Below are 288358 nucleotides of genomic sequence, written 5' to 3' on the forward strand. Positions count from 1 at the left end.
GATCCGCCGGGCTTCCCGGGCGGGAGGGGGCCGGGCGTGCGGGCGGCTGGGACAGCGCGGCGGGCGGGCGGGGGGCGGCGATGATGTGAGCGGCGCGGCAGCTGCAGGCCGGCTCCCCCGGGAGCCGGGGCTGAGCCCGGTGGCCGTGGGAGGGAAAGGAGCCGGGCGGGGAGGGAGGAGGGGGCCTGGACATAGCCGGGGGAGAAAAGGGAGGAGCGGGGCCGGGGTGGGGGGAGGACGAGCGGCGCCGGGGAAGCGCTGCCAGCCGGAGCAGCGGCAGCGGCGTGAGGGAGGCGAAGCCCGGCGGACCCAGCTCCGCTGCCCGTCGGCGCTCTCCCCGCGGAGGTTGGGGACCTGCTGCGGGGTGATGGAGGAGCATGAGTACCCTTCCTATAGCGCCCGCAGCCCCGCCTGGGAGGAGCTGGTAGGTACATGCGTGCCTTGCCGTTGCACAGGCGTTTCCTACCCTTTTTCCTGCCTGTATTGTTCAGCCGGGGGGTCGGGCTATCATCCTTATCTGTGCCCTCCAGCCCCCCCTTCCCTTCTTCCGACCCCGCTCCACGCCAGAGCCCTGCCGCCGGCGCTCGTCCCCTCCCCGCGGGGAGCGGGGGGGTGGGAGCCTTTCGCCCCCGCCGTGTCTGGCCATTTGCTGACGAGCTCGTCCCTCTGGGAGACGGGGAGTTCATTGCCCTTTCTGAGTTTCACTGCCCGGGTGGAAAGCCTGGGATTAGCACCGAGAGCCTTGCCTTCAACTTTGCCGGGGGGGGGGTGGGTTGGATGTTGACACCGTTAAACTCCTCTTAGCACAGCAAAAGCAGCGTTGGGAGGCAGCTTTCAGAAAGAGACGCACACTTTCCCCCCCTTCTTCTACTGGAGCTAGGCTGGGAATTGTTCCCATCGCAGCGGCAAGCGGGACAGGGCTGGGGGTACCCTGCTGTCACCCCGCCGTGTGGGGAAAGTGCGTGCCTTTGGGCAGCTAGGAAGGCAGGGGAGTGCTCAAACTGGCCAGGAGGAAAGCTGCGGTGAGGTGCCTTTGCGGTTTGTTTAAGGAACTGGAAGACCCTCCTTCCAACCAAAGGAAATCATGTCACCGGCATCCTCAGCAGGCGATAAAATCAGATTTCCCTTTTCAGGGCAGTCTCGTCCCGCTCCTGGGCTTTTCTCCATTGTGCAAACACACACACACATCAGGCAGGGAGGGCTAAAAATAGGCTTTGGGTAGTTGCTTGGGAGATTTCAGGCTATCTAAGAGGTCAAGGCTAGGCTGCCTCTGGCCCTGAACTTGGTGAGGCAACATGAAGCATGGACCTGTGCCACTGCCAAGCTCCCCTTTAGATGGCTGTACCATGTTTTGCTAACTCGTTTTGTTGGTCCAGTTTTTACTTGTAAACCCAGTTTTAAAGAGAAAACGGGGGAGACCCATTCTCTGCGTGGCTTGGTGTGTGCACCCTCAGGAAAGCAGCAGCGGAGCCCTGGAGATACCCACAATGAACTAAGTTCACTCCCTTCCTTGTTAGGATTTGCAGCCCTTACAAATATATTTTTACTGTCCTAGTATTTGTTATTAAGTTGAACATCCCCCTTCGCTGCCCTCTGCAGTCCTCAAGCCCTGAAACTGTTGCCGGAGATGCAGCTGTGATAGGGAAAACAGCTGTATGTGTGTTCCGGTAACATGGGGCTGACATTGAAAGGATCAGGCAAGGGAAACCCGAGATTTTTGCCTGGAGAGATGAAGACATCGTGGGAGGAAGGCAGCGAAGTCAATTCCTGCGAATGCGTTATCCTATTAAACAGTGACATTTAAATTGCTGCCGTCATCCAAAACTCAGCTGAAACTCGGGAGGCAGATGGATTGCAGCCCCTCTCCGCTTGGAAATGCAGAGTCCTGGCTGAAGCATCCAAGCCCGTTTCCTTCTGTGCGCATGGCTTAGATAAACAAGGAGCACATCTTTTTTTTTCTCCATTTCCCCCTCCCCCAGTAAGGGCCAGGATTTGGGTCATGTTTATCATTTCATTGCTGCATTTGTTAGAGAGTACATCCATGAATGCAGTTTTAAGGTTAACCACTGCACCGATTTCCTTTACAAGACTCTAATTTCAGCTAATCCACTCAATCCTTTACCTGGTAACCTGCTGGTAAAATACATGGTCTTTGTGGCAAGAGCCACATTGTTCTTTCCATCTGCTCATAAGCAGGCTTTTTATGATAATGGGGGCAAAGGGAGATTCAGGTGAAGACCTGAATGATGAAAGGGAAAACATAGTACACTCTCTCCCCTGCTCTTAAAACATGAAACAAAGAGTAGTAAGATAGGGAAAACTATTTTTTGCAGGTTTTGAATCTGTGCAAGTTAATAACCTATGCAAATTTCTGATTATTGGGAAATGCTCTTCCTGTAGCTATTCTGAGAAATAAGTTATGGACATTAAATGAAGTGAGAAGTCCTTTTACCAGTCAGGGTTGGACTTGTCTGTGTACTACTTCAAATTTCTATAAAGACCTTTTCTTAACTCACACCACACTTTTTAATTGAAAAGCTCTTCCTGAATCCAGTAAGAGTTGTAAGACCCCATGATGGAGCTAAGCAGACGTGACTTAAAATGTAAGGCGCACCCTGCATTCTTGCAAGGGAGGTTTGGTGGCTTTGTAGTAAAAATGTGCATAACACATGACTCACAAAGCTCTGGACACAATTTTCATATGTTATATGAGAACTGAGTCTTGGTTTTACCTTACTTTTTTATTACCTGCCCTGGTTTGGACCTTTTTATTTTGAAGCATACAACACAGTTTAGTAGTTTCCTTAATTTTGTAACCTACAGGTCACGGAATTCCCTTGTCTAATCCCAAACCAGCCACAAGTGATGCAGTTACTTTCTTTAACAGTGGTATGGATACATGTTGTTATATTTTGGCTTCCTCTTTTCTAAGTAAGGAAGTCAAGAAAGAATAGTATCACTAATTTGATCTGCAGAGGGAGTTCAGACAGGCAGGTCTGAAATAAACTTGTTCAGAGTGGGAAGCCCAGTTAAAAACTGTGGTTACCACCAAAATTAGGAAAGATTCAATAAAATCTTTTCAACATGGTGAATAATGAATTGTTAACCTGACACACTATTGATTCAAATTCCCTCAGAAAAACTTTCTGAGATGAAGAATAGAAAAGCATTACCCTTTAGTTTATAGATGCCAAAGTGACTTGGAAAAAAAAATGTGAAAATGCTTGTTACAAAGGGAATGAGTTTTAGGGCTGAAATCAAATAGTGCAGTAATCTGTATTATAAACTATAATTTTCAGTGCAGCTAGAATGCAATGTGTATTTAGATTTTTTCTATATTGCATATGCATTTTACGACACATGTCCTATTAGGACTCAATGTGGTTGAGTCAAAATGTTCTCACAGTGTATATATGTATATTAAATGTATACAATATCACAGTGTAAATATGTATGTATTACATAAAGGGCAGTTTATCAGCTGATATTAATTGCTGTAGCACAAATGATGTCAGCAGAGCTATTTTTTGTTGTTTGAGTATCATCTTCCTTTAAACACCAACCTTTATGCTTTTTACTCCCTTGCTTCAGTTAGGAAATTTAAGGTCATTGCTAAGAAGTGTGAAACTATTAAGTGAAAGACAGAGCATGTGCAAATACTGTATGTGTTTTTAATGGCTGCATAGAGTCCAACATTGTTAAAGAGCCCAACTTGCAGAAGTCCAGTGGTACCATTTGTGCCAGAGTATTTGTAGCTGTGGTCACGGGGCTGAAAGGTGCTATCCAATATTTCACATATTGAGTCTGACATGGACCACCTGGGAGAAAGCCAGCTGTGACATGAAGGAAAAGAAGTCAAATTGCAAGTCCTTTTTGAGGTGAACTCCATTGCCACCTTAGCCAGCTTTATCTGGATAAAGGCTGGAACTGGACCCTGATTATCTATTAACACCTTTGAAAAGAAGAACAAGTGGAAATAGCGGTATCTTTAAAACTGTCTTTGTGCCTCAGCAACGTATATATTTGTAGAAAAAAACCTCTATGCTAACATGAGTAACTTTTGTATTTTCAACAATGATTAACACTTGGTTTCTCATTTTGGAGAACTCTGTACGCATTAAACAACTGGAGACGTTAGAGCCTGTAACTTCACAGAATCTACTATGTGCTTCACAGAAACCATGTTCTCATATTCTTGTTGAAGTGTTCTCATGGGACATTTCCTATCATTTGCAGACTTAGGTTATTGCTACTAAAATCTTCACATTAAGTAACCTGAGAGAACATTCCTAGTACTTTTTGTTTCTTTCATAGCACTCTGAAGTTTACCAAGACATGATGAAAGAGACTTGCTTGGAAGTGAAAGGCTAATGCTTTCTTTCCTGGTAACCACACTTCTCTGTTTGGATAGTCAGGAGTGAGGAAGAGCACACTGAGGTAGCCCAGGTGAAGATGCATGGTGCCCTCTGCATGGTGCAGCTACTAGTGCTCATAGCTAAGCTCTAAAAATGAACAGAAGTTGAAGACTTGTATTTATTCTTACAGTAACTACTATTGTTCAGCCAGCACTATTTAATTCAGTTGAATTAAATGTAGCCAGTCTTGCTTGTATTCTGTCAGCACCAAATGTTTCTCAAATCACAGTTACTATTATGTGCAATATGTTAGGAAACTATATCTTGTTGTCCCCTTGAAATATTCAAGTGACATTTACCTTCAAAAGAATTAAGGAATTGCAGTGAGACATGTTCTGGCATAATCTGCTATTCCCAAAATTCAGATGGTGAAGAGGAAGAAAGGATGGTGGAAAGACACAGTGTCCATAAACATTGCTTTTACTATCTTTCTTCCTAGCTGTGCCCTAAACTTATCTACTGAGAGCAATGCATACTTGCACCTGGTCAAGTTTGATCCCATGTTTTGAAAAAATGGAGAACTCCTTCTCAGGTGAAGAGTGAGATAAGACAGAATTAGTCCTTATTTTCACAATCATTTTGAGATGAGGTATTAATGATAGGATTTAGGCCTTATTAATATTTTGATAGAGCATGTAGGTAAATTGATCAAAATGCCTTTAAAATAGAACTTCTAAATCCTTAAAATAGATATTTTGAATTTTTAAATGTTACTTTTGTTATTTTTTAAAATCTAACCTCCACAATTGGTCCTATGTGGAGGTGGGTAGTAGAATTGTATTTGAAGTACCTGCTGCCAGTAACACAGAACTAAGCCACAAGAACTCCAAGGCTTCATGGAAATATTGCTTTCCCCCACTACTAGAAATAAAAACCCCAATAAAAGAAATGGGCTGGACTATAAAAACTCTGGACTCTTTGAAATTCAGACTGTGGCAAGGTGTCGCAGTGTAGAATAGGTTGTACAGTTGTTTACTTTTCCTCATTAAATGCTTTGTATTTAGGTACTGCGGCATTATATTAGCATGTTAAGAGATGTTAGTTCCCTTTCTGGAAATATAAATAGAATTGTGGGAATATAGAAACCACAAACATTGATTGCTTTCTTATGCTTAATCCGGCCCATGCAGCTAGGATTTGTGTGTTTTATTTAGTATTGCTGTGATTTAAACACTTATTTTGAACACTGACTGCATACAAGCCACAATAATTTCAAAGTCCCACAATTCAGAACATGTGGTGACATTTCGAGATTGTGCGAGCTGCCAGATCTGAGATGAAAAAGGAAAACTGACCCTTTCTTTCCCCAGAAGTAAGGGCTGCTCTTTCACAAAGACAAAAATGAACAGAATAACAAGAAAATTAAGCTATTATGAGAAAATCACTGGAAAGCAATAGATGCATTTACTAAAACTGTCCAAGGCTTTGGCGCTGATGGATAGTTACCACGGGGTTGACTGGCTGGAGGAATAGCATACAGATAAGGAGCCCATCGCATCAGATGCCGTCCGTCCAAGTCCCGAAGAGACATCCTGCGCTCCCAAGGGAGAGCGGCACAGCCTTCGGCCGGGACGGGGCAAGGGCTTGGCACGGCACCCGCCCGCTTTCGCCCTCCTTGCGCTCGGAACTCGGCACTGCCGCCCTCCGAGTGTCACCGGGCGGCACAGAGCGCACGGGGGTGCCCGGCGGGGCGGGCGGTGCTCGCTCCGGTGCCGGCCCCACCTCCCGGCCAGCCGGGACACTCCAGGAAACCCGGGCAGGTGCGGGAGCGCCGGGCGCCCTTCCCGCTCTCCGTCGCTTGTTTCTCCGGCCGGATTGGCCCCGGCTCTCACCTGCGGGCGGGCACCGTCCTGCCGGGAGCGGCCCGCCCGGCACCGGCACCGGCGCCCCCTGCAGCCGGCGGCCGCCCCGGGCCGCTCCCGGTCGGCAGGGGCGCAGGGGGCCGGGCCCGTCCGCCCGGCTCCGCCCGCCGGCGGGTGGCCGTGCCCCGGTCGCTAGGAGCGGGAGGGGGCGGGCGGCGCGGCCCGCGGCCCCTGCCTGTGGGAGGGGGCGGCGGAAGATGGCGGCCGGGCGGGCGGCCCCGCTTCGCTCCGCTCCGCCAGAGCCGCGGCCGCCACCTCCCCCGTCCCGCCCCCCCGCACCGCCTCTTTCCCCACCCTCCCGCGCCGCCTCCTCCTCCTCCTCCTCCCCGGGGAGGGGAGCGGCAGCGGCTGCCCTGGCTGAGCCGGGCTCGTGTGCTTTCTCTCGGTAGGAGTCCGGGAAGATGGCCGGGGCCGAGTCGGGGATGAGCGGCGCCGGGATCCCGCTGCAGCCCCAGCCCCAAGCCCCGGCGGCGGCGGCGGGGCCGGCGGACGAGTCGTCGGACAGCGAAGGGGAGCACGAGGGCCCCCAGAAACTCATCCGGAAAGTGTCCACCTCGGGCCAGATCCGCAGCAAGGTAAGGGGGGCAGGAGCCGGCCAGCCCCGCCGCTTTCACGGCCGGTTTGTCCATCCCCATCCCCAAGCGGGGCTAACACGGAGCTGGGGACGGCCGCTGCATCCCGCCCGCATCCCCAGGAGCGGCGGCGGGGGCTTGGCGGGGGGGGGAGGTTTGTGAGACAACCGTGCCTCTTCCTTCCTTTCCTCTCCCCTCCTCCCCGTCCAGCTGTTGCGTCCACATCTGTCCCCGGCTGGCAGGAAGAGCCCCCCGGGGCTGCGGCGCTCCGCTTGGCCGGAGGGGAAGCTGCCTGCCCCGGCAGCCGCCCTGCCCTGCCGGGCGTCCTGGGTGTGGGGGAAGCGGCGGGCTGCCTCCCTCCTTCCCTCCCTCCCTCCTTCCCTCCGGCTCCTCTTCCTCGGCGGCGGGCACCGCTGCCGCGGGGATCCCGCCCTGCCACCCTGCGGCGCGGGTGGGCTGGCTCAGCGAGCCCTTCCCCGCCACTTTCCATACCCGCCGCCCACCCTTTTTAGTTCACCGCCGGTCCCGGGGACCGCTGCCGTGCGCCCCGCCAGAGCGGCAGGCACCGAGCCCGCGGTGGCACGTCGGGCTCCTCTTCGGGAGTGCCGCCAAGGAGGGAAAGCCGGCTTCCACTTTGAAAGGCACCTCGCGGAAAGAGAAGTAAACTTCTATACATCCTCGCTCGTGACACTGGATGCGTAAAGCGGCTGTCAAAATTTTAGGTTAATGCAGTTTTTTTGGCTGTCTCGGGCTGCCGAGTTGTCCCAGTGGAATTAACTTTTTTCATGGATGGTGTGTTTATTTAGTTTTTTCCCCCCTTGTAAAATCAACAAGCAGGCATTTGAAAGCATAAACATCATGAAACAGACTTGCTGTGTAGAAGGATCCCATGACTTTCTACAAAGCGTGGTCCACAGTCAGTGATGGGATCTGCACAAAACCCACCTTGGGGAGAGCTTATTGATGCAATAACATGAAGATCAGGGCTTTTCTGGGAAGTGTCTGTTTTGAGGGGCAAAGTGACTCCATGCAGGCCTGAACTGATCACACTTAGGGTTTGATTTCTACACAATAGGTCACGTGGTGTTGTTTCCTCTACAGAGCACCCATTAAAGTTAGTAGTTAGTGAAGTCCGGTCCGGTTGGTGCTGTTCTTCCCTTGGGCTTTTGCTCCATGCACTATGTGCAAAAGGCAGCCACCTTTAAACAGTGATTGTTAAACAGTAATGTTGCTCTGTTATGTGAGGTGGAAGGCAGTTTTTTCCTGAAACCTCCTAAACAAGATGTGTCATTCCATTTTGTTGCTAAATGTTAATTTTGCATTTACAGATGTTAGGCCTGGCTGAAAGGTTACTATAGTAAATAATATACAACTGTTGCATTGTGTTGGAAACGTAGTTCTACACAAACTTTCAGTTTTAACACCCTTTTGTGTCTTCAGAACATTTTAAAAGTTACAGAGTACGATGCCTTTATTACCTGTAGTGGTATTAAATGCATTTGAGTGTTTGCTCTCAAAGAGGTTGATACTTGCATAAGGAAAACGTGCCTATTATGAATGTTGTCGACACAGATTGGTGAGATTGAGATCCCAGCCAATTCTTGCCAACTGTTACAGATGGGTGGGATATTCTGTGTCTGAAGGTTGTGAATGAATGCTGAGCTGGGATCGTCTGAAGATCTAAGACAGCTCTGCAAGTCTTGCCTTTGCTTATCTTAGCTCGAGTCCCAGTTCTATTTCTGTGAATCAGATATATATAGGAAAAACTGACTGCTGACATAATTGGAGTTAAAATGTTGCTTTACTGGTTGCAATTTACAATAATATGCAACTCCACATATAAACATCTTCCTTTCAATTTAATTAAAAGTGATATATCATTGTTAAAGATGAGACCCATGTTAAATAATTCAGTAGCACTTTATTTTATAACTCACAATGCATTATTTAAAAGTAGCTATATTTAGACAGACAACTCCCATTTAGTTTAAGGGTGTTGTATGTTTGCTGTTGTAGTAGTTGGTGATCAGTGGTTACATGAAACCACTAGAGCAAGGAACATCAGGGAGCTGCTCTTTTACCCAGCTAGTCCCTTTCATTCAAATTAGATTTGTTAAGCTTCACTTACTTGGTGGATGTGTTTGTAAGCTAAGGTTTTAATTAAATGGATTGGGTTTGTCTTACATCTAAGAATAGACTTTTGAAAGAACCCAAAGCATGTATATTACATTTATCATTGATGCTTGTGGGCCATTTAGGACTGTGCTATTTTTCTCCAGAGGTTGCTTATTTACTTACTTGAAGCATTTCAGCGACGTGGTATCGATTCCTTAGCTCAGAACTATACCCAAAAGTCTCCACTGGTAATTGTTTTTGTTTTACTTAAGGAAGATGTTATTTTTAGATGTTTTGGTACAGTTGATCATTTGTGAAAGCTACCATATGGTGATACTTTGCAGACAGAATCACTCAGGAGTGGATTTTTTTTAATGTGTGTATAACAGGATTTAGGAAATATACGTACAAGAACAAACCCCTTTCACTAGCACAAACACAACAAACAGAAGCCTAAAAACTTCTAACATCTGTAGTTCTCAAAGGCAATTTTTACTCTTTGCTCTTTTCTTCCTAAATAAAACCAATTAATTATTTAACTGAGGGCAGAGGGTGAATAAGAGAATGAGAAGATGAAAAGCAGGAGTACTGTATTGGCAGATATAATTACACCAAAGTTTATTGCTTGTTTGTGATATGCTAATGATTGGTTCACAGTTGTATTTAGAAGACTGTTGTCCAGTTTTGCCATAGCTTACCTGCACTGGAGAGCAACTTCCTTGGCAAGCTGTTAGCTTGATTTCAGTGGAACTACTTTTACAGTCAGTTGCTAAGAAAAACAGATTGGTGATGCGGCTGGACATCGTTGTAACTTCTGTTATGGGTGAAATTTTAGTTTATGCATATCTATCTCTTAAATTTTTACAAAACTTTAAAGCATATCTGTGTCAAAATGTGGCCATTATTAATTACCCCAAACAGAAAACTTGAAGATCAACATGTGTTTGTGTCTGCCAACTTGAGGAGGAGGGAACGAGTAGTGGTGTAAAGGACTAAAGGACTATTCTTTAGGCCAACATGTTGTTTGTCACTAGGAGCTGTTTGCTAAAGCCCCATACTTGGCTGTAGAGTGACACAGTAGCAGTAGGTACCTTTAGGGTACCAGTATCTTTAAATGTCATCCTGGAACCTTTTGCATCTGTGGAGTTTGTAAGTGTTCCATGGAGGAAACACTAGTTAATAATAAGTGACAGGTACCTTGTGAAGTTTGAGCACTTTTGAGCCAAAATCCCTAATGGAAACAGCTTTTGGTTTTGTAATGTCTACTTATCCTTCCCCCCCATTTTGAATGACTTGAATATTTAGCTCATAAAACATGTCTTGGTAAAAAAAACCAACAAAACACAAAACCAACAAACATTTTAAGAATATACATTTTGGATTTTTGGTAACTTTGGAAAACTGTAGTCAGACAGTTTGGAAGTAGTATATATGATGATGCTGGGTTACAAGCAGGGTTACATTGGAGATTGAAGTAATGGAAAGTTCTCCATGTGTGTGTTAAATTTGGCTTCTTCATTTTTAAGATGTTGGTTAAGACAGGCAGAGTCAGTGCCTTCCTTAAACAGATGACTTCAGTTCTTGGGGCTACAGCCTGAAAACTGCCTGTCATCAGCTGGCTTCTAGTTGCTTTAAAGTTAATTGCTGTAGTGCAAAGCACATTCCTTAAAAAGATGGCCTTTCTTCTGTTCTTTATAGCAGAAATGTGTCGAGAAGGGGAAGTTCAAATTAGAGCTCACACTTTTTCTCTTTGAATTCTCCTCACCTTGAGGATCAGCAGAAGATTAATAAATGAAACGATCCCTGGGTACTTGGAAGTATAGTTGTTAGATGAGCACAGTTACAGCTCCCACTCTTGTCTTGAGTACTCTATAAAAAACTGCATATGAAGAGTAGCACTTTTATCACTGACCTAGCTTTCTATTTTAATGGCTCCACATCCAGTTAATGCAAAACCTCTGTTGGATATGTGGTTTGCTCTCAAATCTGCATTAAGTTTCTGGCCTGTGTTTATTTTTGCGTGAAGCAGACATTCTGGAGCAGAAAGTACAATTTAGGAAATGCAAGAAAATGTGGTGTATTGAGTAAGATAAATACACTTGTAAGGTATGTGGGATAAAGCTTTCTTCCTCTCCTTCACCCCCAGTGGTTTTTGTTAGTAATGAAATTGCTGTAACATGGCAGATATTGTGAAGCAAGACTGCGTTATAATTAGTGGAGATAATACAGTGTTGTTTAGTTAAATGGCAAGAGTTATTACTTGAATTTTCTTATCTGAGTTATTAACATATATTTTTTGAGATCTTAAATCATTATGGAGTAATAAAAGTAAATTAATTAAATTCTCCAATGTGGTTTTATTTGCCTTCACACCATCCATTTAGGAACTGAGCCTTCAAAAAGTTTCTAACCTTTTCCATATGGTGACATTTGACAGTGCCAAGTCCCAGCAGTCACTTCCTGTTTGTTTCTGGTATACATTTCTCTCAGTTTACCATAGCTTGTTAATTCACCTAAATGTAAAGTGCTGTGAGTGATACCAGTGTTGAAATGCATGAGCATCATTCTTTGCAATGTGATCTGTTTTTCCTTGTTTTAATGGTTCCCGATTTACTCAACTAAGTAGTAGTTCATTCCTTTCTGGTTAAGGAAACTTAACCAGATTTTTTTAATGCACCAGAAGTTCTCAGGAAAATGCCATGGTAGCAAAGTTTACCCCAGTGGAGATCCTTTATATACATTAGGATTGTGTGACTCTGCACAGCTTCAAAATGCGCTGTAGTTTGTAATGTACTCTGCAACTGCAGTGATATGAATAGTGTCACTAGCGAGGAAGTGCACAGCAATCGTCCTCAAGTTCTTGGCACCTGGTAGTGTTCACAGAACAGACTGAAGGGTGCTACGGGATATCTGTCTTCAGTATTCATATTTTCCATTATTTTCATTCTGCAATTAAATTTATGTACTGTATATCCATCTTTAGTAAAATATCTCAGCAATTTTTTTTCCCCACAACTGTTGTAAAATCTGGCAAATTTGTTTCTCTCACCACATCCTGGGGACTTAAACCTATTTTTAAAGTGAACTATTCATTAATGTGTATTCCTGATATGTGCAACACACATATGTATGCGCAGGGCAATATATTTAAGTTTTGATATGGATATATATATAAATATATTATTCTGTTCTAGAGTATGCCTGGACAAAGCAAACCAGTTTCTATCATTAAATGGTGTGCAATATTTGTTGCTTCTCATAATTGCTGTGTGTCTACATAAGCTTTCAAAATAGAGTCCATTAAAGGAAATTTTCAGGCAAAGACATGATAGTTTGGGGAAGTTAAAAATGACTGAACACACTATGTAGAAGTAAGCAGGGTTAGAATGGAAAGAGTTACACTATTTAGGGCACAGTGGTCATTACCACTCCAAATTCTGACACATGTTTGTATAAAACTGAAATGAAATCTGCTAAGGCATTTTAGTGATGCATGCATTGGCAAAGCTTAAATTGCTAGCTAAGTACAAGAAAGGAGGAGCTTGTAACATTTTACCGTAGGTATTTGCAAGCAGGTCTTCAAAGAATGTTGCTTTTGTGGGTTTTTTTTGGTGTTTGTTTCTGTGGTGTGGTGGTTTTTTTTTTTGGCTTTTTTTTTTTTTTTTGAATCTTTAAAGTATTAATGTTATTTTGTACTGTGAGATAACATGAATTAGCCTTTTTTTCCTCCCAGCCAGCTGGGTGAGCTGTGAAGGTGGAAAAAAGATAATCACACTTTCATCTTTAATACAAGATTTTGATTATTTTCTGCTTTGTTCTAAGGAGCTGGAGAATGCTTTTCTGTAAAAAAGATTGGGTGAAACACTTTGAGTTTATTTTGTACTTTAAGGAGAATTTTGTTTTTTAAGAAGCAAAAAAAAGAGACTTATTCAAGAATAAATGATAATTGGCAATCCCTTTCAGAGATGCCTTATCTTGTGGACTTCATGTGCAGAGTCCTGGAGACACAGAGCAGCCATGCCAGAGCTCAAGAAAGGACTATTCTATAGCTGGGTCTTTATCCATGTAAGGCTATATAGATCATTTGCAAACATCTTGAATTGTTTCCAGCAGCAACGTCAGAATGCAGGATGCAACACTGTTGTATGACTGCTGTATGACTACTGGATGACTAGCTGGACTAGCCAAATTACTTTGGATATCTAAAGCAGAATACCTAGAATTACAGTGGTTTTGTATTTGAAGTAGTGATTAAAAGAGAAGTCTGTTTGGCTATCACAAAGCCTTTTTCTGGAGGGAACTGTTGAAATTCTCTTGACTAGCTGAAGACAATAAAAGGCAACTTAGACCAATGTTCTTGCTCTGGAACACTCCAAAAGACTATATATATATTTCTTTTAAAACAATATTCCTCTCATTTTCTTTGAACTCTGACCAGCCATGCTTCTGGTAAGGGATCTACAGAAGAACATACATATATTTTGCAGACCTCAAAATCTTAGCAAAGCAATAAGGTAATGTGTGGATTCATTGATGCTTAGAATATGGAGTTTTGGGTATAAAAGAATGCTCTGTAGTCATGCTGTTTTGGCAGTTTTCCTCTGACGGGATAATTAAGACATAGTTTGATGTCTTGTGAGAGCACTTTGGTAGCTTACTTGAAAGGGAACCACAAGGCCAGTATTTTGTTCTGGTCGGCCATTAAATTTTTGAGATTTTTTTATTATTTGTAAAGTAGGGGGAAATGATGTCAACAATTGCTTGAAGTTGTTGACAGCATGGCTAGTTTTGTTTGGTGTTTTTGTTTGGTCTGATACTTTGGTATCTGAACTTTGCCTTTATTAAGAGAGAGAGCTCTTTCTTTCACCTTTGCATTTGCTACCTTTTTACATTGCTGTTCTATCCTTTCCCCCCTGGCCTTGAAAAAATCAGTTGCATTTTCCAAAATCTTCTTTTAAAAACTAGGGTACTAAATACATGCAGTGACCATAGCTGTATAATACTAAATTCAAGACATGATTCTCAATTTGCTAGCAATGGCACAAAAAAAAAGCAAAAGAAAAAAAAAAAGTCTGGCTTGGGGACATCCATGAATTATATTCTTTATATCATACCGAAAAGAAGCTTCATTCTTTCTTAATGTAAACACTGCATTTATCACTGCAAACAAGCCTAATGCTGACCCAAAATAAATATTGCATTGATATGCTAAAAATTAGATCACCACATTAGATGCTATTTAAAATGAATTAAGAGATTTATTCTGGTACAGCATTTGTGCACATACTGAAACACTTCAGTCACCCTGTACAGTTCTATGTGACTAATTACTTCTTAAAGTTAATCTGGTGCTTAAGTGCTCGTCAGATGTGGGTCATAAAAATTTTGTATATAAAGTCAGATCGCAGTTGACTTTAAAAACTTTTACCATGTAGGAATTATCATGATATATTGCACAATTAAGAAGAAAGAGTAAAAAAAATATTTTTCTAGCTAAGTTTTTTATTTGAATAGTATCCCTGTTTAGGAATATTTCACCACTTAGATACTGAAAGCACATTAACAAAACCTGAGCTTGTACTCTTGGGAGAGTTAGCATTATTGTAATGAATTCAGCAAGCTTTTACATTTGATGAGAATTTATTTGTTTATTAGATGGGCAGCATGAGATTTATGATGATCTGGACAATTCATTTCCTTGCCTTTAAGCGCTTGGGCTTTGCAAATTGTGTGAGATTGCACTATTTTATTGTCACTTAGCAACCTGAATAGGGTTTTAAAAGTGAGTAGTAGCTTGTGGGTGGCAAGTCTCCCTATATATTTCCCGGGTGGCAAGCAACACGAGCCCCTCTGTGGGCAGCAGGAGGATGTGTGTCCTGCTCTTGCCAGGGTCTTTCTAGACGTGCTCGCCGAGGAGAGCTGGCTGTGCCCTCAGTGTCATTTTGCACTTCTGGCATAGTTCCATGCTGGGAAGATCTGCTGAGGTTTTTCATGCCTGCAGAGATTTAAGTGGTTCTAAAGGACTGTCATGCTGCTCTGGTCAGTTATGTCCTGTTGTGTGGTTGCTTAAATTTAGTAACTGAGCTTGAATGACTTCAGTTTGACTGCTGGTAGTCCTTACTGTTGCTGTGATCCTCTGGAGTGAGAGGAAGGTCACTGGTGTCTCTGCTTGTAAGAAGGGTGGCTTGCTCTGGTTCAGCTAAGGATGTTGGAGAGGACCAGCATGGCTATCCAGCCAGCCCAGCTGCCCATCAGGCAGAGACTTCTTTCCTCCCTGTGCATACTCTCTGTTGACCATGAGGACAGGCACATACTTCTGTGTTTGTTTTAACGCTCCCATAGAGACATCTTGCTTTGTGTTCTCTCCCTCCTTTCTTGCTTGCTGCTGTCATGGTTTCTTCAGGAATTTGAACAGAGAAGGAGTGACATCCCTTTTCCTTTTAGTCTATGCCTCTGCAAGATTTCTCCCACTAGTTCCCATAAGGGGAGTAACTGCCAAAGACCATAAAGTTTGTTGGGTGTGGAGTCTTGCAGAGGCAGATATATGAGTTTGCTTCTTTTAATAGTTTCACCCTTCACTGCCTCCCCCTTCAGTGGCACTGATCAATCCTGGGAGCAGATGGTTCACTGTGGAGCTATTGACTTGAAAATTAATGCACCCTTTTTGCTGATTTTTCAGCTATTGTCATTTTTTGCCTGAAGCGTCAGGGAGCTTCACATGAGTTACTCTCTAGACAAACATTGATTGGCCTCAGTCTCAGAGATCTATTAAAGTGAATAAAAGAGAGCACAAAGGGTAAAAGGGGGTTTGTGAGTCAAGAATCTGAAAGAATATAGTGGTGTTCATGGTGTAAACAGTATTTTTTTTATTATTGTATATAATGATGCATTTATAATATGTGGATTCTGCCTGGGATGAATGCAGAGAGGATATAGATCTGTCATGGGGAGCTAGTGTGATTTACTTGGGTGTGAGATGAAGAACCAATGTTTCTGATTAAATCTGAACTTTCAAGGAAGTAAAAAATATTTTCCCCATTTGCACAGCTTCTCATTACAGACAAAACCAGGAATAACATTCAGAACCATCTATCTGATATTAAACTTGATTTTCTTTCCCCTGAGTGAAGTTGTTCAAGCAAACCTTCATATAACCTAGAAGTTTGCATTATGAGGGTTTTACAGGGCGAAACCAGAATTTAGGAAAACCTCTTTGTGTGGTTCAGTGGACTCTTGGATTTTTTTGTAGGTTTGTTTGTTTGTTTGTTTTTTAAAATTAGGTTATAAATCAGTGTTGGGCTAATAAACATGATTCTGTGGTGCTTCTGGAAGCAAAGAAAGAACTTTTACCTGTACAGAGTCCACTAGTTAACATTTTGTAGAGAGAACATTGACCAAAATGTGCCTCAAAACTATGTGCAGGTAAGATAAAATTTATACCTGAGATGGTTTGCTGCTTAGGCTGGTGGTCTCCCCAATCCACTGGCAAATAATCTTTCAGAAATTTAAAAGCAGGTTGCACAAGTTAGGGTCTGTGTGTGTATCCTGTCTACTAGATGACAAGTTTTTCCCTTGCCCAGCTTGGTAATTCTATAAAAGGCATTAAAAAAAATCCTTCAGGCTTCAGAGGGTTGTCAGCTTTCTATCTGTGCTGCTCTTGCTGCATTGCAAGACTCTGTTCTGCTTCTTCTTCAGCATTTGAAAGGAACTGAAGATACTACTAAAGTACAGAACTTCTGACGAGCTCCTGTCAAAAGCAAGCTATTAAATGTGCTGGAAATGTCAAGCTGTATGTTTAAAGACCTGTCTTTAAAAGTGCTTTTGTATATTATCTCATGTTACCTGCTGTTGCCAGGTAAATGCAACTGCTGTGAATAGCTTTTTTGTAAAAAAAAAAATACATAATTTTTATTCTAGCTTCCTTAAGCTTTGCATTTTTCCACAGTTGTGATCATGTGTGTGCTTCAGATGATCTTACTTCTTGCATAGAGAACTGTATTTAGAGCCCAGTAGTTCTGTGTGTATGTGTGCATGCAAACCAATTCTTTATATTTTTTTTTGCTTACACTGTTTAGGGTAAAAAAAAGATTTTTTTTTTCCATATTTGAAATATTTGGTTGCTGTGTGCACCACTGGGGAGGAGATAAAAAGAGTTAACATCATGGGTTCTACTCCTTCATCAACCAGGGATCTGCTGCCAACAGGTTTACAAAGGGCTCATATTTCAAATTACCCTTTGAAATTTTGATAAATCTGTGTCCCTGAGAGGTTGTCTCACAGTGAGGTGTTGGAAATGACGGGGCAATCTTGTATTTTTCTATTTGAGTAAAAAGAAATAAACATAAATCATAGCCAGGGCAAGAGGCATATGAGCTTCTGCTGAATTTTCTTAAAAAGGATTATACCTTTTCTTTGAAATATATCCCAAGGTTATTTGTAGCTGATCTACAGTTTAAATTACTGTGTGTAGTGTGAGAGGTTATAGAGAGGGACTTCTTATAGAAAAAAAGTTTACGAATGTTACAGGATCACGAAGGTAATCTGGGTTGGAGGACACTTTGAGAGGTCATCTGTCCCACCCCCGTGCTCAGAGCAGGGAGGTGTTCAAGGCAACATTTGGTTGCCCAGAGCTGTGTCTCTCTGAATGTCTTACAGATCGATATTCTGTGGTTCCTGATTTATTACAAATTAGGTATTCTCTCTTCCTTTTACACAATTGATGAGGATAACCTGTGTCTGCTGGGGAAGATTTGTCAGTATTTAAAGGCCTGATTAAATACCTTCAGGAGCAAAAAAAACCCCAAAACCCAACAAACACCCCTCTCCCGCCAAAAAACCCCACCACTAAAACAAATTTAAGAAAGGTCTTAAAAAAGGAAAGTGCCTTTTTCCTTCCTATACCTCATAACATGTGGCAGGAGTGAGATGATGTGGCTGCTGTCTATTTATAGATTCAGTAATGTGCCAGTGTACATTTATTACACCTAATTAAGAGCATTCTAAATTACTTGTTGTTTGCATTACAGATACAGCTATATGATTGCAGATCAATGGCATGGAATTATGTCATGCCTTATCAAGGTCTAAAGTCTTTCTCCTCTCTCTAAATTAAACCTCCCAGTCCTGATTGCTTTTTTTGAAACGTCTCCCTACTATGGCTGTGATTTATTTGCTGTGAGACTGTTTGTATGCTGATTTAGTTAATATTTGAAAGCTAGATTTTGAAGAGGGACTCAGGGCTTGGGAAAGCTGGGATGTAAAAGGTATAAAAGGATGACAGCTGTAAAAGGAAATCGTAAGAATTTAAATAATTGCCCCCTTTTATTTTTTTATTTGTTTGTTTCTGGTTTAATTCTGTATCACATTTGATGACCTAGGATTTGACAAAGGTACAGTTGAGGGTGCCTGGACAGTCCTATATAATTTTCACCATTCTTCCAACATCACTGTGTCTGGCCATGGAGGTTGATATTCACCTCTTAGAGGTGGTGACAAATGACTCAGAAGTCATGAGTATGGCACAGAAAAAGACCCAAATAAATGCAGCAACAAAATGCATGGCACTAGGACTTGATAAAATGTAGACTTCTTGGTCATTCATGTTCTGGTTACACTTTAATGCTTTCCCTCTGGTAAGTTTTTTATCACGGAAATGGTTATCAAGCTTTTCAAGCTGTGCAGTTTTAGTTGATAGACTGTCTTTTGCTTGACCCCAAGCTTCATCTTTCATTTTATTTGACCTTCACTGCATAAACTTTGTCGGTTGTTGCTAACACCACTCATCAGTTTTACCACAGCATATGATGATGGAGAAATAGTGATTTCAGCTCTTCTCCCCAAGGAGTTAAGCAATACTAAACCTTTGATTCTTGGTGTGTGCAGAATTTTGTCATGTATGGAAAAGCACTTCAGTGTTTTTCTTTCATTGGAGAGATATGTAGTGTAATTTAAACAAAAATAAATTTATAGTAATATGACAAAAAATATGCAGTATCCACAGGGACAAAAAGGTAGCTGGTAGCCTGAATTTTCCTTGAAAAATTTGATCAATGATTAGGGCCTAAGAATTTATGCAATGTTGTATTAGAAACATATCTAAAAGAGCTTTTGTTCTTTAAGTAGTACACAGTGTATAAAATTATTATTCATCTTGATAGTTGCAAATAAGGAAAAATGTTCTGACACCTAAGGTTTAATGGTGGCTTTTGTTTTAATTTCTAATTGCCCTATTCTTTAATGGAAAGGTTGACAATGACTAGCAGTATCTTATAATAGACTTAGTTTTTCTGTTCTTTAGAGCCTCCTAAATTTCATTGAATCTGCACTTAATTTTTACTCTAGGGAACAGAGCTTTCAGGGGGGATTTTTGTACATGCTATCTGAAAATTGCTTATTCTCAGTTTTAACAGAGATACTATGATGTTCCTAATTGATAAAAATAAATTTGTCCTTTTATATATCGGCAATAAAAAGAATTCTAAACTGAAACAGGAATGTGGTCTTGCATGTTTTATTGCTCAGAGATGATATATACTGAAAGTTTATTTGAGAGTATTCAGGAAAAAACACTGCTCATCATTGCAGTCTCTTGGCAACCTGTGCTGGGTTCATTGCATATAGGCAAGCAGCTGCCTGAGCATTGGTGGGAGGTTATCTTTGTTATTTTCACAAGTTGCATAGAGGAAAGTTTGATTTGAAATGTCAGCATCCTGGGTTTGAACAATGGGGAAAGATCTGCTTAACGTTCCTAAAAGCTTCAATGTAAAAGAGTGCAGGATGCGAAGGGCACGCTGCACATTTCATCAGTGCAGGTGAAATGGAATTTAATGTGTGGAACAGCTTCATTTTGAAGGTAGATCAAAGCAGAGGCAGAGGATTGTTTGCAAACAAGAAAGTAATTTAAGAACACATTTTTTGGGGCAGTGTTTTGGAGTCCTGGAAGTACACATCCCAATGAATGCTTAACTTAACTGTCTGTCTCAGTGACCTCTAAGTCTTTTGGGCCTTGACATGGGCATAATGTTGCCAATGAACAGGACTGCTCTTACAGCTTCTAAGGGTGTCTTCATGTGTCATCACAGCCAACAGAAGCTTAAGTGAAGGCTTAGTGAAAGAGAGGGTGTTCAGTGCGTCAGCAAGGAGGGATGTAGTACTTGCATCACTCATATGTAAGCCCCTGCTTCAGGCAGACAACCAGACACACAGAAATAAAAAGTATCTCTGATGTAGAAATAAGGGGTGAGAAGTGTGATTTTTGTGCTTTGTGCAGAGTTCTTGGTATGCACCTAGCCTGCGCTCATAGTAAACAGATCACACTGCAAAATTTTATAGCAAATAAGCAGCAGGATTTACATGCCTGTAGGTTTTTCTGGCCACTGCACATGTGTACCCAGAAATACCATGGGGCAGCTTGCTCAGGAAAATGACCTGTGGGAGTTCCATGTCCAGCTCCATATCAGGTATTGCCTGTTGTAATGGCTTTGTGACAGCTTTTCTCCAGGAAGAGAGGTGTTTACAGGAAAGGCTTTATTCTGTGGGTGGGTCTTAAAAGGGACATTATTACCTTGAGGGCAGTGTTTGTTCTCTGAAATTTTTCATTCTTTTCCTGCAATCTATAGCTTCTGAGACACTCCTTGTTTGTTTTCCTTGTTTTCCTCAGGTAGGTCACTTCCATTAATTTAGTGTATTTCTAATTACTACTGTTGGAGGCCAAATAGAAAAACATGACTGCTTATCTTAAAAATCCAGCTACCCCTTTCCATCTTGCAGGAGTGAAATGATGATGTCCTAAGCTTTATATGTTTTTGAGGATAAGAACATGTTTTGATTTTAAAACATTTATTACCCTAATCATTTGCTACGCAAACAGGGAAGGTGTAGTAGTCTCGTGGGACCTGCCATGAGTGGGCTGTTTGAAGTTGTTTTCTGTTCTTGTGGCTTTTCTTTTCTGAAACAACTGGATAGCTTCAAAGGGCCTGTGTTGCAATGAACACCAGGTTAGGGTGCTGGGCCACAGTGATGATTTTCAGATATGGCAGAACACTGATCAACAGCTACTTTCTTGGCTGGGATGAATGCCATGATCTCTGGTGAAAGGAGCAGTGTGGGAATCTGTGCTCGGGCAGGATCTGTGCTCTGCCTGCTCATCAAAAGGAGGCACTCCAACTTTGGTGAAACAACCAGCCTTTTTGGGCTGTAAGTGGATGCTCTCACCTTTCTTTTTACAGCATGTACTTCGCAACTACTTTTCCAGTAAAACTGTGCCTCTACATATGGTGGTGGGGATGATGATGATGATGATTTTTATTGCATCATGCTTTACCACTTCAGCTGATAATGTCTAGTAGGTGTCTCTGAGGAGGAGAGCAGCGCCACAGTGAGGTGCCCTTGGTAGCCCTAAATGAACCGCTTGCCTTCTGGATCCAGCGCAGCCCTCCTGGGCTCTGTTCCTAACAGAGCTAATTAGTTGGGGTATTACGTCATGCTAAAGCAGTTATCTTGCTTCCAGTTCCAACGTGCTTCATTTAGCAATAGCTCACATATCTCTTCAAAATACAGCATTGTATTGTTTAGGCCAGTCCCAAAATACTTAATAGGAGAGATTTATAACAGGGTGGTCAGTTCTGCTTCCTTATTTCTTTGGCCTTTGCACAGTGCTGAATTAGCTCCTCATTTTGAGGGGACTTCTACACTGCTTGCAGGCCTGTTTTCTACTCATCCTCATTTTTTTGCTTGTCTTTGTTTGGGTCACAACCAAACTCACCTTTCTTCATCCTAACCAGCCCTTGGTGTTTTGCTCCCTCACTCAAAGTTATGATTGCTGGAAGAGTACCCTGCCTTCCCTTCTCTCTGTGCTTATTTAGGAGTGTGTTAACTGAAAGATTACATGAGGAGGGATTTGTGTACCTCCACTTTACCAGGAGAGGAGAATCCAAAGCTTAACGTGTTCTGTGTAGGAGCAGTATTTGCCTTTTACTGCCTGAATGGTACAATGAAATACCACTAAGCATTGTGCAGCAACACTCCAGAAGCATCTTGGTAATCACCTTACTTCATTGAGGATCTGAGATCACTGGAAGTGGAAAATGGCAGGGGGGTTGGACCTAGATAATCCGTAATGTCTCTTCCAACCCAAGCTGTTCTAGGACTCTACAATTCAATGAAGAACTCCTGTTTTCAACCTCTTCATGTTTTTGTAACCTATGTCCCCATAAAGATTTAGTGTAAAGGTCAAGTAGAAGTAGATTAAAAGTGCCCTAGTCCAAGTAGAAATGCTGACACTTTGAGGTGGTCTAATCAGGATCAGAACTTCCTTGATACAGAATTTTCCAATGTGTGTTTGTTGCCTTTTTTATTTGTTTGTTTTGTTTTTAATTGTCCCTTGACCTAAGAAATACAGTTATTGTCGCTAACAACACTGTTATAACACGCAGTGACAAAATCCAGATAACCCGAAATTGGGCTGACACTTGATCCTTTACTCATACTATTGTTCCGTAATATTTTTTCCTCCATGACATCATGAACTATGAAAGTGCCAACATTTTTTTTAACTGCTTAGCCTTTTCTTCCTTCATGCTATAACCTTTATGTTTAAAAATAAACTTTTTTTCCTTTTTTCTTTAATTTTTTTTTAAAAAAATCAGTGTACATTTCAAGAGGAGTCTGGTGGCCATGCAAGAATGTTTAACATCTGTGGTGCTTTACCACCAAATATTCCAAGCAGTTGTCACATACATTTATCTGCAGGGGTACAATGACATTTTTCTCAGCAGCTGTATCCATGACAACAACTGGGAAGGTCCATGTCTCCCCTTTAGTTTTCAGAAGAAAGTGAATTCTTACCTTCCTAATGAAAGGCCCAGAAGCAAAAGATGTGCTGTTTTAATTGTAGCATATTCTCTTCAGTCATTCAATAATGACCCCTCCCAAGTGTTTTAGTATCAAAAGTACAGAGAGAAGAACAAGTGTCTCTTTCATGACCTGCTATAACCGAGGAAGAATTGTGGAAGTATTTGAAAAATGAGGGTACTCAGGAAGTTTATTTTATTTTCAGTATGGAAGTCTGCACAAGGTATGTAACTTAAACACTTATGATCAGAGATATGCAGAAGAGTGTATAATTTCAAAAGGCATTGTTGTACCACAACAGAACCACTCTCCCTGTGTACCTAACAATCAAAGTTGCTTCCGAGTTGTGCACAATCTTTAAATCCAGTGAACAGTATGTCAAGTAGTACAGAAGCAGTAGTTGGGTCAGCTCTTCAAGATCTCTCAGCATCCAGCACATCCAAAGTGACTTATTTGCATGCCTCAATGGGACTTGTTTGTGTTGAATGCTCTTGAAAATTTGAGTGTTTAAAGCAGTTTGTTATCATGAACAGAGCAGAAGATGGAGAATAAAACAAGTAACTTTATTTTGCCTTTAACAGAAATTTGAGTTCAAGGACAAGGCTAATATTCACATCCTGCTAATCTATGGGCTGCCAAAAAGCACTAATTTCTTCAGAGATGAGATTTTGATTGCTATGAAAATGAAGGTATGAGACTTATTGCTTTGGGAGACTTAACATCCATTTTGACACCTCTTCATGGTGTCAAATAACAGCATACTTTGTAGGCTGTTCTCACAAGTAGTTTCTGGACCTCCAAGAGCCAACTTATATCAGATTTTCAGATCACTTATTGCTTTAGGAAACAAGAAACACTATGACAGATGGTAGAAGTATTTAAATTGATTTATTCATAGTTACCTGTACAAATACTGCCTATTTTTTCCTCAGATGAATGAGAATGTGGGAAACAGGAGATGAGACAGTTTGCTTACCGTTTTCTGTGTCTTGCTTCCTGGTGAGGAGTGGGGAGGAGAAGGGCAATTGGTACCTTTAGTTTTTGTTAAATTGCAGGAGAACAGGGAGGCCACAGAAATGATGGAAGGAGATAGAAGGGCTTCTGAAGAACATGTTCAGTAGAGGAAAGCCCTAAGCATTGCCAAACTACAAAGAGATTTACCCTTACCTCTTTTTAGGTGGCTAGGGAGAGGTTTGCATTTTAAATGTTTCACTTGGTAGTTCTGAATTTTCACTATTTAAAGTTTTTTTATACAATATAGTGAAGTATTATTTCCAGGGTTCAGAGTTGTTTTTTACCTTTTGCTATGCTCACCTGGAGGAAAAGGAGGTGGAGGCTGGCTGGCTAATGGTTCTGTTATGCTACCAAACATCAGTTTGTGACTGTTCAGGCTAGGATCAAAAGCTTTTCCATTCCCAGGCAAGAAGGAGGAGAGGCAGCTATGACAAACTTAGGAATCCCAAAGGACAACCTGGATCCTCCTCTTGAGAGAAATCATTCCCCAAAAGAGAGAACAGCATGTCTGGAGAGTCTGTTACAAAGTCATCACATGGAAAATCTCTCTGTTTACCCATCAGGGCATACACAACCCTGGCTTATCTGATGATTTGTGAGAGAAGTTGGAGGCAAGATAGAAGCCCTTGGGAAGGGGAGAGAGAGCCAGATTTATATAGGTTTTGGAGTGGAATAAAGAGAGGTCTTTTCTACATCGTTATGAAGCTTCTGAACTGTTCCATGACAGGAAGATCAAAAGACTTCTTGCTGGAAAGGATGTTGGGATGATGTCTGTTTTGTTTTGAGCTCCCAGACTACCAGCCAAAGACCGCTGTAGATCTGTCCCAGTGATTCAGACCCCAAACCTTTAATCTTTCCTTGTGAACAGCTTCTTGTGAATTTTAGTGAATGAAGTAAATGGAAGTTCTTAATCTTGGCAAATTCATGGGTATGATAGAGAGTATGACCCTCTTATCCTCGCAGGAAATGAAGAAAACCAATTAATTGGAAAAGCAATTAAAAAGAGATCACTTCTGTTGCATGAGCATAGTTGCCTTTAAGAAAACTTTGACTTTGATTTTGCAAACAAAAGTGGCAGGGTAAGAACTGGCTGCCCTTTTTGAAATCTCAGTTTCTTGAGGGACTTGTGGGATGTCCTTAGTCCTGGTTTTGTGTCCGCAAACACCTTCTATTGGAATTGTTTAACCAGGAGAGATGTATGTACAGTAAGTGTCCATGAGTTTTCAATAAGATGACTCCAGAGAATGACCTTTGGATGCAGCACGTTGGCTGGGCATCTGCCAGGCATTTAAGGTTCCTCTCTGTTTCTCAGCTATGAGTGGCATGGTTGGAGAGGTCAGCTTCCCTTTTCTGGGGGAACTGATGGGCAGCACCTGTCACAATGAGTCAGCAGGGCTGGACTGGCATTGGCTGTGGCATTCCTGCACCTGTCAGGAGCGGGTGCCAGCCAACCTTTGACAGTGTCAAAGGAAGTAATGATTCAAGAATAGTGGCGCACTCTGCACTCAGTATTTTACTGCTGTGTCCTGAGTTAGTGCCCTAGGAATCTCCTCCCATCCCTGTTATTGGGAACGCTGTGCTTGCTTCTGTTCCACAGCTTGGTTTTCTTTTAGCTTCTACATTTGTTACATCATTTCATTGCGAATGATGTTTGGTTTATGCTGAATGCATACCTGATGGAACTACTCATTTGAGTTCTTGGTCTCTGTGCCAATAAACAATATACCTTGGCAGCACCCAGCATTTTTTCCCAGTGAACGTGTCAATGGCTTCAGGGACTGGATGGCAGTAAAAACTCACGGATGACCTTGAAATAGGTGTATTTTTAATAATCGCTTCACTTGGTTGGGATTTTTTTTTCACTTTGTAGCTTTTTGTCCAACAAGTTTATCAAAGCCAGAAACATAAGTTTTCTGAGAAGAAGCTGTATGGAGCCATAATTCAGCAGTTCAATGGACTTCTTAGTTTCAAACCTTAATATTACTTCAGTGAATCAATTTATCAAGAGAACAGGCTATTTCACTAGAAAGATCTGAAAGAGGGATAATTAACTCTATAGCTGGTTCTGTCTGTCTGTCTTTTGTACAATGGAGTCTGGAAGCAACTTAATAGAATATAAAATATTTAAAATTTCATTATCTAAAATTGCTTTCCTTAATTCCATTCACTTTACATGTTGTAACACTGAATTAGTATATATTCTGTTCAGAGCTGCTAATGAACTACATTCTCTTTACCTGGTTACTCCTAGGCTTCTCTAATAAAGTAATGAACTAATAACCTTCAGAGTTGAGGTACAGCAGATGTATCTGGAAAGGTGTCTGGTAATAATGGTGATAATAAACAAAACAGATCGTCATCTGTTTTGTTACAGATAGCAAACAGTGTAACAGTGGAAAAAAGTCTAAATTATGGGGTTTTTTAGGGGGTTTTCTTTGAGACAAAGGAGTCTATTTTTTGAATTATATAATTTTCCAGCTAAACCTTCTGCCACTTATGTTCACATTGTCCACATAACATGTCCATGAAACATTTATTAAGAAGGTTTTTTTGAATAATTGCTTCATAAATGCAAATATTAATACATTTTTCATTATCTTTTATAATGCTTTGCCTTCAAGAAATTGCTTTATGATGCAAATAAATTTAGATAATATCTGTCACCTGAAATGCTTTTAACCATCTGTCTGAATATAAAACCATAGTGCTTTTTGAGGTGAAAATAGATTGTCAGAAAAGCTATATGAAAGATTAATTAAAAAGCTATTTTGCTAAACAAAATAGTTTTATGTAAAAGTTGTGCAATACATACAGCTAACATAAAGTAATACAGGCAAATGCAGCTTTTGTGTTGCGAATGGGATTATCTCTTCTTTGATCTCTAGGAAGGGTAGATAAGATGGGATTCATGTCTCTTCATTTCACTGATACCAGGTTAGTCTTCCACCTTGTTACCCACACTCCCTCTGTAGCTAGTGGAAAAAAAAGGTGCTTCTCCAAAGCAATTACTCTCATTTGCAGCCCCCATATTTTGGGCTTCCCTTTTATTTTTCATCACTTCCTATTACCTGGCCAGATTTTACTTTTTTTAGTCAGCAATGGGTCTTGATAACATGGAGCCTGATGGATGTTGGGGATTTCTGTAGGATATATCTCCTTCCCTCATCCCTCTTCACAGTAACTTAGTTTGGGTGTGTAATAGCCATTCATTCTCTTCTGCTGTAATGTGCATATCTGCTCCAAGTAGTTGGAGATATCTATTCCACTTCCAAAAAGGTGACAGGTTTGGTGCTCAGTAGGAAGGGAGTGACCAAATCCTACCTAGCATTTAGGTCACCTCCTAAAATGCAGTATTAATTACCTTAGAAGAGCTGGTTAAATAAGAACCTACACAAGGCAGTTGTGTATTTGGATAACAAGAGCAATTCAATCACAAAGAACTTTCTGAATGCTCACAGTCAGGTTTTCACTCCCTGTTCAAGACAAATCTCACAGATCTAATCTTTTTCATGTCCTTTCCCACTACATGAAAATGACTTCTAGTTGGGTAGTTCTACCAGTTTAAGACTGATGTGTAGAAGTACAGTGTCAAGTGTTTTGTGATTTATTTTGTTAATATCTTCATGGAAGGTATGAATCAAAATAACATGGGAAAGGCAATTGCATTTTCATTTACTAAGTATATCAATTAATTGAATTTACACAAGACTTCGGAGCTCAGAGGACTTCTGCAGAGGCAAGCACTGTATATTAGGCTTTAAAATTGTTATTTGCAAAACAGGGAAAATATATCTTGTAAGGAACACCTGAGGAATTTTACTTTCCTTATGTATAAGTAAATAGGTAATATGTGTAGAAGAGGCACATTTAATGAGATCAAAGGCAAGTGCCATTACTTGGTGCTGGAATATAAATAGTTGTTTTTTCTTTATTGGAAGGTTGCTTTAATCAACTCCTGGTTTAGATGAGAAAAGATATTTTTTTTCTTAATACAGGCACTAGTTAAAGATGTTAACAGAAGCTTTTAGGATGTGTAGACAAGTTGAGGTGTTGTGTCAAGTGGTTGAGGTGACCTGGGAAGGCAGAGGGCTTTTGTTCAGTAAATATTACAGTATTTTCACTTCTTCATATTGCTTCTATGCTTCTTCATACCCATCCTTCACGCCAGTGCATTTGGACTTCAGTCACTTGTATCATTGCATCCGCCCTCCTTTTTTCTTCCTATGTGTCATTATCCTCCCTTTTCTATATTTTGGATTCCTACCTGTGTCACTTGTGCTTTTCATATTTCAGCCCTTAAATTACCCATGGGATAGAGGTCATTGCAAGGAGGCTTTTGTGGGAACATGAAAGCTGCTGGGAGATGAGCAGAAATGCTTTATTTTCTGTGTTTCATTTATTTTCTTCATGACCCCCTAATCTCTTAACCTGACCCCCTGGGCAGGCAGTGAGGATGAGCAGGAGTGGCTGCTCCCTCCTTCAAACTCCTGGATGGCTCTATCTCATGTTTCCCTCCAGTATGAGCCATGCCAATGCTGATAAGAAATGCAGATGTTTAAAAATATCTCAAATAGCTGAAAATATTTGGAGTGTAGCTTTTTATTTACTTGTAGATGGAAATTCTCTTTTCCTTCAAAGTGTTGTGCTCATGGAACATCCCAAACTGGAAGCTCAAAATATTGCTTTATATAGCAGCATTTTGCTCTGCAGTTTAACCAATCGGGTGCATTCTTTCTATATTAGATTATGTGGCGAGTAATAGAGCTGACTGAGGGCAGTGGCATATAAAAACCTTGAGAGGCAGAATAGCCACAGTACATACTTGAAATCTTCTGTTTTGCAGATTTGTGGGAAAACTCCTGGGAAATAAGAGTTAGACTAGACTTTTGGTTTTGTCGAAGACATAGCTCTAGAGAATCAGGGAAGCAGTAAGTATCGTAAGAATATTTAGCTTGTTAACTCTTAGATATGTATCTGTAAAATCAGACTTTTCTATAAAGGCAAATGTGTCGTAGAATGATGGATTTTAACTGAGCTAGTATGAGCAGTAAAATAAATTCAGTAAACTTGTGCAGTGAGCGTAAATTATTCTAAAACAGATGTGGTTTATAATCAGATGTGTTTTATATGTTGGAAGAAATCACACTGGTTTCAGTATTTCTCAGCTCTTCTGGTTTTATGTCTATTAATGCTTTATGTTTTGTTTCATTGTCATTTTTATTATATTTTTGTATTAATATACAGCTGTCTGTCTTTCTCGTTGTAATGTATGCCATTATCTGTACCTTATTTACCTTAGTAATATGAAGTGGATATTTTGTTATTTGTGTAGCACCTGTCTTCTTATATTTTCTTTAATTGGAGGTATATAAATGTCACTTACCTGAAACTATTTTAATCTCTTGCTCATACTGTTTTCTTCTCAAAATTTTCATACTCACCAATAATAGCAAAGATCCAGAATATTGCTGTGCAGGAATCAAACTTACATCTTTGTGTTGCTGCTGGAGGTACAAAAATATTATCCTAGTTTTATTTTGATCCCAATTTTTATGACGATGAAAATGATTAGTGATGAATGTTTAGTGTAAAACATTGCATAATGAGTTATTACAAGAGAAATGCTCCATGGTTTGTGGCTGCCTTCGTACTAATTTTCTTAATTATTATGTCAATTAAAAAACACGTTTTGGCAACAGCTAGATCATCAGCTTTCTCTTGAATCTTTTTGCACAAAAGTCAGATACTTAAAATCTTATGTTACTGAAATAACTATGTACTTGACGTTGTTGGAACAGATATTTAGAACCTGTCAAGGAGAGTATTATACTATGTTGCTGAATACTTACTGATGTGTGCTAGTAGATAAATTGGTAGTTTAAAATACTTTATTTTCAAAGCACAAAGAAGCAAGATAAGTTGCCTGTTGAACATACAGCTGCAGTCTTCTTTTACCTTGGTTACTCTTAAATGTGACTATTAAATGTCAACTCTTAGTATTGTATAGTATTAAACAATTAAATAGGTTTGGTTTATTGATGTCTATTATTATGCAGATTCTGTCTGCATTGTTATGAAGCAGGCATGTCCTCTCAATATCATCATCATCATCATCATCAAAAACATCTTCTTTAAATTGTTAATTTCATTAAAGATTTCTAGTAAAAAACTGTAAAATACTAAACATAAAATTAAATCAAAGAAAAAAATTCCCATCTCAGTCTTGACTAAGTTTCCCATATGAGTACTACAAGAAATACTGTAAAAATGGGAAATCCATTTGGAATCAATGAAGTATCCCCACAGGAGGAGGGGAAGGTTTATATTATCATAGCTTATGTACTATCATATAGATGAAGAGACAGACTTCCCAAAGATTAAGGCAGATTAAGCACATGGGTTGTCTCTGTGATGCTTATGTGGTTATGGAAGATCCGCTTGCTAGGATGTAGAGTGAAAATGCTGGATAAGGAAACAAAGGGAAAACCTGAAATAAATCCATCAAAAAAGTGCACAAGTAAATGCATTGCATTGTTTGCAGGAGATTTTGGTTAGTTCAAACTTGTATCAAAGCCACGAAGACTAATAAGGCCATTATACAATGGAGCTTTTCCTGGTCCTGTGTTTGATACGTCTGCCTTGCTGAAAAAGTTACTCCAGTCTACTTAACTAATGAGGTTGCATGACTTGCTAATATGTTTGAAAATTCCATCTGTTTTTTCTTCATCTCAGCTTCAGTGAAGAGCATATTTTATCAGACAGCTTACAATTTTTCCATGGTTTGGGCAGAGTTTTGCAAAACCATTAGGAATTGCACTTTCCTCTGATTTCAAGTGAGGTTTTGCAAGTTCTTTTTCTTTTCTTTTCTTTCAATTCCTTCATTGCAATGTTTTTCACTCAAATTACTGGGGTGGTGAAACCATACTGATTCTATTAATTATTGGTATCTGCATTCAGAGATGAATCATAGAATCATACAATATTCTGAGTGGGAAGGGACTTACAAATTAATGCCTCCCATGGTGCTTTGCTTTGAGGTTTTTTGGTTTGTTTTCTTTAAATTCTGTTTTATTTTGGTGTTGCCATTTGCTTCTCTTAATTATGCTGGTGCAGTTTTATGCTCTTCTCTGTAAATGAGATCTTTGATATGATCTGGGATGAAAATAACTTAAAATTTATTATTTTTTTTTAAACTCAGTTATTTCATTGATCCAGGCTGAATCATCATAGCTGACAGAGGGGTAGAATACAGGTCAGTGTATGGGTGATGGAAAATAGGAAGCAGAGGGTGAACATCTTTAGGCTGAGTTTGCATGCAGAAGCCCACCTGTTGTGCAACCAAGTTCCCTACCTTGTCAAGAGAGAGAGGGAGATGCCTCTGAAGGCCTCCAGAGGGAGATCCTGTCCACCTCAGCTGAAGTGCCTCAAGTTTAAAGGGGATTCAGAGTAAAGCTTATAGTATAATTAAGATTACCAATAAATTCCATACCAGCTGCTGAAACTCTATCATTAAAAATATCTAAAATTAAGTGGATTCATTTCCCATGAAAAAAAACTATTTAAATTTCCAAGTTAAAAAAAAATTTATTTTAACGTTATGATGCTAAATTTCACTCCTTATACTCAGATATTCCTATTTATAAACATAAAACTGCCTGTCCCTAAATATATGTGAAACAGGGAATATGCTTTATTTTTCATCTGTGCTCTATGTTGATATCCAGATTGCTATTTAAGGAGATACACTGTAAAGTAAGGCAAAACAGCTAAAAATAGGACCCACTAACTAATACACACTCATCCAAATAGAACATGTGGAAAACTTCCGTTGAGCATGCTGGAGATTAATTTTACCAAAAAAAAAAAGTTAAACTGGGGATAAACAAAGCCTTTTAACAGAGGAGGGGAGCTATGCCGGTCTATTAGTTTAAAACTAGCAAGGAAATGGGGAAAGGAAGAGAGAGGTTTATGCAGCCTGTGTGGTGAACTTGGTCTGGCTCATAAATAATTGGGGAAAAAAATTGGGAAGCAGAACCAAGTGGGAGGAAAGCTGGGATGTTCTCTTAGGGTGTGTCTGTATATCTGTTGTTTTCATGTCATATCAGCCCAGTGGTTAACATAGAGAATCTCCAGTTGAGTGATTGGAATTTAGGAAATAAATTAGAGATTTCATGATGCCTTCAACTGCACTATCAGAACAAATACTTTAATTCTGATTTTTATATTTTTTTAATCCTTTTTTTTTCCTGTCAAAGCAAATGTTTTCATTTAGGTAGAGCATTTTCTGCTCACTGGTGTTAAGTATTTTATTGGATTATTAAGTCTAATTAAAAAGGTCAGATAAAGGAGAAACAATCTGTTTTGAAATGAGACGGGAAAAAAAGATATTAGCAAAAAAAGTAAATACATTTTGTTGAAAAGGCTGAAGATTAGAAGGAATGAGTAAGAGAGAAAGGCATGATCTGTGCTACCAGTGTTGGTTGCTATAACCAAGCAAGTTGGAACAGACTTGCAGTGTACCAGGAAGTGAAGACCAATTATTTGTAGAGCATGAATTATGTGGGAAGGAGAATAAAGTCCAATCTTTCTGCTTCATTTAACCCAAGTTAAATGAAATTTAAAATTTGTACAAAGGCCTAGTTACACTGCCATTTTGGTCTATCACTAGAATAAGGATGAGGTTAAAGTTTCCATCAAAATAAGGTAGTATTTTGGCAATAGAGTAGGTTCCAGTCTTTTGGATTGTGTTGTTAATTTAAATCACAGTTTAAAGCATACCTCCTTATTTTGGGCCTCTTGGTAGTGTAATGTGTCTCTATCACTAGGGTCAGTTCTGCTTTTAGGAATATGAACACTTACTGCGATACAAGAAGCACAGAACCATAGAATGGTTTGAATCAAAGGCACATTAAAGATCATACAGTCCCAACCCCCCCACTGGATTCAGTAGACCAGGTTGGCCAGAGCTCCATCCAGCCTGGCCTTAGCACTTCCAGGGATGGGGCATCCACAGCTGCTCTGGGCAGAGGTATGAGTCCAGAGGACAGCCAACAGGTTGATGTGTGTCCTGTATTGGGGAGCCCAGAGCTGGATGCAGTATGAACAAAGGGAATAATTTTTTTTCCAGAAAACTACTTTTGAAGAAGCTTTCATTTATACATTTTTATAGGATATTCAAGGGAACAATTTTAGCTTGTATGGAACATAAAACAGAAAATAAATTCTCCAACTGAGAAAAAATGGCAGATTAGATGACTGTTACGCATTGAGTAGATGATGTTTGGGGACTGGGATGTTTTATTTCCTATGAGATTTTTTTTTTTTTTAATTTAAAGCCTGTCCTAACCAGATTACCAAGCAATGTTTCCTTATTCATCCAAAGGAGAACAACTGCATGCATGGGACTATATATAAAGTAACAGTACCTTCATATTGCACTGAGACATTTTATAGTGTATGAAATTCTGATGTGCAGAGCTGAGCCAGTTGACTGTGCTGATCAATAAAAAGATGAAACATGAATTGCTTGAGAAATAATTGAGTGTTTACAATTTGTAGAAAAGAAAGTGATGAATGCAAGCAAAAAGCATTAACTTGTAGGAAATAGAGCTGATCACTCTGGAGACAGGCAGCTCTTGCTATTTGTTGTGAATACTCTGGTTTAATAGTTATAACTCATGTTAATTCAGAAAACAGGTGTTAAGCTGATGAGAACAAATCCATTGTTGTGTTTTGCCAGTTCTGTTGTGAATTTTTAGTTCAACTTCAGTAAATAAAGTCCCAGTACAGTTAGTGGAAACCCTGGTGTAGGAGTCAAATGAAGCCCCCAGACTCTGCTCAACCTCCCTTTGTGTGTTACACAGCTGGATGAAACTCTGCATCAGTGAAATGGTGGTGTTAACCCCTCCAGGTCCCCACAGAATAGAAGCACAGCTCAAGTACATCAGATATGATGGTCCAGTGAATTGGAGATAAATTGATACTGCTCCCAAATCTACTGCTTGGTTTCATTTTTAAAAAATTGTTTATTTATACTGTTTTTTGACTCATCTGCTTCACCTACTGTCAGTAATGGATGATGAAAAGTAGGGGGTCAGCACCTGACATATGGAGTAAAAAGCCTGTGTTGTCAAGGAAAAGGAAATTTAGAAATATGGGGTGAGGAGTGACATGTAAGGGTAGAATATGAGAGCTTAATTATTTGAGGTGTAAGTAACAGTTAAAAGTGATGTTCCTTATTTTGAAAGCACTTTCATTTTTGACATTTTTCTTATATGTTTTGATAGCTTTAAAAAATTTAAGCATTGAATCAAATAATAAAGCAGTTGAGTTAGAGATGTAAAGAGGCCAGTGAGTAATCCCTGTAAGTAAAAAAGGGTAGAGTTTTTTCTTTGCTTCAATTGACTTTCAGATATTCACTTTCATAAATTTCTAAGCTATGGCCTATGAATTAATTAGTGCTTTTGGGGACTTTGGAGACAGGAATACAGTGTAGTAGCTCTCCTAATTTCCATGCTTGTCAGTATTGAACAGCAGTGTGAAAAAGAGGACTAGAAATAAGAGTGGTTAATGTGCTCTGCTGTGGAAGCAGGCCACAGTCCAAATTAAATTAATCACATTTTGTTTATCTATGTATGTTTGTATTTATTTATTTATTTATTTACTATCTGGTTCTGTTCATCCAAAATTTGCCTTATTCTTGGGATGCAAATTTTGAGAAAGAGATATAACTGAGATTTTGTCTGTGTGTGCATGTATGTAAATGCATTTATATGCATATTCACATATACAGAAGAATATACCAAACAAGCATAGCTGTGCTGCTTTTGGCTGGGATAGAGTGTTTTTTGCTGCTGTGTGGAGCTTGAAGGGTTTGAGATGACAACAGATTTGATAGGAGAGTGCTACATTGAATTTATAGCTGTTATTGCTGTTGAGCTATTAATTGGTTTCTATGTTTGCTATGGGGCTTGCTGGCCTGTTAAGAGTCTAGTGCTCCTTAGGGGCTGCTTTTTGCAGTGACTGTCATGGTTTACCCCCAGCCAACAACTGAGCACCATGCAGCCACCAGCTCACTCCTCTCCAATGTTAAAAAAAAACTGGATGTGGCACTCGGTGCCGTGGTCTAGTTGAGGTGTTAGGGCATGGGTTGGACTCTGATCTTGAAGGTCTCTTCCAACCTAGTGATTCTGTGAGAAAACCCATGGGTTGAGACAAAAACAGTTTAGTAGGTAAAGGAAAAGGCACACACAAACAAAACAGAACAAGGAATTCATTCACCACTTCCCATGGGCAGGCAGATTTTCAGCCATCTCCAGGAAAGTGGTGTTCCATGACATGTAATGGTCACTTAACGCCATCATTCTGAATTTCTGCCCCTTCCTCCTTCTTCCCCAGGTTTCTGTGCAGAGGGTGACACTGTAGAGAGCATCCAAAGGATGGCAACAAAGATGGTGGAGGGCCTTGAGGAGTGGCTCAGGTCACTTTGTCTGTTCAGCCTGGAGAATAGGAGACTGAGGGGAGACCTCATTGCAGTTATAACTTCCTTGGGAGGGGCAGGCACTGGAACAGCCTCCCCAGGGAAGTGATCATAGCCCCAAGATTGACAGAGCTCAGGAAGTGTTTGGACACTGCTCTCAGGCACATGGTGTGATTCTTGGAGATGGTCCTGTGCAGGGCTGGGAGTTGGACTCGATGATCCTTGAGGGTCTCTTCCAGCTCAGCATATTTCTGTGATTTTGTTACGTGTTATGGGATATTCCTTTGGCTGGCAAGGCTCAGCTGTCCAGGCTGTGTCCCCTCCCAGCTCCTCGTGTGCCCTCAGCTCACTCATTCTTGGGGTGGCATGAGCAGCAGAAAAGGCCTTTATGCCGTGTCAGCACTGCTTAACTGTAACAAAAACATACCTGTGGTAATACTCTTTTCAGCAAAAAACTAAGATTTAGCACCTTCCTAGCTACTGTGAAGAACATAAACTTTATCTCAGCCCAAACCAGCACATTAATTTTTATAGGTATTTATATTTTGAGATTTTTTTTGGTATTATATGTGTACATGGAGCCTTCTATACACATATAGACTGTATACCAACATACATACATGTGTCTGTGTGTGTATATATCTGTGCATGCTAAATGTGTACATTAGACATGCATGGAAATTTTCAGGGAATTTAGGTGTGTTAGGGGTTTTTGACATAATTTGCCAGCAGAGGAGCAGGTGAGGATTTTTTTTGTTCTTTGTTTTCACCTCAAAAAAAGTCATTGAGATGAATCAACATGTAGTGGCATCCCTGCTTTATCTCAAAGAGGAGAAGATTGTTTGGACATGATTGTTGGTTAGAAAGGCCATGTCTTCATTACAGCTTTTAAGCAGATGTGTAATTGGTAGATGGGGTTGACTGCTTTCTGTCAGTATTCTGTGAGTCACTACAGATGAAAGTTGACAGCATCTTCTGGATCATGGTTGTTTTCTAATTATCCATTTCCAGTGTCTTGCCTTTAATTTCATTAGCCTTTTTTTTTTCATATGTGTATGTGTGTTTAAGACTGAGTTATTAGAGGTATAACTGTCCCCTTAGTTACTGAATTTTCCTTGTAGATGTTTGTGTGTGTGTGTATATATGTATATATATATAAGAATCTGCTTAGCTACTATTCAGTAATAACCAATTTTCCATCTGTGTTGGAGGCTGAATAGCTAGTTAGAAATGAGAACTGAGGCTAACTTTTCCTTTGAGTCTGGAAGGGAGAGAGTAAACAGAGTCATGGCTTTAAGTGATCTTACTGCATTAACTGTGATCCTGTCAGTTCATTGTAAGAAAATATTAAAACTATTAAAGTGGGTCTGAGGGCAAATGCATTTTCTTAAACAAACTGCTGATGAATACTGATATGAGATCCAGTGATGGAGTCAGCTAAGTAGGATAATCAGACTGATGAATGGAAATTTCCTTTTCATGTATCAACTTGATTGGTTAGCTCAAATAATTTTAAGACATATGTTTTAGAGACAAATCTTTACTGTAGTATTTTTGTGAGGTCATTAGTGCAATGCTCCTCACAGTCCAAGATTAGTCCATACTAATCTTCGTAGTTCAGCATTGTGCCTGCTTTCCATCTAAAACACCTTTACCTCCATCCAGCCCACGATCCTTTTCAAAGCCAGTTGTATGCTGAATTAAAAGATATATAAACCATGGTTGGATCTCTGGTTCAGATTTAATCTTAAATTCACTGTGCAGTATATTCTGGGTGGTGTGAGAAGATAATTGGTTTTGCATATTGTTGATCATCTCCATTTTATTTTGCTCATAGTCTACTGAATGATACTATTCATATTCTACCTTGACTTTGCTTCTTTATTTTGCTCCTAATCTACTTTGGTAACTATTATAGGGGAAAAACCCCAAACCTTTAAAAACTTGGTTTTATCTTTGCCTGTTTTAGTTTGCTGAGTTAAGAACTGTAAGGCAGTATGTACGCTTCAAGCATTGGTCAGAGATATTAAACACAAGTTGCATAAGCAATCTGTTTCTCTGTAACCTGCTTTATTAATTTTGTCTTCTGTGTTACATTTGTATGTATACAGCAGCAGACACTTTCACCTAACAACTGGTAGCATCTGGAGGAGTCATCCATGTAATATCAATGTTTCTTTTTTTTCTAAGAAAAAATACCTGTTTAAATAGCTAGAATATTCAAACAGACTTATTTTTAAAATTGATTTCTGCTCACTGCTGCCCAGTGATCATTCTGTACATCATTCCTTTGATCTGAATGTTTTTTTAATGTCAAATTGATGTTTTGGTAGAAAAGCTGCATGTAAATACAGAATGACATAAAAATGTAAATTCTTGAATGTTAGCAAAAGCTATTTTTAAAACTCTGCTTTAATGTTCCAGTGGTTTACTCTAAGGAACAAACAGTTCATTTTTAAACATCCTGCTAGATGCAACTGGGATTTTTTTTACATGTGTCTCTTCATTGCTCTCATGCTGGATGTCCTCATACCTTCCCTTTTGGGCATACAACTGTATTTCCAGCCTGTGAAGCTGTGTGAAGGCTGACAGATTTCTTAAGCTTGCCTGCAGTGATCTGGAGCATGAGATTAAAGGTTGGCTGTCCCCAGCAGAAGGAGTACTTGACATTCTTGGCTTTATTAGACATATGACTGTATGTTTTGAAAAGAGTTTAAAATCACATAGATTTAAATAGTCAATCCATCAGTGCATTTGCTTGGCCCAGGTAATCTTTCTAATGATGAGAGAGTGCAAAAAATCAGTGACTATATTTTCAGCCAAGTTAATCTTAGATTTCCAGCTCTTCAGAATTATTGTTATTGAGATTCTTAGAGCAGGTATATTTTTTTTCCTGAAAAATAAAAATTTTTCAGAAAAAAATTAATAAAATAAAATTTTATATAATTTATATAAATTATATATATTTTAATATATAATTTATATAATTTATATAATAAAATTAATAAAAATAAATTTTTTATTTTATGAAAAATAAAAATCTAAAAAACCGGAAAAATTCAGATCTATTTGTGTTGGGGTTTTAGGGGTTGTCCTTTTTTTTTTTTAACATATTTGTAAAGAACTATTATTCCTATTCTTATATCTTTGCCTGAGAGCCCCTTAATTTCAAAATTATGATAACTCGAAGGGAAGGGGTTTACATATTCCATTCCAAGGGAGGCTCCTGCCTTCCTTAGCAGACACCTGTCTTTCAAACCAAGACAATTTGATTTAATCATTGAAGCATTTAATCACTGAAGCATATATAAAACACCATAAAGTAATTTTTTCTTCAGGGATGTCTAATATAGTTCTCTTAATTCTGGGTATGTATTTTTGTGGATGACCATTGTATTCTCCTCTTCCTGTTTTCACTTTAACCATCAAATGTGGGAATTGGTAAAGTCACTCCCTTCTGAAAGTGTAGAGACCTCAGATAAAAACAACTTACAGTGGTTGTTAGCAATCTGCTGAGGCATGACCACTAAGATACCTACAAATGCTATTTTCAGCTGCTTCAATCCCAGTCTTAATATACTTTATTGAAGAGGAAGAATGTAAGAAATAAGTGGTTTGAGTCTGATATTTCCTATGGGCCATTTCCCTTATTCATCTTCAAAGGGAGGAAGTAGCCAGGCAATGTAGGAGAAAAGCAGAAATGAACACGTAAAATGTATATGCAAAAATCTCAGGAGTTGGAAATGTAATGATGAATACCTACAGTGGGAGTAATAAATAAAGCCTAGATATTTTTATTTATCACTGTTGTGCAGTGACTCTAATCCCTGCACTGGGTGCATCACCAATCTTTCTGGCAATTTTTATGCAGACAGAATTCTGCAAAAACAAGTGATCTGCTTGGATTTTCACTGTCAGGACTTTCACTTGCCTTGATCAAAATAAATCTTGAAGTTTACTGTAACCTAACCTCTTGATCTAAATGTTACATTTATAATTAGCTTTGTGAGTTGGTTTGGAGGTGGTGATGAGGGTGGCTTGTGTTTGGTTGTTTATTGTTTGCTTGTTTTATTTAATTTAACTAAGATATGGTATTTTTCATGTAGAGAATCCCACTAACAGAGTATCAGATATTGGAGTTTGTAACTCAGAGAGAGAATTGGCAAAGTAAAGCAAACAATAAAAAAGGCAAAGCAGAAATGAGTCTAGACCAGCAAAAATGACAGTCACAGCTAATATTCATCTTTCCTAATATTGAGCCAGTCACTTCCACTTTATAATCAGCAGAGAGAAATGGGCATCATTAGGGTGATGTCTGGTCTGGTTTAGGCACTTCAGGATAAAGCACATCAAGTATTTCTATGATATAAATATATCAAAGAGTAGATATATTTTATATATATATATATGTGAGATATATAAACATATATTAAAAAAAAGGGGTTTATAACCTTTTCTCCACTGTCTGCTGAGGCAGGCTAGGGGGAGTGGTTGGGACAGATCCCATGATGCTGCCTCCTACCTGTATCAGCTTTTTCAGGGAGAACAAAAGGGTATGAAGAAAGGTGCTTTGTCCACCCAGTCCAAGTGCAAGGTCCTGCACCTGTGTTGGGCAACCCCAGACACAAGTAAAGACTGGGAGAAGAAGCCACTGGGAGTGGCCCTGCAGAGAAGGACTTGGAGATTCCTGTGGGTGAAAAGCTGGACATGAGATGCTGGACATGAGCTAACAGTGTGCACTTGCAGCCCAGAAGGCCAACCACATCCTGGCCAGCATCAAAAGCAGTGTGGCCAGCAGGTCGAGAGAGGTGCTTCTCCTTCTCCTCTGCCCTTATGAGACCGTACCTGGAAAGCTGCATCCACCTCTGGGGTCCTCAGCACAAAGTTGTGCACCTTGTAGAGTGGGTCCAGAAGAGGGCCATGAAGATGGAAAACCTTCCTTACAACAGAGCAGGCTGTGAGAGCTGAGGTTGTTCAGCATGGAGAAGACGCCAGGGAGACTTTATTGCAGCTTTACAGTACCTTAAGGGGGCTTATAAAATGGAGAGAGAGGGACTTTTTATAGAGGCAGAGAGTGACAGGACAAGATGCAATGGTTTTAAATGGTAAGAGGGCAGGTTTGGATTTGATGTTAGAAAGAAAAGTGGGTGGTGAAGCACTGGTGGAGGTTGTCTAGAAAAATTGTGGATGCTCCATCACTGTAAGTATTCAAGGCCAGATAGGATGGGACTTGGAACAACCTGATCTAGTGGAAGGTGTTCCTGCCCATAGCAGTGCGATTATAACTTTAAATGGTCTTTCAAGTCTCCTCCAACCCACTCCAGTCTATGATCTTTATCATATTCCTTCAAGTCAGGCCTGTGGTACAACTGTAGGTAGGATTCTGAGTTGCAAAGGAAGCAGCCTAATGACTCACAAAATAAAACTCATTAGAGGAGAAAGTTTTATATCTTTTAACAATAGGGAGAAATCTAATGAAGTGATGACAGTGGGTGAAATAACATTTTCCATCTTTGTTGTGCTAGTAGAGTTCATCCCATCCTTCCAAAAGAGTATTCAGCTGTACTCTTCAGTATATGTTGAAAGCACAGTTAAATATCAGCTACTTTTTTTCTTGGGTGTATTAGTGTAGAGAAAGAGACCGTGTCTTTTGTGACTGAATATTATATTGACTAAAATATTTCTGTGCTTGGTGTGAAAAATGAGAGGTGATTTCCTCTTGCATAGTGTTTGATAGATTTTCTTTGCCATACCACTGCTGGAGAATATTTATGAGAGAGATAATGGACATACTAGTCCCCTTTTATTGTCCTTGTCATTACATGTGGGCCACTGATTGCCACAGGGGGAACAGCTATGTAGCATTTCTCCATATGCACATTGTGTCTGTGTCCAGCTGTGTCACTTGTGTGCTCTCCAATTCCTGTTGCATGGAATCATAGAATGGTGTGTGTTCAAAGGGACATTAGAGATCATCTGATTCCAACCCTCCTGCCATAGGCAGGGACCTCTTTCACTAGACCAGGCTGTCTAAGGCCCCATCCAGCTTCCAGGAATGGGATATCAGCAGCTTCTCTGAGCAACCTGCTCCAGTGCTCACCACCATCCCAGTAAAGAATATCTTCCTCATATCTAATCTCAACCTATTCTCTTCCTGTTTAAAGCCATTCTCCCTTGTCCTATTCAATTGGATAGCCAACATCCCAAACTTAATTTTAGGGACAGCTGAGACCTTGGATTGTAGTTCTCAAAGACTTTAATAGACCAAATCATGGCTATATCGGAGACTGCTTTCTGTCTATGCTTAGCAAAATAAGTTTAATTCTAGTAGCTGATCAGACATTGGGGGAAAGTGCTTGAATTTCAAGAGTAGTTTCTAGGCTAAAGATGTGTATTTTGTCCCTGTCCCATGATATGACTAGATGTGCAGAGGAACACAAATCCCTCTTGAGTTATCAGCAACAGTGCTGTCTCTTAGGACAGTCTAATGGTATATTGACATTTCAGTCATGAATTCCCTATGATTCAGAGCCAAATCAAACCTGTTGAAAACATTTAAATAATGAAAGTTTTGAAGAAAGATGGCTCTGTGTGGATGTTTTGTAATGTTAAGAGGATGATTTGATAGGATTACTGAAAAGTCAGTCTTAGGCATTTTTGAAACAATTAATCATCATCTTCTATAGTCCACATTTTCTGGTGAAGAAAGGGTGCTGCTTTCTCACTGTGTTTAATATTTTGGGCACAAGAACAAGAAGATTTCAGTGTCACATGTTACATAAAGTTTGGAGTCTTTGACTGTGTGACACCTCCCTGCCTTCCCCCTCTCCCTCCCTCCGCTCCCCCTGCCAAGCTGTTTGAAGCTGCATTGTAGAATATTTTCCATAGAAGCCTCCATGGAGATGTCTTTGTGCAGTTTTCTTTGCAGTTCAACACTTGGGATGAACATTTTGCTGATTCTTGGTGGCAGCGGGTGCACTTTCAGTAGCTACCAATGCCGAGATCGTCTCTCTCTCATAGCTGGCTCCCTCTGCTTTCCCTGCCGTATCTGTGGGGACACAGGAAAAATCAACCATGTACAAGAAATTATACAGCCTCAGACAACTTTATTTTAATTGCATGTGCTTGATAGACCAGGAACAGTATGAGATGGGAAAGGAAGAAATGAGGTCAACATCGCTCAGGTGTGGAAGTATCATTTCACTGAAGTGAATTTGGGATTTGTACATTATCTGGCCCACAGCTACTGCTTGAATTCAGACTGCTGCTATCTGATGAACTACACTTTTAATTATTTTTTAAGGGCATCAAGAGTCTGCAGTTCATGTCCTTTTATTCTTGTGTAGGTTGTCTAACACTTTTCATTAAAGAAGATTTTTGTACCTCTATTAAGTCTATTATTTACTGCAAGCCTTTGGAAATCAGCAGAGATAATTGCAAAGCCAAAAAAGTGCTTTTTCTTTGTTGCTTGAAATCCTAGAGTGTTTTTTTAAGGTAAGTTACAAAAGATTGAAAACAGATACTCTTTTTCTCTTGTTGCTTTTGTTGTCTGCAGAATTTTGGCAGCTTGTCAAAACACTGCTTGAGCACAAATATTCTTATCAAAATCTGGTCCCACACCTTCTGTCAGCAGTGTACGGTGCTTCACTGGGAAGGAGGGAGGAAATGGTATCACTTGGAAGAAGAAAGTTGTATCACTTCTTCGAGAGGGGCAGGGCTTTTTATTTATTTTATTTTACAATACATGGTTAACAGCTAGACAGGACTCCAAAGGTTTGGTAAGAGTGAAAGCAAGATGCTGGGGCTGTAGTCTGAAAATGCCATGTCTCACCATGTGTGTAGGGAAGCCAGAGATTACAAGGATAGGAAAGCTGATCTTGTGAATGAGATGAGTGATATACAAAGGAAGCTGTGATGAGCCTCGCTTCCTCTTTAGAGGATTAATTTAAACAACTTCAGCATGGATGGCCACTAAAATTGCAAGTTGTCTGCATTTTATTTATGTTATTTATGGCAAAATTGGACTCTCACCATTTCTCCTGGTACATGGGAACTTTACATGATAAGTCCATCTGTGAACTACAGGAATGAGTAGTCTGTAAAATTGTGACTGGAGACAAGTTTTGAAGTTCTGTCCCCAGCTCCATCAGTGATTCACTGCCCTTACTTATATGAGGGGGAAATTATGTTCTTATTGCACAGGGCAGATAAGAAGATAACATGCACTGATGCTTGAATGATGTGATGATGAAAAGTGTCTTCTTAAAAGGAAATTAACAGTTCTGAAGCCAACAGGAAGACTGGGTAGTGTAGCATCCCCAAATGATCAGGATAAAAATAAATAATAATTTTCTTGCTCTTTGAGCAACTTATATTCTTCTCACTGTCTCACCTGCCAGGACCTGAGGCTTAGGTGGAAAGAAATAGTGTATCATTTTGTAATTGCAGATCTGTAAAAATACTTTTGGCATTTACAGAGCTAAGTAACAACTGCTCAGAAAAACTCTTCTGGTTTAGTTAGTTTCTTAGTGCTTGACTTTGTCACCTAAAAAATTGTTCAGTGAATGTAATGTGATAATACTTTTGAAATAAAGATAGAGCCAGTATAGGTACTTGTTTCTTTGCTTCTCTTTCCCTTATAATTGCAAAATGCTTCTCATGGTCCAAATAGTAACATTTGTGTTGCTACTGCTGATTGTATAATCGGGGCTTTTAATTTCCTGTAAGAAAAGTGGGAGTGGATTTTTTTTAAATTGTTTTGTGTAAATAGTAAAGTGCTACAGAGTATAATTAAATGTCTCTGCTGGCCTGTCTTACTTCAGGAGATAGCTTCTCTATTTGTTTTTTGTATTGTGGATAGAAGTAGATATTTTGCAGGCTGCAAGGGGATTGTATCAAAATTTCTCTCAGGATTCTTTCAGCTAAAGCACTTTACCAAGAAATTCTAGTAATGATTTTAGTAGGAAAAAATTCTATTTATAGATCAACTCTCTCCACTCACATGTTTTGGTGCTTTTTTGTTGTTGTTGTTGTTGTTGTTAAGTTCCTAGAGAGCTCTAGGAATGAAGGGAAAGTACATCTACCAAAGTCTTCCTTAAACAGACTTTTTATCTTCTGCTTATTCTGCAAAGAGCACATTACCTGTTTTTAGGCAGTCTTCTCCTAATAGGGATAAGCAGCTTCCTGTTATAAACTCATGACCTCACTCTGTTTCATGGAGAATGGGGCTGGTAATCAGGATTTTCCAGAGTGTACACTGTATTGTAGAATTGATCCTCCTCTTCTCTGTATTTAGTTAACTCTTAGAAAAGAAGTCTTTTGCTTAGCGAAAGAAAATTTCTGTGGAAGAGAGAAGATAATAAATGATTTGATTCAATCACTTTCTGGTCTCCCAGTGAAATGTCTGTGCTTGGGACAATGCACTCTGAAGAATTGTTTTGTGAGGCAGTTCTCCAAGCTGCACATGGATATCCAAACCTGTTCAGTTGCTGAACCACCATTTATTGTTTGACTAGACTAAATTTGTTTATAAACCTCTTGGAATTTGGTTACTTACTGTATAATAAGAATTACCCTATGCCTGAAGATGCAGAGGAGGGAGAACATTAACTTCATGTCTCTTTATTTCCTTGGTGAATTTTCTTTTTCTTTTTCTTTTTCTTTTTCTTTCTTTTTCTTTTTCTTTTTCTTTTTCTTTTTCTTTTTCTTTTTCTTTTTCTTTTTCTTTTTCTTTTTCTTTTTCTTTTTCTTTTTCTGTTTTTTTCTTTTTTTTTGGAAAGGGTAAATAAACTTTAATCTGAATTAAAACAGAATTTGATTCTTTAGATATGCCCTTGTCTGTGGCACCCTAACTGAACATTAGAAGACATGTTCATTATAAAAGGAAGTGAAAGAGCAATTAATGTCTCTCCCTTTAATGGTTGTCATATAATGACCTGTGAGGCATTCAAATTCTTTCAGTTTTTGGCTGAGTTAGAACTTTCTTTCAGTAGAAATTTGGGCACTGAAGGGTAGTAGGGTAGCTGACAAACTACAGAGTGTGGATATGGGAAAGGAAAATGAAAGATGGGATAGAAAAGTTTTAATTTTGTTGTTTGGTAACCAAGGGAAATAGCCCTTTGGAATGAAACCTTTGATAGAATCACTGAGCCACAGAAAAAAACCTAAAAGTGTATTAATGATACATGTTTGTGATTAGGATGATATCTTAAAGCCTAATTTTGTTTAGCAATATTGTGCATTTTCTTCCTTTCCTTAAACACTTGACCCCCTTGTGCAGATGTCTTAATCAGCAAAATTTAAGTACTGTAATCTATTGGGTAGACTTTATTCTAATTTCTCAGGTCTTTTAGAAGAAAATTATTTGGTTTTCTGACCAAAGAGGTCAGGAAGATCTGCTTCATGAGAACAGAAGATTCTTTTGGTACTTAATGTGATCTAGGGTACAGGCTTTAGACTTCTTTAGATCTCAGTCACGTGTGTTAAATTGGTTATACATGACATACATACATGAAATTTTGTCAATAAACTAAAGCACAACTTTCCAAAGATGTACCCTACTCTGGCAAAATTGTAGGACCAGGCATTAAGTGCAAAGTGGCACTACTTCTATTTCTGACTTGAGTAACTACTTGAACTATAATTCATTTTAAAATCTTGCTGCATTGTGGCTTTGCTTGTTATCTGCCAATAGGAGAGGACTCCAAGGAAAATCATTTAGATCACAGGTGAGATACCAAATTTTGCTGATGTAATGCAATAAGTTTCTGGCTCTTAACAATCAGTTGTACATAGGAGGTAAAGAGGATCATGCCAGCTCTTCAGTTCCTTCTTTTAGTGCTTAAAATCCTTAAAATTTTTTGCAGTCTCTGCAGGCACAGCTTATACCTTGTGTTCTTAGGCAAACACCCTATAGCGTATTTTGCTTATATGTGCTGTTGACATTTCAAAATTTAATTGAAATATCTGTTAAGATACCTGCTGATACTGGCTATTGTGAGAGCCCATTTTTCAGTTATGACCTTCAAATTCTTAGAATCTGTAAGTAGCCCATATTGCTTTTTTAAAAGTCATGTTTCCATTTATATTTTTCCCAAGCAAAGTTTCCCAGACACTTTTACAACCATGTAAGACAAACTTCTTGTCTTGTGATGAGCATGTCATGAGAGATTGTCAAAATGTTTTAGAACATGTTGCTTTTCTGTACTCATGGGTATTATATTTTTCTGTATTTTAGTAAGAAAAATAATTTGACTATTATTCTTTGGCTCTTTCTTTACCCCTCTTTTTAACTACGAGGATGATGTTTTTCTCCTTGGTCTCCCTGAGAAGGATTTCCCTGACTTTTCAAGGTTATTGCTGATGTTCTGTCATGAATTGTGTCATATTGCAAGCAAACATGAAGAACTGATGTCTTTAGCCACTTACTTTTGGGAAGGTGAGTGAAGGGTTTTGGAGTCTTCCACAGCCACTGCTTGGCAGCTTTAATTTTCCCTTCTCTCCCTTCTCCAGCATGAGAAATCTTTATCTCCCTGAAGCAAAATAAGTTCTACAGGGTTGGGGCTTTTTTTTTCCTTCACTGCAGTTTTTTTACCATGTATTAATTTTGTTTTAATGACTTGCTGCAAATAGGGAAAAAAATCCAGTGGAAAAGCTTTCCATTTGAAGCAGAGTCTTGGTTAGAATTAGATTAAATGATGAAATGATTGTTGTTTAATGGCCAAACAATTTCAGGAATAAATGTCATGCTGCAAAAAATAACCTCTTTGGTGTCCTTTGGTTATGTTAAGGTTATAAGCTCATTTGCCTATGTCTCTGTAGTCTGCAAGTCAGTGTCAGCAGAGACAGCAAGTACAGGCCGTAATTACTGGTTCGTGGCAGGATGTTGAGTGTGAAAATAACTGGGTGTCATTGAAGAGGTTAGATTAACTGTTAGAGCTGACAAGATATAATTGCTTATGAACCACTTTCTTTAACAATGAACATTGTGTTACTTGAGGCTGTTTCTTCTCAGAATAGTGTCTGTGTCTGGCTGTGGAACTGGTTTTAATTAGAGCTTGAAACAGCTGAGAATTAAGTGCTCATTTATTTTTAGCCAGGATAAATATTAACTATAAGAGATTTTTCCTCAGAATAATATGAATAAAGGGCAATGTCAGACAAATATTTGAAAAGGGAGATACTGGTAGCTTAATTGAGTTTGAAACAAAGGACTTAAAGCTCATAGTGTGTGTGTATATATATATATATATATAGTCTTAATTGATTTCACCTTGATAGTGCTGACCACAGAAATTATCACAGTTCAACATGATTTTCTTGATTGCATCAGTGTGTGGACTCTCAGTAGGCCTTTTCAGTTGTCTACCCTTGCATGGCAAGCTGGAGCTGTTAGTAGTAAAGTTTAGGCCTCACTTTGTCATAGCTGCCTTACTAAGTGCAGGTTTGGGAATGAAGGTTTGTTATATCAGGGATGCTGGTGGATTCTAACAAAGTTTTGAGATTTTAAAGTTTTGACAAATCACATACGAAAGGGGCCCCAGTGAATTTCTTATATTATTCTGGACTAGATTTTATGTTTAACTAGTAATGCCAATTTCTTCTTTGTTTTTCCCTTTTGTGGGTCAGTACTCAACTTGCTGCACTTCATAGGAGCTTGATTTCTTCTGAGACATCAGTCTCTGTGATGGGTCTCTTTGGGCATCCAGAATCTGTGATGGTTTTGTGACCATCTTGTACTAGTGTCTTTGTATCAAAACTCGTGCAATGGGAAAGAACCGCTGAAAGACTGTAAAAGTGGTGACCAGCAATGGCTCACAACACAGAATTGATCCTGGGTGCTATGTGAATTCTTCTGGAAGGTTGTTATGCCTTTTTCGTAGACCTGGGATGACTATGCCTGGTCTACAACATGAAAGCTTCACCACATAGCCACATCCTATTTTGTATTCAGCATTAATGTGGTGGTTGTACAATGCTTGAAACATTTCATGTGACAGTCTGTAGTATGTAAGAAATGTGGTGATGTCCAGTCCATACTCCATGTTCCAAATGCAAATAAGCTTTGTGTTTTGATTAAAATGTAGTATGGAAAGAAGTTTTGTCACTCCTTGAGTTGATAGATGTTTTTATATGATATTTTACAGATTGGTCAGCTAATGGTAAACATTCTCATGTTGTTTGCATTAATGTTTTATTCTATGGAATCCATTTATTTTGTTGAAAAGTAGCTCAACTTTCTACTTGAATTTGAAGAAAATTTGTCAATGCTTTTAAGAGGAAAACATAAATTTTTGACTTATTCCTCTTTTCCTCAGTCTTTGAAGCAACCAGTGAATGCAGAAACATTTTACAAAAAAATTTTTGGGGACCTTTGGAATGGGTTTTCAAATGCAATCATTTTACCTCTTCTTTCTCACTCTGATTGATGTCTTCATCTCTCTCTATGTAGTCTGTACCTTCCATTGTATGTGTCAAGTTAGTTAGGTCTTGAACCAGTTTTAGGAGAATTGTATAGCCACAGAGTTTGGTTTGAATTGGAAAGGACCTTCTAAAGATCACCTGGTTCCAACCCCCTTGCAAAAAGCAGGGACACCTCTCACTAGAGCAGGTTGCTCAAAGTCCCATCCAACCTGACCTCAAGTGCTTACAGGGATGGGGCATCCACAGCTCCTCTGGGAAACCTGTGGCAGTGTCTCATTGCCCTCATTGTAAAAAATACCTTCTTTATGTCTAATCTAAATCTATCCTTTTGTAATTTAAAATCATTATCCCATGACTCATAATTTTTTTTCATATAGCTTCAGTGAAGCTAAATTTGATCCCCAATTTTTTTTAGCTTTTGGGCTCAAATTAAAAAAAAATAAAAATAAAAGAAGTCACAAAAGTCTAAAGTCCCAATGTCTGGACTTGTAGACAACTTGTACAGATTAATACAAAGCAGCATTTCAAAACAGTATAGTTGAACTTGAGTAATCCTGTGCTCAATTAAGTTTAAATTTGGTTAATTTCAGTATATTTTATCTTAGTAAAAATACTGGTCTGAACAGAATATCTGCATTTGAAACTAGCACGCATCCTTGGCAAGATGCAGATTAGGGTTTACTTTGCACTTTAAATGAGACTTCACCGTTTAAAAATTTCAATCTATGCTCAAGACATCATAGGTTGGCTGGTAGAGGAAGACCCTAGAGTGGGTAAAAAGCCATCAGGGCTGAAAAGTTGCCAGAAGTCTCCTCAGTCCTGATTTTAACCGAGCTGCTGTGAGATTTGTGCAGTCAGAACCAGAGCAGCAGGAGACTGGCAGAAAATTTGCAGTTCATCAGTGGATGCTGCTTTGGAGTTCTACTCTTAGTGAGTAGGTAGTCCTGAAAATGTGAGATGACTTTCTCAGATACAAGAAACACTTTCCCAGAAACCTGATCGTCCTTAGAAATACAGGAACAGGCTACCCATTAGTGCTTTGAGGCAGACAAGGAGCATGAAACTTTTCACCTTGACATGTCTAATTTACTTTCCGTGTGCTTCTGATGAATAGCTGACCTGAATTTCCACCTAATGTTGATAGGTGGAAATTCAGAGCTACTGTATTGAGGAAGTCTGCATTGTTATCAAAGGATACTTTTCTTTCCTGGTCACAAGCTGGAGTACCACATGGAAAGTTTAACTGTTAGGATATTAAAGCTGAGCTTTCCAATTCTGTTGGCACCATCAGCATGTCTTCCTGGGAAGGAATCTCATGGTGAAATTTTTGAATGGTTTGTATTTCCTTTGAAATGACAAAACTGTACTTCTGTAGCCTTTTGGTGAGGACACATGGGTGAGAGAAAGGTGCTGCAGCTTTGTTGAGGAATAGGAATGTGCATCTGCAAAACTGAAAAGTGAATTAAGGTTATTTGATGGCCACACCCTAATCTGCCTTTTCCTGTATGCATTCTGTTTTTTGTTTTTTCTTTTGTTCTTTTTGTTAAGATTTTTCTGAGAGCAAGGAATCCAAGGCTGAAAGATGGGTAGCATAATAAGCTGTTTAATGAACATTTTGAGAGTGAAAGGGACTCTTTCTTAGGATCCTTTGCCAGGAAATATCTTGCTTTGCTTGTGTGTGAAGCCTTATGGCAACACTGCCTACACTGGTGTGTGCATTGTGCAATGTTAGAAAGCTTGATATGAATTTACAGAGTTCCTCAGAGCTGCTTCAGCTTGGGTGGCTTGCACAGGAGACAGTCCTTTAGGAAGAGAGTGCTCCAGCATGGGTCTTCCATGGGGTCACAAGTGTTGCCAGGAAACCTGCTCCACCATGGGCTCCTCTCTCCATGAGGCCACAGGTCCTGCCTGGAGCCTGCACCAGTGTGGGTTTCTCACTGAATCACAGGGCATCCACCTGCTCTGGTGTGGGGTCCTCTGCGGGCTGCAGGTGGATCTGTGCTCCCCCTGGGAACCCCATGGGCTGCAGGGGCACCTCTGCCTCACCATGGGCTGCGCCAGGGGCTCAGGGGAATCTCTGCTCTGGTGCCTGGGGCACCTCCTCCTTCTGCTTCTTCACCGAGCTGGGTGTGTTTGCAGGGCTGTTTCCCCCGCATTCTCAGTCCTCTCTTCTGGAGAATTCTAGCTGATGTTGGGTTCATGGTGACCTAATACAGTGCATAAACTCTCTAGCTTTTATAATACTCATATTCAGGTAAAAAGCTGGACTGTCCAGCTAGTGAGGAAAACATCAAACCTAATAGTCGGAGGACTTGACAAATAACCAATCATTTCTTGAGGACAGGTAGACATAAATACTTGCTTTACTGAAGTTGTTGGTGAAGGTGCTTCTGTGCAAAAATACACTCTCAAAATCATTATAATAACATGTAAAAATACAAGTATTTAATAGTAAAACCCCTGTAAATCCAGATGACTGCATTGTAAGTTAACTTGAGTGATTGCACTTTTGAAGTGTAGGCAGCCCTTTAATTTAAGATGTAGGTACTACTGGGAACATCCCTAAATCAGGTACTGGATTTGATGCTTTGCTTTGGATTAAAACTCTGAGATTCTGTGTATCTGAGCTTTGTTCCATATATTACCTATGTTAGATTGTCTATCCTTTTTATAATTTTTAATTTCTATTTAGATTTGAACAACTTTGCAGGTATTAATCTAAACAGTCTTAAAACATTCTTTCTGGGGGTCCTGCAGCTAAAATTGTGCTCTTCATCTAAACAGTTCAGGTGAAAATTGTCTGCTTTGTGTAAAATTTTTTAAACACAAACAGAAAGGTTCTGTATTTAGAAAGAAACTGTGTATTGTACTCTTGAAAGTCTCTGATTACAGTTATACTTTCTCCCTTGTGTGAAGCAAAGCAATGCTCCCACATGGGTAGGCTATGTAGTAAATTAAGAAGCTGTTGTCATATGTGCAGGCTGAACTGATTTCCAGAACACAGAAGTATAAAACAACCTTCTTAAATGATTTAGGAAGATATATTAAAAACATTTAATAGGACAAGATACTATTTAACGCTGTGTTAAATTCATCATGCTATGCAGTCTTTTCACTTCTCATCTGGTGTGAATGCTCTTAAAAATAATAGATGGTTCCCTTCTAAATGTGCAATAGACTGCAGTATATATTTGTAATGCATAAAAATTATTTGAAGCTTCTGCCAATAACAGCTGCCTGTCTTAAATTCTGGATATTAGAATGTCTCCCATGGCTACTGTATCTGAATGAATCATCAAAATAACTAAATTTATCTTTTCCATGTTCTATGAATAAAAAAGTATTTTTGTTATTTTTAACTCTGAAATGAAGGTATAAAGGAGAAGTGAGAAGTTACTTAAGGCAGTCATCAAGAAGCCTATTGCAGATGGGACCTGAGTTCCTGTTCCTGAATCACAAGTCATGCCTTTGCCACCCTGGTCTTTCCAGACGCCTTACACAGTTTTGTAAAATTCGTAATTTTTCAGTACTATTTATACTCCATAAGAAGGCTGTAGTCACTAATTTACTTTCAGTTATGACATAAAATTGGACAGTGTATAAATGGTTTCCATCCACTCTTTGTTTCAGGTTCCTCGTTTGCGAGGTGACATTATCAAAGAGCCAGTGAAGCCTCTAAATTGACTCAAACACAGTTGTACATGTGAGCATTCGGAAGAAATGCGAGGTGTTATTTTTAGAAATATTGTGACAAAGGCAAGCTAAGAAAAACAGGTGCAGAATAAAGGCATTATTTGCAGTCTCTTTTTGAATTTTTTTTTCCTTAAGACCAAATGCCACAGAATAACAACTTTTGACATTATGTTCTTGGATCAGATCTGATTCTACTGAGAATAACTTTTAATAAATATATGAGCATTTTATTATCTACAACACAAGTGAAAGCCAAGATGTCACAGTCCTAAATGGTATCACTGACAGAAATGTTAATGAAATAAAAATATAACAGTAATTTTGTTTCCTAATTATTTATCATTGACATTTTGGCCTTGATTGCTTGTCGTTTGGAAGAAAGTTTGAAAAACATATTTAAGAAGATAGATATTATTTTAATTTTTAAGAGTTTATACATGTAAGCTGCTATTAAATATGCAGTGTACTAGGTCTATTGTCTCCATCTCTATTTAAAGAAAGAATTATAAAAGAAGGGATTTTTTGAAATACAATTACTTTTATGTTTATTTATTTGTCTAGTGTGTAAAACTTCCTTTTTATTTGATTCTTTCAGACTACAAACAATTTAACAAACACTATTTGCCAACCAGTAACTTGCCAAAGAAAATCTGTTTGCAGCATTGTCTGAAACAGCTGTTCCTAACACAGAAAACCATATGATTTTAGTCTGTTGCATTGTTTTTTGTAAGCAAAAACCCCAACATTTTGAGTTTAGGTCACAAGAAAGTGAGATGTGATAAGCTGTTCTGGACTAGTCTAAAGTACAGTCTGCAACAGATGGAGTAACACAGATGGTTAATTCTTCATGTGTGTCTGAGTTAACATGAGGTTCTGGAGTGCTCCCAGATTTGCATCTAAGTGGGTAATGCAGAAATGGAAATTTTTCTGTTCATACACTTGAGCTCAGAATAGGAATGTGGGAAGATGAAATAGGATGTTGTGAATAGCTATCTATGTCCTGGGATAAAAAGGTACTTAAAAGGGAAGCTGAACTGTGAATTCTTTGGGAACCCAGCCTTCCTCCTCCCATTAAAAACAAAGGAATTTTTGCTGTTAACTTGGAGAGGACCTTGAATAAAATCTGGGCATAACAGATTGCTCTGTCTGCCTTTGGGAGTGCTGTGTCAATGCAGAAAAGGAAGAAGTTGTGTTTCCAGTTAGGAGTTCCTGCTGGAGAAAAGAGGAGTTTGGCAGCTATACTTAGAATTGCTTCCCTGTTCATGGCAGTAGTATCCGGATGCATAACACAGGGTGTCATGTGCTTTTGTTGTGCCTTAAGCAGATGTAATCCTCTCATTGGCATTAAATAGCTCAGTTACTCAGGGCAGCATCTATTTGGGATTGTCTGCAGCCTAGACATTGGAGTGTTAAACTGGTAAAAGGGGGTTACGGAGTTTTTTTGCCATAGTTCATTTTAAATAAAGATTTCAGCACCCAAAGTAGAGATTAAAAGAGACTTGAGGAGTCATAAACTCATGTGCTAAAACCAGATTATTAATTGACGAATGAGTGTCAAATATAGCATTACACATTCAAAACAAAGTTATTTTTGGGTACTGGTGGTTAGTTTAAGGTAAGTGGCATGTTGACAGTGTAAGAACAATTGTGACAGGAAACTCAAAATGTACAGATGTAAAGCTGGTATGGTAATTCACAAGGTTTTGTGGTTTCAATACATCTATAAAACTATATTTTTTATTTAATTCTGGAAGTAAAACTGTGGGGTTTGGGTTTTTTTTATTGATAGAATGCTTTCTGGGAAAGTGTCTGTTGATTCATGGAGTCATGCTGATTTTTCACCAGCCCTTTGGACATTGCTAAGTATTTTATGCTAAGTGGTTCACCTTCAGCTTTGCTGTAGGCAGCTGCTTCATGACTAAACAGTTTCTAGTGAAGTTCCTCCCTTCAAAAGGGACATGCAGCTGAAGAATGGAGTGCAATCACGGGTTTCTTACATCATGGGACACATTAAACTGTGACCTATTAGACCATCAGTGCTTCTATATGTCCCTCAATGTAAGTGATTGTGATGGCTCTTCTGTGCTTTCCTGGGGGTATGGTTGTAGGTTTTGTGCATGTTCATGCTGGCAACACCTGCCATATCCGACACTTCTGGGATATTTTGGGAATCCCAAGCCTGCTTTTATGTGTGTATCTGGACCAGGCAGATGTGGCCCAATGTGGGCACTTGTAGAATCAGAGCTTTAGCCTCCTATACAGTACTTTACTATTTGGAAGCTGAGTAGTCTGAAGAACCAGGTGGTGAGGGGTTTTATTCAGTCATGTTTTGGGACCTTAAATAAAACTTATTTTGTCCCAAGCCAGAAAAATTGGCTTTTTATTCCACCAGAAATGTCTATGGAGGATATTTGTCAGCTATCAGGATCATGCTCTTGTTTGGTTTTGGTTTTCTTGAGAGAAAATCTTTCACTTTTTGAGTACTTTTTCACCCAAAGGCACAGTGTATGTAAGAAAGTTTGCTTCTCTATGTCCCCCTTCATGCCTGGTGGACATGAGGAGAGCAGACTCTTAAACTTCTTAAAACTTGTGTTGGACAATGTGTTTTAATGAGCATAGATTTTAGAAGTGTTTGGTACACAGGATAAGAGGATTTGAAAGCTATAAGGATGTGCTCCTTGTTTATCTTCAGTGCTGATTGGTGTGGTTGTACTTTCAAAAGTGCAAACCAGTACCTGCATCAATTGTGGTACTTAGAGATATTTTAAAGTAGCAGGTATACTTCAATTACTGTAGAAGTCTATTCTTTTTACCTCTTTTGCTTCTGTAGAAGCATAAAGCATTGTAGAAAAGCACAATAAACAAATAACTTTGCAACATAGCCTCCACTGTGATTCCCTGATTTGTCAGGAAGCCCTTAATTTCACTTGTCCCCATTAATTGCTGTTGTGCTGTGATGAACAATCAGACATCATTTGGATGGGTGGCAGTGCAAACATTTGCATCCTTCTGTATTATTTATTTTAATTTTGATAAATATTTGAGGCTGTGTAGGGTGAAATCTTGTATAAAATTCAGCTTCTCTTGCCTATATTTTCTGTGGTTTTACTACATAGAAAATTATTACAAGGATGTCTCGAAGTTATGTTCATGGCTGAAAGTCAGCAGTTTTACTCAAATGTTTCATATTTAGGAAGCATATGTACATGAGGTTTGTCTTACTGTGTGCTCTAGCCTTGGACTGTCAGTAGTGTTATTGTATGAACATTGCTTTAGGGCCTTTTTTGGAGAGGTTATTAATTTTCCTTCTTTCTCAATGTCCCCATGTTTTTTAGTTGTTCACTTACCTTCCAGACCTATGATGAAATCCACTATCATGCCTGTTGCTATTTTCCTCCCCCTTAGAGAGATTTATTCATGTAAGGTATGTAGCCTGAATACTGCTGCTAATATGTAGTTTCTAATGAACAAAAGCTAGCTTTTCTTATGATTATTTTTGACATTTATCCCCATCTTCGATCTTTGCTGAATGGGATTGTGCTTCTTGCAAAATGCTGTGGCTATTCACTGCATTAATGTTTCCAGATATTTCTGTGTGGGACAACTAGAATGTCTGGAAGAAGTGTCCTCAGTGATGTGTCTGATTGTTAAGCTCTGTTTTTAAATATGACTTTTATCTGTATATGTTTTTATTGAAGAAATTTGTGTAAAAAATTCAACTCCTTTTTTGCTGCTTTCATTTTTATTGAAAAATAAAAAGTCCATATTAAACACTGAATTTTTTACAATAGATCCTGTTGTACTTTTTTTCATGCTTGGATTTTCCAGAACAGCATAAGAGGGACCAATAACTTCTCTAGTTTATCACTTGAGAATGGAAACCTTAGCACATCAGTGTAATCAGAAACGTGACTATGTGAATCATGAGCATTAAATAGACTTGAGATGTGCTTACGCATTTGAGAGGGAGATCAATTTTTTAAAAATTTTGCCTTTTTTCGCTTTACCTTTGGCATTTTGCCTGTTTGACTCTTAGCAGTGTCAGAATTTTGCCCACTAGGAAACCTCTCTATAACACTGGTGACAGATAGGTTTTGTTTTGGAGTATTTACACATGCTGTGCATTCTTTGGGAGCACAGTATTTATGATTCCCTTTACAGAGCTGCGTTCTGTTCGTGCTTACCCGCCCGTGCACCTTCGGTTAACAGGGCGGTGGGAGTGGCACATGCAGAGAGGGAATGGTTTTTGTAAACTGGAGAAGTGGAGGTTTTGGCAGCTGCCTTGGTTCTTGCCTGTCAGCCTTCATCTTTAACTCTACACTAGGCATGAACTCTGCTCTTTCTCCTATCTGAGCAGGGGGGTTCTTACTCTCTGTATCCTGTGTTAATTGAATTTGTAAATGCGTATAAGCAAACAACACTTCCAGGTCCTCTATTGAAAAGCTTGCTATTAAGCTTTAAGCATTACTAATGCAGCTGTTCAAATGCTAGCTGTCCATCAGCAGTGGGTGTTTTCATGGGAATGAAAAAATCCTGCTTCTAAGAGATGTACAGTAGTCTTTACAATTCGACTGTGTTTTCTTGGTGATGTTTGCTCCTCTTGAGTAATGAAGTTTAAGGCTTTGTCTCACTTCCGACTGATCACTTGAGGGAATGTATGCATGAGACATGCACATTGTCCCCCTTGTGGAAATGTGACAGAGATTAGGAGTGGATATTTTATGGATACTAAACAAATGTAGTATGACCTGTGCACTTCACTACTGGTGTTTTGTTTTGTTTTGGGGTTTTTTGGAGAAAGAAATTGCTCCACTTAAACTCAGAGCTTAACTAAATCCTCCCACAACGGGTCACATTTTAGCCTTGGCCTCTGTTTCCTGTGACCATGATGCTTAGAGATGTAAGGTTGAGTTATTCCATCATCTTGACATAGCCCTGTGCTGCTGGCTATTATCCAGAAACCTTAAAGAAATATTTTTTCCCCTAAAAATAACAGCTTTTGATATTTTAATTTTTTTTTTTCCATGCAGAGATGTGATAATACAATCTGGTTGAGGCTAGATTGCGTGTTGCCTGAATAAATTAGGTCTGGTATAGCACTGCTTAGCCCCATTTTTCTTATACTGTGAGCTAATACGTTTTTGTTGTATATGTCAGAGGTTCACTTACTAAACACTCCTGAAAGTACTCCTTCTAACTTGGCGTTTTATGCCATGAAAGAAATTGGAATTTTACTTTTGATTGCAATTTTAATTGTGTTCAACATTTATAGCAGCTATTGAATGTGTTGGCTGGCCAATTAGAAGTGTTCTGAGGTGCCTGTTCTCTCTACAAATGCTCACCTCCCACCACCGAACTGAGTAGGTTATGGAATCTTGCCAGCGGGAAATCTTAAGGGAAAAACACTGTGTTCAGAAAATGCTGCTGTATTCGGAATCCTAGGACTTGTTCTAAAAATAAACTTAATTGAAAAGATTTGTTTTCTTTTCTAATGTGGTTTGCATCACTGTTTTATTAATATTTAAATAACAGAATGTCGTAACCCGGAGTACAGAAATACTTCTGTACAGAGCTCCCACCAGAATCTTGGAAACCTTACATGAAGCATTATGATGTTTATTTTGCCACTGGCAATTTTCTTGGTTTAATGTTGCACTACAAAGGAAGATGAAACTCTGGGCTTTCTCCAGAATGAAAACCAGATGATTAATGGGTTAAAAAGGAAAGTAATTAATTTTGCTAGGTCAATGTGCATAGTCCTGAGTAAGGCTTTATTTGCCAGGGTAAACTTGTGCGAATCTTTGGAAATTACTTGGAAATTTTTTTTTGCTTGAACCACACCTTACAACCTGACAAGAAGCTGAATATAGATGATGTAAATTTTGATAAATTACTTTTTTTTGTTTGCAATTATTTTACTATATTAGACAAAAATTGCCTAGCTTCCTATCTATTTCCAAATAATTATTGTTTTTCAGTATTTTGAAGAGAAATAATTGGATTGATGCAAAGCTCAATGACTAGCTTGTAAATGAAAATCAATTTTTCCAAAGGAAAATATTATTTTTAGTAACTTTGAAGTTGCAGCTTCAACTGAAAGCTCTGAGCAGGCTGGCCTCTCTTCCAGTGGCTACCTATATTAGTGTCTATCTGTTTAGTGTATTGATTTATTTTTCCTTTTTCCCCTCCTGTATTATCCTCCCATAACCTGCTATGCTTATTATAAATGTAGTCATGATAAAAATAGGTGCTTGATAAATTCAGATGCAATGAATCTAAGGTCAGTTTGACATTATCAGGAGCTTGCTTATGAACAGGTTTATGACAGAGGTTTTATCTTAGAAAGCTTGAGTGGGAGTAAAGAGCAATTTGGGGACCAGCCAGGGATTTCTATTTGTCTCTTGAGTACTAAAGTAACAGTAAAGCGGTGAGCAGTGGTGCTTTATAGTCATTCTTCAAACAGTTATTTTGTATGTGTGTACAGAAGTTTCAGTTTTGTTATTATTTGATAATTCAGTGTATAAACTTGAGGATTTTCTCTGAATCATTTTTAGCTATATGAGAAAATAAGAGCAGACCAAAAATGATGGCAAAAGTGAAAGCTTTTCTTAAGGTCAAAAAAATAATGTTAATTACTCTTCCTAAAGTAAATCATTACTTGAATGTGATAAAAATGAGCCATTTGGAGACTGTGTATTTTTTTCAGCTCCAGGCATCCACCAATTACTGTTCTATTTGAAGCAATGTTGGATGAAGTTGAAGGCACAAAACTTCTAATGGGCTTTTCCCCCCCCTAAACTTTCAGCTGTAATCTGCTGATTTTAATGTAAGTTATACCACCTTATTATATTCTAAAGACGTTTTATCAGTGTTTTAAAATACTGAATTGTGTTACTTGGCAGCATGACTTACCAGCAGATGGAGACAGAAAGTAAACCAGACTGCAGTCACCTCCACTTAAAAGAACAGTATATTTTCATTTTCAGTTGTTCAGTGCTTCAGATCAGCTGCTATTTTTAGCAAAATGTAGTAAAATTTAGCTGTTTGCCAGAGATCCTATCTCTTCCTGTGCAAGATCACTTAGGTGGAATCAATGAGACAATGTCCTTTCTTTTTCTTTTTATGTTCCCTGTCTTATGCTGTGCAGAAAATTCCCTGTCCTCTCCTGTTCATCTGCCTATTTTGAAGAGAGATCAGTATGTATAATATACAATGAGGAATGTTCTTGCTCTGATTTTTCCTCTCATCCCCTCCCAAAACCAGAGTTTCCTTGCTTTTTACAGCAGTAGGATGTATGTGGCGTGCAGTTCCTTAATCTTGCCATGAAATTGTCCATGACTTTTCAAATTTCCGGGAGGTTCCTCAAGCTTCCCTTGAAGTTGTCTACAGGTGGTGATTTTTGTCCCAGCTGCAATGTAGGATTTTTTGTTGAGTGGTTTGAACCTACTGATTCCAGATGAAGACAGGTGCCACAAGGGGAAGATATCCCTTTGTTGTTGGAAAAAAACCCTGTCTTATCTCCCAGTGTCACTTACAGACGAGATGTGGTTTTGCTGTGTGCAGATACACACTTGCAGCATAGAGGATTTTTGTAAGAATTAAACATTATTACCTGTGATCACCAGCTCACACTCACGTGTCCATATGAAAACTTCTTTTTCCATAGTTCAGCAACATTGTAAATGACTTGCCATGTTTACCATATATGAATTTTACTTTAAGTCTGGATGTAAATGTTCAAAAAGTCTCTATTTCCTTAGGAAGCTATTATTACATGAATTTTTAAATGGTCTTCTGATGAAGGATATAGTTGAGTTGAAGTAAAAATAATTAAATACAATTTCTGAAGATCTGTTGAAGTAATAATCTGTCATAAAGCACCCGATTACTGCAAGCATGAGGTGGAAGTTTAATTTGAAATTGTGACAGAAATGCACACATTGCATCCAAACTTTTCCATTTTTTAAAAGGTTATAATGTGCTCTAATCCAAAGCAAAGGTTCTAATATGCTCTAATTCACAATTGGAAAGGAGCAATTAACTGAATTGAAACACTTTTCTGTTTTTGAATGAAAAACAGGAAGAAGTGTGAGAGCCTTCAGAATTTTCAGTGTGTTTTGTACTCATTTTCTAAATAATTTTTTCTTGCTGATTCTAAATTAGGGGTCGGTTATTTGTTTTTAATTTAAAATGGCCTGATGGGTTGAAATTAGCCAAGTTACACAGAATTGCTATTGGTTTCCTGGTTGCATAAGCCTACCAGGAAGGTTGTAAGAGGTCATGCTGCTGGGGAGAGCGTGGCTGCAGTTTGGGTGTGCTCTGGCTGAACTAATCAGAAAAAAAATGTTTGTAAAGCAGGGAGTGGTTCTGTGTTAGTTTTTGCATGAGGAGAGGAACTACTTGCATCTATATTTCTGTTTTCTAAGGCAATGAGAGAAGGCTGAGTGAATCAGGTTATTTAGTGCCTTTTGCATTGCAATATGACTTTCATGTATAGGGACCTCTTATATCAGTCTTTAGGTTCCTGTAGTCCCATAGGCACAGAGTTTTATGAAATTTGCAGAAGCAGTTTTAGGTACCTGCTGTTCCACATATTTTGTTATGAGTAACGTAGCAATTTGAGGAAGTCATAACTCTTCAAATGTAGTTAAATCCTATTCTTGTCTTTGCTGTAATACTTTCAGCAAACTTCATGCAAGTCCTCTGCAAGAGGGGATGTACTTGGAGTTGTCTTCTGCCTTTCCCTTGGAATCAGCATTCCTTTTGAAGAGTGGGAAGATGGATAACTTATATATTCTTTCAGCTCTGAAAGGTGGATCTAGCTCTCTTGTGGATCAAACAGAAATGGAGGAAGTGATTTAGCAAAGCAGCTATCAAACCCCTAGTTTTACTGTGTAGATAGAGATGCAAATTTCTGATGACAATAAATAGAATATACTGATTTTTTTATTCCACACTTAGGCACATGACAGATCAGTGGAAAAAAGACCCTGTTCTCTACATGTTTGAAGGCTTTTATTAACTACTGCAGGAGTCTATGTTATTGGGGTAACTAAGAAAAAAGAAGCAGAAAAATTGCACAAACCCCTGTTTCGTTAGATGCCCCAGAATATGGAAACTATGCACAAACAAGAACTGAAATTACACATTGATGGCTTTATCACACCTCTACTTCCTTTTGAAATTATGATGTTTCTGTTACAAACCTCACACACTTCTCATAATGTTTTCAGATATTTTTTGATAACAAAATTTATCTTCCATTTAGTTTGTCAAACACGATTGTCTTGTGATACGAGAGTCCCTTTTTAGAACAATTGATCATAAAATATTTTGAACCAGCAATGAAAAATAATTTATTTTGGTAAACTGTGGGTCTTTTAACTTTCCTTTTTAAATACATGGTAGTGTTCTGTGTTAGAAAAACACAGAAGGAGGGGTAAGAATAATACATCTGCTGGAAATCATGACTATGAAGCTGTGTCTTCTAATAAGCAAAAAGTAGTGCTTTCTCTATGAGTTATGATAATTTGGTTTATATCCATTACAGGATGCATTGAAAATAACCTGGCACACTGTAAAGCACAAGGAGATCAAAGGCTGTGTACAAAGGCTAAATAATGACTTCCTTGCCTTCTCTGATGGTGGAGGCATTGTCTTCTCCTCAACGTCTACAATACAAGTCATGGGAAACGGGTGCTGGAAGATGTTAAAGACATTCCAGGATTACTAAATGAATCTGTCGGGAGGGTTTTTGATTTTGGAAAGTTGATCCCAGTAGCTGTTTTCTAAAGAAAATCCCCAACATTTCTGTACACTGAGATACATAATTGCAAATGCCTAAGTTTTTTAGACTTGTTTCAAAATCACGACTGCCCAACCAGTGAATAGTATCAAACATGTAGAGAACAGGGTTTTTTTCCACTGATGCGTCATATGTCTAAGTGTGAAATAAAAAACCCAGTATATTCTATTTACTGCCATTAGAAATTTGCATTTCTATCTACACAGTAAAATTAGAGGTTTGATAGCTGCTTTGCTAAATCACATCCTCCATTTCTGTTTGATCCACAAGAGAGACAGATCTACCTTTCACAGCTGAAGGAATATATTCCTAGGTTATCCATCGGTGCTCAATTTGCTGGTCTAGGGTACTCTGTGCTCTGATTCAGTTTATTTTTTAAAACAGGTATATTATTTCTGAGCAAAAGGATTGCTTTTACTGCTATATTTAATAATGTAGTCTTTAATTCAGAAATATATTTTGTGGAAGAGTACAGTCAGCACTAGCATTTTATGGGGCTTATTTCAGTGTTCTCACATTCAATGCATTGCATTTCTTAAAGATTCGTGGACAGTTGATATTGGAGTTTTTCTCCCGGAAATGGAACATGAAGGTCTTTAAATTGGATACTGGCTCAAACTAATTGAAACCATTTCAGGCTATTTATAACTCAAACCATTTATAATTTTCAAGTGAATGGAGTATACAGTCTCATAATTCTTTGCCATTGATTTGACTTTAATTTGTCAAATTTGACTGTTCAAAAAGCCATTTTGGACTTGATTCCTTCAAGGGAAAGATTAGAATTAGACAAGTGCTCTTAGGGAAATCTTCAGCTAGTGTCTGTACATCTGCATAGATGTTTGGGGTCCGTGAAACCCATGAGAAACTTCTTGTTTGTGAGGAAGGAGTCAGAGTGTGATTAATGTTTTCATCAGGAACCTAAACAAACTATCAACTATCACCAAAAGCTTTCTAGTACAGTTTGTTAAAATTATTTCCTAGTACAGTTTATAATTCTTCAGACAACTGATGTAGCTTACACTGGCAAAAATTCAGTTTGCTAGTATATGTGTGAATTTCACAGCATCTGTGAAAGTCTGTTGTCATACAGACACATGTCATTACAGCTCTACCTCTTTCCAGTGCAACTAAAGTTGAGTGGTTTTAAAAGTGCTATTTTAAAAACTTTGGGGGAAGCTGTCAGTAGATTTTTCTTCTGTCTCTTTTCTTTCTTCTGGGTTTTGAACGTTTCCTGCTGTAGCACCTACGAGTTCACAGCCCTCATGTGCTCCCAACTGGCAGCTAATTTTCAGCTCTTGAGCAATTGGTAACACAAAGTTTCAGACTGGTATCTTTAGAAGAGTGAAGAGGTGATGTGGCCCCATAACCACTGCCTGTTCTCTACTGTTCTGAATTTTGTTATCTTTATCTTTCCTTGGTTTTATAAATATTTATTTCCTCACACACTAGGTTTTTTAAAAATATTTTAAAATATGTAAATATATCTATTAATTATTTCATTATAGTCTTTCAGGTACTTTAAGAGGGCTTCAAATTCATGAGGATGTTGTTTGAACAGTACAGTAACCATTTAATAGTCTCCAGAGTGCTTAGCACAACCAGTTGTATCCTGCCTCTGATTTTTGCTCTAGCAATGTAACATACAGCTTAAGAAGCCTTTGTGTGATGACTATGTTCAGCAGAATTTCACTTCTTTCCTACTTCTCATAATGTGGCTGATAGTCTATGCTGCTGTAGCCTTGGAGGTACGAGGAAATTGCAACAGAAAGATAAGAAATTCAACTGTTCCCCACATGCAGCAGTTAAATATTTTAACAAGGGAGTATGTTGTCCCTTCCATTTGGTTCATTTGTGAATGAACCAATGAAAGAGAATTTGGTAATTGGAGCAAGGCTGGTAAACACCTGCATTTAAGGCAATGCCAGAAAAGGTTGTGATTCCCTAGTGCCCTTAAGAGTCAAATTGAGTTCTTTCTTGATCTGGCTGGGCATGTCCTTGGTTATTTACCAGCCAAACAGAATTGCCTTCTCCCAGCCTAGTGACTTCTGCTGCGCAGGGATGGCTTTGCTGCATTTATGCAGGGAAGCAACTCTTACCACTCTCAGTGAGGTTTGAAGAGTGAAGATTGACAGATTTAGAGATAGCGTAGAAGGGGAGCCCTTGGCATTTATGTAATCTCTTGATCTGAGTTGTCTATAACAGTTGGAGGCAGAGTACGACACTATCCTACTTTCAGCAGATAACACTGGAACTTCCAGTGATCAGATTCAGGCTAGGATAGTTATTTGTTCCAAACTTCTTAAGTGGTTTTTTTTTGGTTTTTTTTGCAAGAGACCTCTCATGAAGTTGGGAGAATGAACAGGATCTGTGGCATGATTTATTGGGATATTTTGGGATTTGAAATGATCATTTTGCATGAAGAAAACGATACCTTATTTTTTTTCCCTGAGCCAGAACAGATGATACCTGAACAATATCGTGTATTGATTTACAGATGTAATGATACCTCTGTTTTAGCTTATGTATTTTGTGATCTGGGTCTTTTCTGTAGAAATAGATTCCAAAGAAGATTAAAACGATTTCATATCAGTCATCAGGAATGCCCAACCTGACTCATTTATCTAGTATTAAGCAAGGATATCCAATATGACATGGGAAGTGAGATCACAGAAGTTCATTAAAAAGTAATGAAATATCTCCTTGGTTGATTTACACAAGTGGGCTGTAACATGAAAAATTCCACTTACAAAAGCAGCTTCATGATTTGAGTGGATTATTGCATAAAATACCAGCAGAGTAACTGGTTGTGGGAAGTGAGTCAATTGAGTAGTTTGAGAATGGGATTTGGATTTTGATCGACTGTTCTGTTGGTGCTGACTCACTGTGACCTTACGCAAGTCGGTGAAGTTTTCTACATATCAGCAACTCAGCCTAAAAATATGCTATTCCTCTCACCTTTGCCTGCAGGCTTTCACTGTTGCAAATAAAAGGGCAGAAGTACCTAAAAAATTATAAGACATTTTAGAATCTCGTTCTTAAAACATTCTCTAGTTTCTCTAAGCTGCATTTTCCTATTTTATTACTGTTTTGCAATATCTTTCTGTGCTGCACTGTGGAGAGTTTTCTAAGGGAAGGAATTGTCTCTTTGCCTTATTTTGCAATTAAAGCAACTGTTTTGTAAAATAATTAGCAAACACACAAACTAAAAACATTAATAGCTTTTCTAATCCCCTTTAATAATGTTTAACAGTGGCATTTTAGTTACTATGTTATTTGTGCCAGAACAAACTGCTCAGCCTCAACTGGCTTAAAGGGAGGTTATTAACAACGAATTAGCTCCTAAGTGATAATATGATATTATTTAATATTAATATTTTATTATTAAAACAGGTAAAGTCATTCCGATAAAGTGAGATAACATTGTATTGATTAACCAGGCAGTTGAAATTCTTGATTAAAAACCTCTCCTTTTTCAGAGAGGTTAATGTGGCAAAAAAGTTTTGTGCTGTTGAATTTTGTTGGTAACTGCTGCTACCCTCACTTGTCTGCTCCATCATTTTTTGTCATGAGATACCTTGCCTCATTCTGAGCTTTTTTATTTCTTCCAATGTTGATTTAATGAGTCATCCTGACAGCAAAAAAGTTTTTTAGCTGGGGATTAAGGCAAACAGGAAGGTGATGCTTTCGCTTGAGGGTAAGAGTGACTGCACATTGGGTTACTGCTCGGCTGTTACGCTTTTGTGTCAAACACTCCCATCATGTGCACCAACTTTCAAGCCTGGGCAAGCCCTTAACAATACTTCTTTTGGTTTTAGTACTGTTCCCAGATTGTAGGAAGGCAGGAGTTTGACTTGGTAACGTATTACTTGCGAAAGCACTGAGGGGAAAAAGGGTTGGAGAGGAACAAGTCAGTGGGTTAGAGTTCAGCTTGGCTTGGCAACTTCAAGACTCCTTTCTTTTCCTGGCTGCATTCTCTTGGCAAGCTCTGACTGCATAACAGTGCTATCAAATACCTTTGGGATCGCTATATGTGTAAAAATAATTCATATTTGCAATGTATTCTATTATATATCAAAAATAGAATATATCAGAGTAAAACAATAGAAAGTTTGTGAATCAATGTAGCTGAATAACAACAAAAGATATGGCACAATCAGTTTGTTATAATGCTTAGCTGAGCTGTATCTTCTATGTACTTAGAGCTATTTATACAGCAAGGAACTACTTTCACCTTTTTTTCTCCTCTATTATGTTGTGTACAGTACAAATCTAATAAATATTTATATACTTATCCTAAAAAAGGCAAGTGACTTTCATAAGACCAACTTTTTTGAGTTATGATACTGGCTGATGTAACTAAGGGAAAAAAGATTGACCATAATTTGCACTAAAAAAAAAGGAATTATCTTACTCACTTTAATAACAGTAAAGCCTGAGCATCCTCTTTCACGTAGAGAAAATTCAAAAATGTATGTACGAGCAGAAGCTATTAATCATATATAACTTAGCAACTTGCCTGAGCAAAAATCTTTACACTTCTGTAATTTAGCAATTGAAAATGTCAACTTTCAGTAAATGACTGCCAAAGCTCTTCTATGTATGTTCTCACTAAACATTAATTTGAGGCTATTCTGATTTTCTATAACAAAATCTGTGTAGAATGAAAGGATAACTTATCACTTCCTTGAGTCTCAAAAATGTCAGATTTTGATACTGCAGTTGTCCCTGTGTATGTATGTTCTATAGTTAAAGTATTTATGCTATAAAGACTCATAAACCTACTGCAGAAATGCACCTACTTCTCACAGCCTGAGTGCTTGCACGGCTGTGTGCTGCTGAGCTGCATTTGAGCATTGCATCACACTACTACCCCCACGTGGTCATTTGCTATAGAACAATTTTTATGAAAAGAAATGAAAGTTCTTGTCAATTACTTTAACTTAAAAGGTGGGGCTAATTTTTAGAGGAACACTATGTTTGTGTTTTATCTTAACATTTGTTTAAGACATTAGATGGAGAGTGTTGGGAAACTGCAAAACTCAGCATGTGTCCTCCTTTTCACATAATAGTGTGACAAAATATTGCTTAGGAAGTTGCTAGAAGAACTGCCTTTTACAACAGGTTTTATGGCTTCATTAGAGAAACAACACCTAGAAATTTCTGGCATAGATTCTAAAGCAATTTTAATAAGTTGTAAAATATAAACCAGAATGTATTCAAATAACATATACATGAGATTTTCATTGGTATCAGCCATTCTGTATTATACTATTCCTATAATACTAGGCACAATATTTATACTCAAAGTAGTTTTTATGTGCAGAAACAGTATATGCATTGGAAATGTCCATGACATTTTGCTATGTAAGAGAATGGAGTGAAAAACAAGAGTACTCAAAAAAGAAACTTCAAAAATGTTAATTGTTTCTTAGTAATTTCTTAGTGCGATAATAGAAGGTACTTTCTAGGATTAATTACAGTATTTGCCAACCATTGAGACCTGGACTGAACCTGATGCATTTTTCATGTAGAAATTAGCATTGTGTACTATGCCAGGGCAGTTTGTGGAGAGGGATTTTTTCTTCTGTCAGTTTCAAAATCCTGTCTCAATCTTCATTAAATACAAAAAGATGGTTAGTGGTCATAATTTCTTACTTAAATCATGATTTTTAGATAAGAATGCATGAATCATTCATAAGAGGTATGAAAAAAAAAATCTGTACTAATATTATCCAGCAATTGTTCTGAAATAAACAGTGCATTTCGCTTTTTCATTTTTTTCCCCCAGGTTTTACTGTTCATCTATCCCATTTATACTCTAATTGGTCTCAGTTCTCACATTCTTATTTTTCATACTAGAGGAATGTTAGTGGAATTTTTAAATTGGTTGTATTTTTACTTCTTTGTGGAACTTCTTCAGACAACTGCTTACAACCAGCTTCCAGCTACCCTTAGAATTGGAATGTTCTACTTGGGTATAAATTGTATCTCCTTATTACTGGTAAGCAGTCTCTTGTTTAATACTGGTGAGGTTTGCGTATCCAGAAAGATGTCCCTACTCTTGGTAGTGCACATTCTCTCTGTGGTTCAATATTGGTCCTGTTTGCTTATTGAAAATGTTTCTAGGTGGGTGAGTTAAACAGCTCAACTGGATTGTATGGTATCAGGGACACCATGTGTCCAATAATAAATTCATGCAGAGACTCCAAAGTATAGTTTTTCTCAATGGTTGATTATTCATAATGAACACTGTTGTTCACATGAATAGCTGTTGATTGTTCATAGCATATCTGAATGGCTGCTGTAAATTGGAGGATGTAGTCTCACACTGCAAGAGACCCTTGCTGATCTGTGTGTGACTTTTCCCATCATTATCAATGATGTTCAACTTAATAATCTTTTTATTCCTTGCCCTTCTTTTGTGCCAGTTCTGCCTCAACAATCCTCTTTCTCATTTCACACATATCACACCACCTTTCTGTCTCCTCATAACTGTCTATGTCTACTTTTGGCATACAGATGGTAATATAACTTTCTTTGGGCCCTAGTTTAAAACTGACAAATTCCTTCCTCAGGGTGTTTTACTAAATCTTTTTCATATCTGGATTATTTAAAGGTGCTCTTTGGGGGGATGGTAATTCCTTGTTTCATGCCCTGGACCAGAGTCAGCCCATTTTTGGGCTAAATATAAATGTCATCAAAAGGATGCTCCAAGTCACAGCAGGAGCATCTTGCCTTCATCTTTGGTGTTTAAGGCAGCAGAAAGTAAAACTACTATGTTCTTTAAAAAAACCTACTAACATGCAAAGAAAACAGTTCCCTGCCTTCAGTTACTATGCTTTATGCATCAGAATATTAAGTTTTAGTTATGTTTTTCATTAACCTGTTAAAATTGAGTCTTTAATAGAGGATTATAAGTAATAACTATTTAAAAAATTCTCTATATTGGAACTGTAAAAATTACAACAATAACCAGCCTAACTAGAAAGTTACAAAGTGTACAGATGGCTTAATTGTTTGAGAAGCATCTCTGGTGAGATGAATAAAAAAAGGGGGAAAGGAAAAAAAAAAGGAGTATTAATCACATTTATTCCCAGACTTCTTGCTGGTATAAGATCATATCAGAAATCTGGTTGGAAGAATTGAGTAATAAGTTCAGGTGATTACTCAGATGACTCAGAAATTGATTCTTGATACGGGTGCTTTGACTTTGTTGTCACGTCTCTTTCATCCAGGTCTCTGTGATCAGCACCTCTCTCTACTGTCTGAAACCAATTAATAAACTCACAGTACCTCTGTCAAAGGGCATTTTCAACTAGTCTTTTTTTCTTAAAATATTCCACTTCAAGGGGTTTTCTAACAAGAAAAGTGCTATAAAAAGTAGCTTGAATTACTTTTCTTGCAATTAAGATAGTATAAGACCACAATTACCTAGCCTAGTCTTTGGAACCTGTCTAATTTACAGGAGAGTGAGGATCATCCTGCAGTTTTAAAATTTTTGTCATACGGCTTCAATCTGATTAATATATTTTTGATTATTTTTTTAGCTGGTTTTCTGTGGCTTTCTCTGCATGGTGGAGAAAGTTCTAATGAATCTCAGCCTCCAGTGCAAAGATAATGGGATGCTCTGGCTCAGAAGTTTTAGTGGGTTTAGTGCTCAGACCTGGCCTGACTTTCTGCTCCAAATTACTGGTCCCAAGGCATGCATGCTGTGCATCAGTCACTGCAGCATCCAAGGGTATTGTCACAGCTCAGACTTAACTATTGGCTGCTTGACCTGAAACACTTCACAGTGGCTGCACCCTCCCTTCCATGACTGTAACAGCATAGGAGAAAGCAAAATTTTCTAGGGTATCTTGCAAAGCCCTTCAGCTCTTGTTCAAGGGAAATGATAACAATCCCAGATGTCCCTTAAGTACTTAATGCTTAGAAATGGGACGAATCAGAACTTTTTTGTACCTGTATTAAACACAAGTAAGCAATTATGAGGATGAAAGTATTTTAAGCAGAATAGAGTAGATACCAAAGAAACATGATCAGAAATTCTTAGAGGAAATCTGATTAACCATATATATTTAAAAAAATATTTTCCATGCTTTTCACATTTATAATAAATAGGACACTTGATCTGCATTCCAGAAGAGAGTAGAGCTTCTCACTCATAAATGCTGTTAAAGATGGTGTGAGAAACTTCATTGAGAATTTCAGAGCATAATCATGTTTACCTCTAGAGCTGCACATTCAGCTTAATCTTAGTACATAACAGGATAGAGGACTTCCATAACATATATCCACTGTGGAAAACAATTTTCCATCTTTGTTCTGTTTAAAAATACTTGTAGATGTAAATTTGGTTTGGGCATTGACGGGTTGATTGTGAATTACTTTGGTCACAAAGTAATAATCTTATTACTCATTTAAAAGCTGTGTGTTCGTATTATTTTCTCCTGCTGAAAAGTTAGTGTGATTTAACAAAAGAAAAGAAAGTTGGAGTGTACCAAGTAAAGAACCATAACCGGTGTCCCATCGAGTGCTTTGTCATTAAAAAGTACTGTGAGTTAGTAACAACCTTTGAGTTAATTTGGTGATGTTTTACATCTGCATCATTGTCCTACCGAAGCACTTTATGAGTTTAAAGGGCAACAAGAAAAGTTTACACAAGGGAATCAGTTTTAGTGGTAAAGAATTGCTGTAACTGAAAGCTTTGTTATCATCTTAGGAAAAGGTCTTCTGGGAATAGTTCAAGGATGGATGACAAAGACAGATGAAGACTTCATTCAAATAGAAAGAAAAGAAGGGTGGTGTGTTTTTGTAATGACAGATCATGTGAAAACTCAGATTTTAAAACCCCCATTATTCTGTCTAGGGATTCTATGATTGGAGACTGAACATGTGAAGATTATCTTTCACAGTGAATGCAGTGAATGCAGGCTTATGAGGTGCTGTGTCCAGCTGTGTCACTTCTGTGCTCTCTAATTCCTGTTGCATGGAATGGTGGGGTGTGTTCTAAGGGGCCTTAAAGATCTTCTGGTTCCAACCCCCTTGCCATGGGCAGGGACACGTTTCACTAGACCAGGTTGCTCAAAGCCCCATCCAACCTGGCCTTCAACACTGCCAGGGTTTGGAATCTACAACTTCTTTGGGCAACCTGTTCCAGTGTCTCAGGACCCTCACAGTAAAGAATTTCTTCCTTGTATCTAATCTAAATCTACCCTGTTTCAGTTTCATTCCCCCTTGTCTGCCGTGTCCTGACACTACATGCCCTTGTAAAAGATCCCTCTTTCATAAGCTTTCTTTAATGACTGAAACTCATCAGCACAGGTAATAAGCTGTTTCCTAAATTTATAATGGTTCAGTAGGTACACGTGTAATATTTATATGTAGCTGCATAAACAAGTGAATGTACCAGCATGATGTCTCTGATTACAGAAGGCTGTTAGTGGCCTGGAAGTAAACTTCAGATCTGTTTGGCACTTACTCAGTACTACATCATGAACTTTAATTTTCTCCAGAATATACCAAGCTAGAAAATACTCACCTACTAAATTTAATAACTCTGAAATAATTAAAATACAGCAACTGGGACTGGAATTTCTGGTGCCAATTTGGCCTCCAGACATTGTCTAGAACTTGTAGATTTTCATAGAAGAAAATCTGCATTGGGAAAAAATTGTGCAAGGTGTAGGTTGCTCAGTAATATTTGTAAGGAATTCTAGGAAAAGAAATCTTAGAAAAAAAGTGCAGTTTTGCTCCAAGGGCTTTCACATTTAGAACTGACAGAAATTAAAGACAGAGAGAATGAGTTTGTCATTGTCCCAGTCTTAAGAGCCGCGTACTGCATGGGTGAACAGGACACTTATGAAAAAACTTACATTAAAAGGAAGCGTACAAAAAACCTGGAAGCAATGACAAGTGATCCAGAAGGAATTTAGAGAAGCAGTCATGCATGGGTGGGATTAGGAATGCCAAAGCCCATCTGCACTAGAGTCTAGCAAGGGATGTGAAGGCCAACAAGCAGGTCTTCTACAGGTACATCAGTAGAAGTAGGAAGAGTGGGGCAAACTCATGGCTGCTGCTAAATGAGGCATGGGACCAGGTAACAAAGACATGAAAGAAGCCAAGTTACTCAAGTTACTTTACCTTGGTCTTTACTGTTCGCAGTAGCCCTCTGAAATCCCAGGTGCCCGTGACCAGTAGGAAAGTGGTGGAAGGGGAAGGAACATCAAGTTTGGGAACACTTAAACTTCATGAACACAAGTCCAGTGGTCCTTCTGGGATACACATCTCAGTGCTGAGGGAGCTGCTTGATGACATTGCAAGGCCATTCTCCATTACCTTTCCAAGGTTGTAGCCACTAAGGGAAGTTCCTGAGCACTGGAAAAAAGCAAATGTCACTCATATTCAAGAAAATGAAGAAGGAGGATCTAGGGAATTACAGACCAGCTGCCCCATCTCTATTCCTTGGAAGGTGATGGAGCAAATGTGTGGTGATTAGTGACACAAAGTCCATTTAGAGATCAATCACTACTGGTTTACCCCTTGGGCTGTTTCTGGGGTCAGTGCTGTGCAATATCTCCATTAAGGCCTGGATGATAATGCAGGGTGTATCTGCAGAGTGTATGGACAATACAAAATGAGGAGAAATGTCTGATGTGCCGGATGTGCTCCCATTCAGAGAGGGACAGGCTGCAGGAATGGGCCAAAAGAAACCCCATGAAGTTCAACAGAGGCACTGTCTTACATTTGAGGAGGATGAATCGTATCCCACTGTAGCAGTGGACAGGCTAGGGCCTGACTGATTGGAAAGCAGAGTGGCAGAGGAGGGTCATGGGACAATGAAGACCCAGCAGGATGCTGGGCTGTGCTTGGGAGAATTGCCAGCAGGTCAAGGAAGATGATCTTGTACTTGTCCCTGGTGAGAATACATCCAGAGTGCTGTGCCCAGTTCTGGGCTGCTCAGTGCAAGTCAGACATGGCCATGCTGGAGAGAGTCCAGTGGCAGGCCACAACAATGGTTAAGAGGCTGGAGCATCTTTGATATGACAAGAGATCTGTGACTGTTTATCTTGAAGAAGAGAAGGCTGAAAGGGATCATATGAATAAATACAAATATCTGAGGAGTGTAAGGAAAACAGTCAGGCTCAGTGGTACCCAGTGGCAGGACAAGAGGTATTGGGCACAGATTGAAATACAGAAACCACAACATTTAAACAGAAGAAAAAAAACTATTTTTGACTTTTTTTTTTACCCTCCCTCTTTTGAGGAACACTTAATTGAACACTAAGACAGGTTAAACATTTGCCTGGGAAAGCTGTGGAATCTCTGTCCTTGCAGAGACTCAGATATATGTATGGAGATACATAGATATCCTTGGGTGAACTGCTCCAAGTGACTGCTTTGTGACGTGGGCTGGACTATATAGATCTCCAAAGATCCTCTCCAACCTCAGCTGTTCTGTGATTCTGCAACAGCCATGCTCCTTAATTGTAAATATATTGAACCTGAACCTAAGTACCAGAATTAGTTAGAGAACAAGTAATTAGAAAGTCCTGTGTTCTGTGCTACGTCATGTCTCAAAATGCAGGTTTTTGTTCTGCAGCTTTGTTTACAAGTCTGTGTTTTTCAACATTCTTTCCTATAATTCTCATCTGTAAGAATAGAAATTGTTAATGACTTTATAGTTTCGCTTTTATTACTTCTGAAGTCCCAATCTTCAAAAAAGCCATTTATGAAGATTTTTGATTAAAATGAAATGCCACCTCTGCAGTTGAGAGAGAGTCTAGATTATTCTGTAAAGGAAGAAAATATCTTCAGCTGAATGCTTTGATTCTTTGAGTTTTATTTTTTATATTTTTTATTCGTGAAATATGTACCATCTAAATTCTTCTGTCTCAAAACCAGTTAGACTTAGTTGGTTTAAATCTCTCTGCTCAGAGCATGTGCAATTTAAAAGGAACAACTACATATACTCCAAATGGTAGCTGTGAAATACTGCTCAAAGTTAACTGAGTTGTGTTCCACCACCAAAACTCTTAAATCTTTGGCACCAAGTTGCAGTCCTATGAAGTGTTTTATCCTTTTTCAGTGGATTGCAGCTGTTTCATGCCCTGATTAATGAGAACAGAGAGTGAGAGCAACATGCTGTACGTGAGTTGAAATTAGGAGTTTAAATACTTGAGCTGCAGATAAAGTTTCTTCTCCATTCTCAATCTAGTATCAACTTTATATCTAAAATAGGGTATTCATTTCTTTTCTATTTTTTTAAAATTCCAAGTGTAACATTTTATCCTAATATGGCAATATCTTACTCATATTTGTTACGTGCTACAACCTCTATTTTTAAATCAGTCTGCTAATTGCATTTCACATTGCTACTAAGATATTTTTATTATGGCAATTTCTCTGTAATTTCATATTTAATTCATGTCTTACTGCATTACCATGTGTTCCAATTAGAGGAAGTTGAAAGCTATTTAAAATAATTATTTATTTTAACAATAGTAGTGCAAAAATCTATTTCCTTAGCATAGACTGGAAGGGATCATGAAGGGAAAAGAAGGTTGAGGAAGAAGGACACTGCACAGCTGTATAATGGCATTTATTTGTATTAGAGTTTTACATAGGCTAGAGTCTATTCACATAAATGACCCCAAAATATGGAGTATGAGAATAACTTTGAAGAAACAGTGTTTATTGTTACACAGAAATGGTGGTGCTTAATCACAAGTTAGTGTTTTTGGTGGGGTGTGTGGCTGGCTTTCATTCTGAGATTTTGGAAAGCTGTTTTCTCACAGCTAGCTGGTCTGGTTTTTTCCTTTATAGGACAGGGATAACTGTCATCAACAGTGACAGACCGAGCACGTGCAACTTGCTACAATTTGTGATTTCTGCCACTGATGTAACCTGGAGGATGTGTTAGCAGCAACAGCCTGGGGCATCTCAGTTGAGGCAGGTGTTGTGCTTTAGGCACCCCATGATACAGCTCCATATGCTCCACTGAGCTACCAGTTCTTGGTGGTACTTGTTTTATTAAGATTTTCTTGATATTAAAACAATGTTAGTTGATAAACATACTGATTTTCAAATTTATTTTGATGCTTTTTAGCTGTATAAATTCATAGATTCATTGTTTGGTTTTAATTTTCGAATGTTAGGCTCCTTTCACTGTGAACAGGAATCTTCAATAAAAATGTAACCTTGCAGTAAGCTGCTGCTGAAGTTTTTATTCTTGGTAGATAAAATCTATTTTTATTTTGACATAACTAATGAAAAACCTGTCAGCCTAAGTGACAGTAATGGAAGCTGCTATAAAGAGATTGTCAAGAAAATCACAGGCTTGGAGTTCCCGAGTCATAATTTTAATATAAATCAAGTGTTTGATTGTCACATTTTTAATAATAAAAATAATTTTCAATCCAATGAACACATGGAATATTTTAAGGGGCTCTGAGTTACTATGAGCTGTGAGATTTTACCTTGTAAAGTAATGAAGGCACTGTCTGCCTAAAGCCTTATCTATGCAGATGGTAAAAATGTTCCAATACTGAAAAGAAGGGGGTTGGTTTTATCCTGGTACTCAACTGGAAAAATCACAGGAATAGGAAGTATTACAGGAGAGAGTTAATATCAAAGAGTATCATCATATTATCTCTTTCTCTTTTTTTTTTTTTTCCTTTAATTGCCTGGTCTGTCAAGAATCCAAATACTCATTGCTATAGTAAATGAAGGCCTAGGCCCAGTTGCAAATACAAACATCAGACTTGAAAGCAAAAGAGATGCTGTCTACATAGCAGTAGAAACTCAACCTGTGACATTTTTTGTTTGGTTGCACAATGATCCACTTTCAGCAGTGGAATAGAAAAGACTGTTCAGGAGCAGCATGTGAGTCTGGTGGCTGTGCATTCCCATGGTACTTCCTCATGGCAAATTAAAGGGACCACTTACAGATACACTGTCCTAGAATTTGTCTATTCTCTTCTTTTTTGTGCTTCTGATGCTGTCTGCCTGTACAATCTCCTGTGACAGCATGCTTTATAAAATCACTACCTGCTATGTAGAGATGTGCTACTTTTTATCTTTGCTAAGCTGATCTCAATGTAGTTTTGTCACATTCCTCCTTGTTATAATGTTGTGGGCTTTGGTGAGCTATAGTTCTGCAGTCACCTTACTTTTCCTTAATGCTTTTTTTAAACATTCTTCGTATCACCCCCTTGGTCTTCTGCTCTTCAATCTGTTGTTGTGAGGCAGCTACTGTTCTGTGAATCGTTTGTGTTGTCCTTCTCTGTACCTTCTCTTAACCCCATTTCATGAGTTAGAGAGAGCAGAACTGTCTGACACAACAGTGTTATAGAGCAGCAAAATTATATTCTGTCTTGGGTTTGTTGCTTTTCTTAGTGATAGGCAAAATTGCATGGCATTTCTGGCTGTGGTTTAGCTTAGAGAACTGTGAACTGTGACTCACAGATCTCTACTTTTATGTGAGAATGTTAATGAGGTTTAGCTTTTTCCTTGAAACAGCTTTCAGTTCACATCCTGTCCCTTTTCCCAATTTAGCTCTAATAACATTTCTTCCATATTCTTTGGTGGGAAGGCTTGTCAAAGGCTTTCTAAAAATCCAGGTCTACAGGGTCCTAATTTATCTGCTTGATTTCCTCTACACCTCCTAAACACATGGTAGGTAGCAGGGCAGTATTTTCCTTCACAAAACCTCTGTTGACTGTTTCCAATTGGATAAGTATGGGCTCAGCAATACTCTTTTGTATGGACTCTACTGTCCTACCAGGAGTGAATGTTAGTATCAGTGGCCCTTTTGGGACCTTCGAGGCTCCCAGGTCAATGCCACCTGGCCCACATGACTTAGTGATTTTTCTGGTCTTGTACTTCCCTACATGCCCTCCATGTCGATGCAGCTGTTCTAATATTTGGAGAACATGGTGTGTGAGATACCACCTCATCATCTTCATTGGTAAAGACAGATGCTGAGGATTTGGTGAGCTTCTTACTTGTGGCCTTCTTATCCTTGGGTATCCTTTTCACACTTCTGTTGGAAAATGATACTGCCAACCTGCTAGGTGTGTTTCATCTTTCAAAGTTTTATGAACATTTTAGTCTCAGCATGAGCATCTGTTGCAAGGTTGTCTTAAAATTCTTCTTCACACTCCTAATTTCCTGTTTGCATCTGACTGCCTTGTTCTATGGCCTTTCATGTTCTCATTTTCATCCTCCTCACTTTCAGAAATTTCCTCATGTTCTCTTATTCACTCTCCTGACACATTTTGAGCAGCATATCCACTTACTTACCTGAAAAGAAGTAGAGGGTAGACTTTAATCATTTAGTGGTTTAGTTTGTAGTTGCCAATAATGGGTCCACAATTAGTTTATTATTTTCTAAATTCAGAATATTTTCTCCTTTCTTTCTGTCTTTCTGGCAGCAGTAGAAGTAAAAAATTTACCTTTGCAGAAATGTGGGGCTTTACAAACATGAGTGAATGAGGAGTAAGGCAATGTGGTTGGTTTTCTTTTAAATAAAAACTGTTGGTTTGACTTTTCAGGTGTTATATACTGGACATTTAAAAATCTGCTGATACAAAACAGGATGTTTCTCATTTTTAGTGACCCGAATACCCACAAATACAGTTTGGTTTTTGTCATTTTTTTGGAGATTTTGGAGATGCAGAGTTGCATTTGACATTCTTGGATAATTGGACATATGTATTCCTTAATTTTATGAAATACGGCTGTGATTTTTATAATTAGATTTCTTCTGGAAGATATACCACAGTGGAACACTGTGATGTTGTAATTGTAATATTGTCAATAATTTTCTTTACTAATGGCTAAAATAGTAAAGATTGTTAGGTATTCTATTCTATTCTGTTCTAATTATAGTCCTATTCTTCTGGAGGGACATTGTATTACTAGATGACACGAGATGCAGGATGGGGAGGTTTTGGCAAGTTCAGAGGTTTTGGCAAGCTGATGAGATCTAGTTCTGTAAAAGGGAGAAGTAGTGTGGGATTGTGGGACCTGTACTTCTTGTTTCTCCTAAATTACAGTAGGAAAGAAGTTAATGTAATTGGAGTGATTATTGCTTATGCTTCAGATTTAATGTCCAGCTGGGATTAATTATAAAAAGGCTTCTCAGAACAGTGAGATCTTGGAGCACTGTCTTAATTGCCATGGGGAGAAGAAAAAGAATTACTTTCTTAAGGTGTAGTTATAGCCTGATCATTGCTTTTGAAAAACTTAACATGACCTGTGCATAGGAAATAATGAGGACCCAAATTCAACAACCTGGGAGGTCCCTTCCAATCTGAAATTACTGGAAATGCTCTTACTTGGTATAGACTCAGGAAAGCATTATTAGCGGATTACTTAATGACTCATTGGCAGATGGAATTTTAAACATTTTAGAGTCTAAATAAAGTTAATTAAGAGTATTGGGCTAAAGCTTTGTGCTCAGTTTTGATGCCTGCAGCCATGAATTTTTCTATTTAAGATGGTCAGACCTCAGCTCAAATAGTTATTTGTGGTAAAATGTAAATTTCATGTGTGTACTTCATTAAGTACTTCTACTTCTTGGGTAAATGTTTACCAGATTTTAAAAAAATTTTTATGCAAAAATAAATTATGTAGACCTTGCAAGGTTATTTACTGCCAGCTTTAGGAAGCTATTCAAATGGCTGACTTGCAAAATAAATTTAATTTTGAAGGTTTGTTATTAGGGATACTGGTGTTTAAGGAGTAAGTAGAAATAGGAGACAATGGTTTAGTAGGGATAAAAATGACAAGATAGAGTTAACTAATTCTTTAGTGAGTAATACATCAAGGTTTAAGGAATTTTATGGTTTTTTTTAACACAGTTTAAAAGTCCCAAAAGTATTAAGCATAATGTATGTTCTGTGTCTCCTAGTAAAACTAGTGCACTTTAGGAAGTGTGGATTTCCTTCCATTTTGGAAATTTTCCCAGTAAGTCAGTGTCTGTCATTAATGTGGAGTACCTTGGAACTTCTCTAATCTTAACATCCTCTGACCTTTGAGAAACACACAAGTCATCTGCTCCCGTCCTTGTGATGAGCTTCCAAAATCTCAGAGTGTGATATGAAGCACAGGTGCTGCATGGCTGCAACAGACAGCTTTGAAAAAGTGCTTGTATTTGCTAACTGATTAAATCTATTTATATAATGGAAAGCTAGCTTATCTTGGGGTCTGATCAGAAAATTGCAAAGTTTCTTAAAATAGTGTGTGGTGAGCAGACCCTTTCCACTGGGAATTGCTATCCCTTTGCTAGAACTGGAGGGCTGAGACTGAATCCACTCGTCCAGGCTGTTGGCATGTGAAGCAAACTGTGACAAATCTAGACTTTCAGCTACAATGTTTGATTGGAGAAGGTTGCTTTTCTGAGGGCATTAATTCAATTGCTTTGTGATCATTGGACCGCATTTTTGGTTTGTGACATTAGGACTATCTAAATGAAGGGTGGGATCTCTGTACATAGCAGCAATGATTCTCATTTCGAGGAAATGGTAGGAACAGTAAAGTGCTTTCTGCTTTTTCTGTGTTTTTATTACTTGCATTAAAGTTCAAGAGAATTTCACATCTGATAATAGAAGATATTTATAAACTTTAGGTCAGGTCTTGGTTAATTTTCCAGAAGCTCTAGAATAACTTCAAATGATGTTTGTCCCACATTATCTAGAAATTGTATAATAAGATTCTTATCACATTATTATGTTACAAATGGGAAATAATTTAGAAATAGTAATTTTGCAATATAATATCCAGACATACTCCCTTTTTCTCCTACCTCTTGTGTGCTTCACCACTGAAGAAAATATGAGATTCATGCAATTATTATTCGGTGTTCATGTCGTTTTGTCTGATTAAATGGAGAATTTCTCTAATTGAATGAATCCCATACACACTGGTGCAAATGGCATACACCTTTAAAATATACTAGTTTGCCTCTTACTCATTTCAAAAAATGGTATTTATATAGACAGGATTCAGTATGCAGTGGAAAGGTTTGGATCAGTGAGTCATATTTTGCCTAAAAAGATTTGCATGGTAAAAATATCCCTATCTTTTACTGTTCTCACACTTTCCAGATAATAATTATCTCTAATGGTTAGCTGATTTCATGCTGAAGGCTTCAGTTCAGCAACACACTCAAAGTCTTGCATGACTTGCATCAAACTGGATTATTCCCTCTATTTTAAAGTAATTCTTGTGCTTGAATCAGATACATTTAAGTACCCTGTTGAATTAGTATCTGTGTGGAAATTGTTTTTCTTCTCAACATAATCAGTTTTGGAACTGGAAATTATCTTCTGTTGATGGTTTTAGTATTTTTTTCCCATGTTGTGCCACCATCAGTTGTTGTTCAGTTTAATATTTGTGGCTTTGCAGCTATCCAGACAATTGAATTATTTGCAGTTTAAATGTAAAATTAGCATTTTGCAAGATTGTCATTCTTTAAAAAGTAGCAATGCAAAATCTGGGAGTCCAAATAATTAGTCTCTATTTAATGTGAATAAATAAAGTTTCAATTTACAGTTATATTGAGGTGTAACATAAATTTTAAAAAGTGTAACTTTAATCGATATGTGCAGCTGTTTCTACATGTTTCTATATTTTAATATTTTTCAGACAAGCATAAAAGAAGGATTACTACTGAAGCAAACCAGCTCTTTTCAGAGGTGGAAAAAGCGTTATTTCAAACTTCGAGGACGTACCCTTTACTATGCTAAGGATTCAAAGGTAATTCTGTGCTATTAGTGTCTAATGCCTTTTACTTGTGACTTCAGTTTTGTTTAGTTTTATAAGTTTAATACACTTAATAAGTTTAATAATAATAATTTAATGATTTGTTCACAGTTGTATTATGTAAAAATTGCTGTATATAGGATGTAATGGGTTAAATTAGCTTCAAGAAAGATTGGTAGTTTGTCTTGATTTTTTTCATATGGAGTTTATCACAGTTATTTTAACCTTCTTGTCTATTCAGACAAATAATAAAGTCATTTTAAGGGGTTGTGGGTTTTTTTGTGGCTCTCAGACAGTCAAAAAAAGTAATAAATGGATAATGCTTAAAAGTTATCACTAAGGCTGCATTAGATTAAAACTCTTCTGCTCTGATGCCCATAGAAATAGTTATGTGAAATCAAGATATGCTGATTTTCTGCCAAAACTGATATATAAGGGAAAAAGCTGTTTCCCATCTATTGAATTTTTTTGGTGGGAGAATTGGGGGTGGGCAGAGGGGAATACTTATCTTCTCTTTGAAAGGCATTTCCTTCCTCCCTCCCAAGGCTGGGGCCAAGAGCATTTTGGCTGACTCAGATTGTGCTGTTTTATAGCTGTGGGTGTTACTCTCCTTTACCCTGTGGGGTTGCAGCATCTCATGGGATCTGTAGGTGAGGTTCCTCAGGTCTCCATCATCTTCTATAGCCTTGTTTTCTCCACAAAACTCTTAGTAAAGGCACAGAGATTTCTCCTTGTGGGACTGTAGGACTGCAGCTGGATGGTGCACTGTTGTGTGGCTATAATGAATCAAAGAAAGCACCATTGCTTCAGGGAGCCCAGCACTGCAGGACCTTTGTTGTCAAACCTCTCAGCAATTGGTGAGACTATGAGCAGTTTATATAAAACATAAGCATGGCAGATAAGAGCTCTGAGATGGGCAACCTCAAATCACAGCATAATGCTGAGATATTTTGAAAATGTGAGCCTGCCATGTTAGCTGAGGAATATGGAATATTTTGGGTCTCTGTTGGTCTCACTCCAGGAGGTCTGTGCCCTTGCTATCTTGGGAACCATGGAACTGTTGTAGTGTGTCCAGAGAAGAGATCCACAGATGAGCAGAGGGCTGGAGCACCTCCCTTATGAAGACAGGCTGTCAGATCTGGGACCTTGTAGCAGCCTTCTAGTACCTAGGAGGGGTACAAGGGAGCTGGAGAGGAGCTTTTTACAAGGACATGTGGTCATAGGACAAGGGGGAATGACTTTAAACTGAAAGGGGATCCATAATATCCATATGTGGATATTGGGTAGGAAGATGCTTTTTACTATGGGGGTGGTGAGAGACTGGCACAGGCTGCTCAGAGCAGCTGTGGATGCCCCGTCCCTGGAAGTGTTCAAGGCCAGGCTGAATGGGGCTTTGAGCAACCTGGACCATGGCAGGGAGTTTGATCTTTAAGGTCCCTTCCAACTAAAACCATTCTGTGATTCTGTGATAAAGATGAGAAAAAAAGGTCTTACGTGTAGGCAGCTGTGCCAATACTCAAAGGCATGCTGAATCCAGACATGCTGAAATTCCCCCAATATTGATTCTCTTCCCTGTGGCATGTAAGAGGAAAAACATGCTAGGGCTAAAAAAATAGGCATTTTTGTTGGTCTGCTCTTCTGTGCTAGAAAACCCATCATGAGCATAACAGAACCTAATTGATCCTTTGCCAGAGGCTGGAGTGTTTAAGAGTAGACATAAATTTCTCTTGTTTGAACATCAGACAAAGGAGTGGAGGGGATCAGTTCAGCACTTTGAGATGCATCTTCTCATATGGGTACTATATCATAGCTTCCTACATGACTTTAGAGTTCCATCCTAAAACGAAATACATTTTACTGTGTGGGAATCTCTTTCCTCTGACACCACATTTATGCTGCACAGTAGGCACTCTAAAGCTTCATCTGTGTAAGAAACCCCCCTTCTTTTAAAAGAGATTTTAAAGCAATATAATTATTGAGCCCTTTTTTTATGCTCTCATGTACCATTCAGAATAGCAAGTAGGAGTGTGTTTAGGGCCAGTTATGAAATTTTGTCACATCATCAGTGTGTTTATTTTTTTCACTACTTTTATTTTCTATTTTTATTTTCTAATTTGAATAGACGCAATAAAGTTAAAACACATTTTGTAAGCATAGTTGAAAGTGGACTCAGACTTAATTTAATGCTTCTATGTTCTTTTCCCTTCACAGTCTCTAATATTTGATGAAGTTGACCTGTCAGATGCCAGTGTAGCTGAATCAAGCACAAAAAATGTCAACAACAGCTTCACGGTATGGAACAATTTTAACACTGTTTTTGAAAGCTGTGGATAGACTGTTACTAAGAAAATTGAGGATCCTCTCAATTGCTCATTTTCCTCTGTTTGGAAATAAAATTTCTTTTTTTGGAAATGGTTTAATGTATGAGAACAATATCACGTCAGCTACAGGGCATTTTATTTCAGTGAGCAGAAATGTGAGAAAAGATGATGATAGAAGGCCTTAAAAATACAAGATTCAGTACTTAGTGCTTATTATGGGTTTGTGCTATAATTTCTCTTAGAGGTGACATGCTGAATTAAATCAAATGTAATTGTGTTTTTGTTTTAATTTTCTTAACATTTTTGTTTTTTTCCTACATTGAAATGTATTATATTTTTTTCACTGCCAATCACAGCCGTATATGTTCTGTCACATGGAAAAGCTGTCCCTACAGTCTCACCTTGATTCTGATACTGCTGTAAGAACATATAGTATAGATAAATCCCTGTTTCTGTAAGTTCACAGGTGTTATTTACACAAATGATTCTTCATTTATTGTTCAACTGTCTGTTAGAACTAAGTGCTAATGTCTGACACAATTCCTCTGCTGATTCTTAACCTCTGGAGAAAAAGATTTTGAACATGAGCTACTTATGAGGAATACCATTGGTGAAGTTGTCCTTTTGAAGGACATTTTGAGATGTCCCACTGACTGTAATGGCTTCATTTTCCTTAACTACATGTCTCTATTAAAAGGTTAATTTTTAATTTTCCTGACATTTTTAATTCCCCAGGTGACCCATATTAGTTCATATTACCAGTCTTGGTTTTTCTTCTCGAAAGCAGTCAAATGCAAGCCTCATGAGAGGTTCATAGTTTCTTCTTGCTCTGGGATCTCCCAGGCAGCTGGTGAAGCAGTCAGAGCATGTCAAAGACATGCTCATGTTGGCCTTGACAGCCCAGTGTGTTGTGTCAATCTAAGCTGCTTTACTGACTAAGAATGCAATTAAAAAGACTACTTTGACAGAAGGTCTCAGGTGAGGTGGTGCCTGTGTAAGGTACTAGCCTGTCTTTTGGAAAGGTTCTTTCTGTTGCCTGAAAGTTCTACTTCTTCAGAAAAGTGGGATGCTTGGGCTTTTTACTTGGTGTTTTGGTATCCTTTGTAATCTTTTAGGCCCATTCAGCATCTCATTCTTCACCAAAAACATGTTTTCCTTCTAGTATCATGACTTTTGGGGAAGGCAGTAGTGAAAAAAGAAATCTCTGGCTACAACTTTAACAGCTTCAGAGACACTGTTTATTTTCATGTCCTGGGTACTTCAGGGCAAACAGTCCTCAAATTAATTTTGAAAAATTATTTGGATGTAAAGCTCTCCTGGATTGAAGAATTGTCTGATTTGACTGTGAAATATGGTAATAGTCGTCATCTTGCTTAATCTTTTGGCTTCTTTCTTTGTGTTTGCCTAACCCAGTCTCCCAGCAACACAGCTCTGTGAGTGAGACATCTCTGACCTCGCCTGCACTGGGCTGGACTCAGGGGCTAGGGGTGGAGTGGGTAGTTAGCTATCCAGCAATACTCCTTATAAATAAAAAGAAACTTTTCTTTTTTGCCTTTTTATTTTCTTCCATCTTAAAAAGGTAATTCTGTCTTTCTTAAAATTATGGGTCTTTTTATTTATGTTCTAAGGGATCTGTTAGCATTCTATTTGTTAAAAAAAACCCCAAAAATTAAATCATTAACATTAGCATTCTCTAGCTAATGCACTCTTGTTTCTTTGTCCCAATAGATAATATTTTTAACACAAACTGATGTAGATGGAATATACACCAAGGGACAGATTTTCCAGGAAAACACACCTCTACAAATTTATATTAAAAAAAAGATTTTCATTTTTTGTTTAAAAAACATTTTGTCATTTCACTTAGATTCCCCCCTCTCCCCTCAATTTCCCACCCCCAGCTTGTAGAAATTACTGTTTTGCCTTCTTTTGCCTTGTCTAGTTTGTCTGTTTGAAGGCAGAGGTATGTGTCAAGTTTTTCCATGCTCTTATTTTGGATAAAACTCAAGTCCTAAAATTAGTCATAACACCCAGATTTAAGGTTGAGTTTATTTGTAATGCACAAGCTTGCAGAATATTTTATGTAACTAAATACCAGTGTTTGTTCACCAGAATTACTTTTGCTATCTCTCTGCAAACAAGTTGAGCTTAAAGGGAAATTTGAGGTACATAATATCTGCTAATTAAAATACAGGGCTGATAAACTTTAATCAGCTCATTTGTTTCATTATTTTCCTTACTGCTGATGATATTACCTTTCAGTGAATGATCAACTCACTTCTAGCAATAAGTTTCTAGTGTACAACCTTGCTTTTTAAGAGTTTATAAGTGCTTTGTAGTTCTAAACATCCTTACCTAGAGGTTAATAGGTAACCTAGAAGGAAGGGTGTCCCTTGACTTCAGAACCTTTACATAAGACACTCAAGGCTGGATTCTTCTTATGGCCTTGTTAGGTACCAGTGTCCCAGGTCTATGGGAAGAGGGTGAAGAGGTTCCAGCATCCAGTGAGAAATTTGGATCACCCTCTCTGTCAGCCTCATCAGGAACCCAGGGGGGATTTTGCTTAGCCCATGGCCAGTTCAGTGGCGTGCTGAGTCCTCATAGTGATATTGAGCACTCTGCAGAACATGTTTTGATCCAGAACTCTGCTTCTGCCTCGGGGGGTGGTTTGTGTTGTCTCAGCACAGCCAGAGGAGTGTAGTTGCTCAGCATGTTACTCCTCTGGGGAGGCTCCTGGGATGAATCAGTCTCCCAGCCTTGTTGCACAGAAGCAGATGGGGCAGTGAGCAATTCTGCTGAGAGCTGAAATTCCTTCTGCATTTTGGTTTGCAGGGATGGAGTTTGGCTTGTTGGTACCTTGAGTGCATTTAGAAAAACCCTCTTTATTGTTCTCAAAATGAGATTCAAGACCAAATGGGGCTGAAGAGTGTTCTCTGGTGTGTAAGTGTGGCCTTGTAGAGCAGTGGTGGTGTGCTTTTGTTCTAACAGGTATAAGGGATGGGATTTTAAAATGCTAAAAGGATTCTTGAACAAGCATATTCAGACAATGAAGTTCCTCAAGGCAACAAAGGTGACTATGGATTGTGATTTAAAAGGAAATTATCTTAGCTGAAATTTGGGCTTAAGTTTCTACCTCTGCCTTGCTTTTGATGCTGAAGAACTGATGCACATTGCTGAGGAAAAAAATCTGTAGATGTTATGCATGCTGCCCCTCAGTAGTTGAGCCACATGGTTGTATAAAATACTCTGGGTACTCTAAATCTGTGTTAGAGTCTCATATCAAATGCACAGGCTTCATGTGGCAGCATCTGTATTTTAATCCATCCAAACTTTTATTTGAAACTCTTAAATCAGTTATGGGTTTTTTGATGACAAATGTGATGGAAAATAATAATATGGTAAAATACTGGTTTTGAGGCACTACTTTGTATAGCTGGCTCAATCTAATTGCATCTAAGAGTGACAGAGGAAATAATTTCACTGTCATTCTGGAAAGTTCTCTCCAGGAATATGAGAGTTAACAAACAATGTGATACTCAGGATGGGGATTCAGCTTGTTCTAACTTCTGGGTGGGACTTGATGATGGGTTTATAGGCCCCTAAATTTAGGTATCTAAAATAAAATTAATAGGTCTTTAAAGCAATTTCTGTAATTGCTCAGTTCAGTTTAGACTCCAATGATTTATTACCTGACTCTCCCTTAGCTACAATAGCAGCTTTGTCATCCAGGGCACCTAAAATGTAGGCGCTTGCTTTCAGCTTTCTGAATCAGGTGCTGAATCAAGTGCTTTTTGTTGAATATGCATCTTCTGAAAGTTGTCATCTTCAGCAGGAGGAAGCTGCAGTAGGCAGATCTGCTATCCTGGAAAGCCTACTGTGATTTTTAGTAATTAGAGACTGGCTGGAAAGGAGACTATATGTTCCAGCTAATAATGCTGATTACTAGGATTCTGGATATGCTTGCAGAAATGTCTAGCATAGTATATTTTTGCTGATGTATTGGTTTTAGCAATGCTTTAGACCATATAGACCATAGAGTCCTGATTATTTATTCTGTGAAAAAAATTCTTCTTTGGAGAACTTCTAAAGTGCTGGGCTTTAATAAATTTTCTCACCTGGTGTTATGATGCAAAGGCAGTAGAAACTTATAAACTATTTCAGTTTTATATTTTAAATTTTTATATTACCTCCATTTGATTTAACTATTTTCCAAGATAAATAATATTTGTCAATATTCTTCTATACTCTTACTTATTCTTGCTGTTCTCCTGATTGTTACTCTGCAGCATCATCTTGTAAGTGATGTTACATGCTTGACACTCAAGGAAGCCCAAGTCACAGACATCTGGGATTATTTTATAAATTAATTTACATTCCTTATGGATTCCAAGTTTTGTCTGTTTTCTGCAGTGGCATAGTGTGAATTTTTGTGTCCCCTATTTTGGTACTAACATCCTTCCTCTGTTAATTTGGAGCTGTAACTCATAAATATTTAATCTGTGCTTCTGTGGTGTGTATTTCTTTGTTTTTACTAACGCTGAAATTTTTCAAGTCACTGTACTCTCTACTTAATACATTGCTTGGCTCACTTTGAAGTGCCTTGGAGATCAAGAGGGGGAACTTAGTAATCAAAATTTTGTGCTGTCTGCAAATATTCCTGTATTGCTACTTTACACTTCTCTTCCAGTTTAAGAATCATGCCACAAAATTTTGTTGGAGAATAACAAGCTGCTTATTATCTATTAATCTTTTTTCTTATTAAAAATTCTTTTTATTCCTTCTTACTTTTTTTTATCCCCTAGCTTTTCATCTCATTGCATGATGGTCTTTTTAGTTTTATAATTGGTCTTTTCAGTTCAATGATTGATTAAACATGATTATAGATCAGCCTGATTTAACTTTTCTGAACAGTACTTAATGTTTTTCAATTTAATTGCTTTAATTAATTAATTCCTCTATGGGTTAATTTTTAAAATGTATTTTTTCTTATTATATTTAAAAAGACCCAAACAAAACATGAATGGCATTTCATTAAATTTAGTCCCTGAATGTAACTTTGTTACAAAATTTTTTTTTTTCTCCGATTTCCACTTTTTTTGGTCAGACATATGAGTTCACTTGGACTGAAAAGTAGGGAATGTGGCTTAATATGTTTTAAACAACAACAAAAAAAATCTTTTTGCAGCTGTCTATGGTTTTCTTGGTATTCTGTAAATTTGGATAGATTTTGAAAAATCTAAATATTTATATATGCTGATTATCCTTGGATATATTATTTTTAGAAGATTAGGGTTTTTCTGTAAGTTAGTGAAACCAAATATTCTATTGGAGCAACTGCACTTCAAGTGTGGTTAAAATTTATATTGTCTTCTTCTAGTTTCTATTGTTTTCTTACAGACCTCTGATTACCTTATTTCTTATCTATATTTCTGAATGTAGCATATCCTCTGTCTTGGTTGGGGATGTAAAGTTTATTGGCATATGACTTATGTGGAACCAGCTTAAAGGATAAAGTAATTCTTTTAATCTTTGTGCAGTTGCTGTTTTCAATGGGAGGTGACCCAGTTGTACTGGGATCCCAATTCTTGGGATTTGTCATGATTTCAAGTTGAATATTGCAACTGGTCCCGAAAGGCAGATTGCTTTTAGCACTTTATTTATTTATATCCTGTTGCTTCTGACATCAGTCAGCTCTGTTTGCATCATGGAGATTAGCTACTTCTAATTGATTTTAGAGAAGTAGCTTGTAATATTCACTCTGGGCTTGGGAGACAGAACGTGTTGCCAGAGTTTTGCAGTATGTTTCAGAGATAGTGTTAATTTCTCTGGACTTGGACATATTTTGCTTCTTTCTTGCCACTGAGATCTTTTCAGAGTTGTTGTTGAGATTTTTCTTCAGGGACTACAAAAACTTCAGGGAATGTGAGAATTGCTTAACCTCCCCCAACCACATCAGAAAGAAAAAAGACAAGCCTTTTCCCAAGAAGTTTAAAACTTTTCATGTTTGGGTTTGGGCACTCCTTCTGCCTTTTCAAATATTAAGAGACAAACAGAGATATTCCTAAAGTTGGGAAAAATTATCCTAAAACTTTTTTCAAAAAATTTAAATAAGCTGACATCAGTTCAATTTTATACTGACTCTTGATTTGCCCAGAGTTCAGCCTCTTAAGCTTTATTTAAGTGCAGAAAGCTTATGGATTCTAGTGGAGGTATTCCTCTGCCGCTGTTCTGCCTGTTTACAAAATCCAGTTTACTGCAGCTGTATCTCAGTAACATCAGGAGATGATTTCTTTACTGATAGCCTCAAGCCTATTTCAGATGCTCTTCTATCTCAGTCTAGTTTGTTTTTTTTCAAAGGGCTGCTCACCTGAAGGTTACACAGGTCTTTCTCTTCTCTGGCCTTTCTGCTGCTTTTCTTTCACTGTCTTTCTTACTTCTTTAATTTGGTGAAATCATCTTGCTACTCCTGTGTTGGCAGGCTCCTAAGATCCTGGGGTCAGCAACTATCCTTGAAGTTCCAAACGTGGTGTGGACTCCCTTGATTTCAGCTATTGCTAAGCAAACATTGCCTTGTTTGTATCCTGGATTGATTAATCTTTCTGGTTTGCTCTGTAAGAATGCTCTGTAAGAATATGCTGAAGCACAGCTGTCTGTATTCTTTTTTTCTTTGTAAAAATCTATTTTGAGTAAATGTCTATATATAGTCTGTGTTGATGTTCCCTTGAAGGGAGACACTCTTGCTTGACTTCTCCCTTTAATAAACCACAGGGACATGCAAGGAATGGATTTGTGTTTGGAAACATGTTTCTGGTTTTTATCCTTTAGATCAGCAATAATCTCCTGGATTTGGGTATGTTTTGAAATTTCCTGTGCATTCCAGTTGTGTGTTGATGTTAGCAGTGTATACTGATAATGCTGGGAGTTCAAACCCATTTGCAGAACTCTGCTTTAAGTACTGTCCTCTGGTGAGCTGAATCCTAGTCTCAGAGGTACTGTATTTTAAATTTTTCCCCTGGGATTATCAGAGGGGTCAGTGCATGGCACTGTGTGTAGAGGGGGTAATGGCATATCCAGATGTTCCCCATGCCCTGTGGGTAGTGTAGAGCAGGGCTGACAGGTCCTGCAGTGACATCTGCAAAGGTGCTGGGGCCTCTTCTTGTCTCCAGGAGGTGGAACATGGCTGGAAAAGGCTCAAGTTCCTCTGCTGGCTTCACCAGCATGACTCAGCTTTGTGCCAGTAGCTGACTCTTGGAATGGATTTAGCTTTTCCCTGGTTGTGAACTATCTGCTGTTTCATACAGATGGTGATTATCTTCTAAGTGATGAAGGCTTTTTGATGTTCCCAGCCTGAGCAACACCCAAACCACAGAAAGAGAGGGGAAGTGCTTTGGATTCCATTTTGTTCAATTTTCTACTCAGGGTTGGGATTTTTCTTTTCTATATTCAGGCAGTTTAGAAGTAAGACAAAAACTGAAATAGCAAATTAATATGCTTAGGAAAAGAAAAATTAGACAAAAGCCATTAGTGTGCACTTGTGATGCATTTAGGGTTTTTTCTTCCATTTAGTACTTGCTCATTTCCACTCCCCCTCCCCTCCCATCCTCTGACAGTGACAAAAAAATGTAATGAAGCTGAGAGCTCTTTCAAGTTCTAAGCTCCTTATCTCCGACTTGATGCACTGTCCTTTTCCCTAGAGTGTCTGGAGATGTTGAAGCTTTAAGTTTCATTATGAAAAAGCAATAAAGCATTTCAGCTGTGATGCTAAAAGTCCATAGATGAGTTGCTTGAGATTGATCTGTTACAAGGAAGCTGAACACTTTTCAGAGAGAAAAAAGGAGATACTTAAAAATGTGAACATTCTGGTCTGTATTGTACATTTTGATTTAAGTTGCATTTGCCTGGAGCCTGTTTTCCAAACGTTTCATTCTTGACAGAAATTTTTCAAAAATAGCTTGCAGAAAATTTCCCTATTTCCCTTTTTTACTGGTGAAGCATTTGGGATGTGTGAAGAATTAAGCCAGATTTCATTCTTCCTGCACTTTTACACATAACCTATTCTCTGATGTTTCTTTCTATTCATTCTTTAAAAGTGGTTAAAATACCTGGATAAACCTCAGAAAGTATCCCTCACTGCAGTTCCTGTTTACCAGATAATTTTATAAATTAAGTCACTGGTGTAAACTTTGAAAAAATGTCCTGTTTCTTGTGAACAAGGATCCCTGGCTTTAGGCAGCTGAACGATGTTTAAACAGGAATCTGTTATTACAGCCAGGAAAAAAATAGTCCTTTGCTGGTTTATTTTATATAAATTTGCACCTAGTGCCATTAAATATATAACTACATGTTTTCCCTAAAGCTGAGAAGCCATCCCATCTCATAGATGTGTAGTGAGCTGGTGAAACCAAAGCTAAGGGCACAGCAGTGTGCAACTAATCTGCTGAACAAATCTTTATGTAAGGACTTTAAAGAAACATGCAGGCCTTGAACTAACTATATATAGAAGTTTCCAGTTTACATTTACAAGAATGGTTTATTGGTTTTGCTGTATTTAAATGCTGATTTAAAATAAATTTCTAATTCCAAATCCATGGAACTTTCCTACTCTACTTCTTGTAACTGTCTCTTTATAAAGTTATACTTCTGCAGGAAAAAGTTCTTCTGTTAGCAGTTGGTTGAAGTTGAATACATGAGGTTGATTTGGGGAACTGGATTTCTGACAAAGTGATCTTTGCTGGATACTTTTGCAGTTCATGGCTGGACACATAACTGGATGTCTTGATTTACCTGGATTCTGTTTTCACAGAATCATGGAGTGACTTGTGGGTTGGAAGTGGCCTCTGAAGGCCATCTGGTCCACCCCCTTTGCTGGAGCAGGGCTACCTAGTCCGGGCTGTGTCTAGGTGGCTTTTTAGTATCTCCAAGGGTCGAGACTTCACAACTACCTTGAGCAACCAGTGCTCAGTCACCCTCACTGTAAAACATTGTTTCCTGATATTCACAGAGAGCCTCTCATGTCTCAGTTTGTGCCTATAACCCCTATCTTTTCACTGGGCACCACTGGAAAGAGCCTAGCTGTGTCCTCTTTGCATCTTCCTTTCAGGGATTTACATATATAAGATGCCTCTGAACCTTCTCCAGGCCAAACATTTGTAGGTCCCCCAGGCTCTCCTCACATATCCCACGCTCCAGCCCCTTCACTGGAATGTCTGCAGTATGTCCATGTCTCTCTTGCACTGAGCAGCCCAGAACTGGACACAGTGCTCCAGGTGAGGCCTCACCAGGGCTGAGGAGAGGGGCAGGTTCACTCCCTGGACCAGCATCTTAGCATACCCCTGGCCTATTTTGCAGCAAGGGCATGTAACTGCTTTATGCTCCGTTTGTTGTGCAAGAGTACTCTAGGTCCTTTTCTGCCAAGTTGCTTTCCAGCTGGGTGGCCCCCAGGGTACATTGATGCCTGGGGTTGTTCCTTCCCAGGTGCAGGACTTGGGACATCTCATTGAACCTAATGAGTTACTGCCAGCTCATTTCTCTAGCCTGTTGAAGTCCCTCTGGATGGCAGTGTGACCCTTGGGTGTATCAGCTACTCCTTCCCAGTGTTCTGTCATCAGTAAACCTGCAGAGGATACAGTCTACCACATCATCCAGATCATTAATGAAGATGTTAAACAGGCCTGGACCCAGTATTGTCCCGTGAGGTACACTGCTAATTATTGGCCTCCCTCCAGCCATACTCTGTGCTACTGATCACCACCCTTTGGGCCTGGCCATGCAGCCAGTTTTCAACGCACCTCAGTCTGCTCATCCAGCCTATCCTTCATCAGCTTCTCTAGGAGGGTCTTAGGGGATAGTGCTGAAAGCTTTACTGAAGGCAAGGTGAACAATATCCACCTTTGTCTCCTTATCTACCAGGCCAGCTGTTTCATCACAGGTTACAAAAACATGACTTCCCCTTGGTGAATGAATCCATGCTGACTATTCCCAACTGCTTTCTTGTCCATGTGCCTGATTGTATTCTGGGTGATGCTCCTTCATTTTTGCTCAGTGTGGTCTAAGATAAGCCACCTAAGTTACCCAGGCTGGATTCTATTGCAGAATGAAGTCCCTTTTTTCAATGATGTAACCATTTTTGTCCTGTCTTTTAGCTAAGCTTGCTTGTTCTGGTGTTGTGTTGGTGTAAGACATGCTGTGTGGGACTAAGCCTTTTCTTTTTACTCCTAAGATTTTTTACTGTGGGAGCCAAAACCATACATTACATCAATATTTGTGAGCTTGGGAACAGTGGAATAGGAGAAGGCCAGGAAAAAGAGGGAAGCAACATTTTAGTGGAGAAGACAGAGATAATTGTTCTGATTATAAATTCTGTATTGTAGTCAGGCAAATGTAATAACCATTTATTACCCACCTTGCTTTTAACTCCTCCCCTGTCTTTGTAATTTATACTTTTGCCTGGCTTGAAAAATAACAGTGACAATTCACCATAAAGCACCAACTAACTACACCTGTGACAGTGACAGTACTGTTATAATTAATTTAGTATCCAGAAACCAAGAAATTATGAATACTCTAGAAAGATGTCCAACTGTTATCACTGTGATTTTTGCAGACAAGTTCTGGAAGGTGTGGGAGCATCAATGACCCCAGCAGTCAACTTCTGCCATTGGTAGAAGTGCCTTCACCTGCCACACTCATACAGACCCACCTGCACAAGAACAGGGGAATGGAGAAAAGTGGAATGGAAAAGCAAGAGAGGCAGAGCATGTTGCCCTAGTATTTGCCTGTACTGACTCGCCAACATCTGTAAGCAGAGAAGTTAGGAAGCATTTAATGTTACACTCCTGCCCCAGGCATTGAATTTAGACCCTAAGAAGAGAGTTGGGGTGCTTTCTCTGTATCATCCTCTCTTCATTATTTCCAAAAGAGATTTTAAAAGTATCTGTCCAGAGAACAGGAAAACCATTTCCCCACCCCTTTCAGATTCGATGTGACATTTCTACATTAGTAATTTAATTCAAGATCAGCCATACAAAGTGCTATTAGTGTAATGTCTGATAATAGTTCAGAGTGGCAGAAGGTGCCTTAATGCAAATATCATGTTTCAGGAAGCAGAATGCTTTACAGGAGCTGCTTTGTAGCTACTTAGGTATAGAGCACTGTTCTCTTGATTAGCAAACACTGTGTCTTCATTTTGAATTAGTAAAAGAAGCCAGAACTGGAGCCAACAAGCCTTGGGAACTCTATTTTCTTATATATTGCTGATAGTAAAAAAAATAGAATAAAAATTAGGCAATAGGCTTTAATTAAACTCTCTGTGATTTTATTTTATAGATTGTAAGTCTAAACCCACTGGGCTGAAGGCATGTACAATGTTACTGGTTAGGTTATGCCTACTGAAAGAAGAAAGGACTTTCAAATTTGCTCTGAATTTGATGACAATTTTATTTCCTTTCAAGATGTTAAGCTTGTTGCTAATAAGTGTTGTCTGAAAGAAAAGTTGTAGGAGTGGTCCCAAACCTGACTGTAGAAATGTCATCCAAGTAATTTCAAGATGTGTATGTACATATATATGAGTATGTATATATTTTTAGAAGCCAAATTATGGTAGTGTTTGTGTGAAAATCCCAACTTAAGGCAAGACTTCTGCAGCAGCAGAGTGAACAGTGATCTCTTTTTCTCTCCCTCATTTCCCATTCAAAAAAATCCCCCTACTTTTCTGAACAGAACAAGAACTTTATTGCAGTAATGGGTAGTTTTACTTCCCATTCAGACATTGTTTATTTCCTGGGATTTTTTAGGGTTTGTGTTGATTGTCTTCAACTTTTAAGACTGTATATGCTCACTCTTCTCAATGCCTACTGCATTAAAAGTGTTTTTTATTCCAACTACCTCTATTTTATTACTTGCCAATATACTGCAGTATCTGCTCTTGGTAATTGTCTTTTCCAAAATCAGCAGTGACTTCTTGGCTACTTGACAATGGTGAAAAGTTTCAAAGGAAGGTAATCTTATTTATTTTTTAAGACCTTTTGACTGTCTTCATCTTTTGTGATTTGTCTCCTGCTTTGTCAGCAGGTGAACTGTTGGCACCTTATTCTTATGTTACCTCAATGGTCTCCCGGAGGTTCCTGTAACACTTCCTTTGCATTGTGTTATAGAGCTCTTTCCCTCCCTCCCTCCCTCCCTCCCTCCCTCCCTCCCTCCCTCCCTCCCTCCCTTCCTTCCTTCCTTCCTTCCTTCCTTCCTTCCTTCCTTCCTTCCTTCCTTCCTTCCTTCCTTCCTTCCTTCCTTCCTTCCTTCCTTCCTTCCTTCCTTCCTTCCTTCCTTCCTTCCTTCCTTCCTTCCTTCCTTCCTTCCTTCCTTCCTTCCTTCCTTCCTTCCTTCCTTCCTTCCTTCCTTCCTTCCTTCCTTCCTTCCTTCCTTCCTTCCTTCCTTCCTTCCTTCCTTCCTTCCTTCCTTCCTTCCTTCCTTCCTTCCTTCCTTCCTTCCTTCCTTCCTCCTCTCTTTCTTTCTGTTGAGAGTTCAACATATTCAGAGCTATATACAAATAGTAATATTTGAAGCAGTGAAGATCAAAAAGATAATATGTAATTGAAGAAAAGGTGCTGACTTAGGTCAGTAGAAGAGAATATACAGGACTCTGAATATGAATACAGGCAATGAGATAAAATTACTAGTTAAATTCAAATATACAAAGCAGGAAAATTGTTTTGAGCTCAGTTACGTCCATTTAATTTTGATTATGTCTTTATACAGGTTCAGTTGTTTTTAGTGAATGAACTTCAAACATCCCACTTAGTTAATCATTGCATTGTGTAAGCATTCAGAAGAAAGCATGCCATCTGTATAAATGCAAATAAGAAGGTTTAGGAAGTCAATCTCAATTTAGGATAAACAAGAAAAGCTATACTGAGTTAGTGTAAAGCTCATAAAACCAAGTGGAATTAAAGTATAATAATAATAGTAGCAGATACTAAAGAATGAAGTAGAAACAGCAGAGCACATACAGTGATTCTTACCCTTGAGTCACTTCCCAACATTGACTCATGGCTGGACTTTTGAAGACCTGATAAGTTGAAGATTTCAGATATTGTCCTTTATAGTATATGATGCGTTTATTTGTGATGAATTTTTCAAATGCCTTTTTGGGCATTTTTATTTTTTGTCTCCTTAGCATCCTTTAGAAATACTTTTCAAGTCTAAAGAATGCTTTGCATTTAGGGAAAAACACTTGTTGCTTGCTAACAGTTTCCTTGACTCCTTGAGTTCCTATGTTACATGAAATATCTAAAAAATAATGAGAGTACATTTTCTCCATGATTTTGTAGACTGAAATAGATGAGAAGCTAAATGGGCTTCTTAGTTCCTATTTTATTTTGTTTTATTTTATTTTATTTTATTTGAAAAATTTCAAGCACTGTTGTTACTTCTTGCATATAGTGCATTTTGTCTTTTTTCATGTTACTATCTACCTTCTTAAAGTTTGTTGTTTGATATGTAAATCAAAGAGAATATGTAGTTTATTGTATTTAAAAATATGTACATCTTCCCACAAATATGTAAACTTCCCACTTCATTTTTGTAGCAATAATAATTGATGCTATATTCATGCTATTGAGAGTATCCTATTGAGCTGTTAGACTGCTGAAATGCTGTGAACTTCATTAAGTTTTTTATACTCTGATTTTAGTAAGAAGCTGGAATATATGAATTTCTGATGTGTTTACATGCATTGGTTAGCAGTGTTTGGTGATGTGGTTTGATTGCCAATAAATGGCTGTGCAGGGCATTTTGAGAGGACGTTTGGTGTCCCACCTCGGTGATTTATAGCTACTGTTCTGGTCCTCTATCATACTTACCCCTCCCCTGCCAAAGCCTTTGGTACCAAAGGGTGTCTTCATTGGCACTGGGTAACTAGGTGTGAACAACTGAACCAGGGCCTTAATTTCAGAGTGGGGGAAGGGGGGAGGGATGCACAGTGGACTGTGACCAGTACTATTGAAGATAGGAGTAATATATATCTAAGTATTATTTGAAAAGATCAAGATTAGTCAGGGGTTTTCAGCAATAAATGCAGCTGTTGTTGCTTGATGGCATTTCACAATGTCTGGTTACTGGCTAGAATCAGTAATAACTGTGGCAGCAGGGTGGACATAATGTGCTGAGTCTTGGGTGGATTTATCATTATTTAATCTGTGTTATAATCTCATGCCATATAATAGGAAATAATCTGTGGCTTGTATTTGCCCAAATAAGATTTCTGTGTCCACTGAAACCTGGAAATTTCAGCAGAATGCTGATTGTTGTTGGAGCCAGGGTTATATTATGATTTAATGACTTTTCTTGGCTTCATTGGATGACCTGGCCTAGAAAAACATTTTGAAGCAATAAAGCGTCTGTTTGGCTCCAAACTAATGAGAGAAGCATTGCTCTTTGCATAAACTGTTCTTTAGGAAAAGCCATGGAGACCTACTAATAAACCTTATTAAATAGCTTAAGCAAGATTGAAGGAAACAGAAAACAAAGAAACTATTCCATTCCATGTGAAGTGAGTACATTAAAAAAAAAAAAAAAAAAAGGCAAGCCCAAAGTGGTTTTGCCTCCCCTCCATGTGACTTGCAGCCTGCTGCACTTCAGTTACGTCGCCTCTGAGAGATGTTAAAGTGCAGCTCAGTTTAATGAAGGAGTGGATAGGACAAATCAAGGCTAGAGACAATTTACGGCAGGGACTGGGTAAGTAACTGCAGCTGCAGATAAATGCTTACTGATATTGTGCAAATGTTGTCATATCTAGCTTGTAGCATTTAAAAGAATACTCAGAATTCCCATTTTTTGTGGTTCCTTCTCTGTTTTATTTAATTTGCAAGTGTTGGTGGTACATACTATGAAATAGATTAATGCATAATACTGATAAAGAATTTAATTTTATTTTTCAGACTTTCTACAACAAAACAAATAACTTTCCTTATTTTCTTGTACTTGTTTTAAATTCTTTGCCATGTAAGTAACTGCTTTGTCTATTTTAATGCAGTGCTCAAAATAATTTCAGTGGGAGTTAGCTGATAGTTTCTGCTGCCTTCCTATTATTTTGATTAATTTTTCTACTGTTTAGGGAGAGGGGAGAGCAGCTTGTACTCTGAACCTCCTTGGTACAGTATTTTCAGATTTCCAGAATCCAACTCTGAAAAATTCCCAGCATCAACTTGTTCCAGGAATTTATTCAATTGTCCTAGTAGGATATGATTTCAACTGTTTGCTTTTTTTCTTTGTGCCTTTTTATAAAGATTTGTATGTGTTCTTATACTGAGTTGATATAGTTGGATATAAAAAGTGCTGTTTTAAATTTTTGTGTGTATAAATTTGTGTAAATATATTGTCAATATACAAGATAGTGAAATATGATGACAGCTTTTGTGGTTGTTTAAGACTTCCAGGCATTTGATTTTGATATGTTTTTGTCTCTAGCAATTGGAATGGACCTTGCAGTTGCTATGATGCAGTTATGAAATAGGATTGCAGTCTTAGTCAAATAGTAATTTACAGAATGGCTGTTTTAGCATTTCAGTGCCTGCCATTTGGGCATTTGAAACTCAGTGCATAGACAAAGAGCTGAGAATGGGTAATGATCAATGTAGATCACAGAGACCTGTACCAAAGCCTGATTTGAAACTTGGGAACTGTACAAGGAAAAGCAAACTCTTTTGTTGCTAGTAGTGCATTAAAGAAAATAACTTTAAGTGTTTAGGATCTTGCCTTGTAGGGCGTGTCATCCTTTTGCATCATCTCACGGGGAAGAGTACTTTAGATATCATAGCCTGTCATGATATTTACTATCTGGATTAATCAGGATGTGTTATCTTTTGCAGATAATCACTCCATTTAGGAGGCTAATATTGTGTGCTGAGAACAGAAAAGAAATGGAGGACTGGATAAGCTCTCTGAAGTCCGTTCAGTCCAGAGAACACTATGAGGTAAGCTGACATCCCTCTTGGTGCAACCTGTTCTGGCTCAACAGATCAAGCAGGATACAGAACTGGAGTAGTGTGAAAAGCGTATCTAATGTCAGAGTGAAGCTTCACCTTAAGAACTTCACAAAATGAGAGCTTATTATCACACTTGGATTTAGAATTTTGGAGGGAGAGCAGGCTAAATACCCTTTGGAAAATCCTTTTGGGGATCATTTCGCTGTCGTCCCCTATAATATGGAACCGTGCGTAATGTCAGTCACCGTAGCTGTGTTCTGTACTTGCAAATTTGTCTTAACTTCTCCTTTACTAGACCGCACAGTTTAATGTGGAACATTTCTCAGGGATGCATAACTGGTACGCCTGCTCCCACGCCCGACCCACCTTCTGTAACGTGTGCAGAGAGAGCCTCTCTGGAGTCACTTCTCACGGCCTGTCTTGCGAAGGTAAAATAATGATTGCTTCCCTTGGTTATCATGCTATGTGTGTAGACAGATGGCTGCAAGTTCAGCATGAGTAATGATCCTGAAAATGAGTAACAAAAGAGCCTGAAGGGAGAAAACTCTACATGAGAGTGACCCTCTTCTAGGTAGAGGGACTGCTAATGATCTGCCTCACCTTCCTGTTGCTCCAGGTGCCTTTTTCAGTGTTCAGAATAGAACACTTCTCTCTGTTGCAGCAACTGGAGTGTACAGGGTGGAGGATTCACAAGAAAAGATAGGATTTATTTGATTTGCACATCAAAAATGTGGAACCAAATACTCTTACTGGTTTGCAGAATCAGCATTTCTCTGGGAAAAAAAAAATTGTGATGGTATTTTCTGCCCCAAGTCTAAAAGCGTTCTTAACACTGAACAAAGTGTTATGACCCTTTGCCCTCCAGTTCTTGTTTTCTCTGTTGCTGCTGCCTGATCCTGCAGTACACACTGATTTACTGCTTTAAAAATTCTCTCATGCTGTGAGGGGGTAGAGATGTAGATGACTGCATTTGATGGTTCAACAGGAGAAATCCAGCACAAAGAAAAAGGAAGTGTGGCTAAAACTTCAGCATTTACCTAGAAATTATATTTAATTAACAAATGATTACAATATGCCTGAAACAGCTTATTTTTTAATTCCTGCAAGTTCTGTGGAAAAGTGTAACAAGTCTGCTTGTGTAGGAGACAGGAGAAAATAAAGCATCTGTGTGACCCTATGAGATATATGAGATGTAGAGATATTTAATTACTAAAATAGCTGACTACCCAGAAAAGAGTTACAGTTACACCATTCATAATTTGATTTCTTTGGATGTATGTAACCCAACAGCAAGTGCATTTCTGTTATTGATGCTGTTATAATACTTGAGGATAATAATATGTATTAAGGAAACCTTACAAAGGAAACATTAACCCATTGTCCTAAATTGTCCATGCTTTTAATGTAACTAATGGTGCAGTTGCCAAGGAACAGGACAAACGCGTTTTGTAGAAATTAGAAGTATCATGGTTACTTCCAGCCTCTCTGGTGTATGTTTTCCACTGTGAATAAGTCCTTTGGACAGTTTAAAGGCAATTATGGTATTCTCAATGTCTGATATTGACAGATGGAAGTATCATGTGCTTAACTAAAATGCAGTTGTATTGCCTCTGTGTAGAAATACAGTTATGTTTGCTCAGCCAAAGGAAAGGAATGACTTTCATAAAGAATTTATCCATTCCTAAGTTAATATTATAGCTACTTTAAAAGGGTCATTTATTGAAAATTGTCAATGTTAATGTATGTAGTTCACCATTTTATGTTTTTTCAGTGTCTAATTTTGCATCTAAATATGTTTTTAATATACAGGGTGTTGGCATTAACTTTACATTAGAGAAGTTCCCATAATTTCCAGATTTGGAGCTTGCCACCTTTCTGTATAACTAATGACAAACTAATGCTACATTTATCCACATTTATGATGCCAGTTTTTAAAAGTAGCTTGTGAAAGTGACTTGGATTTCCTTTCACTGTTCCACAGTTTCATAATCAAGTATGATCTGGAATGTTTTATATGTAGATACTGTGATATTCTTTTGTCTATTAATAAGTTAACCTCCTCTAACTTCTTAGCTTCTATTTTATATCTATTTTCTTCTTTTTTAAATAAAATAAGATCTTTAGTTATATATCTAATCTAAATCATTTGACATTTGAGTCTTTTACTGCAATACTTTATACTTTCTCTGCAATTATGTACACATGTTAAAACCCATCATTCTTAATTTCTTCATCTAAAAATGTATTTTTGTTTGATACTTGTTTCTGCTGTGTGCACTTCTAATGCATTTAATCATCTACTTTTTTCTGTATCTTACCTGTATTAGCAGTCTATAGTTTGAGAGGACAATCTGGAAAGTTTGGAGTCTTAACATTCCCCAGACTTGTTCTGTGCTGCTTTTCCCCATTACATAATTTAAAAAAACCTGTTTAAATATTCATGCCTGGCTTTTCAAACCTTCAGCACTGCTTTATACTGGGAATCCATTTATATCTGTACAAAATTCAATTATTTGTGTGGTCATTGATCCCAGGCTACTCTATTATGCCTTGTATTGAAAAGCATGAGAGGTCTTTCAAGAGATAATTGAGCTCTTCCTCCTGTTAGTGGGTTGGGTTACTGGCACACCAAGTTGTCTTGAAAGTAGCTTAGAGTCTTTCGGGTCTGATTCTTAACTGTAGATAAAAATAAACCCCATTGGTGATATCTTGCAGCTTTTGATAGTTTATTTGTCCTGTAATATTTTATTCTCTTAAAATTGCTGTTTTCCTGCACAACTGCTTTTTTTAAAGTCTGACCACAAATCAAGCCGCATTTCTTTTGGAGGTGATGGGTGACTTTTTCTTCCAGCTCACTTTCCATCCCAGCAGCAAAGGTTGGCCAAATTAGTTGCAGGCCACCCCAAAAACGCTCTAAGACTTGTGGAAACCAGTGTAGAAAAAGATGGTAGGTTAATACCTTTGCTAGGTAAAAGACTAGTGTGAACTTGCACCTTTTTAGAAGTCAAAGAACGGATATGTCTATCAATCTGAAGATGTCAGTTATAAAAAACCAGGCTTCATTCTTGCTACTGCTCAACAAGCAATTGACTTCTAAAAAAATTAATTAGACTCTCCTTTGAGATGCAATGCTGTTCTTCCAACAGGTTCTTTCTTTTGTCTTCTCGAAAGATAATCTACTTTTCCAATGTTGTCTCTGTGTTGTGTTGCTCTGGCTAAAGGACTGATCTCTGCAATGTTCATCCAGTCTTTACTAGGACACAGTAATTACGGTCTCTATGCCTTGCTTTAGGAATTATTCCAAATCAGCTGAATCAAGAAAGGGTTTTGGTTTTTATACTCCTCAGAGTTTAGCTTCAATATGGAATGTTTAGGCAAAGAAGCTTAAAGGACGATATAGCATTATCTACAGAAACTCTTCCAGAGCTCTGTAACCTCAGTTACTCTGCATCAGTACTGCATTTCTATCTAAGTCATTGCCAGTGGAATACTGCATTTATGATTGTTCTCAGAAATTTATTTTTTCATGTAGCATTTTGTTTATCATGACAGGATCTTGATTGTTGAATATCAAGTATAGCTAATAAGTGGGAGAAACCTCTCTCTTAAACTGCATTCTTCTGTGATGAATCACAAAATGTTGTAAGAACACTTTAGGATGATGAAGTCAATCAGTAAGAAAATACTGGGATTAAATTACCTCTGCAAATGCACTTTGTGCACTTTATCTCTTTCCATTATGATTGTGGGGTTTTACCCACAAAACCCTGTTGTTCTTACCCATTGCCCAGGGAATTGTATGGGCACTACTTGCACAGTCATTGCCTCTGATACTTTTGCTGTATTTTCTGCACAGTCTGGAGAGTGAATAGTGAATGAAGTGGCAAGAAAGGGAAGGGATGTTTGTTGTTAAAGAATGAAGGAGTAGTAGAAAACAGTTCTGTGACTTCATATCACATGTATATATGTGATCTGTGATGCCGGAGAAAACATTTAAATAAGATTTTTGATCAAATCAGTAGTTGTGCATTCTTTATAACCAGCAACCTGTATCAGGGAAATGCTGTTTTCTATCACTGCAAAAATCAGTTGAAGCTGTTCTGAAGTCCCTGATGCTTTGAAGATATACAATGTTGAAAAAAGGTGTTAATAGTAGTAGTAATAGTACTGGGCACAACAACAGCAGCATCAACCACAACAACAACAACTTCTTCTTCTTCTTCTTCTTTTTATTGTTATTATTATTATTACTATATTTTTTTAAATTTTTTTTTAAAGGCCAGGAAGAAATTAATATTGATGGCTGAAAAGCAGTATTACATTAGCTTTCGGTCAGTAAGGCAAGTACCTGTTGAAAATTATGAAGCAGAGTATGGCACAACTCTATACCTATTGAGAACCATCCATTGCATGCAGTGACTGAAGGTCCTGTTCTCTAAAAGTGTGTGGTCGTACAACCAACAACTGCACACCTGCATTCAGAAACTATATTGCAATGTTAAGCTTCCTGAGTAACTTAACTTTTCTTGTATTTTAGCTTTCATTGGCAAAATATTGGCAGTTGATGTCTAGCCATATGTCTGCATATTTTCCAAAAGATTTCAGGTATCAGACTGATTCATGAATGGGATTCAGTGTAATCTGAGACAAAAGAAGTTAGGTCATAGCGGTAACTAATATTAAGGTTGGATTCAAAGTTTTCCTTTCTTTGCTTGCAAGTTGCATCTGTGTCTTAAGTTTATTGTTGTTGGTAATATTTAATGTTTAGACTAACATAAATTGTTTTTCATGATACTGAGGTTGCAGGGGGTGTGACCTTAAGAGTCTGATCTGAAATTTGGTTGGTAGGTTATTTGTAGTACTTACAAAGCAAACATAACCTGTCACTTGCCATGTATAGGGTGGCTTGCTGCAGCTCTTCAGAGCCTGGGATTGATTTTGTCCTTGCCTTGTTGAGAAAGAAGCTGAATTCCTATGATCAAGTTCAATCATAGCTCAGTAGGGTTTGAACATTCTATTACTTTGTAATTTGTAATTTTCTATTCCCCCTCATCCCTGATTTGTTATATTTTGATCTGTGTGACACAGCAAGTGCTTATCATTTATGAGTAGGGAGCTGAATTCAGTGGCATACCTTCTCTGAAACATGCAAATGGTGAAAACTGCTCATGGTCCATCACTTCAAAATACAGCCTTTATTGCTGTGCTTCTGTGGGAGCTGGCTTAATTAGATGTTTGGAACCAGCTCAGGTTGGCAAACACACAATGTGATGCTGAGCTGTTTAGAAAAAGTGAATCAACCCTGTTAGTTGACAGTTATGGGGTATTTGCATGCTTCGAGTCTGTGTTGGTCTTGCTCCAACAAATCCATACCTTTCTTAGGTTGGGGACCATTGAACTATTTGAGTGAGTCCATAGGAGTACCGTGGAGATGATCAGAGGGCTGGAGCACCTCTCCAGTGAGGAAAGGCTGAGAGAGTTGGGATTGTTCAGCCTGGAAAAATGAAGGCTTTAGAGTGATGTAATTGCAGCCTTCCAGTACCTGGAGGGAGCCTGCAAGAAAGATGGAGAGAGACTTTCTACAATGACATGTAGGGACAGGACAAGGGGAAATGGCTTCAAACTGAGAGTAGGTTGAGATTAGATAGTAGGAAAAATTCTTTACTGTGATGATGGTGAGACACTGATTGTCCAGAGAAGTCATGAGCACTCTATCCCTGGAAATGTTCAAGGCCAGGCTGGATGGAGCTCTGAGCAACCTGGTCTAGTAAAAGATGTCACAGTCTACAGCAGGAACTAACTGATCTTTAAATGTCTCTTTCAACCCAAATATTTCTATGACTATATGAATGCTGCTTTTTGAAATGACTGGGAGAGTTACTATACAAGCAATGAAACTTCTTTGTTTTCTTTCCTTCTCTTTCTTTCTAGAAAGTAAGAAAGTGAGAGCTGAGCACTTACTTTCACACATCTCCCAGAACAGTGAGGATTGCTCTCATACTCAGATGTTGCTTACATAGTCTCAATTCACTTTTTAAATTGATCTGGCAATGGATCAGTGGAATTAAAATGGAAAATTTATTATTCACAAGACATTTTGTACCATGGCTTAATGTTTTTTAATGGTAGATAAGCGATGGGCCAAAGCCTTGATAATTTCCTGTCAAATATTTGTTTGAAAAGAGACTACTACTTCTGATCTACTGGCTAGTTCTCATAAACCTTTAATGGTCTTTGCCAAAATAATTTATATAATGCACTCTAAATAGAATTACATCATGCACTTCCAGTAGAAGAAATACCCATGGTTTGGGTGCGTCAGTCTGTTTGGTCTAATATGGTGTCATTAGCTAGGCATATTAATTGAGTTGAACAAAATTCAAATAGTTGTTAGGGTGTCAGAATGTCTGCCTAACTACACACTTGTGCTGGATATTCCAATTAGCAGACTTTTAATAAAGAATGCAGTAAAAAGTAAGGTTCTTCCTGATGTGATACAAGCTCTTGGAAAATTTTGTAATCCCCAGTATCCTGAATAAAAATATCTCCACATAAACCCTTCATTTTCTCATGTTCTGAGAAAAATAGGCCCAGCATGGTGCCCCAAATGCATCTTTTGAGCAAAGAAACAGAGCTCCTGATTCAAAATAGTTTTGTAAAACAGTCTCCCATGACTTCCTGCAAATTTAAGTCAGATATCTGAGTCATGTTACTGGAGAAATGAAAAAGGCAAACCCATAGTTAAAGATATATTGTACCTTGTACCTGAAAAGATGGGGACCAATGTGGGCTTCAGGGCACATTTAGCATGGGCTACAGCTAAGCAGTTAAGCCTGGTTTAGAGAGTTAAAGCTGGAGTGATTATGAACTGAATTTTCTTTGAGTTGTTTTGTGTCATGTGTGCAATGCTAAGTGATACGTACTTGGCTATTTTATCAGATATCCGTGTTTAATTTTTTAAAAGGTGTGTATCACTGAAATATAGCAAATAACACAGGATATATATGTTTACCTGTGTCTTGCAGTGTGTAAGTTTAAAGCACATAAAAGATGTGCTGTCCGAGCAACAAATAACTGCAAATGGACTACATTAGCCTCAATTGGAAAAGACATCATTGAAGATGAAGATGGTGTAAGTACTATTCATATTTATAGTATTTTCCAAAGCTGTTTCTTCTTTAGGAAAAACTAAAAAAGCCCAACCACAGAAATACTCCCATGTGACCCATTTAAGTAAATGGTAGGTGGCTATTTTCCTGAACACTGTTCAAAGATTAACGTGGTATTTGGAGCAAAAGTTGCATTCCTATCTCACAAGACAAGTCTAGCAACTGTGGGCACTAGATTGCAGATGTATTACAAGGTTTTAAAGGCCACATGTGGAGAAACTCTGCAGCTGGAGAATTGCTCCCAGAAGTTCCTACTGCTCTTAAGCAAAAGGTGGTATTTTGCACTGTTACCATGCTGTTTTGGCAATGTATTTTTTGTCCTCTTTCCCTGGAGCAGTTCCCCAGGAGACCCATTTGGAATTCACTGAATTGGGAGGGGATTTTGGTGATGAAAGCAGGAATTTTAAAATTAGCAGGAGAAACAACAAAAGCCTTTAAGAGGTTGATTGTGATAAATGGACTATTTTTACAAACACAGCTGTGTATGGACCACTGGTGTGAAGCTTCTTCTTAGAAGGCTGATACTAAGTTGAACACCTGAGTGTCCTGAGTTACCCATGGTATTAATGGGACAAAGAGTGCACTGAGTAAAGCTTTGCACTGCATTTGGGACTGCTTTAGAGAGCCGTGACTTACCAGCCATGGTGAGTGGGTAAGTGAAGCGACAGAAGAATTCTGCTGTCCTGCCTATTTTTATGAATTTTAGGTATTTTTAATTGGTTTGTGTCATGTAGTCAACATAACCGAGTGGGAACTTGCTTGTATGACAGAGTCTCTGGACTTAATTGCCCCATTGTGTTATGGTTTATTGCTACCATGAGTGAGACAGGTCTCCCTTCTTCAGGTGTCATGTTTTCTGCCTAGCATGTGGAACACCAGAGTGGTCCATTCATTGCAGTTGCCTTCTGAACATCAGTGTCCCTTATCCTGGCTGACCAGCATACCTGCTTCTTTGATGAAAGGATACAGCTCTGAGAAGTAGTTTAAATCCACCTGTATTTGAGAGACAAAAGCCTTTAATTTCTCTTTCTGGGTCCTTAACTCTAATGCCTCCTTCTCCACAGATAGCAATGCCTCACCAGTGGTTAGAAGGAAACCTGCCCGTCAGTGCCAAATGCGCCGTCTGTGACAAGACTTGTGGCAGTGTTCTACGCCTGCAGGATTGGAAGTGCCTTTGGTGTAAAGCTATGGTAGGTGTGCTGAGCCACATCCAAGCATCTCACCGTTCGACAGCTTTACTGCTTGCCATTATTTTTGTTCTGTCATTCCACAACCTGCTTTTGGATTAAGTAGTAGCAGGAATTTTCTGCAAATTCAGATCTCTGTAGCATTCAGAATTTCTGATGACTGTCCTACTTGCACAATCAATTTTAAATACACCCACAGATGCAGCTTTTCTTTAATAGGTGTTGTCATCTCCAATGTGTTTGCTTTCTTCTAGCTGCTAACTGAATGTTCAGGTGCCTGTTCCTTATACCTAATAATTATATGTTACTTCCTTTATTTTTTATTGTAGATATTGCTCTATTTGTATTTTAATAATATGTTATATTAATATTTATTAATGTAGTAATGTGTTTATTAGTGCAAAATCTTGACTTTCTCTTCTTTAGGGCAATCTGTAGGTTGATGATTGAAATTCTCTAGCTCACTACTGCTGTTTCCCTAATATATAGTTTTCTCTTAATTGTATCAACTTGTCTAAAATGATGGGTTTCTTATGCAAGTTAGCAGTTTATTTATTGTTGAGTCTTCTGGCATATAGGTATCCAAGGCTCTGTGAATGAGCCATAGAAAATGATTGACATTTCCAGAGGCGACTTGATATTTAGGTGAAATGCAGCCACCTCTGCATGTGCCTCTCTTTCCAGTATCTGTGGAAAAGACCTTTGCAATATGGAGTTTATGCAACCCAGCTTTGGGAGATGGGTGTGGCTTGGTAGGTGTGCTAGCTTTAATGCAGATATGTCTTCCAGAACAGCCCCAATGGACCAGGCAGGTTCAGAGCTATTGTTTAGCCTGCTGCCATCAGCACAGATGCTGGGAGCTTGCTTCTTCCTTCCTTGTGGATGGGGGCAAGTGATTCCTTAGAAAGGATGATTCTTATCTCCTATAGGGGTAGCTGAAGATGAAATTCTCCAAAATAATGTTTTGTTGAATTAGTAACAAGGCTCTGTGGTTGAACATTTGGATTTTTTTCCTAGTCTCACTCCTTTTCCCTCTACACCTAAATGTTAAATATGAGTCCATTTTTGTTACATAGATAACATAGTATCAGTTAGTATCAAAATTACACTGCAGGAAAATAATTTTTTGTTTCTTTTGTAGGTTCACACGGCCTGTAAAGATCTGTACCCTCGTAAATGTCCACTTGGCCAATGTAAGGTATCGATCATCCCTCCAACAGCACTAAACAGTATAGACTCTGATGGTACGTACTACTGTGGTGTGTTCAGTGGTACCTCTGGAATTCCAGTGCCTGTTGAGATCCATGCAAATATTCAAGGCTAAAATCCTTCTGCTGAGCAGGTGAATGCAGTCTGCAAATTTAGAGAGAAGTATAATTTTCTGTGTAGGTTTTAGAGAGTTATTAAACTGGCGTTTTTTAAAGCTGCCCCAGCAGAAATTTTCTTCCATTTTATTTATGACCCTTAGAGACATTTCAAGTGAATGATCAGAATCCTCAGATGAAGTGGGCTGGTGCCAGCCTAGCATACACCACTCCTTCTGTGAGTTCTCAAATTTTGGATAATTTTGCATTATGCAGAGATAAGTTAGCTGAACAGCTCAACAACTACTTTACCAGGCTTCAGAGAGGAATTGCTTCCATAGCTTCTCTGATTTATTTTTTTTAAAGATAAGCAGTGCAAAAATCCTGCAACACACAGATAAAACCTTGCAAATGCTCAAAACTCAGAGCTGCTTTTTGGTGGTCCAGGATACAGACACATCAACAGTGGGAGACTGCACTTCAAGGCGGAGAGTGGATTTTCAAAAAAAGTATCACAAAATCTTAACTACTTTAATTTTATAGTTTGTGTCAATGGTAAAGTAGACCAACCCCCTGAATGCAATTAAATGAATTTTGCTACATGAAGTTAGTAAAACTGATTGTATATGCTGTATATATTCACTCTATTTATTTGCTTTGTGGTGTCTTAGACATCATGCTGTCATTTATTGCTCATGCTAGGAAGATCGTTCAATATGTGAAATTAATTTTCTTGGCATTTAAATTAATTAATCAAACCTTATTTGAAATTAGACATTATAATAATGTGGAATTAAATTACTATGCCTTAATGAAATTTTTTAATTTGTAGCTTTAGTATTTTTTTAGCAATTGAAAACAACATAATCATTTTAATAATGCTGGAGACAAATGTCAAAACCTATACATGTGATGTCTGATTTTGGACTGTTGCTGGGAAACCATTACCTCCATGGACTGGTCATGTTAGTGACAACAGTGTCCATTAGTTCTTCTGTCTGACTAAGGACCTTGTAGAGAGCCTGCTGTAATTAGTTAAGATGCACTGGCTTTAATAAGCTTTGAATCACAGCTGAAGGTCTTCTGTTGTTCAGTGATTCTGTTATACTGAATAGTATAACCTCAGTCTGAAAAAAAGGCTCTTAGGTGAAGTCTCACCTGGGAGGAACTGAGTACAAGTAATTTTTAAAAATCTGTGAGTACTCTTAAAAAGCTCATACAGACATGAATGATCCTGTTCAACCCAGCAAAGCTAAAGCAAAATAAGATTGAAAACCAAACACTTGTAACTGAAACATATATTCAATTATGTGATAATAATCTGTGAAGATGAAACTTAAGAAGTATTCTAAAAGGTTAATGGCAGTTGAAAAACAGTAAAGCTATTGTCTTCAGGATTTTACTAAATCTAGGCACTGAAAATACCAGAAACAAATAAACAGAAAAAGAACTGGTAAATCTTGTGTAATTATGTTTTCCTTGCAGGACTAATACTCAGTTTAGCATTTACATTATGCATGAAAAAATGTACTCCTTTTGTCCTTCATCCCTATCTTCCTCTTTCCCGTGATTTGTTTTATTGTTGTTCATATTAGGAAACCTTATTTATTTCATTCTTTCTAACTATGTTTACAGGTTTCTGGAAAGCCACATGCCCGCCATCCTGTGCCAGTCCTCTTTTAGTTTTTGTTAACTCAAAGAGTGGAGACAATCAGGGAGTAAAGTTTCTTCGTCGATTCAAACAGTCGTTAAATCCAGCTCAGGTCTTCGATTTAATGAATGGAGGACCTCACTTAGGGTAATGACCTTGGAAACCTTGAGCAAGCCTTTCCACAAGGGAATTAGGTGCAAAGTATGGCATTGTGTTCCCCTTGCTTTATAGTGTTATATCCCCTTGTTGCTGTAATTCCATCACCAATATCTACTCTGACTTCCTAATTAAAATCTAAGAGGCAACAGAATTTCAAGATAAATTCCACTGTGTTTATAGGATAACATTTTCTTTCTAGAAAAGCTTGAAAATTCAAAACCAAAAGCTCTTGGCTAGCTTTGGCTTCTGTTAACCGGTAAGGCTCAAAACTGATATAAATGTGCAGATGTTTTCCTGTATCACAGGAACTTTGATTTTGCCTTTATGCACAGTTGCCCAAGTGCTTGTCTTCCATTTCACATGCATAATTCTGATATTCCCCTGACCTTTTTGTGTGTAGCTATGGAATAAGACTATCTCTAAATGTGCTCTGTACCTTTTAAAATTCTGAACACAAATGTCAGCGGGGGGGTCTGCAGTGGGTTAATGGACAAGTACGTGAAAAATTTTTCACCTGAAAAGTATGTCCAAATTATGGTTTATGAAAAATATGGAAATAGTCAAGAAAATGACCGTCCCAAAGAATTTGGAGCAAGAACACAATTAAAACCACCAGGCATTTCTCCCCAGAATCTAAGGGCTGATTGTTGGAGAGATAGTGACGAAATTTGCATAGTGGTGACCACAATGCAATCATCTTTGCACATTAATGAAGATTAAATTCATGCCCATATTTCTGTTGCCTAACTTAATTCCACTCAGACGTAGTGATATGGTTAAATGGGCTAATGCTATCAGTTATAGCAACTAGAAGCACAAAATTTTGTACTCTTAAATGTGCAGAACTATACTTAATGATAAAAGGTAGATGGAGCAAATCCAGAAAAATTCAGTTCAAGCAGTGTGTAAATAATACAATTGATTACACCTGTGGATTATAATAATTAGTACTGTGTTATGGACACATCATAATAACTCTGAGTTGTAATATTCTTTTCATTATAACCCTGATAATCTGAGCTGAATCCAAGTCACTTTTAGCTAGAATTTTGTACATGTAATTATAATGACATATGACATTGGTCTTAATTGATTAGACAGTGTTTGAAAGGAGGCAGTATGAAAAATATGTTTGCAAGTTCTCTTCCTTCATATAGTTCTGCCGTGGCTGAGGTGGCTCACTTTGATTTTGCACAGAAACTGCAGTTCATGTCAGGTGCTTTTAAGTACTTCTCCTAAACAGTTTCCAAGGAGAGATCCTTAGCAGGTATTCCATCAGGTTGCACTGATGTCTTCTTTTTTCTAGTTGATCTGAAAAGCAGAGGTGCATGCTATGAGACAGTGTATTGCTAGGGGTTTTCTCCTTTTTCTCAGGATAGGATAAATTGCTCTGGTATCAACATTTTTCCCCCTTAAATATCTGCTTCTTTTGTTCTGACTAGGTATGTGCCCATGGTATTCAAGTGACATTATTTTCTCTAGAAAAAATATAAATGCTTCAAAAATTTGTGATCTTGATATGTTACTTTTTAAAAATGGTTCAGAAATTATACATATTCTGGAAAATAACATGCATTAAAAACAAATATATTTGTTATTAGTATTTTAAGAGTTTATACTTTCCAATTTTTTTCTCTTTTTCTTTTTTTTTTTCTGTTTAAGTCCCTGTTATTTTTTACCTTTTGCCTGCTTCTTCACATCTCATTCCCTTTTCCTCTGTCTTACCTTTCTGCATTTTCTGTCTCTCTTGTCCTCCTTTTCTATACTGTCCAAGTGTTGTATTATGTAGGTGTTAAAAGTCAGAAAACAGGAGGAAGAGCAATAGGAAGTGAAAGCAGTATATGGCTTTAAGGATATAATACTAAATACTTGTATTATTTGTCTTATATTGCTGTGATTACCTTCTGTTTAAGAATTGCTTAAATGTTCCTTACATTTAGTTAGCCCTGTGCCCACAAAAGCCCACTCATATTGTGGAGCACATCCTGTCATTGTGTCTTACCCTCTTCTCGTGAAAAATCCCTAGTGGTGCATTACGCTTCTGGCTGAAGTGAGAAGCATGGAGCAATTGCAATTTTATCACTTAAATTTGTTTTTTAAAAAATATTAATAAAATCAATAAAATCAGACTTATAAAATCCTGAAAACAATATCAAGGGATTTTTTCAAAGAATAACTTGGCATGTTATTTATCAGAAATGTCAGTATAAGGGGAATATACAGCGACAGATGGGCTGCAGATAGGTTAATTAAATAGATGGTTGTATCCCCATGCCTCACAACAATAAAAGGAATATAAAGATGCTGTGCACAATATTTTCTTGTGACAATTGCTAATGAATGTCACTGCTGTCTTGCTAATGGATGTAACTAGCTCTGCATTTTCTCTACAGTTTGCGGTTATTTCAGAAGTTTGACAACTTCAGGATTCTTGTGTGTGGTGGCGATGGAAGCGTGGGTTGGGTCTTGTCAGAAATTGATAAGCTCAGCTTGCACAAGCAGGCAAGTGTGCATATTTACTTTCCTTGCCTAGACTGACTAGGCTTAATTTTGTGTGCTTACCTTTTCCTTGACTTGGTTCTTTGCTGTATTTCTGTGTATAGCGCAAACTCAATAGTTACTGTTTAATGAAAGTTTTCACTGTTATAAACAGGATGAGTTGTAGCAGAGTAGCGCAACTTGACTTACAGGCTTTAGACATCAGCTATGAAATTAACATTTGTTCATTGAGATAACATGCATTTGAAACCACTTGTACTTTCTTTCTAGTTTTCAATAGTAGATTTGTTCCTGTATTGTGTTTCAGTGTCAGTTAGGAGTGTTACCCCTTGGTACTGGAAATGACCTTGCTCGTGTCCTTGGCTGGGGAGGATCCTGTGATGATGATACGCAACTTCCTCAGATTTTGGAAAAACTAGAACGAGCCAGCACGAAAATGTTAGACAGGTAAACCTAAATGTGCATATGCATCACTTACTGTGAGATTTAAATTGTATTTTTTTTGGGTTTCTGATGGCCTAAAATCCATCTTAGAGACTTGGTGTTGAATGGATTTGTTTTTTGAGTGCAGGCCTTAATCATGAAGGAAGCTGCAGTTGTGATGGGGACAGCTCTTTGGCCTGCTTTTTAAACTAAAGAGTCAGAGGGATGAGTGGTTGATGGAACTGGGAAGTGTGCTGTCCAAACATGTTCAAAAGTTGACAGCTTCTTGCCTGGCTGAAGGAGCTGCATAACTGCCTGTTACAAGAAGTTGTGAGCATTAAGAAATTGTATAGATTCAAAACTGATTTGAGCAATTTTATGGACTCCATACATGCTCATTAAAAACCATTAATTGTAGCTTCTTTATTTAGAAAACACCTGAGCTCTCTGTCCTTGGATGTGGGGAAAACTCACCTTGTGTGCTTTCACCCTTTCCTGAGGCATCAGCTGTTGCAAGATGCTGGGCTAATTGGATCCATGACTAATATTTCTGTTCGAGGCAGTTTCTTAGTAAAAAAAATGAGCTCTTCCCACTCCTTGTTTCATGTAGTTTTCATCCATAAAGGAAGGCAGCAACCCCATTTAAAACAAAAAAATCAGAGATGATGGTGATCATGTTGTTCCAATGGAAGTCTAGCACTGCTTTTGAGAGGAGTATTTCTTATGTTATTCTCATCTCTCATGAGTGTTTCTTTTCTTGCTCGAGTTACAAACACTTGAATGTCATCATAAGGGATTTTACTATAAGTTATTTTTATGAAATAGAGAAAAAAGCCGTTTTTTATTTTAAGCTTTTCTGCAGACTACTTGATTGCTTTAGAGCAAAATATGTAGAGAAATGCTTGTTACTGATCCTCAGATTCTGAAAAACTTGTAGATTAAATCATATTTCCCCTTTTCTGTCGTGAAAACATACTCTGTTTCATTTTTTGGTCTAATTTCAGTAGACTTGCTCCCAAGACCCATCTGCGGTGATTACTTGCTCTTTTCAGCAGGCTTTGAAGGATGTTGTTGCTATCAGTGCTTTCATACTATCTGTGCTGTCAAGTGCTGTCCTGTTCCAAACATAAAAATATATATACATCAAGGAAGACACTTCATCCTTTGCTTTGTTGTCATGCCTGCCTCCTCTAGTTGGGATGGAAAGCTAATGTCAACTTAAAGATTTTTCTTTAGGAAGATGTTTAGTTTCCTTTGACTTCTGCAGTATGTTTGCACAAATTCTTTTATAATCTGAATGTTTTCTTCCAGAAAATCTTTATGCCCTATATTGAATGTCCCATGAGTTTTTCACAGATGAGACTGATAATCAAATCACTAAAAAATAATCTGAATAATAAAACAAATTATTACCTTTAATCTCTCTAATTATTTTACCCATATAGCTTACAACTACAAATTAAGCTGCTTTTTTATACATAGATATTCTGTGGTGTGACAGTGAACTTTCTTTTTGTTAATATAGTGGAGAGAGTGTAAAACTAACAGTCTGGAAACTTATGTTTCTTTCAGGTGGAGTATAATGTCATATGAACTGAAATTACCAGCAAAGCCTTCTATTCTTCCTGTGACTGCAGAAGAGTCAGAGGAGTGCCAGGTGCACTTTAACTTTTGTTTTGTTGTTTCTTGTACTTAACTTGGAGCTTCTGGGGGGACAATAGCCATAATGGAGGCATTTGTGTGAAAAATTGATGTTTTATGATCTGCTAACTGAACTGAATTAAGGCTTTTCCTTGCTGTGTATCTCAAGTAAGGTTTCCAGTTCTATATTATTTACCTAGAAAGAATGAAAGTAAGGAGTTTCCAGCAAAGCTGTCTGAAAAATTTCTTCCTGAATATATATGTATATTTTAATATGTATTAGAAAATGTATTTATATAGCATGTTAAACAAGAATGTAATCTAGTGTCATATTATCATGTAACATAATATAACTATATATTTTACATAACTCTTATAAATGAGTATAGTTTTTATATAATTTTGTATATAGTAGCATAATTTAGTGCTGTGTTATGGTATAACATTCTATATACTATGATAATATACATAAATATTTAAAATACATTTTTTTAATATATAAAAGCAAATGTCTGTGAGTTTGGATTAAGCATTGAGAAAAAGCCCCCAGCATTTTGGAGGCAAGAGTTGTATTTCTAAAGAGAGACGGAAGTGTTTTGCAGCTTGAGTTTGATCAGGTGATATCACAACTTTCTCTTTGTTCATTGGGAGAGCTCAAAATCCTAAGTATCATCAAAGAAAAACTCAGCCTGTCTTCCAGACTAGATTTGTGCTTGTACTAGCTGATGAGGTTTCAATTTTGAGAGAGGGAGATGCTTTAATCAAATTAATTGGCATGAAAAGTCTGGCTGAAAATGAGAAAATAATATATTCCCAAGAAAGTTAATGCATATCAACTGTAGCTCAAAAGTACTTGAGAAGCCATAATTAATCAGCAGTCTCTTGAACAATTTAATAATTCAGGCTCTTTTAATTGGCAAGGAGGTTATAACCTTTGATGGATTGCTGGATATAGAGATGCAAAAAGGCTGGGATTTCAAGGGGGTTGCTTTGCACACAGTTCTGTTTTTGGTGTCAGCAATGCAGATCAAGGCTTTATCGCCTCTAATTTTTCAAGAGAGTTAAAATTTTCAAGTGTGTCTTCATCATAATTTTGTTCTAGTTATTTCTGGCTTTGAAACTTTTTTTTTAGCCCCTTCTGAAAATGGAAGGAACTGCTTGCTCATATAAAACTTCTTTTTTAGCAAATGTATTCTGTAGGCTATATTACCTGTCATTACTTGACTTGGACAAAACCATTTGCTTTTGAGTACCCCGTTCAATCTCTATTTTAATGGGATTTTTTACATTGCTTACTGAGTTAGGCTATTTCATAAAAAATAATAATTACCCTTATAGTAGGGTGTTGGATTATGACACTGTTTGAAAAGCAAATGGAAGTACATATTTGATTATTTTCTTTTTCCCTTTCATTCTTCCTGCAGTTTCAGGAGACTAATTCCACTTGGTTTCAAGAAATCTTGTACTGATGTTTGAAAAGCAGTAGTTCATTCTTACAGATTAGATGTTTATGTTTTGTTTTCTCCTTTGAAATGAAAACTGATTCAATGTCAGAGGAGTCCTATGATGAAGGGTGGGTTTTAGGAGAAAAAACTGAAGTGGTATATCTGCCTGCTCAAAATCAAAGGCAAAAGCATGCTGAGGGATTTCAAGAGATTCTTAAATGGAGCTGTCAGAACTGTATTTAGTTTTAGCTTTGGATTTGGAATTTTGTTAAAATTTTCTTTTAAAATTGAAGTCTGGATCCAGAGACATTTTGAGATAGGATACAGTGTGTGATGATACATTTTTGATCCTGTCCAAATATTTTCCTGAGTATTTTGTAATTTGTAATTTTTAATGTTCTTGTAAAGACTAAGCCCTGAATAGTTTGCTCCTTGAAGATTGGTTTTGATAACATTCTACCATTTTGGCAGTCTTTGTCAGTTGTGGCTCTTGGGAAGTGAGAACCCACCTGACAGTAAAGTGAAAATTCCAGATACCAGCTGCAAACCTTAGACTTGTTCTTATTGAGAAATTTGTTTGAGGAAGGCATTGTTTATTTTAGAAGTAAAAGATACTGGATCATAATAATGTAGGTTTTTATAAATCTGAGAAGGTAGATTCTTTTCTGCCTCACAGACTGATTTTAGCCTAGAAATAACTTACTGTTTTCTCTACAAGAGGAAAAGAACTGTGGATCAAGTTCCCAGATGAAGTTTAACTTTGCATATTAAACATCTGATACATAAAATACAGTATGCATGTAGAATCTTCATTACCAGACACTTGGCCTTGTATTAGATCTGAAATGGAAATCCTGCTATTTTGTGGTGTTTAAACTCGCTACATGGTGTTAAACTGCTGGAATGTGTGGAAATTGAAGTCTCTTTACTCTCTATTTTCAGATATCTGCTTATGAGGATTCAGTTGCTGCTCATCTTGCAAAAATTCTCAATTCTGATCAGCATTCAGTTGTCATATCATCTGCCAAGTGAGTCAATCAGTTTTATGTACGATGTGGGGGATAAATTTCTTGTGTAACATCATCACCATAATAGCATTCTGTCTAAGCCTGATTTTCTTATGGATGGCCAACTGGCTTGGCTTAATATATCTTGATTTATATATTTTAGAGTGGATGTTCTTTTCTGTGAAATTTTTAGATGGTACAGTTGTAATGGATGGCTTAATACTAAATTTAAAAAATAATCACACATTATCTATATAAAATCATGTTAAATCATTCCAAATCAGTGCATGGCTTAAATACAAAACTTACTGTTACTAATGCATAGATGTGGTCTCCTTCACACTGCATTTCTTCTGGCTATTTTTTGTAATGTGCATGTTTAGAGGAGAAACAATTTCACCAGCGTGAAGCAGAGCTTTAGCTTAGGTAGCTTTGTTGTAACCCTGTCTATATCAGTTCAATCAATACTGATCTAGGACATTAATGGGATTTTTTTCCCCAAACTGAAACATTTTGAAATGAGAGAAATTTGGCAAATCATGGACATATCTGAAATCAGAACTGTTCTGTATATACCTTCTCTATGAAAAAAATCTTATGTTTTGCAATATGCAAAAGACCAGTCATAGAATTTTTTTAAAATGCATCTGAATATCATCACATCTTTTTTTACCTCGTAAAAGCAAGTTAACAAAATTTTATTTTTAAACTATACATAGCACACATAGAAGATTAAACTGCAGGATATTATTAACTCCAGATTCTAAATTGGTTCTGTACCTTGTTAAATTTGTTTAATTTGTCAGAAAAATGTCAACCAAATGAACAGTACTAAGCAATTATCCCCACTTCATTAGTAAGTTTGCTGTCTCTCTGCAGTGCAGGAACCAAGTAATTTTCTGATTTACACACTGAAAATTCATTGCAGCCACCCTAGTTTGCACAGATATGCTTCAAAAGCACGAGCTGTGCAATGGGATGTGTGTGGCCATATGCTTTCATCTAAGAAGTGCTTCCTTAAAGTCAGTAGATTTTCTCCATGGTTTTTAAGCTCCAACTTTGCATGTGAATTTGCATGACTGTGTTTGAAGTTACTAAAGGGAATGCAAGTTTGCAAAGTCCTCTCCTAAGGAAGGTGTACAAGCAAGGGAGTGGATAAAATCAGTCATGTTTATTTCATGTAAGAATCTGAGATACAAAGTATGCCAAGGCTTAAATGAAAGAGTTTTTATTTTAAAACTTATCAGTTCAGTTTTGAAAGCTATGGAAAAGAGTGTCACCTGATTTGCAAGTATGAGCATGGAGTTCAGTTTCCAATAAGAATGATTCCTAGCAGTGTACATAAAAATAAATTGCCATAAGAATTTAATATTCAAAACATATCTATTTAATTTCATTTGATTTCTTCCCTCTCCTTTTTTTTATCTGAAGAATATTATGTGAAACTGTAAAGGACTTTGTTGCCAAAATAGGGAAGACTTACGAAAAACCAATGGAAAATGCAGAGGAAGCGGATGCCATGGCCATTAAAGTAAGATTATGACTACGTTCAGGTTTAAAGTCGTTGGGTTCTTAAAGTTTATAGCTCATGGATGTTTGATTTTCACATTGCTCTAGAATGCCCAGCTTGGCTTTCATTTCAACCAGTGAGTTCAAAATTCTTCTCTTCCTATTGCATAGAGTTAATTATTTCCAAACTGTCTTTAAAGTCTGAGATCTCGTTAAACTGTTTACACTTTCTTTCTTCATAAAGGATAAAGTTCATGGTAGCATACATAGAGATAAAAGGATTTCTTTTTGCATTAGTTATACTTCTAGGGATTAAGTTAGCTACAGGAAAACAATGGGGTAATGAAGAGTATGCTGTGAGAATGAAGGGGAGACAGACCACAATGTTAAAAATAGTGGTGTAAGCTGCAAAATACAGAGATCATGTTGCAAAAACATTGGGAAAGAAAACAACAGAAGGATTTGGTACGAGACACAAAATTTACATGAGCTGAAAAGAAAAGAAGAAAACAAAATCCTTGGCAATCCCAGAGTCAGAAAATGTACTTGCTAAGTGGCAATTTGTGGTTCACGTTTCCATCCGGTGCACGTTTTAGAAAATTAGTTTTTCTTTTTAACTGTTCCAAGGCCAGAGAGTGTTTTCTTTCTCTTAGGTGCAGAAAATCCTTTCTTTTCCTGTGTACCTAGGGAGAACAATTACTTGGTGTTGGGGAGAGGCATTTGACAGTGTCTGATTCTGGCATCTCACAGTGTCTGATCTGGCTTGAGCCACTTGCTCTGTGACAACTCACTTGCTTAAATATACAACTGTATTGCAGAAAAACCCCCATGCATCTCAGTCTAACAGCTGATAGATACCTCTCAAAACTGAGGTACTGAAAAACCATGTATGGGCAAACCTCTGGTGGTTTTCTGGGCTGCAAGTCATTGGGAGGGGGTAGGATGGAATCCATACAATTATGGGGCAGGCTGAGTTTAGCATGGAGTATTATTTGAATCTAAGTGTAGAGGTTTTGCATTATAATTGATCTAATCTGGTTTACTGTCACAGGGTCTGCAAAAAGCCCTTGCAGGCCTACTCATAATCTGATATTCTGAAACACTGAACCTCTTTTTGGATTTCACCTAAGAAATTACATAGACACTAAAGACACCTGCAGTTTCATATATAATCTGGTACCATATTTCCTGAAAATATTCACATGTTCACTGTTGAATTTTTTTTAACGTGTGTGTGTCTTTTCCACTTTGTCTTAGTGCTCAGAGTTAAATGAAAAGCTGGACCTATTGCTCCAGGCTCTTCACACAGAAGCCCAGGCTGCTCCCATTCTCCCAGGCATTGCTCCCCCCATCGTGGAAGAAGAACCAGAGGAGTTCTCAAGTGAAGAATCCTTGTCTGAAAGTAAAGAGCAGTTAGCAGAGTGTGTCTCAAAGTCTTCCCAGAAGCTCTTCAAACCAAGGCAACAGTTAATGCTCCGAGCAAACAGCTTGAAGAAGGCTGTGAGGCAGATCATTGAACAAGCAGAAAAAGGTGCACATCAGCAATATTTTGATCCAGACTGGTAGAATAGGATAGGATAATTGTTGCGGTGTGATGTAATAGCCTGTCTCAATATCCCGGTCCTTTCCCCAGGTGTGCCAATAACCTCTCCCTTCCCCTCCCATGCTCCCAGCAATATTAGTATGTTTGCTTGTTTGTTTGTCTAACTGGAATAAGTTTTCATTATAAAATTTGATTTCTATATTCTTACACAGATAAAATTATGTGCTGCATGATTTTATCTGTGTAAGCTGCAAGGAAAAGAAGTGCAGCTTGTTTGAATGTTGATGACTCTGCAGGTGTGACTACTTATGTATATACGTGTGTGCACATATAGAAGTGCATTTCTTTTAACTATTAGCCTCCTCTAAATGAAAAGTTTTGACAGCAAATCTTTATCAGCTGGTAAAGAATTGACTGACTCTTTCACTGAATTGATGATGGAACTCTTTTGTTGATATTTTAAAGCTAAAAGCTACCAAAGAAAGTACTTATTTCAATATATGCAGTTTTTCTTTAGAATCCTTGAGACTTTGTCTTTTCTCTTAATAACAGTTGTGGATGAGCAGAATGCTCATAGTGAAGAACAAGTGAACCAGTCTCCAGTGGAATACAGCAAAGAATTGGATGAATCCAAAGAAGATGAAAAAGAGGAAGATACAAAGGAACTTGAGTCTCCATCAAGTGAGTAAATTAGGAATAAAATAGGAACATTCCATCTCCTTATAGTTGTATTTGGAGCATGATTGGTTCCATAATTAAAAATACTAGCATTTTGTTTAACTGGAAGCTACTCACAAATTCTAATAGATTTGAATAAATAGAAGGTAAGTGAAAAGTGTGGGAAATAATAGATGAACAGTCTTTTGGAATGTATTTACAAAGCTGAGGAGGCACTTGTTGGGGAGAGGAGTGCCTGAATTTAATCCCTGTTTAATCAGTGTTTACACTCATCTTTCTACATGAACCTGAGCAAAGCCTAGAGCCTAGGTGATGGTGGCAATAGCATATCTCAGTTGTAGACTGAGATTCTCAAGCTACATAGAAATTTTAGGAAAGCTGTATCTTAGCAGTGGAAATTTCAGTCTTTTCCATGGTATCAAAATGGACAGTGATGTCCTGCTGGTGAGGCCACAAAATGATCTGTGAGTCATAGAGAAACAGTGGTAGCTGGTGGCATCAAAGCCCATCCTCTAGATACTTGGTGAGCAACTTTTTGGGGCAAAATGAGAAAAGTATTTTGTGATTTGCATCTCCTTTTTTTCACCCTAACCCACACTAAAATCCTCAAAAGTTGTCCTCACAAGGCTCTGCTCTGAAGCTGGTGCCTGTGTCTGTAGCTTCTACTTTGGAAATGAGACACTGGGCTGTTGGGGCTTCTCTTGATCCAGGATCTCATGTTTTCTCCAGAAACATGTCTCCAGTGATTGTCTCTTCACTGGTTTCTTCATTTTCTCTTGGTTATGGGAGTCAATGCCTGTTGGTTGCCCCTTTTCAATAGTAGCCGAGAGAGGATGCTGGCCCTACAGATGACCCAGTCCTACTGCCATAACTGTATAATAAAGATATTCAGGTCTAGAAATTTACTGAATTCCGTGTTTCTTGACGGTGTAATTTCTGCATCTAATGGGGAGCTGTATTATTCTTCTGTGTGTGGAATAGAGTGCATATTAATGCTGTCACTGGACGATGGATGTTTAGGGACAAAGCATGGAACATGAATTCAATTATCTGCACTGAAACATCAGTTTTACTCATTAGGGCTCTGTTGTTTTTATCAGAGCATTCACAGAAAAAGTTTATCTTTATTGCAGTTATTCCCATGAGTCTCATCTGTCAAATAAAGAGCAGCTGCTCTGCTGATTTTCCTATTTAATACAACTGCCTTGTTTGCAAGTGCAGAGAGAACAGACTGTGTGAACAGTGTTGTGAATTTTTCAGTAGTATTATGAAAAATGAATGCTAATTTGTTCTGAGTATTATATTTTACCCTCCAAGGATCTTCCTGGTCATTTGATGAAGATAATGTTTTTCCATATGTTAATAACTTCATCTAAATATTTAATGACTTTTGCTAGCTATTACTTGCCATTTTTATTTCTTTTTATTTTTTGACATTATTACAGTGTTTTGTCAGGCATCAATACAAATCAATGTGTTGTATTGCTACCATGCACTGTTGTAGCATTTTGTGATAACTGCTATGGCTATTATGCAGGTGTTAAAGTCAGAAGGAGATGACTTTTAGTCCACTCGGTCAGTCCTTTCATATAAAACAATCCAGAAAAATTTACCCACTTTTCCTTGTCTGGTGTATAACAATTTCTGTTTCACTTCAGCAAGTCATTCAGAAAGTTGTGTCATCTTACTCATGGATACAAGAAAGTGAAGAGTTTGCCATTCCACTTACAGTTCTATGTAGATTATCATCACTTAAAAAAATCCCCATGAATGGGCAAAGCCTGACCTGAAGTGATGTGAACACAATGTCTAAACCCTTGTTCTAGTTAATCCTTTTGTCTTTAGATTTTCCCACTCAACATTTTCTTTCCATAAGTGTCTTCATACAGTACACCCATTACTCTCAGGCTAAGTTATGATTGACATGACCTGATTTGTCTCACTCCTGCCATTGAAAAGGATGCATTGTATGCTTCCCACCACATTCCTGGTGCTGTTTCCCTGCTGTTGTCTTGGTGCTAGTCCTACTAATTCTATTTTTGACAGATTAGTTTTCATCTTTTGAGAGGAAAAATCACATTATCTTGAAATGATTTCATTTTTTTGTTCTGAGCTTCTTCAGATGGTAAAGTTTGGTGTTGCCCTAAGCTGAAGTTTTAACATGTGAGATAATTTGGAGCAGAGATAGCCAAGAAGTGTCTGTCTGTGACCATCTGTTGTGCGAGAGTTTTCTACATGCACATGGAAATGCTATAACAAAGCATTTGGTAATACCCAAACTTTTTTCCTTGGGGCACTGGTTTCTGGGTATGTCTGACAGGGCTGAATTGCACAAAGATTGACTTTCCCAGGCTGAAGCAGGCATTGGCATATTCTCTGAGGCTGCATGAAACTAGTCCTGCCAGGAAAGTAAATTACAGCACCCAAGGTCAGCCCTCTGCAAAGCCAATCCTTCTTCATTGCCTCCAGAGGCAGCCAGAGGATAACTGGCCTCACTGAGCTTCCAGTTACTCTTTGTGAATATCTTCTCTTTCCCCTTGATTTTCTTCCCTTTCCTTTTCCTGAGCCCTTGTCAATAACAGCTACTAAACATTGATATCTGTCAAGGTTTCACTGATCCAACTTCCGAAGAAATTTAATAAATAAGTTTATTATTTGGGAAATTGCTGGTTTGTTTGTTTTCTGAGTTTTTCTGTGGAAAAAGATGATGGAAAACTGATGCCTCCTACAATCTCTCTAAATGCAGAAGGCAAAGATGGACATGGCTTTTTCCCTTCCCTTGCAGTTTTCAGTTTGGCTGTAAATAAAGATGTTTTCTCTGATTTTTCAGCATCTGATGCAGGCATGGGCCCATTTTAGCTGCTTGAAGAAAATCTTGTAGGTGTTGATAAGACAGATATTCTAACCTACAGGCCATGGAACTACCTATATTAAAATTGTTATAAATGACAATATATTGTATGATATGTGTATATTTATAAATAAACATAGATGAAATTTAAGTTTAAATTTAATTATTTCAGTAGTATGTTTATCAGAAGCTTACTGCAGTGTTAAATACTGTTGCATTTTAAGGTGAATATAATACCTTTTATGGACATATTTCCATTTAATACATATAATACTTTTGCTGGTAGCTTGAAGTATAAGCTGAGAATTTGTCATGTGGAGTGCCATGCACACTTGCTCATTCTAATTTGTGTTTGTCCCTTGATATATTTCTGAGTTTTCTTACTGTATTTAGAAGAAAAACTGTGGTGTGAGGGGGAAGGACTTTTGTCATGGAGTGGTAACAGAATAAATTAATGCTTCTGATATATTTTCAGGGCTGTAAAAATTATGTATTGATAATGTCATAATAGGTCTAATTAGTGTTCTTACTTCTGTTTTTTCTGCACAGCTAAAACTGCACCAAGATCTCCTGACAGACGTACAAGCCGAGGCATCCATTCTCAGACAGGTTCTTTCTCTGCTCCAGCTTTGGCAGCAAGCAAGGAAAACCTCCCAGTACTAAACACGAGGATTATCTGTCCAGGTAAGCTTGCTGTCAAATAATGACTTTTACTTTATGCATGAATTCGTTTGATCTGACATACACATACACCATACATTGTGTGGTACTGTATAGGAGAAAATGCATAATAATGTAGCATATTTCTGATCCTTTGGCACAACACCAGAAGTAGGAGAAGTGCCTCATTTGATCCTGGAGGATGAAAAGTAAAATTCAGGATCATAGAAATGCCGAGTGGTTTGGATTGGAAGGCACCTCTAAAGATGATCTAGTACAGCCCTCTGTCATGGGCATTGACATCTTTCACTAGATCAGGTTTCTCAGAAAAGCATCCAGCCTGACCTTGGTCACTTCAGTGGTGGGGCTTGTACAGCTTCTCTTTACAGGGCAACCTCTTCCCATGTCTCACTACCCTCATCCCAAACATTTTTCTCCTTTTGTCCCATCTAAACCTACCCTATTTGAATTTAAAACCACTGCCCTTTCTCCTGTCACTGCAGGCCCTGGTGAAAAGTCTCTCAATCATTCTTATAAATCTGCTCTGTATTTTGAAAGGGCACAATAAATTCTCCCTGGAGCCTTTTCCTCTCCAGGCTGAATAACCCTACCTTTCTCAGCCTGTCTTCACAGGAGAGGTGCTCCAGCCCTCTCATCATCTTTAGGGCCCTCTGAGGACTTGTTCCAGCAGGTCCATGTCCTTCTTATATTGGGGACCCCAGAGCTGGATGCAGCACTGCAGGTGGGGTCTCACCAGAGCAGAGCAGAGCAGAGGGGCAGAATCCCCTCCCTCACCCTGCTGCCCACACTGCTTTGGATGCAGTCCAGGACATGTTTGGTTTCCTGGGCCACAAGCTCACATTGCCAGGTCATATCCAATTTTTCATCAACAGGTACCCCCAAATCCTTCTATCATTTATCCTAATCAATGGATTAGGATGAAGAAGCTGAGGGACAAAGCTATGTAAAGTTCAACCCTCTGAGTAAGAACTGTCTGTGGATATCTCTCTGGAAGTGGATAACTGAAACCACACAAAGCTGCTCTGTAAAATAGTTGGGAAAAAAAAATCTGTTCTTACCTAAATTCAATTGATAAATGAAAAACTATCTTTCTGCTCCAAATGGAATTAATACTAGAGAGCTCTAGTAAAACTCTGTTTTAATTAACTTAATTAATAGTATAGCTAAAACACAGTGGAACTAAGCTTATGTTTTTTTCTTTAGGCAAATTTAAGTGAAAGCTGTTAGTATTTTGCTTTGTTTACATGCATTACAGAGTATTTTGTGGAATGAAGTTGATATTAGTCAAAGCAGGCATGTTGAACCCATGAGCTTTCACAAATTACGTTAAATGATGGCTCTGCCAGTTGTAAAAATGGTGAGAATGTTCCTTATGAATGCTTCCAAAGGATAGGACAAAAGAAAAATCATGGACATTTAGGAGATGAAGAGAAAACTGAATGAAAAGCTCTAGCAGTCTTTTTGGATGTTAAGTCACCCATCTGGTTAGTGTACCAGGCAGTGAGTGTGGGCCTGAAACCCTAAATTTCCTTTGTTTTTTTCTTTCTCCATGGTGTTACCTGTGAGAGCCACCCCAATGCAGCATAGCTGCCTTTCTGCTTAAGAGAGCCAGAGACCTGAAAAGATAACCAGTAAAAACTGAGATAGAATCACAATCTTTCCCTGTACAGATTTAATGAATTTTGTTTCTCAGTATGTGGCTTATATTATATGTTTGTCTATTTATCAAATACAATTTTTTTTTATTATTTTCTTTCTGTTTTGTTCTGTTGTTTTTTTTATTTTTTTCTTTTTTAATCAGGTTTAAGGGCTGGTCTAGCTGCTTCCATTGCAGGAAGTTCAATTATTAGCAAAATGTTGCTAGCAAACATCGACCCATTTGGTGCTACGCCGTTTATTGACCCGGATCCAGATTCCTTGTAAGAAATATTTTTTTTCTAAATGTACTATTTTGTTTTCCCTAAGGGCATCCTTCTCACATTTTTGTAGTCTCTTATTTTTTGCATTATGAAGTTCTTGTTTGCCATCATTTGGCAGTAGACCTCAATGTCTGAAAACAAGCTGGATTGTACTGGGTTAGTTCTGAGCATTGCAAATTCTTTTGCAGCAGCTGAAAATAAGGGGAGACATTTGCTTACTTATACCTTGCTCAGGTGGAGGAGGAGGACAGTAATCTTTCAGAGCTGGGTTTTTCAGCCCAAACCAGTTTACTTAGGAAGATTTAGAGGAAAGATCTCTTGAAGTATCTTAGTTCATATTCTGTTCTGTGACCAATCACAGTTTTGGTCAAAGATGTTTGCGTGTCCAGGTTCTGTACTAATGTAAACCCGATTTTCTCTTTTCCTCTAACAGGGAGGGATATTCAGAAAAATGTGTCATGAACAACTACTTTGGAATTGGGTTAGATGCAAAAATTTCCCTAGAATTTAATAACAAGCGAGAAGAGCACCCTGAAAAATGCAGGTAATATAATTACTCTGCCAGTAACAGAGCCAAGATGTTTCCATTCTTTTCTTTTCCTTATCTCTTTATATGAATTTCTTAATTTTACAAATGGAAGACACAATAATGTGTGTATGTCAATATGTGAATCTTGTTTTGCCTGCTTTCAGAAGTCGGACGAAAAACATGATGTGGTATGGAGTTCTTGGCACAAAAGAGCTATTGCAGAGAACTTACAAGAACTTAGAACAAAAAGTTCAACTTGAGGTAAATTTTATTTATGGAGAAAGTTGCTGGCACAATGTGTAGTGAAGAATTAGTGCTTATTTTTGAAACCTGTTATTGTACTTACATCAACCCAAGCTGACCTCAAAGGCCCTGAGTAAAGATGTGCTATGTAAAAGTTGGTCCTCCAAGTCATGTTTTTGAGTAAAATGTCAGTATTTTAAGATCAAAAAATGCCCAGTATTATTTAAGATCAAAAACTACCCAGTTTCTTGTAATTACTGGGTTGAAAAAAGAGAATAAATTGTGTAGGTAGGATATATTTCCTAATGTTCACTGTATAAAAAGACAGACCAGGTTTTAATGGCAACCACAGAAATGACCATAAAATTAAGAGAAGAAAAGAGATAAGTAGTCTTAATCCTTCAGGTTCTATTGAAAGTATATGAAAGCTACACATATAGGAAGAGCATGTAAATAGTAGAACATTCCTGACAAAAGGGAGGAGATTCTGAATATGCATTGCAAGAAGCCCAGCTATAGCAGTAGAGACTTTCTCTAATATTCACACGAAAAAGCAAGATATTATCAAAGCAACAACAAATTCCATGTCTAAACATAGTTCTCATTTGGCTTTTAAGTTCTAACATAAAATCTAAGTCTTCCACATGGTACTGGGAACTTAAAGGAGATATAAATGATTCCCAAATGCAGAAAAAGACTATAGGATGGTTATTGTTCTTTTCACCCAAAGAATATCTAAGGTGGACTTTGACAAAATTATATATAACATATATAATTTCTCTTTGTATTTCATACTATTTCATACGGAAGTTTATGATATTTATATGAGGTTAACTTTTTAAGTTGAAAGAATAATTTTAGGTTACTGGAGCTCTTTCTCACTCTGAGATTTAGGAGGATTTTGTCTGGTAGCAGCAGATTGCTGTTAGCTAAGGATTGAGTAATTATCAAGGAATTATGCAGTAGTTAGCAAAAATAATGCCAGGAGAGAACGTTATGTATACTGGAGATAGAAGTCTAATTTAAAGATCTTTTGAATTGGATTCAAATAAGATTCAATAATACTGTTGACCTTTCCATATTTTTTTCCTAATATTCCTGTAAGTAAGTCAGCAAGTAAAAATTGCACATTTACTGTTGTCTTGCATATTATTGGATATATTATGCCTGCATATTCAGGCACTAGAAGCAGACTTCTACTGTAATACAAATGGCTGTGCGGCATCTATTAATATCACACCATATTTTGGATACTGACACATCTTGATTAAAATGTTACATTCTGTCTTGCTGCTAAGATTAAATCACAAAAAGAGAGCACTAAGCACATTCTGGAAATAATTTGCATCTCTTTCTCCTCCTGATAAAGATGCTACAGATTTTGTCCTTATTTCTTTAGATTTTTTTTTCATTTGTATAATTTTAAGATCCTTCTGAGGACTGGTAACATGCAGTCATCTAGCAATCTTCATTAAAGGCAGCTTGACTGGCAACTTCATGGTCCATAAAGTGACACCTGCATATAACTTGCTTCAATTCCATGCCTGTGGCACTGCTGCAGGACTGCATTTTTGACTCCCAGTGGAATGGTTTGAGATCATTGGGCTTCCCCCTGCAGGCAGTTGTACTGCTGTAAGTCAACAGTGGTTTCACTGGTGTCTGTAAACTTACTCTTGGCCAAAAGTGAGATTGATGCCCTCCCATGATCGTGTTGAGCAGGACATGGAGTTGCTTTTGTGTTTTGGGGGATTAAGCAGTAAGAAGGAAGGACTAGATGGTTGGAAATAAGGGCAACCTCTTACCTGCAAAATCAACAACTCCCATCTACAGCCAGTGTGACACCTGCGGGGTCAGTCCTAGATTTATCTTTGCATTTCTGGGAGGAGAGTGAAGTTATTTTTGCAGGAAGTCAACAATACATGTAAACACTGACAGCTAACCACATGTTTGTGGTTATGCCAGAAATATTATTGGATATTCTTGACACCCACCCTCCAGCCCCTGGTTTAAATGGATTTGACTAAATAACAAGTTGCAATTGCAATTTTGGGAATGCTGGTATAGGATGGAAGACTAGTTCCTAAATGTATAAATGAATCTTTTTGTAATGTCCTTGGCAATCTTACTGTGTGCACTCAGGGAGATTGATTTTCTTACTGCAAAAGATTTTTAATCCTTGATGGACAGACCATGGTCAAAGTGCATGAGAAATTTCATAATAAGGGATGTGAAAATGTTTCTTTCAAGACTCATGGAGCACCCCTGCTGTAGATACTACAGCATGTAGATCTACATATTTTTCACCTCTGCTAAGATTGGAAAGAAGAGGTTTGTTTTGGAGGTGCTGCATTGCATGGAGGGACTAGTCTTGTACCAGACCTCTTAAAGACTCTGTTGTCCCCTGCCAGCTCTGTTGAAACTCATGTGCTAAAAATTACTCTTTACTGATTTCTTTTATCATATTATTTATGTACTGAAGGAGCATTTATTCCTTACAGTGTGATGGACAGTACATCCCCCTTCCAAGCCTGCAGGGCATAGCTGTGCTAAACATTCCCAGCTATGCTGGTGGGACTAATTTCTGGGGTGGAACCAAAGAAGATGATGTAAGTAGCATTAAAGAGACTTAACCTTCTGGGCAAAACCAGCAATAAATATAATGAACTGCTCTTCTCACTTGATTTTAAAAGTAGTAGCATATAGTTTGGATAACAACTCTTATTTCAGGAGGATGTTTCAGTTCTTGTATTGTCTTGCTGTTTTTTTTAAACTGAAAATATGTTCCATGATTTTTTTACTGTCCATTTTCTTCTGTCATGTCCATTCCAGCAAAATATTCATAATAAAGCATAATGATTTTGTTTTTTAAATGGCTCTATGATTATTTTTAGAAATTAATTTTATAAACAGAGGCACAAGTAATTTTTCTCTATATTGTTTTACAGATGCCTGTAAATAAGGTTTCTCAAAGCATAGATTCTTCTGTTTGATATAGTCTAACAACAAGCAAGGTAGACAGGATAATCAGTCAAAGTTTATACCTTAATTTTCCTCCTGTTCTTCAAACAGCTTTGCTGTGAGGGATGGTGATTCAGAAAATGAAGACTGATGCATTTAGTGTCCGATAATTTAGTCAGGGTAGTAAACTGGTTTTTGAAAATTATTTTAAATGAACCTTTAAAATACTTTAAGGTACCTTTTTCCCCTTCTTTCTTTCAACTCCTAAGAAACATTTCATCACATGGATCCCTACATGCCTTACAACCTGGAACAGTGTTACTGCCCCTACCCACTTCACTCACAGCTCACCAACTGTAATTACTAGCAGATTATCCTAATCTGCATGTCCTGATTTAATGTGTGATGTCTGAATCACCTAAAATTGTAGTTGCAAGCTGGCTTGTGATTTTGATGTAGACAATCCAGGACTCTTTTGCCAAAACATTTTATGTTTCTTGTGAGTTTTTATCCTTTCATTTTTTAATGCATACGTAAAAACATATCTACATATAACGTGTAATTGAATATCATATCTATTGTATGTAATTGCATGTTTATATTATATAATACATACAGAATTGCATATGAATATATATGTTTTCTATATGTGTATATATATACACATATGTAAAAGTGAAAAAAGAAATTTAGACAGGTTTTAGTTCCTTTTCTTTTTTTTGGTATATGCGAGAGGATGTAAATTCTATTTATATTTGGCAATGGATATCTAAAGCTTTTATATATAGTCCATGTTCATAGTCAGAACTTGAAAGCTGCTCTAACATCTGCTCAGCCCCTGTTCAGGAGGGTTTTTTTCTCCCTGGACTGCTTCAGTGAGAGAGAAGATTTGCCTCAGCTTTCATACTGGTATACAGCAAATGTGTGTGTCCTGGAGCAGTTTTACTGATATTATTAGTCTTCTAGTGAGCAGATGTGCCAGCAGAGTGACATGTTTGTTCTGGCCAAAGTTAGGAGCATAATTCACTGCTTTAGTGCAGTCTTGAATGACTCTACATCAAGAGGTGATGGTGGTCTGAAGTGCTGCTGGTTCTGCTTGTCTGGACAAATGAAAGATGTTACCTTGACAGCTCTGATGATTGCTGAAACATTAACAGTGAGCAAAGCAGGGCATCTGCACCCTGACTGGCCTGAGCACGGCATGTAATTTTGGTGTCCAGAAGACAGGCTGGAAACTTGACCTGTAGCAGGAAAGGAGTCAATTTGAATGTTGATCCACAGAGATTGGTTTGCCTTTAAAAGGAAAAAAAGGAGAAAAAAGAGATTGGTTTTCGGTACAGATATTGCTGGTGGAGAGACATGGCAGAAGACTAGTTGAGTGTTTCCTGTCCTTTTGCTGAAATGGCAACACAAAATAAATGAAATTTTACAGCTGTTTTTTCTTAACACGTGTCAGAGCTAGTCCTGTAAACATCAGTTACTGGATCAAGAACTCTCCACACTTTTTCTTGTAGAACTGCAGAATCATGATCTTGGTTCTTTTCAAGATGTTAATACATTCCTGTGAAAAATAGAAAAAATCCATGGAAACTGGAAAAAAGAAATCAGAGGGATTTCAGAGAAATCTGAAAAACAGAGAACTGTTTTTCTTCAGTCTGGTCTCAGGTGGTACTGATGCAGCTTACTCTGCCTAAGTTGCCAACTAAGGGAGTCCAAGTACTGCTCAGAGAGGTGATCTCCCTACCCACTAAACTCTTACTGGAGTGATGTCTCCTGCTGATTTTTCTCCCTCATTGCTCCTTATTGCATCTCAAGATGAAATGGCCAAGCTTCAAGTGACTTTAGCATGGTATCACCCACCAGACCCAGCTGAAGTGCAGCCTGAGATCTGCCCTGAGGCTGAATTCCCCAGCAGCACACCAGGTGGCGAGAGTTCCTGTGCTTTGTGTGAGCCTGAGGAAATTCTGCACCTTGGATGCACAGAAGGACATCTGTTCCATACAGAAGTGGTTTTCTTGTTTACAGTGGATAATTATAGACAGCACAAACAAGATTTTCTTCAGTATCAAAGCCCTGTTAAGCCAAGCAGAGCATGGACTCGGATGTTGGTTTCCAGAGAATTCAGAACATAAACAGATAAGCACTTCTGAGAAGAAAAGGAAAGCATTTATTTCTCTTACCTTCTCCTACCTTCAAGAACCTCTTAGATATCAAGTACATTACCCAAGCAGAGATTTTAATTGGCCTTTCATCTTGCCTTGAAAAACAATTTTAATCTGCATTCTGAAGCATGCCATCTTTTCTATATAAGGATATGCCTTGTCATCCAGATATTTCAAATGGTATCAGCATTGCTTTTTTAAACGATATTTGCCTGTTGTCTGTGGTATCTTACTCCTATGACTTTGGAGAAACAGTGTAGTTATTCTACAGTAAAGAATTTAGAGCATTTAAATGTTGAAAACAAATCTGTAAATGAATCTGTGTTTCATAGTAATCTAAGCACTGGATTTGCAATCAAAAATGGAATACTTTCTTTTCCTCACAGATATTTGGAGCTCCATCATTTGATGATAAAATCTTAGAAGTTGTTGCTGTATTTGGCAGCATGCAGATGGCAGTGTCCAGAGTCATCAAACTGCAGCACCACAGGATAGCTCAGGTTTGTTGCTTACTTGCAAGCATGCAAGATGGTTGGCAGCAGTTTGGGATTCTGGCAATAGCAGGACGCTCAATGACCACCACCCTATACATTAATAAAGCACTGACATTGTTTTGCTTTTAGCGGGTAACAAATTGTCTTCAATGATGAATGATGTATAGGAGAGCTTAATTCCTGAGACAGTTCTGGAGAGAAGCCACAGCTCCTCATAATCAACAGATTACAGGTGGCCTGTCAGTCTCAGCAGTGTTTATTGCCCTGTAAAATAATGTGTTTGTTCTTTTCCAGTGTCGGTCAGTAAAGATCACCATACTTGGTGATGAAGGGGTTCCAGTGCAAGTCGATGGAGAGGCATGGATCCAGCCCCCGGGAGTTATTAAGATCATACATAAAAACAGAGCTCAGATGCTAACACGAGACAGAGTATGTTGCAGAAAGAGCTACCATTGCTAACATTGGTTTCTGTGATAATTTGTTTCAGTTATAACGTGAAGAAAACAGTACTTATAAAAATGTTTTATAACTATTCATATAATTCATAGACCTACTTACAGTGATATATTTTCTATAATGAGCCAGATAGAGAACTGCTATTTTGTATAAGTGGCAAAATTTTGTTAACTTTTGTTTGTTTCATTAGTGCTAATCCTATACTCTTATTAATATATAGTAAGAATGGTCAACATTTTATCTATTCCTCCCTCCCTCCCTCCCCTTTTACTGCTTCTTTCTTTTTCCCTAGGTGTGTTATACCAGTCACAAACTGGAAATTTTAGCACACTTGCATAAATAGCAGAGCTCTATACTGTCCATTTTCCAGAATAGCTTTCTGCAGATTTCTCTCTGTGTCCTACCAATCCTCCCTCTCTCCCATGAGCCAGTCTCAGACAGAAGAGACACAAGTACAACCTAGTCACAAAGCCACTGGAGAGTTGATGCTTGTCTAGGATTATTGTGTGAAAGGTACAAGTGCCCCTCAGTTCTCCATCCACTAGCTGGATCCTGAATTTGGGGTGGAGTTCAGGTGGAATTTGAACTCTATTTTAGTAAATTTGGTTTTTTTCTCCACCATTTTTAATATTTGAATTCTGTATCAGAATAATATTTGAATTTCTATCTTGATATCCACACAAAGTGTGCTTGCGTTAGAGAATCACAGAATTCTAGAATTATTTAGGTTGAAAAATACCTCTGAGATCATTGAGTCCAACCATTATTACTGTCTTTGTGTTCTTATTGGTTTGGAAGACACAGTTTGAAGACTATGGGGAGGAGACAGAGAGCAAGTTTTCAGAAGTGGCTTACTCACTATACTAAGTTTTAAAAACTTTAGGTGTACAATTATTATTTAATCGGGTAGTATTATTCATATAAAATTAAATCAAGCACCTGCTTATTTGTTAATTTTAACTAAAATAATATATAATTTAAAATTATGTAAAATGTAAAATTAAGTTTTTTGATGAGAAAGAATACTCCCAAGTGCTGTCAATTGAATGTATAATTCATTTTGATTAGGCCTTTGAAAACACCCTGAAGTCTTGGGAGGACAAACAGAAGTATGATTCCTGCAAGCCTGTCATTCGATCTCCCTTGTACCCTCAGCAAGCTGTTGAGTTGGCTACAGAAGAAGAAGTTGCACAGATCCAGTTGTGCTCACAAGCTGCAGAAGAACTTATTACCAGGTAAAGTAAAATTAATAAGTTGGATTGACAACCTAGACATCAAGACTGAATTATTAATGCAAATTCATCCAGAGATTTAGACATGTACATTTTCCCTGGTTTAAAGTTTTGTTGCCACTATATCAGTTGGTTTTTTCTAATTTAAAAATGTTTTTTTATTTTTGAGGCTCAACTTCTTTTTGTGTCCTTTTCCTATGTATTTTTAAAAATTTTATTTATTTGTTTTTGTGTTGGTTTCTTTTCCTTGTAAAAACCAACTTTCTGAAGTAGCAACTGAAATGGAAAACTGTAAAGCTTCTTTGCAAAAATTGAAGCTTCTCTTTTTATGACAAAACAAAAATATAATTGGGAATTATTGGAAAAACCCTTTAGAAGTCAACTCTAGAAGTCAGCAGGATGGAAACTTCAGCCATTCATATAGGCTGAGATAAATAAAAACTTTTTTTTTTTAAATCAGAACATTTTATAAAGCTGCTATTCATTTTATCATAGCAACTAATTATCTTTAGCATCAAAATCACCAGTAATATAAGAAAGGAAGGGCTACATACTCTCTTTACACTGCAGTCATAGACAAATAATTTACCCAAAGTGAAGTTTAGCCAAGACATCTTAAAAACTTCACCATTCTAGAGATGGTCTGGAGGTTGTAGTTACAGTTGGACCTCCCATAATCTTAAATGACTGCAGCCATTTTCATGTCACGTCTGAAGGATATGCCTTGTGAAATAGGTGTAAGGGTTTTTAAGATAATTTCAAGTAAGTTATTGCAATGTGCTAGAGTCTTCATCTGTATTTACTTGAATTAATAGGACCAACATTTTTTGTTCCATTTTTTGTATAGCATTAGTGTTCTAAGACAAATAAATGCATCTCAGTATTTTGTAGCATCATAAATAATCTGTGTGATGGATATAATTTCTGTGAGGTGCTATATTGCTTGAAGAAATACTTGCCTTTCAATTTTTGTTATAAAGGACTATAATTTTATGAGTGTTTTTTGAAACATGTTCTTGTGCATTTTCTCGTCTGATGAAGTTGTGTACTCAATAATTATTCTTTAAAGAAATTAAGAAACATTATTCTCCTTTTTAAATGTTTTTTTAGGATCTGTGAAGCAGCGAAAGTACATGGCCTCTTGGAGCAGGAGCTTGCTCATGCTGTTAATGCATGTTCACATGCATTAAATAAAGCCAACCCAAGGTTTCCTGAGGTAAAGAAGAACTGAGATTTATATAAATAAGCTATAACATCTGGGTGCAAAAACTTGTGGCCTGAGGACTGTCCCCTGTCCCCATTTGAAAACAATTTGGATGAGAAGGCAGAAGATGCAGTTTCTGCATTCCCCACTGTCCTCCCCAGCTGGTACTGTACAGGCATATCCTCAGAGAGGGTGGAGGCATGAGAGAGGCTGAACCAGATCTGTTACTACATAAAGGTCATTTTCTGTGGATGCTTTCACAGAAATGTTCATGCTTAATTGCTATCCAAGTGCTATACAGAGAAGGCAAAGGGGCTGATGTGAAATGAGTTTCCTGGTTTCTCTCTTCACACTAGATAATCTGGGTGTTGTCTGGGATTGGACCCAGGACTGATTCATTAGGTAGAGGCTGTCCATATCTAACCTAAATGGACACAGGGTAAATACATTAGTTGACCTTGCTTCTTGAAGTGTGGTTAGTATCTTGCTTCTGCTGAGGATAAGGTGAAAAATTGGAGTCAATAGTCATTGTAAAATGAAATTCACAACTTTTCTACTGGTCTTTGTCATGTGTGGATTGATATGGTGTGGTGGCTGATCACCTGATGATCTTCAGGATTGTATTAATGCCACACTAAATGAAGTTGAGGAAAAGACAGCAAATAGATACTACATTTTTGGTTTCTATTCTCAGTGCCGGACAGGTTGTCCGTGAGAACTAAACTGATGTATTTCTCCTAGGAGAAGGTACTTAATATCTGTGCTGTAAGGTGAAAGTACTTATTCTCAGTCTGACTTGCATCACTTCAAAGAATGTTTATGCTTCTTATTCCCCAGAGCCTTACCAGAAACACTGCCATGGAGATAGCTGTCAATGTGAAGGCCCTACACAATGAAACAGAATCTCTGCTAGTAGGAAGAGTTCCTTTGGTAAGGTTGCACAGCACATGATTTTATTCTTCATTCAGGTCATCTGTGATTTGGTCTTTGCTGATTTTTGGTAAATTGGTGCCAAAGTGAGGACACACTGCAAGAAGTTCTGCAAGGTCAATAGGAGAAGATTACACTGCATTTGTGGTTGGATCAGAATAAGTTTTGAAATCTTCTCTTAGGCTGGCATCCATCTTACCTCACTTGAGACAGCTGAGTCATTGCTTGGACTCTTCTTGTTAAAAGTCAGGGGAGAGAAATAGGTATCCTTGGGAGGCTGATTCACACTCAGCTGTCTTGGAGGCCTATGTTAGAAAAAGATTATTTATCTTCTGGAGACATAGCATTTAAGAGAACCTCTGGAGAACTATTATGTGACCATCTTCAGAGTTTAAGGGGAGCCTGGGGTGAGAGATGTTTAGGTTTATATAGTCAACTTCTACAGACCTAATCTGGGCAAGGAAATATCACTCCTGTTCTAATACCTGTCAGGAGTTATTTTATAATCTTTAACTGGTAAGTATTCAGTAAACCCCTAATGGTACTTGGAATCTTCTTTGGCAAGTGTTTGTGTCTAAAATGATAAAGATTTCTCAACAATTGTATCTGGGTGTATAATTAGAAAATTTCTCTACTGGCATTGTGAAGAGAGAAAAGATGTCAGGTTTTGTATGCTGGTCCAGTTTTACATTAAGAAGATACTCAAATTACATTTTCTTTAGATTCAAAAGCAGATTCATTACTAGCTCTTTTATATGTGTTGTAATTAAAAATGGGTATTAATAGGAATATTTTCATTTAGCTGAGTTAGGATGTAATACTGCAGGTTCGCATACCATACAAACAAGTGATAAATCTGTTTTAGAGTAACCAAAAGTAAACTTAGTCTAAAGGCTAATAATTATTTAAGTTATAGAAATAGTCAAAGATTAGGTTCACATGTTTTATTTTACAGTGTTTTTGAAAGGAAAGTTATTTCATTAGATGTTTTTGTCCAAGAAAAGGGAAAAAAACACCTGCTGATTTTTTTTTCAAATTGCTATTGCTAATCCCATATATTTTAGATTTAGCTGGGAATTAAAATAGAGATTTAAAAAAATTAAATATTTTTACAAAAGTAATTCGAAGAAAACATTTAAGTTGGTGATGCCATACTAGGACTGGTGAAATTTATCAAGACAGTTTGGAAACCTTCCCATTGAATAGTTACCTTTCTGCAGCAGATCTCATTGTGTTGTTGGACTGGGCCCTTGTTCAGGCTCCAAAGCTTTGATTCATTTTTCTGCTTCTGAATTTTTACATTGTACTTCTGCTTCTCATTATGGTTGTGCAAATGTCTTCATGAGGCTACATCAGGCCCTTTTTTTAGTAAAAAGGCTGTTTGGAAGGTACCAAGACAATATTCCAGAGGTGTCCATTATGCTCATTTGACACTGTGCTCATTTAGACGAGTATTTCACAGTCACAGTAACAAGGCACTCTGGTTAACCTTATTGCCATGTATTTTATAAATGCTGCAGTTGCCTCTGTGTTGGTCCCTCATTCTATTAAGAGAGAGAGAGATGAAGTGTAAGATGTTGCTTGATGCATCAGCACTCCCATCATAAACTGTTGTAAGGATCTTTCTTCTCTGATAACAACAGACATTCTTTCTTTCATATCTTCCTCTAAATTTTTGGCATCTTCACTTCTCTCACATCCCTCTTTCCTGTGGTCAAAGCTCTTGAGAGCAGTAAACTCATATCTTTGGTGCTTATACTATTTGGTTTAACCCCAGCCAGCAACTAAACTAGGATGCTTGGTAAGCTGCTTCTTTGGTTGCCATTTACTGGCTATTGAGTTTTGCTCTTACAGCAACTGAGAAAGAGAAAAAAACCTGTACATTAACATAAAACAAGTCTGTGGTTCCTTCCACCTCTTGCAAGAACTATGATTAACAAATTCATACAACAGTAGGAACATTAAATCACAACAAATGGTAAAATACAATCTTTAGTGAGATGATAATAACATAGGATCACAGAATGTTTTGAGGTGGATGTGACTAAAGATTTTCCAGTTCCAACTTCCCTGCCATGAGCAGGGACACCTTCTATGAGACCAGGCTGCTCAAGATGGGACAATGAAGCTGATTTGTGGAATCTCTCAGATGCTTATGGCTGGAATACAGTTTGGAAAAAATTACAAATACTATATTTTGTCTATATAGCCCTGTGTCCATTTTTTAATTTTAAAAGGCATTTCCAGTCTGGAACCAAGTCCAGTTTTCAAATGCATTAAGGAAAAAGTATGACAGACTTTTTGTTTCAACAGAATAAAATTGTCTAAACTCACTGAAATAAAATATTTTTATATCAAAAATTTAAATAGAGAAGGAAATAAAATGTCCTTTATTTTTATTTCTTAATTCATAGTGTGAATTTTTATCTTGGAAATAAGATATTCCAAGATGTTGTAGGAGGAGAATTTGCCCTGAATTGCTGATTCTTTCTATACCAGAATTATTATTTTGGATTTATTTCAAGAGCACCATCAGATGAGCATTTTCTTGTCCCCAGGCAAAATGTTTTTCTCTGAGAATCAAGCAATTAGATCAGTACTTGTTGAGAAAGACAGAATTCCTTGATTCATTCTTTTATAGAAAAGAGATGACTTGAGTAATTTCTCAGAAATGAAAACACAAGAAAAGTTGCAACTTCTTCAAAGACAAGTGGCTTTTTTCCCGTGCTCCAAATTAACTGAGCTGTTCAAATGGAAGGAAAAAAAAAAAAGGTCAAAGATCAAAATCTGCTTATGGACACACAGAGAAAATAACATAATAACAAAGGAAGCTTATATTTCCAGTATCACTATATTAGACAGTAAGATCTTACTATAGATGGTCTTTCCTTTGAAAGATGGGAACATAGGCAGACTACTGAAGCAAAGGAAAGACATTTTTGTTAGGCAGGATAAATTAGTGGGGTTTGTAATTTATCACTAAACTGCAACAATATCAAAATATTTTTCCAGCACTAGAGATCCAAGATTTTCTTATAATTCCCTTTAAAAAATGCATTCACTAGGATGTAACAGAATTAGATCTTTTCAGAAGGATATTCTGCACTGCTTTTAGACTACTTTTACTTGAAAGAGAGAAATAGAAGTTCAGATTGCTTTATTAATGATTCCAAGCAACTTGGTCTAGGATTCAACTCTTTACCTCAAAATGGTGTTTCAGCAATCCCAGATGAGCTCAAAACAGCTTTTCAAGGGATCAGATGCCTTCCTTACCTCTTCCATATGTGTTCACTCACACAACAGCTTCAGAACACTTTTCAGACTGGAGTTTTAAAGGAAACAGGCATCTCTGTGGGGTCCTCAAAGTCTGAAGAGAGCCAAATTCACATGCATCATCAAGTCCCAATGTTTTTACACAGCCACCACTTTCTTTTTCCCTTTGGCCTTTACTGATGTTTTTGTCTTTTTGTCTCCTGCCAAGGACTACTTTCCACCCTTAGCCAGAAGCAGTGCCTATTGCTCCCTGTCTCACCTATTTAGAATGGGTAGTGCAGGTATCATATCACCACTGGAAGGCCTTTGGGAATGGAAATCTTCAGCATGATCCATTTCTTCATACTTGAACATGAGATAGTGATCAACCATCTGAACACATTTGCAAAAAATAACAGAGGCTTATTACCATCTACTCAATTTTTGTACACCACGTTTCATACAAAGATTTTTCAGCTGCTTACGCTTCTCATCAGGTTTTTTCTTCCTTCTGTTGGTAGTGTCCATTTCTAGTGTGTCCTTGCAGTGGTGTTATCAGATAACTCTTGCTCTGTGTAAAGACTCAGGAGTGCAGTGAAGGATGACAAGGATTGACAGCTATGCCCAACTGCTCTGCACCAAAAGTCTCAGCTGTCTCAGTCATGCCTTTGTGATTGGGACTGTACTAAATGTAGTATGAGGGTGGTCTCACACATCTCTTGAGGAAAGTCTAACTTTGGAATATTATTTGTCTTCACCATTTGTTGACACTCACCATGAAGTAGTCATCTGTCTGTGTGTGGTAACAAGATGGTATTTAGACTTAGATGTTAAACTTCATGAAACTGAAAGTCCTATTTTTCTGGCCTGTTTATAAACAGCAGTTAGAAGCTCCCCATGAAGAACTGTTGTCTGATGCTTTGCACAGTGTGGAAACAGAGTTGAGAAAACTTGCTGAGATTCCTTGGCTTTATTATGTTTTTCAACCGAATGATGATGAGGTAAGTTCGAGTAACACATTCTGATTTTAACTGAACTTAATTTTCTTTTGATAGGGAAAAGTAAATTACAATTTTTCATGATCTCTTGAGGAACTTTCAATAGTGTTGCCGGATCATTTCTGTCTGCTGTGAACAACCTTCTAAGCTTGGTGCCTTTTTTTGGTGTTTTATTCCCATCTGTGAATGTAAAGGTTTTGATTGATAAATAAATACATGAAACATATATTTTTAATTTATATTTATTAATACAAACATGTATAGAGTTAAATCCTAACATTATTCTTTACAGAAGTAAATTTGGGTCTTACTTTTTGAGATTAGCTATAAATTACCATCACAAGCATCTAATTTAACAGTTGTTTTCTCTTAATTAAAGGTAACTATGCCTCTTTTCTCATGCAGGATCCCCCTCTGGATTATGCTAAAAGAAACAATAGAAGTACAGTGTTTCGTATAGTGCCAAAATTTAAAAAAGAAAAAATTCAGAAGCATAAGACCAGCCCTCAGCCTGGTATGTGTTTTGAAATTGCAAGAAAAGTAGTAGCATTTGCAGGAAATGTGATTTTATGGGATTTTTTTGGTAAGAGGTGACAAGACTTACCTAAGACTAAAGTCAAACTGGAAAGCACCTGAGCTAACTGGCATCTTCATTAGGATAAATATTTCTTTCAGTGCATTTGGAAAACATTCAGTAGGACCCCCAGTACTACCAAGTGAACCAAAGAACTACTGTGAAAATACTTTGAAAGTTTTATCATGCAACAGGATCTGTGTCTTTGCTTTACATTTGGTTTACTCATAGCCATACAAGCCATGGGTAAACACATTGATTCCCTGTGAATCTCCAATTCAGGTTTTTCAGTTTAGTTTTAGGTGTGACATAACTTTTATCACACTGGTTTAATTAACCAGTTATTCTTAATTTTTGGGTGGGTTATCGGTTCAGTAAGTGAGACAGCTCAAACAAAAAATCATGATAGGCAATACTGATTTTTTAATTAGAAGTTGAACAAACTCCACCCTCCTCTCTTCCCATTTTTATTCGTGAGCTCACTTCCTTAAGATTATGTCCAGGACGTAATCAGTGATTAGATGGTCCTAAAACTGTTTCTATGTCTTTATTCTTTCAATGAACAGTTGATCACAATCTACAAAATCTTGCGGTTTTTGATCAGATCTAAGTTTCAGATTAGATATCCGATTTCTCTTCATTATAAAGTGAAGCAATCAGCATTGAATGAAGTTGCAAAATTATAGCAATAAGTAGCATAACTATTTTTTTTATATATGTGGTCTTAATGGGACTAATGTGGGCAACTAACCTTAGAGAACAATGTTTTACAGAGAGCTGCTTAATGGCCTGTGTAACACAGTAGCTTAAAGAGTACCTTTTGTCTTAAGAATTAAGAATACTAGAATCTGTTAATTAAAACTGGACTTGCTTGCTGCCATTGCTATATTTGAGGTACGGTTGCTATTTTAATTTTACATGTTAATTAGTTTTTGAAGGCTTCTCCTCTCCCTGGATGACTACTAATAAATTAATGACATACAGCAGAACAACATTAGACTTTGCATCACTGATCCTTAGCTGGTTTAATGTGAATTTGTTGGGACATGAGGTTTTAAAGGCTTTACTGAAGAAACTGGAGTAAAGCTGAAAGCATGGCTGCAAAGCAAAGAACCCCAACCTTGTTTAGATACTTTCTTGTGTTAACTGCTAACCTGTAACCTGCATGTAAAAAGGAAATTGTCAGTATTTGTGGAAAAGACACCTCTAACCTTTCCCTTTGCTAGCACGGCAATTCTACTCTGTTTTCCACTCTCTTTGGCCTAACCTTTGCTTGTGATGCATTTGAGCATGTAGAAATTAAGGGGGTTTTGCTCTTAACTTTGGTAGTTCAAAAATGGGGCACAGATGAAGTTGCTGCTTGGCTGGATCTGCTCAGTTTGGGAGAGTACAAAGAAATCTTCATCAGCCATGACATCCGAGGCTCTGAGCTTTTACATCTGGAAAGGCGAGACCTTAAGGTATTTCCTTTGTGCTACTTTTCTGCTATTGACCATTTTCTTTGACAAAACAACAACCAACTTTTCTTCTTTCCCTGCACTTGTCATTGCTTGTAGCTTGGCTTACACTGTGCAAATATGCAATAAACTAATATGCGCTGTCCTTGGGCCTGACTTTCTGAAGTACTGACTTGAACTCACAACTAAAAATATCTGTTTTATCCAAAATTTCTTTATTTTTCCCCCCACTTTATGCAGAATGATACAATGCAGTAGATGCAGTTTATGTCAGAAGGCATAGGAGAAGCACATTTGATATCTTACTAGCATCTGTGTAATATAATGTTTTCTTCAAGAGTTCACTGTTTCCATTAAACATGATCAGTACAGATCAGTTGATGGTGGTTATAATTATTTTGAATCTATCTCCTGCAGGAGCTGATCCGCTCCACATGATTTATTGTGTATATATTGGACATAGTGGGTGTGAGAGAGATAAGCAGCTTAATAAATTACAGTATTTGGCTTACATGGTGTTGGTGTTTGTGTGTCAAAATAGGTTTTCCCATCGGTGACAGACCTCTGATTTTGGCTGTATAGATTTTTTAAAAAGAGTATTTTATTTCAAAATTGTAAAACCTTTTTCCTCTGAGGTCAGATAGATAAATTTTGCAGGGAGAAATGTTATCCAGCAGTTTGAGGCTGTTATTTGAGCTTGCTGGTCTTTTTCAGGAATTACTTAAGTGCATCCATTATATGTAATAATAGTGGTTATATCTTTGGGGATTCATTAAATGACTTTTTCCAGGAACTTGGTAGTAATGAGTTCTTGGTAATGGGTTTTGCAACTGCTTTTAGCACATAAGAGAGGAAATAGGATATTGTATAAATTGCAAATATTTACATTTAGAGTGCAAGTCATTGTTCTAGCCACAGTGCAATAGTCTCCAGGTAGAGACAATATTTTCATACAAATGTGTTATTTTATGTAAAGTTTTTTATATCATGTGCAATCCTGATGTTATAAGGGTAGTGCTTGCGTTGTGTGACTGTTGCAATAGAAAGCAGCTGCTGAAAATAGCTGTGTTTCAGATAATCTGTTTGGCTGTTGTGTATTATTTTACTCTTTGGTATTAAATTGCCTAAGCTTCTTTCCATGGAAGTTAAATGCCTTTCTTTCAGGACAGTTTCTGACAGAAAGGGACAGTTTTAGGACAGTCCCTCCCTGCAAAACTTTAGAAATAGAAGACTGTCCAAGCAATCCACCACAGTGTTCCAGTGATGGATGTTGCAACTCCCTGTTCTGAATGAGTGCTGAACAAACTTAAAATTCAGCTGAGAAACTCAGCATCACACAATGCATAGGTTTGTTAAAATGTTAAGAAAATTTAAAGTTGGAATAAATTATGGTGGGTAAGATCAGTGTTAAACTGGACATGGCTTCTGGCCATGCCTTATTTCTCATGAGTACCAATTTGACTGCGTGCCCAGTGGACTGGCACTCAAACCAAGTAAATGTCTGCAGCAGGGTAACTACCAACCCGTATCCCTGTTGCTAAGGCTCATGTTGCTTCGGTGTATATAAAAGCCCATCACAAATGTCTGTGCCATAAAAAATCTGAAGGCTTGTCCTAGAGGGCCTGCAGAGAGCCAACTCCTCTATGCAGTGCTGCCTGGAGACATGTGGGATGAGGAGCTGCTCTACACAAGTTGCCAAAGGCATGCCCTGAGCCAACCAAAACCTCGCTCCAGAATCGCCCCATGTGCTCGTTAGCAGATGCCGAGAGCTTCCAAATCAGTGCCCTTCATAAGCTAGGCCAGGTTTTTGGCTGGGCATGGCTTGCACTCTAACAGCACTGAACTTAAATAGCAGAGTTTAGTGCTCGTCCTGCTGATTACAGGGCAGGGTCTCTGCAGGGAGCCAATTAAGGATGTCTCAGGCAGCCTGCAGTTTTCTCCAGTGACCTGAATTGGTGTCAAGATGTGTAATGTGCTACTTGGGAAATGAGGAACACGTCACAAGCTGCCCTGTGAATATTTCCTCCCTTTGGCTATCGAGGTGTGCAATGAGCCTTCAGTGCTCTTGCAAGCTATAATCTGTCTGCAGCCTCTCCTCCACTGCAAGGCCTGTGCTTCCTGACAAGCTAAACAAGATCACCATTGATTCATGAGTTCCTAACTCATGTGCAATACATTTACCTCTATTACCTTTCATGTCTGCAGCAGGAAAAAATGCTGCCTGTTTTAATTTAATCCTCTGAGCCCACCTTTCTTTTTGTGGTCAAAAGTAGAGATAAAAAGCGGTATGGAGAAGGATTTGATGAAACACTCTTCCTTTGCATGCATCACTGGAACAGATTGATATGCTGACAGAAGAATTGGGCACCTCTAATTGTATTTCTGCATAGCTTGTGGATCCCATTCTCAGGGAGCTCTGTGTGGCAACTGGCAAATGAAAAACCAGGATATCTCTTTCTACCCAGTCCTTGCAGTAATGATCTTTCTTCAGCCTCTTATGCCTGATTTCATTTAGGGGGATCTTAGAAATTTACACTCATATGATTTTCTTTTCCTTGATGAATAGCTGGGCAGTAAATTGTGTGTTATTCTGCAGAAACTGTAGAAAGAAGGTGTAGTTGTGACTTTTTTTTTTTAACCTTATTTAACCTTTATTTTAACCTTTTTTAAACCTTATTTATTTATTTAACCATGTTCCTATTCAGGCAGCTTAGTCATAATCAGAACTGCAACACATTTAGTAGGACGAGGGGATGATGTCTCTTTAAAGTTCCAAAGCAATGTTGGTTTCCTTGGAGAAAGGCTTTCCATGCCACAGATCACCTTGATAAGCAGTGCCAGTCAAACTAAAATCTGTGACAAGGACTGTGACACTTCATCCCTGTCTTTTGCAGTAGCATGTTTTGAAAATTTTTTTTATGGAAAAAGTTTTGTAAGATTTGTTAGATTTCAGACATGCTTTTAACACTGGGGATACAAGTAGGGTAGATTTCACATTTAGAAGATGTTATTATTAAGGAGTTCTTACATAAATTGTTAGTGGTGGTACATTTGGCCAAAAACTGTCCAAGAAATGGCACAGTGGTTAGGGAGAGCAGGAGGAGAGGTGATACTGTAGTTCTAAGGCCATATCTGGGAAAAAAGAAAGTCTATTTTTTTTCTTCAGATTCTGGGTACAGTTTCTTCTTCAAAACTGTAGTTTAGCCAAATTGAATTTTTGTTAACTAGGTATCAAGTAGATATGAACAGATTTTGTCTCATGCACCAATTCCAGAGATATTTGAGGCTCTTGTTCTCTGAATGATGCATGATGTGCTGCTGTAGCAGATCCTTTTAGTCCGAGATGAGAAAATTTCAGCAAACTTTTCTGCATAAGCAGTAAACTGAGAATACCAAATAGCATCTGGTGTCATGACTGTATAAATTCTAGTTTCCACCAAACTGAAAACTATTATAAAAGCATAAAAAATGAGGGGTTTTGTTGGGGTTTTTTTGCCTTGGAAGTGTAGCAGAAAGGGGTCCCCAAAATTTTTGATGAGGCACTTGAGACTTGCTGTTGTGATAAGCATTACAGCAACTTCAGCTGGAAAAGAAATAAACCCAAAATCTCTTGCTTCTGAATCAAAGGTGTTGTGAAATGCTTTACAAAGGCTGGTGGGAAGAGTGGCTGAGTTTTTTTGGAATTTCATAATATGTTTCTTTCTTCTGATTTTGAACTCTGGCAGCACCTCACTGTATTGCTTATCCAACAGAAGTTCTACTCATGAAAATATATTTGTTCTGAAGAATTTTTAAGTTCTTAACCTTTAAATTGTGTGGTTTGTTGTGGTTTGGAAAGTATCCTTATGGGTTTTCCCTTATGTAGAGTTTCTTCCACATAGCAACTAGGCTATTTCATTAGTTTCAGTAGTCATGTGTGGCTTTTTTTGATTCACTTGAGAATTAAGTTTAACATAAAAAGGACAATATTACAGAAATGTAAAATTATAAATATTACTGTCATTTTAGGATGAATTTGACTACTACCTACATTAACTATTCTTAAATTAAAAATGAGTACTGCATTTGTTTATAAGTGAGATGACTATTAGTGAAAATAAAATAAATTTATGTGATATGGAAAATCATAAGGTTTTTTCCAAGTAGTTTGTGAACAGCACTTGCTTTGGGAACTTTTATGAATAAACTGAGCTCCTTAACGCTGACACCTTTGTGCCAAAGTCCTGTAAAGGATGACTATCTATTTATAGTGCTGATAGTTTTCAACTGAAAAAACAGCCAAGTATTTTTTCTCTCTAACATAACCAGAATTCAGTCTTGACTCTCTGAAAATTAAACCATCTTTTTAATCTTGGCTGTGCTACCTTTATAATAAAATAATTAATTCATGCCCATTTTACCACCCCTTTCTTCCAAAATTAAATGCATGCTAACATTTTAAAGTAATATAGAATACAGATTTTTCTGAGGTCTCTGTGGCTGTAGAAATGTAGATACAGTCTTTGTGTAGAGTACATATGGAATAGTATATATGCTTTCATTTTCCACTCTTTATGAGAAAAATTTTTTCAAGCTGCCTAATTACAGTCCCTTCTTTTTAATGTCTCTATATTATTTTTAAAAGAAAAATCTTTCTTTTAAAATGAAATTATTTCTCTTTCAGAAAAATGGTGAAACTTTTCTAAATTTTTTTTAGTTATTTAACCATAATCTATTTATGTAAGGTTTATTCTACTAATAACTAGTGTTTGACTCTGCTGATTGCTCAACACCCCTAAAACGTGGTTTTTAAAGACTTTTTCATAGCTGAGTTTTACAGATAAGGGAAGCAGATTTCCACCAGACTGAGCTGAAAATTCATTAGAGTGGTGGGAGATCATTAGCACAGCTGGGCATCCCATTCTGTTTCTCTGATCATTGGACCAGCCAAAATTGAAAAAGGATGCTGCTAAAGCTATTACTAATACTGGAAGAAGTTTGCTACAAAAAATTCTTGTCTGTTGTTGTGTGCAGAGACTGATCTGGAAACCAATAATAGAAATATTTCAGCTGATGTGAATGATTTAGTGGCTACAAGGAGATTTGTGCTTTTTACATTTCCTTTGGGATATGACTATCATGTTTCTGAGAATTTTTCTTCCAGCTCTCTAATCAGGAGCATCTATGCTAGGAGATGTAACCTTTTTGGAATGAAAAACAAACTCTTTCTATTGCTCTCTAAAGGGAAGTTGTCCTACATGCCTGTAGCCATTACACCCACTTTCCCTTGAGAAACTGGGGATATGTGTGTTTGCTGATTAAAGCAGACATCATAAGGCCTCAGATCAAGTAACATTGCTGGACAGAAGTTTCAATCCATCACATTCTACCAAGCATTTGGTTGCTGTGTTAGAGAGGAGGGGGAGATTGTTCTCTTATTTTGCCAGAAATTGTGAAAGGTGTTTGTATTTATAAGTCAAGCCAAAGATGGTTTTGATGTATATTAAAGTGCCCTGGGTTGTTGCTGTTGCAGGTAAGTAATGTTTTGTCTGCCAGACAGAGAGGGATTTATTGTATGCTCTTAGCAGTCTTTTTGTAAAGCAACTCTTGCTAACACTTCTGGTTACTGTTGATTGCAATGAGCACATTTCTAGACATCTGTTGCATGGATAGGTCATAATCAATGGGGTTTCTTTTTCCCATTTTTAAAGTAAACTTCCTTCTTTTTTTTCTTCTCTTTTTTTTCTTTTTCTATTTTTAAATTTTCTGTAGGACCTGGGGATAACGAAAGTGGGTCATATGAAGCGAATTCTCCAGGGAATTAAAGAGCTCAGCAAGAACACCCCTTTGTCTGAAGTGTAATTACGCTGGTGCTTTTCTTAAAGAGAGAAGAGAAAGTTGCTGGAGAAGCAAAGCTGTTGCAGGCACTTGGCTGTCCTTGTAGTTTATGGAAGAATAAGCACTGGTGTTTGTACAGGCTAGCATCTCTGAATTCTTGTGTGGTGGAGAACTTGCAGCAAGAGTACAAAAGGATTTGTGCCAAAACAAAAAGGAAAAGGTGATATGTTCTGTGAAGATGTTTTCTTGGTGTGCAAATTGGCCAGTTTGGATAAGCCCACTTTGGTAAATCGGTCGGTTGATGGTGAACTGCAGTGACTGGAAAATATAATCAAGGAATGATTGCTTTGCTTACATGCAGCTCAGTATGCCTCTCTTTATGCTGCAGCAAGATGCCACTGTACAGCATGAGGTCATCTGGTTTTCCTTCCGAGGCGCAGCTCTGTAAAACCTCGTGTGCAGGAGACCAGGAAATCTGGAAGGTTCAACACGCGAGCCTGGCAGTGCCGCAGGTATCCAGCACTCGCTGGCCATGCAGAAGAGGGGAGAGATACCTCATGATACCATGAATGCAAACTATAATGCATGGTGTGCCTGCCTGAATTGTCTGTTGTTCTGTTGCATGACACATCTGATACTTTAAACACTTGAACAACTTTTTTATCGGTTTGAATGAGATTTAATTTATTGCTACTTGAGTGTCTTTTTTTTTTTCCTCCAGTTTCAGGCACTTTTCTATTCTTCAGTGTTGTGTTATGCCTAAAATGTGTTCTATGGCAAAGGGTGTGTGGGTGTGGAAACTTAGCATTTGTGCCATATTCAGCAGATTATATATGATTGAAACACTGTACAGTTAGATTTTTAAATATATCATGTACAGAAGGTTTATCAGGTAACTAACTTATGAGAATTTTTGAAAGACCGGTACCTCACAAAAACATCAATTGGCTTCCTGCATGGAAAATGATAAAGAATCTTCTCAATGGTGCATTTTAATGTAGTTATTCAGTTATCTTAAACAGCTGTAGCATATTTGAACTTGTAGGCACTAATGGTTTTATTTATTCTATTGTTCAAAAGCAGGTTTAAATATTAATGAAATTTTCTTAAAGAAAAATTTAATTTTATTTATCATACATAAGAAGATATTTAAAATGTAGCAGCTGGTTTGATTTTTGTGGGGTAAACTTTTACTTGTTGCTAATTAACTATTAATTTAAAAATGCATCTGTATGCATTTCTTTACAAAGGTATCCATTTGTTTCTTGACAGCACTCCACCATCAGTAGACCATAAAAATGAAAAAACGCAGACTATAAGGTTTTAGGCTATGCATGCTAAGATGAATCACATGCAAGACAGTAATCCATGAGTGTAAACAGCTTAAAAAAATTAAAACCATCTTTGTTTAGATATTGCTCTAGACCAGAGTTTGTAAGGTTACACTTTACTTAAATGAAACAGGTTCATTATTTAATTTCCTGGTAAACTTTTCACAAAAGAATTAATCTAGACAAAAAATAAATTTTAGATATCTACCAAAAAAATCCTACCTAAATGTTTGAGATGAGATGACTTTGCACCACCTGCCAGAAAACTTGCACAGAATTGCTCTCTCCTTGCTGTTTCTAGCAACGTGTCATTGCAGCTCAAGGAACACTTGACTTTCATTAATCAAGTAGCTTTGATGTTTCCTAAACATGAGAGTATCTTAATATCTATGTATGTTTTCCTCATCGGCAGCAGAGTAAGGTTTCATTTGGTTTTTACCAAAACTTATTTTCTTGTATAGAGGGGCCAATGTCAAGTACTGCATCCTAGTTTTGCCCTCCATTTCTCATGCATATGACCGGAGTTGTTCCATGGCAAGTAGATGGGACTCATCCCTTGGAAAGTAAAATCTATTATACTCGTTGTTTTATTGGAGAAAAAAAAATCAAAATAATCAAACAGGCTTAATTTTTATCTTATTGTAGTACTTTGTCTTCTTGCTGCTGTAAGTTCAACAGGCACCACTCTGGGAGTTCTGTGGACATAATGATTATTCTGGTAAGCAAACAAAAGTAAAAGGCTATTTTCTATTAGGTTTTGCATACAAAATAAACCAAAATGCATTTGCCAAATGATATCACTTTCAGGCTGTTGTATGAAAAGCATATGAAAAAAATGCAAAGTTAGGCAAACAATGGAAAGTTTGTTGGTTCTGGTTTTATTTTAATGTACTTGACATTCACCCCTTTCATGACATTCAGAGGACATCTGCAAAGTCTTTGTAAGCTTTATTTCCTTTTCCCTTTAGTTCTCCATGAGCTACACTGTATTTTAACGTGTGGCAGCATTTTAGCATATTGACATTATAGTAGACAACATAGGTAATCTGGTCTGTTCAAGGACATAATACATAGCAGAACTTTCTTTGCTTTCCTGATTGTGAGATACAATCTCTTTACAACTCTCAGCCTTGCTGTATGTAATGCATTAAGATGGGCTATGGATCCAGATCTCTTCAAGTCACTGTAGAGGTCTATGCTGAGTATATTAAAAAATGGGAGCTGCTTTTGGGCAGGGAAAATGGGAAAATTTTGTTTGTAACAGCTTTCTTATGGCACTCCTCAAATTACCTCAGTATAGTACAACTGATCAATGTTCATTTTTCTAAATGACCACCAAAGAATTTAACTTTGATTGTCCTAAGCAGTTTTTTTAAACATGTGAATAAGAAAAAACAAAACTGTATCATTAATGCTGTATTTATTAGACGCCCAGGAGAGCAAATTTTATGCAACTCTATGCCTTAGACTAGTGTTGGCTATGAAGTGCAAATGCATCTGACAAGGAGGCTCAAAATATTTTTACAGGGGTTCTCTCTGGAGGTTGTGGGTTGTAGCTGTGTTTAAGTGATGTGGCTTTTTTGAAGACCTGAACAGTGTTACTCTCTCATGGTTATTCTAAATATTGGGGCTTTTTCCTTACTGCTGTAAAAGTCCCAGCTCCTAGAACTAAATACATTTTTTAAATATACTGTATTCTCCCTAATTTAATCCTGCTGTAAAAAGTGCTTCAAAGCACACATCCCAATATCTCAGCAAAACCAAGGTAAACACATCCCTAAAAGCAGTTAGCTTTTTAGAAAACAAGATCCTGTGGAGCCTGATTCAACATGCTAGATTTATCAAGACAATCCCTATACAAAGTTTAGTGGATTAAAATTTTCCTCCCCGGTCAAATACATGCGATTTTTGTGGTCAGTATACATTAAAGCCTGAAGGGAGAGCAGAGTAATCTGCATTTTTTTGTAGTGGCTGGTATTCTTATAGCTCTACACCTCAGAGAGAGGAACACAAGAGCTGCATGTTTTGAAATTGCAGCAGGTTGCTAAATATAAGTTGCTGTTTTGTCATTTTCAAGTAGGATTTTCTCAGTGCACTGTATTTGATAGCTGTAGCAACCTCTGATTTAGATCATGCAAGTTTTGCCTTTATAAAGCCTCATGACTTCTTCTTAGAAACTGAATGAAATCAAGCCAACTCATAGTTTTAGGTGTTGGGGATGTTTTGCAATAATTCAAAGAAAAGAAGACTCAAAAATCAATTTTTTTTATAAGATGGCAAGGGAAAATTTTCTTTGATACATTTTTATCTCTCTCCCCTTAAACACTATTCTTTTCTCCTGAGTGTCTCTTTCTTTCAAAGAAAAATGCTTTGAACTTGGAAGAACAGTAAAGTGTAAAGCATATGATCAAAAACCCTCCCAGACTATTTCATTCCAGTGTTTCTTGTTTTGGGACTGGAATTAACATGCTTGGTCCTGTAAATAATAAATAGAAATCATCTTTATCTTTCTATCCCTGGCCAAAATAATTAATACTGCAATCCTGCATTGCTGTAATTCAAAGGAGAGGTGTTGATTTTTTTTTCATAAATGTCCATTTTATATTTTTCCATGCTTTTTGTAGAGAAATAGATAACCTGCCAATTTTACTTTTTAATTGAACTTGCTCATGCTATTAATTAAAATTTCATGAAGCCTTGATAATGAATATTACTTCAAGGGTAAAATTATCAGTGTTTTTCAATGCATGTGGTTTCATTTCAGGAACACTGGCAGGAGACCTTTTCCACATGTAATGGAAAAATAATATATAAAGCAAATATGAGAGGATGTTCCATAGTCCTACTTTAAAAACAGTTGTAATGATGTACTTGCAAGACAAAACCCCCTACGGTGATTCCATTTTGCTTGATGCTTCCTGCTAATGATTGCATTAGTAGTGTTTACAGCTATTTCTGCAGTGCTCTCTGTGTGCCCCTAAATATTAAGTTCTTGGCTATGAGTTCAACAGTTCTGGTAATTAATAATTAGCAGTGCAAAAAGTCCTTGTGAAAGGTAAAGTCACAAGGAATGTATCTCATTGAGGATAACGGAGCTGGAGCAATTTGTTTAGCTTACAACCAGAAAATCATCTTGTCACTTGTATGAGGAAGTGAGAGCCACAGAAAATAAAATTAAAGAAGTAATCTTAAATTTATTTTTTCACCCCAATAACTTAAGTATCTCTCAACTGCAGCATCCTGTATACATTTATAACACAGGCTGTCCTGTATTTTTTATTCTGTTTTCATGGATTGTATGTTTTGTGGTATGATTTTCATATCATCTAGGTTTGATGCTGCTTATTCTAACTGCGAGGATTTAATGTTTGCAAGAACTGTACATGACTGTATTGCTGTCTTAAGGAACAGGTGTTTGATGACTTGAGGAAGCTGAGGAGTTTGGACAGGATTTAAGCTTTGGACAGGACTTAAAATATCTCTACTTTCTCTTCAGAGATGAATAGTAGCATCAGCAGGATTGATAAAGCATCATTTGGTAATTATCAATATAAATTCTTTACTGGTTGTCTAAATTTCTGTATTTATATCTAGAGTATAATGTGGAATTGATCTTTTTTACAAAAACAAAAAAAAAAAGTTTTCTAGTTGTTTTCTACTACTGTTGCATTAGTAGAACTTGCATTTTATAGCTCTGTTAAGTGTTAGCTTACATACTTGAAATGTTTGTTTCTGCCATACAGAAGACCAGTGTTTCTCAGAAATTAGAATCCATTTGGAAGCCATCTGGAGACCTTGAGAGGACTATTTCTGTAGCCATTTGGAGCTAATACCAAAATTCATAGCAACTTCTTTAGGCTTAATAGTGATCACCCTCAATACTTTACCTGAAAAAAAAAAATTTTTGAAAGGTTTATGTTTTTTTTCAGTGCATAGAATTAATCTTAAAACATCATCCCCTTGTTATATGTAAATTAAAAAATATTAGCATTGTTAACACTTTTGCAAAGAAGCAAAATGCTGATGAATACATACTCAAGAGTATTCCTGGACAAATTTTAATCAATTTAGCTGTAGTGGTTAAAGACTTATCACTTTCAGAGCACTCGACAGAAAATTCATATGTGCACATGATAGAATTACAAACATCTGTTTTAAATAATTAAAGACTTGTTTCTCAGTTGACAAAAACTTGATGAGCACTCTGATGGGATTTTGAGTTCCTATAACCTATTGCTTGTATTAGTGAGGCAGAAGAAGTTGGTGCCTCATTTATGTTTAACACCAGTCATACCTTTATTAATGTTTCTACGTTTCTTCCCAGCTCCTGTGTCTGGATGAGCTCCCAGCTTCTGGCAAGATGAGACCCTTGCATGTCTCTCCATGGTTTCTGTTCAGAACAGCTGGACAGGCAGGCCAGGAAAAAGTTATAGGGTGCTTGAGGAGAGAAAGATACACCAAGGCTTCAGTCTCCAAAGCCTAGCATAGCCATGGTGGACTAAAATCTTTTAAGCTGTGTTTTTACAGTCCCTGCTGGAAGCTCTATCTAACAATTAGCACGACCTACCAGAGTGCCCTTGGAAAGAGAAGTGTTTTGGCTAACTCTACCAGCTGTGTAAGACATTGAAGATACTGAACATTATGATAGCTATTAGTAGGACAATATCCAAATGGCCAGTGAATATTTTATTCTGTGGAACAAATACTTTGGGAAAATATAGTTTGTAGTATTATTCAAAGACTAGTATTAGGAAGAAGCTACTGAATATGCAGTGTGGTATAAAATTTTAAGTCATTTGCAACTATCTTTTTCCAAATTCATTGGAAGCAACTATTTTAGGGAGCTGTGTTTGATCCAGGTAGACAAGAGCGTGTGAACTGGAAGTGGGAACAGGAAGAAATGAACTAAAAGTAAAATTGGATGGTTTATTTTCATTATGGAAACTGTGTGTAAAGCCAAAAAAAAAATCTCCAGAGTGCCCCAAATCCCTTCTATGACTTCTTAAAGGGAATAGCATTTTAAGCATTTTTTAAACTAAAGCATTAATTGGATAAAAACCAACTTAATTAATAACCTGACAGTGTCATTAACAGGGAAAGAGTTAGAGACACCACTGTTTTTCTTCTGGTGTTAGTTGAAGTAAGCTCTGTTTGGGACTAATTCTCTTTGCAGTCATGGTCAATTATTTTGTGAATGGGGAGACTGAGGAAAGCCATTCAAAGCTGCTTGGTCTTGCTTTTCAGGGATGGGGAGAGCACGTGTGCTGAACAGTAGGGCCTGGAGGCTTTTAATGAGAATTTCAAGGATACAAGATTTTCTAGTTGAATAGTTTAGGAAGGTTTACAAGGAGCACACAGGCATACAGATTCTTACTGTGAAGGTTCCTAGTAGCACTGTCCTCTCACAAGATGCCATGTCTATACATTGAAACAGGCATTTGGACTGTGTGCCTAGCCACATTCCAGAGGATTTTTTACAGGCATCTGTCACCTGTACTTTCTGTCTTGGTTTTATCTCTCCTTAAATCGGGTACCTTGAAAAATGTGGTTGACCATATTCAACAAAAATTACCATTTTTCCCACTCAAGGAGCACAGCTTGTGAACCTGTCCTGAAATAATAAGTTTCATTAGCCATCTTTTTACATCAAATCCTTTGAATCCTAAAAGAGCTGAAACTCTTTTAGGCACCTCCCTAGAGCTGCCAGTTACCTTAGGAATTTAATATGCTTGTGTGTCGATGGGATCATCAAAGGGCAAGGTGATATTCACAGTGGCAGATGAGACATGGAATAGATGGGATTTGTACATAAGGAGTACAAGCTGTTGAGATGCTCCTGGAAGGTGAAGGGGGCCCTATCTCTGCACCTTCCCTCTGGCTCTTCTTTGCTGCTGTCATCACACACAGTCATATAATATTAGCAGCTTCTTGTCTTAATTCATGGTGATATCAAACCAATCAGTCACTACTAACAAAACTTCTCACTGTCACATTTGTCTGTCTAGAGCAGGTATCTTCAAATATTGAGCACTATGGAATTGCATTATTGTATTTTTAAGGTATATTCTGGGATTTAAGAAAGGTAAATTTCATCTAAAGGTATTTCAAAGGTTCTGAGAGGATCCCAGCCCAGCATGGGTGGTTTCTGTCATTAGCCAGACTTGTGACTTACACTGGTATTCCAGTCAAGTACATCTGTTCATTAACTCTGTAGTAACATCCACTTACATGCATGAGTGGATGCATGAAGTACACATGGAAGCATTGCAGAGATGGGACACTGTCTTGTTCTCTGCATAACTCAGATATTTGTGTCTAAATGGCAGTTTGCAGCAAAGAGCTGAAACACATGATTTCCACTCAATCCAAACCTATATTCAATTGAAAATGAAAACATCTAAAATGGTTTGCAAGGGTTTAGGTAAAATCTGATGTGTACTCAGTAGTTTCTGCCCTTTGTTTCCCCTTCTTCCTGTTCATTCCACAAGAAAGTCCATCATCTTTGCAGTCATATAAATCTTTTGGGACTTAGGCATATGCTGTGCTTTAAACAGTACTTCAGGCCCCTTGGAGATTATTCTTGTATTTCACTTACAGCATTTACACGTAAGCCTTCAGATGATTTTCTTGGAGAGAAAATGCTCCTCACATAAAAGCGATCCTCAAATTGATCATGGGTAGGCTTTTGTATGCCATGCCTATGAATGTCATTCTCTTGCCAGTATTTGTGTGGATGTGTGTAGATATGTAGTACCTAGTTCATAGTGTTTATGTGAGAGCACACCTGTACATAGAGATGTATATACATACCCTGGTTTTGCCCAATATAACAATGCCAACTTGTGTGTAGAGCCAAAAAACTTAAAACTATACAGTGCTTGAGATGCTGCATTGTTTTTATTATAGTATTTTTTATATCAGATAAATTGCAGGATGTTTACAGATGCTTATTAATATTTAACTTATACAATGGGGTGGCAGGATGTTTATGATTGTTGTCAGCTAAAGAATTGTACATGATTCTGGGTGAAATTTTGGCTTTTTTGAAATCCTTGGCAAAACTCCCATTGATCTCACTGGGGCCAAGATTAAACCCCTCTGAATCTATTGTTTACTGTCTATTTTCCTACTGTGATAGTTTTTTTAATGAGTGAAATGTATTTATTTTTTTCCCAATGTGAAATCTGCAGTTTCTATTTGGATTTTTCTACGGAACCTGCAAACTACAACACAGGTGGGAGTATATGCCTCAGAGACTGTACAGAATTTTTCATTGATCTGGTCCTTGAATATGTCTAAGAAAATACCTTCTAAAAAAACTTTTGTAAGATTTAATACAGAATCATCTACAAAGAGATCACCTTTCATGCCTCTCTCACAAAGAGGGAATGCGATGTGGCAGGTGAATGTGAGAAGTATTCATTGATAAATAAAAAGTAGTCCTGTCTGTTTTCTGTACCTACTGATCTCATGCAGCTCACCTGTCTCTGCAGATCTGGTATGAGACACTTGAAGTACCTTATCCAAAAGTACCTTATTGGGGAAAAAAAATGTTACATAGTAAGTATTTGGCTTTAAGCTTCTCATCGAGACTTGGAAGTATCTTCAGAGCCAGTGTGTTGAATGACTTTGTATATTCCATGGATCAATTAAAATTAGGAAAATGTTAAGTGGTAGGGCAAGTCAGACAACTGGTTGACATTAGAGAAATCACTTGTCTAGAGGCAGAAGGAACAGTTCTTTAATAGCACAAGGAGGAAATGTACCATAATGCAGCGCTTCCTAAATCCCTTTCCAGGGTATCTTTTCATTACATATGCTCAAAGTGTATTCTTCCTGTAAAAAAACCATATGGCTGTGAAACAGCTAAGTAGATGCATCCTAATTTCTTCATCTAAGGCTAAAATACCATTTTCGAATAAGAGCTGTCATGCACTTTGAAATACATATGTTGGGAACAGGTAAGTTTATATTTATCATAGATAGTCATCCCAGGGATGGTCGGACTTGTAAAATGAGGTAATTATGTCAAGGTTATCAAAAGCTGAGGAAATAACATAGCAGACACCTTCCTTCACAGGGCTCTTTCTGAAAACATCTGTGCAAATGCCCACCACTTCCAGGAGTCTTTTCCTATAATTTCGTTTAAGAAAGGATCATATTCAGATTTCTATCCTTCCCCTTGCTAATAATGCAGGAAGTTTGCACCTTGGTTGAACTTTCTAGGAGTTTGTTGGCTGTAGAAATGGACCTCAAAAGAATAGACATTTGAGGCAATCAGTAGCCTTGTGAAGGATACACAAGGCTCTGTCTGGGCTTGTTAGTTAGTCTGCTAATGTGGTTCTGATCACAGATTAGTGGGGGAAAAGCTCCTGTGGTGCTCCTGCTTCACTTGGTGACAAGGCTCCATGGTTGTCAGTGGGGGCAGAGGGGCGCCCAAGCGAGCAGACACCTTTCCTTTTGCGTGTTGGTTGGCTTTCTGCAATTCTAATCAGGGCTGGAGTTCAGGACACACCTTTGTTTGTCTGCAAGGCAATGTGACAGCTTAGGAAATGAGGAGGAAGTGGCTGAAGGTCTGGATTCTGCCTTTGGTTTCCTGCCAGTGGAGCTGGTGTAAGACTGGGGGCAGTGTAGTTAACCTTTGAGTGCCTCACTTTCTCCACCCAAGGGAATAGGGATGCTCACCACCTCTGTACAGCCCCCTTGAGTCCTTTAGGAGAGCAGTGTTATGTAAACTGCTGACTTTTACCCACACTATTACATGTAGTAAAAATAAATTACTTCTGTCCATAACACTGCAAGAATTGCTTTTCCTAGTTCCAGTTCTCTTTGATGACCTACCATGTCCTGGGCAGTCAGTTTTAAAGCTTAGCAATTGCTCTAATACTTAGAATTACACACATAGCAGGCTCTGTTTGCTGCAGAAAAGAGTAAAACTTTAAACTGCCTGACAAAACTTGCCAATGAAGTATATCTAACAGAGCAGGGGTGTAACTTTTGGCTTTATTTACTTGTAATAATGGTAAGGAACAGTGAATTTTGTTTGTTTACATACTGTTTACAATGGCACAGTTTTATTTTTAATATATAAAAACAATTGAGGTATTTATTGCATATACTATTTTAAAGATGTTTTATGTGTTTTCACCTTTGGAATATATTGTTACATTTCCTTGTACAGATAATTTGGGTGGCTTTGTTAATATAGTTAGTAATTTTTATGACTACTAAGTGACCAGTTTTCTGTGCCTTTTTATTGTTGGATGCATGATTACATATTTATTATTGTATGGAAGTCACTGAGATGTGTATTTTTGTATTCTGCTGGAAGCAATGGTTGATTTTATTGTACATGATAAGAGATGCCTTCCATAGCAGGCACTCGTATGAGATCTTCCTTCTCAAATAAACAGAATGCATTCAATGTATATAAGTCCTTGAATTTATTTTGTGTCTAGAAATCACTGGAAATGTTTGAACATCACAGCACTGAATTTTAGATGTTATCCACTCAAAATGTGGGCTGCTACCAATGTCCTCAAATCTAAACCAGCATTCCCCGTTGAAATCAATGCAATGGCAACTCCTTGGCACAATCTAAGACTTGGGAACTTAAATGAAAACTCAAAACTACATAAAATTGGGATGAATGAATACCAAGCATCACTTCTACTCAGTCTGCCAGGGACTGCCTGAATATTGTTTTAAATTAAGGGCTTTGAATACAGCTTTGATCCATGCTCTACACAGCTACGTGCAAACCCAGACATAAGTAGGTCACTGTGCATGTAGGTGTTTACATTTGCAGGGATCTTCCGCTGGATCTTGCTGCCACACCGCGTATTAAGTGGAAAAACAGATTTGCACTTGCATCCATGGTAACAACAGCCATTAAAACAGAACATTCAGTAGCACGCGTTTTTTCAGGGTAAGTGGCAGTGAAGCAAACACGTTTTCCTCAGCAGTAAGGGCTGTGCTCCGCTGGCACCAGCCCTGACAAACACTCACAGGGGTGACTCCAGAGGGCCATTCTGCAGGCCAGCATCAGCTGCCGTGTTGCAGGTCCGTGGGCTGCTAGGCTGGTACCTAGCACACAACGTGATGTGAAAGTAACCACAGTCAGTGGCATAGACAGAAGGAAAATTATAGTGTGTAGGAAGCTAAGTCAGTTCATGAAGGCTGTAATCTTGTGATCTATGAAGTTGTCTTGTGGTTGGGATCCCACTGTCCTGAATGATCATACGTTGGAGAGGCAATTTTGTGGATAACCCAGAAGGCTTACAGGTCAGTGCTGGGGGGTTCAATGCACCATGAATTCCAGGTCCTTACATTTCTCTTAGGATTGAAGCTGTACTTTAATTTTAGGTATGTTTTGGGAGAATTCAATTTTTTTAACCAAACTGATAAGGCTGGTTTCAATAATCAAAGCTGTGGTATAAATGAGAGACTGTAGTAGGAGAAATAACTCATGGGGTAAAGTAGGTGGCACCACTAGGGATGGCACTCTGCAGTACATGAGATGGGTGTGATGGTATTTGGACATTGGGAACTCTCCAGAATTTCTTCTAGAAGTTAGACTGCACAGTAAGGTAGGCTTCCCACAGTTCATCTTGACCATAAATCAGTTTTCTGTGAATAAGAAGTAAAAAAATGTGAAAAAAAATAGTTGGATTATAAGCCTTAACCTAGAAGATGCACCGAGGTAAGTTTTAAATAATTTTGAGAAAAGTTTGGTAAATGAATGAACTGTTCATACCACAAGTTAATACTTGTGGCATATAATCAATCCGTTCATCTCAGTGGCACCAAATAGCTGATGATGAACTCTGAAACTGTGTTAACTTTTAGTTCCTATCACTAAATTAATGAAAATCTGAAAAAAAGAAGCTTGTAGACAGGCAAGCATTGAAATTGGAAGTGCTGAAGCAAATCTAACAGAGTTACTGCCCAGAGTTATTTTATCAAAAAGGGCTGCACGGATGTCTTGTCGAAAACAAAATAGCAAATTATTTAAAGAGGTTTAGTGGGGATGGCATGATAAACTACAAGGGCAAAAATGAAACTGGTGCAGTATTAACATTTCATGTTAATATTAAAATATTGGAACAATGAGCATGGTAAAAAGTGAGAAATATTTTTTTTTTAATTATGCCATTCAGCCACTAAAAGTTTGTGTTTAGATTAAAATCTGCCCATTCTGGAGGCAGATAGAGGAGTATGGCATTAGCCTGAATTGGCCCTGTATTTAACTAGTTGTTTGCACCATTTCCTTTGGAGTTATTGCAGACTTTTTCCTAATTACACAAATGCCATTCCGATCACATTTATAATTACACTTTTTCAAAATAAAATATGTCAATGGAGTCACGACATCAATCATCCCCAGCCACGCAATAGTAAGATGTCATGGATTGAATCTGTCTTGAAAGCACGACAAAACACAAGGCAGGTGCAATAGCTTCTGTCCTGGCCAAATGCTTGCAGATGAGTGAAAGCAGCATCTGGCCCATGCCCTCCTCCTTCAGATGAGAACTGAGGGGATCTACACGGAAGTGCATCTTTCTTTTTATAGAGGGAGAGATGAGAGATGTCACGGGGATGAAATGGGGCATCCTGAGATGTGGCAGATGCCTCACTGAGGCAGCAGGATTTATTCTCCAGCTTTAGTTTCCATTTCCTTTCCCTGACAGCAGTGCACAGCTGTGCCTGCACTTGCCACTCTGAACTCATTCCTCCCCTCTGCCCTTTTGCTGCTATTTGCATCTCCCATGGCTCAAAGGCTTCAGCCCTTCTCAGGTGCCTACCGTCATTTCCCAATTACACTTTGCCAAGTTCAATTTCCTTTCTTCAATTTCATTAAAAAAAAAAAAATCATCCATCTGCTGCCTAGTGACATTAATGTAACAGCAGATACATGTTCTCCTGGCAGTCAGGCTATCCTCTGAGTAGAGCAGTTCATTAATTAGAATCAGACATGTAATACCCCTGAATCCCTAACACATGGCCCTTGTAACAATAATAATAATCATCATCTGCTAATGGTGTCACAATTCAACCTGGTGTGTTTTCCCTCCCTCTGAGGGAGCACAGCTTTGCTCAGACTTCCTGGGCACAGTGTTTCCAACCCATTGTTGAAGCCATCAGTACTCTGAAGGTCAAATCACACAGGGGCCTGCAAGTGGTATAAGAGTTTGTTCTTCTGATTTATGCCTGATGACTTGTTTTCCAACTAACCCGCTTCAAAGCATTAATACAGTCAATCAGAAATCTTAGGGGGCTATTTTCAGGGGAATAAAAAGGATAAAATTACAAGAAGTTGAAGATGCCATGGAGCTGTTCCCAAAACATGGCTTTTTTTGGAGTGAGGGGAAGCTGCTTTTTTAAGGTAGGTTCAGGGGTCACTTCAGAGTGACTTCAAAGCTTGATAGTAAGGTTTTCATATTCTTTCTCCTTCACCAGCTTCTGTAAACTGTGAGAGGAGCAGGTGGGGCCAACTCCTCATCCAAGGCAGAGTAACAGTTTAGAGGAGAGTGCCTTACCTGGAGTGTATGGGCACCCCCTTCCTGAAATTAAAACCCACACACTTGAATAGAACAGGAAGTTATAAAGTGAGTTTTCTTTTTCAAGCACTGACTTTCTACGAAGATGAGCCTCACATAATTCTGCTCTGGCATTCCATCTCTCACTTCCTCTCTTTTGGGCCTTCACCTTCCACACCATTGTGTTTTGAGCATCTTCTGTACTCCACAGGCCGTAAACCCGAGGAAATGTAGGGACAGGGGTGATGCTCTGGATCAAGAGGAGGGAGAGCATCAAGCAGCATTGACTGCCTTGTAAAATATTTTTCCAGATGCCAGTTGAATTCACATCTTTCACTTATTATCTTACCTCATCAAAAGAAAATAATTGAATGAGTTTATATATGAATAAAAATCAAATATGTTCCTTAAAGAATTTATAAAGGAACTGGGCAGCTACACAGGGAGAGATGGACGGGACAATACCTGTGCCAGCTCTGCTCCATTGAAACATAATGAACAGCATAAATTTGACAGTTGTAGTGTAAAACCTTCATAGAGTTGTCTTAGGAAGGTATATACTGCTTTTCAAATCAAATGTTCTCCGAATTAAAACTTCAATAGATCTCTCTGTGACCACTCGGCCATAAAAATGATTACTCTGTAATTCCCAGAATCTTAAGCCTATTTAAATTATTGACAGCAGTATTAATTAAATCTTTCAAACATTGTGGAAAGAGTAGCCTGGGCAAATGAGCTTATATTGTTGAAAACTACAATAACAATTAATTATGTCAGGCCAATCAATCACCATTTATTTCTCAGTCAATAAAAACTACTGTTAATAGCTGATTAAGCTCAATTAAGGTTTGATGGAAGCACTAGTTTTTAAACTGAAATTAAATTATTGTATCATTTACTAGCAGGATCAAAAATATATAATGGCTTATTTTTTCAATATAAATCCCCTCTCTAAACATATATATTTTGAAAATAAGATTCAATGTCCTTGGTTTTCTTAGCTGGCTGGGCAATCTGGGCTTTTATTAAAGACTTTTTCCCTTGCTGGATTAAATGGAGAAAAACTTGAATCATAAACCCTTGTGGTTCTTTTACATCTGTTTAGCTAATACCCAGTTTAAATGCTTCTGATATCCAGGCTAATCCCTGGGGGAGTGAAAAGAAATAATACTTTTTCTTAGAGAGGACTACTATCCTCTGTAGACCTACTTGCTTTGTTATTTGTGGGAATCTGACCATCAGGTTGCCTTTGGGTTGGTAGAGGGGGTGTGCCTGGAGGAATCACAGTGCTGAAAAGATGCTACATGACATTTTATCCATCCATTAATGTTCCCATTCTAGCTTCCAGGCTCACTTGTTGCTGCCATCAGTTTCCCACCTCCCAAATTAAACAGAGAAAAATGAGGCTTCTATGGTGCATCCCATGTTAAAATTCTATTGCATCTTAGTTTTTGGCACTGAGTGACTCTGATGTGTAAGGTATCAGTGAGCATATGATACGTGTAATGATGCTGTTGAAATTTGTTAAATCACTTACTATTTCACCAAAGCTTTGTTTGCTTTCAATATTAACTGATTTTTTCTTTTTGTTTATTCAGCGGTTCAAGGCCTGTGGTAAAGCAAAGTTTTCCTTTTGCACTGACTCTTTTTACTGGCCCAGAATTGAAGTCATTCTTTGAGAGATACACAAATTACAACTGTTAGAAGGACTTTCCCAGAAGACATTAAATACCACAGCCAAAATGTAGTTTCTATGTCTGATTCCCACACTTTGCAGGTCAGCTGCATATCTTACCTTCCATTCTCCTCTGGCCTCGGTGTCTTCAGGGTACCCAACACCAGCACTGATGGTGTCTGTTCCTTCCAACACAGGATTAGTGTTTTACAGAAGTGATGAAGTTTTAGCATGACTAGCATGATGTATAAAATAGATGCACAACTTGTGCAAATTGTACTTTTCATCCTCTCTTTCACACAGAAATGGATGGGATTGCCCATTTCCTTTAAAAGCAGGCCACCTAGTGCTTGCAGAGGTTCAGCACAGAGAGAAGCCCACTGCCAGCACGTTGCTTTGCTCCCTCCCTCATTTGCACTCCCTTCAAACTATGGAGCTGCTCACCTACTTTTCAAAACACACTGTGCCACCATGCAACTTAAAATAACAGAAACTTTAGGCTCTTGATTTCACAGGCCTGTTTTCTGTCTGGCTCTCTGCTGCTTGCTTTGCTCCAGCACTGGGTTTTGTCTGACCCCTCTGCCAACCAGCATTATTGCCCTAATATGGCAAAGAAGCATTGAGGAACGTGACAATGTGGTTGGGATCAGCTGGATTAATGAACTAAGCCAAGGGTAGAAGGATCTAGCACCAGGAGGTAGAAGGATCTGGCCCAGTGAGGAGACAGAACTGGGAGAACAGAGGAAAGACAAAAGAGAAAGAGAGAACAATATTCCCCTTTCACCAGCACCAGCAAGCTGGCAGAAACTGCATCCTCAGGCTGACCAGAGAAGAAGAGAATTAAGGTAGAAACACTGACAGCTTCTCATCCTCCAGAGTGACACCAGGGCACTGTAAGAGGAAAAAAATGTGCCCCAGTCCTTTATATGGACTATTAAAAATGATGAGCCAGTAGTAGCCATACTGGAATGTGACATCTCCAAAAAAGCAGGAAGGCACAGCCTGGAATGGTGTTACTAATTCTGTAGCTGTATGACCTAGACATGTAACCAGTGTCCCAGGAAGATACTTTATCCCAGCATTTTGCTGGAGCTTCCTTTCCTCCTCCCAGTGAGACAAGGAGAAGACCCAGACACCTGCTGTTATTAATGGTCCTGTGGCACTTCTTATAGAATGTCTAAATTCTGGTGAAGGTAAATCCTGTCCGAATTTTGCTTTGGAAAAATTGGAAAAATCTCTCTGTGATAGGTGAGTTTGGGGTGTTTTGTGCATGTGTAAGAAGTGTAAATACTGAGCTATGCCGCCCTGGATATTGTATAGTACAGCTAAATTCAGTCCTGCATGGCTGCCAATATATTTGGCAATATTCTCCTTTTATTGTAGGTGTTTAGCCTCTTAATTAAAATGAAAAATCAGTAATTTTTCATTCTAATCTGTTTTTAAAGACGTGTAGAACTCTTATTTTTATTAAAAATGAAGAAAAAAGGAAATGTAACACTAGCTGGAGGATCAATCTTTATCACTGACAAGAACATTTCTGGAAAAGCTATGTCTTAGACTGTAAAGCTTGAGAAAATTATTAAATTACAGAAGTTATAAATAAATGTTTTCTATATTTGGTCTGCATTGGGTAGTGGGCACCTTCATACATGTTTTGTTGACTACAGCCAAGAATACAGGCTGGACTGTTGGATCTGGGACGGAAATCCTGACATTTCTATAGTGGGAGGAAATTTAATAGAAGAAGACTTCTAAACAAACTTCTTTCAAAACAAAAAAAAAGCTGCAATCTTGCTTCTCAGTGCTTTGTCTTGTTGGCAGAACTTTACTTTTGACTTAGGATCCTTTCACATTAGCTCTGTATCATCCTGACAAGTCTTCCTCACCTGCAGTGTGCATCATTATCTTTCCTGAAAAGAACTGGAGAACACCCACACTAAAAAGCCTCCGCAGAACACTTTATTTTAATGAATATAATGTATTTTCTCTAGCACCATGTGTATTTTTCATATAAAACACTCAAATACACCATATAGCTATGCTGCTGCAATGTATTATTCATATTAATTATAAATATTCATTTCAAATTTTCAAATATCTTAAAACTCATCACCTATAAAGCTGTAATTAAGTTTACTTGGAAATCCAGCCTCATAATCAATCATCAATATCTATCAGGTTTCTGAAATCTCACCAAATGAATTTACATTTAAAAAAATTATCCTCCCCTGGCACACCTGAGACAGAAGGGGACCAAAAACACCACCCTTGAATTAAAAACAAGCCAAAAGGCAGGAAGCTGTAATTTGTACTCTGGATCCTGGCACATTTCTCATTTCACATACCAGCTATCAGGAGTGGCCTTGTGTGTTCTAAAACCGTCCCTCATAAAAAACCCCAAACTTCTATTTTTGTGATAGGGAAAAATGAGCCCTAAAGCTGCAAAGCTGCAAAAGGCTGCTCCTCCCTGGATAATGAAGGAGTCAGGAGGAGAAAGGGTGCCTTGGAGCAAACCTGTCTTGCCAGAGCCTGAGGGAACCGAGATGGGAAAACAAAACATTGGATTGCTTCCTAGCAGGAGCCACATGCAAAGTCCTCCATGATTCTTCTGAAGCCCTGGAGTTCTTCCCCACACAGATCCTTCATATCCATCAGCTCCCAACCACAAAAAACTCCTTTCGATGGCCTGAAAAATGAACACATTTTGCCAATGAATAAGCAAATCAGATCAATGTAACTTCATTTTCTGGTACAAAAATAGCAAAGCTGGGCTTGTAGGGGAATGGAAATCCATTTCCACTTTTCTCCTTTGGTATAATGTGTTTTAAAGGGTATATTATTAAAGAATCCATCATCAATATGTTATTGATGTTATTGTAACTTACCCTTCAGTGACTTTATTATACTCATACAGAATTGGGTGGTTCAACATTTATGACTATCACAGACCTTTTAGCATAAGGTAAAGAGATATAAATATTATCAATGCTTCACCCACTAATTTCTTTTCTGTATCCCATCCTCATTGCCCCTGGGGAACTGAAAATCACAGCTGATCAGTCTTTATGTAACTTTTAGTTGCAGGAAAATTTTTCAATAAACCATTTGACTGCAATATGTCAAGATAACCAACTTGCAGGACAAGCCTCAACACTTCCATGTTTTCAAAGCTGATGAAATTTAAAGCTACTGGTAATTCTGGAAACTTTTTGGCAGACAAGGGAAAAAAAATTAATACTTTTACAACCCAGCTTTCAGGATCAAATTCTGATTTATCTATAGTACATCTGTTTTATTATGTAATGCATGACCCAGGCAGTTGTCTGAAAGCAAATATTAATTCTTGCTTTCCATTAATTTAGAGGCAGAACAATGTCTTATCAGCTGTAAATGATGACACATTGTTGAAGTTCAAACAATTTGATTTTAAAACACTTTTATTATGTTTTCAAATATTCCTAATGCAGTTTCTTGCAACTGAGCAGAGGCAATGGATTAGTCCCCTTTTGACTGATGAAAAAGATTTTGACTTTATAAACTAAAATAGATACTTATGTTTTTTATATATATATATCCACAGCTTTAAAGCATAAATGACTGCAAAGAAGATACTTTCTTTTCAAAAAAGTTAAAAATTAACTTCCTTAATTAGAAGAATAACTAATGGTACATGGCCCAAAAGGTTGGACCATGGACTGTGGTTCAACGGTAGTAGGTCCAAAATACCCAGTAAAATACAATGTTACCAGGATGTATAATTTTAAGCTACACTTTGATTCTTGGAAAACTCAATTTACTGTCACAATCAAGTGAGCTTCAATTTAAAAGCAGTTTAAAAAATAAATTTATCTGGTTCTCAGTAGGCCATGTAAATGTAACATTTCTGAGCTGAGAAATGTACCTAGAAAAATTTAATTGGGAAAATGAAATTGCCTTCAGTGAAGATAGATCAGAAAAGAAACTCAGGCATCTTAAAGTGGTAGGGAAGACCTCACAGCATCTCTTTCAGGTATTTCTGTTCTGTGTTTCATTTTGGCCAAGATTTTGTGTCTTCAAACAGTAATTTACAAAGAAGTCCTTGGAAAGGACTGTACAGTGGCTTTTTCATAATGGCAACCCTTACATGATAAAAATTCCCTCTCTCTGATATGAGGTTTTCAGGATACTTTGTATTACAGCAATATTTTATACAACCATGTGGATGGAGGAATGAGGCACTTCTAGTTTGTTTTAGGTGATGGGGTGATGGTTTCCTTTCCTTCCTTTCCACTCCTAGTTTTTTTTTTTTTTTTTTTTTTTTTTTTTTTTTTTTTTTTTTTTTTTTTGAGGGAGAGAGAACTGAAAACAAAGTTTGGGAGAAGCTATCAATACTCCTATTTTACTGAAAGGTCCATCCAAGACATGTAAGGACTTGGTAGTTTCCAGTCAATATTTTGATGGAAAAAGACAATAACACTATAATTAAAGTGTGCTCATGTTTAAAGAGCATTTCTATTATAGATGGAATCAGAAGGGAAATTAAATAATCTCTGAGTATGTGGCAACACTGAGGAAATTGAGAATCAGAAGGACTTAAATGGCACACAGCAGTAGTTATTCATGTGTGGAATATAAACAAGACAAGCCAAATGGTCATATTGAGACTGACTTAAACCTTAAACACATGCTCAAGTTATTTCATCTGAGATGAAGAGCACATTTCAGGATATATTGCAGCAGCACACAGCAAACTGTGTAAGAACTCCAGCAGAAATGAAGGAGAAAGTACATCATAAACATGACACTGAACTATTTTCATTGTGGGAAAATTTCACTATGAAAATGATTTCCAGTTCAAGAATAAACTCTGTAAAACCAGTAATAAACTGGGCCATGCTTAGAAAATATAGAGGTCACTGAAAACTGACATTGAATTAATTTGGAATCCAGATGCTGTAGCATCTCCACAGTAGTTGAATTCGAGAGAGAAAATGAGTCACATTTGTTTATATGGGGAAGGCACAAGATTTGAAATGTGTCTCAGTACAGCATCTGGTTTTCCTCTAATTTCACAGCAGGAATATTAGAGACTACTTACATAGATGAAGTTGCAGAAAATTTAATTACCACTGAACATTTACAAGGAAATTCATTGTTCCCTGGAGTTACCACAGTTGTGCTAAGGATGGTATATGACATCTCTGGGCTTTAAAGAGGAAGTATAGGCAGCAACTGTAAACAAACAAGGATGCATATAGTGTGTACAATGTCTGCAGATCTAAGGAATTATAACATTTATCCTATAATAGAAATTATCTAAACATTTGAAAAAAGCATTTGAAAAAAAACTTTTATGATGATGTCATAATCGTGAACTACAGGAGGGCAAAGATGTAGGTTTTTTTTTTACAAACTGATCTGATACCTTTCCAGAAATACATCAAAAGGAAAAATAACTGGACCATTACAAGAATCCAGCAATAATGTTTAGGTTTAGGGTCACATTGAGCAAACAGCTCAGTACCTGAGCACAGCTAGTTCTGACAGAGAAGGGTGCTCCCCATATCGGTGTTGACCTCCACACCATCAACTTCCCAATAAAGATCAGTATCACTTCCCTAGTTCAGAAGATGTTTTTGCCTCGTTATTGCATTTTGGCAAGTTTACCTTAAAACTTTGCAAATATGGGCTGAAGACAAGGAGACAGTTTGTTATCTGATAGCAGACAAGTGTTTATTCCAATCTCACACTGCACTGCCTGCAGTAACTGTATAACTCTTGTTAGCAGGGCATACACAGACAGATGCCATGAGATATTGCTGGCACGCAAGGTTATTTGAATGACAGTCATAAAACTAGCAATGAAGGACACTCTGAAAACCCCCTCATGGGCTTGGGTATCATCATTAATCCTTAAGGAAAATTATTGGATTTAGTCTGCTCATACATGAAATAGTTATGTGCCAAAGTCACAAGGCAAAAGCTGAAGAAAGAAACACACAAGCAACAAAACTAGAGTAGAGCTACATCCTCTCCTGACAGGAGTCAATTATTGAGAAGGTGTTTGGCCATCTTCTAATTGAACAGATTGGCACTGGAAATTCTGGATTGCCCTGGTTCCATCAAAACTTTCTACAGAAGCTGCAGCCATGATCTGGCTGTGGCTGCTGGCCAGGCTGGCTCCTTACCATAGTTCAGCTGACTGGCTATACAGCTCCCTGGCATCAGGCCGACTGCTCAGTTGGTTACTTGGCTTCCCAGGCTTGTCAGCTGGCAAAGAAATAGATTGTTCCATTTTTGCCAGAAAGGCTGCAGAGCCAACATGTTTTGTTCCAGCACTCAACAAAACAAAATATTGACAAGCTGGAATTTCCTGTAGAATGAAAATTTCACTTCCCAGCCAGCTCCAATTATTATTGTATGGTCTCGTGTAACACAGTGACGGCGTTTATCACATCCTCTAATAAACACAATGCACAGAAAGGATGTGAATTCAGGGAGCTTTCCAAAGCTCTGGATAATAATCTCATAGCATCTGCAAGCATCTCTATGGAGTATACAATGCATCTTTTGATAAGGTTAGTGTGTGATGCTTTCCATTCTGCAATGAAAGGCCTCCTAAGCTGGCTCTCAGAACTTGTCTGTCAGCAGGACATGACTGGCAGTTCAGTATGGAACTGTGGATGACATCCTTTATGCATATTGTTTTGGAAACTTACATACATTACAGATCAAACTCCAGGGAAAGAGGAACCACTAATAACTGCAACATAGTTACATATATTAAGTTTATTGGGTTTTCACTGTTGAAAAAATAATGAGTTGAAATACCCACAAACATGCAAATAAAAATGACTCCTCAAACATGTTACTGGAAACAATGGATTTGAGATGGATTTGGTAAAGAGAAACCAAAATATGCTGTTACATTATACCATAATGCCATAAACCCAACCCTTTCTGGAGACAAACATCATGGCCAGCCCAGGTTTATGACAAGATGACTCATAGAATTACCCACTGAGATGCAGAGTTCCGGTTTTGGAGGTGTCAGGGGTGTCAGGAGTGTTTTCAAGGAGACACTGAACAGGCACTAAATGGCAAAGCAAGTCAATGCCTGGGTGTGCACTCGCAGCAGAACAAGACCATTTAAGCTGTGTCTGCTCTCAGCTGTGTCTGTGCTGTCCTCAGTGCCATGCTGACACATTTATTATGTTGGTGAACTGGATCAGCAAAACGGAAGGAAAGCAGGTTGTTCTCTGGTCCTCTCAGTTCAAATCTCATTTATCGCTTGATTTCACAAATGCTCATGCTGGCACAGGCCAGAAGCAGAGCAGACACAGGAGCAGGGAGCTGGGCTGCAGAGCTGAAGGGTATGTTACAAACAGATAAGCCTCTAGAAGTCATTCATGAAATTATTACATTGTGAGCTGTGAGTTTTAGATTTTTATTTTGAGGCGGTGGGGAGGGAAGAAGGAGGGTGGAATATTTTCAAGCAGGGCAGATCCTTCCCAGCTTGCTGCAAGGGCATCAAGGGAAAAGGCTTACACAGGTTTTAAGACTGGAAGAATATGTTAAAGGCAGGAACAATACTATAAATTACTCATCTGCCCTTGTGAAGGAAATCCTTATTATAATAAGTGTAGCTTGAAGGATATAATTTCAGGTCTGGCCTGAACTTAATAAAGCTTTAGTTATAGAGGAACATTTTCCAGAAGTAGTATCATCAAAAAACCCCAACAAAACAACACTGACACAATCATACAGCTGTGTAGTTTTCGTGTACTGAGGGGGAAAATATAAGAAAGTGACTAGTAAAAAAATGGACAAAAAAAAAGTCAAACAAAGCCACAGACTATTTCTTGAACATCTTCCATAGATCTTCAACACATTTTATAGAACTGGCATTCAATACCTGAGAGACATGATATATAACTCACTCTGAGACAGCCTCTGAATAAGTTGTTCCAAGCCAGTGATCCTGAAATACCAAACGTATTAGACAGGTGCAGCCAGTGAGTCAGGATAGCACCAGGAACATGACAGTAGTTTTGACAAAAATATTCTAAAGATGCCAATTTCTCATACCAAATGAGCAGGCAGAAAACATCTGAGATGCTGATTCCCTTCATGGGGTCTGATCCTGACCCCCACATGTGGACTGGTGTTCCAGCCTGGACTAGACCCATCCCTGTCCCCACAGGTGTCTGATGCCCCAGGGCTGGGGCTGTCCTGAACTTGCCCTCCTCCCAGGCTGGGCTGAGTGGGATGGGCTCTGACTGGTCAGACCCTTCCTTGAAAAATACAAAATTCACAGGACACAAAATACCAGAGCCCAGAAACCAACATTGTATTTCTTCATAATTAATATAAATTTTAAGAAGTGTTGGCTGACCAGACAAGTTTCCTGCGCTTTACCATAGGCAGTATTTAAATCAATTGTAAAAAAAATTGTTTAAAAAATCATTTTTTCAAAGCTATCCCCATTTTTATTATTGTATAAAAAATGAACATTTTTATTTTTGTAACCAACAATGGCATGCCATGGGTTATGTTTCATGGTTTCCTGATGAGGGTAAACTTTGATTTTTCTCAAGGTTTTGGCAGGGAGCCATAGGAACTCATTATTCTGAACAGTCTAAGGGGAATTCCAAAACAAAGGGAATAAAAGGCCTGAATTTATTTTTAAAGCATGCTTTTTCATGTTTGCATTGCTTCCATAGCTATTTTGTTTTGTAATTTTTTACTTAATGTTGATACATAAAAACCCAATGATATATTAAAAACAAATCCCTCTTACAGAATTTTTATCTTTCTTGAAAACTAAGACATGTATTTAATGATGGAGTTGGTCAAAAGGAGATATTTTCTTGTTAAGCTGAAGATGAACAAGCTGTTAAAATGTCTTTATTCAAAACACTGTGTATTTCCAAATCAGGCTGGTCTCAATAGGCACTGAAATGACGACTATCTTGAGTTAAATTTGAGGCTATTATTCATTTACTTTTTTCCATCCCATAGGGACCTGCAGGCCCTGGGAGTACGAGGAACATTATAACCCACTTGTGGCAAAGTGAGACAGTCTAGAACAAATCTTTTGGTTCTTATATCTGTGTAGTTTTTGCATGGCTTTGTTGCACAGCTTAGTAGTTTTTAGGGTAAATAAAAACGTAGTTTAGCTACCTGTTGGCAAAAGTGAATATGGACCCCCTGACTTTTGAGGTGTCTAAAATGATTGTAGAACTCAAACAGCCCTTCAGGAAAGACTAAAGAGAAATAAAAGCTACAGCTTAAGTAAAAACAGCAGGTAGGCAGAAGCAGGAATTATCTTGAAGAGTAAGGGAAAGCCAGTAGCAGAAAAATTCTCATATATTTTTAATAGGTCTTAGGTGGTGGAAGAAAAGTGCAATTTATGAGGGGGCTAGGGTAGTCTCTCTCTTTGTCTCTGTAAAATGGGGCAGGTTAGAGCTTGAAACCATCCAGCACTGAAAAAGCCACAAGGCTAGCATTCTTTGGTTTTTTTTCTTCCCTAACCCCTGCCCTAGTATACGAAGTTTGGGTGGGTTTGTTTTTTTGGTGTTTTGTTGTTTTTTTTTTTTTTTTTTTGTGTCTGAACGTAGCTTTGGCGACTCTTTTTCCTGCTTTGCAGAAGCTGCAGCAGGCAGACGCCGGCCCGTCTCCACCTGCCGAACTCCCCTTCTGTGGTTCCTCCCCCGGCCTTCCCCCTCACATGCCGGGTCTCAGAAGGCCTGGCCCGATTGCCGGAGTCTCTCCTTCGCGGGGGGACAGAGCTGTCAGCCCACACTGCTGTGCACTGCCCAACACCTCCTCGCTGTGTCCCTGCTGCCAGCTCGGTGCCTGGACGAGCTGCTGCTGCTGCTGCTGTGTTATGCTGGGAAGCTACACCAGATTACCGCTTCCATCCAAATGAAAGGAAATCCCTGCTGTGTGTAGGCCTACACCTACACACACAGCAGAACAACTCATGAGGAGGGGAAAATCAATTGCCTATCTGCTGGCTAAATGCACACCTGCCCTGCGGAATCCGGCAGCGCTGAATTTAGGAAGGCAGTGTGAAAGGAAGGAGGACACAGGATTTTTCAAACAGGGTATCAGAGTTTTGTCTGCGCCTCGTCCGATTAAACCCAGGCTGCCGCCTCCAGCCCGGCCCCGCGCTGAGGCTGCCGTTCGGCCAAGAGACGCGGCCCCGACGGAGCAGGGAGGAACAGCCCCGCCCCTGGCAGGCACACGGCTCCCGGAGGCTTTGCAAGGGCCGTGCCCGCGCCGGGGCACTCCCGCGTGGAGGGGCTGGGATAGGGCAGGAGCCGGGACATGGACACGTACAGGGCAGGAGCCGGGACAGGAACACGGACACGGAGAGGGATCGCAGGGCCCCTCTGGGGACGTGACCGGCACGGGCCCAGCATACGCTCCGCCGCCGCCTCGGCTGCTTCCGGGGCGGGGCCGCCGCTTTCCCGCCAATGGGAGCGCGCGGCGGCGGCGGCGGGGGCTGCGGGGGCGGGGCTGGGCGGGAAGCGTCGCGAGAGCGGGGGCGGGGCGGAGCGGGGCGGGGCCGGAGGGGGCGGGGCCCGCGGCGGCTGGGGCTGGGGCGGGGGCGGCGGCTCCGGTCGGGCGCTCTGGGGCCGCTGCGCTGCGGGGCCATGGCCGCGGGTGGCGGGCGCTGAGGAGGCGGCGTTGGTCACAGCCACAGCCACAGGTACGGAGCGCCCGCTCTTCTTCCCACCCCCTGCAGCCGCTCGCCCGCGGGCCGCCCTGCTGGGGAGCGCGGGCGCAGGGCGGGGCGCCGCCGGCGGCCTGTCACTCGGGGCTCGCTGCCACTGGTCGCCCGGGGGCTCCCGGGGAAGCGCATCCTGCGCCGCCCTTCCCGGGAAAGGATCCCCTGGGGCAGCGCAGCTCCCGCGGCCCCGCCGGTCACCCGGGGCGAGGCCGAGGCCCCCTGGACGGCAGCGCGGGGTGACACGAGGGGCGCAGGGGGCAACGCAGCGCTTCGGCTCCAGGAGCGAGAGCGCAGGGTTCGCTATCGCACGGCCCTCGGTGTCCCCCTGGGCCGGGTCTGTCCGTCCGCATCTCCGGTGGGGACTGACTGACTCGTGCGGGTGCAGCCGTAGGGGGGCACGGAGGCTCCGTGAGTTTGCGTTCCCTCCTGCGTTGTTGGGGTTGTGGTCGGTGCGCAGGGGTTAAGTAAGTTCAGCCTGTTCTGGACATTTCGCTGTAGAAGTGTCTCCTCGCCCTCCCGCCCTCCCGCCGCATGTCCTCCTCCCAGTTCCTCTTCTCCCTCAAGGGAGGAGGAACAAGGAGCGTTCCTCCTTTGCTTTCTTGGCTCTTTTGAGGGGCTATCTTTGGCTCTCTTATTACAACCGAAGTACTTTTCTCTGGTTTCCAAAAGAAATCCAATATGCAAAAGGGAAAAAAATGGGGGAACTGTAGATCTGAACTGTATTTAAAGATACAGCCTTCTCCTCTCTGATGTATTGCCAGAGTGAGATGGGGAGGTAAAAAATCCCACTTACATTGTATCTGGAAAAGATCAGTGATACTGAAATAAATGGTAACAATGCTCGAAATTTATCCAGGTTACATTTGGAAGAGTCTTACATGGCTTCATGTTTGTGAGATTATTTCAGAATCGTACAGTTAGACTTTAGTGGTAGATACCACCTATATTTAATTAATCCTTGAGAACTAAACAAGGTATTCTCTGGTGAAATTTTCTCTAGGTGGGAATAAGTTTTATTGAGAAAGTGCTGTAGCTTAGAAAATAACAGCCCCTCTTGGTGTGGTTCTGTTATGTACAAAATACACAACAGACTGAAGCAGAGAAACTTAAAGTTGATTGCATAAGCCACAGAATCCAGACCAGTGGATATGTCTAATACATCAAGTAACATTTTTTTCCCAGGAAGTGTTTGAGAGTTGAGACCCAGGACTGGGGGGAAACTTTGGGTGATGACTAGCTAGTAGTGATCTAGGAGAAGAAAATGATTGAGTCTTTTGAAATTGCTGCTTCTGTATGACAGAAATACAATGAAAGAGAATTAAAACTAAGCAAGAAAAAGAGGACCCAGCCTGTCATTATTGTTTACCATAAATGATGTATTTTGCTTTTGATGTGTTGTGCTCCTGTGGGTGGCTGTGGTTAAGACAACTTGTGTTTCATTCCTGGACTTTTTCAAGACTGCTGACCTGATCAGTGAAACTGATAAATCATTAGAAATGAGAAATGGAGGAGGATCCATTAGACTATTCTGCCTGTGTTGTCAGTGTAGTCTTGCTTAATTTGATTTTTAGTAGCAATTGTTTTGCAAGGTTATAAATACACATGCAGGAAAACCAGGGAATTAGGCCGAACCAATATGGATTTTAAAAAGGAAGGTTCTGCTTGACCAATGTGATCTTCTATGACAAAGTAACCCACTTAGATGAGGGAAAGGCTGTGGATGGTGTCTGTCTTGACTTCAGTAAAGAGTTTGACACCATCTCCCACAGCATCCTGGTAGGAAACCTGGCTGCTCATGGCTTGGATAAAAAGTTTATCCACTCTTCTGTGGATAAAAAGCTGGGTGTCTGGATGTCTGGGCCCAGGGAGTGGTGGTGAATGGAGCTAAACCCTCCTGGAGGCCAGTCACTAGTGGTGTCCCCAGGGGTCTGTTCTGGGACAAGTCCTGTTTAACATCTTTACTGATGATCTGGACGTGGGGATTGGGTGCACCCTCAGTAAATTTGGTGACAGCACCAAGTTGGATGGGAGTGTTGATCTGATTGAGAGTAGGAGGGCTCTACATGGAGACCTGGACAGGCTGGATCAGTGGGCTGAGGTCAGTGTATGACGTTCAGCAAGGCTGAGTGCTGGGTTTGCACTTGGGTCACAGCAACCCCACTCCATGCTGCAGGCTGGGGAAAGAGTGGCTGTAAAGCTGTTTGGTAGAAAGGGGCTTGAGTTCTGGTTGACAGCAGCTGAACATGAGCCAGGGTGTGCCCAGGGGCCCAAGAAGGCCAGTGGCATTCTGGCCTATATCAGCAATAGTGTGGCCAAAAGGAGCAGGGCAGGGATTGTGCCCCTGTACTTAGCACTGGTGCAGCCACATTTTGCATCCTGTGTTTGGCTTTGGGCCCTCAGTTCCATAAGGACATTAAGACACTGGAGCACATCTAGAGAAGGGCAACAAGGCTTGTAAAAGGTAGAACACATCTTATGAGGAGTGTCTCAGGGTGCTTAGCCTGGATTAGAGGAGACATGGGGGAAATCTCATCACTCTCTGTAACCACCTGAAGCAAGGGTGTAGAGAGGTGGGGGCCAGACTCTTCTGCCATGCCTGCAGTGAGAGGACCGGAGGGAATGGGTGATTGGACTAGATAATCATGCAGGCCTCTTCCAACCTTGATGATTTTGTGATTCTAAAAGAGTGTTTTCTTAAGGATTTTTAAATTTCATATTTTGAATGAATCATTCAAAGCTCAGTGTTTCACTAAGCCTGGCTTTTGCAAATCATCATCAGAGTTCTCTAGGCTGACTCAGGTCTGTGTGCTGAAGACAAAAAAAAATTAGTACTTTTTCTTTAAAAGAAAGATGTCTATTTTTGCTCTAGTACTACTAAAAACCCCTCATTTTTAAAACATAATATAGATTTACTATTGTCATTGGCTAGAACCTTTTATTTGAAATTTAATTTTAATAATGCCATATTACATATATTTTAAGTTTATTCAAGTTTGTCATAACCTGTATGTGTTTAACATAGGTGTGCACATCCACATATGCCTCTGCAGCAATTTAAGATATTTACTCAGGACATTTACAGAAAAAAGATAACGTTTGTTTTTTTTTCTGCCAGCTAAGGTTTGTCAATACACATTGACTTAAAGTAAATTTAGGCATGGGATAGACTTACACAAAGAGATTAAATCCATGGCAAATTTCCTGTTGGATTCTCTTAAGCTGATTATTTAATTTTTGCTTCTTACATATATTCAAACAAGGATACATGCACATGGAAAAGCTAGCTAAATGCTTATTACATGCTCTGATGAGAAGAGTGTTCTTCAGCACATCTCTGGAAAACTGGGTTTATACATTTATAGAGTTCTTTGGGCTAGAAGGGGCCTTTAAAGCCCATCTTGTCCAATTACCCTGCAGAGAGCAGGGACATCTATAGCTAGATCAGGTTGCTCAGAGCTCTGCCCAGCCAGACCTTGAATGTTTCCAGGGATGGGGCACCGACAGTCAGTGGCTCACCACCTTCATTGTAGAAGATTTCTTGTATCTAATCTAAACCTACCCTCCTGTAATTTAAAGCTATTCCTCCTTGTTCTATTACAACAGGTGTTGCTAAAAAGTTCATCCCTGTCATTCCTATAAGCCCCAGTTAAACATTGAAAGGCTTCTGTAAGGTCTTCCCAGAGCTTTCTCTTGGCTGAACTACTCCCACTCTTCCATCCTGTCTTCATAGCAGAGGTGCTCCATCCCTCTGATCGTTTTTGTGACCCTGCTTTGGACCTGCTCCAGCAGGTCCATGTATTTCCTGTGCTGAGGACCACAGAGCTGGATGCAGCACTGCAGGTGCATCACCCTGCTGGCTCCTCCTGCAGCCCAGGATGTGGCTGGCTTTTTGGGTTGCACTCGCACGTTGCTGGGTCATGTCCATCTTCTTGTCCACCACCACCCCCAAGTCATTCTTCTCAGGGCTGTTCTTAATCAGTTCATTCTACAGCTTGTATCGACACTGGAAATTTTCCCAGCCCAGGTACAGGACCTTGAGTGTTGTCTTGTTGAACTTGATGAATTTCATATGGATCCACTGCTTGAGCTTATCCACGTCCTTCTGGATAATATCCCATCCCCCAGGAACGTCAACCACACCACTCAGCTTGGTGTCATCTGCAAGTTTGCTGAGGGTGCCCTCGGTTCACTTGGTCTGTGTCATTAATGAAGATACAAAATAACACTGGTCCTGCTGTGAACTGCTGCAGGACACCACTTGGCACCAGTGTCCATCTGGACACTGAATTGTTGACTACTCTTTTCTGGATGGGTCCATCCAACCAGCTTCTTATCCACTGAACATTCCACCCGTCAAATCCATGTCTCTCCTATTTGGAGAGAAGGATGGAGGATTGTGTCAATAGCCTTATGGATGTCCAGATAGAGGACATCTGTAGCTCGTTCCTTGTCCCCTGATGCAATCACCCCATCATAGAAGGCAGCCAGGCTGGTCAGGCAGGACTTGCCCTTGGTGACACTGTGCTGGCTGTCCTGAATCACTTCCCTGTCTCCACGTGTCTTAGCACAGCTTCTAGGAGCATCCGTTCCATGATCTTCTCAGGCACAGAGAAGATCTGAGGTGACACCAACAGGTCAGTAGTTCCCAGGATCTGCCTTTCTGCCCTTTGTTAAGGTGGATACAATGTTTCCCATTTTCCAGCCATGACTTTTCAGATATAATGGAGTGACTTGGTAACTAGATCAGCCAGTTCTCTCAGAACTCTAGGATGTGTCTCCACAGGTCATATAGACTTATGTATGTTCAGGTTCCTCAGGTGGTTGCATACCTGATCTTCTCTTTGCTCCTCCAGTCCATCCTCTGGAGAGGTGTGGGAAGAAAGGTTGCCAGTGAAGACTGAGGCAAAAAAGTTGTGGAGTACCTCAGTTATCTCATCTGTTGTTACTAGTTTGCCAGTTGTGTTCATTGGTGGGAGTGCATTTTCTTTGACCTTCCATTTCTCTCTGACATACCTGTAGAAGCCCTTCTTATTCTTTGCATCCCTTGCCAAGTTCAGCCTCAGCCTCACCTTGGCCTTCTACCCTCATCCCTGCAAAACTAGGCAGTGTCCTTGTACTCTTCCCAGAATACCTGTCCCTGCTTCTGCTGCCTGTTCATCTCCTTCTTGCCCTTTAGTTTGAGCTCTGCTGCTCTTAGTTTGGTCTCAACTCAGCAGTGCCAGTCCCATGCCTTCCTTTCCTGATTTCTTACACCCAGGGATTGGTATCTCTTCAGCTTTATGGAAAGTGTTCTTAAGGACCTGCCAGCTCTGTCCTTCTCTCACATCCCTGAGGACAGTTTCCTGGGAAGCTTATGGATTTAGCTCCTTGAGCAGCCAGAAGTGTGCTGTTCCAAAATTTAGGATCCTGAACGGACTCTTTCCCTGTTCCATGTCCCTCAGGGCTGCAAACACCACCAATGTGTGACTCCTGTGGCCCAGGCTTTCACCAATCTGGTTGCCATGGATTAGATCACTTAGGTTGGTGACTAACAGGTCCCATGTTGCATCCCTTCTGGTCAAGATTGTCTTATTATGTGTCTTAAGAAGCTATCCTCCATGCATTCCAGGAGTCTCCTCCTAAAATAGCTTTCTGTGCTACTTTTTCAGTAGAATTTAGGGTGGTTGAAGGCCTCCAGCAGGAGAAGAGTCTTTGAGCATGATGCCTCCTGTAGCTGGATCAGGAAGGCTTCCCTGGATCAACCACCAGGTTGACTTAATACTTTGTTTTGTTTCTTTTGCCAATATGCTTTCAGCCTGCTTGTAGCTGTTCTTCAGAGACAGCTCTTCACACTCTTTCCATTTCTTACTGTAGAGAGCAACATTCAGCCACTCCTTCCTAGCCTGTGCCTTCTTTATTAACAGCCTGTAGCCGTCCACAGCCACACTCCAGCTGTGGGATTTTTCCCTCCAAGTTTCAGCAATGGCAGGTAAGTTGTAGCTTCCTAGCAGCACAGAGGCTTCCAACTGCTCTTGTGTATTGCCCATGCTGTGTGCATTTAAGGTGATGCAACTTGCTAAAAAGTGAAAGATGGTACGGGTGTTCAGTAATTAGTTGTGTGATCAATTTTTCCCTTTTTTTTTGGTGTCTGACAATAGTTACTCAGTAACAGGAAAGTCCTGTTCCTCTTGTATCTGATGCTTTTGCCATCGATTCCCCTTTTTTGAGTAAACAATAGGAGGAAGTTAAATTTAATAGTAAAATTCAATATCCAGAAGTAAAAGCAATTTTAAACAGTAGGTTTTATTTATACAAATGAGCTACTTCCAGGCTGCTTTATTGTCAGTGCTTTCACTTCCTTTTCAGTTAGTGCTAATGTTTGTGTACTGCTCACATGATTGAACCATTGTTGTATTGAAAATGGATAATGATTTTACATATTAAAAAGAATATGGTTTTGCTGCATTGTTGGACAAGTGGGACTCTTCAGATTTCTCTGAAGTGCATGACAGAGAGCAGAAATGCTGTAGGTGGTATAATATAGGTGTATATATTAGGACCTGTATTATTCAAGTCCTGAAGGACAGGTTGCAGAGAAGATAAAACATTGTGGGGTTATGGTGATAAACCTTTATGTTTTCTGCCCAGGATTTTTCAGTCTTCATACTGTGATTTACGAGTCTGTTCATTTCATAGGTAGGGGACCCTACAGGTTGATGTTCAGGTCTCCAGAGCAGATGACACAGGAAAATACTTAACCTGAAGGCAGTTTACAGTGTAACTGTGAACTGCCATACCTGAGTAAACACTGCAGCACCCAGCAAGGTTAAAAGGTCATCTCCATGGCGTGCTATGCTGGGCTTTGTTAAAATTGCTGCAAGGAGGGATCCATCCAAAAATGTCGAGCTGAAGTATCTGTGTGAAAACCCATCTTTTTCTGTAGATGGCTTTTTCTTAGATAAAGGAGTGTCTAAGAGTATTTCCCCAATATGCTTTGGATTTTTACTGGACTAGCCATTTAAGATAGAGCAATTGGGACAGGTGAAGTGGATATCTTTTTATTGCCCGATACTGTTGTGTGGATTTTTTTATTTTAGACACGTGAGTTTTAGCAGAATCATTGTTGTGTTTAGTCTTCTATCCATAGTTTACTGTGAAATTAATTTGTATTTATTATACTTACATATTATATCTGTAATCTGTGGATCATGCACCTGACTGCTTCATGTAATTGTCTGAAGTTTCCAAACTTTAAATATTTAGTGGAGAGAAGCTGTGTCTAGAGATGAAAATGTTTCAGTTTATTTGCCTAAGTGTAACTCTTTTCTAAGATTCTAGCAAGTTCATCTTTATAAAGGAAAGCAGAAATCAAAGTGAAATGTATTCACATTGTACCTAATAATAATCTCGTAGCTACAGATGTACCTAATAATAATCTCTTGCTATTTTATTCTTGAAGAAGTTTTACTTTTAGAGGTGCTGGTGTGGAGAAAGGTAGTTACTTGATGACACTACTGATCTTCATATTTAAGTGACTTATGCTCAAGACCAAACCCATATAAAACTTTATTTCCCATATAAAGGTTAAATACGTGCTTGAGATGAGATTGACAAAACCGGTCTGGTCAGTTGTGTGAAGACCCATACTCTGATATCGTGGTGTTTACTTTCTTTATCTTTGCAGTAATTTTTACATGCACTTGCTCCTTGCCTCATTTATTTTATATAGTGTAGGAGTTCTTTTTCCTGTTTGAAATGTGTGACCATGGGAAAAGATGAAGTATTAAAACTTCCATAGAACTTAAAAGCTCACCACATGCTTTCTGTCCTTAATGCTCTATATTTATTGCCTATTTTGGTGGATGCAAAGATGAATGAAACAAACTGGATCCATTGCTGCTGGTTAAAGAGGGAAACTTGAAAAAATACCTTCATAGCTGTTTTTTTTATTTTCTTCTTGTTAGAATTAGACTTAGGATAAATAAGGACAGCTGATTAGAGCAGAAACTCCTGTGACCTACTCAGTTGAGAGTGCTGGTAAATGCATGTAGTCTGCTGTGTTTTGCCATCAGAGCCTGGGCTGCCCAGAGCAGAACCAGGGAAGGAGAGTGGTGATCCATGTTAGCCTGTAGTAGCCCAGGGTGACAGACATGGCTGGGCCCGTTGGCTGCCACAGTGGGTGGGTTGTGCATTTGCCTCCCGAGACTGTTAAAGGGTGGTTGCAGTGCGTTGTATTGTACAGGAACCCACTGAAAAACCTGCCAGCATATGAGCGACAGTGAATCAAAATTTAATGTAGTGTTCCTCCCCACCCCCAGTGCAGCCTTGAAATTCCAGTTAAAGAAAAACAGTGAACCTTACTGCTAAGTGTCTGCATTCTGCATTTCATGCCTGATTTTGAAGGTCATTAAGGCAGTACTTTTTTAAAGGCAGCTGTCAGTATGGATGGTGTGCTGTTTAATCTTCAAATGCTTTTTAATTGTTTTTATTGGGTCTTGTTTTGTCTACTTGCATTTTTAGAGTGGATGTGAACTAAATGGGTATATTTATCCATTAGTATATATATATCAAGTATAAATTTAGTATAAATATTAATATTTAGTATAAATATTAGCGTATATATAAAGTTTATACTAAATATAAATAATATTTAGTATAAATATTAGCGTATATATAAATTAATCAAATATAAATGTTTTTTGCAGGCATTTTTGAGCTGACATCTGTCATTGAATACCAAGATTGGTAAGATCATGGACACGTACGCCAGGGCTCAGGGCAATCACATGAAATCAAGAATATCAGTTGAAAAGGTAATTATCTGTATTTAAATAAAAAAAGTATTTCTGAGCTTTTCCATGTAATAATGAAGCAAGTGAACTGGTTTATTTGTTTTGTTTTTTTTTGGTGGGTTTTTTTTAATATGTTTTAATTTTGATTGTTTGATGTTTCAAGGAGACAAAGAAATTGCTTTTGCTCTGCATTCTGGTGTATTTAGTGTAATTGAACTGAGAGACAGCATCATTTAAGGAAATGCTTTTGTCTTTCAAGATGATGTGATAAAATTGTGATGTATTAATTTCCTGGAATTCACCTTGTTTATTAGAATATAGCTTTTATTTTAGAGCAGATTTTTTGAGTTTATATGTAATAATTTAAAATACGACTGCATAGTCTTATTGAATTCTATGAAGCCTGTTTCAGGGCTTACTTGTAATATCCTTAGATCTTGGTTCCTGTCTGGTTTCTCCTTGTTTTTGCATGAACATTTAGGAAATGCCTTGGTGAAAAAGAAAATATATCTAGCACTTACAAAAAATATTAGGGGGGATTTCTAATATTGAATTAAGTTTATTTATTGTTTAAAATTTTGTCACTTCAACTTGGAGAACATAAATACTGTTCCTAAAATTTTTTTGCAACCTCTATAAGCACTTAATAAAGTGAAAGTTGCAGTTTATCCTGAAGGAAGAAATTTATTTATCTAATCGTATTTCTCCAGGTAGTTGAACACAGATGAGTAATTTTCTAGGTCTTCTTTGGCTATTAATACCTTCCTTATTTGCAAGTTGCTGCAACAGTAAGAGGAGAAATTGAGCAAGGAAGTGTCCTATCACATGAAAATTACATTATTTTATTTCAGGAGCAGATTTTATTGTTTTAAAGAAACAGTGTCTGTGGTATATGTCCTGTTTGTGATGGCAGAGGGAAGGTGCTGTAAGACAGCGAGGCTGGTAGTCAGTTGTTCCAGGTCCTGACATGGAATGTTAACTGCCATCTCTTAAGCAGTTTCTAATTATGGGTGATAATCTTTCACTTTAAGACATGTGGTATAAAACCTTGAATTTTAATGGTTTTTGAGGACTCTCCAGCTCAAATAGAGATCTTCAACTACAGTGAAGTAATTTTGCATCGTTAACCTTAACATAAACTTACTTTTAAAAGACTTTTAAAGTCTGCCCTTTATTTGTTTTTCTGTTTCAATTTACTAAACAAAACAAATACCACCCTCCCTGCCCCACCAGGTTCTTAGACCTGTGTGTTACAGAAGCATCTCCCTAGTAATGACAGTGACCAGTGATTCCTCACTGATTCTAGTAGTTGCTTAAAATATTACTGCTGTGAAGTGCTTCATCAATTGCTATTAAGCATTCCGGACTGTGTGGTTCTAGAAACATTAATTCAACCCTTCCTGCAGAATTCTGCATCTTCCTGCAGCCAGACTCCATTGTTTTGATCTCTGGCTGCCTCCTCTTGATGTTTACCTGTGAGGTGTCTATTTAGATTATGGTGTGGAACTTCCATTCTCTTAGAGCCAGACAGTAGGGTGGTCAGAACTGCACTGTATTTCACCTTCTGTTGATTTACAGAAGACTGCACTCTGATTCCTGTCCTCTTCGTAATGCTTTGTCACAGCTAACAGGAATTGTTGCAGTAGTAGCTCTTAAAAGTCAGTGCACAGTTATGGTGTGCATATTTAAAGCCTTAGTTTCTATTTTTACAAAATTACCTCAGAATATTCAGTCCCTTTAAATCTTAGAGCAGATGAAATCAGGAAGAGCTGCTTTGTTATTTAAGAGCAGAGGAAGTGTGACTGTCCAGCACTGCACTTCATTTCTCTGGAGATTGTGGCATCATAAAGGTTGTTTGAAATATTAGAAAGCAGTTGCTTTATGAAACATTTCATGAGACCAAATATCTCCTCCAGTGTACTGTGATGGATTTGTTGATAATGATGTCTCTATTTGCTGGAATAATGCAAATCTTTGAATTGCTTAGCTGAGCTCGAGGTGTGACAAGAATTTCCACTGTTCATGTCTGAACACCTTGACAGTATTTTTGGTTTTCCCCTGGCAAAACTTAGTGAATTTGAAATCTGTGCTTGTGAATAAAATAGGATTTCTGGCAAGAATTTATGTGAGGAAAGAATACTAAGTCCTAGAGGCCTACCAAGTAGAGCTTTACAGATTGCTTGGGTGTTCTTTGCCCATATTTTGATGTACACTGGAAGTGTAGTATTTACAAAAAAAAATTATTGCATTGAAGATGACCTCTTGTCCTTACCTAAACTGAGCTGATAGTCTTGAGAGCTTGCTAGTTTTCAGTTTTTAATGTGGTTGTGTCTTCTAGTTCAGGATTGTGAGAGAACTTGCATCACTGTCTGTTGGATAGAAGGATTTCTCTGAAATTCAGGGTCCAGTCCTCTGCTGTCACAAGCACAATTTTGATAATGATAAGAATATCAAAAGCTTACTAAATATAGCCTCTCAGTTAATGAGGGCTTTAAAACACCTTCACCCAAACCTACTGCTTTTGTCTTTTTGAACCACACTGCAGTAATAACTAAGACTTTAAAATTTCAGGCTGAAGCTACTCACAGCAAATTTTTATCTGTTTGCTTATGGATATCCTTATTTTTCTGCTTGAATAATTTCTATTCCTTTGCTGATGTTCACCTTTCTTATTTTTTTACAATTGGTGATCTTTTAGCCTTGGTTTTTGGAAACTGTGTAAACTAAGGTTTTAGTCTGCTTCTGTATGAAAGCCTCTGCATTCCAGTGATTATCCTCCATAGTCCTAGTTTCTCTGCTTGTTATGAGTTAATCTTCTTTTTACATGTGGATAATACTGTATGTGCAATTACACAGGATGTCCTTCTCAGTGACTCTGATGTCAGTTCTTTCACTAAAGGATGCATGTTTGCTGTTTTCAGTGCAGTATCATATAGACCATTCATTCATTGCTATGCCATGATCAAGAAATCAATTAAGGTATTTTATTTCCCAGCTTGTGAATTTTGAAGAAGTTGCTTACTGACCTATATCAACTCTTCTCAAAACCCTCCTTTTATTATCTCCATCCAGGCAAAGTCTTCATTTCCAAAACTAACTCTTTTAGGTAATTCTGTCTTTGGTTTTGTTAATGCTTCATATATTTAGGTGATCTACAGAAGTCGAGATAGATGGGATTTTTTCTTCTGTGTATGTAGTGTGCTGTTAATTTCCATATGGTTATTATTTTCACATTCTGAGGTTTTTTTATATTCATTAATATGATCTGAAAAACACGTCACTTCACTCCTCCTCATTTTAGCTATGGATATTTTATCTCCTCAGTTGTATAGTTCCACCATGGGCTACCAGAACTGCATATAGTCTTGAATGCTGGTCCTTCCAGACCTTAGGGAGATTTTTCCAGTTGTTTCATCTTTCTTCTCCCACTTCAACTTTATATTCTCCAAAATGTTGAATTGTCCTTCACCTCAGTAGTTCCTCATACCATGCTCTGGTTCTTAGTTACCCATTCTGCCTTTCAGATGTTGAACTAGGGAAAGGTACTTGTATATAAATGAGGTGTGTGTAACAGTTTGCAGCTTTAGAAAAGCCAACTAGAGAATAACAATGATCCCTTCAGTGCTCAAACTGGAGCACTGTTGGCTTGCAGAAAATTAGCAAGTCATGTCATATGAATTTCTTTTTTCCCTAATTACTATTTTGAATGTTGTGACTGATTAAATTATTATAAAAGCTGAAAATGAGACATTTCAACATGCTTGTTTGGCTTCAAAAATTACTTTTGTACAAGATGAATGAAGGAATTACCAGGGAACAGTCTTTGAGCAACAATTGGTATTGCAGCCTCCTGTAAATTTGGAAGATCCAGAGAATCAGAGAAAGGCACTCATAGCATTCTTAGGAAAGTACAAAGTGGGAGCAAATTGTAGCTAAACATGTAGGGGCAAGGGAATAGATAAAAGTGGAAATTAGGTGAGCACTTCATTAATTTATTTCAAATGACCCAATAACTGCCTAAAATACTTTATGAAATAGTTCAGCTGTTACTTTTCTATAAAAGTTACTGTTTTGACTTCTTTGGTGTCACTTGACCTTGGCTGTCAGTGTGGCAGTCTGAGCCTTGTTGGCTAGTATTCTGAAAGGCATTTTGGCAGTTTCAAAGATCCTGAAGTTCTGTTTTGCTTTTGTCTGTTCATTCTAGAAGTGCTTTCCTAATTTTGTGTTGCCATGAGCATAACCACGATGACACTGGCCCCCTGAATTTGGCTTTTGACATAGTAGCATTTGGCTTTCAACACAGTAGCATTTGATGCTGCTTTTTATACAGAGAAAAATTAAAATCTTTATTGAGGTTTACCTGTAATATGTAAAATCACTTTTTACTATAAAGGGATTGTTTTTGTTGTGGGAGTACCAGAAATTCTCTGTCCACATTTGGCTATCTAGCACTTCTGCTGTTGTTTGAGAAGCTAGGCGAATTTGAAATACTTCGTCGTAAGTTGGACATGCTGATTTCTCATGTCATTTTTTAACAGGGCAGTCTTATAGAGAATAATTATTGGGTTAATAATTTTTAACCATCTGATGTTCCTATTTGTCTTCTTAACCTTACAATTTGGTAGAGAAGATGAAAATTTTAAATTAAAATAAGAGATTGCTTCCTAAAAACTTCCTAAAAACAATTCAGATGATGCTTTCTTTTTTACAAGCTGAGCGAACTAGTTTTAGTTGTTACGTAGTCTTATTTGCCTTCCTAGTGTTGGTTCTTTTGTTCTGCTATGCTTTGTTACACTGGAATAGTCTTGGATTCTTCAGCCTTTTTTAGCCATCCCTGGGTGCTTGCATGTCACCATAAGCGTAATTACAAGAAATGTTACAAGAAGTTTTTACATGGGATTTAGTTACAGTTGTTTTATATTCTTCATGGAATGGGAAAGAGTGTATGTGGATTTTCTTGGGAGTTTTAGTTAGTTTGTTTGTTTTCTTCTCCTCTGACTTCTGAAGCCACTCCACTACTTCTCCTGGCTAAAATTGCTTTTCATCCTATTTAGGGAAAAGATGATGGAAAAGTTCCATATAGAGGCTACAATGCAAGCAATAGATGGGATTTGAATTTCTTCTTAGATTCATCTGTTCTTTTTTTCCGTGTGTTCACATCTTTCCTTTTTTTTTAAAATACAGAATGTCAAACTCTTTTGGAATAAAAGTATTGCTTGAAGAAAATGTACCTGCTTCAGCTTCATGTCCTGAAGTAAATTCAAACTTCAAACCTGGTGATTTATGTACAAAATAATTTGAAATAGTAATCAGAATAGCAAAACTTGTGGGGAGCAGAGAACAGATGGATGGACCACTTATCTGAAACTGAACATGTATTTTTTCTTAAATTTTTTTTCTTTTTTTTCAGAGTTTTGGTGAAAGTATCCTGCAATCTATGAAGTCACTGCTACACAGCAGGAAAGAATTATGCAATGTATCAGCAGAGGAATGCTTAAATCAGGAAGAGCAAGATCATTTTATTGAGGTTTGCCATAATATTCCCACTTATATATATTTTGTGGCTGTGGTAGAAAGCAATGTCTCTTGAAGCAGTATGGAGAGCTGCAGGACAATAAATAGGAACAATGCTGCAAGTTACTGCCTTAAAATCTATTCTCCTATTGTCATTCTTGAATTTAGTCACTGAAGTCCTAAAAAGGCTGTAACATTTCAAGGTGACATTTCTCTGCTTTGGAGGATTTGTGAAACTAGAAAAACCAGGGTTTGTAAATAGATGATTTGGGTGTACTGCATTTGTGAGCACTGCTGTGATTACGGTTGTGTAGATGATACCCTAACAAAGTAGCAGAACACTTTGATTGAGGTCTGAAGATTAAAGCTGAAGCCTCAGAATTGCAGGTCTAGACTTATTTTATGTGATTATGAATGGTCTGAAAGCTGGACAAGGTCTGGATGAAGTAGACCTGAGAGGATGTGGGACTATCTAGGTAAATCTGAAGCTGTAAGGAGGAATTACTAGAACTATTTGAGTTACGAGGCTAACAGCTACTTCCCCAAAGGGAAAAGAAAAAAGTAAAAGCAATGTATACCATGTATCTTGTGTTATGGGTTTTACAAGACTTCTAATTAGTAGTGGACAGATCTGACAAGGAGCTTAGAGAAGGAGAGGCTGACCTGAACAGGCCATGCAGAGAAGCTGAGATAGGGAGAGCTGAAGCAAAGACAACTGAGGAAGTGATTAGGGGAGACTGATAATTGCATAAGCAGTAGCAAGAGGCAGATTGATGAGTTAGGGTTGCTTGGATAACACCAGAGGTTGTGTAACTGAATGGATACAGTCAGGGGTTTAGACATTTGGGAAGCAGGCAAGAAACTGAATTTGTGAAGGATGAAAGCTGTGACAGATTAAGGTAAGGAGGAAGAGCTATGCAGCGGAGGTGTGAGCAAAACCTCATCTTTATCTGATCAAGCAGACCATGCTTTACAATCGATGAAGGTTTTTTTGTCTTGTAGAAAATACCTGACAAATAGCTGGGAACATGTTTTATATGCCTGCAGTGATGGTCCCTGTGGAGAAAGATAGTTGACTATATTTAGTTACCTTTTGCGATCAAGCAATTAGGAGTCCTCTGGTTGAAATGGAAGAGGGTCAATATCCTGTCACAGAACAGGTATTTTTTTTCTTATGAAAATACAGGAAAAAGATACTTATATGGAAGATGATGTTAGAAGAACTCAGACTTGAGAAAACCAGAATTTAGGTCTTCCTGTACCATTTCCTTTGTAGCCATGGCTTAAGATAGCCTTCGAATACAGTGTCTCATACACTTGTTTTTAGTTTAAAGACAGGACTTGTGTTACTGATGACCTTTTTGTTTCCTTGGCCTACTCAAACAACTTTTGAACTGATATATTCTGACATGTTCAAGGTATTAAAAGGTGATATTTTTTTTTCTTTGAAAGCTATTGTTTGACCACAATAAAGAGATCCAGATTAGCCTTGTCATCAAGACAAAAACAGACAGATTCAGTAGTGGTCTCTTTGACAGCTGTCTGCTCATTTCACAGTGTAATGTTGCCCTTCATTTGTGTGAAGCTATGACTCCTGCTCACTGCCCTGTCTCTCACAATGAGTTATCCCATGGGAGAAGATAAGGGTTGGAATCATTATCTTGAGGAAGAGGAAGGGGCATGTAAGAAGACAAAAAACAAACACCCGTTAAAGAAAACAAAGCAAAACTGCCAAAAAATCCCAAACAGCAACAAACTCTAGAGCTTCTCAAAATGTTCTTCAGAGAACTAGTTTTTTTTCCCAAGTAGCTTAAATTGTTTGATATTTTGCCCCTTCTGTGGAGTAATTCAGTTAATATTGTGCTGATAGAAGTTCATACTGTACAGATAAAAAATGTAGAAGTTGAAGAATGTCTTGCAGATGTTGTGCAGATGAATTGTGTAGGAGTTGAAGAGAAGGTGTAGGAGTTGAAGAGTAACGTTGCTCAAACAGGATTGTTTCACAGTTAACACAGTGAATTCAGTGCTGCAGATGTGTAATTTGTATGGAGCTATTTGGAATGCTGTGGTGAAGCATTATTTTCTTTATGATCTTGTCATACCTGACATAAGGATAAGTGGATTTAAGCAGGAAGATATTAACTGGAAGAATAAGATCTTTTTTCCAGCATGAAACCCTATGAAATAAACAAGACAGAATTTTTCATAGTATGATTTCAGTTGAAAATAAAATTTGGGGTTTCTTTTTTTACTCACACTTTGAAAGGACAAATTCGAAGCACAAATAGTTCAAAATAGTTCAAAATAGTTCAAAATAGAACTCTGGCCATTTCTTTTTTGTAGCTTTTACAGAGCTCTTTTTCCTCACTTACAGAATTTCTGTGTATGTACAAGCAGGTAGCTGAACCAGTAATAATATATCAATATAAATATAGTGATATTCTTTGGATTAACTGGAGTAGCTGCTGCAAATTTCTGAGTTATGGTTTAAAAATCAGTCTATTGCATAGTGCTCTGAAAAAAATGGAAAGCATATAAAACTAAATTTCAAACATCAGTGGAAGATGTATTTAGTCTCTGTGCTTTATTCTGTATCTACAAAATGGAAGCAAAGCTTATTTTCTGACAGCCTTGTTTTGAAAATAAATGTCTTGATTTTTTTTTTTTTTTGAGTATGCAGATGGCCTCTGGATTTGTTGTTAGGGAAATAATAAATGAAAACTAAGGAAATCTGATGTATGAAGCAGAGTTTGAGCAATGACTGACTCGCTTCAGTCTGTTTGTTTTGAATGGTACAAAACACCTGTAGACAGAAAAGAGGGACAAGATGTGGTAAAATATCTCACTTGTCCACAAGCACAAAAAACTGAGGTAAAACTGTTATTTCTGGCATACTTTAGGTTCCTGAGTCTGACAAGACCTTTTTTTTTTTTTTTGATCGGTTGAATATTTTAATTCTTTTATCTTAGGGTTTGTTTACTTGGCAATGGCATGCAAACATGTGGCTTAAGTAATCTGTTGTGTTTTGGCCTCAGGCTAATCAATTTACATGGTAAATTGCATAATGGCATTATGCTTTATTCAGTATATCCAAATGTATAACAATTTATCAGCATGGACAGATTTCAGACTGAAACTGTTTTATACGTGCCCAGCCTGAAGCAAGGACGGATAAGCACTGATCTCTGCAAAATCATCTTTATTTTAACAGATGTAATGAGGCATGTATGTGCTGCTCTGTATATACCAGCCACTAGAATAATTCCTGTGTAGTGAGTTTGAAATTTTGTGTATGCTCTTCAGTCTGATCTGACCTTTCTCAGTCAAATAGTATAGCATTACCATTCTTTATGTATGACTGTGTGCTGCTCTTTGAGTAAGCTGTGCTGCCCTAAGGTATTGGTTTTGTGGCAGTAGAATGAAGCTTTAACTTAAAGTCTGCTGAATTTTAAACTATTAAATATCTGCAGGAAACTAAAAAAAGTACTGTACTTCACTGTACTCTTGTATTTATTTTACAGATTACATTTATAGGTTTTGCAGAAGGGATGGGAACTGCTCACTTGCAGGTACAGTATCTATCTATCTATATTGGAAAATTTCTTAGTAGCACCTAGATTTTTAGATGGAGGAAATGTGGTGTTTAATAAATCGAATATATGTATCTTAAGTATTTAGAAGCCTAAGTTTCAAATGTCATTGAAAGGTTGAAAATAATTATTTTAATATGATAATCAGTGTTTTATATATATTTACAATGTTACCTGGGCAGTCTTTGTATTAGCATGCTCTAGAACAACTTAAATACAGTGCAGGGGGATGTTTGGGTGGGAAGGGCCTCAGTTGCTTGTGGTTTTTGTGGGCGCTTTTTTTTGGTTTGGGTTTTGTTGTTGGTGTTAAAAATTGTGTGTATCAGTATTTTGGTTTGTTATCTTATCCTTAGTTGAGTTGTGCTTATGGATATGGTGCAGTTGCATGTGTGAAACTAAATTGAACTTTACTGATCTGACTTCCAGCTGTGAATTGCTGAGGGGGGTTTAGAAGTCAGTATTGTGGTTATGCCTTAAGATGTAGTTCTGGAGATTTAGATATATAGATATATATATATAAAGGAAATATTATTTTAAAAGGTGGAGTGTAGCAAACTAAGAGAGTTATGATGTGCAATTTTCATAAATTACAGATTTAGCCTTCCTGTGCAATTTACATATCAGTATAATTCATAACATACATGTTCACAGTAAAATTCCATGTTTCTACTCTTCTAGATCTTAGTAGACATTGCTTGTAATAGTTTCCTGATGTTTTAAAATGTAAAACAGAAACTTTAAATCCATTTGTGTTCCATATTAGATCAATGTTGCTAATTCTTCAAATTACAATACTAGACATTATTTCAAGTATGGGTAAGAACTGTTTGATCATTTAGAGTTAGATGGAATGTAGGGGAAGTTGAACAGAACAGGTTTATGGAGATTTGCTTTGAACCATAGGGATCAGTAGTGTTTGGACTGTTGGAAAAAAATTGGAACTCTTTCGTAGGCCTCTTCTGTATTAGATAAATCTAAAGGTTGTCCAAAGTCATTTTAAAGAAGTGCCTTGCTCATGTTTTTGTGATAGGGAGCTGGAATACTGTTCCAATGAAGCACACAAAGATCATGTAGGGAGAGATCCATTGAGAACCATCATTAGCTGAGGTCAATGTAGTTGGGTATTTTGTAGGATGTGCAGCTGCTTTTCAGCACTTTCAAGATTCTGCTTTATGACTTTTAAGCATCCTCCAAGTATGAACTGAATTAAATCTTGTTTACACAAGCTTTACATCACAGTTTGAGAGAGTAAGTGAGGGACAGAGTAAGAAATAGGGAAGAAAAGAAAAACTTTACCAGAATTAGCTGCTGTTAGGATTTAGGGGAGGTATGAAATCAACCCCATTGTCATTTGCCTGCTCTTTTTTTGATTTTATATTCTCAATGTTTTTTATTTAAATTCAGGAGATATCAACTGTTTCTGTAGAGCTTCCAGATGTTCTGAAATCTCTCCAGTTGCGCAAACTAAAAGAAAATGAGGCTGTGTTTCTAAAAGACGTAAAGAAAAGCTTGGCAAAACCTTATGTCATGAAACATCAGGTAAAATTTTTGTGTCTTCTTGTATGTCAGAAGCATTACATTTTGCCTTCTGAAGAGTTTAGCCTTATTACACCCTGTCTTGCTTTTGGTTTTGGGCCATCTTAAACACAGTAGTATTAATATTATATTTCTGTTGTTTCATGAAAATTAACTGTGTTGTATTGTTTACAGAAAATACTTAACAAATATTTAATTATGGTGCTGATCCTGTGCTTCTGGTAGGCTATAGTCCCTTTCACTGGCAATTTGGGAAGAATATGAAATTCGTCAACTTAACTATCTCTGCTCTGCTCAGATAGCTTTCATCTTCAGCAGACTTTTTTGTTGAAACAGAGGTGCCCAACATTAAGGGAATGTCTGGTGTTCATAAAACTCAGTGATCGCTTTTCTTAAAAAAAATTATAAATGCTGTTAATGACAAAATTTCTATTATTTTTATTTCTATATTGTTCCTATTACTACCATGCTAATTAAATGCTTTCCAATTACAAACATTGCATATAAGATTAAAGGTACCTCGAAGAAACAGATATCCTGTAAACTGAAATATTATATGGCATAAACATGCTCTGAAATATTGTGTTCCTCCACAAATTTTTATCATGAATTCTTTAATAGCTTCTTGGATACATGTAATCGTGGTTGTGTTACATTATTGCAGTGATTTATTCAGAATGCAGACCTTACAAAAATGAAGAGGTCATTCTAGCTGTCACTCTACACAAACTGTTGAATTCATTTCCTTGTATTTAAAATATTTTAAAATTATTTGCTCTTCATAAAAATGGATTGAATGAATCCCTTAAAGATTGCTGTGTTTGTTTTCTTGTTGCTCTCTTTTTCTAGAATCAGCTTCCTGAAGTGTTTTGTGTGATGAGACTGTCTCCTTCATTCCCAAGGATCAAAGCTGATTATATATTCACCTTGCTAAGCAAGTATACTGCAGGCATAAGGTATGCAGTGGAAATCAACTCTTCACAAAAACATCAAACAGAGACCACCCATGGAGAAGATGATGACACCAATCAGTCAGTTTCTTCAATTGAGGATGATTTTGTCACTGCTTTTGAACACTTAGAGGAAGACGAACCTTCAAAGATACCAAGTGCTGGTAAGTTCTTGCACACTTGTAGAAGTTGGTATTTGAAATTTAGGCTGTTAGGATTTAATAAAAAAGTAAATGTAAATAAATTGTAATTTATTTTTACATTAATCATGCTTTGTAAAGGGATATTATGCAATTGAAAAATTATTTTTTTGCTCTTTTCGCAGCAGTTTTCCAACTCATGGACAAAAGATTCTAATCTCAGTGTCAGATGGATATCAAATAAAATCTTGTTCTACTTTATCTGCTAAAAGATACATTAATTTGTCAGTGATTAGATTTGTATAATAGGATTTAAAGAAAATGAAAGATTGCTTTAATCATGAAAGATGAGCTAGCATTTTGCAACAATAGTAAACCCAGAAGTTGCCATTAAATAATCTGTTCAGTTTGCTGTAGTTCTGTGGAAATTCGTGGTTTTGAAGCAATCTCTTTTTACCTTTTTTATTTTTTGTTCAGGTACATGCAGCTTTTCTTCTCAAAACCATCGAGATGCTGCTTCACAGACTGTCCCTGCTCAATGTTTAGAAGCTGTTGACTCAAAGATTGTTGTGGGTTCTGCACGTCGAAAATCATCTGCCAGATGTTCTACTTTGATAGATATTTTGGGACTTAAGGAGCGGTCCTCAGTAAAGAATTCAGTTACAACCTCAATTTCTGATCCCTGGATACAAAGGAGTTTCTATAAGCCATATAATCCTTCTGATCAAGGTGTTAATTTTTTACGTAAAACATTGTTTTCTTCCTCTCCAGCTGAATCCTCTGAATCAGATTGCTCCAGCCCAAGCCCCATCATCTTCTTAGATGAAGAAGGGTATCAAAAAAGCTTGAAGGCAAAACTTCAGCTGCCAAAAATTCCAGTAGTAAAAGATGGTATAGAGGATTCAGACTCAGAAGTGAGCGAATTTTTTGATAGTTTTGATCAGTTTGATGAGCTGGAACAAACCTTGGAAAACTCCTGTAAAATTATTAGGGATCCCATCCTAGGGAATCCTGCCCAGAAAAGGAGGACTGCACATGAAAAATTGTCTTCTGCAAGCATTGCAATGAACCCTCAGAAATTCAAGTTTGATCGTCCCACTCTGCCAGCCAATGTAAAGAAGCCAACTCCTCGTAAGCCGGAGTCACCGTACAGCAGCATCTTCGAGGTCCCGGATTCCCCTCGCCCCGTTAGAACATCAGGGGAGGAGAATGGAGGCTTCTTCAGCCCCATTAGAACATCAGCCTTCAGCCCCCTGGGGAGCTGCGGTTCCTCTGAATGCCTGTGTCGAATTAATTTTGGCAGAGAGGGGACAGGTCAAAGTCACCGTGGTGCAGCCTATAACAGCTACTCAGCATATGCTGACAGTGTTTCATGTGAAATACTGGGTTCTGTTCTTTTTTCTGAGTCCTCGTCAGAACAAACGTGTGCAGAGAATGATTCAAAACACAAAAGGGTGACTTTAAAAGAGAAGAGGCGGCAAGCTACAGATCTCAAAATGAAAACTAGTAAGGAACCAGAGAAGCAAACAAAATCTAAACATAAGTCACTAATGATAAGAGACAGCATTCAAAAGTTTGCAACTGAATTGGTTGAAAAAAGTTTTGGCAGTGCATTTAAGGACCTCCAAAAAGGTGTTTCTTCATGCACAAATGCACTTTGCCATTTGGCTGCTAGGTTAACTTCTTCAGTCTTTCAAATGGCTTTTTATGAGATTGGAAGACGTAGAGCAATCTCACTGAAGGAGCGTGCCATTAATGGCATAGCAAATTTTTTGGTGAGCGAAGCTATAACCGGTGCTTTGAAAGAATTGCGTCAGGTAAAGAAACAAATATTTAACAACACTGTTGCACGGTTTGCAGCAGATCTCGCTGAAGAACTTGTGTTTGAAGGAATCATGGAAGTATGCCAGTTTTCATATCCATCAACACCTACTGCACAGTCCTCATCATTTGATTATGAAAACAAAGTGGTAAGATCCTATGCCCGAGATTTGTCTGAATCTGTCATTCAGGAGGCATTTATTGAACTATCTCAGGTTGATGTGACCTTCACAACACAAGCAGCCATTAGTGTTTCCATGGACAATATCAAATATGTAAGTGCAGAAAGTATGTTAGAGTCAACACAGACTTCCACAGTTTCTCCTAATTTTAATGATAGGGTAGCACAAAAGCCAATCCAAGACTCCAAGAAGGAATATACAGTACAGCAGGCTCTATTTTGTACCTCTGGTGTTGTGAGTTCAATACCTGTGCCCTTAGCTGGAAGAGCCCTTTGTCAGCAGCAGGCTTCCTCTGATGCTTACAAAGTGAAAGTATCCACTGTTCCAAATGCTGAGGACAGTACAAAAATATTCAAAGACTCCACTCATCCATTTTTCTCAAGCAGAACGAGAGAGGAGGAAGTTGCTTCTTTCAGAAATATTTATCTAACTTCGGATCACAGTCAAAGTACGGAAAGTACTCCATCCCTCTTCTGTAACCAGAACGATACCAAACTAACAAACAACAGATCTGGAATGAACAATAATTCAGAATTAACAAGTGGGTCAAAAGGCATTAATACTTTCTCTGGAACTATGGTAGATATGATAGTAAATGAAGCTTATGAAACCATAACTTCATCTAGGGTAACAAAAGCAGTAGAAGAGTATTCAGATTTTTTAACAAGAAGAGTAATAGATAAAAAACCTAATGTGCAAGGTACTGGTGAAGACACTCCCAAGAGCATGTTTGCAGATCATTTGGCCAAATATGTCATAAAACAATCTGTGGAAGAAAGTAAAACTGTGTTATGCAACACCAGTGAGAATTTAACATGTAATGTGAGCTCACAGGCTTACAGAGATACCAATCGAAAAGAACAATGTGTGATAAAGAAGCAAGAGGCTGAGAAACAAAGTAATGTTTCTATAATTGTGGAACAACAACAGTTGCCTTTGAATAATCCATGTAAATTTCTTACTCCAACTCATTCTGTTCAGTGTATTTTAGAATCTAAAGATTGTTGGCAAGAACAAAAAGGAAACAATTTTTCTTCAAAATCACCACCGCCTTGTTCCACTGTGACTTTTGCTAGGCATGTTCTAGAGGACTGTACTGACACAGGAAGCTGTTCAATAACATGCTTAAACAAGCCTTCCAAAAAAAGTGATACCCAGAAACCATCAGCAGGAGCTTTGAATTACAGGCAGACTGATTGTTTTCTGCATGCAAATAGCTTGCCTTCAGAGATGTTTGGCAGTGAAGGTGCTTTGCAGATGGAAGAAAAATCAAGCCTGAAACATGGGAATACCTGTTTAATGCCCGACACACCCCCACCAACTCCTCTAGTACCATGCCAAGGTAGTTCTGAAAGGAATCTAAGAAAACTGTCCAAGAAACTCAAGGGAGAATTAGCAAAGGAATTTGCACCTGCAACACCACCTTCTACACCCTACAATCCATCCGCTGCTGATTCATCTGAAACTGAACATGACTCTTTGGAAAATGAGGAATTTATGCTGAAACTCATGTGGTCGCTTTCTGAAGAAGTGGAAAGTAGTGAAGATGAAGATCATTCTGAAGTGCCTGTTGAGAAAGGGGAGCATTCGGCCAAAACAATTCAGTATGCAGATAGCCTAGCTAGCCACATAATTTCAGTAGCGACTGAAATGGCTGCTTCCCATTTAGGTGATAAAACTAACGAAAGAGAAGCTGGCAGGCAGGCCCAGTTAGGGATGCAAAAGAAAAGATGTAGATATACTGCATTTGTAAGTATCCCAGAAGAGACATGTAATTCCTTGTGGAATTATGCAGGTGATATGGCAGGAAAAGTCATCAATGAGGCCAAGAAAGTAGTGAAATCAAGGCATTGCAAGCTGTTGAGGTTGAAGCGGGTTAACTGCCAGGTGGATTGCTTTTATGTGAGTAAAGGCGATAAAGATGGTAATTCAAAAGAATGGTGTGGCCCAGTACAGGACCAGTGGCTGGGGGAGAGAGATTCATGTGGGCTTCCCTTACCACAGGGTTCAGGCATGACAGGTTTGACATCCAAGTACCCAAGCTGTGAAAGTGTGACTGACGAGTACGCAGATCATGTTATCCGCATTCTGAAAAGAGAAGGAGGTAACACCGAGCTGCTGGTGGATCAGTATGCCAGCAGACTTGCTTACAGGTCTATCAAATCAGGCTTGCAGCAAGCTGCTAGAAAAACCAAACTCAGATACAGCAGAAAAACATTTCCTGGGCAAAATGCACAGGTAAATGGTAAGCTGGAGCTGACCAAAGCAGGGAATAAAGATGCAGTACAGCAAGTGAAAAGCAGCATTCATCGCTGTGAAGGTCAAATGTTTGAGAGGAGTGTCTGCACACAGAGAACGGAATGTACAGAGTTGTTACATTTTTCTGAATCCCTTGCTCACAGTATCACTTGTGATGTCAGGAAGAAACTGAAAATGTCGGGAACATGTTTGCCGAAGTCTCTCACAGATTCCTGTCTGTATAAAAAGACTGAGTTTGATGAAGTCACAGGGGATCTCATTAAAACAAGGTTTTCTAGAACTTTTCTTCCTTTCTCCCCAGATCATAAACTCTATCATAGTACAGGTAATATAAATGAAAATGGCTACAGTGAAGGTATAATTCAAGCTATAGAACAATATGCTAGGAAAGTAGCAGATGATACTCTAGAAATGAGTTTAGAGTCAGCTGTTCTCCATGTGGCTGAAAGCAGAAAAAATGGGGATAAGCTCTCGCACACTGAGAAACTGTCTCCTTTTCCTGGAACTGTCTGTAGATGCTGCAGTATGAAGGAACATCGGTACTGTACAGAAAGTATGTCCCATCATCCACCTGCACAAGGATCCTGCATTCCAGTGAGGCATTTTCTTCATTCTGGATTGGGTGGTGCCTGTCAAAATTCAAGAGTGTTTCAGCTCGATATTCCCAAAATTCACGTTGATGTAGAGCAGAGGACAGTGTTTGCTGACAAGGGGGCTACTGCAGCCGTAGAGAAAGCAGAAAGAGAGCTGAGTTACACAAGTCTGACAGCTGACAGTGGTATTGGACAAGATGGAGTCAGTTTTGCTGAAAGCCTTACTACTGAAATAATGACATCCGCTATGACTAATATTGGTCAGGCAGTTACCATAAGGTAATATTAATTTTCTCTTATTGTTGCATTTTTTACCAGAAAAAGGATTGTTAATACAAATATGTGCTCAGAAGGAATGTTAGATATATTTTCTTAGAAAGATACACTTTATGTTCTGAATGCTTTCTTTTTGTTCTTCTGGTTATATTTAAATTACTCAGAACTAGGGAAAAAAAGCTTTTTTCCATCTATGTGAGCTTGAAATCAAGGATACTATGTATGTCAGCACATATGTTCTAGTAGGTTACTAATAAGTGGAACTTTTTGCTTCAACTTCAAAATAGTACCTATAGTTGTACATACTAATCCTTACAGGTTTTGTTATCTATGAGCCATGACAGAATCCAAGTTGTTTCCCGTTCATACTTCCTCTTCAACATCTGATGCTGGTCAAATGAGCCATTGCTTTGTAGTATGAAGACTTCATTTTTTATTATGGCTGTGTTGGGATAGTGTCTTTACTACTAGGAAAAAAAGCAAAAGAAAAATAACCTGTTACTTTAAGAAAAAGCAACTTAGTAAACTACGCTTTAGCTTATAAAATGGTAATACAATAACAAAGGAATTGACTTTGAAATTCTTGTGTATTTAGCAAAGAGTAACATACTGTTTCCTTTATTAGGCTTATAAATAGGAAATATTTTCCACAGTAAATCTGTTGCAAACAACTGTTTCCTCAAACTGATTGTGCTGTGATCATAGTGAAATCTTTTCAGGTTCAAGAGGAATCCGTACCCTTTTTTTTTCATTTTGAAGTAATATTTACAGTGGGACCGAACTAAATTTTCAAGGTTTGATATGAAACACATAAATACTAAGAGCATAAAAGTGCTCTTGAGTATATTGTTGGTCTTTGCACAACAGGGTTGAGTCTTTACTTGATGTGTGACTAAAGAAAAGTCATGTGGTGATGTTTTTCTGTACCTATGGTATCAAAGATGACACTTTTATTTAAAAATTCTAATTAGAATATGCCAACAACAAAATGCAGGGTTCAAAGAGATACTGTTTATTATTAAATTTGGGGCAAGGAAGCGTTATTAGAATTTTGCTGTGACAGAATTTATAAATGTTTCTTCTATTGTCATCTAGCGTGCGGTATGTAATGCATATGATCCTTGAGAAACTGCCTGGTGTGATGTAGACAACTGGTGCTGGTATAACTGTAAATAAAAATGAGAAAAATGACCTTTTTTATTACCCTGATGGGTTCCAGTGCAAGAACATATTTGTGCAAATTGGTGCTCACTGGAGCAAAGTGTTAGGAATGATGTGGTTAAGGTTGCCTTTTTAAATAGTGAATGTTACTGTGGCTGCTTGCTATGTGGGAGTAGGCCGATCATTTTTCTTGAACTTCCTACTGCTTCATATATACATATATATAGATAATCACAGTGTGCACATGAAAGTTAGTTCATAACTGCATGTTCTCATTTTGTACGGTTTTTTTGTTTGGTTGGTTTTTTAAATAAGGAATTCAGACTTCTTTAAATGAATTTTTAAAATGTCTTCTAAAGACTAACTTCTATGGGTTATGGTTGCTTGATTGGTTTTTGGATAAAAAAAATTAAACTTACTTCCTGAGGGGAAAAATTCTGTACAAGTCATGCATTGCTACACTTTCTTGAAGGAGAAAAACAAATCTTTTCTTGCAGAAAACTTTCTAAAAAATAGTATCCTAATATTTTAGTCCCCAGTTTATACTTAAGCACTTTGCCCTCAGTAGCAGACTACTTAAGTGCTAGTACTGAAGGCAGGCCAGGGAAAATAGCCAAACTGTTCTAGGGTGAACAAGTTCAGAAATGGTAAGTTTTCTGCTTGACAGGTGTACCTTGATATACAGGCTGCAAGGCTACAGTGCCTTCTGTGCTTCATAGCAAATAATATTCCAAATGAGAGAATTCTTTATACCACTCTCTTTGATTTCTAATGAAAGAATTCCACAAGCAATCTCTGATGTAAGCCTGTTGATGTTTCAGATTAATTTGGTTGCACTATTTCTTGCATTCAGAATAGGGCACAAATTAAGGGATTTCCCACCTTTTCTTTTCCAATGGAATTTAATGTCTTTGGAATGGGGTTAAATTGCTGTGAATGAACTAAACACAGATCAGCATGAAATACAGTGATGTTTTTGTCTTAAATTTTTGTTTAGCTCTGTTGGAAGAGAAGGATTTCACTCTGTTGAATCTGTTGTTAGCCAGCAGATGAGTCTTAGTATTGGTGATGATAGCACTGGGAGTTGGTCCAATCTAAGTTTTGAAGATGAACATCCTGATGAGAGCAGCAGTTTTCTTCACCTAAGTGACAGGTAATTATAAAGATGTTAGTATAGTTAAATAGTTTCCTTGACATCAAATAACTTGTCATCAAGTGATATTTCTCCTGGGGTTTGGGGGAGAAGAGATTATTTTTTTTTTTCAACACACAATGAATTTTTTATTAAAAATGGCTCTAATATCATAATTTTGTTTTCTTACAAAATGTTGTTGGCCATGAATGTTCATACACTGTAAAATATATGGAGAGTGCATTGTCATTGATGCCAGGGAATCACATCAAGTAAAACTGTACATATAAAATTTAAGTATTAGCAAAAGATGGAAGCATTTTAAAAACAACTACGTTGTGTAAAATAAAGCTTGAGAATACAGTTTATAAGTTGTGCTCTAAAATATTAAAACCTAATCCTTGAGAAAATGTTTTCTATAAATTCATTTATTTTTGAAAAAAGTAATAGCTTAATTTGCATACTGAGCTTTTACAGCTATTTTTGTCTTTTTTGGACCTGGAATTTATAAGCTGCTCCAACTGACATTGGTGGAGTATTTATATACTGCCAACCATAGAATTGCAGGTGTGTAATACTGGAACTTACCTGTTCAAGTTAGTAACGTTTCCTACAGAGCTTCTCGCTGTACTGTTCCTGGCTGATTGATAGCTAACAAAGATTAGAATGGCAGTTCTAAAATTTGCAATGTCTCTGCCTCTTTCCAGAGAGAATTGTACTGAGAGTTGTGGCCCCAGCTTCTATGGAAGGAATGTATGAGGAATGAATAAACTTAGTTTTTTTGTGATTGATATGAAAAAGTTCAGCATTTCTGTTGAAGAATAGCAGAAATGGGAGAGAGATTTTTTTCTTTAGTTAGTACTTCCATCATTGCTGCGATTAAAGAAAGTATGTGACACATGCTTGCTTATGTAATATCCAACTAGGTTATTTGGTACCAATGTGAAACTACTCAGTTAAATGTTTGCAGTATTTTTCATGTTTTGCTTAACTAAATAATTTAATCAAACCACTACTACAATTTATCACTTATGCACCTTAATAATTTTGTAAAAGAATGCATCAACTCAGAGTTATTTTAATAAAACATCATCTCTTATGAAAATGATGATGCAAGTGAAAATGATGATGAAAATCTGAGTATAAGGGAGAATATTCACTATGTTGGCAGTTACACAATAAAATATAGATAAGTTGATAAAGTGAAAAAATACAAAAAAATTCTGGACCAGTAGTGCCTTTGTTGTATTTGTGATTTATCATTCCCAAAAGAGATGTAAATGAAAAGAAGGTAATTTTTATAATTTGAAAGAAAATCTGTGGCTCATTAGAAGAGGAATGACCTGAGTTAACATGTTAGTTATAGAAGGGTAGGTATCATTTGGGTAGTAAAGTGTTGATGGAGGAAACACGCATGTGCAAATTGATCAGCTGGTTTTACAGAACTAATTGTGGCTGGGTAACAGCACGTGTGTTCGTCTGTGTTGCTGAGCTTTATCAGGTGGAAGCAAGAATCTGGGGTTGTTGCCTTTTGTCAAAAAAGATAGCCAGGGGGAGACCTGTAACAAGCACAGATTCAATAATAATACCCTGTTGTGGTTTAACCCCAGCTGACAACTAAGCCCCACCCAGCAGTCAGTCACTCCTGCCGAGGTGGGATGGGGGTGAGAGTTGGAAGAGTGTAGGTGAGAACACTCATGGGTTAAGATAAAGACAGTTTAACAGGTAAAGCAAAAGCCAAGCACAAGCTAAGCAACACAAGAAATTAATTCACTGCATCCTGTGGGCAGCTCCATTAAGATGAAAAGTATTTAGGGAACTTGCTAGTTAGTTATGCAGGGAAGTGCTTGTGTCTTCAGCTTTTCATGCCTAAATCTGGTGACTTAAATTTAGAATTAAAAAGTTCTTAAGCTTTCTCTCTAGTTGATTTGTAGGTATAAGCACAGGCATAGACATAGGCTTTCCATCCAGCATCCAGGTTGGGTTATAACTCAGAGCAGAAGCCTCTTGCTTTTTTTGTTATTCTTCTGCTGGCTCTTGTTGAAGAGCTGCATGAACAATTACAGAGGCATTATAATGCCTTTGTCTGTTTATTGCTTGTTTTGTGGTTACAGGAGTTTATTTAATAGACTGCTAATTTGGCTGTTAATTAGGAAAAGGTCTCATCTCTTTCTCATACCTCCCTGCAATCATATGGTTCAATATATATGATTATTTCAGACCAGGATTGACCTCTTTAAAGTGCATTGTCTCTTACCTAATCAGAAGAGTAGTGTGCAGAGGTTACTCTCTTAGATGACAAATTCTTTATCCTTTAGTCTGCCGACCAGCAGAGCTTTTACTTCTATTTTTGCTTTGCTTTTGTAACTTCCAGTGAAGGAGACGCTGTGAGTGTAAAGTATTGATACCAATAGGCTATATTAACTTTTTTTTATACCTGTAATTTAATTATTTAAAGCCAAATTTAATATTTCATATAAAGTGTGATAGTCTCACACAGTAGCTCGAGAAATGTTTTTTAGACCAGGTTTGCATTCTCTGCAAATTGGTTTCTTCAGAAGCTTCTGCTCTTTAAGTTTCTTTTTTCTTGTTAGCATAACAAGAGAACTCTTTGAATTTTCTTTGGACATGTAGTCTACATAAACAATAATGTACTGAATAAGGCACTTGCAACTTCTTAAACTTTTTTAATGTTATTTGAGTGTGTTTATCTTGTAGACTTGCTAACCTGCTGTTCATTGTTTGGAAATTGGGATCCAAGCAGGCATGCTGGAGAGCAAGAGACACTGATAGGTGATAATGTTACTGGCAAACACTTGGAAGAGATCAATGTCTATCTCTTGAAATGTTTTCTTCCCCGATTCTGCTGTTTGCCATAAGTGGAAATGACCTTCAACAGTCACATAAAACTTAGGTGGAGAAAGCATCCTCCTGCAGCAGTTCTTCTCTGCAGTTACTCCACAGCTTCTCATGCCATCTCTAGTAGGCAGTCTGCTTTCTTGAGGAATGCTGGATATTTGGAAGTCCTGTTCTTGGAAGGCTTCCAGACATCCTCTGGGGGTGGTATGAAGTGGGGGAATGAGATTTAATCATATGAGTTGCTCAGTGTTGTACATATTGACAGGCTTAACAAACTGTGCTATTTATAATGACTGAAATTAACGAGTGTAAGAACATGCTCAGTTTTTTCAGTTCCTTGCAGTGGGTTGAATGTAGTCATAGAATAAGTGCAGAATTGTTGTGAACTGTAAGTGAAGTAATCTCTTCAGTATTGTTTTCATAGATTTAAAAACCTACTTTTTTTAAAAGATCAACTTACAGAACAATATTAAAAATGAAAAAAAAACCAATTCTTTACTCTAGGAATTCCTTCTCATCAAGTTGATGGAGATCATTACTGGGTTTTTGGAGTGAGATGGAAGGATTTTATATGTGAAGTTGTCTTCACAATGCGTAATTTTATTAACTGTTAGCTGCTCCGTAAGCAAATAATACAGATGTAATCTATTTTCTTCTGAGTAGTCCTTTTGAAATTGTTAGCTTTTAGAAATAACAAGTGATGTGCTTAGACCTGAGGACAGAATTGCTGCTAGCACTGATCTGAAAAATTAATGAGTACAAATTAATACTTTCACCAGTGTACTGAAACCTGCTAGTTTTGCATTATTGTGCACATTGCTGCTCTGGATGGCACTGAGAGTCATGTTTGTTCCAGTAAACCGAGAAAGTTTCAGTGCTCTTGCGTTAAATGTCTTGACAAAAGAGTTGTAAGGAAAATGAAGGTTCTAGTTTGAGCTATTGTTCTTTTCTAGTTCAGCTGTCTTCTCTTCTTCTCCTGGCAGTAATGGTAACAGCAGTAGCTGGAGCAGTCTTGGTTTAGAAGGGGATATGTATGAGGAGAATTTGTCCTTTCCAACATCAGACAGGTTGGTTGAGTTGAGAAATATAAACCAGATGGATTCCTCATAATTAATGCATGAAATCATCATTTTTGAAAATAAAAATACAGTACATTTTTTATGCTGATACATTATTCACACTCTTCTCACTTAATCACAGTATGATTTTTTCATTAATTAATCCACCCTGAATGATTAAATTTTTCTGTGCTAAAACTGATTAATGTATTTTGCTTGCAAAAGGGTCCCTTTTTTGCATGTTCTTGCCTGCAGTTTTATAAGTCTTTAGATTTACTTTTTTTTTCATGCAGACTAGAGCTTGCTTCCTACAGGATTTCTGGGTTTTTTTTCCCTTTAGCTTGTGTAAACTTTCAGAATTGCATAGTAATTGGTTTTTATAGACCACTTAGGCTTACCTATAGCTATTCATATCTGTGACATAAGGTGGCTGAACCTTTTCACATATGAAGCAAAACTATTAAAACTATTATAAGTAGCACCTTTAACACCTTTCTCATTTCTCTCTTCTTTTCCTAAGAGAAAATCTTGTGATGTTGATGATGTCTGTTTACAACATGAAATGGTGTGAGAAGCAGAGCTGCTTTTCATGATCACTCCTTAATTCTTTTAGATTTTGTTGTTATTTAACCTTCATTACAGTCTTAGAATTTACTACATTTACTGCATATATTGGATTGTATTCATATTTTTGTTTTCTTAATTAAAATACAGTGATGGAACAGAAGATAAAGATGAAGATTCTAAGGATGCTGTAGAAGGTAACGTCAGTTCCTGCATATGCTGCTGTTCTTGTCCTGTGCACTGTACATTAATTTTATGTTAATTCTTTGCCTTTGTAGTCTGCAAAATAAGGTGACAACTCTATTATCTCTATTCATCATAATCAATGACAGTCAAGTGTCAGAATTTTCAATTAATGCTGTACATAGTCCTCTTAGTACACTGAAATTTGCAGCCTTTGGGAAGTGCTAGTTACTTACTGATGCTTACATAAATTTAATAACATAAGGTAGGGAACTTTGATCAGCTTGTTGGAAGTGTGAATTTATATGCAGAGCTTAACTTTTAAGAAAAATATTTGTTAAGGAGCCATGGTAATGCATCTGCATGGCTGCCTTCAAAATGCTGAAGACGTTACTCAAACTGGGCACTTTAATCTTGGAAGAGAGTCATAAAAAATAATAAAAATCTTGAATTTTATGCATTTGCTACTTTCCCTTTCTTCTTAGTGAAGTATAACATAAGGTCTATCCAGAATCTTGTTACAACTTTGTGGTTTGTTAGAAGATCTCTGTGGTCTGGTTCCAGTGTGATTGATGCGCCAGAGTTTGTTAACTGAAATGAGAACAGCCAATACACAGTGTGTGAAGATGGTTTTAAGATGAGCTGATGTTGTAAAGAGGTCTTCTTTGTGTTGGGTGTGTTCTGAAGATAAAATAAGTGTTTCCAGGAACCTCTGTTACTTCCTTACGGGGGATACTCTGCCTTGTTGCACATCTTCAAGTAGTCTTAGTGTAAGCAGAAAGATGTATTGGTTGGTTTGGAGTTTTTTTCTCTCCTTTTAAGCTCCTGGAAAATGTATCTAAGTAACCAACATCTCTTAATTGTATTAAATGAGATATGACTCTAAGGATGTAAGAAAATAAAGCTATATAAGCTATATTAATGAGTATTTTTTCCTTAGAATAATTGTTATTAAAATATTTTCTAGTCTGTAGGTTTTAATTTGCTTTCTTTTGGTCTCAACTTTAAAAGTTCTGGCATCTCAAATATTCAAATAGGATAGTGATGGGATTTTTTCTTTACATGGTTTAGGTGTCACCTACTGTCTGTAGTGCAACAGCCTGCTTTATACTGTATTAAGGATTTTCTAGTGAAATTTTTCCATTGTAAGTTCCTCACCTTCTCACTATTGTTTTGAAAAGGCTCTTTCTGTTGTGTAATTGTAGGACTCTTTAAACAGTGTGCTAGGTAGAACACTTTGTACCTGGTGTTGTACATTTGGAAGTTCTGTTCATGTCATAGCTGGAAATGTCTGACATTTTTCTAAGCTGACTGTGCCTTGATCACCAAAGAATTTGAATCAAAGCCTTATTATCAAAGGTACATCTATTTTATAATACTGGAAAATGTACCAACATTTCCCAGCAATGTTACCACAATGCTTTCCACCCACTGTCATAATCTTTTAAAAAATTCTTCTTTCTCTTATAAAGAAGTTAAATTTTGGGGCTCCTCGACAAATAATCTGTTATCCACTGAAAGGACTGTTTGACAGTTTTGCTAGTTAATTTTCTCTTGCTTTTACTTCTGGGGGAATCTGTTTCAACTTGCTTGACTTTGCCGCTTGGGAATGAATACCTTATGTATCTCAATTCTCATAACCTTAGTTGGAAGAGTAGTTGGAAGAGTATTGAGATTGAGCTAAACTCAACATGAATAAATGTTTTTGTTGTTGATGTATTCCATGTTTCTAGAGTCAAGTTCAGTAGTCTGGAAGCAGTGACTCCAGCTTGGAGAGCACTACATACGTGCCTAGTTGTTTCTGGGATTGTGATAAAGGATCTCTGTGGTAGCTGGATACAGAAACTCAGCTTGGGAACAGAAGTTGACAATACTCTAGTTCCTAGGTGTTATTAACACAACTACTCTTCCAATGCTGTACAAATTTTGGAGCTTATGCTGTAAAAGAAATGTTGAAAAACTGGATATGCCTCAGTAAACCAGCGGTGTATTTTGGAAAAGTTCAAGAGGCCATCTGATCAGTGCAGGAAAGAATTCAGAAATACATACTTCTTAAAATGAGTTAGATGGAGGCATAGTAAAAAATAGCAGCTTGAAATGGAAGGAGCTGATGGAGCTATGTTTGCACACACTTGTAAATGGGATAAACAGTACTTCCTAATGGAAAAGTTCTGAAACACTTGAGACCAATCTATTTTTTTCCTTTCATATTATCTGTGTACACTAAATTGAGGGTTTTTTAAGATAATACAGTCTATAAACAGTGAACTACAGAGATTTTTTTGAAACAATTTGAAGCTATACATTTGCTTATTTTATGTTTAATGTTAGGTTTGGAGCAAGTGCGAAAGACTTTATCAATAATGAATATTGATCTGGAACCAAATCTAGTGGACCCACAGCTCAGAGCAGCCCTCCAGTGGCTGGCAGCTTCTGAAACAGAGGTGTCTGACCTTCACTTCCGCGACACCGCTGCAAGGGAATTCGTCTTTGTAAGTACTCGGGCCTGATGGGTGGTGGGAAAGGGGAAGGATTCCCTTGGCTTCCAGTTGCTGTGATTTACCAGCTGCTATTACTTCATTTGCTGTTCACTGCTGAGGAAAATCATTATTTAAATCCTGAGAGGTCAAAGTGGAACAGCATGTTTCGCCTCTGTATATACCATACATAAATCAGTATGCATCAAAGCTGATTTTTTCACTTCTCCACTTACAAGTGTTTTACTCCAAAAAGGATGCAATTACATCATTTCTGTTTGGTGAAAATTAGATTTCTTCAAGCATTTTTTATTTAGTATTTAATTGTTTATAAATTGCATCTTTACAATAACTTGGTCATGCAAATTTTTTCCTAACTTAATGTGTTCTGCTTAGGGTCGTTTTGTTTTGGTTTGTGGGGTCTTTTTGTTTGTTTATGTTTTGTTGGGCTTTTTTCATAGCAAAGATGCATTTTCTTGTGAGAAAGAAGTTTAGTTTTGAAGTAAATGTTATGTCTTTATTCTGTAAGCTACTAAAACCAAAACTACTAAAAAGAACTCTCAATAAGATTGTTTTATTCTTAGGTGCCTTTGCTTTCATTTTATTAATCAAACTTTCAAAGAACTGGGCATTAGCAATTTGTGTATCTTTGGAAAGACTCAGTATTTTGGTATGCATGCTGTCCTGAGTATTTCCATCAGAAACACATGAGAGAAACTTACTATTCCATTAAATCATAAAACCTATTCTTTCATGGCTGCACACCAAACTACACATGTTAATCTGGATTTTCTTACATTAAACTTATATTTTTTAATCAACCGAGGAATTACTTTAACATTACCTTGTTATGGAAAGGCTAACTTAATACAAATATAGACATTGTCTCTAATGATGAGGTTCACAGGAATAATAATTATAAAATATTTGTATTCTGTGACCTGATAATGTGAAAAAATGCTAGCCTGATGCCATTAATAGCATTTTAACAATTAAGATCTTGGCAAAAATGACTTACTGTACTTACCCGTATATTAAAAAGCTTGCTCTCAGTTCTGAAATTTAATATTGACTCTTCAGCTTGGGGCTTTCCAAAGCTCACATCATCATGTCAGGAGAAAAGTGGAGTTAGTGGGAGGTAAAGGTCAGTATGACAAAGCAGACTCCCAGAGCTGGATGGATGTGTGCACTGATGGTGCTTAGTTACTGGAGAATTGTGAAAGGTGCCTAGAGGCCAGTCCAGATTGTACCTGGTCTGCATTCTCCTAACAGAGAGGCTCCTGCCTTCCTCACACACAAAGAGAATGATAATTTTGGTGTTTTTCTGCCTATGTAACTGTATGGAACGTGTATATTGGATTTTGAGAGTAGGAAGTTTTGCATTCTTATTTTAAATAACTCAGAAAGTTTGGAAATGTTGTTTTGGCTTACAGAAATATATGCCGTATGTTCCTTTTCTGGAGCTTGGTATGTTTGCTTTAGAATTATTTCAAGAATATATTTGGCTGTACGTTAGTTCTGACAGGGTGGACTTTGTGCTTCAGTTAACTGGAAGGCAGTTTGAGAATACTTTTCTCCATTTCTGTGCTATTTGAAATTATTTGGTTTAGTCTTTATATTAATATGTTTCTTCTTTGATACTGTTTATAAGTGCCTTAACACAAAGAAGCAAATGCATCACTTTTTCTGTTCTCACATGCTTGGCTGAGCATTTTCTGGAGGTTTTTGAAGGTTTTTTCAATGAGTTTGGGTTAGGGATAACAGTCATTCTGACCTCATTAAATCTTCTGCCTTCTCTTGAAGATCTGTTCATCTGTTTCAAGCTTGTTGCAAATACTCAGGTAGAATAGTGGTAGGACCCACAAGTGTTAATAATAATTTATTTTCTGTGTACCCGAGACACGTGTATCTAGCAATAAGACACAAAAGAGACGGCAGGCGCCTCTTTTTAAAATTTTTCCATGAGTCCCTTGTTCTTTAGCCAGCTCTGAGTAAAGAGACTGCAGAGCTGTGGTGCTGAGATTTGAGCCAATGCTCCAGGACACACAGGAAAGATGCTGTTAGCTGGCTGTGTATCTGATGACGACTCCAGCTGCCTTAATAAGACAACATTAATAAGAGAAGAGCACTCTGGAAAATAGCAGTGCCTGTTATGTGTGCCCTCTTAAAAAAATATGATATTTTTCTACTAGACACTTCAGTTATAAATTGATACTGAGTTGGCACCTGAAGGTAAGACCTTCTGGCAGGCAGTAGTCATGCAGTCCTGAAAATGCTACAGTAGTTAATTGTTTCAATTAGTTTTATAGATTATTTTTAGTTGTTCAGATGCAGTTATGTTAAAATAAATGGAAATTTTGTTTCCCTCCCCGGAGGCAGAGAACGATTACCTGTTTTTTATTCCATCCCACTTCCCGATGGGAATGTTCTCCGTTCCAGACGGAGTGAGATTGGAAGCTGTCATTCCCGGCTGTTGCAGAGCCGAGCGCGGCCCTGCAGAGGGCGCTGCAGCCCAGAGGACGTCGCGGCCGCGCTGCTGCTCCCGCGGCAGCCGCGGGGCTGCGGCATCTCCCGGGGACCCTCGGGAGTCACCCAGCCCGGCTCCTGGGCAACCCGCCGGGCCTTAGAGCTCGTCGGAAACAGCCATTTGCTCTATAAGCAGTGGGTGAGTCCTGGAAGGGAGCAAAGGCTTGCGTTATAGCTGATCGCAGCAGGGTGATGAGCCGCCGATGTGATGCGGCTGCAGAAAAGGCAGACGGGCTCCTAGCGTGTATCAGGCAGGGTATTTGTTACTTGCAGCAGCTGGGTATGAACTCTTACTTAAGGGTGCTTGTTATGCTCAGCAAGGCAAAAAGACGTTAAATACCTATGTATGTAACAAAATACATTTGTTAGGAGGATAACAAGAAATCAGCAAATTAGAATAGATCTTGACTTCTGTGAGATGCCTGACAATGTGGATATGCAAGTGCCTGGATTAAAAAATCATATGTATTCCATTTTTAATGAGACCTTACCTACCTGTTTAAGAGTCTTATTTTGAGTAAACACTAATATTTCACTTGTCTGGCAGGAAGAAACAGATTGGTCATCTAAAGAAATAGTGAGATTAAACATAAAATTAAAATTTAGGTGCCAGTTCTGTAGTTTTACTGTAGTGGAAAACTTATTTGGACCGAAGTTTTATATTTTATTTGCTGAAGTAGGTATTTGGACATTAGCCACACTTTCCTCTGGCAGAGGAAAGAAAAATGACCATTCTTTTATAAACCAACAAACATCATTTACAAAATTGCATGTTGTAGACTGTAAAACTCCTACTTCCTGTGCTCTGCTTTAAAATTCACAGAAATAACTACAGATTTCAGTCTCTTCTTACACAGAAAAGATGTCCTTAATTTCTACTGAGAAAAGTTGCCAGTGTTCAGAATAAATTATGTTCAGGATTAGAGAGAATTTTTTGCTTGTTCAAGTTAATGTTTTTCTCAAGAAGTTAACTTTTTGATACATGTTTTTATAACCACGTTCTTTCTGTCAGTCCTATCACCTGCCTTGTTGCAGTTGGAACATCAGCTAGGTAAAGAAGGGGGGAAAGATTGTCTTCCTTTTTATTTTTTTTAGAACTTTATATTGCAATCTGACAGGTTCCCAGTAGAAACTCTATGAATGTTTAATTTTGTAGCTGTGAAAAATATTTCCCTGAACACTTTTTTTAAACTTAATATATGGAATGTCTTGGTAGGGACTATAAAAGGGGTTAAAAATTTACAGCTCCATAGAATAAGTAGGGTGTCTAAACTGTGTTTACAAAATTCAGCATTGACAGGTGTCCAGAAAGCTACAGAGAATACTTTGTTTGTGTGGGTATTTGTTTATTTATCTAAACTAAAAATTGTTAGGTTTTTACTCCTGGGCAAGCTGTCAAATTCATTCTTTCCTTAAGGTAGGCTTTCTTACACATATAGCTGAGCTTGACACATCAGCAATGGAAGATTTTTTCCTTTGGATCCCGGGGGAAAAGAAATGTTTTCAACTACACTGATCTCTGCTCCTGAGTGGTAGTTTAACTTAATCATCACCTTTTCCTTCTCCCCAAGATGTTATAATTTCCCAATACTGAAGAAACTGTTTTCATTGAGGGTAGTGTCTGTGCCACCCCAACCACACTATATGTTGTGAAAGGAAAATCCACATCCTTTTATTAAGACAGAGTTTTGTCTTTTTATACATGCATTATTGGCATGGGAGGGGTGGCAAATGTCTTAATCTTGTGTTCAGAATTTCCTGTTTTCTGCAGTCTTGATGAACCACAGTACTCATACCTGTGGCACCAGATAATTTGAAAATGGTCCTCCCTCCAGAAGAAAGTTTTGTGAAGACTGCCCTAAAAAAAAGTGCTCAATTCTTGCGGAAGTTTTTGTTTTTTTAGATGTGGGAATAATGATTAACTCATTACAACTGATCTCTTATGACCTAATGTTTCAAGAATAACTTCTGTAACTTAATCAGGATGTCCTAGTCAAAATATTTTGTGTTCCCCTGTTTTCCCTTTAGCTTTCTAGAAGACTGAGAGAAAGAGATTGGAAAGTTGGAGATCTCTTGCAAGCAGTGCTGAAATATTGTGAAATGATAGAGACAGCATCTGATGGAGAGCAAGCTCCGAGTAAATCTCTGGTCAGTTGGCTTCTGGAAAATGTCTGAAAAATCCAAAGATGCTACACTCTTCACTTCATTCCTCTTCTGAAAGGAGATAGAAGGAACACAGATGTGTAAAGTAAAATTCAGCTAGTGAATGTTTAAGTTATAGTCAGCGTTAAAAGACTTTGAGGTGAAAGTCAAAATAGCTGTGCTGTGCTTTGTGATACTGTGCACATGGTATGTTTATTCAGTCCATAATCGGTGTTGTCCACCCACGCATAAATTGTATTTACTGCTGTGTTCATACCACTGAGATATTTATGAACAACCCTTGTCTATGATCATAGTCCACAGGAGACAGTCTCAGACATGATATTCAGGATTCCCTTGTGCCAGGACAGCTCTTTCTCCCACTCCTTTGTGTGCTATATTCACAGCAGAACTAAGAGCACTGATTTCAGCAACAATCTGCTCTGGAATACCTTGCTGCAGACAGTGGAAGAAATACTCATTTTGGCCAGGTGTTACCTGCCCAAGAGCATTGCCAGGAAGAAAATTGTGACCTGCCCAAGCAGCCCCTTAATATAGTCTGGCTTCATAGCCACCTTTATCAGTTTTAAATTTATGTGAAGATGGGATAGTGTGCTCTGAAATTGCAGAGGTGCAAATGCATGAATTTGTTGACTCCTGCAGAGCTGGTAACTTCTGGTAGAAGGGCAGAGTGAGAAGTTGAGCATAATTTCGTATGTAATTCCTTAACAAGGTTTTCTGAAGCTTGCCAGTCAGATTTAAATTGCTAAATTTTTTACTGAGGCTTTTTGTATTCAGATACTTCTGTAACACTAGTTCTGTGTCAAAGACTTTGTACATTAGTCTCTCACACAGATGTTTAAAAGTAGAAGATAGAAATTTCTGAGGATTTTGGCCATCTTTTCAAATAGTTTTAATTCCTTTCCAAGAGCCACATATGAATTTTCTTTTTATGAATAACAATGTTGTTACTCAGTGAGCATGGAAGTGTTTAGCAAAGAAAGCTAATAAAAATGTAAAGGGGAAATTTCTTGCAAATTGATTTTTCATTTTTGTTAACTACCTTCACTGAATTTTTTAAAGGCACTTTTAATTGAATATTTTTAGCAGTCTTGTCAGGTTTCTCACCAATGCTGCTGATCTGCCTTTCTGTCTGAAGGGAAATCTGAACCTTCACTTATGCTGTGGTTTGAAAATGTTTTTTGGGATTTGTTTTTTTATATATCCTTTGAGAGAAAAAGGCACGTGCTGGTGATTACCAGGTTGCCACCTAAAACTTGGTAAATAATCAGAGAGCATTACTGATTTTGGATGAACAAAAAAATCTTAATAGCTTTTTCACAGAAAAATATACTGTTGTTATAGTGCACAGTTTTGTGATCCCAGACAAGGAGAGCTATGGTCTCCGAATCTATTCCAGATTTTTAGTGGCATATGTTCAATTCTGATTACCCCTACCCCATGAATTGCTACGAAGTGTCACACTGGTAAATTCAAGAGCACTGTTCTTGCAGTGTCGTGTTTCAGGAAAGCATTCCGCTGACCTCTTTGCAGAGGCATGGTTGGTTTTAGTCCTCTTTTGTCATCTGGATTTCTGCCTTGGATCTCACAAAGTTCACCTTTCTCACAGAGCCAAAGATTTTTCGTGTTTTTGTATGTGCACATACACGTGTTCACTCATGTGAATGCACACAGGTTTGTTTATACGTGTGTATATGAGATCTCACCGCTGTGAACTCCTGCTGCAAACTTCTACCACTAAATTCAAATTCTGTTATGCTCAGTTTATTTCCTCACTTCATATATCATTTCACTGATTGGAAAGTCAATGTATGTGGCAAAAAGACCAAAAGCCACTTCAAGGTCTTTTGTATTGTTATAGGTAATACAATCCAGGCATCAGGAATTCTTTTTCTCTGGAGCCCAAAGCATGGCAGAGGAAGTTATTTAATTCCTATATTTGGAAGATAGTTCTGGTAGCAAATATTTTTTAAGAATTGTACAAAGGTTGTCTGGATTTTTTCTTCCTCTCCCAAACCCCCTGTATTCCTTTTTCCCCCGTTTTTTTTTTTTTTTTTCAGTTTGATTTTCAATATTGTTTTAGACAAAAATTTGAAATAATTCCTTGGCTATAACACCTTCCCCTTAACTCAGCAATAATATACTTATAGGTACAAATTTACCTATAAAATTGAAATGTCAAGGAAATAAAATGTTAAAAGCAGTGCCTCATGACTAAATTTTTCTCACCAAGTGGAATTTCAGGACATGAGGATACAGTAGAGTATAGTCAAGTGTTTCTGTACAGTGAGGAAGATATTGAAGGTATTCCAAATATACAAAACCATACATTTAAAAAACCTACAACACAAAACAACCACACAAAACACAACCAACAAAAAACACTGCAGGAACAGCGATTTTTTAAACTCATTTATTCAAAATGATGGATTTTGTAAACTTAGTGAAGTCCTTTTTCATTTCATTTACTTTCTTGTAGAAAGGCAGAAGATCATGCCATTCACAAAGCTTACAACTATTCACAAAGTTAAGTGGATAACAGTTGCACTGAAAAATATTTTTTTAAATGGAATCCTGTTTTCGGACTGGATCAAATGTGTTGTGTAACTATTGATTGGTGTTACATTAAGGAAGAAATGGTTTTATTATCCTCTGAGGAAAGTAGCATAGTTTCCAAATTTTCATGGGAAAAATGGTATAAAATACTTCATTTTTACGGAAAACAAGCCAAAAAAAACCAAACCAGTTTGCTACACAAATTGTTTTAAATTTCTTCAGAATGACTTGACTTTCCTCCTTCTGTATAAAGTTAAAAAGCTTTACTCTAGCCTGGCAAAATTATTACAATTGAGTAATTTTAATAATCCTTGAAAACCATACTGTGACTGTATCTAACTGGTGCTCTCTGCCATATTAGTGAGAAAGCTGTTCCTTGCTAATGCAAGTCTTAAATTACACTTTTACTGAGTTTGTTTAAAACTCCTGACCACAAATACAGAAACGTAAGTGAAAACTCTAAAAACATGAAGGGCCACATTCTGGTCCCTTTAAAACATACTGCTGCTTTATAAACAAACATAATAAGGTAGAGTTTGATTCATCTTGCATTTTTTCTGTATGGGAACCCTGGTAATTTAATTTTTATTTTGAGGAAAATATATCCTCTGATGTTATTGTTTCAGAAATCACCCAGATACTTCATAAATACATTTGGTATTCTAAAAAATGGAAGTGTTTTGATGTTTTGTAAGATTCTGTAGAAAAAGCACTTTGAGAAACAGTCCCTCTGTAAAGCAAGTTAGCAGTGGCCATATTTAAAACTAGTTTAAGCATTCAGAACAGGGTGCATAAACAATACAAAGAATGCATAAAGCCTTAAAATAAAAACTGAACAAAACTCAAACCCATATTTGAAAATTAAAGAGGATTTGCTGTCTCAAAACAAGGATGTAAAAAGGCAGCTCAGATAATGTATGTGAATGCAATTTCTGTAGTATCTTTGTTCTTGAGTTTTAGAAGATTGTGTAAGCTTTTTAGAAAAAAGCCAACCAAAACCCAGAAACCCACATTCCGAGACTAATTAGGTCTCTCAAAAATGGTATCAGATTTTAAGTGTTACATTTTCTAAGGCTGGGACCTTTTCTATGAAGAGAGACAAATTGTTGGAGATGGGAACACAGTGAGTAGTAAACACCAGCGCAAACCCCTGTAGTTCTAGACAGTCAATTTGCAAAAAAAAATACAAGATTCAGGAATGATTTTTATTGTAAGAAATTTGGCTTTTCAGCAAGAGCCACTGCTGTCAAGCATTTACTGTACTTGAGTCTGAAGAGGCAGGTACAGAGCCCAGCCACTGTTGTCACTTTATTTTGTATCATCTTTGTACATTCCTGTTGTATAGCTGGTGTTGTAGTTTTAGAGGGCCTTTGTTCTAATGTCTGAACAGTATTTAATAATAAAATTTATTATAATTTGCTGGAACTGCTGCTTATTTGTGCAGTGTTACAGTAATTCACAGCCCAGTTAGTGATGCAATTGTATACCAAAAGCAGTTTGAATAACTAAATGTTTATGTAACTGTACTCAATGAATATGAAGGTCTTGTACTGTATAATGGTGACAAGTTTTACCATTTTAGTAACTTAACTATATTCAGTTTTCAGATTATGAACTCCAGGTTGCACTAAATTTGTCCTTGTTTTAGCAGTGGCTTAAAATAAAACACATTTCACTGGCTTCGAGAGTGCTGTCATTTCTTGTAAATTCATGGAATATTATTTTTCTTTTCAGCAAACACAGCTAAGAGTGGTCTTGGTCGGTGGCTGTGTGAGGAAGGGTGTAGTAAGCAGTGCATCAGTAGATGGCATACTTCTTACAGAGTTAAATTGGAGTCCTGCAAGGGGTGAGGACCCTGCTTTACTGTCTTTGGGTTGAAAGGTGAGCCCACAGTTCCACTGACATGCAGTAAAGTGTCACATGGACTCTACTCACAGCACAAGGGGCATGTAAGAACCAGTCAGCTCCATCTTGCCTGGAAGCTGGGTTAGTAAGGTTGTCTTGGTATTTCTGTGTGGACTGAGGTTGCTTTGTCCAGTATTTGGGAAACTAGCTTAGAACTCAGCTTTAGTCTTCTGGACAAATCCAAGAATACTCTGCTAGTGAAAATGTATGAAGCAGGACATTTCGCAGGTTTCTTCACTCTCCTGAAGTGTTTTGGAATCTTGTGAAATCCCCCGAACAGCATATTGACAAGTACCCTAAAATAGTAATGCTGAGCAGAGGTGATGTGCACAGGACCATTTCTAAGATTTGGAAATACTGCTGTTGCAGGTAGCTGTCTTTTGATGTATAAGTTGTGAGTCTGCTATTCTCAGCTGGGTTTCATTTCAAGAATTAGGAATTTTTTGCTGAAGTTACATTAAAACCAGTAAGCGTGAGTAACTCTCCTTGATTATTTTTGCAATGGTTGTTTAAAGGAGGTTTCTTTAGTATTTTGAGATTGCTTCCAAAAGGAGCATTCTTGTGTTTCATTACCATATCTGTTTCAAAGATTTTTTGTTTGGGTAATGCCTCATGGTCAATCACATGGAAAATAAATGTTAACTAAAGCGAATAAATAACTTACTCTTCAAATACTGTATGTTCAAAAAAAGGCAAGTAGTGAGTTGGAAACGAGGAAAAGATTTTCATAAAGGGAAAGAAGATATTCATGTGGAAGATAAATCTAAGCTTTTTTCTTCCTGCCCTGGACTTTATTTTTCTTTCATTCAGCAGTCTGGTTCTGGCTGGCTTCGTTCAACCACAGAACAGTATCCATGCACTTTGTTTAACCTTGGTGTATGAAATTGAGAGTTAAGTCTCCAGCTAGTCCATAGTCTTCGCCCAACATGTGTGCTACTCCATCTCTTGCTGCTGTTGGTCAGACCTTCCTCTCAGTGCCTAGCCTGAGCTTCTGGTGTGACTGAATTCCATGCTGGCGATTGCTCTGAGCCTCCGACTGGAAGGTGGCTACGGAAAGTGAGTCATGCCAAGGCTGCAGAAATGTACCCAGATCACTGACCTTACTGGTTATTGAGCACCATATTAATCAAACCCTGTCTCTTTCCCCTGCTGTTGAGGCAAACCATGAAGAAACGTGTGACTGCTAGGGCAAGGGAACCAACAGTGACAAGCATGAGGCCGTGTCTGTGGTCAGGGTACTGGCTATCTAGTCCGTGACCACACAGCACCTTTCCAAAGAAATGGCAAAAACTGAAATTAGGACCTTTATGTAGTCAGAACATATAGTCTGCATTGTCTTTGTCCCTCTGAAAATTGCTGCTGCTTCTAGGACCGTGAGGGAGCTTTGTGTGCATTTACTTGGGTTGGTTTGTTTGTTTTTAATTAAGAAAGGGCAAAAGAGAACACTTGTGCAACTCATTTGACTTAGGTTTTTGGAATTCCGGTGCTTCAACCAGAAATCAGATGAATATTGAGAAAAGAAAGTGTGTGATAATGTGGTACTTCTTTCTGCTATTTGCTCCTGTAGCCCACTCAATTCCAATCTCTTATTTTGTACAGCCTCCACCTCATTTAACTTCTAAGTTAAATCAGAGGCTCTTCCTACACTTTCCTTGTGGCTATTGCTGGTTTCTACCTTTTTTCTGTCCCTTGTCAAGTCTTGTAGTGCAGCTGTCATCTTCAGCTTCTCTTTTGACCCTTCTCTGTTGTCCTGATGTGACTTCTGGCCTTCTTATTCTTGTCTGGTGGAAGTGGTTAAAAACCAGCAAGGGGAGTCTTAGCTGTGAGGCTATGGAACAAGGCTTGCCTACCAGAAATCATCAAGCAGTGAAGAAGAGCTAAACTTGCTTTTGGCTGAGTTTTTAACTCCTGTAGGAAAGTAATCTGTGGTTGCTTTGGTTTGGAACCCAATTTACTGCTTGCAAAACCCTTGGATTTTATGCTGATCTAAAAGCAACTTTTAAGTTGATACTGAAGTATAATGTAACTCAAACATACTCCATAATTCGTGCTGCTGTCTGTGCAGTGTGCTGCTGGTTGGCTTCCAGACACAGGGCAGAACTCAGTCCTTTGGAAAGCTGGCAAAATCCCAGTTGTCTCACCCAGCTGCATCAGGTCTCAATTTGGATAAACAGTAACCTTTAATAGCAAGTAGTCAAGACCTTAGAAGGTCGTATTTTCAGATTATTGCCCCATAGTATTGTGCTGTGAACAGATGCTGCAACTGGATTGATAAGCACACAAAATCAGACACGATGCTGTGAAAATGCTATCAATATGGACAGAAATATAACAAAGAACCATCTGCTTTTGCTGGAAGTTGTAGTTCAGAGGAGACGCATGATGTTTCTGTGGGAAATTATAAAATGGCTCAGTGGAAACTAAGTTGTAAAAGCAGAGAAATTATGTCAAGAGAAATGGCAATACTCGGGTGTCCTGTTGAACTCTTCACAGTATGTTGTGCAGTATGTATGAGAGAGTTGGAGTTCACAGCTAAATCCATTGGAGTTAAAAGGCACTGGGAAGAGGAGAGCATCCAAGCTAACTGTTACAGGACTCTGAGATGCTTAATTAATATTTCTGTGGCAACAGATCATACACATTTTTCATTCTTTTAGCTTAGGAGGTTCAGAACTTTGCTTGTGTCCTAATTTATTGCTGTAAACCACTATGTGAATATTTTATCTTCAGGGCAATCAGAGTCTTCAAAGGGTTAAGCCTGAAACATCCTGACAAGCTTAGTACATGCTGGCATCTTCAACAAGACCTCTTTTCTTGTGCCTGCCTGAGAAAATAAAGAGGTGGGTGCTGGAAATTCCCCAAGGAGTCCTCATCAGTATGATCAAAGTGCTTGTGAGAGGCTGCTAGAGACATGGTTTTAGAGAATTTGGTAATTTTTGTTTAAAATTATCTTGTGAGATTTTTTTTGTCTTCTGCAAGTGTTGGAATGGCATTGCTTATGGTATATGCCCGTCTTGTGTCTGTGTCTTAAAAATATGACTTAATTTATTTTTCTCCATGTATTAGCTTACCACAACTGTTAAGAAAAAAATTAGGTACGCAAAAAGTCATCCTTCCTGCTGCCATCCAAATTACTCTGGATGAATGATTTAGATTAATTTGGGAAATAACCATTAATCTGAATACAAGGCAGCAATGAGAAGGTTAGTTTTTTCCATCGTTCATTTTCAATTTTCTTTCCTAAAATGTAGACATTTTCCAGTAATTAGATTGGAAGTGCAGTAAAGCTAAAGCTCATGAAATTGTCTCTAATTAACAAGGAGAAAATGAAAGAGAATGAACTGTGGTCACAACACAGTCTTGACCCTGGACCTCACTTAATTTGAACTTAAATTCATTTCCTATCAACTGTCAAAAGACAGTTTGCAAGTTTGTTTGCAAGTCAAAAGTTCAAACGCAGTTGTGTCCTATATTTCATATCTGTTTTTAAATGTGCAGTTTCTACAGTCTTGGGTTGTTGAGAAGAGTAAAGGCTGCAAAGGTTTTCTTTCTTTTTGGTTATAGTGTCCTTGCTGGGTGGGGCTTTTAAAGTACTCTACCTTCTCAGTCTAACTAGTACCTTTCAGCAGGGGTTATGGATTGCATTGACCCCACATGGCTTCCTTGGCACCTATTCAATGTAATTTCCATGCATTTTGCTTCCCTGACTTGATTTTTATGCTGCTCTCTGTTCCTAAAAGGTCTCCCAGTCTCAGGTCCTATGCTGCAGACACTCCATTGACCCTGAAGAAGGTTTGATACCCTCAAAGAAGGTGAAATATGTTGGAAGGAGTCAGTCTGTAAAATGGAACAATGATCCTGGGCTCTTCTGAAGAGTTTTGGACATTCACAATGACTTCTTGTATTTACCAAATCCCACAATAGTTAGCATTTTATTGCTCTCCCAAATATGATCAAACTAATATTTTACAATTTCAGATACTTTTCTGTAATAACACTTGCAAACTGTGGGCCTTTTCAGACAAATCTGAAAATCACTCAGGGACTGTCCCAAACTGGTTGCATGTAGAAAAATGCTCATCATTTGGAAGGTAATAGCTTTATAAGTTCTGCTCTGGGCCCCCCAGCATAAGGACATGGACCTGCTGGAGTAGGTGCAGAAGAGGCTATTAACACGATCAGATAGCTGGAGCACCTCTCCTGTGAAGACAGAGACCCGTGGCTGTTCAGCCTAGAGAAGAGAAGGCTCTGGGGAGGCCTTTACAGCATCTTCCAGTACTTAAAGGGGTCTTCCAGAGAGCTGGGAGGGGGGCTTTTTGCAAGGTCATGTAGTAATAGGAAAAATGGAATGGCTTTAAACTGAGAGAGATTTAATCAGATATCTGGAAGAAATTTTTCACTCTGAGGGTGGTGAGGTGCTGGAACAGCTTGCCCAGAGAATTTGTGGATGTCCTATCCCTGGAATTGTTCAAGACCAGGTTGAGCAAGCTGGTATAGTGGAAGGTGTTCCTACCTGCAGCAGAGGGGTCAAAACTGGATGAATTTAAAGGTCCCTTCTTACCCAAACCATCCTATCCTAAGTACCTGACTGGGTTTTTTTACCTTTCTGTGGGGAGTCAAAAGGATGAAAATTCTCACCCTGTTCTAAATGATGACTCACCTTCAAGGCAGTAGCAAACCCATGCCTACATGAAAGTCTAGGAATTCCCAAAGATAACACTAGAAATAAAAGAATCTAACATTTCACATGATATTATCTCTCTTGGTTTTGTTTTCCCAAGGGCATGACTTTTTAATAAAAACCACAACAGTCTGCACAAAGACTGCATTAAGATGTATGATGTTCATAACGCTGTAATTGCCTGGAATAAGGGAATTCTCTGCTCAGCTCTGATACGGGGCTTCTGGAAGATCTTTTGGGTAGGTCTTACTTTTCTTTGTTTCTCATTTTGTGAAGCTGACTGATGCCTCCTGCCCTTTGCTCAGGGAGGTGGTGGGAATTATCTCCCTCTTTCCTCTACGCGAACAAGAAGTCTCCTGCCAAGCTGAATTTGATTGATGAGGCTCCAGGGAAAGAGGTCATTGGCAAAGGATGGTGTGTGGCAGATGGATGTTAACAGGCATGTTAGGTGGTCATGTGTTAATTTAGGTGCAGAGAGATAATTTAACAGCTAATTAACCACCCCTTGAGAAGACCTGAAATAACCATTTCAGAATTGCAGTCCTCTCCCATTAAGAATGTATTGGTCAGGGGTTGACATGATTGAAAATTGCAGCATAAAAGGTAAAAATGTTCTTTGTGTCATGTTTGAAAGATATAAAAAATACTTTAGGTAGAGTTACATAAATAACTGGGTATTTCCTCTTGGTGTATGGGAGTTCAGACTGAAGATTCTCCTTGTTAGCCTTAAAATGTGTTCTGCTGCCTGCAGCCCCTCCAGAGAATGGTTCTTCGTGCATTCTATTTACAGCTGAGCAGAGGAGAGGCCTCTGGGATGGTACTGGAGCACATATAATGGCAACAAGGTGATAAAACCATCCTGACTGCAATACCTGACAAATACCGTGCTCTCAAGAAAGCCACAAAAATGTTTTGAAGAAAGCAGCATAACCACTCTCCTGCTGGTGGTTTGGTGAACCTCACGGGGCGGCCCACAATCGGATGTTGGCCATACTTTCCAAGCAGCAGCAAGGCTGGTCAGTGGTTTGACATAAAATGCAACCAGGCTTGTGCTTTGGCTCCAGGTAACGCCACCACAACCTGTTTAGAATGTTTGCTGTGTTTATGGTCAGGGATGGATGTTTTGGCTGGACTGGAGCATCACAAGCACCTTCACGATGAACTACTTTGCGCAAGTTGCCCCGGTCGTCATCCTTCTGGCTGAATCTCATGTAAATGCTAAATACTTGAATTTTCACCCTCATAGAAATACAGAGCTTTGATGCTATAGGCTTGCATGGTAGCAGACTTTGCCAGGTTTTCAGGCAAGGACAGTATGTTAAATTATACTAAATGTAGTGCATGCTTCTCTCTGTAGCTTGATAGCTGTAATTTGTTAGCTAGAAATGCACTATTACATACATGCTGAGGTTTTGTGGATTTCCTGTCTTCGTTGTTACAATGAGGACAAGTGATTAATCATGTAACATGTCTAGTGATGAGTGAGTACATCCGGTCCTGTTTTTATTGCTGTTTTATTTTACTCCTTTTTCTGTACCTCTCTAGCTTACACAAAGCTTTTATACCAGTTCTTCTGCTCAGCTTTAATCTTTGTACTAATCACCAAAAATTTCAACAGCCTTTTAAGGAAAAGAATGACACAAAAATAAGGCCTGTAAATGCTAAGAAAATTGTCTATACTCAGATCTGGTTTTTTTCTTCGGAGATGTATTCTCCTAGTAGGTAAGAAGTTTTAATTATTCATGTCTTTTACATTAAGGATGAACATAGAACTCTGGATGCAGAAAGTAAAATTGTGGGTTTTGACATTTTCTGAAGTAAATCTTTCCTTTCAGGTCCTTTTTGTGAACTGTATCTGTGAGACAGATGTTTATTTTCAGCAGCCTTAAGTGATCTTCCACATTTTCCTGCCTCACACCCTCGCTTGACCAAAAACACTGTCAGAGAGACTCAGCATCTGCAATATCCCATAATTAATGCCCTGGGACCCTTTAGATGATATTGCCCCATTTTTAGTTCTTTACATTTTTCTGCATCTTCTTTTAATAACTTTGCTCTGGAAATTGCAGTAAAACCTGGCTCATAACTGAATTTACTTTGAAAAATCTTTGCTTTGCTTTAAAACCCTGTCACCTTTCTCTTCACCACTGTAGGAGTGGCAATTCCACATTGTAGGAATTTTTTATGGTTTTGTGATTTCAATGCTAGAATTAAAGAAAATGCAGATTTACCCAGCTGTGAAGATGACAGAGGTGGGTTTCTGCAAAGGGGATTTTCCCATTTGATAAGTGTTTCAAGAGAGTGAGAAGAGCCATTGGCCAAGAGGTGAATGAGGTTACCCACAGGCACCAGTGGTGCACCCAGTATGGCTCAGTTGCTGAACTGCGGGTATATGGGTCAGTGAAGAGGAAGAGATTACTGGAAAAACAAAGAGGTGTTGGAGCTGGGGAATTCTAAGAAGCAGCAAAAATAGGCAACATAACATGTCAGAGTTTTAATGCAAAAAATGAAACCAGACAACTTTGCTGTGAGTGCTCAATAACAAATATTTGGAGTAAGGCATGGATCTCTTAGCTTGTGCACATGGACCTCCAGCCAGTGTGCAACCAAAGAAGAAAACCTCACACTTTGCAGAACCAGAAATAAAAGTCCAGATAGAGGTAAAACTACAGGCCTGGTGAAGCCCAATATCAGTAACAGATTTTCAAAGATGGGTGTGCTTACTACTTATGTAATCAAATTTGGCATTGTCTACTTTGTGTCTGTCTGCTTGCTCCTCAAACTGTCTATAAGCATAAGCTCACATTTAGCTGAACACCTGAACTGCCATGAATGTGTGTTTAAGCCCAGCTGAAGATGGGTACATGGTAAAACAGAGTTCTGCATATCTAGCTCTAGATTATGAACTCTGCCACTGGAAGCTTGTCAGTCCACAGTTTTTAGCTCTTTAGAGGATGTGTGCAGTGTCACCAATCCCAGCTTTTGTCAGGATGTTTTAGGTGGAGAGATAAACATTGTTCTCAAGTTTGCAGTTTCACAAAGCTTTTGGAGAGATGCATGTGTGTAGGCATCAGAGATGGCTGCAGTCTAAGGATTTTAATGATGAAAATCCTGGTCCTAATTTCCAATTAGGCAATTATTTAAAAGTGGAATTTTTTAGTTATTGGAAAGCCTTTTAAGACTGATGGCATTATGTAAATACAGGAAAATTTCTGGAAGAATCATGTGGGAGGATGACACCTTTGCTATTGACTGCTGCTAGAAACATAAAATGAAGCTGACAAGGCTTGTTATTCCCATGGATGTTCTTACCTTGAGCTTTTTAAAAGCCAATGCATCTGACAAATCAAGATGACTTATGGATGGCTGAGATGGAGATATCTGGCATCCTTACTACTTAAGAGTGAGGTCATTTTCTACAGAAACTTCTACATATCCTCCAAGGTCTGCCCTCTGTAAAAGGGGTCAGTAAAATGCATTTGTCAAAATGAGTGCCTGTTTGGAAAATTGCCACTTTCATACACTAATGGGTATGAATCAAGAGGAAAATAAATAGCTAGGGCTCCTTACTGGGTTATTGGCTACTTTTAGGTTTCAGAATCAGAAATAAACACACAGTGGTGTGTTTATTATGAGACCAAAAATTACTACCAGAATTTAAAATCAGTGTGTTTGTGTAGACAAAATCTATTTCTTCTGTTAGGGTCTAATTTTACAGCACTTAACTTTAACTCCACAGAAACATGCAGGACAATGTCCTTGGCCTCTGTATAAAAACCAGTATTTGAAAATATAGTAGCATGTACTGCTTCATGCTGAAAATGTTTCTAAAAATGGTTCCTCTAACAGCCCGTTAGAGGAAAGCAGACATCTCTCAGCCCAAAGCCCACTGCTCTCTACCTCTCTTGGTTTGCCTGTCCTCAGGTATGCAGGCAGTTTGAGACCACTAATAGACAGGCTGAGGACCTGCCATGAGTCCCGTTGTGTGCAAACCTTCTGAATACCTGATCTGCTCCTGGATATCTTTATTTGCTAATAACATCTCCCCTCCATTCCTTTCAGCATGGCTGACAGCATAGAAAGCTCCAGCTGATGAATAGTCAGGCCAAGATCTATATGCTAAGGTGGTCCTGGAAAGACATTTTCCAAAGCATTTAATGCTTCATTTCAGGAATGGGCCTGGGACCCCCTTTTGGCAGGTCTAACACAACTGTTTATGCATTTTCTCTAAAGCAGCTTAAATGAGACGTGTAAAATACATAAGAAGGCCTAGAAGGGAGGCCAAGACATTCTCTGCCTTCAGGGAAGAAGCCAATTTATAGTGCTACAGTCAGAACACTCCTCTTATTTCTGCTGCTCACTCTGACATTCACAGGGTATTTTGCAGCAAGGCTTGGTTAGAACTGTAAAGTCAAATTTTGCTGTGGCAGTGCAAGTGCCTTGGTGGTTTAAACCCCTCTTAGAAGAGACAGGCATAGAATAAAGTGCATTCTTTCTGGGAGCAATGTTCGTACCAAGAAGCGTTCCCTGTAGGACTCAGGGGAAACCAAACCTCCTTCTGGAGCATGATTTGTCTCATTTCTTGGAGTCATATGAAAACAGAGTAAATGTCTTTATTTCTTTTAACAATCACAGAAACAGAGAATCATAGAATTGTTAAGATTGAAAAAGACCTCTAACATCACAGAGTCCAAACATTAATCCAGTACTGTCAAGTCCAGCACTAAATCATGTCCCTAAGTGCCAGATCCACATATTTTTGAATGCTTCCAACGATGGAGATTCCACCACTTTCCTGGGCAGCCTCTTCCAATGCTTGACCATCCTTCCAGTAAAGAGAATTATCCAATCTAAACCTTTCCAGGCCCAACCTCAGGCCATTTATTCTTGTCCTGTCACTTGTTACCTAGGAGAAGAGACTGACTTCCACCTTCATACGGCCTCCTTTAAGGTGGTTTTAGAGACTGATAAGGTCATCCTTGAGCCTCCTCTTCTCCAAGTTAAACAGCCCCAACTCCTTCAGTCACACCCCATAAAACTTGTTTTTCACGCCTTACACCAGCTTAAAACCATAGAGTCTGGATTAGTTGTTAATGTGTTGATATGTATCACAGAATCATGGAATAGTCCAGGTTGAAAGGGAACTCAAAAGATCATCTAGTCCAATATGCTGGGGGAAAGGGAGCCTAAATGAAGTTATCTAGTTATGACCCTGTCTGGTCATAACTGGAAAGCCTCCAGTGATGGGAACACCACCATGCCCCTGTTCAGGTTGTTCCAATGAATGATGACACTCACTGTAAAATTTTTCTTTCTTGTACTGGGATGATTATATAGTAGTAGTTTGATGTTAGTCGAGCCCAGTCCCACTCTGGGCATCTGACCCTTTGGATTAAGTGCTCAGTCCCATAAGATATTTGCATTAAATTTCTGTCTAAATGATGTGCTTGAAGGACTTTTTTTGGGGTAGTTATGAGATTACCATATTCCTAGAAGAAACTGGGAGCAGGGAATGGACGTCAGTTGTAGTCAGTGCTTGAAGTGGAATTGCTTGTTTGTGCAGAGGTACTGCCAGGCAGAAAATGGACTGGAATATTTTCTTATGGGAGTTTCTTCTTAGAATGGCTGCTATAAAAGAACTCTGCATTGCCTTCTCTGGGGCAGGTGGTATTTATGGACTGCCTGAATCTGCCTGTAAGAGGCAATATAGAAAACCAAATGACTAATCCTGAGATTGTTCTATCAGAGAGAGCGTAGAGAATGAAAACACATTAGAAAATGCAATTTACCTGGGTACTTCTGAAGAACGTTCTTTTGCTTACCAGACAACTCAATACAACTCTAAACTCACCCTGTTTTACTTTTTCCCCAAGCCTTATGACTCAGCTAAGTATTTTGATAGAAAAGCCCAACTGCCTAACTTTATTTCCACAAAGAGAATAATTCCAGAAGTCTCTAGCCATGGCAGAGAAAGTAATTAAAACCAAACAAACAGCAAGCTGCATGTACTTGTGTTCTTTTCCATCCTGGTCAGTTATCAGTGGTCTTGAAACATTGCAAAAGTTCTGTGGCTAACAAAGTTAATCTTAAAAAAAATAAAAATCATAATGTCTATCAAGGGAAAGACCCATTTGTTTTACAGTTGATGCTTAAAAAAATAAAATATTCTGATAATGCGGAAGAACATGTCTTGGAGCTGGGAGAGGCTGTCTCACCAAGGAACCTCAGCCCCTAGCATTGGAGGCCTGGCATGAGACAGTAAACCACATGTTCCCTGGGATGAGTGATTATTAGTGACAAACAAAAGCAGTTTCGGCAACCCCAAACTTTCAACACTCATGAGTCAGGACCCCAACAGTCAAAACTGAGACATGTGCAAAGAATGTGTTCTGTGTTGTTTTTATTTTCTTGCTGGTGGTTGAGCATTCAGGGCTCACATTCTTGTTTTCTTTGTGAGATTTGAGACAGTGAACAAATTCTTGCTGTTGGGTGTTAGGGGGAAAAGGGCTGGTTATCGTGATACCTACAGTGAAACCTCAAAAGGTTGCAAACCCACATTGTTTGTTTTGAACCTGAGCTTTCTTTCCATTTGCTAACCAATGATTCCTGACAGTTGTGGATATGTTTTTTAGCCATACTTAAGAGTTGCTTGGAAATTGTATCTTAAAAATGGAAAATGTGGTTCTCATAAAAATCAAAATTTACCACAGGAAAATGGTTTAATTTTTTTTTCTGACATGTTTCCATCAACATGTAACATTAGTTGCCTCAGGTTGGGAGGATCCAGGGTGCTTGGTGAGTCGCTTGACAGAATCCAAATGAAAAAAAAGAGATTAATTTAGTATTAATATTAACCCATATCCTCTGAAGTTCTAAAGGATTCTTTAGTTCTAGAGCCTCATTTTTTTTCAAAGAATAGAGCTCTCCAGTTGCAATTCCAGGCTTTTGACATGCATCTTTTCTCTGAGATGCATCACAGATATCTGTGGCTGTCATACAGCATGCAGGTATGGTCTGACCTGGTAGCCTGGATAGCTGCCTGAGCTATAACTTCCCTAAAATACAGAATTCACACTTCCTGTATTAGGAAGTGTGATGAGATTTGTATCTAATCCATTCCTCATTAGAGAGCAATTCCTCTTTTTCATTAGCTGTGTTCATAGGTATTATTGAATCTGTTTGCAAAAAGCACTTATGCATATAGATTGTTGAGAAAAGGTTCATTCTGCCTCTTCACAATGAAGTTTTGTTATACAAAATAGGGTGGTTGCAGTACTGATGTGTCCCCCTTGGCTCCACACCCACTCCACAATCAGACCAGGTTTCCTCACCTGTTTGACCCCAGGTTTCCCACAGCAGAGTCTCAATCCTCTGGTTCCTTTAAAAAATTTTATCATGATGCAGTAATAACTCGAGCTGCTGCCTTCAAGGAGGGATCCTGAACAAAAGAAATCCCGGGTTTTTACACCCATAGCTTTGATATGCACAAAAATCTGGATTCTTCCAATTGAATCCTTGGCTCCTTCCATGTGTCTGAGTGATTGGTCACCTGGCTGGTGCCACAGATCCCTGTGCCCTTTGTTATGCAAAGGTCTGCAGTCCATGGTCTCTTGCCTCGGGCTCCCAACATCCAGAGCTCAACCTGCAGCTCCCACTGAATCTTCACACTGAGCTACCTGGACCAAATGTATTCCTCAACAATCTTCAAATATTTTGGAAAGAAAAAACATTGAAGTCCCACAAGAACCTCAGTTTGTTTCTTTCTTTTTAAGTGGCAAGATTTACAAGAAGATTTAGTTGCTGAATTGCCTTGGCTCTCACTATATGCAATGGAGTGATAGAGGCATATCCAAAAGAAGATAAGGCAGCTCTCCCAAACTTTGAATTGGCTTCTGGATGTACTTGTCCAGTTGCAGAGAGAGTGGAAGGATTCTAAGGGTATGTCTACATTGACAATAAAGGGCTGGGAGGTGAGCCCCAGTTATCCACAGTGCTGAAGAGCTGGTTTGCTCTCCATCATGGTTTCAGAATTCCCCCAGAAGTTGTTCCAGGGTAAGCCTTCTATAAAGAGGGGGTTAGATTTGTGCAGTGAGGACAAAGGCCCATCTGGATCCCAATTCAGGCATTCACCTTCTTTCATTTATCTCTTAAAACACCAAATTGTGCAGAAGAGGTAAAAATCTAACACAGAACTATTGCAAAAATCAATGCTCTTTGAAAATCCAGCCCCACATACAAGTAAACCCCTATTTGTGTTGTATCAACAATTCACTTTTCTTCTTATCAAATTTTTCTGCACATTTGTCAAATTTGTCATGATGGATAGATTATTCATGAAAAGCTCATCTGACAACAATGGCCTCTCATTTTCAGTGCCTCAGCTATTTAGAGGATTGACTAGAGACCAAGAATTTAAAGGGATCTGTAATCAAAGTCAAGGGGAATTGCAAATGTTTCTTACCTTTAAAACATTGCTTGGGAAGTAGCATGTTAGATGAGCCTGAGGGGGAAGGCATGTGTATTAAAAATGCCCTGATTTTAAAAATCTTGTAAGACTTTGGCTACAAAAGCACAAAAGCAAAGAAGGATGAGAATGATGATCCAGAAACACGTTTCCACCTTAGTGGTTCCATTGGGAAGAGGCAAAGTGATACATAATCCTAATCTGCTAGATTTTCTATTGCCTGGCCATCCCTGGAGAAGAGCAGCAAGTGGTCTTTGACAGTATTTGAGACCAGACTCTCCTTTCGTTCTTTAGTCAATTAAATTAGTCACAGTTCTGCTTCAACATAACAAAATTGCTACATGGTTTCAACTTGAATTGTTTTGAATTTGTTGTTCTTTGGACTGGTCCCCTGAATCTTTGCGTTTATCACTTCCTTCTTATTCCTCCTTCTTTCTTGTTTTCATGTGCAATCATGGTATAGCAATTAGAATACACTGGCCTGGCAGTTATTATCAATTGCAAGTGCTTTTTATGCTTGGCAATTTCATGCTGGTTAAGCCAAACCAGGCAGGACTGTGTGACAAACCCATAACATCTGTGTCCTGCCCCATCATATCATTAGAATGTATATATTCACGGAGTATGGTGTGCTGTTGGCTGGGAGTCTGAACAACAAACCATAAATAGGATAATGGCTTTCCTCAGTACATTATCATTATTCAAAAAACAAAACCTCACTTGTTTTTGAGGACCTTTTTGGTTTGTCTAAGTTTCTCCATGGATATGGCTTGCTACTAGGGATTGATGACAGAGGTGCACATTTGTTGTCATCTTAACCACTAAGAGCCCTGTGCCCTGTCTGCGGTGCAGGACATCCTCCCCGTGTCTCCTGCTGCGCTTCCCGCCCTGCGCTGCACAGCCCCTCTTGGCTCTCTGTCAGGGGGACAGGCAGTCGCCAGCAGGTCATCATCTCCTCTCTGCTCTGGCAAGCTGCTTCAGCTATAAGGGGGCTCTGTAAACAACAGCAAACCCTGTTACCTTGAGGTATGAGGAATGACTGTTACTTATTAGTGTATTTTGACTCCGACAAATTTAACCTCCGATGCAAGCAGGCACCTGTTAATTCCAGGGCTAAATGAAGCATGATTTTTAAACTTTCTAAACAAGGAGATAATGAAGAGGTTTCTCAGCTTCTTGGGTGGAAGATGCTGGCTATGGAAGACTTGGTGCATATGCACTCCCATACTTCCATCTTCCGTTGGTAGGAGGCATTTTAGACTTTGTATATACAGGAAGAGATGGATACAACGACCTCAGTTTGGTAAGACAAATTAAAACAAAAGCTTTTCTATTAATTTCCTAGCTTTTAATGATAGCTTCTTTTGAGATTCATTTTATAGCAAGTAACTCAGTGTATCATGGGGGTCCACAAACTACTCCATAGACTTTAAATGCTGCAAATAATTACAGTAGCCAAACACCAATGCTCTAACTAGGATCTGCCATTCGGCTTTGGGCCTCACTCTGGCATGTGCATATGGCACGTACAGCAGCAGCTGAAAATCAGAATAAAGCCTTGATATACTTTTTTTTTTTCACTCTGACAATCCAAGGGAAGATTCATAAATGTGGGATTTTTCACTCAGGGAATCCAAGGCAAAATTTGCAAATGTGTGTTGTATCACTAAATTGTGATGATGACAGGCTCGATGTCTGATCCCTAGCATTTGAGTCCCAACCCTTCCCTCCTGTGAGCAGATGTCTTGCCCTGTGTCATCTCTTATTGACCTGGCATGAATAGCTGGAACCTTTATGCAGCTGAGCACACTTTATGTCATCATAAAAGCTGGGCACCTGGTTCCCTCAACAGAAATGGAAGACCTTGCTTCTGCCTCAAGCTTTGATTTCACAGCCTGTGGCTGAGTTTGTGCACTTAGCTGAGCCTCGATGCATTTTCTCTCCTTTCTCAGTGCCTGTTTGGATTTTGTCTTTGAGTCTCATACCTTTACTGAATAGAAGAGTAGTGGTATCACATAGCATATTGCCCGTGATTCCCACATGCAGTTAGTTACTTGAGTTAAACCCATAGGGAAAGATGCATTTCTTTTGGATGGAACTCTGTTGAGCCTTGTTGAGCCTTGTTTTCATCACTAGTTCTTGGCAATTTAGAAATCAAAAGAGAAAGGTTAAAAAATGCCACCTGGGCTCTACCAACTAGCAACACTGGTACCAGTAATCAGCACGTACTGTGCAGGCACTGGAGGGTGGTGTGGCCAAGGGACCCTCCCAAATGGAGGATATTGAAGAAGCATTGCCATTGTGGGATGGAAGAATTCACATGTGCAGAGATTAACTGTGCTGTGCTTCCTGTCTTCAGGCTGACAGAACTAGTAGAAACGTACCTGGGCATACAGTAATTTAGAGAAATATTTAGTATCCTGTGCAACACGTTTCCTATCACAGCCCTTACACATCATTCAGATTTTGCCTTTCACCTTTACCTTCATCAGAACATTTTAGAGACTTCTCTAATCAGATGGTATGCTGGAAGTACTCTTGCCTGTAAGAAAAAAAGAACATATTCAGGAATGTTTTAGACAGCCTATTCTAAGGATGGTGTTTAGAGGAGAAGTGACACAGTTCTGACCTGCAGATTGTCTAAGTGCTTTTGTGGGAATTACATACTTGTATGCCTTGCTCTTATCACTGTGTTTCAGTAACAACAGTTAACTTGGTTCATCCTTGAAAACCCTTATACTCTTCCCGGCCACTAGCATTGCTGGCTCCCAGTAGTGGGCAGCCATCCCATTTGCTTGCTGATAAATATTGTGACAAAAGATGAGCCTAAAGTGCCAGATTTAAAAGAAAGCACATTTATTCATCTGCAAAGATGAAAGAAGTAAACTCTCGACACAAGCGAAATGAATCATGCACACGAATGATTGTTTTTTTAAACTGCAGTCTTTCACAGAATTTAGTGCCACAGAAGAGAATTAAAAAGCGCTTAGATGAGATGGAGAAAAGGCCATTTACTTACCTATAGACATCATCAGCACACTGGGCATGGTATGATGGCTGAACTAAAGAGATGTGGGTCACTGAACAAGGCTGAGCTGCCAGGACAAGAAGTACAATAGGCAGAGAGGGCTGAGAGCAGTTGAGAGCACTTGAGAGCAGTTCTCAGGTGGAAACTGGAGTGAAAAACTGGCTGTAGCAGAGGAGAGAGAAAAATAGAGAAAGATGTTCTCAACTCCAAGAATGATTGTTGGTGTGTGGCTATGGGGGCAGCTGATATCAAATGCAACAAATGCAGAAGCAAAGCTAGTTGTATGCCTCAGAGATAGGACAATGAGATAGTTGCTCAGTACCTCATGCACAGAAAGCTGTGAGGACACTAGAAGGGATTGCATGTATAGGAACCCTGAGAGGAAAAAAGAAAGGATGAGGAGGCCTTTGTTTTGTCCTGTGTTGGTCTTCTGTAAGTAGAAAATAAGTTCACAAGCCTTGGCAAAGCCAGCAGTAATGCTGGCTGTGATAGCGTGCATGAGAAGCGATGACTGAGCGCCTTCAAGGGCTTGCACAGTGGGTGCATTCAGGTGGGATGTGCTGGCTGGACCAGGGAAGATGTAAAGTTGGGGTTCCATGCCAGTGTTTTCTCCTGGCCCACCACTGCCCCCCTGCCAGGCCCACCTTGGCCTCTCTGCGCCCTCTGTCATGCTGGCGTGACAGCTGTCTGGGTGGCATTGGGTCTTGCTGCCCCGTGGCTGCTCCCTTCCACTGCTTGGAAACGAATTCAGCAAACACAGTTTGAAAGAACCCAATTTGCTGTTGCAGAGCACTCTTTCATGCTGGCCTGGTGCCCTCACAGAGCTGGCCAGGGGTGTGCTACCAGGGGGGTGAAAGGCTAGTTGCTGGGGAGGAAATGAAGTTTCCAAAGAGAAACTTTTTGGCCCATCAATTTGTCGAGTGACACAGCAAATGCAAAGTTACTGGTAGTGCAGCAAGAAAGCAAGCCACCAGCCAGGCAGACTTTAAAGCTTTTTTTTTCAGAAAACTTTCAAGTGGGTGTTTTTAAGGCCAGGCATGCACTCTTAGCCCTTTTGTAACACAGTGAGCTGCCAATAAAACATGGCTCTCAAGATGGATAACCCATTTGAGACACTGAGGTCCTTTTGGAGCATGAAGTGATAAAATTTCAGGACAGGGTTCAAGGTTATTATTTTTCTTGAGGCTTTGAATGGCAAGCTGGGGATTTATTGTTCTGTATCCTCAGTCGGCACTTTTCAAAGCACTTTGGAGGCAGCTATCAGTAAACCAGATGGATGTAAGACACACTCTACTTATGACACGTCCTGACAGTGCCAGGATATTTTGGTGCCAAAACAGCTGTAGCCAGGCTCTAGCAGTTCAGGGGATCAAGATGCTGTATCTGGAAGCTGGGATGGACAAGTTTTTTTTTTGATAAGAACAAACACCAACCATCTCATGCTCAGTTTCTAGCTATCTTAATTCCTACCCTATCTGCCCACCCCATCGCATTCTGCCTTCACTCGAAACCAGCCTAGTGACAGTATGAGTCAGATTTACTCAGATTGAAAGCAAGCAGTGGGGGGTATTGTGTATATTAAAATGGCATATGCCCACCACCCCAAGGCAATACTGATGTGTGATCCCTCATGGCAGGAAACCTGGAAACTTTCTGTCCTTGATATGCCACCTCCTTGACAGCACGAAGTTTGCTTGTAGCGATACACATTGACACGCAAGAAGAGATGATGGGTCAGCACAAGAATCATCTTTGTTAAACAACTTCCAAACGGGTCTCAATGAAATGAATCATTTAGACTATCTGTGGAGATAAATTTTAAAGAAAAGTTGGCTAATATGGAAGAACATGTTTCTTAGGTGCACACCTTCATCATCTGAAGCCTGATTGAAGGCTGAAGATTACAAAAGTCCTCAGGACTTGAAGAACCAGTCAAATTAATAGTGACAAGCAATAGCCCAATTTGCTCAAAACCTGGGTCAGACTCCAGCAAATCAAGACACTAGCTTAAGAATCATTAGGCACCCAGTATCATTACTACTGAACTACTTATTTTTTTCCTTTATACTCACATCATTTCCCCTCTGTTCCCTTGTGGCTTTTCTCCTGTGATCTCCCTGTGATTAAAGGGCTTTCAGATGAAAGGAGGTGGAATTCTCAGGTAATAAATAACCTGATTCTAGGGTCTAGGGCGTTAAGAAAACAAACAAGCATGCTCAGTCCCAACCATTAAACCACAAATACTGGCAACACTTCAAGAGTAATTTAGGAGTTTGGGTTTTCGTTTCCAAGTTGTCAGAAAGTGATGTTGAAGCCCTCTGGGAAAGAACACTGTCCAAATGACTCCTCAGAAGCTGCCATGAAAAGCCATTAGGAAAGTCTGGGGTTAGGCATATCTGAACTTTCTCTGATTCCACTATCCTCAAGATGGATAACCAAGAACTGATGCCATTGCACTTTTGAACAGAGACTTTCATCTCTTTGTGTAGATTTTGTGTTAGCCAATCTCAGTCATCTTCATCAGCCCGACTGCTCAATGAAAAACTACTTCTATGGAGATATTAAACTCCATGACACTTAAAAATAGGTCAGAAGAAGGGGGTGGATGATAGTCATAGGAACCTTACTCAAAAGCTGACTACTGCATGGAACAGGTGTAAAGCTAGGTGAGATGCAAGGGACAGCCAGTAATGGTATTTCCATTACTGAGAGCAGGTGAGGAAGCACAGGATACTTTGTGAGGTGTTATAAGCACTGAATTGTTTCTTGGGTTCATTTCTCTTGTGCAGACATGGTCTGCTTGCAAAATGCCACTTAGCTTCTGAGTGGCAATATCTGGTTGATAGCTGTTGATGGAATTCGTGGAACTTGTTTCAAGAGCCCTGCAGATACTACATATCCCCTGCAGATGCTTTCAGTTAAATTGGTTGGCTCTTCTCCTGGCCAAATGAAACACACTAAGTGTCCTGACATTTTTATCTGCTGTTCTCTTAAATTTGAGTTCTTGTTTCTTGTAATAGGTTTGCAAAGCCTCCTTTGGACTATCTTACAGAATTAAAACACTGCAAGTTAGCTGATCCTGGCCTGGCTTTCAGTGAAGTTCTAACTGATTTTGTAAACTTGGTGAGTACACCCTAGTTAAAACAAACTGCACAGGACTGTATGACAAACCCACAGAGGTGGCCCAACCTGTTACAGCATTACAACCTGTATTTCTCAATATGCAGCCCCATGTCCACTCTGACCCTGAAAAACAAACCATAAATAAGATAATGGGCTTCCTCAGAGCAATATGATTACAGAGACAAAACCTCTGTTATTTTGAGGACCTTTTAGTTTCTCTAAATTACCTCACAGATACTTTGGTCTTTTGACTGTCATTTTCTGCTAAGAACTGATGAGAGAGGTGTGGATTTTAACCACCAAAAACTCCCCAGACTCTTTTTGGAACATCACATCCTCCCTATGTTTCCTCTTAGCAAGTCTGCCCCATGATGCACACACAGTGCAGGAGGCATGACAAAATTACTTTCTTTGGCTTCTGCTTGATGCTTTTGGGAAATGGGCTACAAAACCATACCACATGGACAAAGAAGAACCTCATCTTTTCTTATCTATTTCACTAAGCCATTGCCTCTTTAGGTTCCTCCTTCACATCCATGGTTCACCAGCAGAAACCCCTGATTTCACCGTATCTGGAGACTGAGCCTGGGACAAAAAAGGAGACCTCCATGTTGGGGAGGTATTAAAAAACAGAAATGGAAAGGGATACAAGTGCTTGTAAGCTTTTGGTGCTTAGGAGAGGGGCCTAAAATCTCAAGTGATCATTCTGGACATTCTCGATTGTGGAGTTACAGGCCTGCTCTTGTCATCAAGGATCAAACATGCTTTTGGGAAGCCACTTCCACCCTGTCAGGAGGAAGAACTAGGGAGTCAGGAGTGTCTTAGAATCCCCACTCATAGTAATCTTAATCTATTTTTTTCCCAAATCTATGGTATTTCCATAACACAGCCAGAGAGTTGTGGGATCAATAGCTAAGGCAACAGATCTTCAGTCAGGTGTGGCAGGGAGCTACATAGATGATGATCTTTGAACAGTGGGTTGGAGAAATCATCAATACCAGTATAATACAGGCTGTGGAATGAAGAGATTAGGAGTGGTCCTGAAGAGAGGGACTTGGGGATATTGCCAAATGAAAAATTGAACATAAGCCAGCAACATGGGCTTGCAGCCTGCAAAGCAACAGTGTCATGGGCTGCATCAAAAGCAGAGAGGCCAGCAGGGTGAGGGAGGCAATTCTGACCCTCTGCCTTGCTCTCATGAGTCCAGTGTCGAGTATGTGTCCAGCTCTGGTGTTCCAGGCACAGGAAGGACATGGACCTGTTTGAGTGAGTGCAGAGAGGGTCACTAAGATGGTCTGATAGAACACTTTGCTTATGAGGAAGGGCTGAGACAATTGCATTTCTTCAACCAGGAGAAGAAAAGACTCCAGGGAGACCTTACAGTAGTCTTTTATCCCTAAAGAGGGCTAATAAGAAAGACAGAGACAAATTTTTTAGCATGGCCTGTTGAGATGGGATAAGGGTTAATGGTATTAATCAAAAAGAGGATCAATTTAGGCTGCATATAAGGAAGAAATATTTTATGATGAAGGTGGAGAAATGTTGGAACATGTTGCCCAGAGAAATTGTGAATGCCCCATCACTGGAAATGATAGGAATTAAATAGAAAAGAAAGGAATAAAATAGATTATTCAGTTGGAAGAGACCTACAATGATCATCTAGTCAACCGCCTGACCAGTTCAAGGCTGACCAAAAGTTAAAGCATACAATTAAGGGCATTGTCAAAATGCTTCTTAAACTAAGACAGGCTTGGGGTATTGACCACCTCCTTAGGAAGCCTGTTCCAGCATTTGATTACTCTTTTGGTAAAGAAATGCTTCCTGATGTCCAGTCTAAACCTCCCCTGATGCAGCTTTCAACCATTTCCACACATCCTATTAGTGGATCCCAGGCAGAAAAGCTCAGACCTCCCTCTCGCTTCCTTCTGGTCAGGAAGCTGTAGAGAGCATGAGGTCACAGCTCAGCATCCTTCTCTCCAATCCAGACAAGGCCAAAAATCTGTAGCTGCTCCTCATAGGACATTTTTTCTAGCCCTTTCATCAGTTTTGTTGCCCTTCTCTTGGTGCATTTGAGTACCTTCACGTACTTAAGTTGTGGGGCCCAGAACTGTGTGCAGTACCCCAGGTGGGTCTGCACCAACACTGGCTACAGTGGAATAATCACCTCTCTTGCCTGGCTGGTGATGCTGTGTTTGATGAAGCCCCCAGGATGTGTTTTGCCCTCTTGGCTCCCAGGACACAGCTGGCTGACACTGCACCTGCTGCCAACCAGCATCCCCAGATTCTTTTCTGCAGGGCTGCTCCCCAGGTAAGTGTTCAAGGTCAGGTTAGATGGGACTTCAAACCAGACTGAGTGGAAGGTGTCCCTGCCCACGTGGGAGTGTTGGAATTAGATGGTTTTTAAAAGTCCCTCCCGACTCAAACCATTCTGACTCCATGGTTCTATGATCCCTGCCTGCAGTGCCCTAGTGCAGGAGAGAGTAGAGGACAAAAATCTAACTCTGTAGCTCCCTAAGGTATTGCTTTGTCTTCAGTGTGCTCTGAACACAGGCCAGGGTGCTGCCTGTGCCCAAGGGATGACCCGCGTGCCCTGCTGGTGAAACAGCACCTCTTGTTGTGCCCCAGGTGGCCCCTAGTGAGCCACTCAGCAGCAGTTCTCTACCACAGCCTTGCCTGGCTGAGAGCTGGAAACCCCTCCTTTTGCCCATTTGGGACACGAGGCTGAGAGCAGTGCCTCGCTGGCTCAGCCTCCTCAGTCCGGGAAGAGGCATTCAGTCAGCCAGCCACTTGGGTCATGGAGTAAAGCTCTGGCAAAGGTTATAATGAGCAAAAACTCAACAAATTGCCATTGCAAACACTTGGGCTGACTCCCTTCTAGGCTGGAGTTATCTGCTGAAGGCGGCAAGAAGGGAAAGATTTTTCCTTTTTTATCGTCAAGCTGCTGCCTGCAGAATGTGAGAGCTCTAACTAGTGTGCTGACTCTGGCAACAAGTCAGCCCCAGTGTCTGCATAGCTGTTGGCAGAGAACAATTGGACTCACAAGTTTTCAAAATATTTTCTTTTTCTCTCCTCCTCATGATTTTCTTTGTTTACCCAGGAGAAAGAGATTTGTTGGTAACCTCTGAAGATATAATAGTGTCCTATTTCAATTGAGATCAGAGCATGTAAGCCATTTACTCCATTTAAAGTTATTGTATTCCAAGATCTATGAAGTACTGTATAGATTATAATTGCTTTCAACAAATATGTTAGTGAAATTGCAGTGTTTCAGGGTGAACCATATAATCAGTCTTCTTGGAAGTTTTGGAGACAGGAGTTAATAATGGGTTATCTTCTCAGTTATGCTATGATAGACCATTTCCTATCTGGAAATAGGTCATGTCAAATAGTAGCAGCAGTTTATTTTTGCTATTATTTGCAACCATCAGTAGCTGCTATCAAAACAGGAACCTCATTTTGCTGTGTGGATTGAACACGTGAGAAGCAAAAGCACCCCTTAGCCTAGAAACTTTGCTAAAAGTAAAATGCAGTAAGTGGATGGACCAAATATTTTGTTGTGGATTAGATGTAGCAGAAATAATAGCAAGGAAAGTATTGGGTTGAATGCTGACTGCATGTGTAAAGCAGTTTTCCAGCTGCTTATCCACTTTCCAACAGCTAAGTGGTCTGGTGGTGCCAGAGTGGACATTTGGTTAGAGAACACCTGCATGGCTGGGTGATTTGGCCATGGCTGGCAGGAAACTCCACCATGCTTTGAAAACTTTGCCTGATGTGCTCTATTATCCTGCATATATGGAGGACTGGCTTGAAGTGACCTTTCAACTTCTGGTGTTAAAGGGGAAACAATTTATTGAAGTGATTTTAGGATTGGGTTGGTGCCATTTGGTGGTGTCTCCATAAGTATCCTTGCTGATCAGAGGGTATCAAGAGCTGTGGTACTCAACTCTATTTTCCAAGCCTATACTTCTGACACTGAGGCAGGGAATCTGTCACTCAACTAGGAAACATCACAATTCTTCCACATTTCTCAGAAATGTCACATCTCCCCCTGCCATAACCAGACAATCCATTGGCTTTCCTGATAAATATGAACTTTGTTGCTGGGAAATGAGCTCAGGCTACCTAAAGATGTTAGGAATACTTTTTACAGCATGTGAAGGTGGAAGTGCACTCCTCACGCTACTATAACTGGGGGATACTTTTACTTATTTTCCCACTTCTATTTTTTTCAATATTCTGAGAAAAAAGATTTCAAGGGACTCAGAATTCTCAAATTAATGTGAAGTCATTGTGCTTAAATTGTTCTTTGGCTTTGACAAATGATGCTATAAAACCAGTGATGTGCAGTCCCTTGTTAAAAGTGTCTTTCTGACTCAATGTCATTCACGCTTCTTGACAAACAGTTTTATATGTAATACAGGAAAGGACAAGCATGCACTCTTACAAAGTCATTCTTAGAGACACTATAAGCAGAAATCTTCTTCTCAGAAAATTTTGCCACCTCATCTTACTGTAACTATCTTGCAGAACAAGACAGTGGTGGAATTGACATCTTCCCTTGAAACACCTTGCTTAAGTAATTTCTAACGTTAGAAATAGCGAAGCATAAATCAAATTGCAATATAAAACCAAATGCTGATATAGTAAGGGAGGAAAAGTGCCACAACATCTAGGGATGAGTCACATTTCATTGTTTGCAAAAGCTTTGTGCACACCAGCATCTAACCACAGCCAGTCACAGCCAGTCACCTTTGCCAAGAGCATTTCCAGTCATCTACCCCTACCAACTTAGGTTAAACTGAATCCTCAGAAGGTTGCAAATGCCACAAAGAGCTGAAATGTCTGTGACATATCACCATAGAAACAGTGGTACAATTCCACATTGAGGACCTCCTTACTAAGTGCAGCCAAATGAAAAAGTAGAGCTGCTAGAGAATTGCAATGCTGCCTGACTTCATGCTCTGTGTTATTATTGCCCTTCAGATCCTGTAGAGTGTGATCATTCCCTCCAGTAATGTAAGCAAACAAGTGAGTAATTTTTTTAAAGACAATACTGAACAGGAAACAAATAGAGAAAACCACAATGTATTAATTCATCATAGTAAAAATATAATGCACAGTAGGCTACTTGTGGCTTTGTGCAATTCAGGGTTTCCTGATGTGCTCTGACATCTTGGTATTTGAATGAGGTTTTCTGATGCAAGTACGTGCAATTCCCTAGCTTGAGGTTAATCTGGTTTAACACAAAGTGGGGAATAGTAAAAAAGTCATTCAGAAGTCTCAGTGTTCACTCTCTCGACTTAAGGACACTCCCATGTGGAATACAATAGACTTTTCCTGTACATATCAAAATTTTATCAAAACTCAACGTTTGGTTATGAAGGTAAGTTTTTTTTATTCAACAAAAATATGACCCTTTCCACTTTGTTGTATCAGATGTCCCCAGTTTTTCTTTTATAATGGATCTTTTCTGGACCCCAGGATCCCATAAAATCCTGGCCAAAATGACAGCTTATGGTTCTAAAACTCTGAAATATGTTTTTTTTCCCTATTAAGAGAAATTCCCTTTTCCCCAAGCACCTCAGTCCTTCTTAGATCAGAAACATTTCCAGCTGGAACACTTGAGGGCTCGTCTGAACAGCAGCTGGCACACAGGTGTTTTAATAATATAAACTGAAATTGTCGTTTGGGCGTCCTCAGTCTTGTCATTACGCTGTTACCGCCTTGAGATGCTTGGAGCTCAGCCTTAAAATCCAGGATGTGAGAAGGAAATGAGCAAACGCATCCCGCTGTTGTTCTGCCCGCTCGAGGATTGCAAGGCAAATGTGTCCATGCAGGTCCAGCCATTTTGCCCGCTCTCTAGGAAAGAAGATCCTGTTCAGGGCTTGTAATTAGGACTGTAAATCTGTCATTTCTTCCCGCATTGCTCTTTCACTCAGCTGTCACTTTTCAGCTGCTCTTGCAGCTTGGTCCTGCCCCCAGCAAATCCTTCTACTCACTTCTTGCTGAGCTCGATCCGCTTTCCCTTGTGCAATCTGTTCGCTTGCTCCACACATCCCCATGTCCCTAAATCCTGCCCCAGCTGTTTCCTTGTCCCCTCTTGGTTCCTCCTTCCTTCCACCCAGTCAACACGTCTGGATCAAGCTAGCATCCAGCTGTGGTTTTCTGCTGACTTTTTCATCCTTGGCGGGAATGGACATAGAAAAGGGGGAAGCGTCGTCCCAACTGAGACAGTGGGATAGGATTTCTTCTCGTTGGAAACAAGCAGAGACAGAAACCGTCCTCAGAGGCAGCTCTTTCATTTATTCCTTCAAAGGTTTGGGAAAGCAGGCAGTGATCTACCTCTGGACAGACTTACTCCTACACTGCAATTCATGGAAACTGTTGACCATTGCGGATGAAAATCACAAATTCATGGGAATATTTCTGGATTTAAGACTATTAAAGGCTCTTTGAAAATTCCCATGTGAACAGAGCTGCCAGAAAAATTTGCTGTGTGGCAACTCCTGAGGTTTCAGTTGTTGTTTCCATTCTGCGCTCACAGGAAAATGCAAGTCTTCATTAAAAATGGGAGGTGGTGGGACATGGTCTAGAGACTGGCAGCTGATAAACAGCTTGGAATAAGGTGAGCACAAGCTCAAGAGATTAATCTGTTTCAGTAAAATCAGAACTGTATGGAGAAGGAACTACTAGACTGTGCCTCCCACAAGATGTTGGCTGTCACCTCCTCTCTCCCTCCACAGACGCAGGAAACTCCCAGGAAATTGTTTCTGCAGTAAACGTGAGTTTTGGAAATGCAGAGTAAAGTGCCAAGTTTATATGGCAGCAATCATAAACTCAGTCCTTGTATCTGCCAGAACGGCTGGGCAGTATTCCTAGATAAATCCTGAAATATTGGGGAAAATGCAGAAAAAAAGGGTAAGATACGTCCAGAACTTGTAAATATTTTGCAAATCTCAAGAATTCATACCTTTTTTTAGCTTTATAACTCTAATCTTTCTACTGAGTAAATGCACAAAATCAAAGCTTCCACTTAAAAACATAATGAGAAATCCAAGCCCTTAGAGCTGCATAAAAAGCTATTTTAAACTGTGAACACAAAGAGCCTGAAATGTTGAATAAAGAGAATTCAACTGGATAACTTTTAAAAATTTTGGGTTTCTCCTAAAGCTGCTGTAATTTTGGGGTTACACCTTACTATTCACGAATGTCTGGGGTTAACATGTTATGGATGCCTAGTGGAGGGTAGCTTTACACTACAGCCACATGTCACTGGGTGGGTGGAATATCAGAAAATAAGGGAATAACTCAAGCTTGTGCACAAGGCATACACAAGGGAGTGAAACAGCGAGAGAAAATGCCATTGGTAGCTGGTAAGAGAACCTTCCTGGCAGTAAGAGCTGTTATTTTGTTGTTATTTTGTCTGACATTAGCAGTGAGATGAACTGAGTGATCTAGGAGTGTTTTGTTATCTCTTACTTCTAGGAACCCTGGAGCCACAATGCCACTTGGACAGGATTTATGGACAGCTTTTCAAAACAAGCAGGCGAAACATGAATGTGCATCCAAAGGAAGCTTGGGCAAAGATGGCTTAGTTTTCTTCTTTCTTTTTGTTTACTAGTGAAAAATTGAACTTTTAAATAAATGAATAATTAGGCATCAATTTAAATGCTTCACACACTACACTGTTAATGTTTCATATGCTACACACCCTTTTCAATTACTTAAAAACCCCACAAGGGTCTCTGTAACTTTTGAAAGAAAGATGCCATTTAAAAATAAGGAAAAAATATCCAATATGTTTTGAAAGTGGTGGAATTTCTGTCAGCTCTTTTGTCACGTATCCCAGAGGTCACTGATTTTTCAACTGCAGCTCTAAGTAATGAAGAGATTTGGTGTCTCTGCAATTGCATATTTGAAAAAAGCAGAGGTTTAAATATGCATGTGCCTCAACTGATCATTTTCTGTGCCCTTACATATTTGTGTGTGCACTTATGAAGGGGATGTAACTATTTTCAGGTTTTGCAAATCCTCTTTGGGCATTTTTATTTTGCTCCTATTGTTCTGTTGTTATGGTAAAGCTTGCAGTCTTACAGCTTAAGCCTCAGAGATTTAAATAGTTAATCAAAAAAGAGCTTCACTGGAATAGCATAGATGTATTTAACATCCATGATAAAACTGTCCATTGCTTGTAAGGCAAACATGTACCTATAAAATGACTCACTGCCTTGCTCCTTAATATTTCATTAAGCTAAAATTTGGACAATGAATAGCTAGAAATGCTTGAATGGAATTTATCCATTTAGGCAACAAAGCCCCACTAGGAGTGCATATTTAATTACAGATACTACATGCCAACAGACCAATTCCATGCTGCTCAATTTAAGCATGATGGACATTTTTCTTAGTCATACATTTATTAATTTTGAAAACCATAGTGACCTGGCATTTATAAAAAATAAACATATTATCATTCTACAGTATTTTCACTGCACTTAAAAATATTTACACGTTTGGAAATGGAAATCTTGCTTGTTTACTTAGAGAATTCAGACTCTAGGGATTTTTGGGGCAGACTTTCCCGCATTTGATGGCAGTTTTCAGTGGCTTTCTTTCAAGCTCAGCAGTAAATATTTGCATGGGCTTCTTTACATCTCTTGACTTCATGTTGTAGCTGTAGCTTGTTGCCTTTGTCTGTATTTTCTTTGGCTGAGGAAAAGTGGAGTATTGAGCACTTCTTTTCCTTTCTTATGATCATTGTCATTAAATCCTTGAAGCTTATCATGCTTTGTCAAAGCAATTTTCATTTCAATTTCGACTACAGATTTGATTCTTTTAAGCATTTGCCTATAGTCTTGGGGGACTATATTTTAATTCCTTTTTAATGCATTAATACATCTGTTTTTTAATGCCATTCTAACAGAATGTGTGAGTTTTGTGGTGATCTTGCATTGAGCACACATAAATGAGTGATTTTATATGAGCATGTAGGAATGGCTTAGCTCTTCTAACAGTGTTTATTTAAGCTTCTTATTAAATATGTCTAAGAAATTCAAAGGCTGCAAACTACCCAGATTAATTGCTTTCCTTTTGCATTGACCTGTCATGCTCCTGCTGTATTCAGGATGAGCTTTATGGCACGTGGAGTATACTGCTAGGATACTGCTGTATGGAAAAGACATCTATGCTTTGGCAGATCCTTTGGCAGAGGAAAGCACATGCTGATCACATGGGTTGGGGTAATTACAGTGTATCTGGAGCTGTAGGCGTTCAAGATGGCCACAAGCAAAATTCGTGTGAGATGCTGCAGCGTGTAATACCCTGTGCCATCTATAAATTTAGAATATTTAGAGTTGCTTTTTTTTTCTTTTTTTGAATTCAAAACCAGAACAGAACATTGTTTCCTGCATTTGGGGCCAAATCCCTCAAACCATTATGTAAGTCATTCCATAGGCTTGGAAAACTTCTGTTTTCTGCCTGCCTTTTTTTTTTTTTTTTCATTTCTTTTAACATATAACATTCACATAGTAAATACCAAAGGACAAAATACATCTTGTGCAGACTGTGTCTGTGCTGCTAAAGTAATTACAGGTATAGGCTGACCGCCTTGGTGGCCTTTTAGCTGTTTTAGGGGTTCTGCACACGCAGTCACCTGGTTCACACATGCCAAGGCAATTTTGTTAAATTAGCCATGCAATTTTGCTTGGTATTTAAACACATGGTTGGAAAAGCCATGGTGATTTGTGAGAAAAACATTGACTCTAAAAAGATCAGCATGGCAATTTGATGTATTTAATACTTCCCTGTCTGTAAACTAGCAAACATTACCTTTATGTTTCTTTTTAGAAAGCTCTGGGCTCCAATATTACCTCACCTGTACACTTGGGACATAATGGAGGAACACTAGAAATGATCACTCTTCTGTGTTCCTGCACCTCTGACCATCATCTGCATCACACTTAATTCTGTAGCTTTTGGCAGTGTGGACTATTCCTGTTTTGGAACTACATGATTGTATCACCAATCTGAATGCCACAAATACATGGTTTACTGCCTCCCCTCTCTAGAGTAACCTCATGCTTCCTACCAAAATTAGGCAGTTGATGTTGGACTCAAAAATCTCCTTTTTAAAAAGAATTTAAACTCTGTGGACAGCTCTGCATTTATTTATTTTTCTGCCACTGATTAATCCCTTCATTTGGTATAATCTGGTAGAAGAAGCTGTCCAAGACAGGACCCAAAGGCTTGTCAGTAAAGGAAGTCAAGCCAAGAGAGGTGAGACTCATACCTGAAAGGAAATTGCCTCCCCAAACCTGTTCATCTAAATCCTGGAATAGAAGCTGGAAATGGCTGCATTCGCATCTGGAAAGGGGATGCAGAATACAACGGTGAATTATATCCCAGTCTTTCAAAATAAGTAAATTTTGTGGTATCCAAGGTTGTAGAGAAAAGCAAAACTGATGCTTCACAGTTTTGTTTCTAAGTTTAGTTCTGAGTAGGATGAGCTGCTTCAGTACTGATAAAAGGCTTCTTGTTTGGAAGGCATCCCTTCAATCATTTCTCTGGTCTTTTTGCAAAGCATGTGCCTGTACTTGGTTTGCATAACAAGGTTTTGGTAGTGGGGGCTACAGGGGTGGTTTTTTGAGCAGCTGCCAGAAGCCCCTGCAGTGTCTGACAGAGTCTATGCCAAGGGGTCCAAGATGGACACACTCTGGCCCAGTCTGAGCCCATCAGTGATGGTGGCAGTGCCTCTGGGACAACAGAGTTATAAAGAGGAACAAATTCCTGGGAGCTGGAATGAGAATGTGTGAGAGAAACAGCCCTGCAGACCCACACACAGGTCAGTGAAGAAGGAGGAGAAGGAGCTGCTCCAGGCACTGGAGCTGAGATTCCCCTGCACCCCATGGTGCAACCATGGTGCAACCAGCTGCGCCCCTGCAGTCCATGGGGGTTCCAGAGGGAGCACAGATCCACCTGCAGGTGGATGCAAGAAGGAATCTGTGAACTCATGGGAAGTCCATGCTGGAAGAGAAATCTGGAAGGCCCTGTGGCCCTGGAGAGAGGACCTCACACTGGGGCAGGTTTGCTGGGAGGACTTGTGGTCCTCTGGGGGACCCTCTCTGTACCCATGGGAGGGGCCTGTGCTGAAACAGTTCATGCAGAACTACAGCCAGAAGGATGTACATTGGAGAAATTTTTGGAGTACTGTCTTCTGTGGGAGGGAGCCATGTTGGAGGAGGGGCAGAGGAGTCCACCCCTTTGAGGAAGAAAGAGTAGCAGAGAAAACATGATGAAATGACCACAACTCCCATTCCCCATATCCCTGTGCTGTGAGGCAAGAGGAGGGAGAGTATTTGCATGTGAAGTTAACCTGGGAAGAAGGGAGGAGTGGGAGAGAGGTATTCTATTATTTGTTTTTATTTCTCATTATCCTCCTCTGATTTGATTGGTAATAAATTGTAATTTGGTAATAAATTGGTAATAAATACTCCATTTTCCGAAGTTGAGTCTGTTTTGCCCGTGATGGTAACTGGTGAATGATCTCTCCCTGCCCTTACCATGACCCATGAATTTTATATTTGTTAGGTTTTCTCTCCCCTGTCCAGCTGAAGAAGGGAGTGCCATCGCTTTAGTGGGCACCTGGCCTCCAGCCAGGGTCAACCCACCACAGTCCATCAGCTGTGGAGATATTTCCCACCAGATCCATCTCCTCTTACCTTGGAACAACATTATTTTTCTTGGCAAAGGCATTTGGAGCAGCTCCAGGAGAGAAGATTGTATCCTGAATGTCACTGCTACCTGACTGCATTCTAGTAAATGGAGAATATTTGTGTCTGGGGGTGGCTTACTCCATACTCACTCCAGGCTCTATGGATTTATGTGTCTATGTACGTAGACACTAAATCCTGAACAGACACTTGGGAGCACTTTGCAGTTCTCAGATCCAGATGTGCATCCAGCCACATCCTGACTACAATTTTGGGTGAGATTTTCTGCCTTTCCTGTGTCCCTTCCTCCTTCTCACTCCTCAGAAATGTTGGTTTCCCATTGGAAAAAGGAAATTTAGTGAGGTGAAACCTTTGAGAGCTAATGACATTCTTCATTTGGTCCTGTGTCTGGAGTAATCTGGAATATTTCTGCAAACAAAGATCATTCACTTGGGGGTTGGGAGGGAAACATAACACTTATCCTGTCTGGAAAAATAAAGAAAATATGTATTTTCTCTGAGTTTTTCTTGTATTATTATTACAAGAATCTGTGTGCCCCATTCTTGCTTTTTTGCCAATAATAATAATGCCATAGGTATTACAAGTTTATTTTTCTTTGCTGTAGATATTGCATATTATATCACTTTAAAATAAAACTAAAATGAAGAAATGGAGAGTAAAACCTCAGAGAAGTTTCTGAGGCCTTGTTTATGATTTTCTTTAATATCTTAGTACGTTTTCAAGAAAGAACAATATTTCTTAAGTATATTACTTTTTGCCATAAAGATTAAAAACAGACTAAATGAGATAATTGTTTTATTTTTCTTTTCAAGTAAAAGATTTACAGAATGAGGTTGGAAAATTGTGTGTAGGCTGATGTTTTATGTTGTAGCTGGTTATTACTCAGTGAGTCACTAAGTTTCCAGAGCTTGCCACACCTTAAGGTTAAACTGCCTCAAACCAGGCAGCAAACTGTTAGCTGAGGTGCTTTGAATGACTTTTTTTAATGTAAAAATATATGTATTTAAACAATGTACAAACTTTGCTGAGACTACTCAGACCCTCTTTCCTTAAAAAGTTTTCTCTGCACGCTCTCTGTTTTCTCTCATAGAATTAAGCATAGCTAAAATAATTATTTAATTGTCATTAAATAATTATTTAATTGTCATAGTTACTGGCATTTCCTAGGAAGTTAGAGGCCTCCCTATTGCTAGGAAGGAAGCCAGTGGTCAACAGCACAGTCACACCAAGCAGTTTTTTGGGACTTCAGAAAGATATGTCAGAAATCCACAGTGAACTTGTGCCTATGTCTGAGTTGTGAAAGAGAGGAAAGGAAATATATGGAGCTGACATCCTTTCAGTCTAATACTGATGCCTCACTGTCTGCCTGGCTGAAAACTGCATGTGGTATTCAGAATAAATACTGAAACAGCCAGTTCTGGAAACATTATTTTAAAAGAAATGTAGTATCAAAATAATTAATAAATATGGATTCAATATCATGTACTGTCATCCACCTATTTTCAGTAGGGTCTTCATTCTGAAAATTGGATGCTTCAGTAATCAGCCAAACACAGAATATGGATCAGCTTAAAGCATATGAAGCCGCTCCCCTGGACTCTGAGCAAGACCAGAATTGCACTTTGTTCTCCTTTGGGTGCTGTATTCTCCAATGTGAGGTGTATTTTGAAGGCATTTTCAAATGCAATAGAAGCTAACCAAAATTCCCTTTCCCCATTAAAAAAAAAAAATCATAAACCTTCCATTTAAACCTACCTTATTAAAAAAAATTAAAAGAAGAAAGAAAACAAGATTTAGTAAATAGCTGTTATGAATATTGCCAGAGTAGGTGAAAATAAAGGAAAGTATTCACAAGACAAAACTCTGTCACAGTAAAGAGTCCACAAGAATGGGTAGCTAAGAAATAAAAAAAAAAATGTAGATAGGGAGAAAATTAAACACTTTCCTCCCTCTCCTTTAAAAAAAAAATGTTTGTTTGTTTCCTGGATATTGTCATGTTGAATTTCAGAAGACCTGCAGAAGCTTTATGTAAATTGTTTATTTTATTGTTGATATGCAGGTGTTGGATGTTGGTATCACACTAGTTTCAAGTAGCTACAGAGACATATAAATCATGTGAACTAGTAAGTGAAAGAAGGAAAAAAAATCCCCATTTTCCCCAAATATTTATCATGTTTCTTCTCTTTGCACATTTAATGGTAAGCACTGACTCTCTTTTAACACCCAATACTGCAAGTCTTTGCTCTTTACAGCAGGAGATGGCAACAGGAAGTGTTTTCTTTTTCTTTCCCCCTTTTTGTCCCAATGTGTTGCTGTCAATGTCTCTTGCTGCTCCTTGGAGTACTTCTTCTGAAAATGGGAGCATGGGTGATGGTTTTGAATTAGCTTTCAGTTAATGGTAAACATTTTTTACTTTGGGTTGTGGGTTAGCCCTTAATTTTCTGCTGTTTTTATATGTATCTCAAATTTTAAAAATGATCCTCTTAGGCATAGAGCAGTAGGAGATAAATGAAGAGAAATCTTCATTATCTGGTCCTGTGGAAGAGCTGTTATATGCAAAGCACAGTAACAGACACTTTCTTTTGTAACTTGTTGCATCTTGTCCAAGGGTTTTCTTGGTGGTGTTACTAGAGCTAATACACTTTTTCACAGGGTCCCTGCAGGTGTGGTGCATTGCTCTAGATCAGTGGAAGGCTGAGAAAAGCAGTGATGCCTTTGAAGAACCCTGGAGAACAGATTGATTGAGTGGAAAACAGGTTTCAGCAGCTTTTCTCTCTGTGTGGATTAAAGGAATACTTTTAATAGCCCCTGCCAGGTCTGCAATCCTCTGTTGATGGCAGCTGAAGCCAGCCCTGGAGCTATTGTACCACGCTGTTGTCCAGGGTGCTTCCTCTCTGCTGGCCTTGCCATGTTTGACTTGAGAGTCCTTCACTGGAGGATGTATTAATGGGCATCTCATGTCTTCAGAGCCCCTCTGCCTCTATTTCTGTGGCATCTTGCAGAGCCCACCAGGTATAATCTGTCAGTCAATACTTGCAGAGACCTCTTCAGGGGCTCAACGCATCCCACCGATGTCACCGAAATTCAGAAAAATCTGAGACCGTGTGGAACAAAGGTTTCAGCCTGGAACTTTCCTTCTCACCAAGAGCTTCTCACAGTGGATGATTGGATTTCAGGGCAGGGTTTAGTTCTTGGCTGTGAACACTTCCTAGGTTTAAGCACTGATCTTCCAGCCATGCACAAGCTGCTGGCTGTGTAAAGTGAGCTAGCCAGCCCCATTCTCAGAGCCAGGGGGCTGTTCAACCAGCCAGACACAGGTGTCTGCTTTAGGGAGAGCAGAACAGCTCTCTAGACTCCTCTGCCCCTATGGACTAGTCTCCACTTGCTATAATGGGAACTGGATCACATGAAGACACCCACAATTAGAAAGTATATTTATGTGTCTACAGTCTGGACCTGAATATCAAACATTTGTGGCTGAGGGATTAGGCTGCCTAAACATAGATGCTACGTGGTGTCTGAAACATCCAAGGTGTACTTAGGGGTAGGACACAAAGACTCTGAGGGAGCTGTGGGCCAGGAGATGGAGTCCAGGCAGGGCTCTACAGTGAAGATCAAGTGCCTCTAAATATCTGTGTGTGGGCAACAGACCTGAGCCTTCAGTGATAATTCACATTTACAGATACCTTCTTATCCTGTTTCTTCTGTTTAGTCTTCCATTCTTCCATTGGCTTTTTTTTTTTAATTCCCAGTTTTCCATGTGAAGTGGCTATGTAGTCATCAGTAAAGCCAGGAATTTAGTGTCACCAAATACAAAGAGGAAGCTAGAATTTTAGAAAGCTTTATTTACCTGATGCACATTTATTAGAGCCTCCTTGAATGGCTGATTCATGCCCCTCAAAATAGAAGTCTCTTTCCTTGACCTTTACTGTCTTTCCCTCCCAGACAAATTAAGAGAGAAAAAGACAGCAGAGGAATGATATGGCTCCAAAGAGAGGCTGCTCTTTAATTTACACTGAACTGTAACTCTTTACTAAGTTTGTTGTTTTAAAATACTTTCCTGATACATCCGCATCAATACCAGTCGGATATTGAGAAACAGGATAACCCTTGCTTAAGTGGTTTAAGAAACCTCCCAGAACATCTGACATAAGTGAACACATTGAACAAATAAACAGATGTGGAATTTCACCCTTCAACAGCCTTTCATCCAGGACCCTGCAGCTGGGGATGGAGGAAATGTTGAATGTCAATGTGGCAACACTCCTATGCTTCCTGATCTGCCATATGGCCAGTTGCATCCTATATGATTTTTCACATAGTGGGAGGAGCAGAGCAAACAGTCTGATAATTTGTGCTCATTTCAGATGTGCCAGAAGTGCCATAAAAAGTTGTGTAAGAGTGGTGTTGAAGGGGTGATGAGGTGTTAAGGCACAGAAACACCTGTAAACATCTTGCTTTGCCCTGAGAATTTGGAGTTTTTCTTTCCAAGCTTTAGAAAGTGCCTTAAGTAAAGGTAGCTCCATGGCAAGCAGCCATAAAAAGAAGTAGAACCCAAAATTTAACAGTCTGCTATTGGGGTTAATGCATCTTCTGTTTGTGTAGTGGACAGAGTGCCAGACTTTGTGAAAGACTGAGACATGATTAGAAACATGACAGACCCATCAATGAGAGCTCAAAAAGGTGGGTTAAATTTGCTGCTGTATGACTGTTACCAACAGAAAGAATAAAAGCATGTTTATTCTTTTCCTTCTTACAGTGCTTTTTTTACTCCCCAGTGTTCTTGTTCTCTCACAGTTTAATATGCTGTTCACATAGAAAGGAGTAGGCGCAGCCTGAAATTTCCTTTCTGTAGCTGCCTTACAGAAAGCATTAGGACTGAAAGAAGGACAGGATTTCAATGTCCACAATAGACTTTAGAAAGGAAACGTGAAAAGCTCACATCCATAATAGGAGACTCTAAAGGCAATTTCTGAGACGAGATAACTCCGATTTTCCAAAGGATGTATTTTTTGTTTTGCTGCTCTCACCATGGGGTCCAGAGCTTCACAGCACTTGTCTCCAGGCCATGAGAGGGGTGAAGCTCAATGCCATAAATATGTGGTGCCTCACTGCTGAGGGTATTTCTTTGAATAAAAATGCAGTCGTTGTTTGTATAAGAGTGAAACTGAGCACCCCAGTAATGCCTTGATCCTTGATTTAATGCCACACAGGCAGATTGCAGTAGGACCAGTACTGGAGGTGTTGGCTTGGTCCATTGACATTACATAGTTTACACACAGGTTTACTCTTATGAGTGACTACAGAAAACAGATAAATAAGATAAATACCTGTATGAATGCTATTTTGCAGCTCAAAATGAAATCTCTTTTGCAATATCTGTGACAGTTCTAAAGTTAAAGATTGGTTACCAGGAAACAGAGGCTACTTCTTTTCAAGCTTGTGAAAGACCTCAACAAAACATGGGCCAGCTAATTAGGATGATAAAGGTAAAAACCTTGTATATGTTACAATCAGAGAGGTCAGACAATGAGTGGGTCTAAATCCAGCTCGTTCCGTGACGCATGCCTGTGCCAGATTCTGTTGCAGTTTGGAGAAGCAATTATGTAAATATAGATTTGCAAACAATTCCACAAAGTGACAAAAAAAAGTGTTAATTACCAAAAATGTTAGTGATCTGTTTAGCCAGCCACAGAGTGATGAAATCATGGTCATGTTAAAAATGAAAGCCTGATGTAACCACCCTGGGTTGTTTGTTTTTTTTTTCAGGAACATTATCTTTCTTCATATCTTTGACTTTTAACTCTCAAAAGCATCTTGATTTATTTACTTTTTTAAACTAGGCCCAGGAAAATGACACAAATGCACACAGTGAAAATAGTGTCTACTCCTATTGACAGATGGGAATGTCATGAGTAGTGCCACCACAAATCTTCACAGACCTAAAAATCAGTTAATTCGTGCTCAAATACTCATCCTGAACTAAATAAGATTTTTACTTTGCTTTTGATAGAAAAAAATCCTGTCTATTTTCTTTCAATAAATGTAAAAGCAATATTGATAGTAACTTTTTCATGTTTTTGACTTGCATAGAGTTTCTTACATCACATTGTAATCAAAATATAATAAAGCTCTTTTTAATGTTAATTTGATTCTTTATCTGTCTGCCTGTGATCTCAGCAGTTCAGCATTACAATTTAAAAGGCTCATTTCTCAAGAAGGTAATCAGTGTCCTTATTGTACTCATTGGCTACTTGGGCAATATAAACATAACAGATAAATAGCAAGAGACAGAGTAGATCCTACTGGTACTAAATACTGGTATCCAGTTACTCTACTTTCCTCAGATTATGGCTATAGATGTCATGCAGGATTGACTAAAAACATTCTTTGGAAGGACTGTAGAAGTTCACATCAAGTTTAGAAAAGGTTCTGGATGCAGTTAACCATAAATAATGGTTATTTTGTAATATTCAGAAACATCTTATTTCCATGGATAAATTACTACCTTCTCTTTCTCTGGTGAAAATTTAAATAGTAGCTTCAAACAAAAGCTGCTTCTATTCCTGCCACAAGCTTATACAACACAGTGTTGATACAATTTAAAGGAGCTGACATACTGCTTAAAATATGGATGCTGCATATGACTTAAATAATACGAATTATATGCTGAAGTCATTACTGAGTTGTTACCCAGGGAAAACATAGTGTTGCTTCAATAAATATTTCAGGATTCAACACTATAATTCTTAGGAGACATTTTACAGAAATAGGATGGATAGTAACTTAAAAAATGCTGTGGGATTAGTATTTCAGTGTTTCAATATTTAGCCAGCACTTCACTAAAATAGGATTGTTTCTCCATGTATTTGTTAACCACACAGTAAATTTACGAAGGACTGATCATATCTCCTATCTTCTCCCTCCCCATTAAATGAATGTATAATAGGAATTCATTCTCATTCTTCTAAAAGTCTGGGCAAATTAGTCTTGCTGCCTATGTAATAGCATAAGAGTGAAGTTTTGATGAGAACATGTCTGTGAACAAAGTCCTCCTTCTAATCCAGTCTGACCTTTAGAAATAAAGTTCTATCTTTTAATCAGAAATTATTTCTGTAAAGAACTTCTGAGAGACCTCACAGAACATTGAACACAACTTTTATTTCTGTCATACTCAGAAGAGGTTACATTTCTAGAGAAGTAGAAATTCAGATGCAGGGAGACAGCATGTGTTTGATGATAGTCCAAACCTCCGAGCTCCTGCTTTTCAGTCTCTTTGCTAAGGGGATCGAGTTTGAATTACAAGATATGCTGCAGATTTCCCAATGCTTCACAGTCAGTGAAGCACAAACCCCAGGAAAAACAGGTTTGGCATTTCTATGGCTTGTGATCTATAACTAATAAACTGACTGGGAAAGGATGTAACTGGCAGGCAATAGCAGTCTTAATGCATAGAGCAGATTTGTCATGCTACAGAGTGGTGTTCTCTTCAAAAGATTCTAGCATGCACATCTAAAATGCACATTTAACTCCTGCCTAAACTCCCACCTGCAACATCAGTATGAGTGCCAAAGGCATAACTTTCAGTTGAAAATGGGTTAGTATTTGTAGAGGATCAGGCCCTTACCTTGTATCTATATATGGATTTCCCATAGTGACCAGGTTAATGGGATTTGCAATCTCCAATTATAAATATAACTGTTATAAAACATCTCCATACTTTGAGATGAGTAATGGAAGCAGGTGACTTTTAAACTTCACTGTTTAATGTATTAAAGAGTGGTGGCTCTGATCCAAATTCAGCAGAAAGGCTCCTACTGATTTCAATGGGCTTTGAACCAGGGAATGGTCTTTAAAATGTTCTGTGCCTCCTGCTCAGATATGAGAAGCAAAAACTGAAGGGAGAGACTTTTTATTCCTTTAGTGTTTGGGATGACTCAGACACAGCAGACTGCTAGGAAATTGTATTTATACCACAAGGACAACACTTATTGCAACTCCTTAGTCATCAGAGAGTGGCAAAATTCAATTGTAAAGTCTGGTACAGGGTCACAGTATGCAGCATTTGGATTATTAATTTACTTATTTAACATATGGATTTTTAAGATTAATCTTATCTAGGAATTGAAGATTAAGATGTTTCTAAGATTTATTTAATCCAGAGTGTTGTGGATTAGTAGGTTATTTCAGTAACACCCATTGATTCCAAAAGCAGGGGAAACAAATCACACAAATGAATCTGACAGAACACTGTTGCCAGAGACATGAAATACCTACGGAGCATCAGGGATAAGAAACTTCCTCTGAAAATTTCCCAACAGAGAAACAATCCTCCTGTTTAATCATGATATTAATTCTGTTATTCAAAAACAAAATCTGCTACATTTTAACTGTCTTCAGCTCTTGTGCAGCTGCCCATCACTTTGGTGCTGCATTCACATCTCCCCAGATGGATGTGCTACAAATCTTTGCACATCTGAAACCTTTAATTTAGTGGAGTGAGCTCAGCCTTTGGGCTGTGTGCAGACTCAAGGATTTCTTTAAACAGTCCCTCCTGATTTTAATATCTATTTGATATTGACAAAGAGCATTTTGGCTGTGTCATGCTGTGCTAATAGGCTGCAAGGTTTCTTGGTTGGTTTGACATTCTGCTGCCCCTAGGTAGCGAAACGCTGCGGTCTCCGAGGACAACCCTCAAAACTCAAAAGAGCTGGGTACTGACTCCCAGCAGGGCTTCCTTTATGTGAACTCAGCCAACCAGCAACTCCATGACTCCAGCAGATGTTTTTGGCCTTCAGACCAGTGGGTGAATTTATCCATCTTCCCTCATTCCCTCAGCAATCTATCTGGCTGAAGCCAGCATGGTTAAACCTGGCTCTGTGCCGAGGGCAATCAGGAATGAAGGGCTGGCCCGGTGAGGTTTTCCAGCATGTATCAGGCAGATTGTATTCAGGGGCAAAGGGTCCATGCTATATGAGTGCCTTAGAGCCTGTACCAGTGTTCTTTGCTCCCCATTGGGCTCTCTTTGATTGCAGGTTTTAAATATGTCATGTATTTCCAGATGCGTTATTTATGTTTGCTTGTGTTGTTGTGCAATTTGTGGCAGAGTGAGGGGGTCTACTGGAAAGCAGCCCTTGGTTTAGTGGGCAGCCCTGTAGCAAAATATTAGTAGTACAGAAATCTGCTGCTCTAAGTGAAATTTGATTTAAACATAGATGACAGAAAGTATTCAAATATTTTTTTTAATGTTGGCTACATTCAAAAGGGGTTAACTAGAAGTACAGCTATTTCTAGTTTGTATCTTCTGTTTCTTGTTCTATCTTGCCTCTTCTTTTTTCCCTTTCCCTTTCCCTTTCCCTTTCCCTTTCCCTTTCCCTTTCCCTTTCCCTTTCCCTTTCCCTTTCCCTTTCCTTTTCATTATGCTTCATGATAGGAATGAGGACACAAGCTGTGGCTTGATCTGGTGGTGCCTGAGCACTACCAAATGGGGAGAAGTGGGTGGTGGCTGCTCATCCCTGTGGCAGTGGCTCAAACAAATAACTTTTTTCCAGCCAGTCTGGGTAGGAGGCTGTGTCTGCTTGTGAGTCTAGACTCAGATACCAAGAGCTGTGTGCACACCAGCTGGAGTTTAGGCAGTACCTCTGCCATAAACCTGTATCTTCCCTCTTTCCAGAAAATGAAGCAAATCACAATTATCACATGGTGTAATTTAGTGCCAGCTCGTGACACTGGTGTTTCACAGTCAGTCATCCCAGAGTTTATGGTTTCCAGCATAGCTAACTCTACTTGCATTCTGGTTTGATTTGCTCTGTTAAAAAATGGATTCTTGATTCATGCCATACGGCCTTGCAATCAGAGGAAGCATTTAACCAGGACTATCCTGACTTTAAAGAAATGTAGCTTCCAGAAGTGCATCCTTCATGTTGTATTCTAAATTGGAGTTTTTCCTTTCCCAGACCAAATCGTTTCAGGGTAAATGCTTATTTATACATTTGTGTATAAGTTCCAGGAGTTTAGAAGCAAATGTGTACTTAAGGCCAGATAATTTGTGGTAGAACATGGTAGCTAGGCTTGAACTTAATATTTGTGTGGCTATGTCCAAGAATGATTTCATTATTTGTGCAATTTAAGTTTTGGGATACCCTAAAGTGCTTTTTTTAGGAATTGGAGCAATCTTTGAAGTTACAGGAGTGATAAGTGATCATTGCATGATCATGACAATCTTTTTTTTACTTGGCTGACCATTAATTTGCCTTAACTACCACCTTTGTGATCATCCTTTTCTGAGTGTTATGTGTTGTATACTGAAATTTACCCCACTCATCTGTGTGACCACAAAAGGAATCCCCAGGGCCATCTTTAATTTCACAGTCAAGTGCTCTACTTGACTGGCAGCCTTGAAACCAGTGTGTATCCTACATTTTGGATCTCCTCTGGGAACAGTATTGAACAGCTAATTTAACTATTTTCCTTTGTACATGAATCCCAGCAGGAAGATTTGGGAGAGGTGGTGCTGGAGGAAGGACAGGGATTGGGAAAAGTATCTGTTCAAGTTTAAAAAAAAAAAGAAGATAGACCAGGACCCTTAATATTTTTTTGAACAAGATGTAATCAGTTGCCATAATACTGTACTGTTTGTTTGACTTTTTCTCAATGTGGTTACTGTTACTTCATCCCTGAAATGTTTCCAAGAGAAACAAGGGATTGTCCACAAGATAATCACCACTGTGTCTGACTTCTCTGCATGTAGTATGGTGTGTCACTAAGAGAGGTATTATCTACATGCAGCCTGTGAACAAAAATCAAGAATACTCACTGGGGATAAAACTTTAGGTGCAAATTGTTCTGCAAATGGATGGTTTCTCCAAAAAGAGTTCCTTGCTGCTAGTAAAATAAGCACTCTATCTTCTCCAGTTTTAGTATTCCAGTGCCTTCTCTGTTGAACATGATGAAACCTTCAACACCTTCAATCTTCTATCTAGTTTAGGAGAGGGCCAGCTCACAATTTCTGAACTGATACACCTGCACAGTGGGCACCATGTCCACTTGTGAGGCTGAGCATGGTGAGCCTTGCTCCTGTGCTCTCAGAGACAGCCAGATCCAGCCAGGGTCCCTGCAGGGAGCTGGGCTGTCCCCATGGCTCATTTAATTGTATGAGCCAGCAGTAACTGGCATGGGTGAATCTCCCATCCTATAAAACAAAAGGCAAAGTTCATCAATGCAGTATTTGCATTCTGAAATACAACCTTCTTCTCCTCAGGTATAAATCCACACTATGAAAATGGGTGGTCTGAAACTGTCAGCCTTGAGATGGGGACAGTCCCCCAGCTTGGGGTGTAATCTGGCAGGGACTTCAATCTCTGAGAAATACCAAGGATCTCACACAAAGCTACAAAAGTCATCAGAGCCAGCTTTTGGGCAGGCATGTTCACTCAGCACAGCACCCAGAGTAAACTTACATGAGCTTATTTTTATGTTCAATTTGTATATTTACATTGGATCTATGCAGCCCAGCTTAGCGGGGAACCTAAATTTGGCCTGCTTCATGAAACATTCTTTCCTAACAGAGTTTTAAAATTCTCTCTACAGTCACCAAGAAGAGGAAAGCATCTCTGGAGGCATTCAGAAGATCGAGCCATCACCCAAAGTAATTTCAAAAAGGCAGGCTGGGTCGTAGCATGTATTAATACATCATTACTAGTTTAGGGGAATTTTTTGAAATTTTGATTCTCATTCACTAAATAAAAAGGAATCATGCTAGTCAGTTTATGCTTAAAAGTCCTTCCCTTCACATCAACAGTTTACTTGACAATCAAATAATATACTTCCAGAACTAGATCTATTAGACATCTTGTGGGTTTTGTTATTTTGCCAAGAATTATTTATTTTTCAGCATCATGGAGGAGCTTGCTTTTACAATTGTAGTAGAAATCGGTGTAATGGAGATGAGTAGCTGATGGGTCTGCTAGTAAAATCTACAGCTATTCAATTTTAGAGTGATTATTTTTTCAAAAACTGTGATGCTGGTATTCGAAAAAAAAGGGTACATTTTTGATATTTTTAATATTTATTGAATGGACATTACCTTAAGTCCAACTTGTAACAAGATGCCATTTACACCCAGTGCCAGGTCTTTGTATCTTTACCTTTTTGAGTAGGTTTTTGCTTCCCAGCTGATCTCATCAGAACAAATTTCTGCTTTTTGTGCATCAGCTGGCAAGGTCTGAAGAGTGATGGCTGTTGGCCACTAATGTAAAATCAGACAAGAGTTAGTTGTAATCAATTCATAGATAATCAACTGCTTTAATAAATCCATATAAACCATGAAACCCAGTCTTCCAGTGTCAGAACACCTTGCAAAAATTTTCTGTGCCCCTTGATTTTATTAGATTTTCTATGGACCAGTGAAGAGGGTAATATGTTTGATGCATTTTGTGCATGTCAGCACATTTTGGATAGAATTGAATAATTACATACTCTCATAGAGAAAATTTGCTTCTGTGCTATGAAAACGTCCTCACAAGCTGTTAATTCTGTGCAAAAATTGAGTGATGATAATTAGCAGAAGTGAGTAAAAAATAGCAAAAAAGCAATTATGCAAATTAGCAAAAAAGCTTGTCAAAATGTTGCGTAGGTGCAGCAGCTTGGAAAGAAAGCCTTGACTTTGTTATTCCTTTTCTGTCCCATGACTTAAAATACAAGCCCTCTCTCCTACGTTGATGGGAAAAGCCAAAACATATGCTTTTCAGCTAACACAAAAACAACACACAAGGCACAATGTTATTGCAAGTGTAAAACTAAATGGAACTTTTCCATAAGCCATATTCAGAGCAGCGTCAATAGCCACAAGGTCAGCTTCAGCTTGCTTCTGGGGGTGTTGGAGCCCACATGGGCCAGCATCCAAACACAGGAGAAATACAATACAACAATGTTTTCGCCTCCCGATGCTTTTCATGAAACCACCAGAAGTCCTGCACCAGGAGCACAATGTATCAGTCTAGCTCAGGAGTTCAGGCTAGGGAAAAGAGCTGGTAAAACAGCTTCATGCATCATGCTTTACGGAACTCGACTGCTTTGCATTTGAAGAGGCATAATTACCTGTGTTAAATATCACTGGTTAGAAGCTGCACTGAAAAAGAACTGACATTCTGATGGGTTGTTAAGGCAGGGACAAGATGAATAATTTTCAGCATTTTGACAAAAAATAATTGTGTGATTTAGTACCTCAAATTGCATTCTTTAGAGTGACTGTGTGAAAATGGTGTTCCTCATCCAAATTCACTTATTCTTGATGTGAATTTAGTCATTGTTGCCTTTATTAATCAAAATAAATGTTTGACAGTTTTACATGTAGAAACTCTGCTGAGCCAGAACTGAACGAGGAGGGAGAGCTGAAGGCTTTTGGATTAATTGTCTGTCAGAAGCACTGTTAAATAAGCAATGACTGACAGCGTCTCAGCCCTTCACCTACAGGCAGAATACTCACATCCTCAGGTGAAATCCTGTGGAATAGGAGCAAGGAGCATTTCTCCTGTAACATTGCTGCTAGTGGTGTTAATCAGCAAGCCAGGAAAAACATGGCTTGGCTTTTGACTCCTCAGATGTGTTGACAGAGCTGACAGTTAAGAATTCTCTCTTTTTTTAACTTGTGAAACACGTGTGTTTTACCTGGAATTACTGAGTCACGACAAATATGGAAAAACCGCTCCCATGCCATTTCCCAGAGATGAGCGGTCATTTAATAACAGCATGTTTATACAATATTTGTTTCCACTGTCCATGTTAGAGCCTCAAAGCACTTTGCAAATGTTAATACAACTATTCAGAATCGTTTCTAGCTAAGCAATTTATTTCCGCTTTATTGGCCGGAGCCATGAAGGCACCGTTAATAGCATTTATCTGTTACATGAACGACTTCTGAGCTGTGGCTTTCCATGTTCTCTGAAAAAGAAAAAACAAACAAACCCCAGAGCTTGTTTTTATTAAGCCTGTTTCACAGATGAAGATATAAGGCTTTCAAAAGAACCAGGACTGACTGATGGATGTATAACCAATGATATATGATATATATGCCTTGTACATGCAGCATGTTCATTGTGCAAATTGCTTTCACTGGTCATGGGGGATTTCTGGGGTACTGACAAGAACTGGATGGCCAGTGGAGGAGAAGCAACCCTCCTGTGCTTGTGTCAGTGTAGTTTTTTCAGCCTGCCTCCATTGTTTGTTCAGCGAGCACATCCCAAAGTAGAGAGTAGCCAGTCCCATGTATGTCCTCATGGTGGGCTGTTGCACACATTCTAATTGCAGCAAAAGCCCACATGCATTGCACATTTGTGCTATAGGGCCTCTGGTACTGACAAAGCCTTGCACCAATTTCTTCAGGGCTGATTTGCTTCCAAAATATACATACATACAGATATAGATATATATATATATATATATATATACACGTATGCACACACACACACACATATATCTATATACTTAGAAAAATAATATATGCATGTACTTCTTTCTCCTAAGGCTTTGGGAGTAGGATTGCTTGGTGGACATGGGAAGCTCCCTCCAACTTTCCATCTTTTGGCTCTAGTTGGAGGGCCTTCCCTTTGGGGATGGTCCATAGAGCTGGTTTGGGATCTGTAGCATTCACCACAAGCCCAAGCACAGCCCAAAAAACCGCAGAAGACAGGTGTGGGGGCACTGTTCTTGGACTGAGGGATTGTAAGCAGGGGACTTTGGTCACTGAAGATTTTACCTCAGGCATTGAGTCAGAGGAAAAGTCCCTCACCATCAAATGACACAGACTTTATTCCTGGCAGGAGGCAAGAAATATTGTTGTCTTGAACAACATCATTGTTATTCTAGGCTGTAGGCAATGACCAGGTTTTTGAGCCAATGTCTTTGGTGCCCTGTTGTGGGCTAGACAGCACCTGAAGCACCAGTCAGAGATGGCTTTGCCTCCCCATTTTGAACTGCTCTCAGCAATCTTTGTGGTACGTGACTGAATTATCTATTTTTTTTTTAATTATAATATGTAGAAGTGGGTTCTCACCAATACCCATTCTTGCTATACTTTTGCCTACATTGACATAGATTGTCAATGCCTTTTGGAGAAAATAAACTCTAATGAGTGTGTATGGTTCATTTTCTTGACCCTCTGTAAGGTATTTTGACTTCTCGAGTATCACTGTGTAGGTATGCTTTGATCCTCTTACACTGACAATTCTCCCTTAAGTGTTTCTCTAAACTCATAGAATCACAGAATGGTTTGGGTTGGAGGCCATCTTAAATATCACCTGGTTCCAACTTCCCTGCCGTGGGCAGGGACACCTTCCACAGACCAGGTTGCTCAGGGTCCCATCCAACCTGCCTGGGACCACTTCCAGGGATGGGGCAACTACAGCTTCTCTGGGAAACCTGTGCCAGTGCCTCACCACCCTCTGGGTAACATTTTTTTTTCCTAATAGATAATATAAATCACTTCTCCCTCCTTTTAAAATGGTCCTCCCTTGTCCCATCACGGCCTGCATAAAAAATAATTCATTAGACACCCGGAGAAATTCTCTTTTAAAATTTAAGCTCTACTCAATGATTTTCATAAAGGGAGGCTGTATTAGCATCTCTCCATGTGCTGGAGAACCATGCCAAGCAGTCTTGAGACTGAAATACCTCAGGCTCCTGGTTTCACCTTAGAGTGTTTCAAATGGCACTGTCTCACAGCTGTTGCCTAAAAGAGAATTCTAAGAATGGCCCTTCAATTCTTACCTGTTAGAAGGAGCTGATAGGTTTGGATCCAGGATATCTTCACAGAATCAGCCCCCCACCTTGAATCCATGAGTCAATAAACTTTAAATACAATTACTGGATTTTGAACTCGTGGTCTGTGAAAATGGTATCAGAAATGTGCAGAGAAATACCAAGGCTCCTCATTGCAAAGTTCACATGATACTGGTAAATCTCCAGTCAAAAAAAAAAAACAACCCCAAAATGTAGGAAGAGATCCAGATCAGTTTTTTAAATTATGATACAATTTTAATATAGATTTATTAATTGCAGTTTTAGGATTATTCAGCCAAAGTCTACAGATGTAAACAGAGGCATCATAATAGAGGTGGAAAGGAATCCATTGGCAAGATCTTCATGGACAGCTTTTATTCCTGCCCTTAGCAGGTTTTCAAGAATATTTTCACTTGCTAAAAATTCCCACAAGATGGCAGTGCTCAGTTCATTAACAAGCGAAAGCAAAATAACTATTTTGCTGTACAGCCAAAATGAAATATAGAAAAAAATATCACACACAAGATCAGTGGCTTCTTAACCCTTTCTTGATCCCACACCAAGACAGTTTCCCTGTAAAGAGCACAAGAATGTGCATGTAAAATCCACAGTGAATATCCACAACCCTGAAGAACAGCCAAATCTTGCTTTGTTACCCAGATACACAGAAGTGTTTTGCTTAGCAAGCTAATCTTCCGTACAGTGAGAGAAAATGAAAATGACACCTGAATTCATCCCAATTTTTAATATATATTTTACATATCTATATATTTCCTATCTGTGCCTGAGGCTCAGAGCTTCTGAGATTACATGTACCCAAACTGCAGGATTTTTTTTCTGTTTCCAAACAGTGTGTAAGATAACAAATAGATGGGCTTAGCCTCCTCTAAGGTTCTACTTCTGCTTGTTTGGTAATACAGCAAATGCAAGGATTTCCTGCATCATTGCAGTGCAGTATTGTATTATGGCACTTTTAAAGAGACTGTTTTTTTCTTAATGAATTTTCCCAGTGAGTGCACAACATCTCTACTTGAAAACATCTTCATTATTTAGCTTGAGAGCCATTCTGAGCATGCCAAGTTAAACATCTAAAAATAGAGTATGACTTCTCCTTGTTCAGAGCATCATTTCATAGATGCAGCTAATCAACTGCTGAGAAAACAGAACTCAGTCCAGGCTCCTGGACACCCAGGCTTCTACCCAAAGATCAATGCTCAACTTAAGTTTCCCACTTTTTGGGTTATACTCGGTGGCAGGGAGAGGAACAGAGGAGCCAGCAAACCTCCTGCTTGTCTCTGTGTTCAAAGGACACAGGTTCAACTCTGCCTGGCTGAAATAATGCTGCCCTATAAAACTGTGCCACCGTGCCCCATAGCCTGACTGTGGTGTGCCCAAGATCAAGAAGAGTAGGCCAGTCCCTTTCTTGTAGGCATAGCCACAAGCTGAGTCAGGCAGCTGGCACATCTGATACTTTCATCAGCATCAGTGTGAAGCCATCAAGGGACCGCAGCAGGGTCTTCTGAAAAGAATGGGACTGTGGTTTTGGGGAAAAAAAACAACCCAAACCACAAACCCAGTACAGAATGGCTGCAGGTACTCAGAGATTTCTGCCTGGTGCCAGGGGGAAAGAGAGGGCAAAACGCTATGACAAACTCCCAAGAGGGATGGGATTTCCCTGAGTGAACATGCCCAAGTGTGTGTGGACATCCTTGCCCTCTAGAAGGACAGAGGGTGAGTAGTATCTGGGCCTCCAAGATACTTCCAGAGACACAAAACCTCTAGCTACCAAATGATGACTTCCCTTAACTGGAAACTGGGAAGCAAGAAAATGCCCTTCCTCAGTTGCTCCCCTCACTGCAGTCCTCACCTGGCAATGGGCTGCAGCTGTCAGGACAGTGAGCTACTTTTCCCAAAGTTATCAGCTTTTCCCAGCCTTTTCCTCCTGGCAGCAAGCCACCCCCTTCAATCTTCAGGCAGATGTGGTAGCCAGGCCTTCTTGCAGGGAGAGTCTGTTGCCCTCAGCCCCATCCTTGAAGGGTGCAAATGCTCCCTCTGACTGTAGCAGCCTCTTCTCAGTGCCAGAACAGACTTTGGGCAGATGTTGAACTAGCATCCTGGCAGAGGATTTCTCCAAATTATTTAACTTCTGTGCTACTTGGCTTTGCAGTAAATCCCAGCTCTTCACAGGTGCAGAAACAGGCCAGGAATGTGCTGCTCCCCTTTGCTGCACAATGGTTTGGAACCAGGAGTAGACAGATGCCGTGAGAGCTGCATCAAGATCCAAAACCTTGCATCTTTGAGTGATTAAAACAATTCTTTTTTATGCTAGAGCAGACAAATGGTGCATCTGGAATAACATGAAAATATTTGTTTGTCCGGGCTAATGAAAACATGAAAATATTTTTGCCGGGCTAACAAAAATGGTTAAAATAAAAATAGCTCCTGAAACAAAAATATATTGTTTAAAACTCCTACCAGACCTTCAAATTTTTTTTAAGTTCTATTAAACACATTTTTCTCACAGCATGTTTATTGCTTCATTTAGATTTATTAAAATTCTCATGTTATTTCAGTTTGCCAAAAAGAAATCATAAATAAGGGGGAATTGAGTCACCTGGCATACCTAACAGAACATTGGCAAAGTAGTAACAGATTCTAAAAATGAAAAGACAACTGTTCCAAAGTCAGCACCTGCTGCTGTGAGTTTGGTATTATTGTTTTTGCTGATACTTCTATTTATCATGGTTTGTCAAAGCAGATGTTGCCATTTGGGAAGGTCTCTAGTTAACAAGACCACTCTTAATCAATCACAGCATTTTTCCAGCAGATTTATTCCTTATGGCAAGGTGTACAGTTGCACAGAATGTTCACTATGTGCAGGATCAGAGCTGAATGAATGTAAGAGCTCCCCAGCCCTCCAAGCAATAATACCAAATGACACCGATAATGCCGTTCCTCATTAAGAAAATGCAATGACTGATTAACTCTTCACTCCTTCACATCTGAGATCACCCACATTCCCACAGGACATCTGAGTATTTCCTTTTATCCTTGTCAAAACTGTGCAGTGTGAAGGGAATGAGGCTGTCTCCCACAGGCTGCTCGGTGATGTTGGCAGTGTTTTAACATTAGAAGCCGTACCACGGTGGCTCATGCTGCAGTACTGCTCTGCTCATAGGGTGGGATTGGGAGGCTCATTTTTGCATGGACAAAGTGAACCTGAGGACAACCCACTGCTTAGAAACAACAAAGCAAATCACTGCTGGGATAAATGGAAGCTGAATTTGAGGGAGCACACAATGTCAATCTCTGTTGTGGGGTTTTAGCACTGCTTGATTGGGCTGCACAGAAAGGTGCTGAGCTTTGAGCGTGTCTGGAAAATCCATGAACACACAGAGGAGATGAAACCTAGAGAGTAATTTGTGGTTCTTACCATTGTAAGAAAGTGTGGCATAAAATTAATTGTTTAAAAATTGCACCTTGCCCTAGGAGTGGTTATTCAGGTATGACACTCATCACTAGATTCATGGCCAGATGATGTACTTGGAGATGGTGGTTCAGGTGTGTGCCTTGCTATAAGCCCTCTCCCACAGCCAAAGCTCTTACACTGTGGTTGTGTAATAGCTGAAGCTCATGTGAGGTGATGATGATGTGGTTCAGCTCCCCTTCCCCTGCCCTTGAATGACCTTTCCCACACATTTCCAGTGCTGGTACCACTGAGCAAGAACAGGCAAGTCAGTGCAGGAAGCTGATATAACCAAAATCTGACCTGACATGGCTGTGTGGAAACTTCTGCTGGCGAGAAACCCCCTACAAGTTATTATTTTATGGCTTGTTTATCTTAAGCAGTAGCACAAGCCACAAACATGGCTTTCCAAGACTTCCCCCTCCTCTGTCCCTTCTGTACCAGTCCTTCTTTGCCTTGGGGTGGCTGAACTGTCATGACATCTGTCTGATCTGTCATGGCCAGATCCTAGGTTTAGCCTTACTGTCAGCTTCCAAATCCCCAAACTCATTTTTCCCTACTCTGCTGAAAGACCTAAGCTGATATTGAAGCCAATCTGTGGAAACCCTAAAAGGAGCATAAAAGGAAGAAAATAAAGAAGATCTTAATGAATGCAGGGAAATGTGATTCAGTTATAAGTTACTTGTCTAGGGATGTGCTAACATTTTATATCAAATGAGTTTCTTTTTACTGAACCAATTATTTTCAAATTACTGTTCTCTGTACGGTGCTAAGAAATCTCCACTTCTCTCACTGATCCTAACTCCTCACAACCACTGTTCTAGTCTTTCCCTTCTTAAAAAGTCATTTTATTCAAGGCAACACTGCTCCTCCTAAGCCTAAATGTTCAGAGCATCATCACCAAATTCCCAGTTTGCTACTTTTGGCCACGATTCAGCAGAAATCAAATTGGGGGGCAAGGAATAACTCTTCACTGAGGAGGTGGTCAGTCTCTGGAACAGGCTCTCCAGGGAAGTGGTCACAACACTGAGCCTGTCCGAGTTCAGGGAGTGTCTGGATGATGCTCTGAGTTGTATGGTTTAGTTTTAGGTAGTTCTAACTACCAGCAGAGAGCTGGGCTTGACAATCCTTAGGGGTGCCTTCTAAGTCAAGATATTCTATGATTCTGTTTCTATGAACTCTGATTCAGGCTTTTGTGGACAAACCTGGAAAGTATAAAATACCAGACAAATCTAGTTTTAAATAACTAAGGGATTACGTGATATTTTACTGATGGGAAAAAAAACCAAGAAACAATACTCTGTCAAACTGCATTGACAGGGCTTCTGGGCTGGATCAACTCTTTTTGGTATTGAAATGATGCATTCACCCCCTCTCCTCTTATTTTGTTACCTAATAACTTTGCAACCCCAGGCCTGGATAAAAGAAGTCAGACTTTATGCTTTTCTAGCTTATGTATTTCCATCAAGACTGAAGATTGCATGCCTGGGACTTGGCAATAACAGTATAGAGCAAGAGGAGAAGCAATAAACTTATTATGTGTGTCAATAAAGTCAGCAAGTAAGTCTTGGAACACACACATGGAGTGAAACTGCTGAGTAAGGGAGAGAGACTTTTCCAATTATAACACCACATAAACACCCATGTCAGAGGTTGAAATATTAAAAAGCAGTTAACAGGTCTCTTGAGAAGCCCTGGTAATGCACAGCAGCTCTGCATACTTGCAAACAATGTAAAAAGCCACAACATTATCCCTTAATACCGCACACTTAATGTGCAGAGCTCAATTAGTGAAAGCTGTTCAGGAGCTGAAATGTTAGTTCTGCTGGGAGATGCCCTGCCTGCAAACAGAAGTAACAGCACTGTGCACCCCAGGACCCAAATGTGCACTGCCAGGCTGGGACACTGCTGAGAGCTGTCTGAAAGCCAGCAGTAGAGAAAAATATAATGGTGCTGCTGCCTTTTCACACAGACAAATGTCCTTACTCACGACATGAGTAAGGACATTCTCATGTCCTACTCATGTTAGTCACGTCCTTACTTGGGTTTTCTATTGCCACCCACCACACCTGATGTAGCAACACTTTGGTTCTAACAATCTTGAATGCAGTTTCAAGTATGTCATGCACCTCCAACTAGAGCTAGATTTCTTTTATAGAGAGGTCTACCGCAGTTAGTTATTAAAACTTTGTATCTCTTGTGGCTCTTACACAATTCATTACTCTCCACCTACAGACTCTTTTACTGAGTGTCATTGGGAAACAGCATGTGTCCTTTCCAGCCACTAGCTGAAATGTTCTTATCAAATATATTTTCCAGCATGAGTGGATTAGTGTAAGGGCTGCTAAAGCTATCAGAAATACCCCAGGCTCCATGCACACTCACCTGAGTCCCACCTATCTCACAGTCTCACACTACTGATGAGCACATTGTCTGCTTCTCTGCCCTACAACATTTTATGATCTTCACATCTGGCCTATGGGACACACATTGATGGACTTATGTCAGAATGGAAGTCCATGATTGTTTTCAGCTTATCTGCTGAATTTGAATCACTGTTGTACTGCATCCATGCTTGGCCTGCAATTAGGTACATGTGAAGTGACTGCTCTCCCAGCTATTCACTGGTTTAGGGGAGAAACAACCTCCTTGCTAAACAATATTTGCTTGCTTAGTATTGTACTATAATTGCATCTAAGTCACTGGAGAAGAGGCTTTAGTTTGTCTGTAAACTCCATGGCTTTTGTGGTTTTGTTGCAATGATTTCATACCCTGAATTTAAATAAATTGGGAAATAAGAGACTGTTGTAGAGCCCACCCAAAAGATTGGTGGTCTTCCCAGTGCACTGATCAGGCAATAAGAAAGGAATGTAAAACCTACATCTGACCAAAACAATATGAAACCAAAGTTTCTGCTTGCACCATGCCAAACAAACAAATGCTGAAGCTAGCGATTTTTGCAGTCAATATGCTCCATCATCTACATGACAGCTTCGGAGATGCAGTCAGATCAAAGGTTTCCTTTCAGTCCCAAAGCAGAGGATGTTTGACAGTGAAATCAGGACAGTTGCTTCTGCTAACCAAAGCAGTGTTGGGCTCTTCCTGAGATAAAGCTCTGCCTGTTGGGAGGAAAATCTCAGTCACTGTGGCAATGTCATCCTCACTCTGGGTGGAAGCTGCTTTTATGGGTAACAGCTGTTATTTTCACTGAAATCTGAAAGACCTGTCTACATGTTTTGGTGTTGGTTTTTTCCCCTCAGTATAGGATGTGAGGGAGGGAAAAATAACTAAATTGACCTTTCAATTGACAGAGATGCAGTGTAAAAAGAACTCCAAGAAATGAATATCCTTACAATTATGCATAGTAAGGCATTCTTACTCAGTTTTTCTCATGTAAAGAAAACCAAGAAAAACAGAGCTATTATGACTTTACCCACCTACAGACAAAGATCTTCTGAGAAGATCCTATTTCTCAGACCTTTCTCAAATTTTCAGTCCATCTAGTGGGAATTCTTTTTCCTCCCTTAAAAGATAAATATGTGAAGTATTCTCAAAGGACAACGGCTTTTCATCTGAGAAAACAAATGTCATCACTGTTTCTCATTCTCAACCTTGTCTTCCTTTCCCTGCTCCGTCTTTTATCCCTATCCCTCTAGCCACAGGGATACATATTGTTTTTTGCCATTAATCCCTTTTCCTGAGATCTTAAAACATTTGGGGACAATATATACTGAGACAAAAATTTCACTTTAGGAAAACAGCCTATCTTTCCATTTAGTTTTAAGTAAAAAGTAGTAGAAAAACATGACAAGAATGAGAGTCTGGTGGCAAGAGGAGGCGAAAGGAGAGAAGGAAAAGGAAAGGGAAAGGACCTCTAGGAGCCATAGCTAGGAGATATTTAGAGGTCTCCCCTCTCACGCTGAACTAGGCTGTGTGCACAGTTGAGGCCTAGAGGACTGAAAAAATTGTGGAGGTACATTTCTGCCCACTTCCTTGGGGTCGCACAACACATTTTAATTGTGGGAGCTGGTCTGGAAGTGCTTGGGACTCCAGAGAGAGAGTTTGGCCAGTTCTGTACAACACTCTGTCTTTTGATGCCTTGCCCAAAGTTTCTCCAAATAAGGCTTGCCAGAAAATAAACAAAACCAAAATACACTAGAGATGAAATCTGTGTGTGATTCTGATATATACAAAACATACTATAGTGTATATATGCCCACCATGTTTTCTAGCTTCCTTTGCTTTCTTTTTTGTGCTCTTAACAGATCTGTGTGTCTCCCTCCTAGATCTTTAAAGACAGAAAATGAAAGGATAGAAGTCCCAGTGCTCAGCAGCATTGTGCAATGTGCATTTGAAGGACTGGAACATTTCAATCTAGTACATGGTCTTCTGCCATTTGAGCTAAGGAAAAAACTGAGTTTGTGGGTAGTGTAACATAATTGCAGGGAAAAACCATTTAAAGCCAGATACTGAAACATCTGTAGTGCAAAATGACTTGTTGTCTGCCAGCTGATATCTCACTAACCATGTCCAAAATAAATGGTTTTGACTTTGTTTTTTTTAAAAAACTTAGCCTTGTCATATCCAGCATCAACAATTTCAACTTGGACAATGAAAGATCTACTGACTGATAAAAAGTTAAGTTAGATCTGAATGTTAGAGCATTGAGTGAGACTAGACATAGGCAGCTTTGGCACCTTTGGCATCTACCTGGATGAAGAAACAAGCCCAAACACAGTTCTAAATTTGGTGTAAGGTCACAAGGATGCTGTTTTGTGCAAGAATCTCAATGATCCTGTTTACCTTTTCTCTCTTGACCTCTCTCACTTCTGTTCTCTTGAATTCTTTGATAATCATTGCAACATATCTAAAACCGGATTACAAAGCTGGTGTTGGTGAGTCTGGCTCACATTCAGATTTCTTGGTGTAGCTGCCTTATTTTGGTGTAGCAGTTACCATAGTTTATGAGCTCAAGAGGTACAACTTAGGGTGTTACCTAAGATGGCCAAACTATGACTTCACATTCAAGAAACAGAAAGGTGTCAACGATGCACAGACCCCTACAACAGATACCTGATTTGGCATTGACTTCACACTGAGAGCCAGAAAATTGCAGCCTAGACTTCAAGTATTTGTATCTTTGTGGTGCCGTAGACAAAACTGATTACTTGCAGCTTTTTGAACCAGGAAGCTCCGGGTGACAACTAGAAAGAAAGGTATGTTTGGGCCTTTTAGGTAATCAGCTGTTTCCCCACCTCCCCTTCCTTGCCTCCTGGCTTGTGCTTGCAGAATGGGAACTTCTCTCCCTGCAATTCCTCCCTGCTGTCAGCTGTCTTTGAGCTGACTGCTGCAGCTGTACGTGCTGGGCTGCAGGCTCATCGATACTATGCAAATTCACCCCACAGGTGGATTACCTGCCACTGTGGGAAGTGGCTAACCTGCATCTGCCAATCCGCTTTCGCTTTTACTGGACAAGGTTAATGATGAAAATAAGCTCAATCTTGTAAGGGGTTAAGCAATTTATTGCAGAACAGGAAACTGAGTTACAAAGAACTACAAAAATAAAGCAGCGGTGCTGCTGTCTTTACTTGGTTCCTTCTGGGTTTCTTTTCAGCATTTTGAATTTAGTTACTACTTGGGAAAGTAATATTTCCTCATTTTGGCAGATGGATATTCTTCATATTGCCAGGGAGATATTCTATGCTAGTAAAAACCAGATCTAGTTAATTTCTTTGATAAATGATTCTAGTTTTAAATGTATCAGAGAAAATGAATTGCCCACTCCATCTTGTTTGTTGGTTTTTGGTTTTTTTTTGGTTTTTTTTGTGTGTATTGACTGTACTTTGCAGAATTACTTGCAGGTTAGTTTTAAGCTTAATCCACTCCTTATACCCCCAAATTCAATCAATAGCAACACCCATACAGACAGTGTAATTCAACTTCTAAAAACTGTACCTGAAACTTAAATTTTAACACATTTTTAGAGTGAACAACTCTCAACCTTTGGGAAACTCTTACCAGAATGGAGAGATATGCTTGTTTTGTGATAACTAACTCCCCAGGTATTGAGGTTTAATACTGAAAATGGTGTATTGCAAGCAAATGAAAAGAGCAAATGGAAACTGCACAAACCAATTTGCACTTTTCACTTATGCTTCAGAGCTCTGAATGTCATCTTGGGTTGAAAATGTCTTAGCAGTTTTCTCTAGCCATCTGAAACCATTCTAATATATTGAAAAATGGCAGTGACATTTCCCCAAGATATTTTTATGTGCAGTACTTGGTCAATCCTAAGTGAGAAGTGTTATAAACAACAGAAACAGTGTCCGCAGCAGAACAGCTTTTATTCCCCCACAATATATAGATGTTGTTTCAGGTTTTTTCTAGAAGAATAATTTTAAAATATTAAAAATACTGTACTAAAAGTATTGTATTTTTAATTCAGAAATATAACTGAAGTAATAAACATCCTCCTCTCCTCTATTCTTTTTTTTTTCTCCTTTTGTAGACAAAACAATTGCAGTTGCAATTCATTCACTTGCCCTTCTCTGGTCAGACTGAACAGAGCCTCTGAGTGCAACCTCCTCCATATCAGTAAAGGCATTTGGACCAGCAGACAAAAGGCCTAATTAAATGGATATTTCCTTTCTCCCCACATGATGGTGACTGAGCTTCAAACAAGCCAGTGAACTTCAGTGAACTATAAACTTTAGGTGCACATAGAAACAGGGAAATAGATCCAAACCAGCCCTGGAGTAGTTATTTACACACATGCCAGGTTTTATAGTGTGCTGTCTTGTGTGGAAGAGCGTTTTACCCAGCACCAGTCTGACTAAGGAAAGGTCATTTTCATGTTTTAGTTTCTTTGGAGTACCTGGAATAATGCTGGGTATATCAAGGTAGGCTGTTCACGTTGTCATAGCTGAGCAGGCAACAGGTAGTGTTGTATAGTATTTATAGCAACACAGGGTGCTATAAATATTTTTAGCTATAAAGATCCACACACATCCCCTAGAATTAAGATGGATTTGAAGAGCTAAGCATGCCCTGGAAAAGCTGAATGCTTACACGCTCCTCTTCTGGTAGAGCAAGATAACTCCACAGTCCCATGAGCTTCTGGTGCCAACTCTGCTATCTTTGAAGATAGAAATGATTTAAAATGAGACCATGACCTGGTCTCTCTACCTCTGAGGTGATATAGGCTAAAATATTTCTTGCTGAATTAAGCTACGTACCTTATGCTTGCTTTTGTGCATGTGTAATAAGAAAATAAAAGAGCAATTTCTACTGTCAAAAAGAGTGGTAAATAAATATTTTCCAAGTGATATTTTATTTTGGACTGGGACCAAGTAGGAGTTACTTTTATTTCTGTATTTCTCCCATAAAATCAGAGATAGGCTTCCACCTCTAACAAACAAGAGGGAAGATACTACACAGAGAGGAAAGTCTATGACCTAGGACCAGAGGTGCTGTTCATGGGCGCATGGTTTTTCACATATATGTAAGAGCTTCACTCTATAAAGAGCAGAAAAGCAGCTGCAAGAGGAGAGGGAAGAGGACAAAGCTTCTGTATATCACTTCAGAGGGTGAAGCTGAGAAATGGGCACCAGCATCTTCAGTGCTGTTGCTACCTTATATACATAATGTCCTGCCACCTTCATGTCTGTAGTGTAAACTGACCATGGATACAAAGTAAGGTTGGCAGGTAGGCAGGTAGGAGAATGCATCCACACCTGTAAAATAAACAGGTAAAGCACAAAAGTGTCTGAATGGAAGTGATGTGCAGCCTTGTATGAAAGTAGCAGTGAGAGCTGGAAGGCCAAATAGCTCACTTTGAAACTCTCAGATGAGAGGATGTCCCTTTGTCCCTTATTTGTTGTTTGGGTTTGGTTTTTGGTTTTGTTTTGATTTTGGTTGGATTAGCTGGGGTTTTTTTGCCTTTCTTTTTTTTTTTTTTTTTTCTTCAAGGATGTACATGATAATTGGTGTTCATTCAGATAATCAGCTTCACAGACAAGATTGGGAGCATAAGCTGGATTTTCATCCTGGCTAGAACATTATTTGAGAGAATCTCTAAAGTGATTGTAAGAAGGCACTGGAAACACAATTCCTGGAAGTAATTCCCAGCTGTCATGTTGAATCATAGAGAGACTTAGAGCTGCTAAGTTTTCTATGTCTCTGTTTAATCCCCTGTAAAGTGAGCAAAGTAAAACATATCTCAGAAGGATGCAGTAAGTTACCAAAATGATATTGTGAAAGATTTCCTGTCTCTTTGGAAGAGGTGAGCTGTCTAGTGCAAGGTATTAGTGTTCATCTGTGATGAAGCAATCTCTCTCTGAGATAGAACAAGGCAAAATCCTGTAATTTGGTGCTTCACTACTGATGACTGACAGCTCACTTTCAATTCATAATTATAGCCAAAACCCACATCCATTTCTTCATAATAAGTGTTTGGATTTGTGTAATTGTGATGTAAGAAGAAAATGTTTAAACCACTTCTTTAATTTCTGTAAAGAGGAATAAGGGAATAGCATGAGATAATGCACCAGTTTCAAAGAAAAACCTTCAAAAACATATTTGCATTTTGCTTTCCTATACATTACACATTTTCCAGGTTATGTTAGAAACACATATTCGCTTCATATGTAACGGATTTGCTATTTTCTGGTCTTCTTCCAAGACATTTTGCCATTATCCTGCCAGGACTGTATGTTGTCTGACCACTTCCCCATTGCAATTAAGGATTGAAACCACTTGCTTACGCACGACGGAGATACCTAACCCCAAAGGAGGCCAGAAACTCCTAGCACACTGCATTTCCCAGACCAACCAGGAGGCCCAGGGCACAGAAGGACAGCATGCTATTTGCAACAAGGGCTGGCACACTGACAATCCACATGAGTGCAGCTATACAAAATAAATTTTAAAAACCCCAAATCTTGTGTGTGTGGGGATTTAACACATCTCATAAAGATATACTGCCTGAACTTCCATAATAAAAGGAGATAAACTGCTTCAAAATCAGTTGTAAAGAAGGCACTATCAAAGAACCAGCCTCGAGGAATGATTAAACGGAGGTTTTTCTTCAAATCATGCAGTATATGTTTAGTAGACAATGTGCAGTATTGCAGGCTTGATTTGAACAAGCATTAGAACATGAAGCTTGCACAAGAAACACAGCCTTTCTCAGGAATTTCACTTTGTCCCTCCTACCCCTTCCCTGCTTTTCCTCCTTTCTTTCTCAAGTGCCAAAGCCAAAGAGGAGAGATGATGCCTTGGGGTGCTGGAGGTGGGGTGTGAAAGAGAAGGAGGCAGTCTCTGACTGTAAATGGAAATATTTCAATGACTTCAGTGTGAAGATGAAAGTGATTGCTGAGCCCAGACTGCAGTTTTCATGTGTGTGTGTTTGTGTTTGTGTGTTTGTGTGCATGTGTTTGGGGCTGGGGATAGTACTAATAAATTATGTTTATCAACCCATTGGATGAATCTTTAGTTTTCATAAGGCAAAGCTTGTCATATTACAGAGCAACAGTGAAGTGTGTGTGAATCTGGTAATCTATGCTTAAAATAATCTTTGCAGCCATCTCTGCATCAAGCATAATATTTAAGGACTTTAAAGTGAAAATTCATTTGGATCACCAAAGAATACATGAAAAAATGAGAAGGACAAAATTGTATTTGATATCTAAGTCCAAGTGGCACCATTTTTGAAATGCTCTTGCACAGTTAAAACGTGAGGACATGGTGTTTTCTTAGGATTAGGAAACACTGGGAAAGGAAGAACCCTCTCAAATGACATACTGGCACAGACAAGCACACATACAGACAGAGACCTTAGGTGGGGGCAGTGCTCTGTCTGTGTGCATATTTAGTTTGAAAGCGGTTCTGTAAGAAAGCTCCAATTCAACAGTTAAGAGGAAAGATATTTTTTGGCCTTTAAATTTTCCTATTAGTTTGGAGCAAGCCACAGATAGAAAATAAGAAGCTGTTTGGATTTATTGTGTTCTGGAGCCATTAATTACAGTGAGTCCTGTTTCTGTTTATTTGTCTTAGTTCTTCTTGGTGTTGAAACACTGACCCTCATGGACATAAAAAAGATTATCTAGCTTCATCTGTCTCACCATCCTCTGCGGCTCAAGTCCTTGTGGTAGAGCACTTCCCCAGACTACATGACACAGCCAGATGTAGCAACCAGATACCAGGCTATGAAACAGCACTAATTTCAAATGTCAGCCTTCACACTCCATAAAACAGGGAGCATATTACAGTGCACATTAAATTTCAGAGCAAATAATACTTAACATCTATGAGGATGCATTGTAGATTTGAATAATCTGGCAGACTGTATTTGGAAATATTCTCTAAATTTCCTCTGTCCCTGCCCTGAGACTGTGGTAAGTAGCACAGAGACCAGCTGTCCAGCCTTGTTTTTCTAAGCCATTGACTAAACAGTGAGTTCATGTTCAAGATAACTGTGGGGAACCAGTTCATGAACTTCTTGAACTCTGCTGTCCATAAGTGTGGTGATGGAATAGAAAAGCTGCCATTTAATTAATCATGAGTCTTGTAGGTAGAAATGAACCTTGGGGCAAGTATTGTGGGTTTTTTTTTTTGTTTGCTGTTTGTTTGCTTTTTGGCTGTTGTTGTTTTTTGGGGGTTTATTTGTTTTATTTCTTTTTGAATTACAAAATGTCTGGAGAGCAAAAATAAGTAAAATCCATTGACTTGTTGCCAGGGAAAGGCATTGCTCCATAAAACATGAAGGTAAAACCATCACCTGCATAAACAATTCAAAGACTTTCAGTGCATGTTGGCTGCAATGCTGGAGCATTAATATGGAGCAGAATATGTGCTCCTTTCCAGATTCACTTCCCAATTTGCAAAATTGTTATCATGGAGGTCTTTCTACCAGTGACATCTATTTTATTGCAAGAGTTTGAAACTTTCCCTTTTCTTTGTGGGATTCAGTTTTCTGCTAACTACAGGCACAATAGGTATTGGTCTCCAAGAGGAGAAAGCTGTACTTAAAACTGAATCTTGCATTGCAGTTTCATTCTCTAAACCTCTCTGTTCATCTTGATAACAATACCTAGATATTGAGCCTTTATCCCATAAAACTATTCACTAATATAATTTTCAAACTGCATGAGAAACAGCCTTATTTTATAAATCTAAGGTAGAAACCACTAAATTCCTCTGTGCTTCAAGGTACATGGACTTTGCACAAGCATAGGATTAACTTCTGCTTTATATTCAAAAGCTCTTGATATGCAGAAGCAGAAGTCACTACAGGAGGAGGACTGGAAAAGACTTTTCAAGATAAATACCTGTTATTGCAAGACTTATAAAACACTTTACTCCTTCCACAGATAAAGTCTATCTAGTGAAGTTTCTGGAGAAATTCCTTGCTCCATTTACTCTAACTGATAGGTTATTCCATTAATATTACTCCTTAAATGGGTAAAAAAGGAGCTATGAAGCTGGTGAAGGATCTGGAGCATGTGTCTGAGGGAGCTGGGGTTTACCCTGGAGAAGAGGGGCCTCAGGGGGACCTTATGGCCCTCTACAGCTGCCTGAAAGGAGAGGTGTAGTGAGGTGGGGGACAGGCTCTTCTCTCAAGCAACTAGAGATAGTACAAGAGAAAATGGCCTCAAACTAAGAGGAGAGGTTTAGATTAGGCATTAGGGAATATTTCTTCAGCAAAAGGATTGTCAAGTGTTGGAACAGGCTGCTCAGGAAAGTGCTTCAGTCATCATTCCTGTAGGTATTAAAAGACATGTAGTGCTTAGGGATAAGGTTAAGAGGTGGAATTGGCAGTGTTAGGTTAATGGTTGGACTCAATGACCTTAGTGGTCTTTTTAAACATGAAATGTTCTATGATTCTGTGAAAGCCTTCCTCTAATTTCCTGCTTAAATAATCATTGACAATTTATATTGATTTTTTTGTCTGTAGGCCTTTACTTTAAATAAGATCCTTTTCCACTTTCATATACCTAATGTATTTCTGACAAGTAATTATACCACTTTAGCCTTGACTGAAAGCTTTTCACTCCTCTGATATTCTGATAGTGCTTCTTTTTTCTGCTTTCTGTTTGAAATTTTTCTTCAGCGTGGGTACCAGATTGGGACAGATTGTGAGCTTTCACCAGGGCTTTAACCCTATCCCTGCGTGTAAATAGATTTGGAACAAGAGCACTGGAGTCTCACCTAAATTCACCAGCTTGCTGGTAATTGCCTTTGAGGAGATAAAGCAAATGCAAACATTTCAAACTATAATTAGTAGGAAGTTCTCAACAAGCAAAGTATTATTTTCCCACTTTGCTTTTATATGTGGAATCAAAGTATTTTATGATATGTAATTAGGACTGAGATCTTCAAAAATGTGGCAGAATAAACAGCATTGTTCCTTGTTTCAGTTCATTCTTTTATTGTGCTTTTGTATGATGAAGCAGAATATTGTGTTATTGTCTTCAAGTAGTTATTCATGAAGAAATCATCCTATTTCTTCAGGCTCCAAGCGATGCTGAGGGAGATTCTGCTTTCTACTTGAATACTTCCTGAAACCATTGCTGTTTCTGTGCAGTTCTGATGCATTTATTGAAGGGTTTATACAAGTTTTAGCACTACAGCCCTACTGATAACTAATCAATACAAAAAAAGATAGCAAGTACAAGTGCATTTCTTTGCTATTGACTATGCTACATTGGCTATGCTATGTTAGGTGGCCTCAGACTGTGAAATCTGCCTCTGCTTTATAATACTCCTGGGCAGCTTTTACCACATTCTTTATTTGAACTGTTAAGTGGTACTGGCTGCAGGATCAAATGAGGTGATAAAGGAGGAAAAAGTCAGTGAATGAGTGTTTCAGCAGGTTACTTCAGCTACTGTGCAGGCTTTGGTCATCTGCAGTGCACTGGGGCTGGAATCTTGGGCACTGTGACACCAGACTTCATGTTGTCCTTAACAAAGCATTGGGACACTGTCCTGAGCTGGGTCTGCAGTCAGTTTCTCCACAGCAGGTACTTGGAATGAAGCTCATAAGGCCCAATGCTGAGTGCCAAAGTCCTCAGACCTGCACCCCTGCTTTCAGGATATATGTTCCACATAACATCATAATTTACATGAGATCTTTCTCCAATTCATGCCATCTCCTTTCTGCATTGAGCATCCTACTAAGTTGGAAAATCCCTATTTATTTTCCTTCTAATCGTTGCATTTGCATAATAATATTTGTCAGAATAACAGATGATTGTACCTCTTTTTGGGGATGTGGGATATGCCTCTGGCCTTCATGGAGGCAGAATTGAAACCAGATGCTCTTGCCCATGCTTTAACCACCGAAATACATGGAGAAAAAAGGAAGTGTGAGATGAAGACAGATGTTCCAGATAGACAGATATTATCTCTAAGGCAAACATTGCTTTCCATGGGAACACACCTATACACCACCTCCCTCCCCCATGTTATTCTTTTTCCCATTTTCTTCCTCTTCAAAATCCCCAAAACTGTGCAAATTGGGAGATAAAATCCTTCAGCCAGCACACAGATATGTGGTTAGGATTTCCTCCTAGGGATCCTGGAATATTTGTGGGCTTGAATCCCACTGGAAAAAAAGAAATGTAAAGACAAGTCTCCCACATCCTGTGGAGTGACTGTGGGAGCGCCCAGCATCTCCTCCTCAATGGCTGTTCTGTGCCAAGCCCAGAGAGCACCTACAGGCATGACCACCCCCAATGTGATGAGTGGGAATAAAGCAGTTTGTGAAATTTGATGGGATTTGATGAGAGCACTGTCAAAACTTCAATGGGAAGGCTAAAGGCATTGCCCTTCCTCTTCCACAAGAAGATCCTCTTTCGTCCTCCCATGTGGCCTGGAATGGCATATCCCTTTTGTAAGATGAAAGTTTGTCTACATCAAGTGGACACTTAATTTATCTCAATCAACTTCCTTTCCAATATCACTTGGTGCTTAGTACTAGATGATCTTAAAGGGCCTTTTTAACCCAAGCCTTTCTATAATTTAGTTACATTTTAAGAAAGAGGGTTTTTTTGTGCTGACCTCCAAGTGTTTCATCTTGGTCTTTTCTCATGGGTCATCATCCAGTACTTCATGTTTCCAGGTCTCCTTTGTTCAATATCCTCTCTAAGGGATCTTTGCTACATCATCTGGTACTCTCTGTCCCCTCTTGTGAGCTACAAGCCCTGCTGGGCACGTCTGACAGCTTCTGACTCACATTCCTCATTGTGATCACTGTTATGTTATGCCTTTTCTTTTTGTGCCACGTCTTCTTGTCCCTGCCCCATCCAAGACTCAGCTCCCACCAAGGCTCCATCACATGTCCACACACCATCAGAATCCTCAGGCAGCTTCAGGCACAAACTTAAACACAAAAAATACCACCACTGACTTAGGGCAGCTCTGAGCCACAAGCTGCTGGAGTGTACTGGGAAGTCTAATTACATGCTTGCCCTGTTCTTTTATTTCTTTCCTGGGCATAAACTGTTGGCCACTCCCACTTCTGCAATCAGAACATTATCCTCTCGTCTTAGCTGGGTTTACTCACTATTGATTTTGCGGCCATTGGTCTCTTGGCCAGAAAGAGTCTGGATATTGAATGAGCATGAAACTGTTCTGCTCCCTGTCACTGTGGGGAGTATTTTTTTTTGCCTGAACCAGCCAGTTCAAGAGTCTCAGATCCAGAAATTCCAGCATGGTGGCTGGAGCTCCAGACTCCACTTGATTAACAAAACCATCCCTGTGAAGGACAGGCTCCAGGCAACTGCAGTCTGGTTTCCAAAGAGCAGGGCTTGGGCTAGCCACACTGCTCTCCACAGCTGGACATGGCTACTCCAAATCTACAGCAGCTGCCACCCACACAGGCCAGTGTGAGTCGATGGATCTCCGTCTGACTCAGTACTGCTCTTGTCCTCCTGTGTGAGAAAGCTGTTTGCGGCACAGCTGCTGTCAGCAAATGATTTGTTTTCAATTGCACACACCTTCAGCAACTGGTTCTTCCTTGGCATCAGAGCAATTCCAGCACTTCTAGGTAGTGCTGAAGGCAGTAGATGTTTAGTGCCAGCTTGGAAGACAGCCGTAAGAAGGTAAAGTTATACAGTTATAAAGTTATACAGTTCCTAGCTGCAATGTAAATTGAAATATTTAAATTTCGGCAGATGGTCCTAATAAAAATTTAGGGTTGTGGGTATTTCAACATAAAATCATGGGGAAGGAAAGGCTGCTCAGTGAAATAAGGTAGAAAGTGTTCCTCTAATTCTGACAGTATAATTTAATGAAAAATACTTTTCTGAAATACTTTAATATATTCAGCTTATTGTATTGCATTGTTTTGATTTATTTGGAAAATAAAATTGAAACTCTTTTAATGTGTAGTTTGACCAGAGTGACCTTGTCCAATATCAAACTCTCCTCACCAAAGTGCCTCACTGCCTGTGCTCCTGGTATGGATCATAATCACTGGGATGGACTCTCATCTGTCTTTTGATTCCATCTCAGGAGTCTCACAGCTCTGCATGTCACTGTAACTTGGACATGGACTAGGATACTTGAAACTCAGACAACACAAAGAAATGTGCCATGACAGTCAAGTGACACTACAGAAACCTTTTATATTAAAAAATGTTTCAGCATATCTGGCTTAAAAAACATCCAGATAGTCTCTCTTCTGCAAAAGAGGCCTTGAGGCGCTGCAATCCTAATGCGTGAAACCTGTACAATACAAAAACAAATTGTGCAAATCCATATAAGGTGACCTCCAGCCTTCTTACTGGAGAAACCTGATCCAAAACGTACTGAAGTTCTGGAAAATATATTCACCAATTTCTCCAAGCTTTTTGACAGACTCTGAGGACTTTAACTAACACAGGTAGTGTGGGGTTTCTCTAGGTTTTACCAAACCTAGAGAGATATGAACTCTTCTCCCAATATTTTCCCCTACACCCTGTTGCTGACTTCTGCTCTAAAATAATGTAAGAATGTTCCTACAATTTCCTTTCAGTTAATTTTTCCTGAACAGGGACAAAGTTACGTCTATTACCTTAAGTGGTTTTACATAAACATAAAAGACTAATATACTAATTATTTCTCTTGATATTTCAAAATCAGTTTCATTGTTTTGACCTTTGTCATACCCACTAGACTATAAAGAAGCAGAATGACAATTTGCTGGAAAACTTAAATGACATTTTAATGCATTTTTCCACTCTTTTAAAATATAGAAATTATTTCTCAGTGTATCAATTGCTGTTTCCCAGACTTTTCTAGGATAGTGTTTTAAATAAAAGCCTAAGCTTTTACTAAGGCATTCTGTGTTATTGGTCATATTTTGCATCCTTCTCTTTACACTTACATATTTACTTACATTAACCACTATGTAGCATGTCAAGAAGTGAAAAAAATAAGGTGAAGTTCATTTCATGACAATTTTGGAAGTTGTAGAATTTCATTCCCTCCCAACATACATGAAACTTCTGACTATTTTCGCTACTTTCATCAAAACATCCCTATTCATACTGAGTAGATCAGAGTTTCAGTACAGGATTCTCTTTACATCCCCTAAAGAGTCTGTGCTGCTCCTTGGAACCCTCGCTGTCCAAAACATGCTCAAAATTCATACAACTCAATTAAACATTTGTGTCGGGTCAAAAACAACCTTTGGCTGATGAAATAATTTCCCTGACAATATTCTAACCAATAGTAATACCAGGAACCTTAGTTACAAACATATGTCCAGAAGAAAAAAATCTTTCTGGTGTAAGAATATAGTACTTGTTTAACTGCTTTACCAAAATGGAGTATTTCAGCTGCATAATCTCTCTTGAGGTAAAAAACACTGTATTATTTGAAGTGTAGGTCAGGACAAGAATGCTTTGGGATTCCCTGTGTTTTGAAAGAGAATAAACTAAAATTAAAAAGCCTACATTTTTTCCCTCTAATGTTTTATTTTGACCTGCAGGCCTGTTGCTATTTGACATTTTCAGATTTTTTAAGACTTTCAACTTTGCAGAGAATCAGCCTTGCAATGAGAGCTACTTTCAACACAGCCTTTTATGTAAACACAGTTTCCTGTTTTGTTTCAAGCAAGATGATGAAAAGAAGTCCTAGCAGCTATGCAGTCTTATCACAACAGGTACTAGATTTGTGACCATCCCTTGCAACACAAGTATTTTGCAGACAATAGGAAAGAGCTGTGTTCCGTTCAGGGACCAAGAGTTCATATTACAAAGCCAGGACTTCGTTTAAGGGAACTTTTATGTATGTCATTAGTCCTCACAACCCAAAGAATGACACATATTTTAAGAAGAAAGTACTTTTATTAGGCCCACAGAGACAATTGTGTAAATGAGATACTAGATAAAGCAGACTCTTTTTCATGCAGATGAACTACTCTTTGAGCCCAAAGCATAGAGAAAATATGAAAGTAATTGTAGATCATTACTTTGAATTCTATTTGATTATCTTAATCAGTCGACATTTGAAAGAAAAGTGTTTTCTATTTTGGGACCAGAGGGTGATCCTGACCCTATTAAGAGTGTAAGTGGTGACAGAAGTGGAATGATCAGAGCAAACAGTAATTGAAGATCAGCAAGACTTGAGAAATAAGGAAACCCAGAAGTCTTTGTCAAATTCATCTGATATGAAATCCAGTATCTGATAGAGTTGCACATTTTGGTTCTCTGGCCCATCTTTAGTCTTGCAGTGTCAGGATTGCAAGGTTAGAGATGGAATAGCTGTTTTGGGAATATAATTTTCCAACTGGTAACTGGGTGTCGTTGTTCTTTCCTAATGAGGTTGCTGGATGCTTGGTTTCACCCACAAAGCTCCCTAAGAGCAGTGAATGCATTTGGTGTTGCCCATGGCATCTCAGAATGCTCATGTCTAGGATCTGCATATTTTGGTGGTTCTGCTGGAGCAGGTGTTTATCATGAGGGCCATGGCAATATTTGGGTAGGATTTTCCTGAGCTATCTGGCTGTAGCCAGCATATACTAGTCTGCAAACTTGCTTTCAGTGATGGAGCTAATGATAATGAGTGTGGTTTGAAGGGAAGGATGGGTGTTTCTAGGAAAAATAATTTCAAGGTATGATTTTCTTCCAATATAAGCTACAACTCGTTAACATTTTCCAGTATACATTTCTTGCATATTGTGGTATATGATACCCAGCAGGGGATTTCCTCTCTGTATTGTAGTAAGTTTGGAAAAGGTTTAGGTGGCTTCTTCAAATATGCAATTCTAGTGGAGTGTCAGTATTGAATGAGCATCATCTGAAGCTTTGTGAGGGCGTGTCAGGAGTGCTTTTCTCAGAGCAAATGAGGTGATGTCTGTGGG

The 288358-nt window shown here is 38.7% G+C and overlaps 2 protein-coding genes across 8 annotated transcripts; both read left to right on the forward strand.

Moving 5' to 3' along the window:
- Nucleotides 1-218: 218 nt before the first annotated feature.
- On the forward strand, nt 219-160021 carry DGKH (diacylglycerol kinase eta). Of its 3 annotated transcripts, XM_054654464.2 has the most exons (31): nt 220-424; nt 6667-6852; nt 80880-80990; nt 83208-83288; nt 99178-99282; nt 99590-99722; nt 106320-106426; nt 107528-107653; nt 108792-108894; nt 110590-110752; nt 113158-113266; nt 113571-113710; nt 115259-115343; nt 117715-117800; nt 119211-119310; nt 120546-120819; nt 121384-121512; nt 124910-125044; nt 126843-126960; nt 127394-127504; nt 127654-127750; nt 130231-130338; nt 133239-133352; nt 133641-133775; nt 134871-135037; nt 136145-136250; nt 137076-137168; nt 141302-141421; nt 141824-141932; nt 143322-143452; nt 149201-160021. In XM_054654464.2, the coding sequence occupies exons 1-31, from the start codon at nt 368-370 to the stop codon at nt 149288-149290; spliced, it is 3729 nt and encodes a 1242-aa protein (XP_054510439.2). In that variant the 5' UTR covers nt 220-367; the 3' UTR covers nt 149291-160021. The 3 variants fall into 3 exon arrangements, with proteins under 3 accessions (XP_077029774.1, XP_054510439.2, XP_077029775.1); XM_077173659.1 differs by lacking the exon at nt 143322-143452 and having other exon boundaries at nt 219-424; XM_077173660.1 differs by lacking the exons at nt 220-424; nt 6667-6852; nt 80880-80990 and having other exon boundaries at nt 83268-83288; nt 99621-99722.
- Nucleotides 160022-175392: 15371 nt separating this feature from the next.
- AKAP11 (A-kinase anchoring protein 11) lies at nt 175393-219519 on the forward strand. 5 transcript variants are annotated; one of them, XM_077173662.1, is made up of 12 exons: nt 175393-175507; nt 184213-184320; nt 189710-189826; nt 193335-193382; nt 194808-194942; nt 195789-196053; nt 196507-201163; nt 203364-203474; nt 207266-207379; nt 208085-208131; nt 210449-210609; nt 215149-219519. In XM_077173662.1, the coding sequence occupies exons 2-12, from the start codon at nt 184261-184263 to the stop codon at nt 215293-215295; spliced, it is 5862 nt and encodes a 1953-aa protein (XP_077029777.1). In that variant the 5' UTR covers nt 175393-175507; nt 184213-184260; the 3' UTR covers nt 215296-219519. The 5 variants fall into 5 exon arrangements, with proteins under 5 accessions (XP_077029777.1, XP_077029779.1, XP_054510882.2 ...); XM_054654907.2 differs by having other exon boundaries at nt 175394-175507; nt 203319-203474; XM_077173663.1 differs by having other exon boundaries at nt 175394-175507; nt 207296-207379.
- The last annotated feature ends 68839 nt before the right edge of the window (nt 219520-288358 follow it).

The sequence above is a fragment of the Agelaius phoeniceus genome, chromosome 2 (genome assembly GCF_051311805.1).
Source record: "Agelaius phoeniceus isolate bAgePho1 chromosome 2, bAgePho1.hap1, whole genome shotgun sequence".
Classification (NCBI taxonomy): domain Eukaryota; kingdom Metazoa; phylum Chordata; class Aves; order Passeriformes; family Icteridae; genus Agelaius; species Agelaius phoeniceus.

Bases quoted from the DNA above. Each gene is read 5' to 3' on its own strand.
- DGKH (XM_054654464.2), top strand. From the start codon at position 368: ATGGAGGAGCATGAGTACCCTTCCTATAGCGCCCGCAGCCCCGCCTGG. The intron at 110,753-113,157 runs GTAATGACCTTG...TTTTCTCTACAG, and splicing joins AATGGAGGACCTCACTTAGG to TTTGCGGTTATTTCAGAAGT. The intron at 136,251-137,075 runs GTAAAGAAGAAC...CTTATTCCCCAG, and splicing joins CCAACCCAAGGTTTCCTGAG to AGCCTTACCAGAAACACTGC.
- AKAP11 (XM_054654907.2), top strand. From the start codon at position 184,261: ATGGACACGTACGCCAGGGCTCAGGGCAATCACATGAAATCAAGAATA. The intron at 184,321-189,709 runs GTAATTATCTGT...CTTTTTTTTCAG, and splicing joins CAAGAATATCAGTTGAAAAG to AGTTTTGGTGAAAGTATCCT. The intron at 201,164-203,318 runs GTAATATTAATT...ATTTTTGTTTAG, and splicing joins GGTCAGGCAGTTACCATAAG to CTCTGTTGGAAGAGAAGGAT.